Source organism: Amblyomma americanum, chromosome 4, assembly GCF_052857255.1.
Source record: "Amblyomma americanum isolate KBUSLIRL-KWMA chromosome 4, ASM5285725v1, whole genome shotgun sequence".
NCBI classification, from domain to species: Eukaryota; Metazoa; Arthropoda; class Arachnida; order Ixodida; family Ixodidae; genus Amblyomma; species Amblyomma americanum.
In genome coordinates, this window is record NC_135500.1 from 161,476,815 (window position 1) to 161,765,172 (window position 288,358).

The following is a 288,358-nucleotide window of genomic DNA, read 5'->3' on the forward strand; positions in this document are numbered from 1 at the left end:
CAACGATTATCTAAATTAATTACCGTATGCGCCAAGGCTCCTCTGAAATAATTTTAGTTGAGACTTAAATCAAACAAGCTGCAAATCCTCGCGGAATTTACAAATTGAAATGCTATAGTGTTGCTTAGAGGTGAAATCGATAAAATTATCATTTAAAAGTAGAATATTTTATTTTAGCCTTCTTCTTGTGGCAACTGTGAAAATGAGGTCCTTCTCACGATGTTAAGGAGAGAAGTTGACCTTGAAAAAAGATTTCACGTTGAAATTGCTATACCGCCGGGATGGCCTGATGCGCGCCTTCCGAGCTCGACGAAGTACGAGCACGCATGTCACGTGCGTGCAGCTCTTCTTCTTTAAGCTCGTTTAAGTATATTAGGTATGAGCGGTATAAAACAAACCATTCATCCTGTCATCCCGCTCCTGCGCAGTGGGTATGTGCCGGCAATGTCTGAGGCCTACCTACCTATAAGGAAGAGTGTCAGGCAGGGAGCCACAATCTCACCAAAGCTATTCGCCGCCTATTTGCAAGAGGTTTTCCGACCCCTAGACTGGCAACCATTGGCGATAAAAGATAATAGATAATACATATAATCTACGATTTGCTTATGACATTGCCTTGCTAAGTCACTCAGGAAATAAATTTCAAAGCATGATCAGTGAGTTAGGCAGGGCAGAACGGTGGGTCTAAAAAATTAACATGCAGAAAACTAAAGTAATGTTCAGTACTCTTACAAGGCAACTGAAGTTCACAATTGGCAGCGAAGTGCTGGAAATGGTAAGAGAATACGTCTGCTTAGAGCAAGTAGTGGCCGCTGATGCGGATCATGAGAGGGAAATAACTAGAATGAATATGAGCTAGAGCGCATATGTCAGGATCTCTCAGATTATGAAGAGCAGTTTACCAATATTCCTGGAGAGAAAAGTATAAAACGGCTGTATCTTACCGGTACTAACCTATGAGGCAGAAACGTGAAGGCTAACGAAAAGGGTTCAGCTTAAGATAAGGGCATTGCAGAGCGGCCATGGAAAAAAAATTATAGGCGTAACAATAAGAGACCGGAAGCGGGCAGAGTGCGTGAGAGCACAAATGCGGGTTAAAGACATTCTAGTTGAAATCAAGATTAAGAAATGGACTTGGGCAGGGCATGTTATGCGAAAGCAAGGTAACCTGTGATCTTTAAGGGTAACGGAGTGGATTCTAAGAGAAACTAAGCGTAACAGGGGGCAGCAGAAAGTTAATGGTTTAGGGGGTTAAACCTCCCAAAGCGACTCAGGTTATGACGGACGCCGTATTGAATGGTCTTCGGAAATTTCGAGCATCTGGGGTCCTTTGAGGTGCACTGACATCGCTCAGTACACGGGCCACTTGAATTCAGTCGCCGAAACCGGAAAGTTAGGTGAGTGGACGACATTCAAAAGTTTGCGGGGATATGGTGGTCGCAGCTGGCAAAGGCCAGAATTTTTTGAAGAGACTTCGTGGATGCATTTTCTCTCCAGTAGGCGTATTCAGGCTGATAGTGATGATAATGAAACCAAAGCGCTATCATGTGTCGTGCTGATACTCTTTTACTTTGCTGATCAATTTATTTTTTTCGCCTCGAATTTATACGCTGTTTGCCCAATAATAATGCTTCCAGTGCTTTGAAACTGCAATTTTATCACTTCTATAAAAATACGCAGGTATTCAATCACGCTCCGCTGAAGTCTCTGTTTTTGTTGCGATCGATTGTGATTTCCGGCAGTCATCATGTGGACTAGTGAGCATGCGTATTATAAATATGGCACTTGAGAGCAACGAAGAAGTGTTCTGGACAAGTCTTCATGTTTATTTTCGGGCTCTGCGCTCATTCTATTGTGCGCCGCATAACATAGAGATATTTTGTGTTCCTTCGAGCATGCAGCTTTCCAAGTATCAATACCTATGCAGAAGCTTCTATGTCGGTATACCAAAACGACTCTATTTTAGGGGCGATAATATGGTGTCGTTTAAAAACTGCCTTGTAATCTTCTCAGGTCCGCTGCAGGCATTTAGGCGAAAGATCAGTGTTGAAAAAATTATTGTTCCAAACAAAGTACCTTTTGCAACTCGCCGTTATACCATCAGCCTTATTTATTGTTCTTTGAACCCTCAACTATTTTATGTGAGTACGCAGAGGCAGCACATAACACAGCGTTTTTTTCCTTTATTTATCATGACATGTAAGCAGGGCCGTCGTATACGTACCTCAGTGTGTTGAGTACGTGGTGCAAAAATGGCAGGCAAGTATCTTGACATAGTCGTGGCGCATTCCACCCTCTCAAGGCAGCGTCTCATCATAGAGCAACTTAACCAAACTCACACACTTGGTACCTCGAACAATGCCTACAGGCGTCATGGCCACCGTCACTTCGTCACAGATCGGAGGCGCGAAACACACACGGTGCTGTTCACCATCGAAAGCAGTCTGTGCAGGAACATGAACCGTCACTGAAAGGCACTCTGCTGGCGTCCAGTCTACGTGATTGACGCGTATTCGCCAGCACACCGAACGCTCGTCGCTTCGTAGGCGCTTGGGTACTTCTTCCCTGCAGAGTCAAATCAACGTGCTTTGGATCAAACTCATGTACCCCGACAGCATTCAGGAACGAACAACCTAGTCGCTTTGGAATGAGGGCTTTGTCAGACAGATCTCGACGGTTTCTACAGATAGAAAAATTTCTAATCAGTCAAGAGCACAAGGAATCAGAATAATAATTCTTCATAGGCATTTTTTTTGCGTAATTTGTTCATCTCAGTGAGGTGACGAAAATGACGACATCATCCCCCAGCAGCACCTGTATCGTTAGGAGAACCAGGAGCAATGCATCGTGTGCAAGAAAAAACTTTATACACTAGACGAATGTAACTATTATTGTTTTTCCCCTGATATTATCTGCTTTCTAAATTTGTTGACTATATCCTGTTTCATACGAGACATTTCAGTTTGGTGCAGTACAAATGGCTCATAATGAGTGTTTGTGCCAATATAGCATTAGGATTATAAAGTTACTAACGAGCGAGTTTTTCTCAGAAAAAGAAATCAGAAATGCTGCATAATTTCTTTAACCGGTGAGGTGAGAACATAAGCTGATAAGTAAAGTTGGTGGATCATAATTATTTCGCAACCTTACGAAGTGCTCCACTTATTATACGCACAGGAACGGATCGTGTCGTCTCTGGTGGCGTCGAGATCCCAGGACGAGAACTTGTCTAGAGGCACAATGAGCGCTTGCGGAATGGCGCCACCACACTCTTCGTCCAGCAGGTCTTCAGCGTCGTTCTCACTACCGGAGCTCCTGTCAAGATCAATCACGCTCTGTCAGCCGGCTTTAATTTTATCTCACAGAAATTACTGAAAAATATCAAAACTTACGAAAATTGAATTTTGTTTTGTTATCAGACAGCCAAATAATCGAAAAGGAATAAAAACCGTGTAGGCGTTCACATTACAGCTCTAATGTGACAGCTGTATTTGATGAACTGCTGAACCAATTTTATTCCTGCCCCAGAAAAACACCTTGAAAGCAGTCCAATGCCTTAAAAAGAATATCATGCGTTACAGAACGCATTTAGACTTTGTACTGCCAGCACGGTGTGCAAATTTTGTCTTCACGTGTGAGAACTCTTCACGATCATTGATATTCGCCTCGGTCGAGAACGCCATATTTTTGTGTGTGGCGGAAAATCCCGCTTTAATGGCTCCTATTCTCACACTATTCATATTCTTTCATTCTTCCACCAATTATTATGGAAGGCACTTCCACTACTTCCGCTCGCATCCAGTTCCCGTTACGCGCGCCTACCTTACTCTCATCGTATCAGCATCTCAAGCAGCGGTGCCGATGGCAACGAGCGTGGGTGGACTGGCCCGCCTCACACCGTGGGTCTTTTACCGAATGACGGTTGCAAGTCAAGCAGAGACAGAGCTCACAAAGAACCACTGCTCTTTAATATTTCCAGTCGCAATACTTCCCATATAGCAGACGCATTAAAATTCGATGGTCTGATTAGGCCAAAACTCTGAGGTTACGCAAATTTAAACCTTTTTGCTGCATTATGATGGGCTCTTCAGCGCTGCTCAAGAACTGAACATAGTACGAGACATAAAACTATCAGGGCGTCGTCGATACCTAACAGCCAAACTTATGGGCGGCTCGATAGTTTCTTTGCCTCCGCGATGTGTCCACACCGAATAGCCAGTTTCCAACTCAGACTTTTGTAACTGGTATAATTAAAGCACTTAGTGCAGAAGTGATGGAATGGGTACTTAGCCCTCCATTTCTAACGTCTACGTGCTGCACGGACAGTGCTAATTGATTGCAGTCAGATATTCAGACAATTATACTTTCTGAGCCTCGAAAGTCTCTAGGCTCAATAGACATTTTTGTTTCCCTTAAGCTACTGGCCTGCATATACTATTCTGAAGTTTTTTTTTCAAGGCAACCACGGCTAAAAAGAACAAAATTTGGATTTAATTACAGCGAGTACTTTTTTAAGCATAGGCACGGTAAAGCTGTGAGCGGTTGTGCAGGTATTTTCGTTTCAGTGATTAGAATTCGGAGAGAAGTTTATCGGTCACTAGGCACATTTTGGCTTGACTAAACTTGCGTCGGATTATATGCTCCTGCGAGAAAACTCAAAAGTGGAAATAATTTGTGTTTTGTCTAATTTTACTTGCTATATTTTAAATAAATTGATGGAAAAAGTGCATCTCTTTTTGTATCGTCATTAGAGCTACATTCAAATGCAATTCGCCTCACCTTTCACACTGTGTCAACGAACATTGTGTTGGTTTTATGTTGGTTACACTGGCTGCTTCCTGCGCCTAATGACTGAAGGGGATCAGGACCTGTTGCTTATTCCTGTTCAATCTAGGCTAATAGCGTTTTGATTGTAGCTGGCCGTTGTGAGAGAACTGTATATAGGCCACACTCAGGTACGAAGCGGAAAATAATATTCACGGACGATCGATGTGATTGGTGCAGAGGGCAATGCGTCTGCAAGGGGGCTCAGATTTCATGAGGGCGTTGATTGGTATAGCTCTTAATATGCTGTCACGCAAACTGGCGTGCTTGTCAGGCATTTGTAACAACATCTGTGGACAGCTGCTCCGACTAGTGCCACAGTGCGAGTGGCTGGGAGTCTATAACGCGAGGAAAACGGCCCCTCGTCATGTTTTCAAAAATTTTAAATCATTTGGGCTTTGTGTCATTTGTTAACATGAGATCTCAAGTTAGATCGCTCGCTCAAGGAAGTGACATCAAGTGAAGACTTCAAACCGGATACTGCTCGAAGTTGGGCTGGCAGGTGCCAGCGACCGCATGCTGTTGTGTTCGAACTGCATCGCACATGGTTGAAAGCTTATGAAGATGAAGATTTTCAAAGCGGAGCGCTAGAGGCTGCGCAGGTGGCCTAAAGCAATTGCAAGCAAAGCTGATTTGTTCGCGCCTCCAGGGCTTTGAAGCCCTTTCGAAGTTATAAGTATCGTGAGTCATTTTTCTGCTCTACGCTGTGTTAGACATACATTGAAAACTGCGTTTTCGTTCACATAACTGCTCGAATGCTAACGCACTAATATACTATTAACCACTAAAATTACTTGCTGTGAAAAGGAAGTATATAAGAAAATACTAATTGCTATGGTTTGAGTTTTTTCTATGGTCCGCCTCGACATTTTACGCCGTGCATGAGCCCTGATTACATGCGTCGAAATTATTTTTCACTTACCTGTCACCATCTTCCCTCCACGGCGTTCTCTGAACTTTGGGATTCGATATGTGGAACGGCGAGTTTCTGTAGATTTTTTCTTGCCCTGCACACATACAGGTTTTATTTTATTTTTTTAGAGAATGTATTATCTCTCTATAAATGAAACAAAATCAACATATAATTATTGTGAGTATGTGTTGTGCATTTCACATAACGTTGGTGAATGTCAGTACGTCTGGCTAAAGTACTGATGTAACTTTATGAAAGAGACCGTGCGAGCGTGTGGCAGATAGCCTAGAACCATACTTAAGGTTATACTGGGCAGCCGCTTTAAGAAATCAAGCGGAAGGAGGTGCGATCCTCCACTCCCAAAAAGCAGTTCAGGCAGCTTTACATTTTCCACTACGTTGCGAAACGCGGTCTCTGCGTATCGCCATAAGTAGGGTTGGAGATTAACTGCAACGCGATCTAACGTTCGGTTTCATTAAACTGCCTACACCACATAAAAATTGTCTGCAATTTCAGTGAGAATCCACAACTGCCCAGGCTGGCATTATCTGGACTGGCATATTCGTGAGACTATTTTCTGGCACGCAGGAAAGTAAAAAGAAAGTAATTCTAGAGTACAATGAGTAATAAACGCAATAAAAAAAACTCCGTTGAAAGAAAACATGTGTCCGAAGACTCACACTTTATGTGTAATGTTATAGCAGTGGCAAAAGGTCAGCGTGCAAATTGTAGTACTCTCTTCGATTTAAAAGTCAATATACCAAACACGCAGACACAATCCTAGCTTCTGGTACGTACCTGCTTTTTCGTAAACTTCCATGCACGTCACCAGTTCCTCTTGAGTTGGCTCCCACATTTCTAGCTGCAACACAGAAGAGAGGTACAAAGCATAGCGTGAAAAGACGTGCGGCATACAATTACAACTCGTAATTTTTAAACATACGTATAAACATTATTTTATCGTAGCTTCTATTTAATCAAATTACACGCTTTCGAGCTCTTGAAATGAAGAAGGATAGATAGCTGAGCGAGTTGGTAATACTTCATTGTGGGTGGTAGAGTGCGAAAACATACGAAAGGACAAAGAAAGAGACACCACAGACGAGCGCTGTCTGTGAGCAAGGTGCTGTCTATGAGCAAAAAGCTGTCTCTGAGTGAGAAACCTACAGTGCCTTTAAAAAGGACCCTGTTCGGGGTGAAGAGTAGCATTTTTCTTAGCGAACGGTATGGACTGTGCACTGTTTCTCATATTTTATGGTGCTGAACTGGAATTTCCAGCCTACGTGACGAAATCAGGAGCAGAACTATGGAAGCTTTCCTTTGGCACAAAATAACTGCTCAGGACAGTCTTTCACAATGTATTCAAGTTAATTGATGCAGTCAGGCGCCAGGTATTGAAAGCCCTCACAAATTATGCAGCATTCTAGTACGTGAGTAACTTTGACAGTTTTAGAGCTGGTTTAGTGCCACCAAATCGTGATTTCACTTCAGCACAAAAAGACGCTGCCAGAAAGTACTATATGCGTCTCATCAGGTGATCAATTTATAGATATAGGTTTCTGTGGCATTGTTTAAATAATAAAAAAGCATTTTGCTCCTGGCTTCGCCTGCCGTCGTCCAAATTGTACGAATAAGTGTCTTAGAAAAGGAATCCATTAGAATGGCATAAACTTTAGGAGGATTGCTTAAGCTTGCTCCACTACGCCCTATGGCAAGGACCTCGCAATGTTTTCCACCGAGCTTGCCCAATGATACAGAGCCCACTTTTTAGGTGGCGAATATAAGCATCGAACAAACCGAGCAGGTGGTTCATCAGTGCGCTGTCATCATTAAGCACTAATTAAAAATGGTTGCGCAGATGCTCTTGAACAGCTGACTTTTGGTGTGATTTGTACTTGGAAAAGGATCTCAACTCGGCCGCGACGGCTGCGTTTCGATGGAGGCGAAATGCAAAGTCGCCCATGTACTGTGCGGTGTCAGCGCACGTTAAAGATCCCTGGGTTAACGATTCCGAACTCTCCACTATGGCACCTCTTTCTCTCGTTCTTCTTCCACTCCCACCTTCCTCCTTTCTCTTACAGCGTGGTTCGGGTGTCCACAAAGATCTGAGACAATTACGGCGCCATTTTCTTTCCCCAAGAACTAATTTTCAATTTTTCATTTTTGGCCGTGTGTTGTTCCTGTAGTAAAGAGATGTTTCCCCAACGGGACGTTGTAGTCGGTAGCATATATTACAACGCGGATTCTTGAAGAGGGAATTTAATCCCAATCAAGAAATGAATTATAAATTTGCTTCTGCACTAAAATTGAAACAGTATTGAAGTTGGTATGTATTTAAAGAGAATTTATTGAGAAAATCAAAACGTAAGCTTGCGCCACGTTCATGGGGAGCAGTCATGAACTCCGACACTAGCACAAGGTTTGCTCTAATAATGCTTTGGCCTTTGCATAGACTGGTGGCAGCAGGTGGCGCTGGGAGTGTCACAGAGGTACCGGTTGCTTGTGGCCACGCGTGTTTTTAACGCGATAGCGTGTAGGCTTCCATTGAGTGGACAACCCGGCGGGGCCAGTGCCAGCCGATTGCAAGACCATGCGGATTGGTCAATAAGACCATACGGTGAGAGACGGACTTCATATGTGATTAAAACATCGCTTAAATCATAAATATTAGGCTGCGACATGATGCAAGCGTCGTTATAACGTGTTAGATTGCAAACAAATTAACAGCACCGGAAGGAAAACTCGGATGACAATCGAACAATTGCCCCTTCGATCTCAATTCAAACGCGCTACCCGTAGGACAGCGAGGCACGTCCATTCGAATTGATTAAAGGGAGGCCTTGTGTGCCTTATGGACGTCCCTGTCTGCGAAATGGTATGCGGAAGGAATCTCAGGCCGCTGAAGGGCTTCATTTAGGCTATCGCGTCGCACCTGTGAGGTGGAGCTCAAATGTACCCTGAGTTTTTGAAGTGCGCAATTCGTTAGCAAAACCTGTACATAAAATTGCATGTTTAGTGCAGATCTTCCTGACACGACCTCAATGTAGCCCACAGCCATGTGGGCTGCACGGCTGCTCAGCACACCGCTTTCTCACCGTGTAGTGCAAGTTTCGAGTGCAACGCAGCCCATTGTGCAGTTGTCACGTGCTCGGAAGCCAAGCCCACATTGCCATGAGCCACGCTTCACTCTCGTGCCCTTTATTCCACCGTAAAAATGATTCCAGGTAAAGTATAGAAAGCGGCTGCCATTCACAACTGGCAGCTTTATGAGCCTTACGTCAATCAAACAATATTTCAAAAGCAATTAAAAATTGTCAAATTAAATTAAAAATGTTGGTATGTAAAAAATAATGAAAAAACTAAATATTTGCTTCCTCAAATGTCTCCATATTGGGCCTCGCTAGCCCATTCCACTCCAGAAGGAAAAAGATGCGGGAACCATCCCAAGAACGCAGAGGCCTTAGGGTTGGGATGACGACATCAGTTTAACACAACCCGTCCCTCAATGCGTCCAGCCGTATAGTAAGCCCATAATGATAAGCCCAAGTAATGAGCCCACTAACAAGAGCGCTGTTTCAATGTTTCAATAGAAACCGTAAAAGCACTCACTCCTAACGTGCTTTGAGTGCTATGGCGCACTCTACATCCACATAAAGGCCGTTGTCGTAGCTTCAGTCTCAAAACTCGTGACGCTCCCGCCCGTGTCTAACCCGCCGCGGAGTGAACTTTTTGCAATATTTCAATATTTTCAATATTTTTTCAATATTTTCAATTTTTTCAATATTTTGCAGGCGCCCCTAAAATTCGATACAAACTCAAGATGCAAAAGAGAGAAGCAGTGGTGGTTTGTGTATTGACCTACTCTCTTGACGGGATAGGGCACGTCGTAAGTGCGGTTTTTGGGATCTTCAGCCCCGCCTGCGTCACGGTTCCCGGCCATGTTGTTGCATTGGCCAGTCCCGGCGCCTGTCGCCGCACCTCCGCGATTGTGGGTGGCATATGGCGCTGGGTAGTAGACTGGCTCTCTTGCCTGCGACTCGTGCGACACGGCCAGCATCAGGTCGCCTTTGCTGGCGTCGCAGCACTCTGCTACCACCATGCCTGCGTTAACAGGTCGAGAGGCGTAGACGGAATTAGAGCATTGCAATCGACGCTACCGGGGCACTAAGTCATGAATTAAGTTTGGGAAATTTGAACTGATACAACTAGACTTTCTTCTCCGCGGAGTAACAATCTAGTGCTTGGAAGTCAGGCGTACAGTTGCGTCCTACCCGGCCACGTTACTGAAGCGTGACACATTTAAGCAACGGTACGGTGCAGCACAGTACACCTTCCATGGTTGTTTATGCGGGCTCGGAGGCTGTGCACTTGCTCCCGGATGGGACACTACTTTGAGGGTATGATTGCAGTTAGAATCACTGCGGTGTATTGAAGGAATCTTGTACTGCCTGCAGTATTTGATGCGTGTTCGATTTCATGCAAGCTGGGGTGCATTTAACTATGCCCCTGTGCCTTCGTGCCAGTAGATTGTGGCACTTATTGCCGGATGATAAAATGATTGCATATGCCATCCATTCTATGTGAGCATGACTTGAGCAATAAAAAAAATACGACGGCCCTGAATGCACTAAAAACACGAGTACCGTCACCGATGCGCTGACGTGGGTCGTAGTTCCTTCTTCGGAGCACGACGCACACGACGCCAACAACGATGACCAGAACAACAATAGCGCTGACAATAGGGACTGTCACTGTCAGATGCCGGTAGAAGGCAACCTGGGGGTCCAGAAGCTCGTAGCTACGGGAGGGAAGTTCTGCACGAAAAGACAGGTAATATCCATTTTTAATGGGATTGATTCAGAGGAATTAATGAAGCTAACAAGTGTGTCCGGCGATTCGTAATCAGTGTGGAGCAGTCTCTCGCACCACAAACATTGCGAATAGCTTAATATTACTCTAAACGCCACTTACCGACGAACGAAAGCAGCACGAAATAAAATAACAGTGTTCACTGACGTTTCTAACTTGTAAGTTTGTGCAGAAAACTGCGGATTGACTCTTCAGCAAGTGCAGAAGAATGCTACACACTCGCCGCGTTTTTTTAAGTCTTCCTCAAACCCGTCGGTAAAAAATTTGTTGACACCTGAACAGTTGACTTATAAGCTATTAGAGCCATGTCTTGAGTGAAACTCTTCCTGAGGCGCCTAGCCGCCATGTACGGTGTGATAAATTGGCGACAAATGTGCCGAATATACTGAGCGAAGGAAGATTTCTTCAGCATATTTATGCGATGAATGCCGATTACGCACGTACCTCCCGTGAGCGTAAGCGTTGCAAAGCTGAGCTCCACTTCTGTGGAGCCCGCGTCATTGTGAGCGGACATGAGCAGAGTGTACCAGGAGCCCGGGACGAGGTCGGCGAGTTGCACGAGCTGCTGCTGCGGCACCACGTTGTTGGAGTGCAGCGTCCACTCGGACGACGAAGCCGGCGACGAGGGCCGTGCCTCTGGCCGGTACTGAACCACAAAGTACGACACCGGGCAGCCGCCGCTCTCCCACGCGTCCAGGTGCAGAACCACAAATGTTGAGTTGATTTCAAAAAGGCGGCTCGGCTCTGGCTCCAAGGGACCTAGGAGAAGGCATTTCGCGGGCACGCGACACAGGTTATGGTGTAGGAATCTTTTCGGAAAAACGCAAGCTTAACTAATTTACACTAGTACTATGGCCTTGCAAGGGCCTGCTGGCGCTTAGAATATTTAATGCAACAATGAGCATTTACATCTCAAATTTTTAATTTTCTTCAGAAAAATGTTTAGGCCAGTTTATAATTACGTCACGTTTACTTTCTAAATTATACTCGTCCCTAATTTTCGACACTTCCGTAGTTCAAGCACGTCTTCGACCTTATATTTCACGCTGGAAATCCGCACGATAAATATTAGCTATAGGCTGCCGGGTGGAGCACTTCTGTACTGGTAGCAACGCTTCTCATGTCGCCATGTTAGGCCTGCTACCGTAGACTAAATCTACTGAAGAACCCACTAAGTCTGTACTTGGCTCTTTACGCCGTATGTAGCTTGAGACCTGCCTATAAATGTGCCCACGAGTTTTAAGCGTCTGTTTCAGACTCCAGTTCATCCTCTTTTTATGCTCTTTATTGAGCGTTCTCTTGTTGAAGAAAGGGGTTAGCTGTTCGCCTTTGACCGTCGTCTTTGATGTTGTCGCCGTTGCGTTCGCTCTTTCTTGCATCTCGCCGGCTAATACCAAAAAGGATCTGCATATAGTATCTACGCTCAGATTACCCTTAGCGCTCTTGTATGAATGCTAGCGTTGTCCACCACTGACTGGCCGTATGGGTTCACCGACAGAAAGGGCAGAACTCACGCCCTCCATTGGTCCGCACACTAAGCGTCTCTCCTTGGGGTCCTTTGCCGGCGCGGTTGGCAGCGCGAATGTAGAGAAGATACTCCGTGCCGCAGCGCAGGTCTGTAAGGGTGAAGGCCCGGCGATCGTGTGGCACCGACACCTCGTGCCACTCGTTGCTGGCGCTTCCTTCGGTTTTGTAGTAAAGAGAGTAGCCTGCGAATTGAGGGGGGTACCCCGGAGGAAAGGTCACGGTTCGGCGGACAATGCGAGTCTCTCAAACATGCGCTAACATTAGTAGCCTTTAATGAATAGACTTCTCCTTCAGCCTCCCACTTCAACCTTTGGATGCATACAAATGCACAAGTGGAAAGCCTAGGATGTTAACAAATATGTTTATAAGCGATTTTTTCGGTCTAAAAATTTAATTGATGTAAGCAGGATTTGGTTTGATCATAGAAGGTTAGGATAGGGTTAATTGGAGAGACATGGGAGAGGCCTTTGCCCTGCAGTGGGTGTAGTAGGGCTGATGATGATGATGATGAAGCAGGATTTATTAGATGTAGAAATAACATGAAAAATTCGCCAAGACAGAGGCTAGTCTGTGAATTTTTAGTCATCCCATAGGTTTCATGATTGGGGCTGTGGTGGCAACGCTATGTAATTTTGTAGGCCATTAACCGAACGATACGGTGTCTGTTTTAGATTCTAAGATAAATAATACAACTGCCTTGAGAAATTGGCGATTACGAGTCTATTACTTGTGAAAAAGTGTACAGTGCATTTTGGGTAATTTATGCTGATTTACGGTACACTAGTTGCCCACAAAAGATACGATCATGAAAATTTTTAAGCAATAAATAAAGGTTTCCGTCACCCTACCACATTCCATAGCAAAGACTCTCTATAGCGGCGATGATTTTTTTGTGAATGAAAAGCTTGCAAGAACTTCAAACGAGAACAGGCTTCAAAGACAGCAAGATCGGAAAGGTTTCACTAAACCACATTAACCAATAGGTGTTCATAAATAGCTAAATATGAACAGAAAATTTTGTAGCAAATTCATTTATCTTTTAATGGAAACTGTTTAACCGAACCGTTCGTTGCACAAAAAAGAACTTCCACCAAAAATTTCTCTTTAACTATGCGAAAGTATAAGACGTCACCGTCTTAATCCAATATCTGGGGCTCAATGTCTGGGATTCATTCAATAGGACAAATGTCTTTCATTCCCATGTCTGGATAATGTTTTTATAACATTGTTGAGTTTTTTTTGAGACATAGAGAGGAGCTTACTCTGCTGCAAAACGGTTCTTACTTTAGAAAAGCACTAAGTCAGGAAGACGTGAAACCTTATTTGCGTCGCTATGACAGACATTGATATTTTGATTTTTAAAACATCGCTTTTATCCCGTGGGCACCTGATAAACTCAGGAGTGAAAGGGCCACCATTGAGCACGAAAAAAAAAGCGAAACCGTTTAATGCATTCCTCTGATACTATGCATTCTGTTATGCGAAACAACTTCTTCTATTAACCTCAACCTCTTCATTTTACCGTACCTCATTTCCGGAACAAGCATTGCCTAATACACGTAAGAACAAACTGTTTTTACAATCTTTCTGTACTTCATGCTTTCTCCTAATAAACGCAAGCAAGGAGCGCGAAGTGAAAATTAAATAATCCAAAACTTGAACGCGTGCTGAAAGTTCCCGAGAATTACCATATAGTGTACTGCTCTGATAAGTCGCTATGAAATGCAAAAAAATAAATAAAGTAAAACCTATCTTCCTATCCTAGCGAGTAACTTTATCCCGTTTCTGCCCACAAACAAAGCACAAAAAGATTAACTTTTTTTCGAATGGATTGCATTCTGTACTGGATTAAAGCTGGTAACTTAGATTAGTATAATGATGTTCTTAAGTGCGTGAGTGCATGTAAGCAGAACATAATGTCTGAACATAACTGTCAGAGCATATCCTATGCGAGGTCTTAAATTTGTTTGGAGTCTGGCTCAAAGCGTGAGCGAAACAGTTCTTTCATGGTAGTAAGGAGATTTTTTCACGTGAATACAAGAACATATAACGGCAAAGTACGCCTAAAAGAATAAAACGTACACCCATATCATGAGACCGGTCGAATTGTCTGGCTTCTTATACTTTTGCGCAGATTTACAATGAAGATTTAAAAGCGTCTCAACGTTTTCCAAATTAGCATCGAGGCAAATTTTATAACGAAGTTCGAAGGATTGGCTCAGAACTTGCATCACCGATCATTTTCTGAACTGCTTGCATTTCTGTTAAAAACTGTCTGTTTTGAGTTTTGAAATATTCTTCTCCGAAACTTTTCAGCCAGAAAGCGCATAATCCGTTTTTCTAGAGCCCGCTCAGGCGGAGTAATTAGATTTTGAGCATAATAATTCGTAACGGAATTCAATTAGCTCATTTTTTTTATGTACAGCGAATTCGCGTTTGCTTATGGAGCATGAGGAGAGACTACAATCAGTGCACCCTTGAAAGGACTGTTTGTGTAAGTAATCCTCACTATCTCGTAATAAACCGAGAACAGACGAATTACCAAGAACAACCGACGAAAGCATGTGTTTTTTTTTTTTAGGGTTGGGGGTCAGCCAAGGACATTTATTTGTTAATTGCTGCTTCCGGCAATACACTGTGCGTGCCCTCAGGAGGATCGATCGCAGAATATTTACGTGAACAATGAAGAAGAACAAAAAGATCTTGCATTTATTTGGCCCTATAGAGTTTTAGTATCTTCTATAACAAGTCTCAGGAGCTAAGTGATAGTCGCTTCAATGCGCGAGTTACGTTAATGCCCCACCAAATTTAAGGGCCAAAAACATAAATGTATTTCTGTATATCCACAACTCTGTCGTTTAACCAAAATAATTGCGAAATTCTGCGTCTATGGCAACCTCTGTAGAAATAGCGATAGCAGATTTTGTAAGCATGTGTGTACATTCGCTAGGATGTACATTGCACAACACATTCCGCACACTGGAGCGCTCGCCAGCGTAATATATTTCGAGTCTATGCAAGCATCCTTTGCTGCGCGTCCTAAGAGAACCCCGCATCTCTCCTCCCCCTCACGTTCGTAGTAGAAAAATTTGTCTTCAAAAGCGCGAACGACAAAAGGAATGACCCTGAAAACGCCAAACTTGCAGTTAGACTAGCAGAAGCCCTTCTGGCAACCTCATAAAAGTCTGGACACATTCGCCACGTTCAACGAACTGGAAGCGAATTTGAATTTTGCTATGTTGAGTTCCCAAACTCCTGCGCAAGCCAACATAGAAGACTACAACGAATGGCCTTCTGTGATGAAAAGAAGCTATAGATATACCTCTGCTTTCTGCTACAAATACCAGCCTGATCGACCGCTCATTGTTCAAAAACATTTCTAATTGCCGCCGACCGAAGTCATTACGTATGAGGGAGAGGGCAACCTGCTTAAGGGGCTACCAAGATACGCACAAATCCTGGTCCGAACCTTCTGAAAACTACGGGCTTATTTTCTCCTCTGAGATCTTAAGCTGTGTAAGACGATCCTGGCTGAAATACTTCTACCATCACCGCAAATCCGCAGCACCTTCCTTTGCAGACAATAAGCGTTACACGTACTGGCTGCGCAAGAGAAAGCTTGCATAACTCACAATGGTATCTCTTGGGTAAAGTGTATAGACTAGGCAAGTTCCTCGCTACAGGACATTTTGGCCGCCTCTCCAAGTTGGCCGAAATGCTCGGACCTCGCATACACCGAGCAGAGAACGATTTATACCGGGAGCCCACAGCAAGAAAATCGACGTCTACCTTGACAAGTGTGTCAACGCTATTGCCACAAACCCATGTAGGGGCCGAGGCAAGGAAGCGATTTATACGTTTCTAAAAATACGGTTTAAACGAGTCCCTTGAACTGGTGCGACTATCCATTGCTAAAATTACAATAGCATTTAGGAAATGGCAGAAGTACAGACAAGCCGAAATAAACTGTGTTATGCGTTTAGTTTTATATAGAAATTGCAACTGCCTAATCAAAATTGTTGGACTGTAGTGCCACGGGCAAAGATGAAACAGCAAAAGCAGATGCATGGCAGCCGTTTTCCGTTTCTTACCAGTGATGGGGGCTTCCTGTAGGTGCTCGTTCTCCCAGTTGACGGATATTGACCTGGGCGTGGTGCCGCCTATCCGCAAATGTGGAGCGCTCGGTGGATCTGCAACAGTGGTCCATACAGGGAGCGTTAACATAAAGAGGCATGCAGACGTGCAAAAAGAAAAGAAAAATATCAAAGAGGAAAGCATAAGGAAATGCAACGCATCAATGAGATGAAAGGAAGAAAAGGAAGAGCTCAAAGGAGACGCGCTATAGAGATGGCTTCGTAGACAGAGACGGAGTGTTCAGGCAACGACAGCAATATCGTGCCGGCGAGCGTGTGGGCAGTTAGTTTGGGGCGTTCTTAATAGAGGTTTTGCCGAAGCACACCATTGATGGTGTAGGGCGGGCAGTGTTGTGGACGGATTAATGTATGGCTCGGCTTCGCCACGCCCTTCCGTTGATGATGAAGGAACTCTCCGCAGAGAGGTGAGCGAGAGCTCTAATAAAAGCTTGATGGAGGAGAGAATCAAGAAAGATAGTGGGGTATGGAATCCTGCGGAAATCCGGAATAGATGACCGCTGTCCACAAGCGCGGTCAACAGCGCGCTTATTGAAGTTTCCGTGTTCATGACGAGCACGAGAAATAAACGTATTCATCTTCGTCGATGTCATCACGCAGGCTATGAAGTTAGAGTAATTGACTCTGGGATTTTTCGAGTATGATGAGTAGTAAGAAGGTTGAATGGGTACTCTCGAACAAGGATGAACGAGCTTCAAACAAGCTTTCGCAGAGGAAGGACCAAGGGTTTCTCTTGGACATGAACCAAACTTTATTACCAAGGAACACCGGCGGTTATAATCCCAACCACTGAAATTGGTCTCTTGCGCAAAGAATTCATTAAAAAATTTCGCTTTTGAAACTTGCGAACCGAATCACACGAAATAAATCTAGTGAGCGGTTAACAATCCTCTGTGTTCAATGTGTTAGCCAATTTGTGTGGAGCATTTTTTTTTCTGTAGCTTGTGCTTGGCAGACACATTCAGGATCTTTTTCTTTTTGTATTAAGCATTGGCTAACAAATTTACTAAATTCAGATTATGCTTATAGCTTCTCACTGCCCAGCTAAGTTAGATTACAAAGTAGATGCCTATTGTCTAGCTGTGATTTCATGCTGAACTCACTCCGGCAAACTTTTCTAAATGTCAAATTACATCATGACGGAATATTTTTTCAGATGTCTTTAAGCGTGGCCTAATAACCCTTCCAAGAAACCAAGACTTGTCAAACCTGCAGCTCAGGGAAAAAACATGGCATTTCCCTTACATAAGAAATCTGCTGCAAAGCCACGTTTGCACTGTTCACTTAATTACTGCCATGAAGCTATTCCTTGCTCCTTTCAGCAAGTCATTGGTGAGAAATAGCCCAGAATTTAACAGTACCTCTTTGATAACGCGGTCAAAGTCATGTTTCATATTATAGTTACTCGTGATGTAAATAGCACAGTTACTCTGCACTACGAATGGAGGAAAAAAATGAATAGGCCAGATCTTTTCGGTTTTAAGCCTCAGCAAATCGGCTTGGGATTCAAGCTGTGTGGAAACTATTTTCCTGAGCTGAGCACTACACGTCTATTTCAAGTGTAGAGCACATCATTACAACAAATTTTCTCTTAAAGGGACAGTGAGAACTCTATCAAATTTTTTTTGTTAGCAAACCCTGATAGTTCGGCATTGCATTGCTTTGATACCGCTTGTGTGGGAGCAAAAGATGAATTTATTTCAAAGAAATTGGGATTCGAAGCTGAAAAAGTTTTTCCCGCCGCTTCGGTTCAAACTCGAAAAATCTTATAACGTCAAGGCGCACTCTAATAACGTCATTGGAAGGAGTGACGTAAAACGGGACGTAGACGCAGACTCCGTGATTTCTGGCGGCTAGCGGTGCGGTCTAGCAGCAGCCGAAATGAAAGCTACCGTCGCCGCACGTTGAAGTCATGTATTGGGGTCGCCACCGTCGCTTCGTTTACGTTACGATGTATCCCGTTCCCGAACCCGACGACGAAGTTCTCGCAAAAACTCCGGCCTGCATTTCAGTGACCTCAGCCCCACAGAGCGAGCGATGCTTCTGAGGGAGCACGATTAGGTTAGGTGCCGGCGGGTCGTTTCTCCCTTCCTCAGTGAGCAGCCGTTGCAAATTAAATATCATAACCCCAGTGCGGGGAGTCGCGATGGGCCAGGACAAGGTCGGCGCGTCGCGCCCATCGGAGGCTGGCCGGGGATTTGGGGCCAACGGATTGTGATTCCTTGAACGGCGCGGTTGCACGGTGCAGCAGGCGGCGTCGAGGTCTCCCACGATTGCAAAGGCCAGGTTATTTATTTATTTTTTACCACAAAAAACGGATGGGTGCTCAAGGGCGCTCGAGTTTAAATTTGGCGACTTGAAAGTAATGCCGACGCACGACGCTTCAACGGCTTCCGCGCGTATCCGGAGGTACGGGGTCCACTGGATCGGACTTTCTCGCCCACTTGCATGTACCTTCAGATGTGCACTGTGAATGGACTAAATAAGCCGAGAGCTCGAAAAGAACAGCTCCGCCCAACTACGGAAGCTGTTGAATGACGTCACAACGCGCACTTCGCCGCGGAGTCGAATCGGTCTGGCCGGGCCGGCGGCGGCTGGCGCACTCTGCGCGAAATAGAGACATGTTCCAAGTCTCCGCCAGTGCGGTCAGACGAACGCGTCGGCGGTCAAGCGCAGTTCGAGTATAGAGCGTCTCGCTTTGGCGGACGTGACGTCGCCGTGCAGTGCGCGCGCGCGCTTTACGCCGGAGTATAAACGCGCCTTAACAGAGCCAGCGCTTAACTGCTAATCAACGTATTCAGTGGCGGCATCTATGGGAACCACTGAAGCCTCCCGCCCACTCACTGAATAAATAAAAAACCTGTGCCGAAACTCGAGTCCAGCCAGGGCCTTTGGCGTCTGAGGCGGAGACGCTGCCCCTCCGCCATGGTAACTCACGTTTTAACAGTGAATAAAAGCGCATCTAGTGAATGCATTCTTCCGATTCAAGTCTCCGCGCTTTCGCTACGTACATCCTGGCCTATCAGAGCTAGGCCATCAGTAATTTTTCTTAACTGTCTTGTACCTTGTCTCCCATCCCTATTAAACGATTTCTGTGTTAAGTAGTTTGAAGTTGACTGGCCGGAAATGTTTCGCCGGGCGAGCGTGCGAAGACAAAAGTGCTTTTTATACTGGGAGCTACCTTGCACGATCATCGACCATCGTTGCATCAGTTTTTCATCGACCGTGGCGATCATCTGACCAGCCTTAACAGGCTCCTTCAAAGGTTAACTAGCCCTTGAAGCGGCGCTTGGAGTTCCTCTGCTGTTCGGCGCTTGTAAATCGAGGCGCGTCAAAAACAAAACCACGGGGCACGCAAAGCTCATAGACGCGAAGCGCCATAACAAATCGAAACTCTATTGGCCCGGCCGCCTATGGCGCCGCCAAGCATGGGTTTTCTTTGCTTCCAAAATTCAGGTTGTCTTTTGTCTATCTTCCTTGTGTGATAAAAAGTGCATTATACGTTTTAAAGCAAAAGTTATTTCAATATTGAAGCGCGCAACTTTCCTTTGTCAGCCTCAGAGATTCCATGCAGGAAGGAAAATTCCTCCAAGGTTGCGGCTCTTGTCCTACGACGTCATCACGCTTGTACTTGCGAGATTGGCCTGTGGCGGCGATACCTGTATTTTGGTTCTTGATATTTTATGCCTTACAAGAGCTTTGTTTTCAGTAAGAGTGGTGTTTTTGTGATCAGGAGCTGGCATTCTATCGATACAAGCGAACTTCAATTTCTCCTTTGTTCCTTTAAGTACCGGGCTCATACAGTGAAACAAGACTTGTTGCATTCATTCCAGAAATCGCATGACGTCAATGTCCTCACGTAGCTCTCGTCGTCCCTATGCACTTCTGTCAGTGCATGCGTTCTTGCGTCATCTTCAAAGAGTCGTTACACAAGCCCTCTTTAATTTCACGCACCATTACGTGCTCAAGTCTAGAATGAAAGTTAAGCGTGGAAAGCGTCCTCGTAGCTTTTTTCTCTCCTAAATGAGTGCTGATATCTATCCACTTGACGGCCAGCAATTTCCCGGCTTACGCGTGGCCTGTCTTGCTTTGAGGCTATTACCTTTTGAGGCCCTGGCGTTCATGGCTCGAAGCAATAGGTTGCGCGCGCCAAGCCCGCGTCTTTCTGCATTTTTCGGATGTGATCGGGTGCATATTAGTGCAGCACTACCGCGTATGTCCGGCAAGCTCTTCGCCGCCAGCGCGTTGAGCATGCGTGCGTCTAGCCAGCGGCTAGATAAAGGCCTAGCGAGCAGCGCACGGGGTGCTGGGGGGGGGGGGGGGGGGGGGTGCGGGAGGGGGAGTTTAAGTGCGGGAGCATTGCCAGCGCACTTGGTGGTTCCAGTGGTGCGCACTAAAGTCATTTTAGCGCTGACCAGCCGCCGGCGACACCTTCACGGTTTGAGTTCGGCGGTAGGGCAGCGTGACAGCAGTACCTGGCGTGAATGGCTGAAACACCGGCAGCCGTGTCACTGTGTAGCGGGGAAGCTAGACTGTCGTCGCCTAGTTTGAGTGTCCTGTTTCTCCCGAGCATAGCTTTTAGAATCATTCCTCCGTTTCAGAGTTCGAACGCCGCCGAGTTGTTCAGATAGTGTAAACGCTGCCCATTCGCGTGGACCTCGAATCGAGTGAATTTGTTTTCCTGTTTATTTGAGTGTCCCGTTAGCTCGCAATAAACGGTGTCGTCTCAGCTTGTGGTGTGTCACTCGTCGGGCGATACCTTGTCTCCCTTACCCCTTTGAATAGGGAAGTTCTCTTATTTTAAAACTGCACTTCCTTTACATTGGGCTGTGCGTGCATGTGTATCCAAGCTATGACCCTTTACCACTTACACGTACGCATTTCATACATGTGATATGAAGAAAACCATAAATACAGTTGGAGCACAAATTTCGCGTAGGATTGAGCTTGCAACGCCCTTTAGATAGATAATGGCCTGTGTAAAAAGCCGACAGCAGTATGGTCGTTTGAGAATTCCCAAGCCTCGAACTGCAGAGACGAACAGAGCAGCAGGTGTATTTCATTTCTTCGCTTTACATTTCTCTACACTGCAGACAAGGTTTTCCAGCAACATGGTTGCACCACAGATCACGCCTTTAAATACTCTCCGTCTCCTTCCCTTCTAATAAAAGGAGCAGTCCAGTAAGTTATCTTCATGTATGGGAATAAACACCTGATTAAACAAGGTATTTCTTCAGCTCAGAGCGCTATTTTTGAAACAATTAATTTCACATAGTATGTTTTCTTGCCGTAGCGACAATAGTAACATAATTCTTCTCAAAGGAGATGCTTTTACCAACGGCGTCTTTGTGGACTGTGCCAGTTGGGCACAGTTTATCATGAGCGTGCGCGTCTGACAGTGTTTTAGTTTTTCTTATCCTTTCTTTCATATACATAAGCCATCAGCCTCCCGAAAAATTATGGAATAGCACATTTTTCCTATACGAACTTGTTTATGAGCATAGTTTTTACAGTAAAGTTCCAACGTAGTATTGAATATATGAGCAGATCTCTCGTCGCGAAGCTTGCAGGACTAAGTTTAAACGCTAGATTTTGCTACTCATCGGAATGTTAGAACATTCCCATTAATATGGCTATAGCATTATCTCACAATATTCCCCAGTTACCAGACAGTTAATTGCGATGTTTAAGAAAGCTGGACTTTTTTGCTTACTTTCATAGTGGAGTACCGCCATTTTTTTTATTGTCGTCCAGTTCATTGCTTTAGAACAGAAGCTGTACGAAATGTAAATGCAGAGTTTTATAAGTCCTTCACATTAACTGCTCCAAATAGTGCCAGTATTACCTAAGACCAGAACTGCCTAACACGAAACGAAACGTTTAGTTCAACGTACTTAAACCAACTTAATGTTATCAATAACTGCGATGATGTCGCTAAAAACAGATAAACCACTGGCGGTGGCGTGAAAGATTAGCGCTTTGAGACACACGCGTTGAAAAATAAAAGGAAGTATAATAAAATGCTACGAAAATGGTGAAGATCAAAAACGTTTCTGGCAGAAATTGCAGAAAAGCGTGTGCGGTGTCTTTTTATTCCTTCTTTTTGCGCTGTAGAGCTATGTGCCCTGTTTTTCGCCAGTAGAGAAAGGTATGGTGATGAGTAAAATCGAGAACTTTGTACCTGCACCCGGGTCCACTGCCCACCCGTCGTGCAGAGAACTTAAACTAATGTTATTTTCACGGTGACTTTTCCGATAACCCTGCTCGAGGTTTCTACAGTACGAACACTCTTGCAACATAAAACGGATTGCGTGTGACTGTTTGGTTTTTCGATGGCCTTTCATACCTCGGGCTCGAGCTGATTTGAATGACTTGACTTCTCAAGTCGCCGCTGAATAACATTTGCACAAATTCCATATCCTTGTGCTGATTGATATGTCTAACCAATTTTTTTTCTTACCGTTTTGTACGGCTCGTGATGCATTCCTGCTACTTTTTTTTGGTTGACGTTTTTCAAATCCTGAGCTTCGCTAGAATGAGATACATTGTAGATTTTAATAGGTAAAGTCTGAAAAAAATTTTCATTGATTTTGTTTTTTTGTTATTCTTTCTTTCTCTTGCCTACTGGGCTCTTTTCAAATGGTATTAATAATTTCGTAATCGATCTTTGAGAGTTTTTCGTAATACCTTTCTAAAATCTCTGCTTACCGCGCTATGTGCTTCAGAAATAAAACCAAATAAGTGAGCAAAGTAAACGTCTTTCATTCTAGTTCTCAATGGAATATCGTTAACCTGTATACGTGGTCATCGAGGGGACCAAAGAATTCACATATTGTTACGCTGAATTCTTTTTTGAGCCTCGTATGATACTACGGAAAGACTGGCACTGCTGGATGCATGAAGCTCCAGTCCATCAATCTGCGTTCAGAGTCGTGGCGCTGTTATAGTGGCTACCTCATCTTGCAACCGAGGAAGATTTTTTTAGGGTCGATGCAGTTTCTACAGGCCGATAGTGTCAGCTTTTACCTCTGTGCGATTTTAGTGTCAATGAATGAATAAAAATACCTTTATTGAACAAAATAAAGGCTACCGGGGTGGTTTCCTGCAGGTTTAGGAGTCTCAAAGCGTGAGCTTCACGTAGGGCCCGGTCCACTACCCATTTCTGGCCGGCGGGCTGAGCGGTCCGTAAAGCAGTCTCCCAGGAGGAATGAATGGCATGCGGAATGGGGCCGCTGCCTCTAAAAGGTAGCCAGAAATATCGCCTTTTGAAGGCGGCCTGAATTCTATGGAATGATGGGCTCCGAGACTGCAAGCGGATATAATATAAAATTGGTCACAGTGCTGAGCTGGAATTACATGAATCACTTTTTCTTTTACATTATCGGTCTGTCGGATGTTCATGTAGAGGTTGATGTCCAGGCCGCACAAGTTTTACTGACAGTCATAGACAGCTCAGCCTTCGATCATTTTAGGAACATCTAGTAACAACCACTGGCGTTACTGGCATCTGAGGTGCTTTTAAAGCACGTTTCAAACAGTGCCGGCAGACTACGAACTGTAATGCAATTTTATACTCTTGTTAAGAGCCCGAGTCATGCGTTTGAGCGTGTTTCCTTAGAAGTAGTTAATTTTTAGGCATCAGCACTATCTTTCGTATGAAAAACGCTTGCAGAAGGGGCTTTCTTGTTTGCATGTGGTGTGATGCATCCTCGCAGTTAGGCTTAACACATTTTCTTCTGAATGATAAACCGATTACAAATATGTAGTTCTAAAGAAAGGAAACCGTTCAAAATGCGCTGCTTGTCATTACTCACCGAAGTCCAATGTCCGCACCCTGACCACCTCGGACTGCGGGCCGGCACCTTTTGCGTTGAATGCTTGCACAGTAACTGCGTACTCCGTAGAGCGCCGCAGGCCAGAGAGTTCATAGCTGAGTCGATGCGGTGGTGGCTCCACCGCTGCACCTGCTGCTCCCATTTCGGTGCGGCTGACCGCGTGGTCGTGGCTGACTGGAGCCGATAGCAACGACGGAGAAGCGTCGAATGTCTTGAAAGTGAACGCGTCGAGGCTGGACAGCTCTCGGTACCCAACGTAGTAGCCTTCGATTTGATCGTCCGTCTTTGTATGGCGCGGGTTCTGATGAAACCGTTCAAGAAAGGGAGAGAAGAAAAGGATCTAGAAGCGACTTATTTTAGCTACTTAGTTATCGTGTGCTCTTTATCAAATTCAGCTGAACGTACAAACGGCAAAAAAAAAAACATGCACATACGTTGAGGAAACACGGAACCGAAGAGCTGCATTTTTCTCTTTTCTTTTCCTGTGCCGCTTATTTTTGTGCTATTAACATTCACATAGATTGCACATGAATCCACACCATTATGCTGCTGAGCTACTAAATTTAAGACGGTAATCATCCCGACCACTCTTCGTAAGTACTTTGTACTTTCGTTTATCTTGTTCTTTACATCCGTTTGCCGGTGTATGTCACAGACAGGCTAGCGAACTGGATGGACTCCTGGTTACCGACCACCTATTTTGTTCTTTCCTACTTTGCACCAACTGTGTTACCAGATTAAAGCCGTATACATTGGCTGCCGTCACGCTAAATTTATTTTCTTTTATAAAACGAGATGATGCACTCGCAAGACGGTGACGCACAAACTAGCGCTCTGTCCCGCTGGAGGATCATTTGACGTCTTGGCTTCCTGTGCACATTTAAAAGCCACATTTCCACACAGATCCCAATAACCACACTGTGTAATTAAGGCATTACGCATAAAGCATTTTAGAATTTTTTTTTTGCGCACGAAGCGTTTCATAGGGCAGAAAAAAAGAAACTTCCATGAAAACAGGGGATAATGAGAAATGTTTATTAGATGAACATTTGAGTTCGTTATCGCTCGATTTTATCTTCGCCAACACATGCCACCTGCAATCAGTTACGCTTTAATCACGTTAGGTTGTTGGAGAGTCAGTTTTTTACAGCCAGCCAGTTTCTAAGTTAAACCTTGAAGCTGCATTCGCGCCAGTCAAGACCGTGTCGAACATAATGCAGTCCTTCATAGAGTGCGAATGAGTTAGCCAGAAGGATACCAGTCTTTATTCACGCACATTTAGAATGTGGCAAACTTATCACACTCAGTCAAATGAGGTATATATATAGCGGTTCTACCGAGGAGAGAAAAGCATGACACTCACAAACTGACTTCCCGAATAAAAGCAATGTTCAAAAGCCCCGAAGGGCTGTCGCCATTTTCCACATAACGTCAGAAAGCCGAAATGCGAGAATCGTGTCGTAACTTCTTTTCTAGAAGGAACGACACAGAAATGCGGATCTACGAACTCCGCGAACGAAGATCTTTCTGTCGGAAGTTGTGAAACCTCCCAAATTGGAAATCCGACGCGTCGCTCGACACGTCTGCCACTGAATGCGGAGTAAAATTACTTCGAATAATTATCAGCAATGGACTGAACTCAGAGCGCAGTCGTTGAGAAGGATTTTCAAGTAACGCACTCAGTCCGCCCACCCGCATGAGTAGCTCAAAAGTTCCAGACAGCTCAGTAATTGAACATGCCGGGCCACATTTGCAGCTTTTGATATTTGCACTCCAGAGCGTCTCAGACTAGGAAAGATTATTAATAAGAAAGCGTATTCCATAGAAAACAAGAGGATAGAAGAAGCCATTGGGTTTCGAAAGCCCGCTAAGGCGACAGAGCTTTCTTTTGATTTTATTAAGTGTTGCCCGCATATCAGAGAAATTTGGATGGAAGTGCCACATTAAAGCGACGAATAGGTTTATAATCGTAGTTTTTCCAGTTTCTTAATTTTTTAACCCCGTATAATCTAAATACTCACGTCGAATGAAACGGATATGGTCCTTGTGTTCGTTGAAGTCGCTTGGACGTTCTTTGGTGGGAAGCGGGGAGCTGCAAAAAAATAAAAAAGCTTAAAACTCAATGCCGGTCGGTTTAAAATGGAAAGGAAAGCAGCCACAGCAAGAAAAGCGTCCGATTGAAGAAATATTTTCTGCGACATCGGAAGAAGGTCGGTTCTCAACAAGCTTGTTTTATATTACCAGGTTCTTCGATATATTTTGTTGTTTTCTGCCTCACTGCTTCGTGTGACCGTTTCCTGTTGTAGTTATCGGAACTTTAAAGTCTAGTGCTTTCTGTTGTTTTGCTACTGCCTTTTTATCCGTTCAGGTTTGGAAAAAGTTTGCTTTGCTATGCTTGCAGATCACACTTGTGTTAAGCGGTCTTGATACCTAGCGTGTCTTCGCCAAAGCAAAACAATATTATATGCCAGGGTCAACCTATTTCTATCAGGCGCTAACTTTGCACAGAATAACATGAAAACAAATACTAAAGATCTTTCAGTCGAAGTAGAGTAAAAGCAGTGAACTCTAAATGCTCTGCTGAAATTATCCGTGAAATATGGCAACATTTGTCTCACTGTGGAAAGTTTGTTGCAGGTTTTTTTCTTGTACTAGAACTCAAATTTATGTCATGTAGTTAGCTTATTTCAAACGTTTATCTCGCTGTTCCTTTCCTTAAAATTCAAAATTTAAAATTTCTCGCTTCTGCCTTACAGCTCCTTACATGTACTCAAGAAGTGCATTTGTTCGCCTTACATAAGGAACTGCAGATAGCTGCAGTTCCTTATAGCTGCAGTTTCTTATGTACACAACCGCCGTGGTGGCTGAGTCGTTATGGCGCTCGGCTGCCGGCCCGAAAGACGCGGGTTCGATCTCGGCCGCAGCGGTCGAATTTCGATGGAGGCGGAATTCTAGAGGCCCGTCTACTGTGCGATGTCAGTGCACGTTAAAGAACCCCAGGTGGTCGAAATTTCCGGAGCCCTTCACTACGGCGTCTCTCATAGCCTAAGTTGATTTGGGACGTTAAACCCCTATAAACCAAACCAACCTTATGTACATATAGCTGTTGGCTCTGCGCACACTGCCAACCAGCCCACAGCTTCAACACAAGTTTCAGCCGTATTGCAGTGCGCATTAGCTTCTTAGTTTCGTAGCCTCACAAACATATTATTGATCCCATCATAAAGGTCTACACTGGTTAATTTGTTTTTGTGTGTCTACGTTTGTTTCAGCAGATGAGTTGTGTAAACAAAGCTGGAAAGTTGTAAACTCTTCTAGAAGTAGCCCTTTAGGCTACTTGCTCTGATATATCGAAGAGATACGTTTCTGTCACTATGCCTGTCACCTCTAAACTGCATCATCGCTTCTAAAAGATGTCTCAGGTAAACCTGTGTGGAAATACTACAACTAGGTAATTATGTGATAGCTCGTGTCAATTTTAAATCAAACAATGAGAGTACGTTTCATGTAACAAAATTATTTTTACGTTTCCAGACAATGCAGGTTACTCACAGTCCCGTTTTGACGACAAAGAACTCATAGTGTCGAGTGCAATGAAGCGAGTTATTTTTCGTAGCGAACAGTGATAATCACTTTTAAATAATTCCTCCTTCTGCCCTATAGTGATTGAGAAAATGTGCAATAACAAAAAAAAAACGACAACGTGATCTCGAGGAAGTACGCCCTATATCTTGAATATTTTGTCTGCTCTGTAGAAAGCTCACATCGTCTTTTCCCTTAGTATGGAAGGCGGAGGTGTTTTCCTCTCGGCTCATCTCTTTCGACAGGGTACAAGCTTAGTCAGAAGATCCGCTCACAACGGAAAGCTTTGAGGCAGCCTGTTGAAAAAGTTGACAGGCCAGAAGTTCACCTGCCTCCATGCGTCCCTCCCACTAACCGGCCCTATGACAAGTGGCTTTGACACGTCGTAGAATATATTGCTTTACCCTTCAATCTTCAGGGTTATTACGAGTATTTGCCTTGTTTTGAAAACGGCAAGAAGCATAACTCCTGTATTTAGATTCTTTTAATATCGGATAAAAGCAGTTGTGTCGACAGTAACCGTAAACCATTTACTTGTTCAGAGTGCAATTCAGTAAGCTATAGCTAAAGTAGAAACCTGCATTGTCGCCACACTCTTATCACCCCTTAATTCTAATGGTGCTAACTTTTACAAACGGTATGATGGAGCGAGTCAGACCACTCTTATGCTCACTGGCCGAGGGCCACACTGTATAATATGATGAAACAAAAAGAGAAGCATGGAAAGCACGGCTTGGTTTAATTAAGTTCGTCGATATTTACACCGAGCAAACTGGGCGTCCGAACAAGCCACTGGAAAAGAGCGGAATGTAAGTGCATATCAAAGCCGTGCAAAGACTAATGAGTTCATAAAACCTGAGTCAACGGAGGCCTGCTGCTGGGCGGTTCAGCGAAGTCCAGAACTCGACGTTTCAGTGTTTAACGTCTTGGAAAGCGGTTATTTTTGCATCGGCCACATTTTCTCGCGTCGTTCGCGCTTTCAGTCATCCGCAACACCTTTCGGAGTTCACACTGCGCCATTAAAGCAGTCTTAACTTATGTCTGTGCCAGCCTTACCCTAAACTCTGGCGGTGCTAGGTAACGGGCACGAATTTTCAGAAAAAATGAAATGGCTTCCAAAAGTGCTTACTGAAATTGCCTAAATTACAGGAGAGGCTGCGAGCTAAACCTCACTAGGGCTGATGGAGCAGTGGACGCTTGACGGGCTTCTTTGCCGCAGTATCTTTCTCCCTCCGCAGCCGCAAGAAGCGACAAAAATGAAAACACCAAGTACCGGGGTGCATATTTGCTGTCCCTCGCGGAGTAACACTCTCGGCAGGAGGCCTAATTGGCCGACCTTTACAGCGTTCGCAGAACGCGAGGCTATAATTTTCGTTAGCTGCAGTACGGACTGTGTATTTCGGACAGTGATATTTTGTTTTTTTTAACCACTGACCAATTATTAGTAACGCATTCTCAATTGTGATGCGTGGGTGAGTACCTGCGGCAGAAAGGTAATGGTCATTGGGGAAGCCACGTTAGCGCACAGCTTTGTGCTGATGAATTCGTGCTTCGTATAAACCACGTGGTCAATACGTAAAAAAAAATAAAAAAAGTCGTGTTGATGCTACTTACGCGTGCTGAATCCAAGCACGACATTGCCGTAAAAAGGCGCTGCGCTTCTGCTAGACGAATTCAGTGCGTGATGCTCTTACTCAGAGAACGCCACGTGTGGAATGTAACAGATTCCTCGAAAGTCTCAGTTACAGTCCAGCCCACATCAAGAACCGGCTAAAGGTACGACATACTGCGCAGATATGGGACTGAACTTTAGCGAAAATCTGCAGTAACGTGCAGTCTTTGTCAAAAGTATACAGCCCAAGGGGCCTGCTTCTGAGCCCTGCAGCGAGGCTCTTCATTTATATTCAGGGACCCTAATATCAGGAAGGCGGGAGGTACTTGAGTCCACAACCTTCCGAAGCTTAGGATTGACAAATTTGCAAAAGAGCCCCGCCACACGGCTTGGAAGCAGACTCCTTGGGCTGCATATTTTTAACAGAGACTGTGAATTTTTTTATGCCTGTATTACAGCCCACAATCTGAGCTCTTCACAACCACGGCCTCCGTAGCATCAAGGGAGAGGACGTATCTTGCCAACCTAAAGCAATTAAACTAAAGGCATGCTCTTTTTTTAACTACCTTTTTTTGACGGGCAGCAGCCACGTATTTCGAAGCTGTGGCTCCTCTATTGTTTTCACTTCGTTCCGAACAACCTCAAGCTTTGCTGGCTGCATAACTCAGGCTGCGCGCCTCAATTCCCCTTTTCCCTTCAGCTTATAAATTTCAGGCAATGTCGCATTGATCGTATTTCTATTGTTTTGTGATCCGATTGCATTGTATTTTCAGTCCTTGATAGTTACGGAAGTTTCTAGGCCATTAGTAATTGTTTCCTCACGTCTATCCGACGTACTCGCCTATCATCTTTTGTAGAGGCCTTTCATTCACAGGCTGCACTTCGCAGCGGTTCTCTGAGCAGTTAATAGCTGCTTTTCTTCTGCGTCAACACAAACTGCCGTAAAAATTGCCGGCCTATGACTATAAAACACAGATGGATGCGGCCTTAGTCTAGTTAGTCTTCTCTAAAAATATTGCTGCTCAGTTCTTTTTTGCTCGCTTCCAGGCAAAACAGTATGAGCTGTTGAGGAGAGAATCAACGGCGAAATGCATTGCTCCTTGTTTCCCGAAAGGCAGTAAGGAAAGCATGTTCCTTGACCTCTTCACAGGAAGATAGAGTGAAAGGCGGATGTCGACTGAATAGCTTTTTCGGGCTGCCACCGACCGCGCGTTAAAGGCCTTATAGAAATAGCTTTAGTGCTTTTCAGGAAGACGCACGACATGCTTCTTCGCACCGCGAGAAAAGCTCCTTAACTATAGACTACTTTGAAATAATTGAACGAAGAGGTAGATCCTGGGGAGCGCAGACATCTACTTAAGGTAGTGTAACACTTAATGGGCTATGCTTTGGTTAGAACAACTAAAACGGCAAAAATTCTTGTATTTCCTTAATCACCAGAATTTCTCAATGATATGAACAACACTCACGTTCCTTCGATGTAGTGAACTCAACAGAGCCGCTGTAGTCACTGATGCCCAGGACATTGTCCGCTCGAACCCGCAGCTGGTAGGCGGTGGTAGGCAGCAGTCCGCGAACAGTGGCTTTCGTCTCGAGGCCCGATACCGTCAGGGTGTCCTGCCACACTCCTGAGTGGGATACGAATGTGGCAAAAATAAATACCACCGTGAAATATGCAAAAGGAGGAAGGAAGGCGTACTCGAAATGTTTAGTGTCCACACGCTGAAATAATAATTTCGCTGCAGAAGGCGCACGAAAACTTTTCCTGCACAAAATGCTTTTCATCTTGCGTTTTTCTGTGCAGTGATTGACCTGCCTAACGACAGTTGCTCTTGTTGTAACGTCGACCTCAATGTTCACCGTGTTTTCCACGGTCAGAAACTGGAGGAAGGGGCCCCTAGTGCGAATGAACTCATTGCGCAGTGCCTCAAATTTTTATTGTTCTTGTTTAGTTTTTCGTAACCCATTGCGCCATCTCTCCGACAGAGGATGATCAAAAAGAATAAACACATAGCAACGCAATCAGAAATGTCTTTCCTGGCAATCATATATTTTCCTCTTATATTTTATTTTCTACTAGTTTTTTTCGCTATTTCTTCTACAAAGTGAGACATACCCGCCGACATCGAGATCGCGGCCTTACTGCCAGTTACGCAACAAAGGCGAGCACAGCCTTCATCATGAGCGAACCAAGGTCAGTCCGACTGAAAAACTCAGGCGGCTCATGCGTAGTCAAGGGTAGTGCACAAACCAATTATTTTTTTATGTTTCTTCTGGTTCCCTGATGCACTGATTGAAACCATCAGAAACGAAACAAGCATGTTCTCTTATCAATGTAAATTATAGCAACAGAGTGCATGAGAAAGGAAGAAAGATCTGGGACCGAACTTTTCTTCATACAACCTAAAAGGTTTCTGACTTTAACCGCTGCACCGCATCCTTAGCTAGATTTGTTGTGCCGACAGAGCCTTCGGCACTAAGTGCCAACCGGAAAGAGGATCCAGCAATAGATCTTCTTAAAGCTTTGAATTTTGATTCCATGAGAGGATATGGACGCATTTAGGTACATATATGTCAATTTTCCACGCATTTTAATGCATACTTGCAAACGAAAACAAAATTATTAATCTTATTGATTCATTCAGGTTGACAAAAGCTAAACAAGATTTCTTTCCGCAATCGCAGTCGCGAAAGTTTTTTTCTTGCTTGCTTTTTCATTCTTTACTCTGCTTTTCTTCCTCTACTTCGGAAACCACCTAGAATAAGTTTTAAAGCAGAGTATACATTTCTGACTGAATATGCTATATAAATCATTTGCATATACTGCAGTCTCCTTCAAACACAGCGTGAAAGCCGCTTCAACTTTTTCTGTTGTTGCCAAGTTTTAGCTTTTCAGGCTTTGCTTCACCCGACGGAAGAAAAAAAGTCTGGGCAGACCCAATCTGAGCGATTGGAAGGGTGATAGAGCGTTCGCATAGGTTCTACTTCGCCTGAGCTCTTACACGTAGCAACTTGTGTCTCGGCGCACTGTCACGATACAGAGTCCAGATACCGGCGATCCCTCTTCCGACGCGACGCATTCATCACCTGACCCGCTAGAGCAGTTGCACGTAAAACTGAGCGTTCACTGTTTGTTGGGCGAGCAGTAACTCACCGTGGACCACACCCTTCGAGACAAAGAAGACGATGAGCAATAATTCCACAATTTCTCCGCTCATGTTGGTTATTCAGTTTTTTCTTTTGCGAAGCCTCTCATTCCTGTTTTAATGTTCCTTAGCCAAATAAATCCTGTGTTTTTTGTTACTTTTCATTGTTCCTATATGCATTCAAAATTATTGTAGAATCTCAGCGCTCGATTTGTGAAGTTTAACGCAAATCTTTAACGCAAAACGCTTTTCATTTGCGTTCGGCGCTTCGATTACTGAAGCCGCCACGTAAAAACTGCTCGCGCCAGGTGCGATCCTACTTCTGTAAAGCCTCGGAGACAACTGAGGCAGGTCTCTTTGAATTGCTCAATTCTCCAAAACGTTCATTTCTAGGGAGCCTACCCAGCAACTCGTCCCCTTCGCTAGGCAAAATCGGTCGTGAGAATTTCTGGATGAATCCCCGTATAACTATGTACTCAGGACATCAGACCAAATGAACCAGGATTCCTAAAAATATGTTTTTTGATATATCAAGATGAGTTTTGCGGCGTTGCAATGCCAGTGTTGGCGGACATCCGAAAACATGTCAGTCATGTTTACTAAGAAGCTCGATAAAAAATTTTTGATTGGTATACCTCCGTAAGTAATACGGTTAGGCACCTGGATTGAAGCTGATAATTTGTAGCCGGTCGTATAAGAGTTTAAAACTTCTAAAGCACGTTTACCAAGAGCGGTGTGGAAAAAATAAAATTTCGCTGTCGCGCATCATTTTGAAAAAGCGTGTGTCTTCTCTGCGCCCGAAGCGACGCCAATCTATACATGTCGCTCCGTGGTGCACAGGAAGGAGGACATTCTCTCTCTTTCCTGGCTGGAACAGCAAGAAAGCGGCAAGCACTGATGCCCAGGAGGCAAAGTGAACGTCACGTGATGCGCCACGTAGTGCTGCTTAGTGATGTACAACGCTTCGCGACGCGGGCGAAAAAGTTGTGGGGCGGCGGATATTTGTTGTTCCACAGCGCCGAAGGAATTTCCGTTTTGTAAAAGTGATGCGGCCAGAAACTTCAAGACTACTATACGAAGCCTTGAAACTGAGAAATCCATATAACTTCAGCTGCCAGTTTGATGCTGCATGCTCAACAAAAACGCATAGACCAGAATATCCATTAGGCGATTGTTTTGGGGTCTTATATCTCGCATTCTTGAGTGAATTATTATGTATGGCGCTGCGCTTCCCTAAACACGCCAAAGGAATTCAGAGCGCTCGGCGGAGCCACATATTATTGCCGTGCACAAACGCAGACTAGAAAGGGCAAAGCGGCTATCTGCAACCGCATTATAAAGTAGCATTGAGGGACACAATGCCCTGTAAACATAGCCTGCGCTCACATTTCAGCGGCTCGTGACCGAGTGACGACCGACGAGCTCAACAGCAGTAGCCTGATATTTCGTTCAAATAGCGCATTTTCAGTTTGCTTCCACAAGAGTTTTCAAAGCAAAACCCATGCAGCAGTTTACGAGAGATATCATCGTATTGTGCTGTCCAAAGATGCTCAAAAACTATTCGGAAGTGGAACACTAAGGAGAGTTAATGCGTCTTATTTTCTTTCCAATGATGTGAAATTGCATGGAAGCTATGCTCTTTATTCCCTTCGCCTGAGGCACCGGTGGCCCTTTTCTCGGTTTCCGTTTCGAAGTAAGCCCTGTAATTTTAGATTGTCTGGCGGCAGTAAAATGCTACTTTCCTGCTTTCTTAACTATATGACGTTACAGATGATAACTAACCAAATAACATTAATTTCATGGAATCCCTTTAGTGAGTTTTCATACCTAATCATTGTTGTTGTTAGCCGTTGAGTGTAATAATGCAAAATTGCCGGCATCAAGTACGTATTCAAGAGACACGGTTTGAAAGCAGTGATTGTAAGAGAAAGAGCATCGTTAACCGATCAGCTTGATGAAAAATAACAGCAGCAAAAGTATCTCGTTGAAAACCTAGGTACCTGGACCAAAGTTTCTTAAATGGCACGTGTTTCCTCTGAAGAGCAATAGACAACATTTAGCCAACTATTCAGGAGAGGCATCTTGTCTAGATATTCCGAGCTACCAGCGTTTAAATAATAAATAATTTTGCTGTAGCTGTGTCGCTTTTACTACATAGGTTTAGTCACGTTCTGATACTTTCGTGGGTAAAGTACATGCGAAGAGTGGCAAATTAAATTACAACAAACTCCTAGAAGGTCGAAGTTGTGAAAGTGGCGCAGCGATTTTCTTTCAGAAGTGAAATCTGCGCGGCTAGAGAGACAAAACGCGAGAAAGTCAACTCAATTTGTATTTCATAATCTTGAACAAGTTATCGTGCATTGGTTCCAAACACAAAAAAAATTAACCTGATCTGCAACCATTTCGCTACTCGTATGCAAGCGAATGCGGTAGTTATCTTCAAGAAATAACCGCCGCAAAAAGTGTACATTTAGACCCTTGTCTTCGTATGACCTTTTTCAGCAGGAAAAGATGAACTTTATTTAATATGGACAGAAATTGGCTCAATGGCTCTTATTAGGGACTGAAACAGAGTTAAAGCTCACCATCGGTCGTCTTCCAGTGAAGAACGTACTGTGTGATGGGAGAGTTTCCAGTGAATGGAGCGGACCATGTGACCCGTGCTGTGCGGCTTCCGACCTCCCGCACGTCAACGTCGCTTGGAGGATCAGGAACATCTGGACAAGGAAGAAGCCGTTTATAATGCTTTAGAACGCATCCTAAACTGTTTCCAAATGAAGTAACTAGACAGGAATGGCTGATTGAAAGGCAAGACGAGAAAGAAACAAACAGCACGCGCAGGCGAGAAGGGGTGTATCGAATTTTTATTTATTAGTTCACTTGGTTTGTGCATAATTTCAGTCATTTTCATATTGGAGATGCCGGGCTGCACTCCTAACGTCACACCCGTTAGTTGACACTCATGTCACCTCTGAGTCGCTGGCTCTGTAACAGAAGGGAACCACCATAGAATAAGAAGACCAAAGTTGGTTGACGGCCATATTGAGGGTATGTGTGACAGAAGCCGAAAGTTTGCTTTTAATGCGGTTTGAAACCAAACACATCTGAATTCAGCCCACTCTCCCAAGTTATGGCGTGGTAGGTAGTGCGTTACTCACAGGATAGCCTAACTAGTAAAAAGCAACAGCTTTACGCTAACTGTGCACGCCCAATCATTTTTGATACGCGAAGCTCTGAACTGCATCCTCCAGCTCAAAAGACCCAAGGAAGTGGTTTTTTGGTCATAAACAATTTGTTTTGCAAATTTTTGCCGATGATAATATTTACATCATTTATTATTTATGCGATCTGCTATAGTTGGAAGTTGAGCGTGTTGTTATAAAGCACAAAGGGCAAAAAATTTTCTAGAATAAACTAATTGTCCTTATTCGTCACGTACCACATAATTACCACACAATTTGTGCTCTAATAATGCTCTTTTTATGTAGTGCGGTATCTATACATTTAATATAAATTTATTTCTTTATTAAAAATTTGGATAGCCTCTAGAACCGAAACAAAAACAAGTAAAACGAGCGAGGATGGCCGAAAATGAACATTTCTTGTAAACTATGAGACTAATTCCGCTCAGGATAGTATTTTGTAGCTTAAAAACGAACTGATATTACAGTTACTTTAGTAGCGCAAGAAGCGAGGACCTGTGAAAGCTTCACGATTTATTGTTTTTTTTTTCTCTTGGTACGTCAAAACATTAACTGTCATCATAACCAGAGAACCGTTGGAGCTTCTTCCGCAAGAACCGGTCTGTTTACGATTCTTAGGAGCTCGCACGGGTACAAAGACAATTGTCCCCTTCATGTCACCTGTCCCCACGCCACTCGCCCTACATTCAAAAGCCATTGCATTTCCGCTTTCTTCTCGTCTGTCACGTTCCCCACCCCTTCGCCACTTCCGACCGGCGAAACTTCCGGAATGTGATTAATGGCGCAAATTCTGCAGAGCAGTGCCGCCGCATTCTAAATGGAAGCCGCTATATTCCAGAGTCCTCTGTGTTTGTTTCTAGTGCGTCATCCAGGTTTTACGAAACGTGTTTTTCTGTCGCGCTGTGATCGTTCTGAATGAAACTAAAACGAGAGAGGCCCTACGCAGAGAGGCGCATTGCGGTCCGGTAACACTGTGTCTTACCGATTCCATCTCAAAGTGGAAATGCTGACATAATGAGCAGTGACAACCAAAAGTATATGTGGTTAAAACATGCCAAGTTAAAAGCTGTACAATTATAAGAAAGACAATAAGAATGGTCAAATGAGATTCCTCAGACCAGCGTATGAATTACAAAGGCATGAAACATAAAAAGCTAGTTTCTATAACAGATGGGAATATCATTGCAGCCCCTCAACTCATTAATTTCGAGTGATGAGCGCGCATTAGTTATTCAGCTTTGACCCTTCCATGGAATATTGTACTCCAACTAAACACTTACAAAGCACATAAATTTATGTTGGCACCATGCTTACCATAAAACGACTTATATATTGTCTTCGAAGCTGTGGTAGGATGCTTGCTTCAAGGTGCAAGAACTTAAGAAAATGCGATCACATGTATGTTTCTGGTTATTTAGGTCCAGCTTCCGGGAAAGCTTTCCTGATGCACACTTTGCTCACCCTCACGCGTTTTGTGGATCCTTGCTATTTCTTTCTACATACCTGCGGTGGATTAGGGAAAGAGCTCTACCTGTCTCTGCAATTCGCAGGAACAAAGCTTTTATACTCGAACCTCCTGCAGAATATTTGTTCCTTGGCATTACTGGAATAAATCTGCACATGTGTGGCGTCAAACACAGCAGCGCAGCCGTATTTATTCGCCGCGCGACAGCACTTATCAGAAGAGGAATATCTTTTTTGCACTTTCGTAAAATGTGCTGTAATCATACAACAAATAGGGAGCAGATAAGGCGTTAATCATTACGCTCGAAAAGTTAAAGCACCTTAGCATCAGCTTCTGTGAACAGTTTTTTTTTTCTCACATTGAATTCTCTGTACAAAAAGGTACGACACGAGAAAGCCTTCAACTGTTTAACTCTTAAGCTTGTGTCATCCGCGGGAACGGTGGCGCGTTCATTTTACGTATGTTGCTCTCTATGACGCTTTAAGAGGTAAAGAAAGTGCGTGGACTACTGCTTACTGCCGCTGATATTATCGTAAGCGCAAATAAAATATGTCTGCCTTCCTTCGCAGCGCTTCGTCTTTGTGCTTTTTTGTACATATTTCTCTCATCACTTTCTAGGACATTTAAAAATCTAACACCTTTCCTTATACATTCTGATATTAAGGAGATGAGTCGTTCTGAATCCGCGCAAGTTACACAGTTTGTGCTATATTTCTAGTGAGAGACGGTCTACCACAGATCTTGATTTTTGTTCCTGTTATACACTCTGTTTTACCCAACAGTTGCCTTAAAAGAGTGCAGCAAAACGTGAATGTACATGCAGGATTAGCCTCAGAGTTGCAGGCCACTCTGAGGGTAATCCTGCATGTATATTCACAATAGCACCATCCAGGAGCGGAAGGCTACTTCTCTTACTCCTACCAAAAACATGCTAAGGGCAATGTTTTTAAGAAATTTTTTGGCTCTCAGACATTCTCAAGCACTTCTCTGACACAAAACTCAAAAGAAAGAACGAGGTTTTGTGATGAAGTTCTTAAAATTTTCATTTTCTTCCTTCTCGTATTCGCAGAAAACAAGAAAACAGAGCGGAGGAGACCAATATACCTAGAAAATTGTGATAGCAAAATGCTGTATTAAGAATTGTGAAACAAAAGAACGTTCATTGTACTACGTGAGGGTTCCTGCAACAATCGAACGAGGGTTGTAAAATTGGGCTTTTAAATTTTTGTGTTGTGCTGAAACACAGACCAGTAAGTTTACTTCCAAGAAGGAATCAGTGCAAAAATCAACTTTTCCTAAGATATCACATAGATGTAAAACAGAAACTTTTTAATATTGTTTAGAGCAACGTAATGATCGAGAGGAGTTCGGCCGCACTCGTTTGGTGTGATTATGTCACTAAAGAAAACAAGGATTCACTTGCAAAACCGGATACCAAGTCTAATTGCTGAGCCGAGCATAGGAATATGCTTGCCTATCGATGGTAATTACCTGCCGAAAATTGTAGCGAGAGCCACATTACGGTAGCCTTTCGAGCCTTCAGCGTGGCGGCGCCGCCACGCTGTCATGTGGTTTGTCACGTGGTGCGGAGCAGCTGCCGGCGGCGCGGACCACATGGTTCGTCACGTGGTTGGTCACGTGACCAAGTTCCACTCAGTCAGCTGTAGCTATCGCGTCACTCCAGGTTTAACCAGAGCTAAACCACCGCCAATTTTTTCATTGCCGATTGGTAGAAAAATTAATGTCACATTTCTTTTTATCCCTGCAATAGTTGTGAACAAGGTGTTATTTTAAGAGAAAAAAAATCGATTCTATTTAAATGTCTCTACTGAACAGAGTCTATTCGCGAATTAAATATTATTTGGAGTGGTGCTCTCTTCCTCTGCTGCTCGGTTTCATTGTTCATTTTTCTCGACGGATGTGCAGCTTCTTGAAAAATAGTATTCATGATTTCGTCATATTAGCGATACGTTAGAGCAGCAAATCTTTATTTCTCCATCGTGTAAAGAAATATTACAACGCCCTGACGTGTTGAAAAAAAGTCAGCTACCTGGATTCAGTTCACAAGCTCTGTACATATCTTCAGCCCTATCTCTTGCATCATACGTGTTCTTCCAAGTGCATTAGCATTGGTGGCCAGCTATAGTAAACACAACTTTTGTGAGTATAGACGGGTTTATTAGTTTACCTTGAACCGTTAGCTGAATGCTCGTCGAGTCTTCGCCAAACTCGTTCGCAGCTTGACAAGTGAACACTGCATTGTCCGATCGTTCGGCTTGCTGGATAGTTATCTTCGAAACAGTGACGTCACCGCTTCTATCCTCAACCCTGGAGTACCTGCGCGAAAGAAGAAAGAAACAGAGACCGAAGTAAGCAAAACCTATAAGTAAGGGCGTTGACTAACTCGTTGTCAAATTTCCTTGAGAATAACTGAATTAGGTATACTGTGGAAACACGGAATTTGCAGTTTTATCCTTGCCTACTACTATAGGCTGGAAGCACCCAGCGAGAGCAAATTGTGATGAATGTCAATATGGCTGTAATGGCAACACGGCTACGGTGTTTTCGCAGTTGCTTTTCTACTCTGACAGAAGCCAAGCTACTCGCTCCGGCGAAGCCTCTGTTCAGTCCGCCAGATTGGCCAATTTTTTGTAATATTTAATCTGGAAAGTCCAACAGGCTTTCCTGAGCTTTGTAACATCTGTAGAGAGAACTCCGTATGGCTGAACAGTTTAGATATAGGCTAGTCTGCATCGTCCTTCGGAAAGTGGGCTAATCTTGCTCGAAGTATAATAGGCACACTGTCTTCCATGGCGTGTGCTAACGGAGATAACGAAGATAACGCGGCACAGTTCCTCTTTTATCTTACCTTGATTTACCAAGTGGAAAAACAAAACATTCTAAGAATTTTATTTTTCTTTAAAGACCACATTTGGAACAACGGGCAATAACAAACCTGAGTATGAGGCTTATATTACCACTTTTATGTATGTCGCTCAAATATTATCCGCCTGCAACAATTAGTTTCTCTCAGCACATTGGTTTTAAAGGGGAAGAGTTAAGTATAAAAAATAATTTGTAATTCATTACTCAGCTGCTTAGATCTGAGGGTCCTTTTCTAGACGCAATATTTATTGAACTCGGGCTTCTAGACGAGCGCTTACGCTCAAAAGTGCTTAGGTCGCAGGAGGATTCTTGTAAGTGGTCAATCTTGAGTCATCCTCACCTGTGCTCCTTCAGCACATTGAGCGGAAGGTTGTTCTTCAGCCAGTGGAAACGAATGGGTGGGTCGCCTTGAGCTGGACAGGTCACTTCGGTGCTCTCGCCTCTCCTTACAGGGACCGTGGTGTATTTCCCGGCGAATCGAGGAGCACCTAGCAGTTAAAGAGGAATGAAAAATTTCGGCTGCTGAAGAGGGACGTCCACAAGAGAAATAATGCGATAACTACAGGGATGCCGCTACATGGGCCATCAGCATCATTGATATGTAATCATCACATTCCCTTTCTTTTTTTTTAGCGAAAGGGATGGTGCGTGTATGCTTTGGCTGGCACTGCTTAATATGGCGATAAGAGACGAACGAGACAGCATTGAACAAGACGGCAAACATCAGAAAGCACACACAAAAATGGCTACCCAACCAGGTACCTTCTTTGTTTTCCATTGACCTTGGTCTTTTCGATGTTTGGGCTTTGGTTGGACGAATTATGTCAGGGTATCTGCAAAGTTTGATTTATATCAGATTTGATTATTGCCACCATGAAAAATGGTACATTTTATGCTTTTATAACAGTAACGCAGATATTTTCCTCTTGGCTGTCTTCTGGCCAGTCACTACGCGAAGCGTGGTTTCCTACAGAACTGGGTCGGACCAGCCTTCTTAGCTGAAGGCTGGTGAGTGCGAATACATCAGAATGGGAGAACTATCTTCGTCTCCGTCAGAAATTCCTAATCTAAACTAGCGCATTCTACTATCGGACATGTAGCTGCGCCTTTTACGGCATTTTCGGGGACAACTTACTCCGCACAGTGAGCTGCAGCACGCGGCTGATTCCGGATCCGACGCCATTCGAGGCCTCGCAGAGGTAGAGTCCAGCGTCGCCAGGTTCCACGCTGCGTATGCTGAGCGTCCCGTTGACCAGAATGTGGATGTGAGAGTTGCTGATGATGGTGCGGAACTGAGATGCTGAGCTTCCTGGCTCTGGGCAAGAACCGACATTGCAGATCAAGTACGAAACAGTGCTCATTCGGGAAGTGCAGTAAAAAGACAAGCTCCTGTTTAGTGCGTATTTTTATCTTAATGCACCTCCTGCCACCTACAGTCATCCAAACACCTGTATAAAGCACTCGAGTGACGTGATCTGTTTTGCATTTATGACAATCAGTGCTGCATTCAGGCCCGATATAGGTCTGAAATACATCAGGAACCAAGCACCATACTATTGAATCTTCAGGCGCGATAACATAGTGTTTCGAACCACTAAGTCACTCTTAAATGACGCAAGTGTTCTGCCCGGTGCGCTGTTCCAGAGATCTGGACAGGTGTGTGGGCGGCTGTACCTCCAAGCTGTCTTCCATCGCACTGACCACTGAGCTTCAAGACCTGCAGGCAAGTTTCCTACTGCTTGACGCAGCACACTGAGATTTCTTTGAGGTTTTTACTTATCCCTTCGTCGACGCAGACACTACTTCTACGCCATGCTGCTTCTTCAGTGCATCCAGAAATAGTTTTGTTAGCATCAGCAGAGAAACAACACCGAACGTACTTACTGGCCAACCTGGTAGCATCCCTAGCGTGTAGCCTAATGCTGCTGTTCATTGGTGAAAAACAACTGACGTAAGTGTAAGATTCTGGCAAGTAAAAAAAATTAAACAGGCCCTACGACCACACCATTAAAATTGCCCTTTGATGCTGCGGAGGCATTTCTTGACGACGGTTTTGCAGATAGGTTGTTTTGTATAATTGCTGTACGTTTTCCCACTCGTTTGTACAAGAGTATAGCGTTGGTTGGTTAACATCCCTGTCTTTCTCTCCTCCTATTTTTCTATCTATAGCTTTGGTTGTTCTTGCGGACTAGCAATCGTCGCTAAGCGGTAGGAGGCAAAACATGAGCGAGTAAATGAATCGCTTAAAATACAGGCTCTAGTTTCTCCTTGCCATTTTTCCTTTTTTCATAAAGTTCTGCATAGAGAAAAGAAGAAATGAGGTAAAAGAGCCAAGCCGAGCTCCTCCAACAGTGAGCTTTCAGCTAGTGGGCGCGTTCTTAACTCGAATGATCGGTCGTGAGAACTGGGATAAAATGGGCACCTGCTGCTCGTCCGCGGTGCGGCGAACAAGCCTTCCATTTTGTGAAATTATATGTTGTTTCCTTTTTCTTTATATGATGGCTTGCTGGTGCACGTGCCGATAATTCTTTATTTAGACTATTGCTAGCCTCCTTCGAGAAGCTATTTATAGATCCGTTCATGAGCTACACGTTGTTCTTTTTTCGTCAAGCTTGTGAGCGTACATTGGTACGCGGCTTATTTTTAACCTATTTTTGAAAGAAAACGCGCTTTCACCAAACTAAATGAGATCGATAAACCAATATAGTGCACGCACATTTTTGTCATGAGTACGAAAAAAAAATGAATTTTCAATTTTGCTAGCAATTATTAATACAGCACCCCAAACTTTTCTGTAGCGCCCCTGTTATTCCTGTTCTTTTACCATTTGCGGTGAGTTCCTTCTTCGTCTTTTTTGTCTACCGCCGGAAAATACCAGCCATTACCAGTATGCAAGAATTCCATACTGTTGTATTTTATAAGGAAGGAGGGTATTCATTGTCTATAATATACTACCCAGCGCCGCCGCAGTGGCTGACTGGAAATGGGGCTCGGCTGCTGGCCCGAAAGACGCGGGTTCGATCCCGGGCTCGGTGGTCGAATTTCGATGCAGGCGAAATTCTAGAGGCCCGTGTACTGTGCGATGTCAGTGCACGTTAAAGAACCCCAGGTGGTCGAAATTTCCGGAGCCCTTCACTACGGCGCCTCTCATAGCCTGAGTCTCTTTGAGACGTTAAACCCCCCTAAACTACAGACCATACTGCCCACTAGTGGCTACGACAAGGAGCGAACTAAGGACAGGATATAGTTTGAAAGGTTGCCAGAAACCTCGAATAAATGTTACAACATTGAGGGCGATCCTGAGCCCTTATCAGAAAGCAGGAGCCTTAAGATGTCACATTCTAGAACGAGAAGCGCGCCCAGCGACGCGCACACTTGGCAGACAGACATAACGGTGTCGGTAGTTGTCGGCCGCACTTTACTGAAACGCACTGCGCACAATTTTTTTTTTTTGCTAACACAAACGCGGTTTGAGAAGCGGAATGACGGCTCACAAAACATACAAGCAGTGGAACCTTCTGCAGAGCAGTCGGTGTCAGCAATTAGTCCATCGAAGAGCATACAAGTGCCGCCAAATTTTAACTAAAATGAACACAGCAGCTTGGTAAGTACTGATTCTCACAAATTTCATTAAGTCTGTAAACTGTTGTAGGAAGAAATATTCTAGAAATTCTAAATACATAGATCTGCGAAAACCATAAATATCCCTACGCATTACGGCACACGATGAATATCTATTGCACTATTTATTAATCAGACATCACAGTTAAAGCTCGAGTATCAAAGCTAAAATCATCAAACGAAAATAAACTGTAAAGGTCAAAATACTGAATAAAAAATCGTAATTAAGAATGAACACGCATTTTATTTTTTCCAGTTAAACATACGAAATCTTTATTTTATTGTTACGGTTTTATGCACTGCACGCGTGCCACGTTGCAATATTAGTGCCACCAAGCACTTCATGAGGCAGATATCAATCCACCACATCAAGCTGCTTACACTTCAACATTCCTAACATTACGGCCGCACCCGTCTATGGCACACAAACTTCCGATCGAAGAGATCATGCACTCGCAGACGCCACACGAACACACACAAAGCTAGCTCGTAGTGGTAGGGAACAGTAAGATGCAGCGCCCACTGAGAATAAGTATGCGCTGAATCTCATTAAGAGTTCGCGCTTTACTGCCGCTCTCGGAAGCTAAGAGGCTTTCCCGGGCTAAGCGCAGCGTCGGCTCGAATGTCGAAGTCTGACGAATTACTTATAAACTCGAAATTAGGTTAAGTTCGAGGGGGGACAGGTTCCTCGCCAAACTTGCGTAGTTGTACACAAAGTAGCGCTTTCAGGGTAATCTCGTCGAATGCCTCCGTATCGTCCACGAGGCAGCGAGGGAGAAACCCGAGGCGGCAACGGCGAGATTGAGATGCCAGACACAGACTGCCTTGCTCCCACGCGCTTGGATGCGCTCCGCATCCGCTGAAACATCGGCATGCGGGATGACAGGAAGTAGAGGAGAGGTGGAAAGGTACGAGAGGGAGAGAGGAAGAGAGTGATTGCGTTCTTCGTGTGATGAACGCCTCAGCGAACCCGTACCAACCGTCTCGATATAGATTCGGAGTAACATGCGTTCGGCCGGAGGGAGCGATTGCGCGTAAGCGACGAGGATAGCACCGCGGAATCGAATAACGCGCTGTGTGGCCGGAAAGTGCTTGCAGTAATTTCCTTGAGCTGAAGCAGGCATCTCTCAATGTAATCTTGTTCCCGGCAGATATGTTTACTTGCTGTAGTTCAGCGAGAACGATGATCGGAACGTCATAGAGACAGATGAATAGGGGACGCCAGCGAGGTATCAACACTATTTCGGCAGTTTGTGCATCCATTGCGTAAACCAAGGCGTAATGAGGCGCAGAGCAGTGTTTACTCGCGCTCGGAGCTCTCAATACGAACGAATATATAAAAAAAGCTTTCTAATAATACAAAACAGCCTTGCTGCCGGCTTGCCCAAATCTATTTACATGTTTATGTTTTGGTGATTACTCAATATGTGAGGCGCTGACAGTTTTGAAAATACGGGAAATATTAGTTAGAAATTCAGGTGGACTCTCATTATTATTATATTTGTTAGAAGCCTGTAAATTAACTTTTATTCAATATGCAAATTAATTACTTCGGTCCAGCCCTTACGGAAAAGATTAAGTAAATAATGTTTGATCTCATGTCGCGCCATATGTGCTTATACTGAGTGGTATTTATTTGTAGGTCCTCTTTTTGAGAGAGAGGGGGGTAAACGTCCCTACGCGACTTAAGATAAGGGTTTGGTGTAGCGGAGGGCTCCGGATATTTTCGACCACCTAGGGTTGTTTAACGTGCAATGATATCACACAGTACACGGGTCTCAGGCATTTAGCCTCCATCGATATGCCGCCGCCGCGGCCGGGATCGGACCCGCTTCTTGCGGGTCTGCAGCCCAGCCCCATAAACGCTTGTCCACCACAGCGGATGGTTTTTAATACTCATTTTTGTGTAAAGCAGAGTGCCTTCCTCAGAAATGTTGAAATATATTACAGAATATAATTATCTTCATGCTGGGGTAGAAGGGGCTATTCCTTTCAGTCTATGACTAACATATATGAAAAAAAATATTTTTTTAGGGTATCCTTGGTATAAGCATGTAAAGCTGCTGAAACTGGGTAAAACAGGCATGAAAAATCTTAGAGAATCTTAGTAAATCTTATAAGCCAGCTACAACCAGGTGACAAAGCATCGGCTGAATGCATCGTATTAATTTTGAAACCTCCTACTCACACAATAGCTTCATCACAGGAATCAACGCATAGCGCTGAGGCAATACTGTGTGAAAGAATATTTAGGAGATGATGCTGGAAATTAATATTAAGAAGAACAACACAAAAAGAATACAAACAAGGCGATGACAGCTCTTCTGTTGTTACCACGACTGGAAACCAATTTACCACACATTCTAATGTAATTCTGTAACAGCAATACGACCATAACAATCAGTCTCCTCTGGCTGCCTGCCTATGCTGTTGTCAAGGGAAATGAGCTGATTAATCAACGTGCCCATGAAATTAACTTTAGGACGCACTTGATGCCATGGTTCATTCCAACGTCACTGGAAGACGTCGCAACATACAAAGTGCAAATAGCAAGGCGCTGTAAGAACACCAAGGAAAACAAAATATTTTTACCGGAATTCACCCGTCATTCTCCTCGGAACCAGAACATGTTCTTTGCCAAGTTCAAATTAACACTCTCCTCGGACTACTAATGTTTTACAACCTCAGATGTCGTAACACAGCTCACTGTCCGAACTGTCTGCAGATCAGGGCAGAGACAGAACACATACGGTACGCGTATAACAAAAAATAAGTTAATAAATAAGCACATGGCAGCCTGCGTAAGGAAGAGTAATATGGAGAAAATCGAGCATTCTCTAGAGAACAGAGGTAGCCTGTGAAGAGGAAACTAGGCATAGGTAAAAACCAGATGAATGCGCTAAGAGAAAAAGAGGGCAATGCCATTAGCAATATATATAGACGCTTAAAGTAGCTGAAGTGTTCTACAGCTACCTGTACAGTAGCCAATGTATTCAGATCGCTAATGAGAGAGGCAGTAGCGAACCCAAAATGGGACATCCCACCAGTAACGAAAGAGGAAGTAAGGAAAGCGTTAGGAATAATGCAAAAGCGGAAAGCAGCTGGTGAGGACCAGGCAACTGCAGATATCTTGAAGACGGAGGGAAGATCGTGCCAGAAAAACTAGCCATCCTCTATACGAAATGTCTTATGACCTAGATCGTACTAGAAGCTTGGAAGTATGCTATCATTCTCTTAATTCATGAGAAAGGAGATGTCAAGGACTTGCAAAATCACATATTTATCAGCTTACTGTCCGTTGCCTGCAATGTATTTAGTAAGGTAATCGCAAATAGAATCAAGACAACGTTAGACTTCAATTAATAAACCCCTATATATAGTGTATATTGACTGCGAGAAAGCATTTAACTCAGTGCAAACCTCAGCAGTCATGCAGGCACTGTGCAATCAGGGTGTACAAGAGTCTTACATGAAAATACGGGAAGATATCTACAGCGGCTTCAGACTTACCACAGTCCTTCATACAGCCACCAGTAAAAAAAATTCAATAAAAAAGGGTGTCAGACAGGGCGACACGATCTCGACAATGCTATTCACCGCCTCTTTGCAGGAGGTATTCCGAGGCCTGGATTAGGAACAGTTGTGGATAAGAGTAAATGAAGAATGCGTAAGTAATTTGCGATTCGCTGATGAAATTGCCTTGCTGAGTGACTCATCACTCAGGAGATGAGCTACAATGCATGATCAATGAGTTAGACAGGCAGAGGATGCAAAAAACGAAAGTAATGTTCAACAGTCTCGCGAGGGAACAGCAGTTCACAATTGGTAGCGAAGTGCTGCAAATGGCATGGGAATACTTCAGCTTTAGATAGGTAGTGGCCTCTTATCCTGGTCATTAGAGGGAAATAACAAGAAGAATAAAGAGTGGGGTGGAGCGCAAATGGCAGGTCCTCTAAGCTCATGAATGGCAGTTTGCTATTATTCTTCAAGGGAAAAGTATACAGCAGCCCTTATAGGTACTCACCTACGGGGCAGAAACATGGAGGCCAACGAAAAGGGTTCAGCTTAAAGACACGCAGCGAGCTACGGAAAGGAAAACGATAGGTATAACGTTAAGAGCCCGGAAACTTGTTGAGTGGGTGAGAGAACAAACGAAGTTTAATGACATCCTAGTCGAAATCAAGACGAAGAAATAGGCTTCGGCAGGGCATGTAATCGTAAGGCAAGATAGCTGCTGCTCTTTAAGGGCAACTGAGAGGTTTCCAAGGGAAAGTAAGTGTAGCAGGGGGCGGCAGAAGTTAAGGTGGGCGGATGAGATTAAAAAGTTTGCAGGAATAGGGTGGGCGCAGTAAGGATGATGATGATGATGACGATGATAATTATGATTGTGACAATGATAATGAATAAACACTGCCAGTACCTCCCCTTCTTTCTCTTCCCCTTCCAAATCCTTCCTTGGCTACTTGGATTCACTCGGGCTCGGCAGATGACCAACGGGTCATAGCGGAGCAACCGATCTTTTTCAGTAGGTCTTAGGCTGTCCTCAAATAGAATTTTTTCTCTTTCTTTTGTGCTGCTCTTTTTTTAGTCCACTAGCCTGCCAGCTGGATCTTTCTAAATCATGGCGTGCTGTTCTTTTTTTCTCCGCTCAGGTGTATTGAATCTACGGAAGTGAAGGGCCACACATGCTTACGCTGAATCCTCTAGCCAGGAAGTCCTATGATTAATTACCGTCGATGTGCAATCGTTTGTTTCGAAATGTTCAGAATCAACGTACGGACTCTTTTGAGGAAGGTCCTTGCAAGGCATTATTTGTACACGAATCCATCCACGCAGGTAGAAGCATACCCAGTTGCACTGACACGTCCACGGACTTTTTCTCGTCGCGTGAACATTAGCACACGCTCCCTTGAATACATGTTTAATAAACTGTTTGATGAATTTGTGGAGTTTTCGAGTGCAGCCACCAGGGTAACAGGAGGTAGCCAACAGCAGCCATGTTCGGAAGGACCTCTCTATGCCTAGAATGCCTGGAAAGTAAACGTGCAATGGACACTTCTTATTACCTGCGGCGCTCTTCCATCTGATGTGGGGCTGGGGAACACCACTAGCCTGGCAGTCGACGTACACCGAGCGCCCAGACACGGCTGTCGTGTCATTGGGTTCCAAGGTCCACGAAGGAGGCACTAGACACCAGAAAAAAATATGCAGCTTTTTACTTTTCCAGCGTTAAACATCGTTGTTCAGCTTCTTACGAAGCGAAGTGCCGCCTTCGGTAAGGTAAACGTGTTTATAAAATGGCTGCCTTCAGGTTCATTTTCTTAACACATAAAATAAGGGCATGAGAGATAAAGTTGTGCGCCGTAGGTCATCTCTAAAACTTTTTGAGTGTTGAGTGCCGTGAGAAAATGTAGCCTCGCTACCATACCGGGATATAAAATTCGCCAGATACCTCCTGTGCTTCCTGTAGAATTACATTTCCGTCAATATTGAAACCAAGCCAGGTTAAAAAATGAGCACGATAGTGTTATCGCATGTCCATGTTTCAGTCGATCTGGCTGTTCTCGCAGTTCCTAGGATCCTTCAAGATATTTCTGGTCTTAGCATCCAACCAAAGCGGCGAAGAAGGTCAACGTCGGAGTCTATGTGAAGGCATTATTCAAAAGGCCCCCATCAATAGGCTCACGAGAAAGGTAAGTGCAGTGAGCCGGTTAGTTACAGCAAGCCTATGTTATGCAATGTTTTGCTTTGCGCATTGCTACGTTCTAGAATAAGTCACAAAAAAGATTTCTCATGATTTTTTCTAGTCTTCGAATCTGTTTTTATTTTGCTTCAGAACTCGTTTTCTGTGTTGATTGGTGCTCCTATTGGCCTAGATAATTGAATATGCGCCGCAAAAAATATCTCCTCGCACTTTCTTAGAGGAAATGAAAGATTAACGTGAACACCGGGGAAAAGCCCCTTTACGCATTGCCGCTGGATCCTTCGGTGGGTAATAATACCAGTTATATCTTTTAAAACTCATTAATTCCGGCTTCGAAAGTGCTAACCACAAATTTTATTTTGTTTTTGGTTTTGGGCAGCGCTTTATTTGTTATAGCGGAAGCATAGCAATGATTAATGTTCAGGTAGAGTAAATAATTGAAGTAAAGCACACGAAAATGTTCAGCTTCAGGAAGAACAATGCTTATTTCGCCGAACACACGAAAGCCAGTGCAATCCATATGTGCTGCTATTTACTCTCCAAAGCATTTATTTGTGGCAGCACAAACCTTTGACGAGGAGCTCCGCAGAGTGTTCGGCAGACGCATATTGGTTGGTGGCTCTGCACGTGTAATTTCCGTTCTGACGCGACGAAAGGCGCTGCAGTGTGAGCGTCGAGACGAAGCCGCCCTCGGCCGACAGGATGGAGACGTCGGGTAGAGGGTACGCGCCGGGCACTAGTGGCTTTCCGTCACGCAGCCACTCGATGCGAATCGGAGGGTCACCAGCATGCACCAGGCATGTCAGGCCTGCGCGCACGCCTTCGTGCAGGTTTGCTTGAAAGTTGAACGGTGTTATCTGCGGCCCACCTGCAAGAGGAAAGACGAGACCGTTCAATACAAATTTCAGTTTCAAACGAGAGCGCGCTGTGCGGGGGGCAAATGTCAGTGCGGTCTTGTGCTGTGCGATATCAGTGTAGGTTAGAGTTGATGAGCGAAGAAAGTTGGGCAGGACGATATAAATTCATGGTAGACAACAAGGTGATGGAACAGACAAAGGAAGAAACTGAGCTCGTCCGTCTCGCTTCTTTCCTTCTGTGTTGCAATGCTCTGTTGTCTACCAGAGCCACAGGCGGACAAAAATAAATGATTAGCTCCACTCTATGGCGTGACTCCTAGGCGACTTGCACGCTGCCTCAGGACGGTAAACGTTTAACAGCGTATACCATTCCTGTGGTCAGTACGACGTCCATTCGATGGAACAAAACTTCCTTGTCTTTCATGTTTCCGAGATTTTATAAGGCAGAAGTTAAGCTTCGCAGTACAAATACAAAAGAGATATGTCTACTTCAAGTGTTCCTGTCTTGCTTCAGCCGCTTTTTTACAATAAAATATGGGGCTACCATTCAGCTCCAGCACATAGCGAGGTCGCAAAATGCAAAGAAAAATAAAAACATTATTGGGAACACTTGTTTCTAAGGCCAGCGAACTTTTCGTACTATATACAAACCACTTGAAAAGCGAGCACGCTGAATAAAACTTTGCGCAAAACATGGCTGAAAACAAGGCAGAGTTGCGAGTAACACAACCGCGAGCTCCACCCGAAATTCAGATCATAGACAGCTATGGGTGATTCAAGTAACTTTTTCCAACGTTTACACAATTTTCGATTCTTTTTTGCAGTGTGCACAACAAAATATAAATGACCACAATTTTTTTTAACGCATTTACCGAAAGATGCGGGCTCGACCCCGGCCGCGGCGGTCGAATTTCGATGGATGCGAAATTCTAGAGGCTCGTGTTCTGTGCGATGTCAGTGCACGTTAAATAACCCCAGATGATCGAGATTTCCGGAGCCCTTCGCTACGGCCTCCCTCACAGTCTTATCCGCTTTTGGACGTTAAGCCCTATAAACCATAAACCGTTTTAATGCATCTATACAAGACAACTGATTCCGTGTGCCCTTTTTACAGCCTATGATCACTAGAACGCTACGTTTGCAATTTCAGCACCTCAGAGCGAGGGTTGATCTTTACCGTGTATATTTTATGGCCAAGATTAATAAATGTCAAAGCATAAATGGCTCTCCTAATTTGATATCCGGTTGAATTTTCGTTGCTATGGTAACCGTCGCTAAACTTTTCCCCAGAAAAAATTTTGTCAAGAATTCCGGCACTGCTCGGGGCTGAAAATTCCTGCTCAGTGCGTAGAAGTGCAATCTATCCTTGGGGCGTTTATCGACAAAACGCCCCCACACCGTAACTAACGTGATCATTACGGGAGCACTTTCCACGATTGAAATCCGCCTCCAGCTATCTTTTTTTGCTCTTCATTAATTATTGATTCTTCCTGCTGCCTTGTCGGGTTACGATTATGGTGACGCCCTTAAATGCCTTTCTCATCTTTGCATACTGATAGGTCAAAGAGCTTCCAATCCCTGTGAAACGGTGGTGAAAGAGGGTGAGTTTCAATTTTGTGTTGCCCGAGATACGCAGTATGAAGAAATTTTTCCAGACCACTTCGCTGAACACTTGCAGGGCGAATCATCTCAAAACGCTGCAATTTGTGGCTCCAAAACACTAACAGCGCTAAAACAACAAGTCCAAAGATACTAATGATTACTTCCAGCAGGCTACTGCAATGAATACGGATAATTTCCTTGGAGAGCATTGCCACGTGTCCTGCAGTTTAAGGGAGTTCACAGTATTGCATAATGATCTGAAAATAGAAAAACACGGCTTCCTGTCGGTTTTAGAATTTATAGTTTTGCAGCTCTTAGAACTGCACGCAGGCTTTGAAGCTCGCTGCAGCACAGCGCCAGCCTCAAATAACGGTTTCATTTCAACTGCGTTCTATTTTTGTCTACATTTATCATTAGCTGCAGAGATGCTGCCCACATATACTTTCGTCGCCCTTGGCTCGAGACAAGTTATGTTGGGAATGAATACGAGTAACTAGAATAAAAACAAAAATAGAAATAGATTCGAAACATAATCATGCATTGCAGTAGCCATTCACCATGGTTTCACTTCGATCACCACGGCTTACTTAGATGCATCGAAATTTTTTAACATGGGTGTTTTTCGCATTCTGTTCCCATCTAAATTCGGCTGTTGTGGTTAAGGTGTACGCGCAATCTCCAGGACAGTAGCAGAACACTAAAGACACTCATACACTGCGTTAAAATATTCAGCACAGTTTAAGCTGTAGGCAACAATGATTGCACAAAATATCTTTGCGTCTGCATTTTTTGTTGGCAGGACAATTATTACAGATTAGTACGTAGGTCATGGTATAATTTTGTTCATTCCTTATTCCGGATATACCATAAGAACAGCAACAAACTTACCATATATACCAGCTCAGCCATGCTTTAGGCCTTTACTACTTCCTTTGTATATCATATCTTGTCGATTCTGGATTACTGCTGCTGTAACCATCCAGGCGGTCAAATATTTTTGTTCTCAAAAGACGCTACACTCTAGAATCCAGCATTCTTCCGCGCAGAGCCGAGGTTCAGCCAGGCGTTGAGTGTTCGTGGGGCTGATTATTGCAAGAGAGTCGGACTCATAAATGCTGCCATGTTAAGTCAGCTCATAAGTTTGTGCTGAGAACTGTACCTACCAGGCAGCGCCACATTCAGGACATCAATGCATACACCACCGTAATAACTGTGTTTTACCCAATAATTCTCTAACTTTTGGAAAGCTTTGTCACTGCAAAGCAATGCAACAAAGAAAACAGTACAAATTGGGGTGGCTGATGCATTCGCTGTGTCCCTTTAAATAATAAACTGCAATATATTAGTGAAAGTTAATATACAAGGCGACTCACTGCGTACGTGCAGGGTCAGTGTTCGATGAACCACCTGGGAGTCCGGTCCATGTACCGTGCATGTATACTGTCCCTGATCGTGTTCCCGGTCAGTGCCCTGAATCTGCAGGGTGCCGTTGGGAAACACAGACTGGCGCTGGTTCAGGGGAAGCCTCCGGCCATCTTGGTTGTTTTGCGAAAAGACAAAAAATATATAAGGTTCAAGGTGTTTCATCATACACGCCACTGATTTTACTATTTAATCAATTATATGTTATTAATCCTTTCTACGCATGCATATATATATATATATATATATATATATATATATATATATATATATATATATATATATATATATATATATATATATATATATATATATATATATATATATAATCAGTTTCTTAGTTTCCTCAAAGACCGCTCCGGTGATCGTTCGGTTTAATTTGCAGCCAAAAATCCATATCTTGCTTGAGCCCCAAACACCGACCAAAACACTGCAGTGTAAAGATGCCACTTCTACTGAGGCTAAAAACAAAAACTCCGCATATGGATCTGACGAAAACATATGCACTGAAAAAAAAACAGTTAGGCTTAGTATTTACTACCTTAAATATCTAACGCGCTAAAAGAATGGGGCACACAGAACTGTCAGCTCGCACTGACCTTTCTCCCAGTAGACGTGCCCGAATGGATAGCCGCCGAACGGGCACTGGACCGAGAACGTACCCCCGGCCAGCGCCGACAGGTTGCCCAGAGACCGTACAAACACCGAGCCGTACACATTGATGCGAGCCGAGTGCGACGCCGCTCCAGCATAGTTGGACGCCTCGCACGAGTACGAGCCACCGTCTTGTACCTCCGTCGAAGAAATGGACAGCGTACTGGTAACCTCGGCTGCACTACCACCAGTGCCGGCGTCTGGACCATTCGCTCGGACTCGGACGCGACCGTGACGAGAGTCGAGAGGCCACGCCCCATCCAGCATCCACGTGATTCGCGGTGGGGGGTCTCCAGAGGCAACGCAGCGTAGAGATACCGCTTTCCCAGGTCTCACAGTGGTCTCTTCGAAAGTTGACTTCAATTTTGGTGCTTGGTCTGAAAATTCAAAATATAGCAACAGAAAAGTGCACAGTAGATTAGGTAATATTCTTTGCGGTCCATAAATTGTGCTTGTTAGCCTATATATGAGTAGTTACCCAACAGCTTTTTAGAAGTTTTGCCACAATTTATATTAGCTCGAAGAAAAAAAGAAGAAAAACTGAATAAATGAGCAATCCAACTATCAACACGTACAACAAGGACGAGCGCTCGTTCTTCTGGTGCGTGTGTCTTTTTCGTCTTGGTCTTTATTCTCCCATGTCGGATCAAGGTTTTTCGGGAATTCTGAAGCAAAAGTATTTGTGCCTTGAAACCAACCAACAGTGTTAGTACTGATGACGCTTACTCATTTTCATAGCCATCTACTCGAACTTGAGTCTGTCCGTGCTTCAAAAGCATGGAATGTTTTTCTCTCTGCCAACGCAAGCATCTCGCTAGGAACACACTGGAGCGCTAAACTAAAGCAGAGCTCGCTAATAGTATTTAGACAGTTACGCAAGAAACGCACTTGCCAAGAACGCACCTGGGCAAGTACTTTAAAGGAAATATATGACGAAAACGTTCAAAACTCATGGTCAAAAACTTACTATTCCTCTAGCGCGTCCTCTCGCTGGTCACTCTACATCATCATAATTTTTGAAAGAACATAGCGGAAATCTAACTTAACTCTAGCACAACCACAAGTTGTTTTGCTGAAAAAAGCTTCAGCAAAACAGCAATTATAAACAAATAAATTAAGTAAACGGCAAAACATCTATATTTTCTGTGAAACCACTGAACTGAAATTCCTGAAATCAGCAAGGTAATTGCGATATATATTGACCAAAAAAACACTACGTTCACTCCAGTTTCATCATCAACATCATCATCCTCATCAGCCTTACTACACCCACTGCAGGGCAAAGGCCTCTCCCATGTCTCTCCAATTAACCCTATCCTTTGCCAGCTGCATCCACCCTTTGCCTGCAAACTTCTTAATCTCATCCGCCCACCTAACTTTCTGCCGCCCCCAGCTACGCTTACTTTCTCTTGGAATCCACTCCGTTACCCTTAAGGACCAGCGGTTATCTTGCCTTCGCATTACATGCCCTGCCCAAGCCCATTTCTTTCTCTTGATTTCGATTAGGATGCCATTAACCCGTGTTTGTTCCCTCACCCACTCTGCCCGCTTCCGATCTCTTAACGTTACACCTATCATTTTTCTTTCCATGGCTCGCTGCGTTGTCCTTAACTTAAGCTGAACTCTTTTCGTTAGCCTCCACGTTTCTGCGCCGTAGGTGAGTACCGGTAAGATTATGCTGTTGTACACTTTCCTCTTGAGGGAAATAGGTAAACTGCCACTCATGATCTGCGAGAATTTGCCATATGCGCTCCACCCCATTCTTATCCTTCTAGTTATCTCCCTCTCATAATCCGGATCAGCTGTCACTACCTGCCCTAAGTAGACGTATTCCGTCACTATTTTTAGGCGCTCGCTGCCAATTGTAAACTGTTGTTCCCTTGCTAGGCTGTTGAACATTACCTTGGTTTTCTGCATGTTAATTTTTAGACCCATCGATCTGCTCTGCCTGTCTAACTCATTGATCATGATTTGCAGTTAACCTCCTGAGTGACTAAGCAAGGCAATGTCATCAGCAAATCGCAGATTATTTAGGTATTCTCCATTTATTCTTATTCCCAACTGTTCCCAATTCAGGCCTCGAAATACCTCCTGTAAACATGCGGTGAACAGCATTGGCGAGATCGTGTCTCCTTGCCTGATGCCCTTCCTTATTGGAATTTTATTGCTGACTTTATGGAGGACTATAGTAGCTGTGCAGTTGCTATATATATCTTCCAGTATTTGGACATAAGGCTCTTCTACCCCCTGATTACGCAATGCCTGTATGACTGCTGAGGTTTAACTGAGTCGAATGCTTTCTCGAAAATCAATGAACGCTATATATAGAGGTTGGTTATATTCTGCGCATTTCTCTATCACCTGATTGATAGTGTGAATGTGATCTATTGTGGAATATCCTTTACGAAAGCCTGCCTGATCATTTGGTTGATTAAAGTCTAACGTTGCCCTGACTCTATTAGCGATTACCTTAGTAAATACTTTGTAGGCAACGGATAGTAAGCTGATCGGCCTGTAATTTTTCAAGTCCTTGTCGTCTCCCTTCTTATGAATTAAGATAATGTTTGCATTCTTCTAAGCTTCTGGTACAGTCGAGGTCATAAGGCATTGCGTATACAGGGTGGCTAGTTTTTCAAGCACGATGTCCCTTCCATCCTTCAACAGATCTGCTGTTACCTGATCTTACCCAACTGCTTTTCCCCTTTTCATTGCTTCTAAGGCTTTCTTTACATCATCTTTCGTTACTGGCGGGATGACGCATTGCTGTGCACTGCTGTCGTTCTCATTAGCGCTCTGATTACATTGGCTACTGTACAGGTCTGTGTATAACTCTTCGGCTACGTTAACTATCTTATCCATATTGTTAATGACATTGTCCTGCTTGTCTCTTAATGCATACATCTGGTTTTTACCTATGCCTAGTTTCCTCTTCACTGTTTTTAGACTACCTCCGTTCTTTATAGCATGCTCGATTCTCTCCATATTAAACTTCCTTATGTCGGCTACCTTGCGCTTATTTATTAACTTTGATATCTCCGTTAGTTCTATTCTATCGGTAGGGTTAGATGCCCTCATGTTTTGGCACTTCTTAATCAGATCTTTCGTCACCGGAGATAGCTTCCCGGTATCCTTTCGAACTGTCCTACCGCCTACTTCTACTGCGCACTCCGGAATTATTGATGTCAGATTATCGTGCATGGAATGAAGATCAAGATCATCTTCCTCAGTTAAAGCCGAATATCGATTTTGCAGCGCTATCCTAAACTCCTGTGCTTTCCCTCTTACGGCTAACTCGTTAATGGTCTTCCTCTTCACTAGCTTCTTCCGTTCCCTCTTCAAGTTTAAGCTAATTCTAGACCTTACCATTCCGTGGTCGCTACAACGCACCTTTCCGAGGACGGCCACATCCTGAATGATGCCAGATTTAGCACATAGTATGAAGTCGATTTCATTTTTAATCTCACCATTGGGGCTCTTCCAGGCCCATTTCCTGTTTTCTCGTTTGCGGAAGAAGGTATTCATGATCCGTAAATTATTTCTATCCGCGAATTCGACTAATAACTCTCCCCTGCTATTTCTAGAGCCTATCCCATAGTCACCTACCGCGTGGTCGTCAGCATGCTTCTTGCCCACCTTCGCATTGAAGTCGCCCATCAGTACAGTGTACTGCGATTTTACTTCATTCATTGCCGATTCTACGTCCTCATAGAAACTTTCAACGGTCTGGTCATCATAGCTGGATGTGGGTGCGTAGGCCTGCACCACTTTCAGCTTATACCTCCTACTCAGCCTAATTACTATAGCTGCTACCCTCTCTTTAATACTGTAGAACTCCTCTACGTTGCCAGCTATATCCTTATTAATGAGGAATCCCACACCTAGTTCTCGTCTATCCTCTAACCCGCGATAGCACAGTATGTGTCCGTCCTTTAGTACTGTATACGCCTGACCTGTCCTCCTAACTTCGCTAAGCCCTATCACATCCCATTTAATTCCCGCTAGTTCCTCAAACAGCACTGCTAGGCTAGCCTCACTAGCTAAAGTTCTAGCGCTAAACGTTGCCAGGTTCAGATTCCAATGGCGGCCTGTCCGGAGCCAGAGATTCTTAGCACCCTCCGCTGCGTCACAGGTCTGACCGCCGCCGTGGTCAGTTGCTCTGCAGCCGCTGGGGACTGAGGGCCGAGGGTTAATTGGTTTGATCATAGAAGGTTGTGGCCAAGTACTACACCAGAGTGGCCAAATCCTGCTCACTCCAGTTTATTACGCCGAAAATGTGCTTCTGGTGGATGTAGTCTCTTGTAGTCATGTGTTTAGTGTTTTGTAACTACGTTTAACAATACAGGTCGCATTTTCAATTAGGTAAACAAACGACAGATTCGCGAACACAGAACACTTCTTTAAGTATACAAGAGATTACCCACCGACGAAAAGAATAGCATGAAAAATTTATTGCGTGCACCGCGTGGTCCGTATCAAATACTTACGATCACTCAACAAAACAAAAAATATAGTAATACCTTCTCCACGCTTATACGGCTAAAAGCGCACTGGTTGCGTTGCCTCTCTAAGCTAGTAATAGTCACAAATCAGGAACAAGCAAAAGAAGTCATAACAGCGAGGAAGAGGCGATCCTTCTAAATGAAAACAAATGATTCCAGCTATCTCTGAAAGTATCCGGACTTCAGAGAGGTCATGCATCCCTGCTAGCAAGCACTAAAAGCGCACTTACGACACCATCCCATCTCCTAAAGCATGCTTTTATCTAAGCGCGATTGCTGATGGTGCTAGAGTGGCGTTGCGTCACGTATTTTTACTTTTGATGCCAGATTTATCTCTGCAGCCTCGTTTGCCTCTAGAAAGGCGCTGCACCAACATTGAGGGAACAAGTCGAAGCAATCTTCGCAATCATGTCAGTTACTCACATGGTCGTCAGTTGTCACGGGACGGCTAGAAAGGTCAACTACGATGCACACCCTCAATGGCTGAAGCAGTGCACTTTTAAACATCGGTGGCGAAATATTTAAGGGGCTAAGATTATTATAGCGCTCGCAGCATTTAGTTTTTTTGTACTTGGGGTCGTTCTGAATAAACGTACCGCGAACGTTCACCAGAGAAAGAGCAGCAAAAAGCAACATCGATCCAAGCTTCAAGCCGAGTTTGTGTGTGACATATTTTTATTTTTGTTATTCGCAACGAGCGGGCTTGCGTCGCGACATCTTCAGCACGCGCTTTTCTGGAAGGAATGCGTTTTGAATTCGTTTCAAACAGAGTACTTCTTCCAAGACGGCTTGTACCACGAAGACCGCGATCGAAATGAGAGATGACAAGCGCTTGCCCCTTGACATGAAATGTAGATGAGGCCATGTACTGGCATTCATTCCCGCCCTGACTGCCTTTTCTTTTTATGCCCGGAGGCAGGGACTGCACTCTGGCGTAGTCATCTTTTCAGGACAATTCCTAACCAGAAGTTCCTATGATTCTCAAGTGACACTTAGTTCCTACTTTAGGTGGAGAGGAATAGTTTTTATCGCGTCGTTGTTCACCGATAACAGATACTTCAAAATACAGGAAAATAAGAGTGAACCATCCCAAGGCATTTGTGCTGGCAGTAAAAATGCTTCTTTTAATTGCTGGTACATGTTAACAATATAGGTCTAAGGAAGTAGAAGAAATCCATTTAAGTTCTGGAAAATATAGAAACCGGCTAGCCAAGAAAACAATAAACCACGCATGGTTTCGAAGTAATCACTATACTCTATGGATTACCGCAGACACTTAACGATCATTATTTGGCGGCAAAGAAATTGACTGAAACAGAGTCAATAAAAAAATGTCTGTTTTTGCAACATTCGATTCAGAGCGAAAGCATGAGTTTTTCTTCAGCAAAAACTCTTTTTCTCATTATGCATGCACGAATGACAGAACTGCGGCACACAGTAATGACCGACTCAATTTTCTATCTTTTCTTAGCGGACACGCAAAGTACTATTTTGCTCGCGGCAGAACCTACGGATTAGTGCAGCGTACAAGATGACGATGAGCGAGCAGTTCCAGCGGGAGAAACTCTCGCACTAGGCCAGCTGCGGATGCACCAGAGACGGTTTTGCTCGGGCCAGAACCACCCCATTAGTGCCGCGCAGAAAACGACGATGAGCGGGTAGTGCCGAGGAAAGGATCGCTCGCGCTAGGCGGAGCTGCGCAGAAGACGTCGATGAGGAGCGCTCACGTTAACCACTAACCACATACGCGCAGTAGACGATTTTGGTAGCCTCTGAGCGCCCGGATTTGGGTGTTCGCTCTAATAAAATTCCCGTTAAGAGCAGCAATGCTTGCATACCTACTGTGAATGCAACCTGCAATATTACCGACAAGGCCGATGAGCGCCATAGTAGCTGTTCTGTCAATTCGCCATGCTTAGCGTTGCGAGCGGTATGATTGCAAATACGGCTCTTTTGCGACTAAAGGATACAAAATCAAACTTCCGGAAATACTGAAAGCTAAAGTGTAAAAGTCTCAGAAGCAGATCGAGTTGGGCGACTTAATAATGCATCATTATACTTTGTCACCTTTTGGTATTTGTGTTTCTATTTTTTGCGCTGTTTTTTCATAAATGAATATTGGTGATGACACCGCTACTAGCCTGAACATAGTATTTTAAAATATATTAGTTTGCAGGTTTTAATATCCAAATAAGTGAAGCATTTTTCTACTGCAATTATAACATTCTCGTTCAAACATGTCATAGCGATGTGTGAGAGGTCAGAGAGCTCATTGATCTTAATAGTAGGAAGGCAACATGTCGGACGTCGAAAAGATATGTCGTAATCAGAGATTTACAGTAGATTTAAGGCAAATACTGAAAATGGCAAACAGGAGCCTACATTGGTGATGAAATCAGGTGCAGGTATTTCGGCGGCACAGGTCCTTGGAGAGTCCCGAGCCGAAAAATGTTTTAGCCATGAGAAATCTAGCCTGCAAGCTTTATTTATTAAGTGCCTTTCTCCGTCGGCGAACAGTAATCACAAGATTCCACAAAACAGCACCAAATTATTTCGCGGACATTCCGCTAAATATTTCTAGAATAAATCAAATAATATAACTCCTGCTATTTAAAAAAAATGACCTTGTTTGAAGTAAATAGCTGTGGTACAACCCGGCTGAACCTAGTAAGACAAGCGAAAACTCTGTTTAGGTAAGCAGACCAGGGTAAGCACACACCACACGCTTTTATACAGCGAACTGCGGGTCACGCGATTTCCGGCAGTTTCCAGAGTGCCGTCTGCTCCGCATACGCAGTTGTGGCGAGTCGCAGCGAACCACGTGATTCGATAGTTGCGAGGCGGGCGAGCGCCTTCGGCTGAAAGCGCGCGCAGCTGTGGCGAGGCGTGGTGAGTCACGTGGCATGACGTCATAGCCAAGTCTCTTCTCCTGCTAGTTTGAAGGTCAAATTTCATATCCACATGACCTTGAGTTTTTCACGAGAGGAGTGGGGCTTTCGCTTTAAAAACCACTTAGCAAGAAGGCACCAGACACGTAGCGTGCCCTGTACTCACCTCCAACGATGAGTTCCGCAGCGGCTTGAACGGTGCGTTTTGGCGACAGCCGCACGAAGCACTGGTACATTCCTTGGTCCTGGCGCCGGATCGACGGCAGGTGCAGCACGCGAGACCGACCTGCTCCTGCCACCTGCGGCGCCGGAAGCACCCGGTGTCCGTTGTGGCGCCACTCGAGGCTCGTGTCGTCCAGCAGGCCCCAGTCGAGGCCCGAGGCGTTGCAGCGAAAGGCGGCCGCGTGGCCCACCTCGGCACGGACGTGGCCAGGGCTGACCGTCACCCAGGGCTTTGCTACGTTCGAGGCGCAATCGGGTTTGCTGTTAGTGCGGACGCAAAATAACAGTACTAGAGGGGCTGAGATAAAATTTGACCATCTACGGCCTTTAAAAAGTTGCCTGAAAAAAGCACCCGGGAGACATCTTCTTCTGAACATATTATCTTGGATTACTACTATCTTTAGAAAAACACATCAAATGAGCTCAATTTTATTTTTCGCTGCAAGTATCGGTCGAAAAGTTGCGCCGCTAGTACGACCTGCCACAGTGCAATATGTGCGATAGCTTTCTACACGGTGCTTCTCGTTAGCGCGTCAAAAAGTCGATATAAATAAAATTTCAGGTATTGTCTTTAATGTCAAAAGGCAAAAAGGCTGGCGGATGCTGCATTTTACTCACGCGTGACAACTAGCTCGAGGTCGACCTGTGCCTCGCCGACGCTGTTGGAGACGAGGCAGACGTAGGTGCCGGCGTCGCTGACGTCCACGTCGCGAAACTGCAACACGCCCGCCACCTGGCGAACGCGCACGCTGGGTTCCAGCGCCAGCATCCGCTGGCTCTCACGTTTGTACCAGCTGCGAAGGGCAAGACGACGGCACCAACCGCAAGTGACACGGTTGTGAAGGCAGTGAGGGTTCAGTTTCAATTAGCTTTCGTTCATTGTTCTAATTTTAGATTTGAGGCTATAGCTGCAGTGCTAATGATTTTAGACAAAACTTGCTCTAAGGCATCTTTTATTACTGTGGTGTTAGAAGGTTCAATAACTAAATTATTTCGAGTTAATTATGAGAATCGATAAGCCTGCACTTCGAACAAAATTTCTCGTACTGTCAGGAGTGTTACCTAAGAATTACAATGCGCCTTGCATAAAGGTTAAGAATAGCGTGTGTCGCGAAGTGAATAGAAATGTGCGCGACCTGAGAGGTGATTTGAAACTTGAATTCTACATCTTGCCATACTATATGTTTTTGTGTTAGTTTATCCACAGCACAGGCTCGAATATAATGACATATTTCCGAGACATAGTTATATTCTTTTCAGTTTGCCTGCTTCTTCCTGAATTTTCAATTGTCGAAATTTCTTTTTTATGGTGCTCAATTTTCTCGCGCCCACACCTTTCTGTCGCACATATTCAAGCATGAATAAAGAATCCCGGCTGCAACATAAAATTTTTAAAATGAAAGTTGCGAACTTTTCATTCTGCAGGGAAGATTAGCAGTTGCAGTTTGGAATTCGCTGGATAAATTATTTTTTACTCACACCCGACAAGGCTGCAGAGCTAAATTAGGAACCCTCTGCACAAAAAAAAGAAAGATTGACCTGCGCTGAAGTGCTGCGTAATGCTCGACCCTCTTCTTGCTTCGCAAACCTAGATAACGAAAGAGTTGAACCGAGTCACTGCTGCGCATCTAGCGCCGATAAATCACATGAAAGAGCCCCGACGAACCACTCAGCATCAGAAACGTGGCAGTAAGAAAAAATTACGTTTGCTTCGTCTTCCAGAAGACACTCCAGTTTCAGGCGGTCGCGAAAAGCACCGAGATCCCGTCGCGCTCCCTCGCTCGAGCGAAGAACGTCTGCGCAGGCGGATTTCGCCAGTACTCTAAATTCGATTTTAACCGCGTCGACGACTTGACCTGGGTCGCTCGGATTGGTCTTTCGCTCTGAGGAAGAGCGATTCGGAGAGCCCTCTTTCGGTGGACCGTAGCGCTTTATCGGTGGATGGAAGCGATTCAGGTTAAGATACGAAGACGCGAAAACATTTCCTGTATTTACTTCTCGGAAGAGATAAAATATAAATATTTCTTTTCGTCTCTGCACGGGCAGAAACGCCGCAAAGACAATAGGAAACCGTCCAGATACTGGTCAGCATTCGGAATCAAATTTCTCTGCGACTTTACTTCGAGGTTGGTTTCAGACTATTCTTTTCATGCCTGCGACTCTCTCAGATCTACATTGCTAACAAAAAAAAAAGAACTTTAGCGAATAGACTGGTCATTTCGAAACACCAATTACAACCACGTTTATTATTAAATTTACCAATTCTTACCAGTTTCTGTGTGGTCAAATGAATGTTGCATGAAGGAACTTGTCGGCGTTTTTTTTATGATTATATGTCTCTCATCCAAGAAATTACGGCCTTTAGGCGGTTTCAAGTTTGATAGGTTGAATGGCAAATATTTTATTCGCCTCATTCTTTCCGAGAAAATAAGTTCTTGTGTTCAAGGACTATTGCCGTGTTATTTGTAGTAAATAATAAAGCCACCGGGTGAAACAAAATAATGCATTCTAGAACAGAAAATTGTGTCAGGTTCAGATCATGAGCAAAGAGTCCCGCACTGGTATTGCTCTCGATGAAGCCGGCCAAGTATCTCAATCACCCATTTAAATAAATTTTGTAATATAGAGGTAGCTACGAGTGCGACGTGGCGGTTACTGTAACCGTTCGGAACTCAAGCATCAGCCAGAAAGCGAGACAGGACTACCAACCACCTCTTAGTGAATATAGCATCAAAGTTGTGATGCGAACTGCGTGCTCTCGCTTCTTTAAGCACGCACCTGAAAGTGCTAGGATTTTATCGTATTACGGGAATTAATGTTGTTTACTGCGTTTGTGGACCAATTCAGTACTTTAAGTCGAAGGGATTTCGGAGGAGAGCAGTCGGGGTTAGTTATGACTACCTGATTCTTTTAACGAGCACTAAAATATGATAAATGGACATTTTTACCTTGGTCCTCTACAGCCTGTGTTTGCCGCGGGCAGAGTCGTACCGCTACATAGACAATATTGCATAGTGAGAAATATAAAGATTGCGCTAAAAATGCAGTTAGACCTTTCGCACGATCTTTTTTTTCTGGGAAAATAAAGTAAAACTACTACGAAGGAGACAACACCACCATGTTTCTTCTCCAAAGGAAAATTTTTGTAATCCTTGCTGAAAGGCGAACCGTGCCTCAATCAGTCGAATTTAACACGCAAGGCACTTCCCTTCACAACAAAAAAGAAACAGTGAAACTGAAAGGTCAGTCAGTAATATTAGGCAAAGCACCACTGACAGATGGCATGAACACGAGTCTTGTCAGCAGATTGAACCTCAAAATATTGAAAATCAACATTACATATAACTACGCACAACACTTACTATCTGATCAAGCTCTATTCTTTCTGCATTGAAGTCTTGTCTTTTTTTGTTATCTCCTTTCTTACACGTCGTGTTCTTAACTCGAGTTTTTAACATCAAGTTAGTATTCCGCAAAATAGCGTTAGAAAAACGACTAACACAATTCTCTATCTCGATCCTGGTAGGACGGTAGAAGGGAAAGAAAAGTGAAACAGGCGAATACAGAAATGGACAATATTTAGAAATAAAAAGCAGCAAAAAAAATGTAGAAGCAACCGTACCTATATCCTGGCACCGGAAAGCCTTCCGCCACGCAGAGCAAATCGATGTTTTGACCAGGTTCGGTGAGCACACGGCTGCTGCGATGCACGATGGATGGCATCTGCATAGCCACGGCGTCTGCAAAAAATAGAGAAGATGGCGGAGGGGATAAAAGCATTTTCTTTTTCAACTGGTAAGCACGAAAGAAGAATCTCTTCTGCGACAGATTGCGAACAGTGCCTTCTTCATTACGTACTTCAGTAGCTTACTGGCCAAATTATGAAGAGATCGGAAACAAAAATCATTACCTTCATATTACGGTAGCTGATGTACCTGCAATATAAAGACGACATTAAAATTTTTCTTGCCCCGCTAAAACTTGATCTGTCGGTAAGTCAAGAAATTGGAACAGTAAGCATTTTGTGCATTTTCTACACCTATTCAGATTTGTTCGGAAAACCGAATCGAAAACCCCGCAGTAGCTGAATATCGCCAAATTAGTAGACAATATTTTATCCATGAAATTCCTTTATGTTTTTCCCGCAGTATTTCGAACGAAAATGAAAGACGAGGAAATATTGGGCTCTGGCTACAAGTCACACTTTCTCTTCATTTCTTTTTAAAAGCTCGATCAAAGTGACGTCAAATATTTTAAAGCGAGCGCGCTGGTTGCTGAGAACTTGTTACCATGAAAAAGTCTATCTAGGCTCCATGCAATAATGAGTGCACGATGCGCACTGTTTATTTTAAATTCTCGACACTGGATGGTAAAAAGTTAAGCTAGGCTGATAAGGTGCTCTCGCAGATTGCTTATTATGTTTCCCTTGTCTCAAGTCTTTCCAAACTTGATTTGATTTGGTTTATGGGGGTTTAACGTCCCAAAGTGAGCCAAGCTATGAGGAACGCCGTAGTGAAGGGCTCCAGAAATTACTACCTCCTGGTGTTCTTTAACGTGCACTGGCATATCACAGTACACGGGCCTCTAGAATTTCGCCGCCATCGAAATTCCACCGCTGCTGCCCGGACCGAACCCGCGCCTTTCGGGTCGGCAGCTCAACGCCAAACCAGTAAGCCATCGCTAAAATTTTTATTCTGAAAAGTGGCAAAAGTGGCCCATGCGAATTTAGCACAAGGGTAATTTCTGAAGGGCAGTTACGATAATTAAGGGTAATTAAGTGTAATTACGATATTTACCGAAGGAGTGCGCCCAAGAAATTTTTCTCGGTTTTCTAAAAGTGATTTTAGTGCAAATAGGTAACACTACCGGAGCTTCAGTACTACCAGAGGTGTACATACATGCGCTGTCATCGGGCTGAAATGGTGTCTTCACGAAAACGTGTTGTGTACGGGGATCCGATTTTACTGCTTTCATTTTTTTTGCGCACCGCAAGCACTTGTAGGGATATTTTGTTTTTTCGAACGGCGTAAGCAACCGTAAGATTCATTATGTTCATTATTCGTCAGCCAAGTTCAATTGCTCTGGTTCGAGAGGAGCATCAACGAAGCAGTAAGCCTACTTTTAACCTTGAAGGAATGTGAATTTCTTTTTTTTTTTTCAAGTAAGATGAGGTCAGGCCTTTTTAACATGAAAAAATTATTTTGCACAAAGAAACAGTAAAAGGAAACGAATATTTTCAAGGCTTCCTTACAATTATCTATTCGTACCCGCCAGCATTCCTCGCCAACCAACATCCCTAACTGGAAATCGAGTGTGTTACCCATGAACATTGGTGCATTGCAGCAAAAGTTTTTCAGATGTGCTGTCCTCATTTATTTGTATTTGTGCGTTATCTGCTTGCATTTCCGTCGTTATTTTCACTGACATGGTGCTAGCTTTATTTGGAGACTAGTAAAGAGGTAGTACACTTCAAATATTGGTATCGGCCCATGAGCACGGAAACAACCTTATTCATGGAAATGAAGAATTTTTACTGAATTAAAGATTAGCCTTTTACTTTAATTTTATTGAATGGAAGGTACGCATGATTAAGAGTTCGAATGCTGATGTTCTGAGCAGAAAGGTATGAAATATAAAATTATGGGATCATTTAAAACGATAAAGTAGACCCAATCAGGTGTTTTGTTAAATGAGAAACTATAATAGCAGAAGTGCCTGACATGAAATACGCGAAGAAATGCTTAATAGCATCAGAACAAGCATTTTATTTTAAGACGCAAACTCTTCAAACGATGTAAAGAGTGGACTTAACTGCAGTTTCAAATAGAGATATTGTATGACTAGCAGTGTGGCCTTAGTGCACACGGCAGATAATTCGCTCAATAGGGAACGAAGTACACGCTCCGTTTTGTGGCACATTTTGTTTTGTATTTTTCGGCTCTTTCGCACGTATGTGGAGATATGAGACATAGATATTAATAATATTCAGTGGCCTTTCTGCTCATAATTAGCCTTTTTCTTTTAATTCTAGCTCTAAAAGCCGCTCTTGCTGTTTTCGTTGTGTTTTTTTTCCTCTTTTTTGACTGCGTGAACACTTCTTTTTACTCTATGTAAACTTTTTCCATGGATGTCTAATTACTGTAATTATCTGTAATATGCCCCTATATTTATTGCTCCGCAAAAGCTTCCTTGCCTTCTTAATTATTTTCTTTCAGTGAGAAACCAGTATACATTAACTGCTGTGAGCCGGATTTCGTGAGTTCTATTTTGGGAAGCCCACTCCTAAAACAGCGAAACCCGTAACTGCAAGAAGAAGGGTCTTGAAAAGGCTTTACCGAAACTACAGTTTCGCCAGCAGCAAAAAGAAATAAAATTCAGCAAGTTATGTTTGGAAAGAGTAGCGAGGAAAAAGCAGGTGACAGAAACATCTGTCGCTCAGTGCAGGTCTTGTCTGTCGAAAAAAGGGAAGAGAAAGCGCCGTGTTGGTGTCGCAGTGAGACGCGAGGCGGACATCCGACTTGATTGATGTCCTGGTTACGAGTGGTCCGAAGAGCAAAACAAGGTTTTCGGTTGCGCTGAAGCATGCTCAGGGAAGGGAAAGAAAATAACTAAATATGTGACTGTGTCTCTGCGTGAGAGTAAGCAAGGAGAGAAAGGTGTCCCAGATAGCCCGTTATGATGTCAGGAACTGTATGCGGAGGCGTCTTGATTAATGCTCACCCGAGGAAACTGTGTCTTATTTCAGTAGCTTTATTGGCTGGACTCTTGGCAAAGAATAATAGAGGGGATTTGCGCAAGAAGTTCAGAATAACTGAAACATCGCAGGAAATAAACGTACTCGAATCAGTATCTATGCGCAACTGAAGAGTTGGTATTACTCCGTGTGTTAACTTGAACTAAAAAAGTGTTTTCTGCAAGACTAGTCTGCTGCTGTCTTGAACAGATATTGAAGAAAATATTCAAAGATGTGCCCGACCCCGACACTACGTCCGCTTTTTGCAGGCTGTTAAGCTTGATGTGATTGCTCCCTAATCTAATGAAGTCTTCGTCAAGCCCATAATTATTTTATTATGGCGACGATAACAAATTATAGTTTTTATATAAAAGTAAAATTCAGGGAAAATGTAATTTTCAGCATACACATGCGAACATAACTTCGATGTCTCCTAATAGCCTCTATGACTTTCTTACAGAGAGGCATGCAGTATATGTGCTTGTTTGTCATTTTGCCTGTTTTTACTCGGAGTTGTTTTTTATTCTTAATTTCGGAACCATGATTGTGACCAAGAGAAACCTGAGCTCATTTTTCTTTATGATTAATATGACTACCACTCTCTTCTTCAACAACTATTCTCTTATTGCAGTTAGCGCACTGCACCCATCATACCTTAAGCTCCACAAAAGTTTCACTAACAGCGATGATGTGTCATTAGAAAAAATGAGGTAGCCTGAGTGGGCTATGACACATTTCTGCGTTCCACTTTGTCAGAAGAGAAAGAAGAATGAAGTCAGTGACACCCATCTTGCATACTAAGCGATTAATAACACTCACAGACAAAAATGAAGGTAGAGTAAACATGGAATGCAGTAAAGGTGACAGAATGCGTTGAGAGCGTGTCCCAGCGACACCACAAAACTCTGTGAGGCTATGGCAGATACGTAGGAACGTGCGAAGCTGAGGGGGTCATTATCTCAACATTTGTTGCTGCCGCTGCGTGAGCATTCCAGCTCGAAATGCTAGTTTATTCAATTCAATTGTGAAATCAAATCGATTTCTTCATTGTGTCATAAAATCCGCTCGCAATACAAGTGTAAATGTTACAAAAGGTTTCGTGAATGCAATATTTTATCGTCTATTGGAAATAAGCAAGCATGAGTGGTGTGTTTATCACCGACACAAAGGCAATTTACGTTGTAAATTCTGCTACTCTTGCGGAATTGCTGAAGAAATGAGGGTCAAAATGCAGTAATTTAACTAATGTAAGGCTTGAAACTTCTTCGGAGCGAAGTTTCTGCATGTGAATCATGTATAAGCTTCGGACATAGCACAAAAAAAACAGAAATGGTGGCAGTTGCACAGTTTGGTTCATCAGAGCAGGCTGCGGACAAAAGCACAATTTATGTTTTCACAGCTCTTCATGAAGCCCTTCAGATATGCCCGATAAGTGGTGCTGCATTGCGCAGCTAACACAATGGAAGGTGAACTGCCCTTTATGCCTACAGGCTTTGCATAGAAACGGCACATGAAGGTGGGATAATCGTTTCTCCTCTTCACTGTATATCGTTCTGTAAATAGAGTCAGTGAGCTTTGAATAGGGAAACAGTAAACATTTCAAAAGGGTTTTCCTAAATTTGCTCTAATCAACGTTTACATTGTACGAGTGCGAGGCACTTAACATTCTTGTTCCTATCGATGACGTACACTAGCAGAATTTTTGACCGTTTACACAGCTTAAACATGGTTTCCTGCAGTGGTATTCGCCTGCGACAACAGGAATTAAATTGTCAAGTGCCGTTTTTACTGCCTAGCGCTACGGGAGCCAAAATCAGTGAAGACCATGGAAGCTCTTACAATAAATCTCTGGATTTGAATCTCGCAGTAGCGCTGGTGAATCGAAAGTTTCCCACCTTATCGAAGCGATAACTCTTGGACAGTTATAAAGTCCTGCCCTCCTCGACATCCCTTTTAATTTTCGGCGAGTGCGGAATAATGTACGATGCTGCTTTGAAAATATTAATTGATACGTATAATTATGCTATGAGTTCCAAGCTCTTGCTTTTAATATTTGTCCCGCACTCGGACCTGGTACGCACGACTGCCTTAGAAAAGCCAGAGTTACGCGTATCTGACAAAAAATAGCAGAAAGGTACAAGTTTCTCGAGGCCGTATCCACGGATATAGTGATTGTCATGTTTGACTGCTGCGATTCGCAGAAAATTGCATTCATTATCGTTCAATCATAATACCCATTTCAAATTCCGCTTTTCGTAAGCTACTGACTCTAATACACCCTTCCTGCTTAGTGAGAAGAGCTAAAAAGTACTTCATATGACTCCATTCAGTGTCCCACAGAGATGCCATTTTTTAGAGCACCAACCTCTTAGGAGAAGGCGCACGAAATTGATGCTCGTCTTCTTCCTTCGGGTGAGCGTGTTCTCCGTATGGCAGCGGTAGCGAAGAAGTTCTTCGGCATCCCGAGCTTCCCTGATGTACAGCTGGCCATCGTTGGTCACCACATAGTCATCTGCATTGAGCACGAATATTGTACTGGAATCAACTTGTTATTTCAATCGAGGAATCATAAATCTTACTTACGCAGTGCAACCAATATTTTACATATCTCAACACCTAAAAAAAAAGGCCGCCAACATCTGGAAGGCTTTGAAGTCACCAGCGTTAGCTTTATTGGCCATGCGTAAAACGAAAGTCTGTCCGCATCCAGTGGGGACAGTGAAGAAACCCTGAGCGATTCGGAAGAATTTTCCACCTAGCGGAGCGATTGACGCCTAGCGCCATCTATCGAAGAAATTACAATTTACGTCTACCTGTCGTCAAGTTACACCCCAAAAAATACGTCCCAAACAAAATTTGCTTCGTTTTGGGGGGTAAAGGTGGGCCTAGAATTCGGCTTGCGGAGCGATATAGTAACGCTTCAATTAGTAATTACATGTATTCAATGTCTACCTAATATTTAATTGCAGAGTTATTTTTGCACAACCCATGGGGTTTTATTTGCCTACCATATTCGGTACAGAACTGTCCAGGGAAGGGTGTGATGGGTGCCCCTTGTTGTGGGAGCCTGTATAGCGGAAATAATGTATACATACATAGCGGTACATAAATAAACGGGACCGTTGCCATACCCTTTATAGGATATTTTAGGGGGTGAGGGGGAAGAGGGATGGGAGGGCACAACCAATTTTATTGACCATCATCTTGGATTCGAGAAGCAGAAACACTGCCGCCATTTCGTCCCCTGACGTCGTACTCGCATAGTTCCACCTCTATCCACCATATTGGACCGTGAGGACATCATTGGCACGCAGCAGGTGGTTTTTTCTATAATGCTACTGATGTACTCATGTTGACTACCCACTAGCGTGCTGTTTTCTAGTTGCTGCCACAGATCGCACTGTGATCTCAGGATGGTAGCAGACCCCACTAAATATCGAAACGCGATGAGTAGTTGCTACCACAGATGGCGCTGTGATCTCATGGTGGTAGCAGACACCACGAAATTTCGAGACGTAATGAGTAAGAGCTGACGCTCTTAAAATATGGCAGGCACACTTAAGACTGCTTACGTGCGGAAATGCGAAATCATTACGAATCCTGGGGGGACTGACACTAACCTACACACACGCGCGCCTAAGGCAACAACTGCTGAAACGCAATTATCGCGCGAATTTTTTTGTTAAGAAAGGAAATGGCACAATAACTGTCTCCCGCCACGGTGGACTCCTCAGCAGCGCCGTATGTAAAGGGGTGAAAAGTCTAGGGAGGCATACAATTGAACGTGCATATGTCGCCAGTTCGAATCCCGGTCGCAAGCCAGCCTCCATTTTGACTAGCACATATAAGCTATAAGAAAAAAGAAATCGTATGACACCATCGGGAACGCTGTACGAGTAATTGTTGTATAACAATTTTGGTACGAATGTTGCCTAGAAGACCGGCGCCACAGTTCGGCCATCGGAAAATATGTATAGAGGAACGGCATGTCTATCATTATCTGAAGTGGGTGTGCTCGGCGTGATGTGTGCGTTATAGGGGCACTTGATGACGCTGCCTTTATTTTATTGCCATCGTGCGGTTTTCTACACCATCTGCGAGTGCACACACTAGCGCACGCACACGCCGCCTGCATTTTACGTAAGAGAAGTATTAATGCTTTCGAAATAATAAGCACCTGAACGTAGACATGGAAATACGTGCCGCTGCAATTCTATCGTTTATTTAAAAAAAACAGAAATTATTTACTGGTTTCATTAGTGGCGCGCAATCTTGTAGCTTCACTACGTAAAAAAAAAATTGCCACTTTGAGTGCCTGAATGTGGCGACATCTGAAAAGTTCATGCAATGTTGCTGATGATATTGACGTGTTATACTGGCCAAGGTATTTTTGCAGTCGCATTGATGCAAGCCTGATGCCTGTCTCCCAGTAATATTTTGAGTCGCCACACTCGATACATCGGGTGAAGTCACGACCAGGCTCGCCAGGTCTGCCGATATTGACTTTGCGTTAAGCAGTCAAGAAAGAATTGCTTTTAGGCAGCCGCAGCCTCTAGGCTTCCTTTGCTTTACCTGCTCTGTTTTGAAATGTGTTTCTGTTCGTAAAAGTAGTACACAAAGAAATCCAGTCCTTGCCGCCCATTTACACCACTGAGGGACGTCTAGAACACAAAATATAGGCTAGAAACAGCGTTCACTTCGCATTAGAACAAAATTTATAATGTGTCCCGTCAGGCTGATGTATTTCAAGTAAGATGGTAAGATAACAAAAAGTCTCTTTCAACCGCACCCTGATGAATTCTTTTCTGCTCTTTCCTTCTGATGCCAAGTTTTTTTGTTTAATATTGTTCTATGAAAATATGTTTAATTGCAGTGGTTTCACACGCTGTGTGTTCATTATTGCTTCATACGTAAACCTCGCATTTTACAGATGAAAGTTACTGAAGCTGCACAAAAGAAACGCGCAAAATGGTTCCATCTTTTTTATCAAGGGGCCACAATGAAACCTGATGCAGCAGCGGTGCCCAGGAAATGTACACTGCCCTCACCAAAAAGCAAAATAATTTTCTTTCATTCTACTTCCTTTCCTCGCTGCCTGCTTAGTTCCCGCATCAATAAATGAAGAAGTAATAACTAGCTAGACCCTAGGCTGCACTGTGATAACGATAGACAGCACGATCCGCAATTCTATGAATTCCTGAGTGCAGTACTTCACCACTGCGGACACCGCCAGCCAGGCCGCTCTAGATGTAATGAAAAATAACGAACAGAAAATAGCCGAGCCGCACCTTGGCAATAAGATAAAGGCGTGTGAACGCAGTTCTTTCACCTGCGAATGTTCCAGAGATGATTATTTTATGAGTCATCTTCACTCTCATCTTGTCTCCAACGGCTGCGATATGAGGCAATTACAGAACCCAGGCTAGAAAACGAGCTGAAATAATGCGGTCTTCGAGCTTTAGAGTACTCGGCAGGTGGTTTCTGAAAAGAATACGGATACTGCAGGTGCGCTATGTTTCCTACATTTCACTTCCTGCGCATACAAAATGCATGGCGGCCTCATTACTCCACACTCCGCCAGGAGAACCGTTCCAGCGACTGCCAGAAATATTTAAATTTATCAGAGTGGGCTTCGTGTTTTTTTTTTTCATGAACCACTCAACACATATTTTGATTGTTTTCTATAAAATCGAGTTGCAGCTTTTAATCTAACGCGGCGCAGTACAAAACTAGAATCTAACACAGGTCAATAGCGGCATGAATCTATTCTTACTGTTCGGCTTTGGAAATGCGGTCTATTTTGTCATTGTTAGGCGTACGTCAGATTGTCGGGCGTTTTCTTTTAGCTCTGAAATGACATCAGTAGCAACAGCTAACATGCCTTTCAACATTAGCTGATATCGTGCAGATGTTATCTGAATCTAGTAAACAGTCATTATCATAATGCTTTTTGAGGAATGCAGCTTGGAAGGTTAGCGATGGCATACTTGGGTCAAAAATTCTGGAGTATCCAAGCAAGGTAGCCCCTTATATCTCTTGAAAACAGGCCATCGCCTCTACCTGCGCCTTTCGCCAGAGTCCTCTTTTCCTTCTCGGCGAATATCAATTACACTGGCATTTCTATACACGTTATAAAAAAATGTGCCAGGCTAAAATACCACTCATGCCGGTGTAAAATCTGTGTCGCATGAAGCGGACCGCTTTTCTATATAAGACCGATTCTCAATCAAGATTGCAGGAAACTGATGAAACAGAAGTTTTGAAAAAAAAAATGAACTGACTGCAATATTTTTTACGACCCTTCTGTCTGCTCAATTCAAGCTAAAAGGTCTTTTTGAAGACTGCGTCATCAAGTCGTCATTAAATCCACTGCCTGCTCTAAACTCCTGCAAATGCTCTTCACTACCTCTCGCACCTAGACGGTGTAGACAGACTCCGCTGGAACGAGCAGTAAACCGAAGTGTTCAAAACACGGCTTCAAGACACATCCCAATCCTGTTAATTAGCCATTACGTATGTCAGGGTTTAATGCTACCTCAATGAAGTACCAATAACCGACAGTTCGCCAGCACCGAAACAGGGCGCCTACCAAATGTGAAATTCAAATTTGAAACTCGATTTTTTTCTTTAAAGTGCGCAGTTTCCGCAACCTCACGCGAATTACTTTTTGTGCGCTCACTTTGAAATTCTTGCTTAACAGGAATCTCGAGTGAGAAGCACATGTTTCAAAAAAGCGCTGCCCGTTCTTGTTGCAAACTTGCAAGCACCCGACGGAAACTACATAGAACATGCTTCGCCGCAGTAAAGTAACAAAATACAGAGCAAGTGTGAGTGAGTAAAAAGCAACAGTGGCATGTAATACACGAAAAGAGCCAATAAGGCATCATATCCGAGAACAGCGAACACGCAGGGTCACGCCACGCCTGATCAATACCAGCTCCACGTGCGGAGGGGACGAGTGGACGGCCTGTTTACAAAGTGCTCAAACAATAGGCGCACAGATGAGAGCGTGGCCCGCAATGCCGCGCCAGCGGAGTCGGGTGGTCGTTTGCCGCCTGGTCAGTGGCGTTGTATTGCAGCTGCTCTTTTTAGGCACCCAATGTTTACAGAGAGAAAAATAGTGACCACTAATCGCTGCTTTCGCGTGTTTGGTGGCCTGTTTGCTCGGGAGGCGACCGCATGGAACTTGCGAAGATAACGCGTTGAATCCATGCTGCTTGCACTCCTCACGTGAGCTTGAAGAGCGATCTGAAAAACAGTACCTCACCAGTGCGGTCGATATATTTCGCTCTATAAACACAAAACGCGCCATCCTTTTAATGTCGTTGCACTATTAATGCATGTAATGATCTTTTCAGATACGGCGTAAGTTGCAGTCTCAAAAGGAGGAGTAGGGTATATAGCGGGATGGTTATAGACGGACAACCCGAATCAGCACCTCGGAAAAAAAGTGCACTTTGCAACCCTACCGCGGCGGTTGCATTTCGATGGAGGCGAAACACTAAAGCACCCGTGTGCTGTGCGATGTCAGCGCACGTTAAAGATCCCCAGGTGGTCGAAATTATTCCTGAACCCTCCACTACGGCACCTATTTCTTCCTTTCTTCTTCCACTCCCTCCTTCATTCCTTCCCTTAGGGCGCGGTTCAGGTGTCCGCCGATATGTGAGACAGATACTGCGCCATTTCCTTTCCCCAAAAAAACAATTTTAATTTTTAATTTAGCATGAAGTGTCACATTACTTCACTGTGCCCCTTTGTGAGGCGCATGATTTAAGTTTAGCTCTAAGAAGAAGAAATGATGGTGAAGCGGTGTATTGATTATTTTTTACTCCTACAGTGCGTAAAACCATTTTGCATTGATCGCACGTTCCGTACCAGAGGGAGGTGATAAATATGAAAGGAAGTAGGGGTAAGGAAAGTGACCATCGCATGGAAAAGAAAGTCAATGAAACAATCACTTTCCTAAGTTAAGCGCTTTTAACGGCGATACAAAGCTGTGGTTAGCATCTGTATCGAAAACAGTCTGTGCTGCTGAACTATCAAATATGCAAAGCTAAGCGGTACGCCAGTATTTTTCAAGCTGACGCTTGCTATATGCTGCCCTGTTTTTTTAGACGCCCTCGCGTCTGATGCACCGCGCAAAATCCTTTTACAATGCAGACTATTTCAAATACGAAAGAATTGGTTGTATAAAATGAGCCTGCTGTTACAGTGCGTCAGAGCTCAGCTTGAATATTACTCCGTTCACGAGGTGACATCGGTCATGTGGTCCGCGCTCAAGTGGAAAAGGAGGCGAGAATATGTAAGCAGGAAATGCAAGCACGGCATGCACTAGTTGTTCAAGTGTAAAACCCATCTCTGACTGGAACCAGATCACATGCACAACGCTCGAACAATGAGAACAAAAGAGCACAAAGCAGACGAAACACCACAGCGCTAACTAATTTGTGTTTTGCAGGACTCCCGGCGTGTGTGCTATTTATTCGCCAGGATCAACTACCACTGCTAACTAGTCTGGGTAGCTGTTCTCGCAAAGTACCTGCGCAGGACTTTCTAACGTAGTGGCGCACTTGCATAGAAAGGGGAAAATGTAGAGAACTTGCAAAGTTGTCAAACGAGAATTTGTAATTTCTGCGGGAGCCCCAGCTTACGGCTCATTCCAGCTTAATCACCATATCTTCTCTTAATTTTCTTTTTGACTTCGATATCATGACGATGACGAGGAGGTTCATCGTACTAAAACCAGTTCTAAGCGGCTAACACTGGCAGAGCTCCGAGCACTTCAAAGACCTCACCGCCACAATCGGCGAGGCGCCTTCGCATAGCATGCGTTTTAGAAGAAGCACGACAAATATACTAAGACACGCAAGCCCCTGCCTCTGCGCGCAAGCACTCCAAAACTTCCAAAAGGCTCCCTTCGGACCGTCTTCGCATTAAACAGAGCTGACCCCATTTTCTCAAAAAATAAAAGAAAATAAAACCTCGACGGAGCTTGTTTGCAATGCAAACGAATGCCCTAAAGGGAATTTTGACATTCGGTTCCGGGAATCGTTTATCGGCTTACGCCTTTCTGCTTTCTTTTTGTGTGTGTGTGTGTTGTTTCCACTCTTTTTTCTCACTCTGTCTAAAATTTTGGCTGCCTCTATTCGTTATTTGAAAGCTCGCACGAATATTTTGCAGAAGAAAGTATTCTGAAGAAACCAGGAAAGGGTAAGTCGCTGAACGAAATACGTCCGGCGAAAAGAAAGCAATTGGACGCGGTGAATAATATTCCCAGACAGGAAACATCAACTGCGAGAGCCGATTCTAGGAACTACAGCCGCGCTTGGAGGGCCTAAATGGCGCGTATTGTAGGGCTTGAATGAAGCAGAGCGCCACGTGAGCAGGAAAAATAAAACTACAAAAGTTTACGAAAGGAAAGAAGCCGTAAAAAAAACCTGCAAAAGTCTTGGCACCACGTTTTTAAAAAGCTTGAGAATGAAAGCGCCATTTAGCTTCCAAGACAGCTATAATCGAGGCAGCTCTTTGGAGAATAATGTTTGACCTTCCGTTAGCCAAGCAGCGGACATGCGAAGAAATAAGTTGCCTGGCAACTTACAGTCACTTTTGCTTTTTTCTTTATTGTACTCCTTAAGCAATCATTTTCTTGCCCCCAGCCAACCAAAAGGAAATAGAAGGGGCAATCTTGTCATTTCTGCTTCTCTGAATACATTTTACCGGGAACAGGCAAGAAGTGAATCAACAGCACAGCTTCGTGTTCGCACTTGAAGGACCTCTACAAAAGCTCTTTTGTAGTTATCTTCAACCATTCTACTTCTTTACCTTCTGTTTGTTCCAAGCTTCTTTCTCAGCACTCGGAATACGTATGCGCCGTCTTTATGAGGTTTGTTCACGAGAGGTATTCGAAAAGTTCTAAATGCAGCTCTCTGAGGGCACGAAATCTTCGAATTTGCATACGTCTCACTGTCGGGTAAAACATATAGCTGAAGCTTGGAAACACCCTCATGCTTTGAAGAAATGCCGAAAGCACACAGCAGTATGAACTTTAATATTTATACAGATGTGAGGGCTAACATATTTTTTTAGCAATCATTTTCATAAACACCCTCATAACAAAGTGACTAACGCTGAAGTTGAACGCACAAGTTAGAAACTAAAATCTTCACAGCGGTGTAAAGGCACTTACCTCCATGAGTATTCTTGGTGATGACGTAGCCGTCGACGCGTTGCCATGACGTCACAAACACGTGGTCTGCCAGGTGACTAGGGATTGGGCACTGTAGCAGAACCGGGTTACCGGCGACAACGTGCTTGTCCGAGAATCTTATGTCGTAGTTGGTGTCGAGGACTGCATTGAACAAAAAAAAACGAAAATCTGATAAGTATCATGGCTGTTGATGCATATTTAATTGCTGAATATTAACACGCAGGTCTAGATTGAAAGTTATTTAGCCGTTTTTACCTCTGCTTCAGACGGTAAAGCGAAGGAGAAAATGTAATTTTAATTAGGCACTATGCGGACATATTCAAAAGACAGGAAGAGTTCTCCCTGGGAACAAAACATCGTACTCTGTGGAAGCTAGAAACGCAATTCTTCCATTATTATCCGTATCATTTCAATTCAACACCTTTAATACTTCTTTAGATCTAACACCTTTTTCTCTGTGCATCTTTTATGAACATTTGCAACATCTTAATTATAACATATTTGCTTCTGCACTACCATAAGCCAAGAACATTCACTCTAAAACACACCTAAATATTCTCCTAAAGCATCGGCTGATCATTAATTCTAAATTATCCATTGGCTTAGATGACCTGAAACCTACAATACAGTAAAAAGAATGCACCACCATCAACCTCCTCCCGTTCGCCTTGTCTCCAGTACAGCACTGGAAACTAGAGCACGCTTCAACATTATGTGGGCCGACGTTGACAAATAGTGCGCCTTAGGCGCTGTCGGTTGTTACGCACCTAAGTGGTACAGATGCGCCGAGCGTCCAGAACAGTAATGCCTTCCAAGCCCAGTAACATGAGCCTGCAAATGCAGCATCCTGTCCTCTCTCTAAATTACAGCCAGAGCCAAAGAACAGGCCTCTGCAGACAGGCTAAACCACGGTAACACTGAATGTCTCAGAATGGCCCGGAGTTGACCACAGACCATTTGTTAGTGTTTCACGTGAGCGTAGGTGGCTCTTTGCTGGACGCGAAGGCACACAGCAGCGCCGTTCCAGTTGTTGAAACAAACAAGCTTGGGGCTACCTGGTGGTCATCCGAAATAAAACACATATTCTGGGCAGCATTCAATGTAAGCTGAAGATGAAAAAAAGACAGAAACAGAAAGGAAATGAAAGGAAAGGTTAAAGCGTACAAAAACATTTTGCGAAGACCTTCTGCGAGGATTGCGGCTAGAAGCAGTCGATCATTTAAAAGAGGGAGAAAACAAATGAATGGGGTCTGCTGAAGGCACTCTCAGAACACTGTCATTTGTTTGTTTACTTGGTGTTCCACCGAAACGTGGCCTAGCTTTTAAATGCATTGAAACCAACCAAGGGTCGTTTAGAGTAGCGTGGCTCGTCTGCGGTACTCTTTTCGCTCTTCGAATTTAATCAATTAATATTTATATTTAGACAATAACTGTTCGCATTAGGAACAAGGTTTCAATTGAGAATATGTGAATGCTGTTGAAAAAGAGGTGGCTGAAATGTTGGCACCAAGTTACTATTTACACATAGCAGCTTTTTTAAACCGCCATTAAAATATCACTCGCGGAAGAAAAGCTTGCACCTGAGAGCGGTGCTTTTTCTGTGTCTCAAGGCGTGTCTCAGAGATCAAAGCTGGTGTTTCCATGGAGCGCTGTACCCGATATGACTTTCAGTGCGCACTGGCAAATAAGAATCCGCCGCCAAAGCTGTCAAATGGCAGCTTTGATTTGAAGCTGGCATATGAAGCTGTGTTAATGGTACCCTGGTGCAAACATTGTTGCCAGCTATTTTTCAAGCCCATCTGTAAGTTTGATTCACACTTTGTTTAAAAATCTTACAATTAATAGGAGAGCTAATTAATCCTCTTCAATAAATTTATTCTGGAGAACTAAACAAAGTACTGGGTCATGGGACTCTCAGCTGTGCGCGTTCGGTTTCACTGGGCTCGGCCAATCCGTCTTTTTAAGGCTTAGTTAGCTTTAGCTGGCACAGGTGGTGTTTCTCTGCATTGTTCAGTAAATATACTGTATCTTCTTTCCTGTAGGATACCTTCATCACCGCTGAATCAAAGCTTAATTGCTATGGCGTAGTTTGTATTTCTATGTACCGTTTTAGTCTAAGGCCTAGGACTTTCGCAAAGAAAATTGATGGCGGCATTAGTGAAGGAGACTCTGAAAGACAAGTGTAAATTACAAGAGCTCCAAGCTGCGCTTTTCGTCTCAAAGACTCAGGAAAAGAAAACTCCAGGCTTGTTGTGGTGCTCCTCACTCAAGTTTAGAAGCGACAGATGAAAGCGCCACTGTTCCGAAATATCATACATATCCTTCTGCAGATAACAAATGAGGTTGCACATTTCCATCCTGCCAAGCCAGTCTGGCTTATCGGCCTCTAGCTTTGTCAACTGGTGGTTTTCTGAACTTCACCAATCCCTTCCAGTTGAAAACGCTGACCAGAGGCGAAAGCACTAGTAAACCGGAAAACAAGAACCAGGAGAGTATTTATTACAAAGAGGCAGACAGCACCCCACGTGTCCATGAAACAGGAGTTCTCTGATTTTCTTTGACATACACCTTTGACTGTGTCTATAATTTATTTTTATCGCGATATTATTTAGGCGGACGCGCTGCTAGTGCACTGATGGCAGATAGCGCGAAAACAGTGTGTCTGCGTCTGTATAAACCCTTTTATTTAAGCAAAAAGCCCCTCATTACTAGGATGCACTTTGTTCTCATCATTTTTTTTAAAAAGGTATGTCTTTAGACGCCGCATTTACGAGTTTTTTTCTCTGATATTCTATAGGCGGAGTTCCTTCAGGAGTCGTTGTACTCAAGGGACGGGCAGTAGGGACGTCGATAGAGCAGCAACGCTGTGAACAAGGCGCACTCTACGATTACGAGGCCACTTCGAGAATGGGAGTAGATCGCGTCACGGTTCAGAGGTGAGTACGTCAAAGTAGACTCACGGATAACGCTTTTAAAAAATTTGTGATGTAGCGTAGCGGAGAATACACTGACACTTCTTGCCAAGCGCGGCAATTATATTTCCGCTGTTTGCAAGATCTCGCAGTGCCTGGGAAAATGAGGACGTGGTAATAAAAACGGAAAGGCGCGGTGACTCCCTCACATTACCCGCACGAGAGAAAAAGACGACGTCAAAGGCTGCTACAGCTTCAGAAGCTGCATACGTCACCGTATACACATTCACTGCGCTAGAATTCACTTATAATAGATTTTGAGATAATAGATTTTGAGGCGCTGGAAGAGAAAGATGCATAGAGGTAATGGTGATGTTATCATGTAAAAATGATGAACTAGATAAAAAGAGTTAAGCGCATAGACTTCTAAAAAAGCAATACGGCTCGTTAGACAAATGATACAGTAAGACGGCTTTCGGTCCGTATGCCACAAACGCCAGGTTTGTCTACGCAGTCGATGATGGCAATAACGTTTAACTGCTTGCACGTGGAAGTCATTAGAGATCAACTTGAAGAAGCAATTAGCGTTGCAAAACAGAGACATGATGTGGCATTAGACACGTTCAAAAAATAAAATAGCATGCTTTGTTAGAACCACGATAAATATTCGAGTGTAAACTCTCGCTAACGGCCCAGAACTGCACTCACGCGAACAGCAGTCTCGCAGTAGCTTCATGTAGAGTGAACGGCCAACATTTTACGAATCAAATTTGTTTATTTATTTATTTGTTTATTTATTTCTTCATAACACCCTGCTTGGCCCAGAAGGCTATTGAATAATGAGGACAAAGAAAGACAAATATTCACGTGAAACTAATTAACACAACATCATATACAAGAGAAAAAGTAAAAAGAAACTACTGTACACGGCCAAACCTAAGGCGAAAATATACATAGACACAAGGTATTTATTTGTAGTATAAATGCAGAACATATGTAAAATACTAATCTAAGAAAAAATGGAGCGGCAATATTAGAAGCGTAAGTAGCTGTAGAAGCTCTATAATGCACAAAGAATCAAAACAAAATGCAATAGGAGTGAAGTAGCAAAAATACACTGTGATACATAAAAACAAAGATAAAAAAGATGCAATGTCATATGAGATGTTTGCGTAACTGATCCTGGAATGATTCATGACTGCAGTTGCATGCGATACTGTCAGGCAGATCATTCCAAAGATTGATGGCACGTGGAAGGGCAGATGAATTAAAAGCTTGAGTTCTTCCGTATATGCGTTTTATGCGGTACTGATTATGCAGGCGGCGTGAAATGCGTGAAAGCGCTTCAAAAAGGTAATAAAGATGGCCTGGTGTTGTAATGATATTTACGAAATAAGCATAAAAAAGCAATAGAACGGCGAATGCTTAAAGGCTCGAGGCCGATAACAAGTCTGATCTTTGTTATGCTGTAATGGGGGATGTAGTTGCGTGTTATGAAACGAACAGCTCTATTGTGGATGGATTCTAGCGTGCTGATTAGCTAATTTTGATATGGGGACCATGTGCTGAGAGCCTCTGAGAATGCTGAGAATGCTCAGAACCGGTTCCAGCGACACAACTGGAAGTGGTCGTCGTAATGTTCTTGGCACCGAATAAGAGACATGGTGCCATAAAAAATAAAGCTTACAAATAATGCCTGGAATGACAAGTCTTTCTTTTTGAAAAGACTCAAATATATATATATATATTTCTCTACAGCATGCATAAATACTTAATCTTGAAGCAGAAAACATGACTCACGCCATATGTGACTACCTTACTCTGAAGCATTTTTTTAAGGTTTCTGCATCTGTTTGTTCAATCCTAATGTGAGGACAGGCAGTTGAGGGGGCCAACGAAGGGTTATAGAGAACAGTGTTTTAGGTACATTAAGGGAAACTCCGCTCTCTTCAATAAGGCCTGGGCCAATTGTCAATCAAAGAAATACGACCGCCAAGTGAACACTTTTTTATATCACTAACGCCTATACAAAGAAACTCTCAAAGAGTGCGTTTCGGTTGATGAGGGCTAGATGTTGGAAGCTCAGTTTATTATATTCGGCTAAATCTAAAGCAAGTTTCTTCTACGTCCTTCCACGGGCGACCTTGTTACAAGAGTATTCGACGCGACTGCGCGCGCTACTTGGAAATGAATGAAACCGTCCTAACATGGGCTCAAAAAACAGTCTTCTCGGTAATAGAAGCAACCGAAAAAAAAAGTAAACGATTAGCTTTCGACATGAAGCTTGGCGAAAAGCTTTGCTCTTGCTTTCAAGCAAAGAATGCACATTTTGGCAAGCATAATTTTTTTTCCCGCAGGCTTCGCAACGTTTAATTTATCGATCTAAGCCCAAAATTAAAAATCATTGTTTATTTCGGGACTGGAAATTTTTGTTGTATTTCTTCTGGATTCCTGAATGCGGAGTCCTTCCTTTTTTCCTCGTACACACAATGTCGGGTATGAAAAGGTGCTCCGACATCTCAGCTAAATTAGAATGATTGCTTTTTTTTTGTCGCTTTTGAACATTTTGAAATCTTTCCTTCCAGACAACTTTGACTGGTTTCTTTAAACTTCTGTGGCGCTTTAAATTTATCTCTTTTAAAAGATCAACCCGATACAACTAATTCCACTATAATAATAAAGTACTTACAAAAGACGCGCAACAGAAATGTAAAAAAAAAACATAGAACCAATTGTTATTTGTTTACTCATACATGCTAATTACACATATAGTATGTAATCTGTGCCAGGATTCGGATCCCTCTCTCTCGTCATTCTGAAAGCAAAAAATCTCTGAACCAAGAAGAGCTGGGGGTGATGGCTGCAGAAGAAATTCATGCTGAAAAGCTTTCCTATAAACCATATTTCACTGCCTCTCGTTAAAGGGAACTATAAATAAGGACAATAGATTCTCAACGAAAGAGCTCACATTTCTTCTCATACATAAGCACAATCGAGTGACCTCACAATTCTGGAGAATCTCGATACAAGGATGCTGTGGCACAGCTCACACGTCCCTCCTATTACGTTGCCCTGGCAACTCCAACAGCATATTGTACCTCCCTTTCGCAAAGCACCGTTCCCAACTACCCTAAGCTCAATCTGGCGAGCTGCCTGCCTCGCATCCTCAGTGGAAGAACCATCGAAATAATCGCGCTCCTTTCCCCTTTTGAAGCTTGCGCTGTGTGGAGCTAAAGCGCTAGCAGAGTGGTCGGCGGGGACTTTGACGCGACCAGAGAGCGGCAGCCTGTCATTTTTCGCTGCCTGCGGGCGACACTTGCAAGGACCATCGATTCTAAAGGACGAACGGCAAGGAGGAAGAAAAAATAAAGGGAGGGCAGGATGAGGAGGGAGAGGAGGCGCGAGGTGGACTGAATCACGGGTCGATAGCGACGGCCACGGCTCGGAAGAAGCCACCACTATTATTTATCTCTTTCATCTTTTTCGTTTCTTTCTCGCTGTTTCTTACTTTAAGTGCTACACAGCGTCTCTCGCCCATTGATTGGACCTTGTCCCAGTTACCCTTCGATGATTTAAATAGAGGAGGCCGCTTCGGGACTCCCTCCGCCAGTTTGGCGCCTTTCGAAATAACCACAAATACTAATTACGTATCGGATATATTTTCCTGTCACTAATTATGTACCCTCCAATTTTTCACGAAGTTGACGGCAGAAGCAAAGGCAGCAAACGAACCTTTGAGGTGCTCCAAAAAACTCTTGAAGAGACGTTGTTTAGCAATCGCTAGCGCCAAGAAATCGCTTAGGCAATTTGTTCGTGCGAATTTCCGAAGGAGTGATTTACACGAATCTGGCCAGAAGAGTTGGCGGGGCGAAACGAAGAACGTCCCGAGCATCACGGTTGCGCAGGCAGTTCATTTTCACGCTTAGTTGGTTTTCACGCCTGGTTCGGCAAAGTCGTTATGCAACTGGTTCTCTCGCAGAGTCGGTAGCGGACAGGAATATAGACGGGAACATGCCTCCACGTTCCTAATTTCCGGGCTGCTCAAAGTTAGCACAGCACTCTGTAATTATCGCGTCTACTCCTGAACCTGCGGTGGACCTATGTACAATGTTTCCGTCGAACGAATCTGACGGCTGTCTTCGCTTACGCCAGCTCTGGTGCGTCCTACAGGCACGGATCCATGAGTTCACGTCGTTGCAGTGAGGCTACAAAGGCGTTCCTTTGAATAATGTTTCCCGAGGCTATTATTACCTTTTATGTGCGATCTGTCCCGCTTTCGTTAATTTTAGGTGATTCAAAATTTACCACAGTAGGAGGACAGGACGCATTTGCGAAGCCAGTGAGAGATGGAAACCTGCCAGAGAAAATGAATACTTTGATTCTACAATTTGATTGATTTTTTTGTGCAGTGCTTAAATTTTTTTTCCAATAGCTGCTGGGTCGCCCCGAGTCCTTTCGTGCTTAGCTTATGGTTATGTGCAATATCGCTTTCAATTCACCCCTAGTTTTTGGGCAGTTTTTAGTTATTTTCGCGTTCATTTTCACAAATGTTTTCGTGTTTGTGGTGGTACCAAGAAGAGTTTCTGGAATTTTTTTCAGAAGAAACTGTGGGCGGTGTGTGTGAGGCTTTAAGTGTGCCAGCTCTAGGGAATAAAATCGAAGACAGTCAATAGAAGTAAATTATTAATTTTAGAGGAGCATGCGACACCTTTCATGAGCATACAATGTGTTTTCAGAAAGCAGTCCAAACATATAAATTTAATTATTCTGAAGCATGAAAATTACAAAATCAAATGCAAGCAGATTTGTCAAAGTTCGCAGTGTCTCACAAGATCCTACGGGACTTCCGACCAATAGCATCAGCCTTTGATGACGTTAACAAGAAAACTTCGATGCTCGGTATGTTGCACTACCTGTTTTTCTTTGCGTACACATGATATCGCAGGTTTCGAAGTAAATACGAGAGGCGCCTTGACTTTTGCGTGAGTTAATAACTGAAGCAATCATCTCTCATTTCAAAACATTCTACTTAGAACAGAAGCGTTTACATCATTCGCTCGGATACGCTAAGCTGACTTACGTAACGATTGGTGCGCGCTCAAGGGGCGCGCCGTAGATATTGAAAATAAAAAAACCCTCTCCGCTGGCAAAGAGCGAGCTGTGTGTGAGCATAATATATTCCGGCATCTAGTATTAGGCATACGTACGCCACTGATGAGAGAGGCTGTAATCGGGTCTGCGAAAGGGTCTAGAGATAAAAAGTGCGTAAATGCACTTTATTCGACAAGATAGGCTATACTACTATGATTGAACGCGAAGATCAGATTGCTAAGAAAGTAAAACTGAAGAAACCAAAGCTCGACCAAACAAACTGAAATAGACTCATATGACAGCAGGATAAGGTAACGCATTTTCTTCAAGATTTGCTTAAAAAGGTTGTGAGTTAGTACAACATTCTGCTTCTAAAAGCAAATCAAATACTAGCCCCCTTACGCCTACTCCACACTAATATCTTGTACAAAAGCGGTTATTAATTTTCGACTTATTGTTCCACTTTCATTCACATTATGAGGCCGCCAATATTAAAAGAATGCGTAAGCAATAAATGTTTGAATATTGAAAACACTCAAAATTTGTAACAAGGAGCTAGTGGAAGACGACAAATATCCATCGCCTGAAGTGGACGTTTGTGTGCGCAGCCAAAATATTTTGCCTGAATTCAGCTCCAGTATTCATAACATCACCGTCGAGCGCAGCAATACATTGCATCCTTAATTTAAAAAAAAAGACACTTGACGACTGAATTTTGTGGGCTGTGTGCTGTGATCTTACATGGTATCTTTTGACACGATTGGATTTCGTGAGCGCGACAGTTTATCACATCCTGTTAGTCCGCCACTTCTGACTCAAGCAATGAGAAAAGCTTTTGTCTCCACTGCAGGTCATTCCTGCAGCTTCGACATAAACTTTCTTTTAAAGATTCAAAATTGTCACTTTCGCTTAATTTAAGCTACTTCTGCTTACTGCAGGTTGCAAACCTATTATTACGGATTAATTGCTTTTGCAAGAAAGCATGATCCGCAATGCTTATCAAGCCCTTACCCAAACACGCCCAAACACTTATATATATATATATATATATATATATATATATATATATATATATATATATATATATATATATATATATATATATATATATATATATATATATATATACACACGTTTAGAACTGCCAGTCATTTTGCTTTACACTCAGAAATTAGCGTCACAAAGCAAGCAGGACGGTAGCCACCCTGTGTTGCCTTATCGGTAATATTCACCGCGATACCAGTGGGTGCCGCTCGAGAGCAATTTTTATGTAGAGATTCATGTTTCGGAACCACTGACATGTTCTCACTGCCAATCACTCTATAATTGCTGCGGCTGCCGATGGAAGCACGAAATACTCCGCTGTGCATGCGCTGTTTCTTTCTGGTTTTTTATCGTGGAGTATATGCTTCATTTTTTTTCTTTTTTAGAAAAGACTGCAGCCCTCTACAACGGGCCCATGCAGAAGGGGCAAAAACTTGATTTTAGAAAGCAACAGATAAAAAACTTCAAAACCATTTATTTCAACAGGTAACCAAACAAAATTTCCGGTTAATACTGATCGCCTTTTGCATAAACATTAGAAATCAGCGCAACTTATATGGAACTCATCATTCGCGATTATGACCTATTAGCCGTACTTATACCAGTCGTCAACTACCAGCAAGTTCAAGTACTATACTTGTTATTCACTTCTGCGCACGCCTTTATTCTTGGTATATAAGCCGTGTGTACCTGAGCAGAAGAGTACCCCTCAATGGATTTCGCTACAAACATTTCATCCCAAAATTCCAACAGAAAAAGAGACCGAACCTCAAGGCGAATTTTTACCGCAGCAGAACGAGACTTTGTTGTTTACACGCCATCATCATCTCAGTTTTTTTTTTAGTGAAGTATCCGAATTGTCTGTTATCTGGTTATTACTAAAGACAATCTCGCCACCCGCCGCCATACTGCGTCGTCACCATTGTCTCATAATATTATATATTCTCTTATGATTTATACTGTTTTTATTGTTTACGTTATCCTTCTCGTTTTCCTCTCCTCTGCCCTACGGCTACTTTAGCCCTAGAGAGGACACAAGCGTTAAAATAAATAAATAAATAAATACAGCTCTACTCGGCATTCTTCTTAGCGGACGAGAAGTCGCGTTCACATCTCTCCCCTGAGGCGAACGCTATAGGCTCTGCACACGAGAAGACGGGCCTCTTGCGAGGAGCTCCGGCAGGAAAGATGTCTCCATCCCGGGAACACCGCGCCAACGCCAAGCACGCGAGGCGGTAATGGACGTTGCTTAGCAAAATATCCCCGCAGAGCACTCTGCGGCTTCTCTGAGCGGAGACATCGATCACGCGAGGAAGACAGTGGCCTCGCGTCCCGTCACTGCGCGCGAGTCCGCTGAATATGGAGGTGGCAAGCTGGGAAGCAACGTCATGTTTGCGTCGCCCGGTACCTCGTAAAATACTTTCAGCATGTGTCATAACTCAAAACTTCAACTTACTCTTCTAGTGGCAGGACCATAACTTTCAAGGTGTCTTTTTTTTTTCTGGTGCAGTTTTGCTACACATTTATCTGTTTTCTTAAGTTTTTTTTTACGCTAAAGTATATCACTCTCCCTCTTTCAAACTTAGTCCTCTGTGCAAGTTGATCACCAAAAAAGAGATGTACGTCTATTTTTTTTCTGCGTAGCTCTCTGTTCTGGTTCATACGACACGAAACGAAAAGTTTATATACGAAGCTTATAGGCAGGTTATAGGCAGGCAGGTTATTATTCTTAGAGTTAATCCCTACATAAATGAAGTAAAACTAAAAAATGACTCCAGTCAAAGATAAAGTAAAGTACCGGTATGATGCTCGGTACCTTCAAAAATGTCTACTTTTCACACGGCAGGCACTACACGAATATAACTCAAAACGTTCCAAGGAAATTCCTATAGAGGATAAATACTTTCAAAAACGCATCTTGCAACTTCAGTGCACATTACGATTTCAAGTAGTTTTTCATGCTTGCTTCTGTAAACATTTTGTTCACTGCGAACACGATCTTGAACGACAAAACAGTTGTAACATATGGCAAAACATCTCTAAGTGTTTCACTGATCAGCCACTAGCCATACCGCGTGTGTTTTATCATAATCTCAGACTCCATCACCTTGTCTCTTTGGGAGCGTCCACTTAATGAAACGTTATGTCCGCTCCCGTATAGGGTAATTGTATGCAAAAGTTGCGGACTAGTACGTGCTGTGCCTTGACTACCCCACTGTAGGACTTCATTCCTACATGCTGTCCTATATTTTGTTGCTATACTTGGGCACCGAGCGTTGTCAGTAAACTAAACACTGTGCACTAGTTGCGCGTGTTTTTGCTGCTGTCACTGGGGATCGTGATCATGTATTGTTGAGATTTTGATGCTGCAGTGCAGCTGCGTTTCATGGCCTTCGTACACCACCGCGTGTCCGATCCAGGAGGCCATACTGCCCGTTTAGAAAATGTTAGCCATGCAAAGGAGCGTTAGCTCTTACTGCTTACATGTGTCAAATACGCATATGTCTGCAATGAAGGTCAAATTGACCGCAACAGTAACCCCGTAACCACACTATATCACATAGCAGCAGTGGGCGCGTAGTTTTGAGCGCAGACCTTCCATCCGTTGTATATGTGCCAGTATAGCGACCATCAAAGTTGGACCCCGCTCCTCCCCCCCCTCCCCCCCTTCCCCCCCGCCTCGAGACCACCATTTGCATAAAGTTTGAGGGTCACCTGTTTGACCCAGAATGTTGGAAGTTGTGCTAAATGACTTGGCATGTTCCTGAGGATAAAATTACTAATTGAGATGAAGCCCAAAGCGTTTGTGGGATTCGCAACGACGACCTTTCCGGCCCCGAAACCGTACATTCTGAGGACCTTGAGACGGCCATTTCGGCCGAACCGTTTGTCTCTCGAGGTTCCGGATGGTGTCAAATGATTCGTCGTGTTGTGATTAGCACATTTGTAAATTTATTAACTGATATAGCGAGGAAGTATACCGGATATAGCGAAGGTGGCAGTAAATCGCATTATTAGTGAAAAATCCACGAGTTAGATGGCGCTGCTTGTGTCTTAGAAGGAATGTTTGGATTTTTTCTTGTCCACGTTTGGTGAGCACACCAATGAAAACACTTGAAGCCCCCGTGGCTAACGCTTTTAAGTCGAACACTGAAGCAGTATTGGCGGATAATTTTTTTCTAGTACAACGCCAAGCGAAGGTAGTCAAAACAAGACATGAGATTCGTAATAGATGTGGGTTTGTCAAGAATTTTTCTCTAAATTGTCGTGATTTCAATCCAAAATACGAAATGGGCTTCCTGTAGAAAGCGACTGAAGGTCTTACAAAATATAGACGATGAATGCGATTGACCCGGCAGGGTGTGTCTTAGCACTAATGTTCCTTCCAGATGGTGTGGCCACTGCAGAGAACGGGCTCCGACCATGCAGTGAAGTGCGGTGATTCAGTCTGTCGGGCACCGTGCGACAAACTGCATGCCAGTCCACGCTTCTGAACCCGTCCAGCAACCAATGTGGGACACGCCGTACTCCTTCTTCTTCACTTTGTCACCTCGCACCTTCTCTTCGTCTTCTCTCTCCCACTTCTTCTCCGTACACTTGGCCGTCTGCCAATCGGAGCTTCTATACAGGTAGAAGAATGGACATATTTCTCCGACGTAGGTGTTCTAAAGCTAACGCAATAACAGGAACCACCCAGTACCGTTGTGAGATGTTTCGAATGTTGACAGCTTGCCATGGAAACCCCAGCGACCGTGCACGCGTTCCATCCGTTTACTGTTGGAGACAGGAACGCCAATTGCAAGAATTTACAACTTGGCAAACGAATACACGTGAGCGAAGACAATCTTTTGTTTCAGTGCGTCCACTTTAGTCCATCTGCCACCATGGATGGAAAATTTTATTAAGCAAGCGAGTTTGGACCGTGCAAGGTCTCAGGGCCACCGCACAGCCCTCACATTACGCGCATGTGTCCATGCCACGTAGGGCCATAGCACTGGCACCCCGGTTCACACAGCGAAGTTGCGTGTCCTGGTCCTGCGAGGCAAGGAGGGCCTCCAGGAAGACATAACGCTGCTGCTACAAATTTCGATGCAATGCTCTTTTTCACCCGGAAACGCACATCCGATTCATTTACACCAAGGAAGTCAATGACCTCAGAGTGCCACGTGCTATAAAAAAGGTAGCCACTTGCCTCAAAACAATGCCCGTGCGCCGTAATTCAGAAACGCAAGCGGCGCGAGCTTTCTGCTTGCTCGTTCGTATCCCCGATGTCTACACAGCAATTTGGGAAGGTAATAGCGCCTAAAATTTTCATTCACTTTTTCACAGTACCGCAGTCGAACGCCAAGCCGCATTTCAGGCACCAGCCTTAGAGTCCACGCCTTCCGCAATCCGTTCATTGCCACTAAGACCGGCTTGAGGAAGGTTGCACATGAATCGTACCTACGTCATGTCCGGTAAGTTGCTTAACCTCGTGGTACGACGCCATTGTTACGCGACACCTGCTACACAGCGCTGAGAACGCATATAGAAAGAGTACTGGTTCGCTGAAAAGCATATTACTTAGTAACGGTTTGTTTTATCGCCTACCCAAGCCATTAAAAGAAATTCTAGAAAAATTAAAATTTCGCTGCAGTTCGCCTTTAATACTCTTGCTTGGCAGATGGTGTAAGGGACCAAACTATTTGTTTCAGAATGTTTTTAGCAGGAACGTAAATTTAATTGTGTGTCATATATAAGACTTTATTTATGGTTACTGATAGAAAGAGAATTCTTTGTCCTGCTTGTTTAATCCTGCTTAAATGGCGACATGCAATTTAAGCCGCCACTCGCTGCTCCGTGGTGAATATCAGATCTACCGGCATCTCTTTGCTCCTATACTTCACTCAATGTAGAAAATCTTACTTTTCTCTTGTATTTAAACAAGGCTACAAGATAGGGGGACTACATTCTTGTATTGTTAAATTGTTTTATCTTTGTGACATAAAATCCCGTGATCTACCTAGCACCTTGCGCCAGCTCTCTCCAGCAATCGTGGCTCGCTTAATTTGAACAGCCAGAAGAGTCAAGTTGAGCCCACGCTTACACAGAATATCAGAACAGCGTCTAACAGGTTATGAATAATCTATTGAAAGCACGTGCTTTAACTCTCCGTTAAATGTCTACTCGACACTCTCAACCATGTCGCAGGATACGGCACAAAAACTGCAACGTAATTTACTCCTCTTGATGGCTTTGCTTTCTTTACCGTCATTGTACTTTCTGACTTTTACGCAAAGTTCACCTTACAGAAAGTAAAGCTGTAGCCGCTACTGTGAAGGTAAATTAGGTTAAATAGGCGAGCATATTTTTAAATAATTAAACCCAGCTTACTCATTTTTCTATTCTTGCATTTTTTTTTTGGCCGGAGGTCAGCGAATGCCTTATTTTCAGCATTGTAGGGCATGCTCTCACTTTTTTGCGCTCGTAAAACTATTGGATGGTAGCCAATATCCCCTTCAACAACGTGGAAAAATTTTGTAACCACATGGAGACGACAACTAGCATGATATATAGCCTAAAATTTTTTACTAAATACGGCTCAGTAGCAATCGTTAGTTGTTTATTTTTTCTTTCCTTAATACATGAAAGAGATACTTAATACATGAAAGAGATCAAAGTAGTCTAAAAAGCATCTTTTTTAGGTACCGAAGGTTAAGCTCTATTTGTTCGAGGAATTGGGCTTCCAAAGCATGCGGCTCTAAACCTTATAATATTGTGTGGAATGTCTTTTCAAATGAATTAGAAAAATTTTCAGAAGCTTTGGTTTCGAGTTTGATTTTTCACACGGCCCCCAAAATACGGCTTCTCGCTTTAGCAGACGCTTGTCTCCCCACCTAATACGTTACCTTTTCTTTGCTAGTTGCTTCAGGCCATAATTTTTCAGAATGGTTGCTTGCAGGACTAGTTGGTTCAAGAAGCTACTACGACTTTTATTTCTCGCCAGTGGATTCTAGCGCTAGAATTAACATTATTTTGGTGCTTTTTCGAGACATTACATCAATTCTTTCCTAATTTTCACATTTTAATGGCCTGAACAAGATGAACACACCCTATAATTCACCTTTCGAAGGATACAGTTTTTCTCAATACTATATCGACATAATAAACGCTCATTGCCCAGTGTTCACAGTTTTTTTAGAAAAAGTTGATTCATTTTCCGACAATGTACTCAATGCATGGCACGGTAACACCCTGTTGCTTCCACCGGCTATCCTGCCTTACGCTGTTCTGCCTTACACATCTCCTGCCTTACATCCCTCAACAACTTTAACCCATGACCATTGAGCATACGCAAAACAGTTCAGCAAGCTTCCAAAATAAAAAAAAGAGTTAGTGGAATGCAAGGATCGACAGAGACTGCACGCCGAAAACGAGGCCCCATCAGTTCAGGGCAAAGCTGAGCACGCAACAATCTAATTTGTTCTGACTAATGGACGGTGACTGCGAGCGGGATGGTAAGTGGTTGCTTCGACACTGGCCTCGTCTCGGGTGCACTGTGACCAGCAGCTTTGATTGATTGCTACCACAACGGCTCCCGCAGAGAGGGTCGTTCTTACTGAGTGTGTATGAGCTGTTTAATGTGCTGGCTATCCCATGTTTACATTGTTACGCGATAAACAATTTTACTATCGACAGTCTATAAAATGTACGCGTTCCACTCACGTCCGTCAAATAGAAGCCGGGTTCCGAGTAGAGGAGTCGTTTTCCCTCTATCACAAACAAACACACACAAAAACTATACTAGGAGGAGACTCAGATATTCACAACCCTCTTATTTCTCTTTACGGAATAATGGCCTGAAATCTTTCCTCACCGAAATGTTTCCGATGATTGCGCTCATTGCTTTCACGGTGGGCTATGTTGGGAAAAATCAAACAGACCAGCTTCGGGAGCGGGCGAAACGCTTATACAAGGATTAGTTTTAGCAGTGTGAATAAAAAACAACCAATGAATGAAACAATACCACAGTCTCCTCCTTGATCTAGCACAAAAGAAAAAACGTGGGCACTTCATACCTCAGAGCCCGTCAACAATGCAACGACGCGTAATCCTAAAACAGAGGCTTTGCGAAGAACGGACGCTATTTTCTCGAGTGATACAGTGAATCTGGGTCTGTATTCGAAGTATTTGAGATAGAAGTTTCTACTGCACATTGGTTCGTAGTGGGTAGGACGTAGTGGGTAGGACCTTAGTCCTCGTTTGCCGCCGCGGTGGCTGAGTGGTTACGGCGCTCGGCTGCTGGCCCGAAAGAAGCGGGTTCGATCCCGGCCGCGGCGGTCGAATTTCGATGGAGGTGAAATTCTAGAGGCCCGTGTACTGTGCGATGCCAGTGCACGTTAAAGAACCCCAGGTGGTCGAAATTTCCGGAGACCTTCACTACGGCGTCCCTCATAGCCTGAGTCGCTTTCGGACGTTAAACCCCCATAAACCATAAACCTTAGTCCTCGTTTCATTAGTAGTATTGGTTGGACACCTTATAAACCGCAGAACTCCTCTTAGCTGTCGTTTTTCTAGAAGGCTCATTGGCCAAACAGTTTTAACATAGCTTTTGAATGTGACCTGCTCCATGAAGATTTAAAAGAATGGAAACCTAAATCTTTGCACGCCAAGTGTGAGCGCCTTTGAGCAGAGGATAAAAAATTGTCCTGATGTTGCACATCTTGCTGATCTTGCACAGGAAGGTAGAAAATATTACCGAACACGCTTCGACGTCGCATCTTATAACCCGCTATGGTGCTCGCTGTGCCTTTTGTCGTTTTACTTGCTTCATCACCACACACGTGCAATTTTATGTTGTTTTCTTTTTCTGTGGTTGCGCGAACGCCTTCTCGGCATAGCCCATGCCGGATTTCCTATGAACCCGAAAAAGCTCGTCATAAGGTAAAGAAAATTATTATAGGTAATAAATGACCATGACGGCCATTGACTAGTCAGTAATGACCCTGGGTAGTGCATATCGACAGGCGTGCATTTGGGGCCCAGGCGAGTGCTCAGTTTACTTTCCGCTTTTTTGGCAAAAAACAGCTGGCCAAATCTACATTTGACGAAAGAAAATATCAGACTAGGGCATCTCAAGATCAATGTTTTCCTACCTGTGTTCTCGGCATCGATGCTGACATACGCGTATGTCGACTCAGAATGACAGATGATACGCACCGTTGTTACCCATGCAGCACAGCCTGCTCTGTGCTTGCTAACATAAGAGCGATGCTCCGCTCGCGGTGCCACTTGCCTCAAATGGTGTGGGAGGCGTTATTGATTGCCACCTTCTGCGCCCAAAGTCGTTGGGTGGGTCATTGCGATCGCTTGCATTATTTATTTTCTTCGGCTTTATCTTTGCGTAGACAGTGCTGCCTTGCAAGCATGGTTTGTTGCTTGGTAGCGTATTCTGCCTCGAGAAGTAGTATCAAACATATTGATCTGTTATTTGTACGAAGAGGTAAACAGTACATGCACTAGCGGAAGTGAAGCATCATTTTAGAAAGCATGAGACTACTCGATCTAGCGCATTTATTACTAAGTCATAGCCACATCGCATTTTATCTTGCCGCAGCACTAGTGAGAGAAGCAGGTCTGTTTGTAAGCGTTGGTTAACCTATCTTATGCCTTACATAACAGATCGTCAGTAAAGCTTTAAAGAAACGAACGAAAAGAGTCCCTGAAAACAATGCGAAACGTACAGCTCGGGTAATTAACGAACCCAGTGAAGAAAACTATTTTGTAGCCCAGTTCCACATCATTGTCGTCCAAGTATAGTGTCTAAGACAACTGGTCCAGATACTACATGCGCCAGCTTTTGGAAAATAAAAACACTACACCTACTCGAAGCGCCGTCGACTGAGCGACTGAGAAGACAAATTTGTGCTTTTTTTCGGTAAATTTTGTTACGCTGATGATCACGCTTAGCCCTCCGGGTTCCCTTCATTCAAGCATTGCACGCTTTATGTTGTAATAACGCTTAATAATGCCTTGTTTCCCATGAAGGTATCCTAAAGAAATAAATAAAAATGCAGAAATAAATAAGGTAAGACGAAACAGGTAAGAATTGCTTGTTGTGTGCAATACTTTGTACTTCCGTCCCGAACAGCCGCCAAAAACCAGTCTCCGTTTTGAGGTTGTTGCATGATTGCCGCTGGCGTAAAGAAGATAAGTGTCCGCCATATGTTAAAACTGGGAAAGTCAAATAGAGAAAGAAAATTTCTCGTTGACCTGAGCAGCAACCTGTCATAGTAAAAGACCATAATTTTGGAAGGTTTGTGTGGATTCATGACTTAAACAGCGTGCAGACACAGGAAATGACTAGCAGCAGATAGTGCAAGAGCTTACTCGCAACTAGCTTTTTTATTCGAATGTAAATTATTTATGGGCTTACTTTAACTCTAAAAATAGTTAAATAACCAAAACGAACGCAAAACAAGCTTTCCAGTAAATACATGAATCTGAAAAACTAAGAACAATTCTCTCTATTAGGGTGAATTTGCAGACAGGAAACTGAAGGCTTCTGCAGACTGAGTGGATATCCTTATCATTGAGTTAATAATGGATCACTTATGTAAACGCCTTCGTTACTGTATATTCGGAAGCGTCTTAAGTATCACGTATTTGATGTTCCTTATGCTTGCCATATTCGAGCCAGCGCTTACACCCTGTGCGCTTTTTATTGTTCAATGTCGTCGCAACTGTTTAAGCTATGCTCATTTCACACTGCTTCCTGTGGACTGAATTTTATAGCCTATAGCCTCGACGGCATAAAAGATACATTCGATGTGATATAGTGCACAAAAAGTTATGAAATGTTACTCAAAGGCTGTGCTGGCGCTCCAAGGTAACCATAAACAAGTTGGTATTTTTAGCAAACACACCCTCGCATACCCTCAATAACTGTGTTTTCTTCATTCGACTCCGGCAGTTTCCGTCTCTCGATTGGCATAGCAAGAGAAACTGCGCCAGGGCCCGAAGTTCTTGTTTACTGGGCTGGTATTGCTGCTTCCTCGAGTTCTTAATTAACGTGTCCAGACCAGGATGCAGCGAAAGAAAACTACGCCACAAAAGAAAGATCAATAAATGAAGGCGGGAGCGCTATGTCGTGTAGTTCCGTAAATAATGGGCTGCAAGCGCGGACTCCTGTTCGCGTCAGCAGTTCGTGAGCAAGCAACAGAGTGCAGATCTTTCGGCGGCCCTCCGAGATCTTTTGTTCTGCTAAAATATGGGGCTCCGAAATCGAGCGCCAAGCTGAAAGGATAGGCAGCGAAGAAAAGGCGCTTCACGAAGAAACCGGAATTTTCTACTGTCAGAAGACGTAAGAACAAAAACATTTTCGGCTTTGAATGCTTTTTTTTCCTTTCCGATTGTTTGTGTTGTTTCATAACTTCCCGGCAAAGATTTATGAAGATCTCTGTCCTAAAGTTGCTCCGGATATGAGGGACGCCATAGCGGAGGGTTCCGGATAATTTCGATCACCTTGGATTCTTTAACGTGCACTGATATCGTACAGTACCCGGGCCTCTAGCTTTTCCACTCCATTGAAATGCGGCTGCCGCGGCCGGGTTTGCACTCACGTCTTTCAGGTCGGAAGCTGAGCGCCATTACAACTAAGCCACCACGGTAGCTATTCACGGTAAAAACTTTGTTGCTTTACAACTAAAAAGATTAAAAAAGTAATGTTTTTCAAGTGAATAATTTTTTTAATGAAAAGACAATAAAAATTGTGGCGCGGTTTATGTGTAACGCTGAAATCGTGCATAATCGCGCCTTCTTTCTCTAGTTAGCACTGATTTGGGTTGAGTATTCAACGAGCGTTTCTCTGAATATATTGTTCAGTGAGCTAGCATATGCTTTGTGTTCTGTCGACAGAAGCTATGGGCATTGGGCTTGTATTCAGGAATGGTCTTTTCTATGTAGTTATGAAGGAATGTCACGCACAAAGTTCAGAATATCAATCTCGTTTCATCACCTGGCTGTCGGTTGAACAAATATTGCGGTCACATAAAAATAATAAATAAAAGAAGCACACACTAAGAACGCTTGCTTAATTACAGAGAAGAACTTGTTCAATAACCTTTTTTCTGGTGATATACAAATCCCCAGCGAATTACGCGCTGAAATACAAAGCCTTCTTTAGTTTATTGCCGCCGCTTTTTTGGCTCACACTCTCACTTTCTCTGACTGAATTTTCGGTAATCAACTTAGCCTTATATTCTTCAACAGATTAACCTCATACATCATTAAATTTTTGCTTGGCCATCGCGGACACTTGTTTTTATTCACTTGAGCCTACCGAGCCGCGCATAACTTAGTAACGAAGACATCATATCATGCAATGAACGCAAAGGCCTGGTGCTTCCGTTCTTAAAAACGAGTCTGAGAGATTTTTGGCCGGAACATTTTCTCGTGCAAGGACTTGTTTATGCTGTTGAAGCGACAGGAATAGTGATCCATCTACAGAACACCCCGTCATTGCAGTTGTATTTGTTCGAGATATTTATTTTATCTGTCACTTAATGGTTGATCAACGGCGACATATACTGTAAATTGACCCTGCATTTAGCTCTGTGAGAAACCGTAAAAACAATTCAGTTCATGAAAAAAGCAATTTTCTCGTTGTTACTGAAAGTCCGGCAGAAGTAGTGAGTGGAACGTGCTGAGTGAGAGCAAGTTGCTAATAAGCACTATGATTGCTTGTGATTGATCGCATATGATGGCGTGAGAAATCGTTTGCCATTCAACCACATTTATATGACTGCCTCAACATATGAAGAATGACCTGCATTTGTCGTGCACAATCAGTCTTGTTTCAATATTTTCTGGTTAGATAAGGAATTTTGTTAAGTATTTATAGAGAAAAGTCATTACGCAACCCTTATGCAACAACTTACATTTAACAAACGTTCATCACCTAGATTTGTGCATAAATTAGCAGCCATGCGTTTATACCTGTAGTTCATGTTCGTACATTCGGCCATTGTTTGCTTATTTCGTGATCGGAGCGTTTTTTTATTTCATTAGTATGCTTTGCACAGCTGCAGCTGGTCCCCGTGGTCGGCAAAGTAGTCAGAAGTACTATATTTCATTTTATATTTGCTCACAAGTCCTCTTATTGATGTAATAAAGAAAAAGCACTTCAGTGTTCTCTCGACACCCTTCAGGGATCAGATCCAACTACACCACCTAAGCAGCTGCTCTCTATTCGTGGCGGTCTATCTTACAGTGCGCTCGTCATCTTTAAATTTAGTGTTGTAAAGGAGCGGTAGTCAGAAGTCCCAATCTATGAAGTGCAATGTCACATACAAAGCTAAGAGAAGGAAAAACGTCCTTGTGCTTGCTGGCTCTTTCACCGCATAGAAACATAACATTTAGAGAGTTATTCACACAATTATTTTTAATTTCAATTCGAATTTTAAAAATCAGTGCCGCAGCAATAGGCTCTGGAAAGCTTGACAGAACACGCAGCAAAAGTATGAGCATGCGTTCACGCTTTGGCGTGAAGATTTCTGAAACTCACACTCTGAAATATAACAGCAATGCTGTGTGCTAATTTGCAATCACCGAAGAAGGCGTATGAAGCCACACCTTGACGAAACGCTTAACGCTACTTATCTCGAATGCTCTGGAGAAGAAATAAATATTCTCCGGTTTACAATCTTCACGTTGATATTATTGAAGGTGTTCAGCCGTATGCTTCCAGGTCTGTCGCTGGCCTGCACGATTGCGTCCTCAGCACAAATAACATAAATAAATAATTTGGCATTGTTCAATTTAATGACCACAGCAGAGCTGCCCGCTTACAACTGTTTTATGCAGTTGATCACAACTAAGCAGCAGTTTTTTCCTCAACGTATTTCAAACCAGCCCCTTTACGTATCTTGCCTATGCGTTTGTTAATTGTAACATGATGAAAATTACAACTCTGGGTACGAGATTTTTCAGCGTTCTTTCTTTGCATAGACATTTAGAGAACGCAGTTGAAAAAGAATAGAATAGATGCCTTAATACAATATACCTGCTTTACAAAAGCTTTGTGTCAAACGTAATAACGCAAATTAGACGCTGCAGGTTTTCTTTGAACAATGACAAATGAATTCAAAGTAACATTTCGTTAAAGCTGATGAAGTAATTATACCTCTAGTTTTAACTGACTGCCGGCCGGTAGAAATTTGGCGTTTATTTGATTGACAAAAGTTTTTTTTATGGTGCTTATGCGCCCACAACAAAACACGCGTGGCGCTGGTATCGATAGCGGCGCGCACACTTTGCACGTTTTCGGTTCAGATCGGTCGAAGCTATCAGCCGCGACAAGATAATTTATGATTGACAAAACTCTATCCAGCAGGTCCAAGCGGAATTTCTTGAGTGTTCAAACAATCCTTCGAGATGAATTAAACCCCGGCTAGCGAGCATGCGCGACGCAACTCGCCGTCCCGTTTCGCACACTGAAAGAAAGAAGGTCACGCACAAGACGAAATAAAAGAATAATAAAAACACGCAAAACAAGAAAACTTTAAGGCAATCGTTCAGACTCCTCTGACCCATTGAGCTCCTTTAGGCGCTGTGTTTAGTTCAGAACTTTCGGTCCCCTCTGGTTTTCGGTCATTGAAACACATACAAGCTGCCGTTTAAATGTCTAGAGAAATCCCTCAAGTGGACTAGATTTGTAATAATTGAGTAATTACTTATTTAAATCCACCCAAGCGTAGCCATACGGCTACCAAGGAATGCTTTGTAGCCATATGGGTACGCTTGGGTGGATGTCAATCAGTAATTACATCCTTATTATACAAGCTGTCGTTAATGCAGCTTACTTACGAATTTTCGGCTGCTCACGGATAAGGAGACGAATTAAAAAGAATCTCATGAAATTATTCTACAATTTTACATCTTCTTTTAGATTAAAATTATTTGCATTTCACTGTTATAATCCCTACTGTCTTAAGGAAAGGTTGGTGGTGCGCGTATTTCTTGGTGAATGTCGCCGAATGTCGCCTAGCCCAATTTTGCAGTCGCGAAGCGCAGCGCAACAGCAAAGTAGCGTTGTTCGAACGACCATCAAAATTCGCCGAATTCGCTCTCCGCGGCTGCGCCCTCACGGACCGGCTGTCACCTCGCTTGGCTGGCATGACCCGATCGATTCTTCTTTCTCGCCCTTCGTCGCAGTTTTCTGGCAGAGCCGCCTATTCCTGAGCCTTCCGCCACCTGGCGCATGCAGCGAGCGTGCGTGTGTTACATGCTTGCGTGTGTGCATGTGTTGTGTGCTTGTATGCGTATGTGTGAGAGTGAGTGAGGCGTTCACTACTTGAATGAGTGCGAACCATGGGGTGCGGACCTCAAAGGGCACAACTGTAAAGAAAAAACACGAAATAATATTGAACGCTATAGGTAACGGCAGCAGTATCCTAAGCGATGGAAGCGCCACTAGTTCTCCGCGCTGCCTAGACTGCACAGCGAGCAAAGAAAGAGTACAGAGGGTAGCGGTGCAGTCCCTTCACTGCATAGTGAGTGCTGTGACTGCATTTCCGTGTTGGCAAATCGGTCGATGGGTGCAGGGTAGAGTGGACTCAGGGTCAGGAAAGGGCGGTTCTGTAATAAGAAAACGTTGACGGGCCGATGCCACGGAACCGTGGTGGACCGCTGGAACTGCTTTCGAATGCGTCGCGTAACCTCTTTTTCAGAGGATCCCAGCCAGACGCAACAGCTGGGCGCCGCTTACAAAGGAGACGACGCCGGTGTTGCTGAACCATGGCGCTATATGGCTCTGAGAGCATGCCGAAGGAAGGCTAACAATGACAACTCTGACCACTTTATTATCAGTGAAATTTTGTGAAACAGTGTTTTCTGATTGGTCGGCCTCTTTTGGAAATGCGCAGAATGCTCCAAAAGAAGAAAATATTTCATTTTATTTTCAGTCATGGTTTCAGTTTCTTTTACCATCTAAAGTTTAAGGAAAATATTGGTTAATAGGAAAATTTCAAATATTCATGCCTACAGGCGAATTTCAGTGACGCCAAGGACAAGAAAAAACGAAAAGAACTTCGAAGTGCTCCCTTTCTCTACACTTTTGCTCGAAACTACCGTGGTTCATATTATGGACTGTGCAAAAGAAAACGAGGGTATGCTCGTGTAACCGCATCTTGCTGGGCGAGGAAATTTATAGCTCTCACATCTGTTTTTTTGAATACATAATTCCTCCAGCAGCTTTGTTTTTATCTATATTATGCTAAGCAATCGCAGGATTAAAATCCCCGTCCGTATTGAATTCTCGCACCAAATTTTTAATTTTTATGACTAATGGTCGTCAAGACACTGCTGCCATCTTTTTCGTTGGACTTAAGCGTCTCTAAATTTAGGCTCAGCCTCATTTTCGCTGTGCGGTTTCAGGCTTAAAGGGCGGATCATACTATGTGTTTAAGCTAAAGCTATGCTCATTTTAGTATCACGAACTGGCCTGATAAAGCAATAAGCAAGTAGAATTGGTCGAAATGTTTTTAATCAGCGTCTCTGAAGGAATAAATACATAATTGACTTCATTAAAAAACCCCAAAGAACGAACTCGACTGCGGAAAAGTTATCAGATGAAATTCTCGCGTACGCAGTTTCCTTCGTGAAAAAAGAGCGCTTGTTAGGCACATTGTTTTCTACTATCAGCAGAACACAGCGAGAGTTTGGGGAATTTTAACCACGTGCCCCAAAAATGGAAAAAGTTTTTAAAACGTTAGGAAAACATTGTAGCCGTTGTAAGTTCAGGAAACTTTTCGTCACATATGTAATTTTCTAACCGTGCTATTGTTACGTCCATGCTGTTACCTAGACGTCGGCATGAGTTGTGATTCTGTGGCTTAGTACCTGAAGTGAGAAATCTAAGGCGTGTTTCCTACGCAAGCTATTTCCTGATTTCCCTAAGGAGATCTTTTAAAAAATTCTTAAGGCACTTAATTCTGATTACTTTGGTGAATGCAAATGCATCTATTTTGAGGAAAGGAAAGGTTTTCGAGGAAAGGAAAGGGCTCAGTAGCTGTCACATCTCGACAACTTGGTGGACAGGTCAACCGAGCCTTGGAGAAAGCAACTGAAGGTGCATATATCATCGGGCCGCACCCCGGTCGCAAGCTAGTCTTCAACTTGACTACAACGTGTAAGATATATGCAAAGAGAAGTGCTGGGACACCGCCCGGAACGCAGTACGATGAACGGTTGCTCAAAATTTTGATGCCAATGTTGTCGAGAATACTACCACCACATTGAGGCCAAACGGTGATGCCATCGCTGAGATTTCACCTACATCTTCATGTATTGGGGCTCGGGATTGGGGCATGTAGCTTACTTGTCACGCGACCTGAAAACTTTAGAATCATCTGTGACGGGATTTGGCATGACGTCACACTCAGACGATGTCTTCACAAATTACAATAATTAGATTTTGCGTTCACTAATTACATTATTATCAGTAATTAGGTATGTCTATTAGTCTAATTTATTTGTGGTATGCATCTTTAATTATTTTTGCGGCGTAATCATCTTCATCGCGACATATTACACCACTCACAAGTTCCCCCTTACGAGATTATAACCCAATCACGTCACTTGGAATGACGACGACTCATGGCATTATAATGCCGTCTTTTACGGACGTAAGCTTGAAAGTGAGCCATATAATGCTTTCGCATTAAAAATATTGGCCTTCTATCAAAACAACTGCATGAAAAACTTTCTGCACTATTCAACAAGTAAGGCTGCTGGTCAGTTTAACTGCTGCGATAATACAAGGTGCGAAACTTGATCCTTTTGAAGCTCTTGTACCTTGCCTTTATTTTAGTGCGAGGTCAAATCTGCTCATCGGTTGTGTGATGCACTACCTTGAGGGGGACTTTGGACAAACCATAAATAAATATTTATATAAATAAAATACAGAAATATTGCCACGACTGCAATTCGAACATACGGTGACTCAAACAGATCAGCTCTGCTGGCCTTTCTTGAAAGGACAAGAGACAACTTTCTGTACAGATTGAAGCACTTAAATTTTTCTCGAAATATTTTGCATCACGTAATAAACCGAGCCCTCAATGCGTTCATTACGCGAGTAAGTATGGAGCTACTAGATACATGCATGGAAAGCCAACCCCGTAGTACGCATGCGGTCATCTTAGTGCCTGGCCTTAGGGATAAAAATGGGGATAATTGAGGGTTGGTAGGAGCTGCGAAATGTGCTCCTAACAGTTACGTCACTGCATATGATCCAACGGAAAGAGGAAAGGGTGCCTTTGGAAAAATATCCACGGTTAAGAACCCTAGGAAGTAGGTAGATAAACGTTTTATCATTTCTGGAGGCCTCCGCCAGGTTTTGCTCACGACATGCTACTCCTGATCGGGATGGTAATATTCAAGTAAGCATGAGCACGAAATTCAGGCACACCACAATAACCTAATATTGACAAGCCTACAGTTGTATACGTACAGATGACATTGTAAAATGAAGTAAGATGCTGCTGGGCGACTGGTCGCCTGCTCAGGATGAGTCATGTCAAACCCGAACGGCAGACACCGACCTTGTGGCCAGGATAAAAGTGAAGCTTTAGCTTCAATAAGGAAGCCTTGCTCACAACGGGAAGTGCAGAGAAAGGTAGATGCAGAAGAACGCTCGTAAAGTTTGCGGAGTCGGCAAAGGTATCCGTTATGCGATTATGTGTACAGGAATAAATGAGAAAGGGCCGCGGCTGGAGGCGAGTTACAAGAAGTTCAGTCACGAACAGGTGTATTTATTTCCTGTGAATGTCAATCTAGATTTTGCCGCTCAATACGGAGAGGTTTGTAATAGCACTAGGCGACACTCTTTGTGTTCATGCGCCATAGCAGCAATCTATGTGTCATATATCGAAGTTCCTTTTAGCGTTCTTTCATTCTCATTTCGAAGTCACAGTTACATTTACTCATTCATCAACACTGCGTTGACGTTCTATCTTTCCACATTATACTTAATATGTTTTCATGTGAAGATTTAGAACCCTTTAGTCCACTTTCAGCGAAATACCTGTGGTCTGTATGGATGTGTGAAGCCCCTACCTTAGTGCCCCAAGCGAACGACAGCGAATCAGGCAAATTTTCGGTCCCAGAAGGTGTTTCTCTCTTAGCGTCCTCCAAAGGGTGCACATACCGGAACCCAACGGTAAAGCTATATCATCGATCTAAACATCACTCACCAACATGAGCAGTCTAGAACCTCCCCCAGCTCACCACCCGCCTCCGCCATCCTGAAAGCCTCCGCTAATCCCCCAACTCAATTCCTCAAAACAAATCCCACCAGAAGCCTATGACAAAATTCAATTAAAAGACTCAATGAGGAGGCCTTCAATGCAAAATAAGAATGTATATTCAATGCTTCTAACGCAGATTTGTCCCATCACCTAGTGCGATGTCGCATGTATTGGTTCACCTGATCTCCTTAATTTCCCAATCTATTAGTTTCGGCAGCCTCTGGGCGAAAGCTGATCGCCCCCATGTGCCATATTTTTGCGGATTCTGTACAAAAACTGGGGTAGGCAAAGGACCAATCAACCAAAGAATTCCATGTCATAAAAAGAATCTGAGAAAAATAGTTTTCTGAATTTTGATTGAGAGCTTATTTTATTTTAATGTACAGTACTTCCACGCGACTCATTTAACGATGAAAAACATATTCAGGCACTTTGTCACCAACTCGAGGAGAGTTTTCCCTGCCTTCTTGTCTGCACTGATGAAAATCAAGCAAAAGCAAGAAAAAATATTTTAACAGTACATTCATGAGCGAAGCAGTAAATCACCGACTGGAACGCGAAAATCGTTCTTCCAAATGCTCATTAGCAGAGAAAAGCGCGGATATGTCAAGCAGGTAACGAGACAGGTAACGACCTGGACCGTTCGCTCGAAGAGGGACCTCGCCACAGAGGCACGCGAATGAAGCTCCTTTCTTATCTGCACCGCAGAACCTAGAAAAAAACAACAACTCAAAAGTGGAGTTTGCAGAGCTGACTGCAAGTTGGTATTAGTGTTCCTTTTTGTACCAATGCATTGCGGTTTTATCTTTGCCGTTGTCTTCGGAAGTGGCGCTACCTATGAGCAACGTGCCAAGCTTAGGAAGGGAGACGTCTTCACGTATGCTCTTTCCAGCTTTTTGTGCTTTCGTTTCAAATGTCGACTAGAGAAAAAAATATATAGTGCTCCTATCGGAAAGAGCTTAGGTGTTGCGGAGAGAAGCTGAAGGAGAAAAAGAAAAGCTTGGAAAATAAATCCATACTGAAACGTCACGCTTCCCTCCACTGCACCTTCAGTATGATAACGAGCAGAGGTGCAGCATTAGAGGGAAAAGATTGGCAGGAAGAGGAAGGCGTTCCCTTGCAATGGAGGCAGCGACAGATTCCACGAAAGGTAAGACAGACGGGGCAGGTGTTCGGAGAGAAAAAAGAGAAGTGCGTGAACAGCGCACACGAAGGAGACGATGAAAAAGTAAAGTGTTGCTCAAAAGGTTCTAGGCAGCGACATGCAGGAGAAAAAAGGCTACAGCGTTCAAGTCACGTATGCCAATTCACGAAGGCCCCTTCACGCGCATCATTGAGGTGTCTCGTCGTTCGTCCAGCGGCTAACGTGAGAGGCAGGGTGGCTTTAGTAAGCTTTCGCGATCGTTCGCCGCAAGACAGCCGTCGGCAGTTTCGAGCAGACAACGTCGTTCCCTCGTCACGTCCACATTTCACCTTGACAATTTAAGTCAGGTGGGTTCGGAAAGGAATCCACACATGAATTCGACGAGGAATCCGACCAGCTGGTTTCCTTCTTTCGTCAGCAAGCCTCGGCTTGCTATCTTTATAGCAATTTCTGATTACATCTCTAAGAATGCCTCTTTATTGTCTATGTACTCCAGGGTTTTTGCGCCGCCCAAGATAAATCAGCCGACGACCATTAAAAAGAGAAGGATTTGCAGCCTTCAGTTAAGATTTCATTTCTACACTGTCACTGATCAGCATAAAAGTGATTATAATATGCACAAGAACATTATTAAAGAATCTGTTTCTTTGTAAAAGTGGTTTTGAAAATTCAAAGAACTGATGCAGCGCAAATTTGCTTTGAAGGCTGTTCTGGGCTGTGTGAGAAATTTGCTTTCAATCTAGATGGTTTAGGTAGCCGATGTTTTGGACACTCAGTGTTTTATTATTTTTCCTGTAGCGGTTTCATTCCGCTTAAAACACTTGCTAAGACATCGCTACACATAGGAGGCAACGACTGCCAGTGTAACATAGGCGCGGAGGGTGCAGGAAGGATGAAAAATGAACACGCGCAGACTTCTCTATCTTACCAAACTACGTTTTGCTTAATAAAAAATTGAACTGACCAGCACCCCAGAATAAACATTCAGAATAAACTGACATGGTAGGTTTGGGTAGAATACCACTGCGTCTTTAGTGCTGAAACAAAACAAAAAAGTTTCAAGTATATTACGCAGAAAATAATAAAGGAGAGAGTAAATAGCGGAGATACGATGGCAAGGAAATAAAAAGGGGGTGAAAATTCGAGCTCCACAACAGTCACCATTCGCCAGAAAGGTAAAATATTGTACTTCGAGGAGACATAAGCCAACCAGAGGGCAGTTGTAGTTCGCCCGCTACACCCTTCTGTCTTCGGATCCCCCGTCAAGTCCCAGATACCTTGCAAGCGAGGGGGTTGGAGTACTCTTGTATCGTTCGCTGAAGCAATCATGCTGAGAAAGTCGGCATGTTGGCTGGAGTAAAGTAGGCGTGGTTAGCGGCTGCCGCTGTGCAAAAAGCGACGATCGACTTCAGAGCCAAGAAGTGGAAGAAAGCGAGTGAAAAATACGAGAGGACCCGAAAGCAGGGATGTTGCCTTCAGCAGCTGGTGGCGGGGCTGCACTAAATGAGCGCGAGTAGAATGGGCATGAAAACAAGAAACAAGCGGATGAAATAAAAAAAATAGGCGTGATTAATCGCCAACAACAGTTGCAAAAGCGACGTCCAATGGGCTCGTTCTGGTCGGGCTGGAAACGCCAAGAGGTGTGCGAGAAAGTCTTTATCGCGACCCATTCGACACACACACACACACACACACACACACACACACACACACACACACACACACACACACACACACACACACACACACACACACACACACACACACACACACACACACACACACACACACACACACACACACACACACACACACACACACACACACACACACACACACACACACACACACACACACACACACACACACACACACACACACACACACACACACACACACACACACACACACACACACACACACACACACACACACACGCACGCACGCACGCACGCACGCACGCACGCACGCACGCACGCACGCACGCACGCACGCACGCACGCACGCACGCACGCACGCACGCACGCACGCACGCACGCACGCACGCACGCACGCACGCACGCACGCACGCACGCACGCACGCACGCACGCACGCACGCACGCACACACACACACACACACACACACACACACACACACACACACACACACACACACACACACACACACACACACACACACACACACACACACACACACACACACACACACACACACACACACACACACACACACACACACACACACACACACACACACACACACACACACACACACACACACACACACACACACACACACACACACACACACACACACACACACACACACACACACACACACACACACACACACACACACACACACGCGCACGCACGCGCGCACGCACGCACGCACGCACACTGCTAACGAAAAGAGTTCAGCTTAAGTTAAGGACAACGCAGCGAGCCATGGAAAGAAAAATGATAGGTTTAACGTTAAGAGATCGGAAGCGGGCAGAGTGGGTGAGGGAACAAACACGGGTTAATGACATCCTAGTCATAATCAAGAGAAAGAAATGGGCTTGGGCAGGGCATGTAATGCGAAGGCAAGATAACCGCTGGTCCTTAAGGGTAACGGAGTGGGTTCCAAGAGAAAGTAAGCGTAGCAGGGGGCGGCAGAAGGTTAGGTGGGTGGATGAGATTAAGAAGTTTGCAGGCAAAGGTGGATGCAGCTGGCAAAAGATAGAGTTAATTGCAGAGACATGGGAGAGGCCTTTTCCCTGCAGTGGGTGTAGTAAGGCTGATGATGATGATGATGATGATGATGATGATGATGATGATGATGATGTATATAAATTGTTACGCCGCGGAGTTCGAGGAAGAAGAGGAGAGAGGCGCGCACAGTCTGACCTGGGCTCTGGGCCGTTGGCGACCAGCTTTCATCCACCGAGCTTTCACATGTATTAAAGCCATTTCATCCGCTACATTTGGTGGAGGTGCTGGGTAAATACGTCCTGGATTCGCCAGTACCTCGTCGCAGCCTCCGTGTAGCAGGTTTTCCACCTTTCTCGCCTCAACTGTTCCTCCCAATGCCTAGCACGCATGCGACGCAGACTCGGGTACAGCGACCTGACCAAGAGACGGCCTTGCTCCATCAGCGAGAGCCGCTTACGTTCCACGGCGAGACCGAAGAGGACGTTGAAGAATCGCTTCGGCATTATGAAAGGTGCAGCAAGTACAACCGTTGGGACTCTACCGCCCGCCTGTACAATGTCGTTTTCTTCCTTGCTGGCACGGCTCTGGCTTGGTTTGACAACCACGAGAAAATTCTCACTACCTGGAGCCGATTTGTCGAACAAATCAGTAAGTCCTTCGGAGACACTCTTGCGAAGAAGGAACGCGCTGAGCAGCAACATTCTCAGAGAGCCCAGCTGCCCGGCGAAACATGCACGCGGTACATCGAAGAAGTCTTGAAACTTTGCCGCACTGTCAACCGGCAAATGCTAGAAGATGATAAGGTCGGACACCTACTCAAGGGGATTGCTGAGGACGTGTATCACATCCTTATTTCACGCGACACCCTTGATATGGTTACAGATGTCACAAAGCAGTGTCGTGCATTTGAGGCGCTTAAACACGCCGGATTGCGCCCAAATTCGGCCGCCTCTCCAATGTCACAACCGTCGCCAGCATCGACGTCCCCGACTCCGAAGACATCGCTTCTATAGTCAGGAGGATCGTACGCGAGGAGTTGGCTGCTCAGCGGCCACGTACAAATTTTGATGTACATTACCAAGAGCCATCGAGGTCCGTGCCATCATGGGAACAGCCTACGCCAAGAACTGCTGCCCCAAATGGCAACGGACCATGTTACACCACCGGCTCCGAGCAGACCCGGCAATCGACGTCACAAGCTTATTTCCAGCAGCGTCCGTCCCATCCTGGTGAGGTGCCTCGTGGTGCGCCCCGTCGCGTGTCTGTCGCCTCTCTCCTCTTAAAGCCATTTCATCCGCTACAATATATATATATATATATATATATATATATATATATATATATATATATATATATATATATATATATATATATATATATATATATGAACAGACAATTTAAAAGAAATGAGGGACTCGTTTTGACAAATACGTGAAAAAAGCCAGCAGTCACCGAAACCAAGGTGCATAGGGAATGTCTTTTTTATTTATAGTGTGGATTAGTGGGAGAATAATACTTCGATTGATCTTCGATTTAAAGATAACTACTTACAAAGCAGCAGAAAAAACAGCCATGCCGCCGGTGGGATCCGAACCCACGACCTCCGTATATCGCGTCCGGTGCTCTACCAACTGAGCTACGGCGACGGCTGTCCAATCTGCTGCTCTCGGGGGTATTTACGTTTATTGAGTGTAAGCGAACCTTGAGAGTGTTCAGAAGCGCCACGCTCGTGCATAGCGGCGAACGTAGCACGTCCTGTATTACCGCAAATGTTTCGTGGAACGTCACCTAACGGCGAGGGCGGACACTGTGTGAGAGCCCTCTTATGCTACCTATGGCATCAAGACTGCCAGAACTGAAACTCTCTCTAAGCTATTAGCTGACAAGGTAAGGAAAATGAGGGCTCGTTTGGACAAATGTGTGTATATATATATATATATATATATATATATATATATATATATCGGTGTTTGTGTGCCGTTCTCCTGATCTGCGTCTGTTTGCGCGAAAACTTTTTGCGATATCGATATTCCGAAAGAAGTCAATATTTCTAGTAGCTCTTGGTTCTTGCGAAAATGTTTGTTCCCTCAGCATCAGATTCGCAAAACAAAAGGCCAGAAGAAAAATGGAAGGTAACGTCATGTTTCCAGCAAGGATCGGCGTTTGCTTTATCAGTACCGGTGTGTGCTGATAATTTCTGGAATTGGCTGTTCCTAAAGAAGAACGAGCCACAAATAGAGCCAGGAGGTAATGGGCCTGTCATGAAATGTGAAAAGGGCTGTAACATTCTCTTTCTGTTTTCTTGGATAATGTATGTTGCTGTTTCTCTTTGTAAATATTGTCTTTGATGTAGAAGAAGTAGTAAAAAATTAAAACACAAAATGAAGGTAAGTGAGCACGCTGCTCTTTATTTTTACTGAAATTTAAATGTGTTCAACTAAATATAAATCCTAGATTTTCGGGTTTTTTCCAGAAAGAAATATTATAGCGATGGCGTTGTCACGAAACTATAAATAAAAGAAACACGCATTGGTGGGCATCCACCTATTGCGCATTGCGGTAGCATCTATACTGAACTGAAGCTATTCAGAACTGAAGCTAAAATCTTTCTATTGGGCATTCGTCTCAATATTTGTCGCACACGATTGCTAGTTTTAACGGGTTCTTTAGGCTGTTTGGCGCACTAGTGTTAGAGATGGCAGCTTGGGCGCCTGTTGAAGTTGCTTCTGACCATAGCTCTCGCCACAGCGCCTTCCCAAGCCCGAAAGCCTTCTGATAAGCCCTAAACATAAAGCTCACTCGTTGACTTGCTTATTTCATCTCATTTGTGCGCAGACGCTCCCAGAATGCCCAAAGCTATTGACCTACTTTTTGCGCATAGCTGCTGCTCACGGAAGTCGCGTCGTTGTGAGTGCTACCAAACCAGCTATCCTTCATTTCGCTTTGTTTTGATCCAAAGCCGGGCGTGGTCAGCGGGGTATTTACTTCCAAAAACTGCTTATTTTGTTGACGCCCAAAGCGTCGTGCGCGATCCATTCTCAAGCGCCATTTCTCCTGTTCATCCTTCTGCGCCCTGGTTAGGGACTCTTGTTTGTCTTCCTTCCGGGTCCTTCAGATCCAGCTCTGTTTTTCTTGGGACGCCCGTTTCGTCACTGGTCTCGTTCGCCAAACGACATTGCGCTCGAGCGCCTGCCATTATCTCCTCCTTGGGACAAGTGTGGAAGTCCAGCGACAATGGCTTTCTTGTACACTTTCTCACTAACGCTGCGCGAGCTTTATTTTTCTCTTTTTTTTCCTCTCCCCGAACGTGAAAGACAGTAAGTTGTGCGCCCGGAAGCGGCATCAAGTACTCTTTTCCGAGGCTACGATAAAATGGTCCGTGTGCAGCCATGTTGTCACCGCAGTTCGTTTTCTTGTTGTCTCTTGAACCAGTGTGGCTAAAATCCTTCAAAAAGTCCCAGTGCCCTCTCAAAGCAACGACTCCTGAAAAGCTTTGTAAATTACAGTCATTGATGGGTTTTATATTTTAGCGAATTAGTGACTTTGATATATATGTTTTTGTCTTTCTATTCCTGTTCTTAGCAGCTCAAAACCAAACCCAAAGAATGCATTTCAAGGTCTGTATTTTTCTACAGGAAAGCTTCAGGGGACAGAAATAAATAATTCTGAAGTGGATGTTTATATTGCCACATACCTGCTTTTTGTAACCGTACATGTGATTTTTCATATGCACTGCACACTAAATTGAAAAGAATGAAGTTGATTCACCAACAGGAAGAAGGATATAAATGAGCTTTACGTATTTTAAAGGGCCTTTTGTATCTGCATAATTGACCTCAGTCAAGATATGAAAAGCAGTCATAAAAGAAAGCAGCCAAATGTCTTTAGCATTCAACCCAGGTGTGATCAATACCCATTCCTCTATTTTTTTCTTTTCATTTTTTGCAACCAGTAACTGATTTATCTGCTTCCTGAACTGTTTAACGCCTTTCGCTTTTTATGTTTTGCTGGCTCCAAATTTGCAGAGTTTCTAAAAGAAGAAGCCAAAGCAAACTCGTAAATTACTACAATTGAAATCTATTTTTCCGTGCAGGTGAAAATTGCGTGTGCCGCAACCAGTCATTCAGAAATATCATAACGTTCGGCCGCAGCACCTTTTTAACGCTTTGGTAGGGCACCCACATACCGATCGCATTGTTGGCGCTGTTCTACGTTTTATTTCTGTATCTGTAAAAATGTGAGCTGTCCAAGACCCCATTCCAAGCGTTATATTCTCTAATTGAGGATTCGAATCATGGAAAAATAATTTTATACGGTTGGCAGCCACTATGAATCAATTACATGGACTCAGATTCGCGGGGGAAACATTAGAAAACAAATGATTCGTGAATGCGATATCAAAACCAGAGTGTTAGTTGTTTTCTCCTATGCCTTCAAGACATTTGGATGCCGATATGTACACCCCGAAACGACGATTCGTTTGGTACCATCCGCATCTCTCTGCAATCAGTGTTTGAGAGAGAGAGAGAGAGAGACTCTTTAATGAAAAAACAGAGAATTTAGCCGGCGTCTCAATATCGCTGGCATGCTACTCTGCGTAGGGAGGGGAATTTGGGAGATAAAGACTGAAGGAGAGCAGCGTGGAAGAGGTGGAAAAAAAAACGAAGATAAAGTGCAGCCATCACTGTTTGGCACACCACAGCCCTCAGAAGGCTGCCCCCCATTTCTGTTTCGAGGGACAAATGTCGTCGGTACTAATAGCTTACACATACCAGGCTTCAACCCGACTAACAACGTTGTGCTATAAAGTGTGCCAAGTAGTTTGCCACCACACTGAACCCTCTGCGCCAAGCGGGATGCCACAATGTTGTCACCAAAAACGACCCCCTAAATGGCACCTTTCTCGGCACGCGCTTAAACGGTGCATATATGGCGGAACGAGTATAGAGTGTAATCCGGCCGCCGTGCCGGGCCAACGACTGCGCGCGCGGTCACGTGGTGGGGTGTCACATTTTGCTGACGTGAGATTTGCTGACCTTATGTGTTTGGCTATGATCACGTGATTTAGCCGCCATCTTGAAATCTGAGAGCGGACGCGAAACGAGAATATGTAAGAGCTAACGCGCTTAAAAAGAGTAAGGCAGAGTTTGGTAAAATTTTGTCATGGAGACAATAGCGACGTATCATGCCTGTGCGCCGAGGCAGACAGCTGCTTTTAACAAGCAGTTAGCATTTCGATGTGTTGTCCGCCTTTTCACCAGCAATTTGTGGCAAAATTTAAACTCCTCTCACGGGGTCTCAGAATTAAAACGAGTTCACGTATTCCGACACACATGTCAGAATGACGCTTTTGTCCTATTTTAAAGCAATTATATTCGTTGAAATTTGCATACAACATGAGCCGAGAGAGCTACTGTGTGCCACACAATTGGCCCTTTGTGAAACAGGACCCCCAAAGCTCGCGCGAGACGAATCAATGCCGCTCTCGTTGTGCCCGGAAACAATGCGCGTCTCCATGCGTTCCGCGTGGGTCACCGCCGACCCGGCGGAGTTCATTAGCAAGGCGCGCCTCGTTTTCATTTGCATTAATCACGTCGCGTGGCCGCCATTAGCGTTCCGGGAAAGGAAAAACAAAAGAAACGCGTAGTACGTGCTTATGGTGCCTCTCTGTTGAAAACAGCAGAGCGCGTCGATGCGAGTTGCCTATTCGGTGCAACAATAACCGCCATGGTTTATGCTTGCTTGAGCAAACGCGCGTCGGGTGCAATATAATGCTAGGCAAGGAAAAAAAGGAAGCCTGAACATAAACCTCGCCATTTGTGCGTGGGAGTGCCTTCTAGGAGTACATTCACCTTCGAGCGTAAAATGTTTGGTGGCCCGCAGGGTGCACGCCTACTAAATATATATTGCGGTAGCCGGAATTCCATTCTGCTGAAGAGCTATTGAGTTGCTCTTTGGGTTCATGCGATACGGACAATTAGGTTTCAGTGTTTTGCTCCTCAGCGTTTAGTGAACTAATATGACAAAAAATAACAGAGCGGCTACGAGTTTATAACACGAATATCCCAGTGTTAGCAAGCATGCGTCGGTGAAGAAATGCAGTCATATTAGATTTGATTTTTTAGAAATAATGCTGCAGTCTAGCCTCGCAGTGGAAGCCAAGTGATGGATAATGTCCCACACTTTAGGCGGGAGTGGAGAGGTGCTAGAATTTTAGTTCGGAGCTACATTTTAAATTTTATCGCTGAGTACCCGACGGCAGAGTTTAAATTGGTGGTGTTGGGCTCGTAAAACGGAGGTGCATTTTCACTGATGGTCTGTGCGGATGTTGCGCCACCGGACATCACCCCCGGGGCATGAAATTTAAAAGACATTCTTAGCAGCGCATTATCATCGCCTTCAATCATCAGGGAACGTCTTCATTGTTTTCCACCCAGCAAAAGAAAAGAAATGCACGCATATAAGAGTTGATATGTCAGCGTGAATGCTACAAAGGCTTGACCGCCACAGCGGAGGACAAGTGGTTTGCCGGTGAGCTGCCCCGAGGTGTGCTGCTGGTAGATGACTTCTCGGTGGGCGCCAGGTGGGTGCCGGCGGTGTGTTGTGCAGACGCCGCGACCCCACATTTTTTAAAACTAGCTAGTAACAGTGAATCTTCAGAAGTGCACAGGTCTGCTCTTAGTTATTTATGAGGATAAGTACAGCTTGGCAACTTCGGTCATTCCTCCGTCGCCAAAAATCCCCAGGATTAAGATCCCACAGAGCTGACTGGAGCAAAGAAAGGAAACATACTTAAAAACCTTAAAAATGAGCACTGACGCCTTAATATTTACGAATGACTCTAAGTAGGCGTACCATAAAGATCAACAAATATGGTCTGTAAATAGCGTTATAGTGACAAATTTCTCCAAGTAATATGCATACTATTTTTTTTCCTGCTGAGGGGCTCATAATTGAAGCCTTTAATTAAGAGTTATACTTCTTCAGTCATATCTCGGGAAATTTATAACGCAGACGATGTTGCCTGAAGTTCGGACAACCATGCATTCCTAAATACCTGTTTGCCTTATCTGGTGAAAAACCAGTCATGCAGATTTTGTAAGAAATATTCTCACGAATGCCACTTTTGCATCCGGCACGTATCAAGAGCACGTATCAAGAAAAAACAGTCCACTCTTCCAACAAAGTTTTAGGTGCAGGTGCGTTCTGAACGTTCAGGTGCTATGCGTTTTCGTCGTGCAATGCGGTTTCATTCTCCGTTTGGGCTGCAAGCGTTGGGCAGAACCGCACGCGATAGCGCGGTGGGGGTAATGAGGCGGCTAGTTTATAGCGCCCGCTGGGCCTCACAGTCATCTACGTGAGGTGGCCTGCGATTGGCTATTGCCTGTTCGTGCTCGCGGCGGTCACGTATAGGAAGGCGGCTGCAAATAAACAGTGGTACATATGTGACAGCGTTCGCAAACATGGCACAAAAAAAAGAAGTCATAAAACGAAAGAGAAATAGAGTGATACCCTTGAAGCATGAAACCATGAATGGGAAATTATGTCCCGGGAGTGTCATTTTGCAAGGCGTCACGTTCTGAAGGTTTAGGAGAGCTCGGGAAGTGCGTGGCCCAAGCGGAACGGCTGTAGCCTCGAAATGCCGAAAGCTTACTGCGGAGTACTAACAAAATTAACGGCAAAAAAATTTATTTCCTAGGCTTTGCTTTCCTGCCGGTGCTAATTTTCAGTATAACCGCTAAATGACCCGACCAAACTTTTTACGCCATTTGAACATCACGTGGATTAGGAAATCTGTGAAGGTCCTTACTCACTGATGGCACTATGCGCAGGTTGCGCTGAAAGAAGTAATTTTACGTAGTGCCAACCCAAAGGGAAGCACAAAACTGATCTATTATTCTTGCCCTTTTGAGGTATTGCTTAAGGCAACTCCCGAAGAAAACGAATTTTTCTAAAGACGTGCAAGAGATAGTTATGTGGTAATGAGTCCTTTTGTTTGCCTCAAAAAAGCGCTGTTAGTTTTTGTGGTCGTTCACCAGGACATAAACTCTTCATATAGCCGTTATCAAGAGATCTTGTCAGGGCGACCTACTTTCATTGTGCTTCCGCTTTCATAGTTTGTGGAAAGCCTTTCTCTGCCTACGCCACCTTTTGCTGCTATATAACCGACCAAGCAAAGATCTCTTAACCTTATTACACGTTATATAAGCATTATACAGCCACTACCGCTCGCATGCTATACTCCTTCTGTTCAAGTTCAATTTTTTGCACGTGCAACTGCAGCTTTCACCCAAAAAACAAAATAGTGGCACATATTTTTGGCCCACTATTTGCATAGCAAAATAAGACACTGGCCGAATCACATAAGGTTAACTATTTTCCGACATGAAGACTAAAATATTTTTTGGTTTTATCAAAGATGCTATGAAATTCTGCGTTATCCATTCGCTTAACCGTCGCTCGATACCATTCCACCTAAGAAAGAGGCGGTCAAGCGTGCCGAAACTACTGGAAGTTTTAACATATTTGAGCGCCCGTGACTAACCAAATTTGCGGAGCCGAATGGCATCGCGTGGGACATCAGCTCAGTCGCCACAATAAACCATCGCTGTTTGCCAGTCATGTGCAACCGGCGACTTAAGTTTCGCGAGCGCGCACTTCTCTAATTGCCTTGTTGTAGCGACTTCGGCAATCAAGAACTTCTCCATGCTGGCGCTTTTTTTACGCTTGATGGTAGTCAAACGCCGTCTCTTCACCTAGACGTCGCTTGCGCTCGTGTTTGCAGCAGCGCTCAGAAAATTCTTCCTATCAGTTCACGAGGAAGCGGGTGGGTATTTTAAGTGTGGTATCGTATGACGACCGAGAACAGTACAGGCATTCCTTAAGGTCTACGTAGAATTTATGGCAGTTACGGTAGGCTGTAGTATAGCGGAGGCGGTAGAGCCACGACCATGCGGTGGTGTGTAATATGTTTAACTGCGGTTTGCGCAATGTATCTAGCGGACTAAGTAAAGTAACAACTGCTCTTGGTAGAACAAGCCCGTTACCACTTCGACGACTGACACAGTTCTCCATTAGAGTTCTCTCTCTCTCTCTCATCTATCTTCTGCCTAGAAATTATTCAGGCCACTACCTTCCTTTTCTTCTTCCCTCTCTTATATGGCAATAAAGTTCTTTCTCTCTCTGTCTCTTTCCCGCCCTGTCAGGGTAACAGACGCTTCAGAGCACGCGTAGCGCGCCCCTCGCATGGTGCATACCTCGTGGTTCTGACGCCGTAAACGTGAATGGGTTCGGACGGTACGAAATGGCAGCGGCTCTCTCCAAAAACGAGGCCCTAAAAGAAGGCTAAAAATTGCTTCTTGACCTGTGTGAGTGAAACAACAACGCTGCCTAATGCGAAAAACGTAATCTAACCGCCACGGAAAAGAACGTGGCGAAGAAGAGCGTGAGAGAGAGAGAGAGAGAGAGAGGAGGAGGAGTGGGAGATGTGCCTAACATGACCGCGGACACAATAACGATCGCGGCGCGACGGCTCTGTTCCACGTCGACACGGCGAAAGAGCGCATTTAAAGCGTATATCTCGGCGGTGTTTTCTCATTGTTACAGTGAGAACGCGAGGCGAGCGCCGGAAGGAAGGTCTCATGGTGGTGCGACAGGCGGCGGCGTTTATAAAGATGTATCGCTTGGCAGCCGCCCAGAACGAATCTTTTCCGCTTCCTGCGTGCGGGGCTTGCTCGCGTTCCATTCCGACGGAGCCCCGAGACGGCACTTAGACGGGCTTTCTGCTCCGGCCTCGATACTTGCTGCTATTGTGGGCGCTGTCTTATGACCTCTGCTTCCGTCCTGCGTACGCTGCACTACAGCGCATCTTGGACAGAAACATACCCGGAGGAATGAAATTGGACGGGGGAAGCGTATATGAATAGAGCCGTGTGCTTTTGTTTTAAGGGATGCTATCTTTATCTCCAGTGCACTTGGCCATGCATGGGCGCCTTATTTATGCAGCCTTGTACCAGACACTAGGAAGGAAGCGGCTCTATGAATCACGGTGCGGCGTGTGCACATCTGTTGGCCTCTCTTCTTTGCTACTAAGTCATTGGTTTGTTATTCCCTAGGTTGCTTTATTAGCGTATCAAGGCTGAGCAGCACCGCTTTGAGAACGTTGGACGTGCGAACGCAAATAGGGCTCTTGACGTTTAGAGCATTGTATGGAATATTTCACGCAAAACACTTCCAACAAAATGAAATGAGGATTTTACACCTAATACAGCGTACAGTACATGTGCCTATGCATGCCGGGTTTTCCAAATGAATGTGGGCACACACGTGCGAGAAGCAACCTGAAAAAGTTGACACAAATATTTTCAGGTACTGGCGGCTGTAGTCTACACTTCTCTCCATAATATCAAGTTTCCAGTGAAAATCACACACGTTAGTCAATGCAATGGTTTAGCATTCTTGTCATAAGATGCGAACAAGTAAGTCAAGCTCTTGCTCTCGACACTCAGTTCATATCCTCACCAATCATGATTAGGCTCTTTTCTTGCAAATCGCGGCTTTTAGAGTGAAAGCTCTGCTCCACGACGAAAGCCGCAAAAGCCGTTTCATTGCTGGAGCCTTGTCTAAATAAATAAGTAAGTAAATATATAAATAAATAAAATATTGCCGCAACCGGTTCCGAACGCGCGGCAGCGCGGAAAGAATACCTTCGCTGGCCAGTACAGGAAAACACTATGCTATCGCCGCATTTTTTTTCTATATTACAAGGAAGTAGTGCTGAAAAGGAAACTATGAGTATGATTAAGCAATAAGACACCAGGCTACATAATACGAACGCAGCATAAGCCGATCACGCCACATGTTGAACTGCAAAACACTCCCGCACTGTGCATTGCGCATCGTCGTCTTCATCAACTTGCATCGATGGAGTAAAGAGACCAAATCAGATGAAGCTCGATATCGGAGCTTAACCTGAGCCTAATATCTTGGTGAGACTTTCGGACGAGCTAGCAAAGCAAAACTTACAAATGCTTTCTCACGTGCATTCGCTTTAAATACGTTAAAACCTTACCAATTTTTTCACCAGATTATTATACTACACGTGGCAGGCGACCGCATTCTCCAAGTCTACGGTTCTTAAAGATATTCATGCAAGACGACCTAGTTGCAGCTACTTCGGCTTAAATTAACAAATACTAAGATAGGTAAATTTTTCCTCCCGACTACACTGATTGCGGCTATTGAAAATATCGCGCCACCAGACCAAGAGGAAGTAATCACGGTGAACAAAAACCACCGCATTGCCAATGTAGTAGAACTAGCGCAAAATGAAAGATAAAAGAAGACGAAGAAGAACGGCGACTAATGCGGAAAAACGTGAATGCGTGGGAAGCGCAAGAGGCTGAGGAGGCAAATGAGCAGGCGAGACGCCTGTGACGACGCATTTATTGACCGATTTTCTCGCTGAACTGGTCCCCTGATTTTTCCCTTTTTTATATTTACTTTCTTTTCTTTCTATCATCTGAATAACACTACGGTTCAAAAGGAAAGAGAGCGGCGGAAATGTAGCCATCTCGTCAGTTTGACTTATTCGAAAAATACGGATATCAAGTAAAACCGAAAACAACAAAAGGAAAAGAGATAGCAAGTGGCTTGAACTAAACTGCAAAACAATAATGCGAGCAAGGAGGAAGTGACGAGGGAAATCAGATTGATCCAGAAACGGAAGCTGCGCGAACGGAAACGGAAACAGAAATGGGACTTTGAAAGTAGTATGAGGCGGACCGTGGTTGGGAATGGGCGAAACGATGCAAAGGGATGCGAAAGGAAGAGCTAGGAGAAAATAAAAAAAATTCTTGAACACGTAAAAACATTAAAAATGTCGCTTCACAGAGTCAAGAAGGGACACATCTTAGGCGGGGTGCAGATAGGAACGGACGGAAAATTTTTGTTTCAGTATGCTTGTGCTGTCGGCGATGTCTTACGCTCCTGTGCTCTGGCAAGTATTTCAAGGATATGTTTTTTAGAATTTTTATTAAACGGTTCCCAGAGATTCGCCTTCTTTTCACTCTTCTTCACTGTAAGCTGTGTTTCAAGCTATGCCTCAAAATTTTAACACGAAATATTTCTAAAACTTTCGCAGAACTGCCTAAATCAACACACCTGGAACTTTTGGATTTCAAGTTTGCACCCGGTACTGCAAGAAATTCGCGGCTTAGTGCATTTTTAAGCACGGTGGAGAACTGCGCCGGTTCGTTTACCCTCTCTTCGAATGTGGCGGTACATGAAAAGGGTATTTTCAATAATTTGTAGGTGGAGTCTTTTGTGTCAATTTTTTCTGCGTCCTATGAGTGATTTGTGGTCATGTAGTTGTTCCGAAAGTTGGAATCTGCAAAATGTTGGATGTTATCAGGCCGTTAGACACCAAGCTCAAAGAAAAAACGAAGTCAGAGTAATGAACCTTCAAGACAAAGTACTGGTCACGATACTTTGTCTCGAGAATAATTTTCAAAGTACCTCTTGAAGGGCTATATGTAAAATAAAAAAGCTTTCTTCTTGTGAGGTACTCCACTTTATTATCTACCTCAGCAACGCCAGATAACACAATTTAGACTGGAGCTGCACACACCACATTAAGAAAAGCTTTAACCGGGACGTTATCACTTCTTGCTGAGTCGATGTTGCAGCAATTGCGGCGTTTCTTGCCCTCATTTCCTAGCGCATGACCAGGCAGTTGTACACGGTTTATACTAGTGAACACAGTCGGGAATACTACCTGGAAAGAGGAGGCGCAAGTTGGCGATGTAAAGCATGCTCAATGATTTAAACCTAACAATAACAAAACGAACATTCTGTAGCTTTTTTATTCTTGGAAAGAGATAGATCCTTAGAGAACCTTTTTTGCTATGTTTTAAAGCCTATGTTTTTGTCGGTAACTGACTACTCGCTCCTTTTCGCTCACGTGGGAAGGTGGCAAACACACATTTTCCGTCTACACAAACAATGAAGCAGGCAGCCGCCGGTCATAGTAACTAACCCTGTAGCCTAGACATAATCTGTCGCTATTCCAGTTCACACTGATGCCTTGGGGGTTTGTGCGAGATCGACACAAGACTATTTTCTACAAACTTTGGCTAAGCTTTCGAACGGTATTGGGTCTATTGAGGTCTTAGTGGTACGCGATTAAAGACAAAGAAGCAATGAAAAACAACAGCCGCTTTTTCGGCAACGTACCATGAAGCTTGTAAGACTAACATATCGCTTTCACAGTTCGTCATGCCCTTCGCTTTATTGTAAATACCGTATTTACGCGCATAATTTGCGCACTTTTTATTTAGAAATTAGGGCTCGAAGAAGGGGGTGCGCAAATTACGCGGGGATTCCGCGAGCGCGAGTTAAAAAACTCTACAAAGGTCAAACGTGCAATATAGGTATAGTGTATGTTGCTACGTATACGGCAGCACCCGGAACCCACGCAGGCCGCCCCCAGAAAAAAGGTTCACTCTAAATGAAAATCCGCCCCCCCCCCCCCCCCCCCCCTTTGCGGGATGGCATGAAGGTGCGTGCATGAAGCTGAATAAGATGCTAAAACAGCGTCATCGCTTGCTGCCCAGCCAGTTGTTCGGTAGTTCCGGATTACGTAAGTTTGCTTTCGCTACTTCGGCGGGATAGCAAGCATGAATCAATAAATCAAATATCACACCACACAATTTTTTTAACAGTACCACGCGAGCGTCGACCAAACTGCTTGTCGGCGCCTTATCACGGCACGGAGCTGCGAAGCCAGCGAGAATGGCCACGCGCGCACTGGTTTGCCGACACGATAGTCGTCTATGGGCAAACTTGTGCGCACGCTGTTATTCTTGCTGGCTTCACCACTCCGCGCCGTGATAAGTCACTGGCAAGCAGTTTGAAACTTGCCGTATAGTTTGTGATATCCCATCGCAAGACACGACCGTACGACGAAACACAAGCTGTCAGTGCCACCAAGAAAAGCGTAGCCGGCAGTCGAGTCACATGCATCAAGCAAACCACTGACGAAACAAAAAGTGGTGTTGGCTCTTCTATCAGCTGCCGATCCTCCCCGGAAGCGCTGCTGGCCGTTCCGAGTGGCGATGCCGCTGGTGCCGCCGTGATTGTAACAGCGGCCTTTGACACCACCATGAACGCCCAGTGCACAAAAGATTCAAAAAGCCTTTTGAACAAACACGCGGAATAGCTGAATGCTACTGGGTAGAGCCATAGTGTAGAGCCCACGTGCATGATGGTGGTCTACCGCAGCACGGTGCGTAAAATATGCGAGTAAAAAATGTTTTTTTTTGTAAACCCGGGTGATAAGTTAAGGGTGCGCAAATTATGCGAGGACGCAAATTATGAGCGTAAATACGGTAATGATACCAAAAAGCTTCGAATGAAGCGTTTTATCGGCGCATGTGTAATATGCACATAAGACATATATGACGGAAGCCAACAGGCACCGGAACCAAGGAGCATAGGCGATGTTTTCTTTTTAATTTTGGAATGATAATTGACTGGAAAGCAGAAGAAAAAACAACCACATGCTACCAGTGCGATCCGAACCCAAGATCTCCGAATTTCGCGTCCGGTGCTTTAAGAAGTTAGCTGAGGCGACTGCGATGAAGGGCTATCTCAGAGATTCCGCCTTCACCGTTTGATCACGTTTTACGGGGCGCTCGCGGTAACACAGGACGTTCTACGTCCGCCGTTGTGCACTAGGATGGCGCTGGTTAACGTTATCAACGTTAGGTAATACTACACATAAATACCCCCGAAAGCAGAAGATCCGACATCCGTCTCTATAGCTCAGTTGGTGGAGCACCGGAACGCGAAATTCGGAGGTCATGGGTTCAGATCTCACCAGCGGTATGTGGTTGTTTTTCTTCTGTTTTCTAATCAATTATCTTTCAGCAATAAAAAATAATTTACCATGCTCCTTGGCTTCGGCGATGTCGTCTTTCGTCTTGTATGCCATAACGAGCACCTCTTTCTACTTCCCCTTGTCTGGTGCATAAGCCGCTGATGGTCGAAATTCTGTCAACAAAGAGCTGCTTGAATAAATTTCGCGGTTTGCCTAGCAATTTCAAGTTTGTAACAATAAAGGAAAACATACCTGATATTATCCTGATTGATTAAAGATTTTATATTTTCTTTCATCCGCTTTCCGTCATGCTGTCTGCACATGGGCTCAAGGACCGATACCACTAATTTGCTTTTCTCAGCCGATATCTTGGTGACGAACTGTGATTCGTCTAACCTTTTCCACGTTCATCAGGAATTACGATCCACCACTTAGCTTAGAGTCTGTCTTTCTTTTTCATTTGTCCTCCATAGGAAGCAATGTCAACCTTTGTGCCGCAGCGCAAATGGTGTGACAAGTTAAAAAACGCTGATACACGGAAAGTTCATTACAGGGAAAAAATGATACTGCAATGCACTAAATCTAAAGACTCGTGCGCGTTTGAAAAGTTTGCAAACACTACTAGAGGTCATTTCTTATCACAGTTCATAGACGCAACGATGGTTTTAAAGAACGATTCAGAGGTCCTCTGCGCTCAGGGAAACCCGTTTCACCTTGTTGCTGCTTTATATTCAAATGACCACTCGAAGACGCTCATTAATATATGGTGCAACTCATATCAGCTACGAACACATGGGTTTGGTCGATGGGAGAGTGAAGTGAGAAGGAAAAAACGAAGTGATCGCCTGCGAAAGAAGGCTGGAGGTCGATGTGTGTGGAGGCAGGAGCAATGCAGCAGCTGTCGAAGCCTAAGGATGATGTCAATAGCAAGCAGCAGATCGATGGCGTATATATCCGCCCTTGCGCGTGCGATGGCTTGTGCAATGATTCGAAGGGCCACGGGCGTGAGCCCACATCGTTAGTTTTCTCAAGCCATAGATTCCCGCCTCTCACTTTTGTTTAGCCAACCTTGCAGTCTGACGTTAATTACCGCAGAAAATGGACCATGGGTTGGCCTTGCTCTTGTAATGCTATGACATGGCCGCCTCATGACCTTTGTAACCTGCATGTGTAGAAGTAAATTGTTCGTGCGTAGAGACAAGCACCGGTATGTTAAGACTGACTGCTTACATGACCAACAGCTGCTGAAGAAAGAACCGTAGCACTGCAGATCAACCGCAGCTAAACGCAGCTGTGCAGAGCAGCCCGCAGTCAGAATGGTTAATGGGACAGACCGCTTTTTGAGGGAACATTTCTGTCCCGGGCATGCTACAGCCTTGCTACGGTAGAAAGACACAACACCTGTCACTCCTCACTCGAGTGTATAAAAGTTCTTATTGTTTATTTTTGTTTTATAACAAGGTTTGGCAGCTCTAATTTTCGAAGAAGAATTTGATATGTTTTGCAGTTGTACACTTAATTTGTTAAAAGCGATAAGCGTACAGCCTTGACCGGTACCAGGCTTAACGCGCAGCATATCGATAGCCACCAAAAAAGCAAGACAAATTAACAGAAAAGGAAGAAAGTTAGAGTAAAGCAAGAAGTATAGGCTTAGATTGTGTGCCTCAATAGTATTTCCACCCCTGAAGGTAAAGAAACTAAAATCCCTCCTCATCACTGCACGCAATTCTTTCACTGCACCCTGTGCTGTGTCATCAAACGCACAAGCCCTGATTTACCTTGAGGTCGGGCTCACGAATAGACATCTGCTGTACCTGCTCGTTCTATATATAATCAAGTAATATTTACCGTGGCGGCTGCTTACCATTCTTTCAAATGAACTGAAATAATCGAGTCAGAGTACAATCGAACTGTTAATTTCCTTGCACTGTTTTTTCAATGATCCTATTTAGGTTTATTGTTTTGAAAGAAGGAGCTTTTTTATTATTTGGGCCAGATCGCGCGGCCTCCTTCCCGCTGCTCCGATTTTCCAGATACAGCACTCTGTCGCACCCGTGTGGCTTATTCCCAGGCGGATGCATCCAAATGGCGTCAGTACCTGAAGCTGCCGGAACAAAACTTTTCCCAGTGCCTCTGCTAGGCAAGCCTAGTAGAACACGAAGAAACAGGCATCGCAAAAGAAAAAAGAAAGCTTCGAAATGCCATGCAGAAAACCCGGATACTCGGCTCCCCTCGACGGAAATAAGGAGACACGGCTTCAAAGAAGCCGCAGGCATGGTGGTACGCCGAAGGGCCCTTCTTTGTACGCCACCGTAGCGTCCTCAAGAAAAGGAAGGAGCTCGCTGGAAGCGCCTCTCTTAACAGACGTTGTTACGTGCGGCTGGTCTCTATGTGCAGTTCGCCGTTTCGCTCGTTGCCTCTCGGAAGCAGCTCACGCAGGCGCACTGCGGTGGGCGGGGATCCACACCGCTCCCCGTGGACCAACCCGGAGTCCTCAACACCGCGCGAATGTAGCTCACTGCTGCTCGTTTCCCCAAAGCAGCTAAACTCCACGGCGTGCGGGGAAAGGCACTCGCGCGGCACTACTAAGGGGCCGACTAACGTCGGACAACCTCGTTAAAAGCGCCCAGAGACAAGCGCCGCCGCCTGCTGGTGTTGTTCTGTGCGTCTGTGTCTACCCGCACACCGCACTCTAGTACGACTTACTCCGGCGCTCTACTGCGACCACGCTGCCGCCCGCCGTACCTCATTCTCTCTCTAAACTAATTTGCCTGCGCTCCTTCTTCCGTTTCTTTGCCTCGGTCTCTCCAGCGCTCTTTACCGCAACGCTGCCATGCGGCGCACGGTACCGTTTCCGTTTGGTGCCGATGCTCGTCGGCAACAGATGCCGCATCGGAGCGGGAAGCATTCTGTAAGCGCGGGGCTACTACGCCCCGACGCTTCGTATAACTCTGCAGCGCATCTTGTCGTCTCCTGTACTTTGCTTCTTTCGTTGCCGGCGCTTCTTGTTCTTTGCTCCTCTCTAGGAGGCTGTACAGCAGCTCGTCACAATGTTCGCTGCACGTTGCGCTCGGTGCTCGCTACCGCGGTTCTCTCGAGGGCGCCCCTAATTTCTCGGGAGAGCTAGGTCGCGTCAGCGGGCGTGACTTGCGTGGAAAGCCGCGCGCTCGGCCGCGATGCTGCTGATGCTAGCACTACGATAACGTGGTACGTGAAAGTGCTCGGTTGTGTAGCCAAGGAAAGTGGAGGCCCGTAGTCGGGAGGGAGAGAAAGTGCTCGTCTTCAAGGGATGAAAACTCTTTCCGGTGGTGCTTTAGCACTCCGAACGGTGCTGTGTAGGATAACGTGCTGAGCCGACTAGAATATCTTCTTCTAAGCAGTTCGTTTTATGCGTTCGCACGCTCTTCCTCTTAGTAGGAAGGGGAACCTGACCGCCTAAGTAAGCTACAGCTACGAGGCATCTTGCGATGACTTTTTCTTGTGAGTAGTAATGATGTTGCGGGCACACCTCATGATTAAGATTGCCGTTATTCTGTGTGCAGAAAACTCTTAATCCTTCTACGCATCTGCATTTCTGATGCTGCTTCACAGTGCGCGAAATTTCTCTAAGCTTGCACAATTTGGTAAGAATGGTGCTACGGAGCACTCTAGCTGACGAACGTCGTATTCATGGCTGAGTCTTTTTTTTAGTTTATTTACCCTATTATGGTTTACCATCTCTTAAGCCTTTAACCGGCCGCTGTGCTCCTTTTCCATTCCAGAAGTGAATGGGAGACAGAACGTTGCTTATTTATTGCCATCAAAATGTAAATATTAAAACAAATTTAGACGGAAAGCATTGATTTCTGAAGTCTGAAGCACTCCATTGCGCTTCCTTCTAAGAAGACAGCGAACAATTTTCAATCGGTTAACAGTTGAACGTACTCTGCAAACAAATAATTAGGATCCTGTGGGCGGTACGAAGAGGCACAAGTTCGGTTAAATTATAACATTGCATTTTGGTGTTTTTATGTCCTTTCGAATGCATAATGAGGCAATGTAGTATGTTGAAGTATGTGTGAAAAACGTACAAAGAAAGGCGACTGATTCCTCCACTTTCTCATGGTTTTAGTTTGTGAGATGCACTTGTGCGAACGCTTGCATTACCTTAAGGGAAGCACAAGTTTTAAATCTCAGGCATATTGTCTTATCTGGGGCTGCGAAATGTTGCCGTTTAGAAAACGACAAAAATATACCATTGTTAAGCAGCTGAAAGAGCTGCTTAGCCGGCAGGATCCCTTCGCATAATGTGTTCACAAAAAACGCCGAAGACGCATGTCTTTCAGTGTTGTGTAAATGTGTGAAAATGGCTGTAAATTCCAACAGTTCAGCTGCAAGAGCTATTTTCTCGAGATATCAACAAATTCATGTCGCTAATGGCTATGGAACTCAGTATTGTTACAATTACATACAACCCTCTGATTGAAATGGTGTTGCGTTAAACTGAGCGTGTTAGTGAAATAATTAAGCTTTCGTAATTTAATCTTTTTACATAAATACCATGAGCACATTCAGAGTTACTTATAAAGCACTGGCTTTGTACAAAGTTCGTGACATTAATTATCCTCAAAACTGAGTAGAAATCACATTTTTTCTGGTCGAGTGGCGCATTCTGCGCGATAGTTGAGCAAGTTGTGCATAGGAAGACATGGACAGAAGCTAATGCGAATCGAATCTTGGTTTCTAAAACATAAGTCTATAAGGTGCAGCTGTCTAAACTCATAAAATTCTACTCAGAAAAACGTTTGCAGGCAATCTATGATTCAGTTGCTGTAGCGTAAGGTCTATTCTTCACACACACAGCAGGAGACGAAACAACAGAATGAGGTAACAGTATCTACTTATATCTTTCTGAAGCTGCTCTGTCCTGCACTTTTATAACATGGCGTGCTAAAACGTCATTGACGTGCAAAAATGATGTTTGCCAATCTACTTTCCCTGAGATGTCTACCATAGGAAAGTCGGTACTCCTTGAATGATGACTGTTGCGTGCATTGCCTCTGTCATCTGTCGTGATCGGGTTTCGTTTCTGTCGGGGCGCCAGTACTGATGACATTCGCTGCTAAGTTTACCTGTTCGGGTTGGTGTGTCTGGGGGCGAACTGGTGTTCATGTACCGGCGATTGTAGGCAGACCAGCAAGCGGACGAAGACCGACAGGAAGCTGTCGTAGAACTCGGAGCTGTTTATTTGGATAACGTGTTCCCATATGACACATTACTAGCGTGTGCATTTGGCAGCTGCCGACGTCGCAATTCTCGTAGCAGTGGGCTGCATTCTATTTATGCATGACTCGCAGCTTTTTCATATAATCCACTTTCATCGTCGCGACGTGTCTCGAACTCTGCAAACTCGTCCACTCGTGGCCCCGTTACACGTTTCAAGTCGTTCGCGCTTGGGCAACAAAATTAAGATCGGCCTCGTTACAAACAAAAAATGAAAAAGACTAGACACTGTCTCCGCTAGACGAAGAAAAAAACTTCACCATCACTGCATCTTCTGTCTGAAACAGATGTAAATATTTAAGGTGGGGAGAGAGAGAGAGAGAGATAAAACATTTAATATTTCATTGAAATGTTCTACGAGTCAGGTAGGCGGACTCCTCAGTTCAGGACTCCGGTGGCTTGGGCGGATGCCTGGACCAGTCTGATGATGCGACACTGGTCCTCCAGACCATTGCTGGTCAGGGCTGCCTCCCACTGCTCGTATGATGTCTGTAATGTTTTTAGATGAGGTGGTTTTTGGGGACAATTCCAAGAAATGTGAAACAGCGTAGGCTTATCGCCGCAACATGGACAGAAGGGGCGGTATTTGGAAGGGTGAATGAAGCTGTACAAGTACAGATTAGGGAAGGTATTCGTTTGTATTCGCCTCCAAAATGTGGCTTCTTCTGTGGTGAGTTTAATATGGGGAGGGGAATATATTCTACGATATAATCTAAGCATCTCCAGCCGTTCTCCATAGTTTGATGGAATATTGCCGAAGAGGCAACGACGTGAAACGAGGTGAACTGAGGTGCATATCTTCGCTACCTGTGCGAACGAATACTTCAGCCACAACACTGATAGTTGACAGAGTATTGGTGGTTGGTGGTTAAGGCGTGTAATGTGCGGACAGTGCCAGAAAAGGTGAGCGGTGTCAGGGAGCTTAACCTCAGTTGCAGAACTCCGTGCGACATTTCCGACATTAAGTGCGAATGGTTTGGGGAAGGCAGTAATGAATGAACGCTGGTTAAAAAAAATCTGCAGGGGTTAAACGTAGTTAAACCGAGTAGACGTGCGAAAGCATGTATTCATTCCTCGCCTCTTCTTTACCGCATCTGCACGTGCACGCAACCACGTTTCTCGCTCTGCATCTTCGCGCCCTCTCTTCACTCGGCGGCAGCTGGCGCGACGGCCTCCTCCCATTGGCTGCAGCTGGCGCTACACTCCTCCCGAACTAACCCGAGCTTACCCGAGTTACTCCGAGGCTGCACACAAGATTCTCGGTTAGGTTTGACCCGGTAAGTATTGCTTTCATACTAGCATCAACAGAATATAGCGCCGCTATATTCGCCCTTTCCTAAAGAAGCATTCAAAGGATGCTCGCGATGGAACATAGAGATTGAATCACGCACAAAAAGCTGGAACGCAAGACAACGCTCACTAGCGCAGGTTCTAACGCTGTAGCCACCTGACATGCATCAATTTCAGACCTGCTCAGCTAACTGGGATATTGACACTCCTTGTGGAACGACTTCGTTGATCTGTTCTCCGGTCCGGTGAAGACTTTTCTGTAGGCCGCAATAGTCACGCAGAAGAATTTCATCGAAAGGCAAACCGCCATTCACACACGATCACTGTCCTTGTAATTAATGGCGTTTTCTTGTTGATTCAAGCCACAGGCATTGGCAAGACCTTGAGTGCTGCATTTTGCACCCGGCGACATTACGGGCTTCTTGAGCAAGCTTAAGCGGAGACGTCAAGGTCCTCTTCGTCTTACGTTTGGTAGCATAGCAAAAAGCCTAATTACTGCATCTTGGCAGCAACGAACTTGAACGGCGTCACGTGTGCTGTCTCCTGCTGCGCATTGCTCTCAGCAAAGGCTACATGCGGATTGATTTTTTTAACTTTATCTATTTTTATTTTAAGAACTCTTCCAGATTCTTTTGTGTAGTTTTTCCAGCAGGAACTTGCAGCAAGGTTGACATCATGTACATGATAGAGCACAATAATCATGCCATTTATAACTATAAATAAATAATCAACCGTTTAGTTTTGTTTTCAAGGGGCAACATCATTACGCGAAATTAACGCAGTCATTAACAAAAGTGATTCCTCGTTTGGGCGAAAGCACTATTTCACGAGGGGAAACTGGCTACGGATTCTTGTTATGCTTGACCTCGAGGGTAACGTTGACCAAACCATGAATAAAAGAACAAATAAATAAATAAAACCAAAATCCCCGCGACAGAGATTCTAACCCGCGGCGGAGCGAATACATCAGCTTCACTGGCCACTCTACACGAGCCCTAGGCTATCGCCGCACCCGATCACACATTGTGTTAAACTGCAACACACTCTCGCGATGTGTATTGCACATTGTCTTCTTCAACTAATATTCGTGCTTTCAGCTAAGTAGCGGTCGTTACAGGAACATGTGCGATGCATGCGTTTGCGTGGAAAACGTTGTGGCAGAAACACGGCAGTAGAGCAAAACGTGTTGGCGTTGGCACACGCTGTACTGAGCATAGGTGGCCTGCGTACATTGTGTAAATTGGCATTGATGACTAAAAAAGTAGAAAACAGGCTTATCTGGTTCCACGGATCAGCTAGTGGACACCTATATCCCGCTTTCCGGGACGCGGCAGTGGTATTTATTCACTTGCAAATAAACTGTTTCCGCACAAACTTCCGTGCTTAGCAATCCTCAACCGCCATCCAATTCTTTATAGCTCCTTAATCAAAAACTTGGGTTGAAATATCGAAAGGCATAACTAAGCACTTCTGAGCTTGTTGAGGTGTTTCCCCCACAATTGCTATTTATGGAATTCCGTACTACGTCTGTAATCTGTTCGTTATCTTTTCGGTGCTAAATCGATCTTGTATGCGCTTGATTTTATTTTGCCGCCGTTACTTTTTGTGGTATTTTATTGATGTGCTAAAGTATGTCGGGTCATTTTACTTTTATGGTTTTATTTCATTGGTATGAGCTTATAAAAATTGTTCCTCAATTGTTGTTTGAGGCATATCCGTCTCTGCACATCAGAGCCATAGTATCTGTTTAAGCTTAGGAGTAATGAAAAGTATTGTAATCCTAGCTTTTTTTTAGAGTTAACAACAAAGCGCGCTTCACTTTACTGATTTAGTGCGAAATATTCGATTTTTTTTTTGCAATCAATCACTGGAATGTGAACATAAATGCCGCTTCAGCATCAATGCAAATATAGCAGAGAAAAGCTTATAGTTTATGGTTTATGGGGCATTAACATCCCAAGGTTACCGAGGCTATGAGGGACGGCGTAGTGAATGGCTCAGGAAATATAGACCACCTAGGGTTCTTTGAAGTGCACTGACATCTCACGCTACACGGGCCTCTAGAATTTCGCCTCCATAGAAATTCGACAGCCGCGGTCGGTATTGAACACCGGTCTTTTGATTGAGCACCTGAGCACCGTAACAACTGCGCCACCACGGCAGCATAGTTTAGTTGTATCCAACTATAAGGAATTATACTGACCGTATCGTTTTACTTATTAAGTGTAACGCCAGCTCATCTTTATATATGTACTTCCAAAGTTTCCTAGCTATTTGAAGTGGGTGAAATTTGTCAAACTTCTGAATTTTTCCCTGAGGATAAAAAAAAGAAAAACTTCTGAAGCAGTGCCCTATTGGTTACTCTAGACGTTAGTACTGCTGGAAGCATTATTTATAATTTTTTCTTCATATAGCGCATAATAGTGACTATGCTTTTGAGGGCTCTCTGTGATAAGAATTCCTAAAAATATTTCCCTCTTTGGTTCTAATAAAGGAACAAGCGTCACCGGAGTATTTTAGTGCTAAAATATTTTCTTGGTATCGATAGCTAATTAATAATATTTTAATATTTTAATCACCGAAAAACTAGTATTATAAACTATCGCACCAGTTGTACTGCCTACAACACATGCACTCTGCTGCTTGGTAGATGTGATGGAGGCAGGCATATGTATGCGTTTTAGAGGATGGAGAGCGATGGGGCATAGTGATTCATATGATATATTTCAATCACGATAACGCTGTGCTGCAGTTTCCGGTTTTGCGCAGTGAAAATTAAAACAAAAATTGGCGGAGACAATCAAGCTCCGCCCTAAAGGAATGACTCGGTAGCTTTTATGGTTTAAAATCCATATACGCTCTGTTGGTCATTCGTGACTTTACATTGGTAGATTTCTGCGAGTCCTCGTAGCATTCGTGGTGCAGTGTTGATGCGGGTACGCGATTCTCTACTGCCTGTGATTGCAAGGGCTTCCACGGGTGTGACTTATGCGACCATGGTTGCTGTTCACCAGCAACCGCTCGCGACCAATCATTAATTGAAAAGCCACCTACCACAGTGAGCAATTTAGTGACATTCCAGTCCGCAGGTTCTGATAATGCCACAAACTTACGTGACCTAGGCGGCCCACAACACTCTTCAATTCCTTCTCTAGGGATTTTTTGCTCACGGTCAACGACGACGCTGACAAAGGCACCGACACCGAATTTTCGGCAACACGAGCTCCTTAACGCTGTCGCGTTTATAGCGCCGTTTTTATCTGTGACATGCCTCGCACGGACTTACTCGTAGAGCCATCGCTGAACGGAACTCCATATGGATTCTTAAGAGCACCGCAGAACCTAGCCTTATATTTATTCTTACAGTGTCGTCTAGAGTGCGCGAAGTTGAATGTGGACACCACGCACACATAAGACTGCTAATAGCGGCTGCGGTCTTTAGCACCAGATCTGAATAAGTGCTGTCGATCTATCAAAGGCTTTAGTTACTTACCCCAGGTATGCAAAAGTAGTCGCCAAAAATAGCCCTCTTAAGTAATCTTGCCCTCCAGTACAACTTCAGTGAGCCCTTTTTCACTAAGTTCCTGCGGAAATTGGGGCACAGCCCGAGAGTTCTGGCAGCCGTACATTCTTCAACCGAGCCATAGAAAGTTGTCGGATGTCCTCTCAAATGCTGACAGCCGCACACGCCAACCGCATTTCACCCTTCCAAATCTCTCGTCGGTGCCAGGGGTTCTGGCCGCTGCCCGCGCCTGCTATCTCTTCGGCACATCCGCTCGCATTCTATCGCCCGTTTAGACCTCGGACGAAGGCAGCGGAAGATTGGCTTAACTCTCCACGGCTCAACTACTTGTGAATCCCCAAATACGGACAGCCCTGGGCCGCGTAGAGTGCACCGGGGGCGGCCTCGAAAAGCCGCTTCTAAATTGAATTTGTCGACCAGCGCCCCTTCCGCCTCAAGCCACCTCTCCTGAAAAGCCTCGTACTTTGCTGTGGTGTTTCATTCCTTTCAAGAGTGCATATGCAGCCGGCTGGTTGTGTGCGCACGAATTCACGGTGCATTGAGGGGTTCTAACGGTTAAGTACTGCGCTTCCCGATTGTGAAGGTGGGTTCCTGCTAAGTATAATGCATTGTGAATGGTTGGATGGTTTAAACGACCGTTCTCTACCGAAGTAATTGTCTACTACATGATATCATTGTATTAGGTAGGTAAGCCGATTGCGACGCATGCCGATGTTCTATGTAAGCCTAGTGCCGACGCATGCCGGCGTTCTAGGTAAGCCGAGGGCGACGCATGCTCGTATTCTGTCTGAATTGTGCGCGATGAATTGTGCATGGAGCCGCGTATAATTAACGCCAGTCTGAAGCGCGAGCGTTACGAGATGCCGCGGCGAGAAGATATTTAATCGGAACTAGCGGGAGCACGTTTCTTCATGCGCCTTGACGCGAATACGGGGTTTCACCAGATTACTCTGCATGATGAAACACCAAAAATGTGCACTTTCGCGACTCTTTTTGGTCGTCACCTATTCCTGAGGCTGACCTTCGATGTGACATCCGCCCCAGAAGTGCTTCAGAACACTTTTGGCCTCGACCGCGGTGGCCGCGTTTCGATAGAGGCAAAACGCAAGAAGCACCCGTGTGCTGTGCGATGACAGTGCTCATTAAATATCCCCATGTGCTCGAAATTCTTCTGGACAGCTCCGCTACAGCACCTCCTTCTTCCTTTCTTCTTTCACTCCCTCCTCTATCTCTTCCCTTACAACGCAGTTCAAGTGTCCGCCGATATGCCAAACAGATACTGCGCCATTTCCTTTCAACAAAAATCAATTTTCAAAGACTTAGCGAAATATTCGAGATGCTGCCAGGAGGAAGGGTGCACGTTGATGGTGTCATCGTGTGGGGGGTCACAAGACAAGTGACGATAAAAGGTCGCGAGTGGTGCTGCAAGCAGCCAGAATGCTAGTCTAACATTTAATGCATAGAAATGCAGCATTCGCGGGCGCAAGATCCTTTTTCTTGGCGGCGTTATTGCGGAAGACAGCATACGCCCAAGCCCCACCCTGGTAAGCTCCTTAGAGAGTATGCCACCGCTGGCTGACAAGCAAGCGGTCCAGGCTGTGTTCGGCGTTGTTAAATATTTTGCGAAATTCTTACCAGCACTTCCGGACAGACCACGACTTCTTCGAGACTTCATCAAGAATGGTCGCATCTTCGAATAAACTGAAAATCACGCTAAAGAATGGGAACTGATCTGCGAGTCTGAAATCCCCAGGGGGTAGAAATTATTCCGGAGCCATCTACTACGGCACCTCTTTGTTAGCTTTGAAGAACCACGTTGCGCATTCAAAAGAGACAAACACAGGAAAAGGCCAAGAAGACGGAAAGAGCGCAAGCTATCAACTGAGTTTATTTGTGTGAAGGTGCCTTATGTATGCAGAATCACAGCAAAAGAACAAGGGGAATGAGAAAGGGGGAGGGGTATAGCCAGTCATCTCCTGGTCAACAACATGTGCGCAGAAAATTCTTCTCCTTCTTGTACAATTTTACAGAAGTGCCGCTTATACATTTATCGCCGTTTTCTTTTATGTGGTAGGCCTCCAAAAGCACACGCGCTGTTTTGTTTTTACTTTTTCCTAGAATTATTATCTTCTTAAGCAGAGGATCGCATCCACAGCAGGCGAAGCAATGAGCGGGCAGATTCAATCCTTCTTTATTTCGAATTGATCGGGCATGTTCCCCTGCGCGTTCGTTCACGCAACGGCCTGTTTCTCCCACGTGGGAGAAACAGGCCGTTGCAGTTTTTACATATTAACCTGAACATCGGCTTACAACATGCCTGCTGGCACTACGCGCCACGAGCAAAGAAAGAGCTACTGCCATATGATTCCGTGCATTCGAAGATAGTGAAGAGCGCAATTGCTAGCTCGTGCCTGGAATATGCTTTTACCAAGTCATGCCCGCATGCAATGCATATCGCCTTTAATAACCAAATTGAAAGGCTGCTTTCATCCGGCTTCCCCTGCGACTTCATAACTGCTGTGGCCGAGAATCTTCTTAGGAAGATAAAAAGAAAAGATCACGCTAGCACGAATGAGCCGCTGCCAAAAAAGAAGATTGTGGCGGTGCCATATATACACAAATTGGCGCACATTGTAAAAAAGTGGCCAAGAGGCATAGTGTCCCTGTCGTATTTTCTGCCCCACAGAAGCTCGCAGGCTTGTGCCGGGGAATCAGTAACCAAGGAGCTAGAGGCACTGGATGCGGCATAAAACACGCTGAGACATTTGTCAAATGTGCCAAAGGCGTCGTTTATGAAATTACGCTCAAGTGTGGAGGCACCTACGCGGGACAAACAGGCCGTTTCGTGAATGAACGCGCAGGGGAACATGCCCGATCAATTCGATATAAAGAAGGAGCGAATCTGCCCGCTCATTGCCTCGCCTGCAGTGGATGCGAGCCTCTGCTTAAGAAGATAAAAATTTGAGGAAAAAGTAAAAAGAATACAGCGCCGTGAGCTTTTCGAGGCCTACCACATAAAAGAAAACGGCAGAAAATGTATAAGCGACACTTCTGTAAAACTGTACAAGAAGGAGAAGAATTTTCTGCGCACATGTTGTTGACCAGGAGATGACTGGCTATACCCCCCCCTCCCCCTATCTCATTCTCCATGTTCATTTGCTGTGATTTTGCGTATATAAGGCACCTTCACACAAATAAACTCAGTTGATAGTCTGCGCTAATTCCGTCTTCTTGGCCTTTTCCTGTGTTCGTCTCTTTTGAATGCGCAACGTGGTTCTTCAAAGCAATGCACCAACTAGCCCAACAAGAAGTTCTTCTAAACTACCTCTTTCTTACTTTCTTCTTCCACCCCTCCTTTATCTCTTCCCTTACGGCTTGGTTCAGATGTCCGCCGAGATATGAAAGAGATAATGCGCCATTTCCTTTCCTCCCAAACCAATTATCATTTTGATTTCGAATAGCCCGATCCGCCACCGGGATTTAAACATATTTAATATTTTCAGGTATGGCTAAAGCAGCGCTATAGGCTTGCTTCTCACTCCAGCGGCAGCTAATGCACGCCAATAAGAATGCCAGGTTTAAGAGCGAGCGCATGTACTGGACCCGCCTGAAGCATTTACATTAGACTTGTCATGAATATTGTACGTGTTAATGCTACCTTCACGCGGTTGCACTTCGATGTATATTAATACCATACGACTTCCTTTTCAAGAGTTTTTCATTTTGTTTTTGTACTTTGCTTGATGCATTACGCTGTTCAGAAATGAGCGATTGCGGCTTTTTTTTTTTGCCGCTTTCGTTTGACCAACTGCTCATGATCTTACTTTAGAACCATAGCTTCTCTGATTATACTACTGTGTAAGGTAGGATGTTTCGAAGCCAACAATTGCTTAAGAATGTTTTAAAGATTAAGAACAATAGTTCTACAACTTCAGTGAACCTTCTGAATCTATCCCTGAATCTCTCTTCTGCATGCATTCTTTTCATCCTTTTTCCTGTCTTCCTCCATGTGCCTGGAGGGGGGGGGGGACGCGTGAGAGGAGAAGGACCGGAGGCGCGGCGTAGCAGACGCGTGAGACAGGCCCTTTATATCTCGATTTCTTTTTTTTTTGCACATTCTTTCGCCGTTTACTTTACTCTCTTCATCGATGAAATGATGCGCGCGCTGCAGCTCCGATCCTGTTCCACCTCGCTTGAGCTCTTTGATCGCTGGTGCACTCCAAAGCCGAAATGCCGAAGAGCATTGTGTCCTTGCAATAGCTGGCTGCCTTACAAAAAGTCAACACTCAACTGAGGTCGAGAATATTTATTAGAGCTCACGTGCGAGACAAGCTGGCAATGCATGTAAAAAACGAATTGCTAAATGGGTGCATATTGATCTTAAGGTTGTAATTTAGAGCCGTTATACTCGAATAGAGAGGCGAGACTTGATTTTTTTTTCGCAGCGCTCAATTTTCTGCACCACCGCCTGCGCACAAAAGGTGCTGAGTTCAGGGCGTCTGTGTTAGCAGCTTCCACCATGTAACTGTAATACATGTGACGCAATAGAGCTGCTCATTTCTTAAGTGAGTTCTACGTCCACAATCTTTTGTTAGTTGTTATTCGGGTCCACGATTCTGAATTATGCCTTTTGCTCCTTAAATTTCATGATACCACGAGCGTTTCAGTATATATCCGGTAGCCCCTGACTTCATTTCGAGGAAGCTGAGGCGCCAGCAAGAAGAATGTTGCCAGTGGTTTATTCACGGTTCTGAGGTAAAAAAAAATGGTTTAAAGCCGAAGAGGAACAAAATCTAGTGTCATCACAGACGGCAAACATCGGCTACGCACGAGCTTGTATTTCCGAATACAAGAAAGCGCTTTTATACCGTAGTTGAACCAAGAGCTTGTTTTTAGTGAAAGACTTATCACAAGCAATTATTTTGAGTGGTATGAACTGGCGTCTAATCTGACGTGTCTCCATATCCAAGCCTTCTGTAGTTCTTTATCACGCGATGTTTTTCTTTTCCAATTCCAATCACGCATCCTATAGGAGTACTCAACGTGATACACTAACTTGTCCAGTGAATATATCTTATCTTCACAGTAACAAACCAAATGATATTTCTTTCATATCTGATGCTTCTCACTTTATTCGGCTTTAAGGGTCATCGAATCTCATATTGCGAAATGAACTCACTATTAATATTAGGTTCTCTTGTTTTGCACAAAGTGTTAAGAAAACGTAACTGAGATGCTTGCTTCTATATGCGTATCGCATACTAACAGAAGTCAGAATGAACTTGATCTTAATGGCGAGTTCGGACGAGTTCGGGCGTCCAAACAGCCGCTCTAATCAAGTTCATTTGTAGTTAATTGCTGCTGTGTTTACTCGTTTGTGTCTGCTCGTGTCTCCCTGGCGCTTAAAGTTTCATGAGAAAGCCAACTCTCCCTAACAGAAGCCACATGCAGACGCATTTCTAGAGATGTAAGGAAACGAAAATAACAAAGAAACGTGAGGGTATAGAACGAGGTAGTGATAGTATCAGAATAACGCTGTTGTGTTGCTTTCGGGCTCAGCCTGGCACAGGAGATAATAAATCGGGAAATAATAATGAAGGTTTTTGCGCTGCAGTGCACGCCAACCGAATAATGATCAGCATGATATGTCAACGCTGCTTAAAGAGCAAATGGCGCCTGAAAATGCAATTGAAATACAAAAGCTTAGTCCCGTAACTCATAATAGTTACGGCGAGAAGGCTGCTAGCAAAATATCGTAATTGATATTTGAAACATTTATATGTAAAATTAAAAACACGCTTTTTAAAAAGAAACATATTCTGAGAAAGCAACTTCATCAACCAGGTGCCGTTACCCGTCGTAATATTGTCCATCGTAACTCAGATGTCCCCGCGAGGCAGCACCTTGTTCACTAGATGCAGAAAACCTAACGGAGAGCACCAAAAGGACCCACGGAAAACGATGTTATTCTTCCTATTACAGTCTTGAGTGCTTTTCTCTCTTCTAACCATGTCACTACTTCATTCCGAGCTCCAAGTAATGCAACCTTTGTCTTTTGTTATGGCGACTCAGCTTGGAAACAGAGCTAGGGAAATATATTGTGCAACTATCCTATGCAGGGAAACAAAAAGAACCACGCTTATAGTCGCCGAGCAGAGTGGTTTCGTTTTTGCATACAATTCTTAATACAAGAAATGTTTTTCACTCCTGATGCCCATTGTGAAAAACAGGTTGCGCGTACTTAAATGACGAACACAGGAAAACAATACAGACGGAAAGAGCTCATACTATAAATTGGTTTTATGGTCTCAAAACTGTTTATATAGGCAGTGTGCACACGTGCCTAAATAAAGGGGGGGGGGGGATCGATCCGGTGCGCACACCAACAGAATTCACACACAATTTTTTTTTCGTCATTTCACAGGGTAACTGAGGCGTGACTGATGCAGGCATTGTACTTTACCTGCATATAGTAAGCTTCTAAACGCTCCCGGGCTACGCGGGTTTTGTTAATTTATTCCGAGGTTTGATTTTCGTCTGTCTCTCCCCCTTCTCTTTTTTTTTAAGCACGTGTGTACACTGGTAAATAAGCAGTTTTAAAACGAACAAAACCAGTTGTTAGTTTGCACTGTATGGTGAAGCACACGTCTTGAACGATTGAAATGTTTGTTCCGCAGCTCTTAAAGCCACTGCGACCAGGAAGGGAAAAAAAATGACGCTGACATGATATTAGTTCTCACGGGCTCAAACCTAAACAAGCCCAGAACAGGTTCTTGACAAGTATTTAGCCCTCTGTACGGATTTCGTACCAATTGTGTGCGCGGTCAGAAAAAAATTACTCATAAAGCGCTAGAAAATGTATGCAAAAATGGGAAAACGCCATGAATGGAACAATAAACTATATGTTCTGAAAACCAATAAATTAACTCAATATCGACTCGCAGCAACGTATGCAGTACTTTAGCCGCAAATCTGCTCTCAGATACAAAAATAAAAACTATACTTGGCAAAAAAATACCTACCCAGAGATATAGAGATTAATCCAAGCAATAAGTATAAAAGCACAGGAAAAAGGCTTCCTATACATCCGGTGTTTTACGAGTGTTTTTTACCCAGAGAGTGTATACGGTTGTTGTTCTGCCTCGGTTGTCGAAAGTCTGAGCGGAGATAAAAACAATGGCCCAGACGCGTATACGTCACGCTCTGATGGGCACTATCGCAAAATGACTCAAATTTGTTACTTTCTCAGACACTCCTTCTGCTTAATGCACCAATTTGGAATGCCCCAGGTGACAAAATGTATGCGCTCTCTACTTCCTAATGAATCTAGGGTGGTCGGGTTTGTGCTTCCTTCTCTCATTTCCACCGGTTTAGCGTTTTATGAACAAATTTTTTCGGGAAGCAGGACGGGCATGAAGTATTTCTTTATGTTTAGAAAGGTGGTTTGAATAGCGATAATAAGGTGAAGAATGATACGACTGTTCGTTTGTGTGAAATGCCCTGCGTTATCTGTGTTCTCTCCTGGCCTGTTAATTTCAAGCCCATCCTCTTTAATGTAACCTACGTAGCAGAGATGCTAGGTACTGGTCCCAGTTAACCTGCCACACAACAGTATGAAGGAGTCGGAAAACACGCGAATATGTTGCCATCTGCTGCCGCAGCAGTGGGCCGAGCAGTCACTTCGAGTCTTCTCTTTACTGTTCTAAGCTTTTCGTACATCCTTGCCTTGCTACGGAGCGAAGTGTCATCCATAGTTTTATAACCCTATATTCTGTCTCTCTTATCATATGGATGCCTCCACAACAAGGTGAACGCGGGCTACGCAAGCCAAAATCGCCAAATGACAAAAGACAACAACTATCACGCAACTATCACACTTGCGTTCCTTGCTCATCCTCCCACTGGTACATGATGCACTTTTCATTTCAGAGATGTTATGACTTCAAGCACGATGGCTACACCTCTAACGCCGTTTATTTATAAAATGTGCACTCCGACAGCTCCGCCAGTAAAAGCTGCTGCGCTTCTAGCAACCTCCTATATTGCGTCCACCCCCATTACCTGCTGCACCAGCTCCCCACAGATGCCAAGACATTCTGGAAGGCTCGCTTTTCCTTAAAATGAGCTCTTTTTTTTTCGGAGCCTCTTTATGTAAAACTTGCAGGCACTCCAGATCGACACAAGAGCTTCAGGTCAGGATATGAGACTGCGGTGATAACACCAATATCGATGGCGTCCATCCGAAGGCATGCCTGCATACGTTTATCGCTCTAAGAAATATCCCTCCACTGCATTTGGAAGGAACTTTGTTATAACTTTTAGGAGTGACAACTAAGACAGCTTTATTCGTTGTAATGTCAGTATTTTCAATAAGCCTACTCCATTCAGCGCGGGTTCAGCGTAGCAAACTTATTGATGAGCCCGCTTAAGAAATACCACTTTCACCTACACCCCTGATAGCCTCCCACTGCTCAGCTTCCGGAATGAATTTAACAACGCCCGCATCTAGTTCCCCTCCACTTGTTTCAACTTTTTATCGAGAAGCCAGGCTCTAACATTGGAAAGTTGACGTCAATCCTGTCCAAAGCACATGCCCCATTGAGCCCGCCCTTCCTGAAGTACACCGCAGCTCATGCCTTCCTACTCTCTTTCCCAACTCTGAACCCCAGGCCGACAGCCGCGTGGAATTGAATCGGGAGAGGCCGCCTGTCCAGATTGGTGCGGACTCCACTCAGAACAAGAACCGATGAGCCCCGAGGGCCCACTGCTAAAGTAATCCCCACATCTTCTGCCGTCAAAATCCCCCTCTCAGCCCATTTATGATTTCGTGGCTGTGCCCCGGCGGATTGAAATCCAACTCGTATTGCACAAGTATGGTACCGTTCTAGAGAACGACTGTTTTTGAGGAGAGTAGGGCAGGGTATTAGCCGAGGAAAACGCTTCGGCCTGCATCAATACCGACAGAATTAAAGCGTAATCCTCCTTCGCTTTTAATTACTCTCCTCGCGCATGAGCCTGCAGAGCATGTATGAATGGATTTCGTGAAAACCGAGGATTTGTGCAACAGAACTCTAGTCAACTCCATCTCTATGTACTTGCTGAACTGAACTTTTCAACCTTCTTTGTATTGTTTTTCATGCCCATTCCAGTATGCGAGTGAAGTTACAGTTTGTTCAATTGCCGAATATCTGAAGCTTCTGGCGCCCGTTAAAGACTCCGCAACGAAAGGCATAGTAAATGAGTTTCTTCATCGCTAACGCAGGCTAAACTGACAGGTTATTTTGCGGAAATGTGTTTCAAGTGCGTATGTTTCGTCAGGACCAATACTTAAAAGAAGCTCTCGAATTAGTAAAAAACAGATTCGCCTTTCTGATCAACATATATTTCGTGCACGATTGGAAGAAAAGTTTATAGGCGGGAGTAGTGCGATGTACCGGAAGATAGTGAGAAAGCCTCCTAAAAGGCTTCCTGTAGGAAATAAAAGAAATATATGAATACGTATAATAACTTTTTGCAGGCAAAATTGTTTTGCAGCATACCATCACAGCTTTTTTAGATCTTTACCTCCTACTGCATATTAAGCCCATTTCAGCTTACCCTCAAAAACCCTCTATAATTCAGGCTTCTAAAAATCCTCTTTTTCATTCCCAGTTCCTTTCATTCAAAGCGCAGTTCTCAATGAAAAGAAGTGAGTTCATAGAGTGGGGGGTTACTCAGCATATGTTTCACGTGTAGAAAACAATTAAGACGCATTTAGGCGCTAAGAAGGAAAGCGAAAAGCAAAAAGCGAATACGGCCTGGACTTGTGCGGAAACAAGTGTACTAAAGTGTTATAAAAAGCATAAACAGAAGGTGTAATGTGTCAGTGAGAAGGGGCAGATGATTTTTATAAAAACACTTCCAAAGAAGTGAATGTAAACGATGCTTAATGTAGCTGTGGAAATAAATTATATCAGGTAGGACATTTAGTGCGAAGGCAAGAATATTTCAGACAGAATGCTAATATATGTAACGAGGACGAAGAGAAGATGGAAAAGCAGCGTGGTCAAACGGTTTGCTACCCTGCACTGGGGGAAAAGGATAAGGGGATATAAAGTTGAAGTTGAAAATGGAGCAACAGCTAAGTGATACCAGCATGCGAACTTGGTAAGAGTGCAGTAGAGCGGCAGCCTTTCGTGCAGGCCCTTTGCACCCAAAAAACGGAGCAGTGCCAGCAAGGCCTTCACCGCCGACGATTTCTGCGGCTAGTGTCCGAGAATTCTTTATTGCCGTCAGCGGGCGTTCAAGTGTACGGCAGAGAGTCTGCCTTTAAGCGCTCTATGAAGGGCACCTGTCATTATCACCACATTATCACCCTCTGGTTAACTGCCTGACCTTTTCTTCTCCTCTCTCTCTCTCTCGATCTTTGCTGTGCTAGCTACAGCAGTGGCGCTGATCTAAGAATAACAGAGTTTTTCACTAACTTCCTTGAAAGATAGTTTTGGCCCAGTGTGCTTTCGTTACTACGAAATCATTTTCAAGTATACACGCCAGATTCTTCAACGCTCTCCACTCATGGCCGTCTACACCATATTCTCTCTTGTGGTGTTACATTATTTATTAACAGCAAATATATCCCAAAAGCCGGTACAAAATGGATTCAGCGCAACATGACTGTCATGCCTCCGGTAAGCATTGCTTCGCAGTCATACACGTTAGATTCAGAAATCGACCTCCCGAGACAGGCACGTGTATGCACCATATGTATGAATACTCTAGCCTTGACAGTATATTTTACATGCGCTGTCTCCGTCAGAACAGTTCAAGGGCATTACAAATTCAATCCACAGATACTTCTACCTTTTCGAAAGATGGTAGTTTGAAACACTTAAGTCCAGTAGCTAAAACCTTGCGGCGGTATAATCCTATTTACAGGAGCCAGGTGTGCTTTACCTATATATATATATATATATATATATATATAATATATAGCTGACAAGGTAAATTAAATGAGGTGCCCGTTTGACAAACTTATGAAGGGAGCCAACTCTCTCAACACTCTCAAGGTTCACGTACACCAAATAAACATAAATACCCACGAGAGCAGCAGATTGGACAGCCGTCGCTGTAGCTCAGTTAGTAAGAGCACCGGACGCGATATTCGGAGGTCGTGGGTTCGGATCCCACCGGCGGCAAGGTTGTTTTTCTGCTGCTTTATAAGTAATTTTCTTTAGGCGATTTATTAATCTAAGTACTATAATATCCCACTGCACCTCGGTTTCGGTGACTGTTCTCTCCCTTAATATATATATATATATATATATATATATATATATATATATATATATATATATATATATATATATATATATATATATATATATATATCTGAACCGTGGGTTTGAATCCCACCGGGCATGGTTGTTTTTTCTGCTGCTTTATAATTTTCTTTAAGCGATAGATTAATCGAAGTATTATAATCCGACTGATCAGCGCAGCACATTAAAAAAACAATAATAATAAACATTCCCCTGTGCACCTTGGTGTCGGTGACTGTTGGCACTCTTCATAAGTTTGTCAAACAAGCCCCTCATCTCCTTTCCTTTTCTGATATATATATATATATATATATATATATATATATATATATATATATATATATATATATATATATATATATATATATATATATATATATATATATATATATATATTACATAGATATATGGAAGGAGAGAGATCTGTTATTCAAACTATTGCAGACAAAACTTAGAAATTTTAAGAACTCAATACGAAAGCCCGTCAAATATTCACATGTCGCAATGTAATGAAGGCACATCTTAAACAGCTTGCTATCGGTTCTTTTTTGTTTCAGATTCAATAATTGGAAAAAAACATAATTCCAGTTGTGCGGGCTTTTTATTTCGACGACTCTGAAAACGATTATGTCCGGGGTATTTGGAAATGGATGTTCACTTGTGCCACGAGCAACAGCAGCGTTTGAAAAAAGGGCTTTGAAATGCTCAACCCTTAGCGCGATCTAAGAAGGCAAAAACGTGCCTATCCTAAATCGTAGCGAATGCAAAGTGACTTTGCATCAAGACGCGAAGCAGTTCGCCGCGCCAATGTCGATCTTTTTGCGGCATTCAGAAAGGCATCGATCTTTCTGCGGCATTCGTTGCCACTTCTTTTTTCAGCCGGCATCATTTTCTTACTTTTCTTCTTCTAGTGCCTCCTTTTCGCTCGAACCAACTAAGCTTCGTCCGCTTTTATAATTCTATCTAGAAAAAAAACAGCAAGAAGTTTGTGGTTTTTGAAACCGCGGGGCGGACAAAGATTGTGCCACAAAACTGTTCACACATCGTTCGGTTTTCCTCCAGCGCGCTGACGTCGTCATTTCCTCTGCGGCAATTTCTTTTTCAAATGCGTCAGTTTCTCATGCTTTTTTTGCTACAAAAGAATCTCCTGACCTTTCGCACATAAGCATTTCGAGTTCAACAGCCCGAAAGCTCCGCATCCTCAGCCCTGCAGTAGCGTTTCGTTCTGTCGTATTTTCCTCAGCGTGCATTCTTTCTTTTATTACTCCCTAGAGCTAAGCCTTTTTTTTCCGCACCTCTGCGACTGCATAGCCAGTCGAGGTGGCTTTTCTCGGTGTAGTGTTTTGTGCAAAAATTCCGTACTAAAAAGCGTATCAATGGTTGTGTTGTTCTTGGTTGCACATTCTGCAAAATACCCTTTTCTATCTTTTTGTTTTCATAATTTCTCGAAGCGTCAACCCCAAGCTGCGGACTCAAGTCACCCATCAGTGTCATCTCTCTTTTTTGTGCAATAGGCCTTGCTTTCCGCCAATAAAAACTTTCCACTTTCTCCTCTCGACCCTCACCATGTGTACAATGAAAAATGAATTGAAAGTGAAATTGAAAATTTATTAACCCTGCTTGGACATCATTCGTTAACTTCTTGCAACATTGATTGCGAAAATTATAACTTTGAAATGCGCTTAAGAAGACTTGAAACAAAGACACTGCGAATGTTATAAAACTGGTGAGGGAAGTTGATGATTAGGGTACTTAGTTAAAATATGCTAACTTTTTACCTTTCTGCAGCAATGTGCTTGGTTGCGATTAGAGAATAGTAAAGGACTAACGAGGACAATATAGCCTACATTAAATATTAGCTCTGAAGAAGTGTAAGTGCCCTTAGCACTAGATAGCAAGGAACTGCTCCAGTCCACACCCACCTAAGCGGCGCGCGGGGGCTGGAGAGCACGCATAGTCATGCCCATGGCGTGACGTAGCTCGGAGCGGACGCGTCCCAGTTTTTCTCTCTTTCTCTTTCTCTCGAGCGGACGGATGGGACGTGTTGCTCCAGCAGGAAGGATAGATGTGGACGTAGTAACTCTCGCACTGCGGCCGGCGCACAGCCATTCCATGTGTCTGAGCAGCCGAAATTCCTCGCCCTATTGCGCTACGGGTAACTGTACTTCTGCGCATCAAGCAATCAATAATGGATGGTCTCAACGACGCTACAGATGTCTTATTGCAACCCAGCATCTAAATGCTAAAGTTTCAATTCTAATACGGAGAGTTTACTATTCACAATGGTAATGAAATTATCTCACGTGTTTCACGACGTCCTCGAACGCTATCGATATGATAGCGAAAAAAGATTGGAGGGTACAACTTAGTTCCGCATTAAAGGTGTGGCGAGATACCTTTGGTGTATTAATGGCCATTAATGCACAGTTAGTCATTCTCTACTCAATATCTAGAGATCCTTGGGATCCCTCATATACCAGGTCTGGTGCAGTATTGCAGAGTTTAAGCGACGGGCCACTACCCTGCGATGTCAGGTGCCGGCACCGGCGTGGATTGTGCAATTCAAATTGTTCTTCCCGAGCAACCTCTTGCGGCCAATTATTATTTTAACTGCCGCCTACCACGGCTCTGCTCACAATTCAGCGAGGAGGTTATGGTGAAACAACAAGGCTATTTGACCTGAGTGGCCTAGCTGCCTCCTAGTTTGCTTCTCTGATGGTTCTGTGTGAATTTTGTGCTTGTGGTCAGCGATTGCGACGAAGACGATGACGGAATAATCTGCGGCACGAGTTCGTTAATGCAGTGGCCTTGAAATCCTAATTTTAAATCAGGAATCTTTATTTTGAAAAGTACTTAAAACATTCTAGTGAACATCTGATAATTCCGTCACGTTCAACTCCATAGATAAGCTGTGTTATTTTCGTCATTCCGAGGTTGTCGGGCTCTTTGGTCATAATCAGTTTGTACAAACTGATACACGTTCGCTTCGAACCGTCCATCATGTCTAAGAGCATAATTGGGCATGCTCATACGCTTTTTATTGGGCTCAAAATATTTCATTGCAGGATGTTCGCGACTTGAAAACTTATCTCTTTCCTAAACGCGAAAGGCAGCGGCTTTGGCAAAAGTTACTGGGCAACGGGGCTTGCTTCTCAACGATATAGCGAAAACCTTCATTTATAAAAGATGCGTCTTCTTTCGAATGGAAATCCGTCGTTAGTCTGTGCTTGATGTGTACCCTTCTCGTCCTTGTTTGTGTGTGCGCAGTATACTTTGTTGATCATGACTGACAATAATAAGGAAGTAATTACTGGATGCATCCACCCAAGCGCAGCCCCAACAACTCGCCCAACAACGCAGCACAACGCAAAACTTGAGTCATGCTGAACTCTTTCCAAACTCTCTCTTTGAACTCCGAGGCTGTTAACACCAGTCCCAAGGACACATCTGCAACAAATGCTCTCATTATATTGTTTACAAGTGAGAATACAACAGCTCCTCGAATCTCTTCCGAAACCGTAAGAACCTCCATCCTCATGTCAATATTTTTAACCTTGGTGGAAAAATAGCGTACTTTTCTGACATAGGGTCGAGAACAGTTTTTAGCTCATTCGTATGCGCGTAGCCACCATTCAATGGCAAAAGTCGCCCATCCTTACTCTCGATATCTGTCCACGCTATGAGTCCACAATAATGGTTGCACCTACATGAACATGCATTTTATTCTTTACGACTGAACTGTGAGCTTGAACTCTCAAATTCGAAGGTTTCTACCTTGCGTTCTTTCTCTGACAGCAGAGTTTACGTCGTTCTTTCGCTCACTTGCTCAGTTCATGCAGATTGCATTGTAGGTGCAGACAACACTCCGTGGGAGCCATTTCTGTGTCATTCATCATAGCTACTCTATAGCATATTGCGATTACACAGTCTTTGAAAATTTGGAGGAAGTAAAAAGGCATCCTGCTTCAGTGGTTCCTGCTCTCGGCCACGGAGATCTCGCAGTCTTCAGTGACGACAGCAGACTTCCCGACATTAGATGCAGACAACCTGAGTTCTGGCAGCCTCAGCAGCTGGCTGACACGAACTTCCTCGATGCAGATACCTCGTTCTTTCAGCAACTCTCTGGCTTGAACCTCCTCAATGGGACTGTCCGGCTCATGCAGCTCCTTGTTGACTTCGGACTTCACTGAGTTGATGGGCGCTCCGTCCCTGTTCTTAATCTCATCGACGCAGACACCTGGATACTTGCCCAGGTCACGGGCATGAACCCTCCACGATTTGTCTGTCGTCCGGCTCTTTCATGCTCTCCGTAACTTGACCGGCAGCACCCCTTCGATCTCAACAAGCATTTTTTTCGGAAGCTCCCAAAGTCAGTGTTTTTACACAGCTTAACGTTTTCTCCTTTAGAACCTGAACGCCCACCGACCAAGTCCTACCTTCGGTCACATGATTATTGCCGAAGGAAATTGCAATCCTGTCGCGACTGCGCCAATTGATTAGTCTTCCATTTCAGCTCAATGCAAAGTAAAATGCTTGGTTCAGCGAAATAGAATTGAATTTTGGGAGCCACAATAAATCCTCAGTATGAGACGGTGTATGAGAGGCCGGAGATTTCTTGGGTAACGCAAGATATTCTCGTCACAGTACCGTCTCGTGCCTCGAGGAAATGCGTTTGTTGCAAAGGCTTTGGCTAAGCTTAAATTCCGGCTTGCAAAGCAATTTCTGGGCTCAAAACAGCGTTACGAACGAACGGAACGGCTTAACTCAAAACTAGAAAGGTGGCGGCTCATAAGGCTAATTTAAGAATGGAACAAGATAATGAAATCCGAGAAATGAAAGACAAGGCCCCGCACTCATATTATTCGAACCATTACTTCGCATCATTAGGAGTTCGCCGCTGTCAAGATCTAGCTCCTTGATGTACTAACACTGGACGGTATAGAAAAAAAAGACGCGTATAGTCAGGAAATAGAGCATCAATCAGACTTAGAAGTTCACTCTATCGTGTTCATTCTTGCAGTTTTGCCAATGAGAAGATCGGATCTTGAACTTTTTTTGACGAGTGACTGAGTGTGATGGGAATGCCAGATATGGAGCTATATAGGTTGAATGTCTTCACTGTGGAATGCTTTTCATTCATGTTCTTATAAACGGGCAAAATACAGAATAGTAAACCAAGAAAATAGGCTAAACGCCGGTGAAGGTGCAGTTGAAAGGAGAGAGGAGATATCAAAAACTAAAAAGAAAGCTACAGTGAAAGTCTGTGCCTGATAGAGTTGGCTGTCGGTTGGCCAAACATTCTTCGGGCCACCACTGAACATTTTTATTTGCCGCTCATTTGGCTGTGAATGTTTGACCACGTATGAAGCCAAACAATTTTCCCCACCCCGTTTTAGAAACCCGCAGCAGCTTCAGCAATTTCCCAGCTTCTCCTCCTTGTGAGGCCTTCGGGCCTGCAGCAGGCCGCGACGAAATGGCTCGTGAACTATTTCGCTCCACGCGGCTGGTGTGACGTGGGGCTGAATCGCGGTGCAGCCCAAAGCGGCGTGCTCCGTGATTGATGGGCGTCGGTTTCGCGCGCGCCAGGCGTTAGGGTACGTGCGTATGCAGTCTTCCATTCTCAGAGCGTGGAGGAAGTTGAGGGTGTATGTAGTTTTTGTTTATTTACTTGCGGATTTCTTCGGTTATCCTTCACGCTGCCGTATTGCGGGGATCTTGGTGACCATGCATTGAGCTCTGTGAAGATTTCCTCTCTTGCTTTGTTGAACGACTGGTTGTTTTAGGCATAAAATTATTTTTACTGCCGTTCCCGGCAAGCTAAGGTGAACATCATCCGGAACTGAAGTAGAACATGAACTAAATGTTATCCAAAATATTCCGAACATCTGCTTTCGAATGGGGGGCAGCAGAAGAATTTATCGTACTTTCAGCAGCTCCCGGATTAGAACCACCAGTAAAACAAACAGATCAGCTTCGCTTCTGCTGCCTTCGAATACACGTCATTTGTGGCATTTTTTTCCTAAAGAAAGTATTTAATACTTTAAAATATTGTTCTAAGGAAATAACCTATTTTGAAGGTATTTAGGAAGCATCACAAAATCCAGCTCAAAGACAGGACATATACTACCTTGATGAAAAAAAAAAAACGCGAACAACCCGGCGCCAACACGCTCCCCTGTTTCAATTTCTTTTCACCGCGCTTTTACTTCGGTGACAGCAAAAAGGCCCTAGACTCGTCAATGATACATTCTGAGACGACTCTAACGCCTTTTTCGTGTGCCACTCAGGTAAAAGCGCGATGAAATTAAGTTCCAACAGCAGGGCGTGTTGGCGCCGGGTTGTTCGCGTTTCTTTCCATCGAGGTAGTACAGGCAACAAAGTTCCTGAAATGATAGCTTCTGAGCCATCAGCAGAGCCTTCAGGAAGAAATATCAAATCCATCTCAAATTAAAACACTTCTAAGGAACAAAGCGATAAAATGGAGGCAAGGCGGATCACATCACCAAGAGGGAGTGTATCGTTGGCTGATATGGGTATTGTTGATACAATAAATTGATAACACTGGTTCATCACGTGAGCTTTATATATGCTGTGTAATCGAAAATGTTTTGTGGTGGATCAAGAACATATTGCTAGCAGTACTGTAGCGTACATTATCAGCAGTCAAATAATTAATTAATTTTTTCACTGTCAGCTGTAGTAAAACCAAGAAAATTATTTCTAAAATTGATAAAAGAAAGCTTAAGGATGACTACCTTGAATGTGCAAACGCTATAGATATCATATTGTATTTTTACTTCCACACACCGGTTCAGTAATGCCTTCATGAATGCTGAGGTTGCTACTCAACCAAGTGCTTTCTCATAATCAGTGAAGGTCTTATATTGTTCCATAACAGCTCAACCCTTTAAAAACAGAGCCACAGGACGGATGCAGATGGCGTAACTTTAATGGCTGCGGGCCTTGCGCGAGTGCTCCGCATGGCGCCTATGACCACTTCGTTGTCTTCTATTCCGCGCAAATATTTAAAGGGCATATAATATTCTGCGCGTTTCTCTGCTCACTGAATGACAATGTGAGTATTGTACATTCTCGACTACAGGACAACATACCTAAGGAAGCAGACACCTATGAAACAGTAAATGAAGAAATGGGCCATCTTATTAATAAGCGATGTTGTGATAGACAGAAAAGGCGTTATTCTCAAGTTTGGAAAGCTGACCGGCTGTGGTAGGCAATACATTGCTAAAAATCAGAAAGACGGCAGTGGGAACGCCGACACACTCGCGAAAATAAAGGCTGCAATGCGGAGCAGCGAGTTGAAGGCGAACAATCTGTGGTATCTGTGGTACGTACAAGGCCGCGTCACAGGATTTTGTGGCATAGAAAATATGCTCATAATAAGTAATTCAGCCTCAAGTGAAAAACGCAGGACAGTGAAGTTTAAGCATTTACACCCGCTTAATTTAGCGGTTTGTTGTGGTAGACAGAATTTGAAGATCGCTATAGTCAAAACTGTTTATCACACACTATAGGCGTATAACTCAACGCGTCAGGAAAGTTGATGAACTTAATATTTATGAAGGAGTTCATGGAGTATTTGTTGGTAGTAATGCACTTTTCTTTTTATTACGGCCGCATCCCTCAAATTGGTAGCAAACTCTATATTGACACAGGTGATAGAAGAGGAGGACGAAGGGAACTCAGGCGATAGAAGCAGAGGACGAAGAAAATCTTCTTCCTGCTCGTGCTCGCTCTACCGGCTGTGTAGCTCCTTGGTCCCCGAGTGCTTTTGGTGTACTATTTGTTACAAATCTGGTGGAGGTGCTGGGTACGCTTCCAGACCCGCGCAGCCCACCTGTGATCACGGATCTCACCCCGGTCCACCAGCGCCGCGGCCGCCGCCTGCGAGGAGAGTCCCCAGAGTTCGGACCCCTTCCGGCAGCCACCAAGACGACACAGCCTCGGACGTCGGAGGAGCCAGCTGCCATGTCAACTGAGAGTAGGCTCCCAGCTCACATCCTGTGCCAGCAGCCACGAACACCCCCGTCTTTTCATGGCGACGTGTTCGAGGACGCCGAGGACTGGCTCGAGACATTCGAGCGTGTCGCCCGTTACAACGGGTGGAGCGATGCGCAGAAGCTCCACAACGTGTATTTCGCTCTCGAAGAGTCGGCGCGGACATGGTTCGAAAACCATGAGGCTTCGTTTCCATCCTGGGAGGCCTTCTGCCGCAACCTGCTCGCCACTTTTCCAAACGCCGACCGCCGGGAGCGAGCTGAAGCTGCGCTACACTCGCGCAACCAGCGCCCGAACGAGAGTGTCCGCATGTTCTTTGAGGACATGACCCGCCTTTTCAAGCGCGCGGACCCCTCTATGTCGGAAGACAAGAAGCTTCGCCATTTAATGCGTGGTGTCAAGCAGGAGCTATTCGCGGGACTCGTGCGCAGCCCACCGCGCACTGTGGCCGAGTTTCTCAGCGAGGCGGCCACCATGGAGAAGACTCTACAGCAACGAGCCCGCCAATACAATCGTGACGTCAACGTCTTCGGGCCAGACACCTGTTCTATGCATCTCGGAAGCGCCCAGGACGACTTACGCGAACTCATCCGTTCCGTCGTCCGGGAGGAACTCCAAGCCCTTCGGACGCCTTCTAACATGCCATTTTTCGCGTCGCTGACTGACGTCGTCCGGGGCGAGGTGCGCCTCGCAGCCCAACAACAAGCATCTGAGGTACCCCTCCAGCTTGACGCAAGACCCACGTACGCGTCTGTACTCCGTCAAGCTCCGACGTCGGGCTACACCATCAATGCCGCGGCTCCATCAGTGCGGCCACCGGGTCCCTCTCGTGACCCCGCTCTGCTAGCCTACGAGCGCACGCGTAAGAGTCAAGTGTGGCGGGCCCCAGACCGTCGGCCCCTCTGTTATCATTGTGGCGAGGCGGGTCACCTCTATAGGGCGTGCCCGTACCGCCGCGTGGGCCTGCGGGGTTTCGCCCCGGACGACCCCTGCCCTCGCAATGGCGAAAGGCCACTTGAGATAGCCTCTCACCTTTTGCAGCGGCAGAATCTCGTCACATCCGGTCGCCGCGGGTCTCGATCACCGTCCCCAATGTGCTACCGTTCTCCAAGTCCCCGCGAAGCGCAAAGCTATTCCGGACGCCGTTCGCCCAGCCCACGCCGGGAAAACTAATGCCGGCGGCCTCCGGAGGCAAGGCCGCTGCTGTAGGGAAATGTGAAGATCCTCCGCCACCATCACGCCGATACGCCATTTCGCTGGGGGCAGGTAGCGACAGCATCCGACACGCTACCTCCGATTTGTACGTAACAATTGATGGAGTCGACGTCTCCGCCTTACTCGACACCGGTGCCGATTACTCCGTAATGAGCCGTGCCCTCGCCCAAGAATTAGAGAAAGTTTTGACGCGATGGTCTGGGCCGAGCATTCGTACTTCTGGGAGTCACCTGATTACCCCTGCTGGCAAGTGTACTGCAAGGGTCGGCATCCGTGGTTTTCTGTACGTCTGTGAATTCGTGGTACTGTCCGAGTGTTCGAGGGACTTGATCCTGGGCCTCGACTTTCTGCAGACGAACGGCGCTGTCATTGATCTGAACGAAGCCCGGATCACGTTCTCGACGAAACAGGCCGTGGCGCATACCGACAGAGATCCGGGAATCAACGCTCTGCGTATAGTAGACGATGACGTGATGGTGCCACCACGGTCTAGCGTCCTGGTTCTCGTGAGACATGACTTGTTCCACGATTACGAGGGTATCGCGGATAGCCACCTCCCGCTGCTGCTCGCGAAGGGAATAGCCGTCGCTCGAGGCCTCGTCCAGTTGCATAACGGTTGTACTAGTGTCCTACTCACGAACTTCGCCAACCAGGTTCAGCACCTCGCCAGGGACACGGCTGTTGCCTTACTTCACGAAGTTACTGTGTTGCCTGATTTATGCGCCGTCGGGGCCAGCCCTCAAGACGAGGCCACACCATGCCACGCCCTGCAGACCGTGAAAATCAACCCGGACTTGGCACCTGAGCAGAAGAATCTTCTGTCTGCTCTTCTAGCAGATTTTGCAGATTGCTTCGCCACCAGCTCCAGGGTCGGTCGTACACCTGTCACCAGGCATCGCATCATCACAGACGAGGCCACGCCGCCTGTATGCCAGCGCCCATACCGTGTTTCTCCTAAGGAACGCGAAGCCATTAAAACGCAAGTCGATGAAATGCTTGCAGACGATGTTATTCAGCCGTCAACAAGCCCATGGGCGTCGCCCGTGGTCCTCGTCAAAAAGAAAGACGGCACCTTGAGATTCTGTGTTGATTACCGGAAACTAAACAACGTGACCAAAAAGGACGTTTATCCGCTTCCCAGGATTGACGATGCCCTCGACCGATTACGTGACGCCAGGTTCTTCTCCTCATTAGATCTCAAAAGCGGATACTGGCAGATAGAGGTGGACCAGAGAGACCGAGAGAAGACGGCTTTCGTGACTCCAGACGGTTTATACGAGTTCAAGATCTTCCTTTCATTTGTGCTCTTAGCCCATCCCATGTGGCTCAGCTTCAATGAACGGACCCGGAGCTAGCGCCGCTCATCGAGCACCTGGAAGGTCACAGTGGTCGGGTTCCGCGTGTTTTTCGTCGTGGCCTGCAATCCTTCACCATGCGAAATGGCGTTCTCTACAAGCGCAACTTTGGAAAGTCCACCGAAACATTTTTACTCGTGGTGCCCACCCAGTTACGACCTGACATCTTTAGCGCTTGTCACGACGAGCCGTCCGCCGGCCACTTGGGAGTCAGTCGCACGCTGTCAAGGATTCAGGAGAAGTACTATTGGCCCAAATTACTTCCATCAGTGCAGACCTACGTGCGAACCTGCCGCGACTGCAAACGCCGGAAGTCTCCACCCATGAAACTAGCCGGATTTCTTCAGCCAATAGCGCCACCGAAGATCCCTTTTCAACAAGTTGGAATGGATCTCCTTGGCCCCTTCCCGAAGTCATCCACTGGAAAACGGTGGATCGCTGTTGCGACGGACTACTTGACACGTAATGCTGAGACCACGTCGCTTGCGAGCGGAACTGCTGCCGAAGTAGCCGAGTTTTTTGTCCACAGCATCGTCCTGCGTCATGGCGCCCCTGCGGTCATTATTACTGACCGTGGGGCAGCTTTCACAGCCCGCCTAACCCAGGCTGTGCTGAAACTGACGCACACCAGCCATAGACGTGCGACGGCGTACCACCCGCAGACCAATGGCTTGGTGGAACGGCTCAACAGAACTCTGGCCGACATGCTTTCCATGTACGTGAATATAGAGCATAAAACCTGGGACCAAATTCTGCCATACGCTACATACGGCACTGCAGGAGACAACGCGGCTCACTCCCTTCCAGCTTGTCTTCGGCCGTCGAGTTACTACTACGCTGGATGCTATGCTGCCTGGTGACCCCTACTGCGAGAGTGACCCTGACCTCGACATCGCCACTTTTGTGCAGCGTGCGGAAGAAGCGCGGCAACTGGCAAGGCAGCGCATACACCGTCAACAGCAACTAGACGCTGGCCGCTACAACCAGGGACGGCGCTTCGTTGCCTACGAGCCAGGCGACTATGTGTGGATTTGGACGCCCGTTCGTCACCGCGGGCTGTCTGAAAAATTACTCCGTCGATACTTCGGCCCATACCGTGTCCTCCGCCGCATTAGCGACGTCACCTACGAAGTTCAACCCGCCACCCAAGCCAGCTCATCCCACAGACGCAAGCTTACCGACGTTGTGCACGTCGTTCGTATGAAGCCGTACCACGACCGACCACCCGATTGAACTTGAGGCTGACCGCTGTGCCCTGTTCTATGTTGTGATCCTCGTGCCTCACCCTACCACGCTCGCTTTCTGCTCGTCACTCTAGCGCACGATGGCCGCATCGGGGCGATGCTGCAGGGGAGGGAGCAATGACACAGGCGATAGAAGAGGAGGACGAAGGGAACTCAGGCGATAGAAGCAGAGGACGAAGAAAATCTTCTTTCTGCACGTGCTCGCTCTACCGGCTGTGTAGCTCCTTGGTCCCCGAGTGCTTTTGGTGTACTATTCGTTACAATATTATCCATGCCTGTTTCAGTCGCTCACTTCCCAAAGAAAACAGTAAATTAGCACAGCGTACTTTTTAAGAGGTTCGAAATATACACGGAACAAATCGGCGCTCAAGTGGGTACAAAACTAGCAGGTGTGCAAGTTGACGCATTGGTTTTGAAAAAAAAAATTGCGCCAAAGATAAACAACCGCACGAAAAGCCATTTAAGCCACAGAGCAAGTAGTGTTTTTCTTAAATAAGAAAACAAGTTCAAGGTACTGGAGTTCTGCCTTGACAGACATATCACTGCTGCATCTTCCTCCCGCCTTTCTAATATGAAGAACTCTCAACAGTTCACATGCTGTCTTATCGCGACTTCATCCCAGATTCTTGTCTCAGTCCGCACCTACTCGCAGGCTCTGTATTTCGCTTAATGTACTGCTGTATTTGCGGGCATTAAAGTGTGAGAGAGATATTTAGCAGAACTAAGTGTGAACTGCGGAGTCTGCGAGCCCTGGCTGAGTGAGATAAGGAACCTCGGCAGAGGTCGCAATAAGACGGCAAGTGAACTGTTGACAGCCTATTATATTAGGAAGAGGGATGATAGGCTCGTTACTGCCACGTCTGTGATGCTCTTGAAGCCGGAAATCGTGCATCTTGAGCCTGTTTTGTGTTTGTAACAGCGCTTCCTGTTTCTTCTTCCACCTTTTCGTTTGTTGCTTTGTGGTGGAGGGCTAGGGTTTGTTCCATAGTTTATTGAAGTATGACGGCGCACTTTCACGCAAAAATCGGGTTTCGTTATGAGCCAAACATTTTGAACAAAATTCTGCGAACGCGAAAATCGTTAGGAAGGTACAATAAAGATCTAACTGCAAATTTTGAAAAACAGGATGTTTAATATGGTTTTTTTTTTAAAGTTAGGGAAATTTTTTCTGGTACGTAAACGTCGCACACACGTCGCCAAGCATGAATTAAATATCGTTGCGCAATAGGACGACTCCCAAACATCCTTAGGCGGTGCAGGTTAAGAGGAGCTTATGTCATCTCAGTCAAAGCAAAAACTTCTTGCCGACCATGACTAGCTCTTAATTACTCAAGATTTAGTGACCTGCACCGCGCTTAAGTGCTGTGTTCTATACCAGTGAGCATTTCATTTGCAGCTCCGCATAAAGCTACTCGAGGGACAAGGATAACCCACGCAGAAAAGTGCCATTGAGTTTGAAGCAATTCTCGTATCCGTCGCTTTTATTCGCTATTTAAAATACATGAAGAAGGCTGTCAGCAATCAACAATTTTTCTGTTCGCTTCAGCACCATGCCGTTAAACTTTAAACGAAATGTAATAAAGGACCGTTAAAGGGCCATGCCCCTTACATTAAACGGAATGCAATAAATAAGTAATTGTGCGGAAGAACCGGAACCGGAAGAACCGGGGCATCAAGACTGGTTCTATGCCAAGTTGACTAAATTTTGAGAAAATATACGTTTGAAGATTCGAATTATCTATTAGTGAAGCAACTCTGCTCCAAGAAGGAAGAAGACGAAGACCTAGTGGGTGGATACGTGTGCGCTTTTAGCTCTGTGTTTTCGGTTTTTCACCTGTTTTTTCGCGTGTGGCGTGGGTCGACAGTGCCCTCCGTGAGAACGAATGCCGACGACACCCTTGCGGAGAAATTCCCAGCAAAGTAGGCTCTTTCTCAAGTGAAAAAACCCAACCGGAACCCTCAGGCGCAGGTTAGGCTTAGCTCGGCACTGCCGAACGAGGCCGCGCTCCGCGTCTGCATGGATTCTGCGACGACAGCTTTGCGGGTGCCCGCTGTCTTGCCGCTTGACGCAGCCTCCACGTCCACGCAATCGTCAGCGCCTCCGGGCCTCCAGCCTGCGCCGTCTTCCGATGCGACAACTTTGGCCTGTGACATGGACTGCTCCACCGCCTGCGTGCCCGTGACACACCCACAAGAAACTGTGCCCGTCGCACCGGTTCCGTATTCCCACCAAGGGCCGTCACCAGCGTCTGAGCGCCTGCCACCTCCACAGATGCTTACCGTGAGTCAAGCCTCTCTTCTACCATCTGCGAACTCGTTTCGCGTTACCATCAAGCCTACATTGCGCTTTGATGTGATTGCCATTCCTGCCCGGAATGTTCAAGCCACAATTGACCACGCTCTTGGCTCTTCGAACTACTGTGGGTTTGTCGTCCATCGCCCATCGAACACCATCACGGTAAACTTGCCATCTTTGATGGACGCCCAGAAAATGTACGCAGTTACGCAGATCTCCCTGGATGACAGCAAGGAAGTCCCGGTGCAAATATATTTTGCGGCAGGTCCTGACACCCTCCGCTGCATGGTTTATCTTGTCGACAGCACAAGCCCTCCCGAGGAGGTGCGCGCAAACATTCGCTGCTCAACCCATGTAGTACAGCAAGCAAGGCCTATGGGGCGCCGAGGCTCATACCTGCTCAACCTTCAGGGCCCGTAGACTCTCCCGAATTGTATTACCTACTACGGTGCGATCGTCAAACCACAGCCCTTCCGATCTCGTCGTATTTTTTGTTTTCACTGCCACAAAGGACATATGCAAAATGCCAGCCCTAATCCTGCAGCTGTGGCCATCATGAATGAACCAACGATTGAACCAACAATCCTTGTGTCCTATGCAAATCGCCGGACAATGACATTCGCTCCCCCGCGTGTCCAAAGAAGAAGCAAGCGAAGAAGTTTCACAAGTCGCCTGCAAAAGTTAATGTTCCTACAAGTAATCGCTTTGCAGCTCTCGCATATGACGACGACTTCCCTGAACTTCCTTTATCTGATCCTGCTGCTCACCATACGTCTCCTCACCAGCTTTCATATGCACAAGCGGCGGCTCACCTTCGCGGATCAAATGGTACACCAAAACGGCCAGTGCATCCATCACATGCGGATACCACAGATGAAGACACAGCTTTAGACAAAGCCATCGCGGAGGCTCGCCGCCGACTAGACGAACTGGCCCAGCGCCTTGAAGAGCGTCCGTTCTCACTCCTCTCAAAGAATTCTTATAACTCGGGAGCAATCATCAGAGAAATCACCTCGAGTAAGCACTGGGCCACAATCAGGTGCCGACCACCTGTTAGCCGTGACTACCCCGACAGTGGATAAGATGTTAGCGCTCATGAAGCAAGTGACATCCCTCATCGTAGAAGCTCTTCGGCCTCGTCATGGATAGCGCATCATCTATTGTGGTGCAGTGGAACTGTCGAGGATTCGCTAATAAGGCCTCTGAAGTGAAAACCCGCCTTCGTGATAAAAAGCTGAAGGCATGGGCCTTCCTACTCCAAGAGCATGATTCACTTCTTCGCCTTTCAAGTTTCTGTGCATACCATTCACCCTCTATCTCTAATTGCCGTTGCATCGCCTCCTCACCCAGCCCAGGTGAATCTGCAATTTATTTTCACAGTTCAGTTCCGCACACACCGCTCGACCTTTCACGGTGGTACAACACACGTCAAAAGGTTGTCGCCCTTCTTGTTAAACCTGCACGCACACCCCTTATTTTAGTTTCATTTTATGGTCGTCCTGGCTCCACATCTTCCAATCTGGGATGGGTTCGTTTTCTACTTCTACCAACTCGGGTATTCCTATTCTAGTTGGTGGTAACTTCAACGGCGCACACACGGCGTGGGGTTACCCATCGGATTCCTAAAGGGGCGCACACATCCAAGGGAGCTTTTCAGGTCATTCCTTTCAACATTTAAACCACCCAAATACTTCTTCCCGCCCACGAGGTGGCCCGTATTCACCTGATTTGACTTGGTGGTTAGGCCCCGGTAACCCTCGTTGGGCTGTTGACTCAGATACTTGGGGTAGTGATCACAGCCCTATTTTTATCTCCCTCACGCCTACGCGTCTACCGAAAATACGCCGCAGCGCACGCATAACATCATGGGACTTTACGCGCAGACAATCGTTTATCTACATTCAACCCGTCTTCAGCACTGTCTGCTCTCTCTGCTGTTCTCGCGACTCACACTATTACCACTACTGTAAAAGAAGACGACCAAAACCCGGACATACACCTCCTGAATCTGTGGGCTCTTCGTCGCCAAGCGGATCTTTACGCTACTCGTCACCCCGATGACCTAACGGCTCTTCCCACTCTTCACCGCACTACCGCACGTGCGCGACGCTATGCAAAGCGGCTAGGCAGGCAACGCTGGGCTGCATGGTGTGGCCGCCTGTCCTCTACGCAGGGCAATCGGCATCTTTGGAGAGTGTTTCATGCCATGGAGCGCCCTTCTCAGGATGCATATTGCACAGACAGCATTCGCCTCGCTCTGAATGTGGATGAGGGAAGATTTAAACAACAAGCGGCCCGTCAGTTTTTCCCACGCCATGACTGCACTGCTACGTCTCCACCTGACTTATCGGTTACGGAGCCCTCCGATGGGATTACTTCTGACCTAACCATGGCAGAGCTGTTGACCTCCACTGAACGCCTAAAGACTTCTACTACTCCCGCGCACGACGGCATACCTAACTCCTTATTCCGTAACTTGGAAGGGACGGCTTTGCAATCCCTACTTGATACTTTTAACGAAGTGTGGCATTCTGGCGTCATGCCGGCAGACTGGAAGCATTCTATTGTGGTTCCAATTCCCAAGTCAGGTCAGCCTCCTGTATCTCTTTCAGCCCTTTGTCCCATTTCTCTTACGCCTACCATCTGCAAGCTTTATGAAAACATTCTCTCCGCACGCTTGTCGTGGTAGCTGGAATCCCATGATTGTTACCCAGATTCCCAAATTGGTTTCCGCCCACAAATTGGAACAGATGACGGCCTTGCTACTTTGGCTGCTGACGTGCTTGACCACTCTCCGCAGAGTCAACTTGTAGGAACCGTGATCGCTACAGACATAACAAAGGCATATGATAACATCCTTCACTCTGACGTTCTTGTCTCCCTTCAAACTCTTTGTCTCCCTCACCGGTTCCTCCTCTCCATTCACGTCTTTTTTAGCAAAGCGAACCTCCAGTGTGCATGTCCACGGAAAGCCCTTTGGTAACTTTACTTGCAATATAGGCGTGCCCCAGGACTCCGTTCTCACCCCCACATTATTTAATGTGACATTTATTCCTCTTGTTCGAGCCCTAGAGACCATCCCTTCTATTCGTGTACTTGCGTATGCCGATGATATAACCCTGTGGTGCTATCATCCAGATGCGACAACCCATGAGTCGGTTCTTCAGTACGCGCTGGATGTGTTGACATCTCACCTCCCACCTCTGGGTCTCACACTCTCTCCTACTAAATCATGCTTCATTTGCAATAGAAATAAAGCCGGCTTACGGAAAGCTCCCTCCTTTGTATTTTACCATACATAATTCTCCGATTCCTCAAGTAGAAAATGTTCGTATTCTTGGTCTTCTCCTCCATAAATCTTGGACTGGCACCCCGTGGCTGACAGCCACCCGTAAATTGGCTCATGCTACAATAGATCTGATTCATCGATATCTATTCGCTCTGTTGGCGCACGTGCTCATACGGCCCGCCAGCTTGTGCGCTCTATCCTTCAGCCACGGATAGTATTTCAGGCACAAATTCAACATCTCACCCGCAGACAGTGGGACTCCCTTCAAGCTATCAATCGTGAGGCTATGCGCGCCAAAGCACACCTGCCTTGTTTAACACCCATACCTCTGCTACAGGAGTTCGCCCAACATAATACACTAAGTGAACCCATCGACCAACGGGTGGCAAATAGAGCTCGAAAACAGTCTCTCCAGCTTCATCTTTTAAAGACACTTCCTCTGTGGTCATATTGCCAGATCACAGACAATCGCCTCACTGTTTCCACGTCGGTATCAGCCGCGTACCTGCCTGAAGAGTGCATATTGTACACGGATGCATCACATACTGTAGAGAGGAGAGAGACTGCTGTGTATAGTCCTTCTCATCCGCATTTCAACTCTCGCGCAACGTATAATGCGGATACGTGCACTCCCCTGGCATAAGAACTTCAAGCCATTTATAATGCCATTTCTTCCCTTTTGCTCGTTCCAACATTCAATACAGTTCATATTTACACCTACTCCCGCGCCGCTCTTAAACGGCTTCGGCTGTTCGACGCACATTCCAGATTTCACAATCAATTCATGTGCTCTGCTCAGGATCTACATAACATTCAAGCGGATGCTACGACTCATCTTCACACATCAGACGACCCGGCACCATACCCTCTTTCCACAGATCCGTTCCTGTCCAATGTTTCCGATTCCGAAGTTCTGCGCCAGCGAACACGCGCTCTAATTCTTCCGTGTTCGCACCCTCTCCCCTGTAGTCTTACTCGGCAGGAGGAGGTATCCGTGCGCCGAAATCGGGCAGGCGCGGTTCTGACACCATCTGTCCGTCATCGGTGCGCGCAAAAGATGTACCTGCAATTGACAGGTGCCCTCACTGCGGCGCTGCACCTGACATTTGTGATATGCGGCACTTGTTGTGTACGTGCCCAGCGATGGCTGCTATTAGAAAACGGCTCACCAGGGAGGTGGGCCTGCGGTTAAACTGCGAACGTGACAATGTGCAGTGGACTATGGACAATCATTTCATCAGCAACCTCTGCGACTACCTAAGGGCAACGGGTCTTCACTCCTTTAAACTTTCAATCTCCCACATTCCTTCCCCTTTTTTCAACTAATGCCTCATGGCACACCTTTCGAATAAAAAACCATGATTCAGCGATTATTCTTGCTGCTTCATTTCTGACCGTGCATGCAAGATCTCCCAAACTTAATGCGATGCCAAATCTTAAAGCTGTTTTCTTCAAGCAGAGCAAGACTTCTTGCACGCTGGAAATTCATTCCGCGTTACTAAAAGCTGAAATCCTTGCACACACGCTGCCCTGTTTGGTCGTACCGACTAAAAAGTTTGACATCTCGAACATCACAAGCGAGTGCGAAAGGACAGCGCTGTTCAAACGCGTGCGCGACGAAAAATCTGGCATGCCTTCGGTGAACCAGGCTTCAAAAGCCGACAACGAAGCAATTAAGCTGTCAGCGCTGTCCCTCTTTCCTCCGTCTGTACATCCTATGCTTTGTGTCTCTCTGCCTTGCTGACGAGCATGTACGCCAGGGTTCTTCCCTCTCCCTCCACAGACCTTACTCTCGGTGGCAGCTCTCTTTCAGGGGCAACCAAGCGCCCCATACGGCGTTGAATCGACCGCTTTTCAACAGGATTGGGAGGATGTCGAAATTCCGAGTCACTGCATGGCTGCAGGGTGAAGGCAAAAGGGGCGACGGGGGTGCGTCGTTCTGAAAAACTGCGCTCATCGAGCTGTACAGCAAAGAGGGAAAGTTTAGAATGCCTGGCATACTCGCTAAGCTATTCTCGCTAGCGCTTAGGTCCTGTATTTGTGAAACTCACCCTTCGAGCGCGTCCTGGAGGCTTATTAGTTACTGCTAAAAACCTGCAAATTGCTAAAAAACGTTTGGATGTGAAGACATGAGCAGAAGCCTAAAAAGTAGAGACGCGAAGGCTTCTCACTCAGGAGAGAAGGAAGATCAGCTTCTTTCCCTCAACACGTTGTCGAGGGCAGCCAAACACCAGTCGGGCATTCTCAAAATTTATGCGTCTGCTTCCAAGTTTCGTGCTACGCCGTGGAGCGGCCTACGCTTCCTCAAGAGAGCACAGTAGGGTGCCAAGAAAACAAAAAGGAAAGAAGCGCTATTGATTACGCAAGTTAGAATGAACCGTTGGCGAGGATTTTGTACAGCAGCCTTTTTCAGGTTAGAGCGGCAGCGCCGACGTGAAGATGTGGTACAGACTAACGGGCGGACGGACGCTCTGACTGACTGACTGACTGACTGACTGACTGACTGACTGACTGACTGACTGACTGACTGACTGACTGACTGACTGACTGACTGACTGACTGACTGACTGACTGACTGACTGACTGACTGACTGACTGACTGACTGACTGACTGACTGACTGACTGACTGACTGACTGACTGACTGACTGACTGACTGACTGACTGACTGACTGACTGACTGACTGACTGACTGACTGACTGACTGACTGACTGACTGACTGACTGACTGACTGACTGACTGACTGACTGACTGACTGACTGACTGACTGACTGACTGACTGACTGACTGACTGACTGACTGACTGACTGACTGACTGACTGAGAGAGAGAGAAGCAAGCGAGCGCGCAGGCAGGCAAGAAGAAGCAAGCAGGTAGCCACGCAGTTATATGAAGCCAACAGATCTGTGTCTCCACCGGCGACATTGTTGTATCCTGGATATATACATTTGGACAATAACACTGTGCGACCTGTAATTTGCAATCACTGAAACTCTGAAAACGACTGGAAAGTCAAGCTTTGTTTCATAAAAGCGGCAAATACATGCGGAATACTCTTCGACGTAGTAATTTACATATTACACCCTAGCGGTTCAAAACAAGGGGAAAAAAACTTAAGACAGGCTCATGGCAGTCACATTCCCGTCATTTCTTGCTTGCCTTGAAACACTTATATATCCTTTCAAAAGGAACTGAGTTGGAAAAAAAAACGAAATGTGTGTAAGTTGGAAAAAAAAACGAAATGTGTGTAATCGTGTCGAAATTTCACAGTAGTGACTGACGTGGTAAATATGTCAGGTAGATTTTAAAAAAGGATTGCCGTTGCCCTTGATGAATAAAAAAAATGACTTAAAACCACATGGAAGAGCAGTTAAATTTTTTAGTTGTTCGGCATTCAAGACTTACGAACATCCGACTTCTTATGAATCAGTTATGAAGCAAGATTGGAAAGTGTTCCTTCATTCGCGCCCCGTATGGGCAGGTGCCAGACGACTTGCTGAAAAAACTGTGAATATAGTAAAGATATGGCTAAACGACGCGTTATTATCAGAAGGCTGGCCACTATACGCTGCCATTTTTGGTTTGGTTTGATTCATGAGGGGTTAACGTCACAAAGCAACTCAGGCTATGAGGGACGCCGTAGTGAAGGGCTCTGGAAATTTTGGCCACCTGGGGTTCTTAAACGTACACTGACATCGCACAGTACACGGGCCTCTAGAATTTTGCCTCCATCGAAATTCTACCGTCGCGGCCGGGATCGAGCCCGCGTATTTCGGGCCAGCAGCCCAGCGCCGTAACCACTCTGCCACCGCGGCGGCTGCTGCTATTTTTACACTATAACATGTGTGTGTGTGTGTGTGTGTGTGTGTGTGTGTGTGTGTGTGTGTGTGTGTGTGTGTGTGTGTGTGTGTGTGTGTGTGTGTGTGTGTGTGTGTGTGTGTGTGTGTGTGTGTGTGTGTGTGTGTGTGTGTGTGTGTGTGTGTGTGTGTGTGTGTGTGTGTGTGTGTGTGTGTGTGTGTGTGTGTGTGTGTGTGTGTGTGTGTGTGTGTGTGTGTGTGTGTGTGTGTGTGTGTGTGTGTGTGTGTGTGTGTGTGTGTGTGTGTGTGTGTGTGTGTGTGTGTGTGTGTGTGTGTGTGTGTGTGTGTGTGTGTGTGTGTGTGTGTGTGTGTGTGTGTGTGTGTGTGTGTGTGTGTGTGTGTGTGTGTGTGTGTGTGTGTGTGTGTGTGTGTGTGTGTGTGTGTGTGTGTATGTGTGTGTGTGTGTGTGTGTGTGTGTGTGTGTGTGTGTGTGTGTGTGTGTGTGTGTGTGTGTGTGTGTGTGTGTGTGTGTGTGTGTGTGTGTGTGTGTGTGTGTGTGTGTGTGTGTGTGTGTGTGTGTGTGTGTGTGTGTGTGTGTGTGTGTGTGTGTGTGTGTGTGTGTGTGTGTGTGTGTGTGTGTGTGTGTGTGTGTGTGTGTGTGTGTGTGTGTGTGTGTGTGTGTGTGTGTGTGTGTGTGTGTGTGTGTGTGTGTGTGTGTGTGTGTGTGTGTGTGTGTGTGTGTGTGTGTGTGTGTGTGTGTGTGTGTGTGTGTGTGTGTGTGTGTGTGTGTGTGTGTGTGTGTGTGTGTGTGTGTGTGTGTGTGTGTGTGTGTGTGTGTGTGTGTGTGTGTGTGTGTGTGTGTGTGTGTGTGTGTGTGTGTGTGTGTGTGTGTGTGTGTGTGTGTGTGTGTGTGTGTGGTAGGGAGGGAGGGGGTTATCATCGCAAGTGGAGCTATTTTCTTTACCAAAATTTCGCAATGTCCGAAATTCCCAACTGCCTGTCGCCTCCGGTGTTAAGTAAAAGCCATGTTTAAACTAATAGGGGAGAGCTTTCCGTGAATAACTGCATACGAGGTATTACATACTGGGATTGGAAACTTGCAGCTCCATGATGTAATCTCCGCTTGTGCCCTCCGTCATACCGGAGGCACTAAATTTTTAGGTTGCCGCCAGAGGGGATTCAATACATTCACTTCAGTGTGAAATATTGTATATATATCTTGCAAGTTTACGCCCCAATTTGCAGCTCAATGTTAAATTTATACGAAGGGATAAAAGTCAGTTCACTACTTTCGTTATCGAAGAAACTCTTATCGTGTAAGCAATATCCGCCATCGGGTTTGCGCACATGAATAACTACTTGACTGCGGCTTCCGATCATCAGATAACCGCAGAAGTCCATGATAGCAACCCAGTGACAGCTGGAGCTGTGTTTCAGTTTTTCTTTTGATGATTATGCGGTTTTCTTTGCTTTGTGACTCTGGTAAAGCCGCAACCCTTAAAAGGTTGCGGCTTGCACTTCCCTTGCACTTTGGGTTCGACTATTCTAAACGGAGCATCGTGAGGAGAACGCAGGGACAGAAAGAAGTTCGTTCTTCTCAATAAAAATGAGCATATGAAATTTGTGCACATATGACAGATACCAGCGCCCTTTATAAATTATTCTGGATTCACTGAATACCATCCGTAAACTATTAATCAAGTAAATGCCCAGGAACGCCTGGCGAAACGCAGCAGTCTGTCCACCCGACCCAGCACTTGCGATCTCAAGACCGTTTACTGTAGAAGCGAATGTACTGAACGCATTCTCCGCTAAAAATATAGCACAAAAGCAACTTGTGCGATGCTAGCGCAACCATTACAATTGTTTGTCATGTTTTTTAAGTGCACATGCGCTATGTCTGCATGCTTGAACTAGCTTAAGCTGTTTTTCTGTAGTTGCCAGTAGAATTCTCTTGTTGCAACCTGTCATTGGTCATTGAAATAAAAGTTTTTTAAAATAAACTACTATCATGAGTAAATATAACATGCAGTCAATATCGCCGTGATTCCTTTCCTAATCTGAGTAAGCGCATGAGCGCACTCATGTTAAATTTCAACACACGTCGTTTCTAAGAATAAATATACCCAGGATTGTGTTCGTGCTTTTTAACGTTTCGCTAGCCTGGCGACGTGGTACTTGCATTTGTTTTCCGAAGAGGACATGCTGTTTACTGCTAAAGTGACGAACGGCGCAATTCATCGTGTAGGTAGAATGGTCTGCTCTGTTTTATACCTTTTGAAAGAAAAAGCGTCAATGACTACTTAGTCACAGATTAGAAGCTCATAGAATAACTTGGGAGATAATTAGGGGTAACAGTGCTTTGGGGCCCCAATGTCATTAGTAATGCTACAAGCTTGAAATATTGGCCATACAAACCAAGGTCCGTATTCCGAGTTTGTGTCATACTAAAAAGCGTCATAATCTGCCGCAGCGGACACACCTGATTGGCCGAAACGCCGGAAGCGGATGTGGTGGTTCGGATGCAGCGAAAAGGGTCAAAGAAACTAGACGGTGACGTCAAACACATATCGTACGCAGCAGATGCTCGACAGCCGACATGGCGGCTCACTCTAAAGTGGAGCCTCTCGCTTCGAAGTAACTCGTCGATGTTACTTCGTTTTCTGCCTGTGAACTGGCTGTAAACTGGGTACGGGACTTTCCCTTCGTCTTGTCTTGCCTATAACAAATTTTATGGACGATAAATTTGGCCTGTTTTTAATTTCGTTGGATGATTCGGTTGCTCATAGACCTAACGACCACCGGTTTGTTGCAGAAATTGTTCTCTTCATTAAAACTGAATGGCGCCACTATCACCGATTTATGTCGTCTGCGTATGCTGAATGATGTAACATACACCAAAATGTCCCGCAAAATGTTTGCGTTTACAGCGCGCAGGTATGTATTTCCTATTCTAGAACTCTCTTTTAGGTGTTGAAGCGTCCTGCACCACGATAGTGTGTAATGCCTTGGCAGTGTGAAAGCGCTCATGTGCACGGAAGGTCAGTCGCCAGCGATGCCCTACTACACCGCCGCGCTTGACATGCCACAGGTGGTTTATCGGCGTTCCTTACGGTTTTCGATAACCGCGGTGGTGTGGCTCTGCATTGAGCTCGCAAGATAGCTTGCAAGTAAGTTTTCAGGCGTGAATGGGCATGCGTGCGCTTCGTACCATGGCTAGCCTATGAAAACTTTGTCTTCGAAGTCTCCCAACGCATCTATGAAGAGAAACACTGCAAGAAGATTTTTTTAGCTCATCCCTTCTATTTACTTGCAGCGCCTGTATAAAAAGAATAAAAACGTAAATTACCATCTGCACAGCCGTCCAATTGCAGCACCAACTGACGTTCAGCGATGTTGCAGTCGGCAAGTCGTCACGGCGTCTTGGTTCAGCCCGGCATGAAGCGCGCATTGCGCAGCGACTGAGTGCATGCTACGAATCCTCCTCTCCGTTTCCTTTTCATCAAGCTAAATGTAAAACACCGTGTTATGCGAACAAGCTAGCTGTCTTTTAGTTACCATCGGCGATCAACGGCTGTAGGGGCCGCCTTCTGTCACTGGAAAGCCATGCGTAGCTGCTACAATATTCTCTTCTTGAAGTACACCTCCGGCCTTTACAGTGCAGAAAAGAGTAACATATCTATCGTGTATATTTGTTGAAGGCAATTGGGTAAATAAAGCAGCCTTGATATTACCCCTTTACAGTGGAATCTGATGCGCAACCAAACTTGCGGCTGAATGTTTCTTCTGTCGCGTTGGTCGCGTTCCCTTTCTCGGGAAAGAGCAAAAGCGCGGTTGGACGTTTCGCAGCGGCAACCGCGACGTAGTGACATCCTGTCGCCGCTCACAGTCGCGACCGAACCGGCATCCGCTTCCGGTATTTTGACCAATCAGGTGGGCTTGTTTCGGCAGACTATAACGCTTTTTATTATGACACAAATTCCGATTACGGCCCCAGGTTTTTTATCTCAAGGCGTGCTAATCGCTTCTTGTTGTATAAAATTGCCTAAATATTCACGTTTTTTGATTTCATTATGCGCTTGACGTTTAATAAAATAAAGTCTGGCACAATCGGGAGAACACACTCAGAACTGAGAACACAGTGCCAGTGTTCTATGCATTAAAGGTATAATCGTGTTTTATCCAATCCATTTTCAACCACCCTCTACCAGAAATTTCGCAATGAGCTAGACTTCGATTTTTAAATTTTCTTAAACATACTGACTTGCAGGCGCAGTTTTCGAGCAGGATGCATTAGTACGAGCGGCTACTCAGCGCGTGGTGTGCCATTCTTTGGCGGAAACGACTGAGGCAAGTGTGCAAATACTTTTTTTCTTACTCCTCCTTTCTTAAGTGGGCTCACCTAAAGAAAATGTGCAGCCCGTAACGATTTGCCGACTTGGCTAAACGCGGGCCATAAAGTCAAACTGCTAGCCGGCAGGCAGCGTTTGGAGGAAACTGGCAAAACGAAAGAAAAAAAAAACCAAGCCAGGCGCCCTGCCCCTGGGGCGTCGCCCGCGACACGTTTCGCGGAAACATCTGCCTCAAAGGCCCGCTTTTAATTACGGGCCTAATTAGGGCACCGGGCGGCTGCGACGTTAAAGTTTAAGTGCTGAGAGCACTAGCGTCGCTGAGGGAAGTCATTGCGTCTGGCTTCATGCGTATATGATGGACCAACCCGTGGGCGTTACACGAAAAACGCTCTTTTTATTCGTGTTGTGAGTGCACACTGAACACCCTGCATCCGGCGGTAAAATCATCCAGAAAGCTAAAAAGAAACCGCATCCATAATATTTGTATTATTATTTTCTGGGTGATGCTGTGCGGAGTATTGGGCCAAAGCCGCCGCTAGGTCCTGCTACAAATTCAAAGGCAATACATTGTCAGCTGGCTCACACAAGCGTGCAGCGCCAATTCTTACTTTTCTCGAGCTTGTGTTTAGAGTCAAAAGATGAGATGTAGTGTACCGCGGTTTGGAAATGCTGCGAGGCTCCAATTTTCCCCCTACCCAGACACCGAATACAGATTTTTTTATTGGGGTCAATAAAGGAGGTACGGAATGAACACCTTGCTCACCGGATATATTGTGGAGTGAGAACCCTGAAGAAATTTAAAAATTTTAATTTCTCGAGCTCAGCTATTCACGGCGGATCGATTCCAAGGTGGAAAATAAGCGCGTACTAAGCTCAAGGCTCTCTGGACATTCACATCTCGCTCCTAATATTCAAGACGTTTCTAACTTCGCTGCACGCACATATCGAGATTAATTTACAACATGTTCGGCCTTCACAAGTGTTCCTTTAACAAACGAAGGTGGAACGAAATCTAACAGAGTATTCATATTATCTCAATGATTTGCATTATTAGGACATATTTTGAACGGTTCAGCACGAATGGCGTACAGAACCGGTAGGACACATTGATGGCTGTGAGGCATAAGTTTTCTTCTTTTGTTTTTGTTTTGTAGAGATTTTTATAACCCCGTTTTTGCTTGGCTTTATCCCTACCACTTTCCGATTCTATCGAATTTTGTTAAGCTCACTAACCTTTGGTTAGTGCTGTCGCCGCAGTTCCTATTTGTGCTCGGTTTGACCAGAAGCTACTTCCTTACATTCCAAGTCAGCAATGTATCCTGTCCTTCTGTCCATGTTGTCCGTATTTACTTAATAAGGCTGGCCCACACAATTTCGATTAAGTTAACGTTTTCTAAAACGATTTTTGTTTAAATTGCCTACTTGTGAATTGCTGCAACAAATATGGTTAAAACCCACCTTGAATGTGCCATCTCAGTCTTCTTAAGAATAATTATGACGTTATTTTTGTTTTAACTATAGGCAACGATTGTTATTGCAAATTTCACAAAAATTAATTTAGGGGAAACTGACTGTTGCAGATGGTCATTTCGCCCTCTACACCGCTGGGTTTTCGTCCAGGCGTAAGCAGTTTATGCTCTGTAGACAATCAGATAATCAACATTTTCCGCGGCTGTGGATGGAGACGACAAGGTGCAAAATGCTGCATCACAGCTCCTCATGCCGTATTTCGCTCGGTTCTTATCAGAAACTTGCAAACGCGTCTAAACTAACAGGCAGAAAGCAATGGCAGGTTCGCGCACATCAACACCGGGCCTCCATCTCTTTTCATCTGAAGTTAATTCTCAATCGTGCGCACTTCAACGCTACTAGAATAGGATATACACATAGTATACACCTTCTACATACCGCTTTATCACCATGAAATCTATTTTATATGTCCCTTTGTGTGCTCATTTTAAACACAGTAATTTATATACAATGATCAGAAAATATTCGCCTGCGAACACAGACGGGCTCACGCCTCATACAAAATATCGTAAACTTCCGTTTAATTTCCAAGCGCTCCCGCTAAAATGGCTGGATGTGATCTTTCACTGAAGCCATTTATTAGCGAAAGCAGGGATTCTGAAATAGTAGGAAACCTCTACGATACCAGCCGTGATTTAAGAAAAAACTTTTTCGCTTAACTAAGGATCGGCCTAGGTTATATATTCCACGAGAGCCGCTATTGAATGCAGATCACACGCGGCAATGGCGTCTATAGTTTGCGCTGGCGCTTCCTCCTCTCTCAGCGCTGTAAAGCATTCGCAGCACGAACCTCGTCCTCGACGGCGGTTGAAGGTTGGTCCTCTTCGCTTAGTCTCTTCGCCGCTCTCACTGCTTTACGGCAGCGCGGCGGTTTTCGCGAGTGTAACTTCCCTGCCTTTCCTCCTCCTCCTCCTCCTCCTCCTCCTCCTCCTCCTCCTCCTCCTCCTCCTCCTCTCTTCTTTCTGCCATTCCGTTTTCACCGCTTTCCCCGCTGCTTCGGATTCAGTTTTTTTTTTATTGCGATTCAAGTTTTGCCCTCTTTCGGCTGAAGAGCGGTGGTCGGTGTTCCGGGATCGGTGTGCAAGGGGTGTGCACTGGAGGACAGCTTACTCCTTCTTTACTCCCATATAGGTGTATTCGTGTTTAGAGTGTAGGTGCCCTCTCCGGAGCACCCTCCGGTGGGTATCTGGTGGCACCACCCAGTAAAACTGCACCTCGCAACCGCAAGACTCCGCCCATCCACCCTCTGCTATATTCTACGGACCTCATCCAGGCGATGGCTCAGCGTGGGCTCGATATAACGGCGCACGCAGGAAAAAAACAGCAAACAAAGAGCGCGTAATGCCTACAGCATGTTGCATTTGAAGAATGTCATTAGAAAGTAGAGTTGCTTCTCTGTGCTTTGCATCCTTGAGCACTCGATGTCGGCACTTCACTGGTAGAGTGCGTTTGTAAAGTGAGAGCCATGTGCACTCACTCACGGTGCTTTTTCACCGCGATTCACTTCAACTCCAGCACTTTGGCAACTCGCTCACGCTCGTCGCCTCAGCTTCTGCGGGCACGCAGATGAAATCAAATTCTGGCGACGCAGTCCACGAAATTTGGCGGAGAATCGCAGCAGAATTAGATTCCTTTCTCCACGACCCAAGCTGCGCGTTCCTTCTCGCACGAGTCGCATGCCGATGCAGCTTGTCCCCAGCTCTGTCTGCTGCCGCTTTTTCTTTCTCGGTTGATTTTCTGCACCTCTGTGTATTTCTGGCCGAACGGTTTCAGTGACTGCAGCGAACCTACCTTTGTGTTTGTGCAACTTTCTTTTCGCCCCCTCAAGAGTTCCGCAACACGCTGTGCATGCTTTCGAATGCCTGCACGACTCAGAGCGTCCTTCGGGATTTCAGTTTTTTTTCCTCGGGATAGGAAGTTGGCATATAGCAGCGGCGCTGCGAGGAATCCTTCATTTCCGTACTGCGTCTTTTCTTACTAAAAGCGCCTACCTGCATTCCACATTGCACTTATTGTTCATGAGAGTTCTCCTTCCGCGCATGCGCGTCTCTTTTTTTTTCCTGCTTGCTGCGTTTCTTCAGCATTACCGTGTTGCAGTGAAGGAAACCAGACACAGCGCCGCGAAATACATTCCACGTATCTGCAGACAAGGAGTCCTTGCAGATTTCTTTAGATATGCATTCGCTGCGCGCACTACCAAAGTTTGCTGAGGGGTCCCTTCGAGTCTTCGCTGGCCGTCGCGAAAACTTATCGTTTCCTTGTTGCCACTCTTTCTTTCGCAATACGAAAGAGAGCTTCGACTGTTTCAGGTATGTGGCTTGATGCTATCTTTTTTCGTTTCTCTATTGCGTGGTAAGCGTTTTTGTTTTCTGGTGATATGAAGTGCTTCTTTTTCCACGCGGCCAAGTTTATCTTTCTTTCAACTGTAGGTATATATTTCTCGCTATGCGCACTTACCTCTATGCACCCGTTTTCAAATGATGTTGCAGCTTTAACGAGTCTGTACACATTAACTGTTCTTGTCGTCATTAATAAACAAAATCCTTGCCAGCAAGTGTTTTTTTTTCTAATGGCAGTTTTTTGGGTGTAAAAGTAAGTGTGTATACTGAATCAAAAAGCGAAATTTTTTCTTTATTTCTTTTTTATTACCTTTAGGAATATCGTAGATTATAAACAAAGAAAACCAGACATGAAGTTTTTATTTCATGCGATTGGTTTTTTAGGGAAATCCCCTGAGGTGCGCTCCACCATTTGGCGATTCGACCCAGGGACCAGGAAGAATCTTCCTTCAATTGTGAATCTTCTGTGAAAGCAGTAAAGCATTCATTTGGATCTGTATGGCTGCTCTCTATGCTTATGAGGAATTGCTCTCTTATTAACTCAACTTATTTAATCTCCTCTCTCAATTTTGCATGATATCTAAGTCACAGTGAGATCATTTTCTTGTCGCCAGAAAACAAAGCCAGAATTCCATACAGATGAAAAATAAATGTAGCAAAATACGTCCAAAACAAGACTGAACGCGCATAAGGAATGTTTGTATGGAATCTCTATGCGTTTGTCTTTGTTTTGCTCGTGTCTCCCTTCTGGCTACTGACCCAACTTTTCTAGGTACTTTTACAGAGCAGGCCTTCACATTTACAGACGTCGATCGGTGCGGCTGCCAGGCGAAGCAGGCCGCCTGCGAAATGCAAAAACGCTCTCGCATGGCTGAGTTTCCAATTTTGCCAAATCCGGCACAGGATCGGAGACGAAGGGGGCCTTGGCAGCTAGGAGTGAGAAACAAACAGTGCACCCTGCGCAAGGAGCAGCCAAGAAAGAAATTGCTGCATGAAAAAGACAAGCGATACCAAGATTCGCCGACAACAGCAGCCGAATTGAGGTTCACCGTCGCGAACGCCGGATTTGTTTCAGGCATCGAGAAGTCTTGTCCTTGTATCTTTCTGTGGCGTGTGAATATTTTTGTTTTTTGCCCCTTGGGGCTGATTTATGTACCCGTATTCGAAAAGTTTTCTTTTGTCTTATTCGACACAAATATGTGAGCGCTGGGAAACGGCCTAAAGGAAGACAGCTTGAGAGAAGAACGCACAGTGAGGGGATTGCGGACGGAAACGCTTGGAAAATGCAATAGGCCTGCTAAGCACGACTCCCTGCCCGGAGAAAAAATGGCAGCGAGAGCCGCCCGCAACGAAGCTAGTGAGGACAAATAAATGGCGCATAACAAATGCGGCGACATCAGGCGCGTCATCTAAAGAAGCTGCAGCGACTGCAGGGACCAAGTCCGAGTGCCTACGAAAAGGAGAGAAGGGTGTAACAAAACAAACGCGAGGACGAGTACAGTCAGCGCCCAAACTGTAACTCCTCAGGGGACGCCAAAGAAGCGCGGAAGAAACAAATAATAACAGAGAAGGCAGGAAAAGCGTGCCGCGTGCATGCATTTTTGGCCCGAGCAAATGCCGGGCCCAATCTCGCTGATAAGGAAAAGCCGCCTTTTGCCTGCCTTCCGCAGAATTCGCTGTCTAGCCGGCATTCTGGGAAGCTCAAGCAATGAATTTTTCCTGCTTGTCGTTTTTTTTAGGCTTCTGCTGGTATCCACTGAAAAAACTTGTGGAGCGAAGATACATGTCCTTGTCACACCCATTCTTTATTTTGTTTACATCGGCTTCTTTTTGACTACGTTCGTATCTTACTTTTGTTCTGTCTACTTGCCTTATTGTATTTCCTGAAAATTGAAAGGAGGTAGCGTAGTAGCCAATTAGTACGGCACCCTGCGTCCTGAATCAAGTTCTGCCGAGTGTTTGCGATCAATAATATCAGGTTTACTCACACATGGTCTTGGCACTTATATATACTGAGCCGCACCTGAAGTACTGGCACGACCAAGTTATCAATATTTGAAATCTCAGCCATTATTTGTGAACTTATTCGAAACGGCAACCGCTTAATATTAATAACTGTTCGGCATTCCTTGATTTTTCATCAATTCAGTTTTCAAGCACACCGAAAATTTCCGCTGCGAGGTTAAATATCCTTCACGAGCAATTCTACTTTGATCTTTTGACGGAAAGAAAGTTACTGCGCTAGAAAGTGCAGAAAGATTACAACAATAAAGACGGAACTTTGCCTTTTTTAGCCAAATAAAGTTCTCCCGAGTGCAGATTGCCTTGTCCCTTTGGGCTTGGCGGACCAGTTGTTCACGCGGTATTTTGTTGGCAGGTAACAAACAGACAGAGACCATGTACCAGCATTGGTTGTTGCTACCGCTTGACATGACCACTCTTAATATGAGGAAAACCAGCGAAAAGGACGCATTCACAAAGAGGAGAAGTACACAGGATAACGCTGGAACACAACTGAAAATTCTTTACTTCGCCAACATCAGAACAGGGCGCACATGCGCGTGAGCACCACAAACGCTATCAAAACAGCAAACACAAAACTGATTAAGCGAGCGAAGAAACATGTAGCAACCTATGTCCCATTCATGAAAGTGTATTCTTTTGCCGTGAACCTGACAGAGCTGTCGCTGACGCATTCAGTTTCTAACTGCTTGATTTTAAAAGCTTCTAAGATTTCTCGTTCTATCTGTGTTTTGCCGCGGCCGATGATGTTGACATTATGGAACAGAGGGGTGCAGTAATAATAAAATCTCACATAACGTTAAAATCTCACATAACGTTAAAAAGGTAGCCATGAAATACGGTGTTAAGGTAGTCTTTTCTGCGCCAACCAAACTGTCGTCGCTTTGTTCACGTATCCCAAAAATCAGCACAAAAAAGAAATGTAATGTTAAACACCAGAGCATGTTTACCAAATGCACAACCGATGTTGTTTACTCGCTCCCACTGTCCTGTGGCAAGGCCTACATAGGTCAAACGGGTCAATGCGTCAACGACCGTATGAGGCAGCACCGCACTTCGCTGCAGCCAGGCAACACAGCAAATCTTCCAAGACATTGCAACCACTGCAAAGACTGCACCCCTCTGTTCCATAATGTCAACATCATCGGCCGCGGCAAAACACAGATAGAACGAGAAATCTTAGAAGCTTTTAAAATCAAGCAGTTAGGAACTGAATGCGTCAGCGACAGCTCTGTCAGGTTCACGGCAAAAGAATACACTTTCATGAATGGGACATAGGTTGCCACACGTTTCTTCGCTCGCTTAATCAGTTTTGTGTTTGCTGTTTTGATAGCGTTTGTGGTGCTCACGCGCATGTGCGCCCTGTTCTGATGTTGGCGAAGTAAAGAATTTTCAGTTGTGTTCCAGCGTTGTCCTGTGTACTTCTCCTCCTTGTGAATGCGTCCTTTTCACTGGTTTTCCTCATACCATGCACCAACTGGCCCAACAAGCTACGCTTCTTCAAGACCACTCCTAAGAGTCACGTTTCAAGAATGACGTGGAGTAGCACTTGAAAAGCACACGATGTGCCGAACACGCGCAGAGTGGAACGTGCTAAGCACTCGGCCAAAGGTAAACAACAACTAGGCCAGAGCAGACGTGGTGTCCGTTGCCAGCCGCTCATCGGCTCTCCATTCATTTTCAGTAAAAGTCGGGCCGTGTCAAGCGCTCACCTTGTGGCGACCTAGGACTACCCTAACGCACCCAGTCAGAAGCCATGCCGTTTCTCCCGCCGCTTTAATCGCGCGTGTGTTCCCAGCCTTTTGCTAGTACCCGGCGTGGCCAAGCTCAGACGCTCTCTCCTCCTGCCCGGCTCATCTAGCTTCCGCCATTTGTCCTTAACCTGCCGCGTCATGGTCTTGCCTCCACAAGCGTCTGCCGACCAAGGCGCGTCCAGTCAGCCGACACCCAGACAGCGTGGCTTCTCTGAGATGCCCGGCGCAGCACCCTTCTACGAGAAGAATCCGCCCATATGTGGTTCCTTCCGCTAGTGTCCCACTTCACTGTTCATGATGTTTCAAACCAGGCGAAAGAGCTTCTTTCTGGCAAAGATGCGCCTCTCATGCGGCATATTTGAGCGGCTTATTTTGACCGAACCAGGTTCTATGCTTTATAACGGCCTAAACTTGGCGGTCGTTGCTTCTTGCGGCAACCCTTCAAGCGTTCACTGCCTTCCGACACTACCACCATATTTAGCGGTTAGCATTGGTGGTGCGTTTCTTCTGTGGGGTCGTTTGCGGTCACGACGACATCCACCGTTGTTTCTGAGCGGACTTGAGAGTCTTTCGACGCGCTCGCACTAGTCTACAACCCATCCGTCGACTTCTCGACGCAGGCGCACTGGATGCCAACTCTTGCTTTTCTTACACCTCAAGGACGCATCATCGGGGTTCCGCAATGCCACATCCCTAAACCCCCACTCCACTCCAAGCACCGCAAGATCCCTGGTCCGTATTTTGAAGCTGGATACCACTTCATAACGCCTTGGTGGTTCATCTACCGTTACACTATGTCCCGACCCCGCGGAGACCTCGTGTTTGCAGTGTGCCACCTTCAGCACCTCCTGCATACCGCCTTACAGGCTCACGCTCGCGACCTGCGCTGCCACGGCTTTCTTCTATGGCGCGTGCCACTTGCACTTCTTCACGACTATTTGTGCAAAACTCCTCGTTACTTCCTCGCTCTGCGCTCGCTGTTGGGCATCTCTCCGTCGTGCAGTGAAGATCCCAGCGTGCCCAACGCCTACGCCTGCAGCCCAGCGACGTCACATGCACCAGCGTTTACCCTGTCTCGCTGCCAAATTTGCCCTGCACCATTTACGCCAGCAATCATCCGATGCCCTTCGCCGCAGGCGTAATCGCGACTGGATACCGATTTTCATACTGCGATACCACGCGTGCCACGATGTCGCATACTATTAGCGCTTGTAGCATCATCGGAGTTTTGGTCCTGATTTTGATTCCGGCATCGCGACTATTTCCCATTCGCCAGTTCCCACTCCTGCCGTCCCGCCGCTCCGCCTTCTCGGTTTTGTGCAGCCGAGGACCCCTGAACTGCTCTTTTGATGAGACCTCTACACATCGCACTTAAACATGGGCACGGACTTCACCTATACAAGTGTGTAAGCTGCTTGTTCCTAGTTTTCCTATATCTTGCCTTATACATAGTGTTGGGTTTAGTTTATTTGATTTCGTCGGCATGCCTGGGCTGGGCGAACAGAGAACAAACTGCACACAACAAAACCAAGGATTGTGAGGTATGCAAGAGAAAAACAAAACAGATTCAAAGTAGTTGCTCACTGTACACTGAAGATAGGTCATACGCACATCATTCAGTCACATCCTTTAAAAGATACACCGGCACCGCAATACGCGAAATCTAAAACCCATGTCTCAGTAGTCCACACATCAATCCTATTCCCCAGGTTATATACAGAAAGACGACAGCACTTCCCTGAACTATGTACATTTATAATACCAATGCACCTTTTTATTTTTAGGTGATGACCGCATGTTTTTATTGGATAGGGTTTGTAAATTTAAAGCTCATATAGGTTTCTTAAAAACAATCGCTTATTCCAAGCAACCTCAGCCCTTCCTCATTGCTGAGGAGAAAGCTGAGCTTAGACGTAGCTTCCAGGCGCCTCGCCCTTCTTGCTTAAGCAAGGATTGTGTTAAGGCTACCCGGATTTGTATTTTATCCCTAAAACAATTTTTAGGCGCTACACACCACTTTAGGTCATTCGACTAGACTTACACACCCTCTTGATATACTATATTCATGCACATACTCAATACTCTTAGACCCTATACACCCAGTACACATAATATGTACACATGTGTACAGTCGGGGACAAAAGCCTCTGGACCACATGTTCCTCCAACGAAGCCGATAGCTATACCGTTAGCCGGTGGCTGCAGACCATAGTTGTGGAGATGAAAAAAAAACAAAAAAATTACTTTCACCCGTACAAGTGTGGTCTCCTGCCGCCGGCAAATAGCAGAGCTGCCGGCTTCGTTTGAGAAACACGTGGTCCAGAGACTTTTGTCCCCGACTGTACATATTATTGCCTGAGCCGACCAAAAACCTCGTGTTCGGCGCTCTTCGGCCTTACATGTCCATGCGCCGTAAACGCCCAGCATCAGCATCATCGTCATCGTTTGAGAGTGCAATATTCACAGCGCAACTTGTTACTTCAAACTTTTCTGAGAAGCTTCAAAGTTGAAGTGAGATTTGCCCTGGAGACCGTCGAGGACGAATTTAACTACGATTGCAATGACTCGGAAAAAGCTGTTAGTTCTTCGTTGTAGCGATATGGGTACACTCAAATGTATGACACAAGAGGCAGTGTCCTCTTTCTATCATTTTTATGTTTTACTTGACACCAAATATTTTCGATTTCCGTTAGCAGTCCACAGAAAACAGCTTGTTATGTGGATGAGGCCTTGAGCACATCCACACGCAATTTTAACTAAAATACTGAAAAATACTTGCGAACATTTCAAGCAAATTTTTTCACAAAGCACACGTGATAAGGAAAGAAAAACTGAGAAGTTTTTTGTGGAATATTCAACTTCCAATGCTCGTTCACGAACTGGATCAAAGGTCTCCAATACTTCCAAACGAGACGAAGAGATCAAGGAACCTCCTTGCAGTGAAATGAATACCCCGCATGAAGCAACTACAGGCAGCGTGCCCACCAGATCTCTCCCGCGCTCTGTCCGTGCGGGTCCAGTGTGCATGCAGTGCCCCAAGTTGGCTGCGCACAGCTCCATTTATGGGCGGCTACGATCCTTGTTTTCTTTTCCGCGTACATCCCTCACATCGCGCAAGCAGAGCCGGATAGAGAACCTCGAGCTCTTTATCGCCGCTACGCCGGCGGCCACACCGGCCCAGGAAACAGCACGGTCTGCGCAGATATCAGGAAGTCCTTCACGTCAGGCAGCCTTTTCTCGTTCGGTGCCACCGCACACGACGTTGTGTACGGAGGGAAAGCACAACAAGGCGGTCCGGATATATACGGCCCTAATCACCGAAATCCTGTACCGCCGCGGCCGCGTCGGCCGTTGGTGTTAGCGTTTTCCTTCAGCCACTATGCGACGGATTTCTGGCCGGCCGACATAACAGAGCCGGAAGGAACAGAGAACACGCCCTCACAGGACACGTCTGAGGGCCAACGCCTTGGCCGGATTCAATACCAGCCAGACCAAGAGTACTCGCGAGAATAAAGTTAGGAAAAGAAAGATTGGAGGGTTCCCTCCTCCACCCTTCTCATTCCTTCCTTTGTCCAGTACTTCTGCGTCACGCAATAGCGGGAAATAGAACCTTTTTTCCCCCCCCCGACCCGCCGAGAAATGACGTCGAGAGGGGGATTACGGCAGCTGGATTGAAATCCCGCACGGGATTTATTCTTGTTGCGCTGTACAAACACAGTGCGGCGTCGCGTTGGGGAAGTGTGGCGGCAGAGACTCCATTGTATCCGCCTGCCATACCCGGCGCTCTCTACCCTCGTCTCACGTCACACGGCTGAGTTGCGTAAACAACTGGAGCGAATTAGTTGCCAGGCGCCATACGTCGCATTTTTTATTTCTCTTCGTTACGCCTCGCCATTTGTTCCACCCTTTGCCCTCCCCGCGAAATGAGGCGAATGCTTTGGCGTGTTTCAGTACAAGAGCGGATCACAACGGCTTTCATTGTTGCTACGCCTAAGAGGGAGCCGTGTTCCTCCGGTCCAGCTGTGCAATGAACGATACTGACTCGGCATCACTGCTAGGATTACCCGTTTTTGCTTACATACTTAACTTTAATTTCATTGTTGTCCTCCAACTGATAATTAATTTCAAAGCTGTCGTTAGTTAGCGTCATGTAAAGGCGCTGTCTTAAACAGGCTGTGGGCACAGATGACAAGCGTGGCTTTGCCTGGCTGGGCAGCAGTGTTCGTTATCTCAAACCATCGATGGCTTCGTTGCATTAACACAAATATGCAACTTGGCCGCCGAAAGAGGCGGGTTCGACCCGGCCGCGGCGGTAAGATTTCGGTCCAGGCAAAATGTTCGAAGCCCTTTTACTGTTCGATGTCAATGCACCTATTCCTCTCTGATTTCGTAAATGTGCACTTCCACGAAGTGATAAACTCGGGGAACCTTACAAGAAGACGTCAAATTCTCGCGACAGCAAGCACGATGAATTCAAAGAAATTCACTTTCCACTAATGCAAAAACGCGTCAGTAATTCCTGCATCATCCTGAAGGATAGAGCAGGAAGCGATGCACAATTCTCACAGGGGTGCAAACAGGGGCCACACACACAGCGAACCCCCGAGCACAAGACTTCGCCGCATATTCCATTCGTCTTTTGAGCGGTGGGAGGCGCTGCTGACCAGCGATAACCTGGAGGACCAACGGGCCCTCAGGCAAAATCTACGCAAGGCAGCTCCAGCCAGTGGAGCCCTTGAATAAGGACCACCCCGCCCTAAAGCTCCCCTCGCCCCCTCCGCCTTCTTTTCAATAAAGTTTTCCGCCACCTCCCGCTTTATTCGGAAACTGTAGTATTCGCAAAACCAACTAGCTTAAAACGCGCTTCTCTGCAATTCGTCCAGTGTTCACAAGAGTCTACATTTCGCGAGTGCCTTACAAATGAAGCGGCGACTATAAGCGACCTGCAGCGCCCATGTACAGCTGCGTATGTTCCATTGCGCATCTAAAGCTGCTGCAGAGAGCCGCATGCGTCGCGATAAACGCGAGAATGCATTCTGAGTGATTTGAAACGAGCGTTTGGCTGATTAGTGTCGCACGCTACGTAGTACTTCCACAGAGCGCAGAAGCTCGCGCTGATGGGCGCAGGCAGGTGGCGTTCAAAAGCAGTACAGGTTCGAAAAAAAAAATCCTTGCTCCTATAGTTTGGCTCTACGTTGCGGCGCTTTTCTTGACACGGAAAACTTCAGCGCAGCTTCCCTCTAAACATGGGCAGAGCAGGCTTGCTTGGTCTTTTCCTACTAGCGCGTCAAACATTTTGAAGTGTTTAAGAAAAACAAAGAAAAAAGGCTGTTCATCGAAACAATCCTGCGCAATAGCGACTGCGTCAGACTAGCGGCAATATCGTCCTTACTTACCAAACGCTGCTCACGTGCCGATGCTGCTATCCACAAATTCGCTCACCCAACGTCTAGAAACAGTGAGTGCCCTTATTGTGCACGCACACGTGTGCAGGCAATCTGCAGTTGCCATCATGTTGTGCAATCTGCTAATGGCGGCGCTGCGCAATCACGTTGTCTCCCAGAAAAGCCAGCACACATGGCGAAGGTTCCGAGGCATTGACACACGTGGGGAAAATGAGACTGGGCATGCGAAATTGTCTGGTCTGCCGGGCACGACAACCGGTAATGGAACCTCGGGAAGGAGCAAAAAAGCAGTGCAAAACAATACAATGAAGCACGGCAAAGAAGTCTCTCGCCCAACCAACATCGAACGTGCGGAGCTGCGACGAGTACGAACGACAAATATTTGAGCAGGGAATGAATGCTTCAGTAGTGACATCGTCTTGGCATTTCCAGCACCACCATCTTGGTTTTCAGACGGTATAAGCAGCGCTACACGGCATACAAGTGATAGGGCTTTGTTGTTTCCTGGTTCCTTTCTTTAAGTCACCGGCTCCTGTGTTAACTTAGGCCCGCAGCGAAAAAAAAAAAGTTTTCATCCTATTAAATAACAGACGATGGACTAGCCCTAAATGTCTTGCCAAGTATGCAGCTCTCGGATTCTCTTTTTATTCTCAAAAGCAGCGCTTCTTTATGAAAAGTATGTCTTCTGTGATACGTGATTTCTGAAGAAATTCACATTTCTCCCAAATGGTTAAAACTTCCTGTTTCTTAATAAGCTGTATTTGTAGGAGCACTGTAAAAGCTATGGTTCCTGAATTTCTTTCTCTCTATTTTTAGGATCCCTGCGATATATCAATATAAAGTTCTTAGCCCCATGGTTTAAACTAACGAAAACATTTCACTTAGTAGTGCAATTTTATTGCTGGCAAATGTTTTCGTTCTTTGTGACATATTAGCTCTTACACTGCGTGCCTAAAAGAAACACCAGCAAAGATAGGAAGTTTTTTTCTTAGAAAAGCAGAGCAAAATGACTACGAACGCGCAAAGAACGGACACCACAAGTGCTTACTGTCAACTAAAAGTTATTCACAAAACGCTGAATAAGTACGTACTCTTAGCAAGAATTCTCTGACATCGTGGCATGGCGGGAAGAGTACACAACTACAAATACTACGTTACTTGTACATGGGCAGATGAAATTTTTGTGTCTTTAGAAGTATGGGCTTTGAAACATAGCCGTATTTCGAGTTTTGCTTTCGGGTTATACTAGTGAGGACTAGCCTGGTGGTCTTGTACCACTTCGAGGTCACATATTTTACCCACATGGTATCAGAAAGGCGTATTCTTCCAAATAACAGACAACCTGAAACCACCTTAGTAGTTGTTAGTTGGTTGAAAAATAGAATTGGTAAAACTGTACTGTTTCTTCACAGACGCTTCAAATAGAGAGTCACACCCACTTTTAAAATCTTATGGAACCCCACCTTGGACAAAACTTTATTGTATTCTTCTGGAATTTTGGAGACAACGCTTTAGACTGAAGAGGATACAGCGTAGTTTTTGAAATCATAAATAGGTCATGTATATCGTGTCCACGTTCTGTGCAAAAACGGTGGTTGAATGAAAATTTTTCGCATATAACATAAGCTCTAAACTTTTGAAGGTTTGAGCATTTGGTATACCTTGCTGCTCAACAAAGTGTAAAACGAGCGCAGCCACGAGTGATGATCCCATCAAAGTACTCTGTATTAGGTTTCACGGTACAGCCTAGTAAGTCTCGTACTCTGAGCCCGTTGGAAATTTTGAAGCACTCACCTGCGGTGACGTGCACCTGTGCGCTGACCACGGTCCCTATGGCATTGCTGGCTGAGCACCGGTATCGGGCCTCGTGCACGTCTCGCCTGAACTGGTCGGCGCGGAAGGGCAGGAACACCAGCGAGCCGTCGCCCTGGCGCACGTGCCTCAGCCGCGGAACGTCGGCGGCTTGCTCCCCATCTTCGGTGAGCCAGCGGATGGTCGGCGCCGGCTGTCCGCTGGCAGAGCACGGCAGGCTGCTGCCCGAGGAGTTGGAGAAGAGCAGCCGCGACGGGATCTCGCTCGTCAGCTGCGGGCCCTGGACGTTGCTGCTGCTGACGCCGTTTTGGTGGGTGCCGCCAGTGTGCGACGGCGAAGCAGAGGCGAAGAAGGCCCCGCGACGAGTGGAGAGTGGAGAGTGCAGGAGCACTGCGTAAAACAATGAAGAGAAAGTGAGCGGCATTGATAGGTGACCCTTAATGTGTCCACTGCAAGAAAAGCAAAGATACCATCCCTTCAACACTTTTTTTAAGCATAAGTGTGACTGATGGACCCGCAGCTGTTTTAAAAGCTGCCGCAAGCTACATTTTCGCCTTTTTGGTGAAACCACGAATGAAGCGGGGAAAAGGTGATAAAAATAAAGTATTTAGGAAGCCATGCATCGCCTACACACGCCGGTCGTTCGCATATTCGATGAATGCTTTTTGATTAATTTTCACGGTAAAATCATTTTATCAGAAATAACAGATTCAAGCTGTGTTCATTACAATTTGGCATGGAAAGTTGTTGGGAAGTTGGCAACTGTATTCCATAACTACAACGTAGCGGAGAAGACAGCGAAGGACACAACACAGCGCTGTGTCGTCAGAAGCCGAACGCCATAACCACTGAGCCACCGCTGCGGCTCTTACTAAAGGGTTGTAATATTCCTTTAGTGCTTGCTTTTTTTTCTGAGACAGGCTCCCCTTTTAATCCTCTTGTTCCACTCTTGACGGCGGTAAGGTCTTAGTATCTAATTGTTGCGCCAAAAGCTTTATACAATCGTCAGAAATACTTGCGTGTAGCTGACGACTCTGAACTGCCAGCAAAACTTTCAACTTAATGCATCCTGCAAAGAATGGCATGTGACGATGGAGCGAGTGGATATTTTAGATACCCATGCAGTCTCCCATTTTTTCGCTTTTTTTTCTTGATTTGGATCATTTTTTTTGTTATTAGTTCTTAATTTATTTTTCTTTTACTTTTACTGTGTATGTCTAGTCGCCTGCGCAAAGCCATCCAAAGAAAGCTATGCATCAAGTCGCCAGCAAGAAGTTCTTTACATTTGTTAATTTGTATTTATAAAGGATCATTATGTAAACTACTCTAGACTGTTCTGAGGGGTATTTCAAAATACTCTGCTTAAATTATTGATTCTATTTGCTGAGTGTTTCTTTCCTCTACTTTAGCGTTGATTTTATATGTTTTGAGTTATTTAACAACTTTTTCGGCGCATGTATAACCACTTTGATGCAGATGATTTTTAAAATATAGTAATCGAAGTGAGTATATAGGAAATTCTAGCGGCGTTCAAAAAACGAAGTTAACGTGCACCACAACGTTGCCTGTTAATGTTCAATAACGTGTTCAACCTAATTTCTAAGAAAACTTTATATAGCACGTCCCTCCGCCAAGTAGTGGTAGCTAGTGAACAGTCCATCTTTACAGCAAGCGTGAAGGAAGGGGAGGAGGATGAAGAGGAAAGGCAGGGAGGTTAACCGGAAGAATAATCAGTTTGGTACCCTACGCGGGGAGAAAGCGGTGAGGAGATAAAAAAAAGGAAAAGAAGAGTGTTGAGCTAGCGCCGTAAGAACAGAGCATCTTGAACGCGAAGGGAAGGCACGTAAAGCGGTCTCCTGATTAAACACGTACAACGTCTCACCATTTCGCTGAACCGCTTTGTGCTCTGGCAACGTCGCAATCGGTCTTCCAAACCATTTATAGATTGAACCTGGGTGCAAGAGGTGGGAATTACTGCGTCCGCAAAGCATGGAACTTCCAGTAAAAAATAAAGGGGTCCTGCGGAGCACCTCTATCGTTTTCCTGCTTGATTGGTGGATGTCCTATTTGCAGGATTAAGAACGCGTGCTGTACTCCTCTCTCTGTTGAGCGCACTTCCACTGCAATGAAGCAGTGTTTCCGTAAGATAAGCACGGCTAATAACGTAATTATTTCGTTTACGTTGTGCCGTCTTCTGTACCAGTTAGGCGCTGCCATTTCAGTCAATTACACCGGATTCCTTGAGACTTGTGAACAGCGAATTTAACACATTATGCCCAGCTCACAGGGAATAAAATGTTTGATATGAAGCCCAGAACAACCCGCGCTTGCAGAAAGAAGGTGACTGTCAAGGCTATACCCGTGCCTTTTTAACAACAGGCAGCAATGTTCGTGCTCTCTATAAAAGATGCAACCAGTTCCTCTCTATTCCTAGCTCCTTGTCCACTGTACTGATTTGCGAAATGGGATTTCGGGCCTGTTTATGGTCGCACTAACGCCTTTGAGGTTCGCTCTCTGGTTGCTTGGAATAGTCCCCATAGGTTTAAAAGAGATAACGAATGCCGGAAAAAAGACCACAACTGTTTTCATGTCAGCTCCAGCACGACTTGAAACACGGCGCTGAAAATTCCGGAAGTACTTCCGCCGGAAGCGTTTTGAGCAGACGCTGCCGTCATAATCAGAGGAATAGTTTATATACAGATAAAGTGCCTATTGTTTCCAAGTAGAATGCATGCCAAGCACACGGCGTGGCCCAAGTTGTGGTTGATCTGCAGTTGCCTGAAAATTCATATGAAAGTCAATGTAGTATTCGTGAACGCTTGTGCTGCGAGTGCAATAACAGGCAGAATTTATGAACGGCGAATGGGCATCTACATTTCAGACTGCCGAACTGTGGACGGAATAAATGTATTCGCACTCAGTTAATATGCGAACCCCCAGCTTAAAGGCCACCATCCCTATGTCTGCCGCTTACCGGAAAAACTAGAAAAAGGCTGTGCCGTTCTTCCTCCTTCAAACTTCTCTCTTCATTTGCATGTGTTCACCAGACTGTATACCTTAGGATTACAGCCGTACTTTAAACATTTATAATGCTTACACCATAAATGTGTGCGAGCGTTTCCTCTAGATGTCATATAGCTGACTGTGTCTAGAAACTTTATTCACAGAAATCTCAACGAAAAAAGAATCACGAGCAAGGAATACTTTTTCCTAGTACCGAACAAGTGCCTGTCCGGCATATTTGAAATCTCACTTGAAATCAACAAGGCCGTGATAACTGAAAGTGTGTATTTAGTGGCCAATTTCATATCGTTGTGTTCATTGGTATATTAGCTCAGGAATATTACACGCCATAAAAAAATTGTTCGGTGGCATATGAAGTGCTGCAAATTATTTATTTTATCTGCGCCTTCACAACAGTTTTTCAGATATAATTCTTCTCTGTCATAAAATGACACGGCCTTTTGTAGTTGCGAACGCAACTGACACATTCAGAAATGGTGTGCGTAGCGTTTGTAAAGCATCTATTGCGAGGAGCGGTGTGATTGCTGACTGTGAGCATAATAACAGTAATGTGTGGGGAATGTGAAAATCCCTATATGGGTTGTCTTCTGGATCAGTTGCGCGAAGTTGACGGAATCACCCTGCGAACTTCCGATTACTTCTCTGACATAGGGCGTGACAATTTATTTTTGTAGCAGGAGTTTATCAGGTTTCTACGCGGCAAATAAGTTGAAAGGCAGAAAATACAACCATTTCAACCATCCAGCAAGAATTCATTCACTCACATGTAATTCCCCTCCAAAAATTCAAGGCCTATGTATAGCCATTCATGTTGTATGAGTGTTTTCTTCTTTGGCGCCTTGCTATTTCTTTGAAGAGTGGGAAATATGGCCTGAGCACGAAAACATCGGAGCATTAGCGTACTTTTTTAGGATAGCCCCCATTTCATATCCAAATCGGTGAAAAGTTATCAATGAAGCCCGAGGAAAGGAGATGCAAACGTATAGCCATGCGCAATCATTCCCCCCCTCCGCTCCCTCCACTCCCCGCCTTTCCTGGGGTGGTCATTCCCAGCGGAGCCTGGACACAGCGAAGCCTACGGCCGCTTGAAACGAGGTTCGTTCAGACGCCCGCTCCCTCAGACAGCCAGAGAAGAGCGGCCGGTCGTCATCGGACGGCCGGAGCCACGCTCCGAGATGCGGTCGAGCGTGATGCCAGGCGGCGGCAGTGGCAGCGACGACGCCAAAGCAAACACCAGCCTTGCACGCGATGCCTCGCGCGCCACGCGAAAGAGATGGAAAGGCCGGGGACAGAGCGGGGGAAAGTTAGGCGCAGGAAGGGGAAGTGGGGAATGTAAGCGAAAAACGGATACCCCGTTCGCAGTGCCGGAACGGCGCACCCGTCCTCCTTCTGCACTTCGCTCCCGGTCGCTGCTGCCTCGCTGGTTTCTTATTCCCGCCGAGACGCTGCGGCTGGGTGGCCCTTGCTTCGGAGCGACGCTCCGCTCCGGCTTTCTCTTTCGCGCGGACGTGACGTGGAGCTGTGCCGGCCGAGGAGGAAGTGGGAAGGGGGGAAAGCGGTGTAGGCGAGGTACAAATGAGCTGGCGCCGAAGGGGAAGCGAGGAACAGTGCGGCCAGCCGAGAGGAGGAAGACGAACGGTGGCCCGCGCGACGGAAGAGGGGAAGCGAATCGATGGTTTGTAGGTACGGTTGTCCCAGGGCTGCTCCGAGCACGACGAAGAGCGGTGATGGAGGCGAGGAACAGTGCAAGAGCGGTGAAGGAGAGCTGCAGCGGCGCTAAGAAAAGTGGGCGATGAATGCTCGGATGAACCGCATCTTCCATCCGAAGGGGCCAGCGCTGCCACGAATCGAGCAAGGGAGAGCCGTCAGCATCGCGCCACTGCTGCCGTTACCGAGGCAGCGTTGCCTTTTATCCAGAGATGACAACCTTTTTGCCCGGGCCTTCTAGGGAATGGAGTCGTTGTGGAAATAATGGGTGCGCAGTACGAAGGAACAAACGTGTCGCCTTCATTCTATATCGTATTCGCTCCTTGGGCTCCACTTCTTATTTAAATAAGTAAGCAATTTTTAAAATATTACCAATCTGCAACTTACGTAATGTGGCAGTATAAAACTGTCGCCGAGCATTGGGCATGACTTGCGATTTCCATGAATACAGGATAGCAGTCAGTGGCAAGCATTCTTTTTCAACCCTCGGCGCATCCGCTACAAGGCCGTATACTGAGGCATAAAACGAGTTTATTACAGAAGCTTTGGGGGTTGTGTCCTGGATCCTCTTGCATCAAAAATTGCTCTGGCGTCATTACGAGGAGGTAGGCGGCGTTTCGATGGGCAGGATCATAAGGTATGTCATTTTTGGACATATTCCCAACAGGAACTTGTTTTTTGAGAGAACTGACTATAGGATAGTGGCAAGTCAATATGAATATTATTTCAATAATATCTTAGGTATAAACCATGCAATCATTATTATTCTCGCACCTTTTCTTTTGGATACTGTGCGATGTCAGTACACGTTAAAGAACCCCAAATGGTCGAAATTTCCTGACCTGTTCTCTACGGCGCCCCTCATAGCCTGAGTCGTTTTGGGACGTTAAACCTACATAAAGCATAAACCATAAACACCATTTGGAGGCCCTTTTTAGGCGCATATGAAAAGTCGTAATCACGAACATTCGGCTGTAAAGCACATAGATTTTCTCCAGCCTTCCCCGCCAGTTTTAGCTATGTCAAACTGCACGTTTTCTTAATTTCTTTTTCATTCAAAACGAATTTCTAAACTTGCGGACTCCATGTATTAGTCCATGTTGGAGAGCTGTCATGCCGGGTTCTCGACCAGGCATATACGACCCGGAAAACTCCTCTATTCAAAATTAGAGGCTGCCTGCAGCTCCTATCCAAGCATGAAACTTCGTCAATAGGGAAATAAGCATGATCGAGTTCGTCATTTAACGTTCCTAACTTGCTTAACTATTGTCTCCCAGTCTCCGCGAACGTCTTTCTTCACCCTATATCCCTCCCCACCATAATGAATCAAGACGAACGTACGCCCCAAGACGCCATGTTTTACGGGGAATTTTGTTTCCTGTCTTTGCAGTCGGGGCCTACAAAAATGGTCGTTTCAAAATACACTGTCTTTCCGAGCGCTGAGCATATTTCGCATCTGATGGTAGCAGCCGATGAATCCTTCTGGCAAAGGGGGAGAAGAAAGGGTGAGAGAATTGAGGTAGAGGGAGATGCTGAAGCTCTCAAGATCTACAGAGGGTGAGAAGGGTGGCGTTGATTATGCTTTTTTTTTCTCTATGGCCGCACAGTACCTCAATGGTACAGACATGTCGCGTTGTCTGCACCATTTAGGGGGGGGGGGGGGGAGTGAGTAGGGGGAGGGGTAGGAGTGCCCGCATACCTTTCTACTTCGTTTGCGTTCTCCTTGGCAGAAAGACACCCTACAAGAAAGCGTAAGAGCGTAAGGCAGCCATGACAATGAGGGGTTCGTATGTGTCACAACCGCTAATGCCCTCCTGGATCTAAACTCTGAAATATAACCTCCACGACGTGTGGGCTTTCCTACGCTTCGTTCGGCCTTCCTTCTTACCTTCTTAGCGGGCGTGATAGCTTCGGTGCTCCCCTTGCATGCTTTTCATTCGAGGCGTGTGCATTACGTCGCCGAAATCTGCCTTTTTTCCTTCATTGTTCTTCCAGATCTATCTATCTATCTCTTTTTGCTAATTTAGCTCCCCGTCCTTTTCGTAGTACTTTTTGTCGCGTCTATACCAATCTCCTCGCTTTCTTCATTCCCATTTTCACCTGCTGGTCGCGTGTAATCGGCAGGATTTTTTTTTTCTTCCGAGCTCTCATCTCTGTCGCGCCGGCGGGGCTCTCTTGGCATCACCCGTCGGCGATGTCTCCTGACCCGACTACGACATTCCTGTGCGTCGCTAACACGCTAAAAAGCGTAAGTGCCTCTTGCCTCGTTTCATTGTTCTTTTTCTGTTCTTTTTCTATCATTTACTCGTTCTTCCCGCTGAATTAAACAGCGCGCTCTCCTCTTTCGATGTCCCTTAGCTGGCGTCTTTTTGCATTTCAGCTAGATATTTCCCCTTTTATATGCACACTAAGCCTTAAAAAAAAAGATGTCGCGAGCGGAGAAAAGAAGACGCCATCACACCTCGCTACAAGGAGCACTCAGCACGCCTCGTTTATTTCGAGAAGTCATATGGGCCACTCGTTTTTCTCTCGGGCCTACAGAAACTTTTACAAGGATGACTCTCGATTTTATTTTGTCTTCATGCAGTTTTCCCTTCTACGTTCTGCTTCGTTGTTCTCGACTTGTTATCTCATTGTTCATTGTTCGGGGCCATTTATAGAGATTACGTTCGCAGGACTTCAGTCGCTCTCAATCGCTTGCCATTCCACGAGGAAGAGGGTGACTGATGCGTTCAAATTGCTGTAACCCCTCTTATATCCGTCGCGTCGCGCTCTATGTAGGTTCTCGAGTACATTGCTAAAGTAGATGTTTCTCAATGTTGTTTGCGTTAATATTTTTTTAACATTTACTCGAAGTTCCTCCTTCCTGGAGTTTCTCTAGCGTTTTTATGTAGCCGTCTCGTACTATATTTCAATGCCTGTGAATCACATCACATAAAGCTTCCTCAGGACGGTGACCGTTCAAAGAAACAACCATACCCGCGGAAAATTATCTTTGAAATGATCTTTTTCCTTTTGTGAAAAGACGAGTGTTTAATTAGAACGATAAATGAAAATTTTTTTGTTCCTTGAAACAGGATACTTTTGGTGCGGCTACTTCTGCAATATGTTGTGGCTCTGCAATCAATGGTTTAATGAGCCTCATAGCTGCAGGCGGATTGTCCAAGCCGAGCAAAACTGCCTAAATGCGCACTGCATCTCTCTGCTGTAGTGCGGAAAATGCTGGAACTTCTAATGTGACAACAAACTTCGGATCAGACGGTTTTTTTTTCGTAGACGATAACGTGGTAGATTTTCTTGTTATTTCAACTTATTTATAAAAAAAAATGACCGAGGCTTCACATGATCAGCTACTAGCTGTAATTTCTAAAGTATAAAAAAATTGGTGCGGTTTAACTACTCCTGAACCTGGTTAGAGAGAGAAAATTGTGGTGTACCGGCCAAGTAGACGCGGCCTGGCGTCTTTAACGTCGAGTGCGTTCCGCACACGGGATAGTGAGCGCGCGCACCCTGTGAGGAAGTTAAATTAATTGCTCAACGCGAGAGGTTGGTCACCCAATGAACGCTGCAGTCTAGTCTACCGCCCTCTGCCGATGAATCGGAAGGTCAAAGGTCAAGGGCAAAGGTCAAGTGGTGCGAGACCATGGTGGACCCTTATAGTAATGCCTATACAACACTTGACCTCTAGCTTATTTGAACGTCAGCCGGCAACGCACGGCGAAACCAGCTTTACCTAGCGCAGTGAAGCTTTCGCTTCAAAACAACCTCTCTTTTTAGCTTCGCTAAATTTGTCTCAATTCACCTCATTACAAGCGGATGCCACTACGCTATAACAATAGACGTATTCAAAAAAAGTAAATTCCCCCACCTTTCTTTTTTTTTCTGATGCCGCCCTCGATTCTCAACAGAAACGTTACCACACGTGCTCAAAGTGTCGCATGAAAGCAAAGGTAATACAGCTGCAGATGGCACGTTTTGCAGATTATCATTCCTAGAGAATAAAACTTTCACTTAAATAGCCGACGGTATGTTTGTCGTAATATTAAAGAGATGCCTAATAATCTCTTTTTTTAAATTTCCCCTTTCGAAGTAGTTAAGAATGCTATTTGAGTTATACACGATTATGTCAAGCTGGTGAGTTGGAGAGGATGCATCTTGGAAAATAATGAGCTGCAATAGGACCACTACAAAGTAAGAAGACACAAACGAGTGCTGTCCCGCAAATGAATCTTATTAGGAAGGCTACAGAATATACACGAAGGAAAACAACTCACATTATACAAAGTTAAATTTTTATCCCATTATTCATTAGAGAGACAACGCTCTTTCATGTCTTTTTGCGTTGTAGTCGTCCTTTTGTTGCACTGAATTCTCCAACATTATATAAAAATCTTTGCTTTGGGGGCTCAAGCTACGGACTTGTCTGCTGACAGGAACTTTGAACAGGCTTTACCGTCTGCTTAGAGCATCACCAGTTTCGTCATCTCGGTACGGTTTTCTACGGTTACTGAAGGCACGTGGAGATATTTTTGATCCATATCGTGTATTTTAGGCATGAAATACCTTTAGCTCCTATCCAGAGCAAACTGAGACGATCGTTGTCCCAAAACTGTGGCGATGGTTACGCCGAAATTGATGCTTATTGTCATGAGGAAAGTTTTCAAAGCATATGCATTTGATATGATTGAATGGTCTAGCGAAAGCAAATTTTGCCATCCTTACAATGCGAGCGGTATTCAAACCAACGCCGGCGCAAATGAAACAATTTTGTTTTCCGAGGAGGCCTAACGCCAGTCGATCAGCACCAAGCTATCACTGGTTGAGCTGAAATTTGAATATATGAGCCGCTTCGGTAATTGTTATTTTGCTCGCTATTTGATGTGTGCAAACTCCCTCAATACGTGTATGCCCCTTCAAGTTCGTTCATAATGGAGAATAAAGTGGTTGATAGCTTGGCACAAGTTTTCTGCAGAACGTCCAGTGTTTAGCCAAATACATGCATGGTATTGAACACGGTACCATGGTAAAATAAACGGATTTAAAGGTTAAATGTCGCGAAGACGAAATGACATTAAGTGCTTGCCGTACGCATAGCAAAAATGTCGCCCGCGTAAATGGAATAAACTCGATCGTCTCGAAGGAAATCCACTTACTTTTCTGAAAACCAACTTAGTTGCGGCAGAAAAGCTTGGCTTCACTCAATAACGGGATTTCGGGAAAAATTCATGTGCAAGCTTGTGGCCTTACCGAGCTAATCTATTGGCGAAGTGCTAGTGGAAGAGCCGGGTGGGAGCCGCCGCGGTGGCTGAGTGGTTATGGCGCTCGGCTGCCGGCCCGAAAGGCGCGGGTTCGATCCCGGCCGCGGCGGTCGAATTTCGATGGAGGCGAAATTCTAGAGGCCCATATGCTGTGCGATGTCAGTGCACGTAAAAGAACCCCAGGTGGTCGAAATTTCCGGAGCTCTTCACTACGGCGTCCCTCATAGCCTGAGTCGCTTTGGGACGTTAAACCCCCATAAACCATAAACCATAAGAGCCGGGTGGCTGATAATTGCAAGGCGACAGGAACTTTAAAGCAAAGCTGTTTGGCATATTGATTTGAACTTCAACTTTTGGTCGCTGTGGTAAAGGCGTGCTTTAATTTTCGCCCGATGCAAGGGCACTAAACTATTAAGCAAACGCAGGTGCATAAATAATTTCAACTGTAGAGAGCTGTGCGTGAAAAAAACATAGTTTATCAGGAAACTCGACCAACGCTCAAACCAATCCAATCGTAAGTACAGAATGAGTGCTGACTTCTCGAACGTGTTTTTCTCGCATCTCCTTTTCCCCTGGAGCTGCTTTTTCACGAAGCGAGCTTTTTCAACCTCCTTCTACTGAAGAACAAAATACATTCTGTCATTAAACGCAGGATCGGCTGTCCTCGCCTGCGGTGCTGTGCAGGCGAGAAAAAGAAAGTCGCTTGCTTCAGCAAACTAGCGGCTGCTGCCTTAATGAAGAGACGCCCTTTTAATTTTGGCCTTCGGTGGTGACTTAATTTTCAATTTGGACGGTACCACACACGCTGCTCCAAGCGTATGTGTGATGCAGTGCTTCAGAGCGGCCTTAAAGACCGCGACGAGCTGTTGGCTCGGCTCATGTGCTGAGGAAGCTTCACGTGAGCGGTCCTTCGCACCTCCCAAGTGTTTGCTTCTGCCGTCCATAGCTTGGTTTCTGCCTCCAGTGAGTGAAAGAAGAAGAGAGAGAACCTGCGGCCGCGCCACGACAAAGCCCTTCAGCCTCCTTGAAAGGCCCAGAAGAATAGGAAAATGCGCGGACTCAAGACGAGAGAGGAAATTTGGTAGGACGCGGTATAATGCGGGGACAGAACGGCCGTTAGTGGCGGCAAGGCTGGATCTTCGCGATCCCTTTGTACTTTCCTCTTCGGAGAAGATTCGGGTGTTAGACGAAATCTGGAGCTCGCGGGAAATCAGGAGATGTACGGGAAGTGGGATCGAAGTAGTTAGCAAAGTGCGCCTGCTGCGCGTGGGTTTTGTGGGCAAAGTTTGCGCGCATAGCGTGGTCTTTTTTGGTAATTCGACCCTGTGGCTGTACCACCTGGTTATTCAGATAGTGCTTTCAAAAAGAAGAGAACGCTAAGGCTTATTAACAGCGAAGATTGTGTTTACTTGAATTTTGGGGTTGCGGGTGATGAAGAATGCTGCGAGATTCAATTGTGTGGCCGGGTTTCTTCAGTTGTGCCTGTTACAGTTAAAAATAAAAGAGGTGGGCAGTCAAAAACTTTATTGAAAACAATCAAAGAAGAATTCAAAATGAAATGTTCCACCTTCGAGACAATGAAAGAAGACGTTTTCAATTTTAATGTCGAGTTATTTGGTAGACATCGGTGAGAAAAAAAAAAGAGCGTTAACCTGGCCTTGGGAAGACATTCATTGTTTTTGTTCTCAGTAAAAATCAATTCTGTGAAAGTTCTTGATCTCTGGATTATTTTTTGGTAGCAATAACACAGATTTATCGCTGAAGAAATTTTGCTAAAAAAATTCGCGCGCACTCTATTTTAACCGGAGACACAAAGACCACAAGTCACACTGTGACTGCTGTTTGTATATAATGACGAGACAAGTTTAACCTCAGAGATCGATGCTCAAAAACTGTCTCGGCGTCACTTCACTTCGGTTGTTAAAACGTCCGGTAATGTGAGCACTTGTACTTATTTTTTTTGTTATTTTAGTGTCTTCAAAAGCTCCGTTCTGAGTTAGAGTGATAGTTTTTTGATTAAAACGCAGCAGTGTATAAATATACCGGTTTTCAAACTGTCTTCACTTTACCTTTAAAGTGCGACACCTGCTGTATTCCCAATATAATGATTTGATAGCCCTGTCACATTGCTCAGAGTCAGCGCCTGTCTCATTCGAAACAAAAACTGTTTTTTTTTTCTCTTAAAAATTCCGAGTGAAACCATTTTAAATCAGCGACAGCAGCAAACCGAAGCCTAAGCTCAGTGCGTGGCCAGGGACGATGCATCGCGTGACGAAGCAATGACACCCCAACCAATGATAAAAAAAACAGTCGCACAAGTCATTTAATAAAGTCCCTGAGACGACATAATACAAGCCTCAAAAACATTGTAATGAAGCGGACAGCAGAATATTACGTCTGGAGGATGTTTGGGATGCCGGAAATGTAGTGTTGGCAGTTGTAATCACCAGAGTCACAGAAACGGCGAATTTCAAAATTAATTTGCGCCGGAGCAAAATACAGCATGGCTGCCAAACGTGGTGCAAGTAATCAGGAACGAGGAATATAGCTACAGCATAAAATTCAATTGGATCCGCTAACCTGGAAGGAACCTCAGTGCTGCCCTTTAAGTTTGCTGAAGCACCTGCTCGCATAAGGTTAAAGTACAACTAACATAATATTTCAATTAAGCATATTATGTGTACCAAGCTTGTAGCGCCAATGCGCCTCAAGCCTTGGAAGCCAGGCGGTTCTCGAAGCTTAGTATAGCTCGCCTGTAACGCGTTGGAATTAAAGGTTGCTTCCCTTTCGTACGAAGCATTGGAGGAACTCCCGCAGTTTTCGCCACCTTCATAAACGAAGAAGCTGTAGTGAACACCAAACACTCAGAAGTGGATCAGTTGTTTACCTGGAATGCTTAGATAAAGATTTATTCTCATTATCCACCTACATAAAACAGGCACCCGCAGAAGTTTTCGGTAAGAACCTGCTAGGCCGTTTAGCACGAAGAGTAAGTCGTTTAGCTATTGCTTTGAGCATCAGTTAACCACTACCACTATGTGCTGTGCAGCTAGGCGTGTTTCATCACATCGCCAAATACCGTACCTTGCGAGAACATCGGCCGAATACTCTTCAACTGCCGAGATCATTCAACACACGTGATTATACAACGACATGGTAGCAGTGCATTTCCTTTTTGGCTTCCTTCTTGAGCACTCGAGAGTTCGGGCACAAGCGACAGCACCGAAACCGCGAGCTTCACAAAGTCGGGATTATGCCACTATGGCTCTAACGAAGTTTCGATACCACCAGTCATTATCTTGACCATATTTTATTTAGGAATTCCTGTTTCTGAAATCTTTTCTTTCTTGAGTCTGGCATTTAGGTATAATTCTCTTCGCTTCTCTCTCCACATGCTGCCCTGAATGCAAGCGCGTGTGCTCAATACTAGCTACCGTGCATAGCTTGCCTCCTCCGGCAGCTTGCGTTATTCAAATTACGAGCAAGATTACTGATACACTAATTCACCTCTAGTCAGTGAGCTGCCTGTATACGCAGTTTCCAGGTATGCACAAGTTTTCAGTGGCAGACCGATTTTAACTCTGAAGCTTCTGCATATTACGGACGCTCTATACAAGGTGTTTCAGGGAATTGAATCACTAAGTTTTAGAAATCGGTTTTTTGAATTGAGTGAAGATTTTTGCAGTGCTGTAATATCACTGGTGGCGGACCTCAAAAAACAAGCGAATCAAGTTAGCTAGTAATGTGATTAACAAAATTCCTATATTTGACTTCTAAATTTTACAGGTAAACACCTGATTTAAAATAGAGATTTGAAGCGCGCCGTTAGGAATAGCCACATTAGTGTTTAGAAAAGTATATAACTTTTTCACAAGGTGCTATTTTTCTTACCTGGAAAGAAAGCAAGTAATGCCTTGAAAATCATCGGTCAACACTCAAGGTAGGCATGCAGGAGCAGTTAAAATCAAGCAAGTGGTAATAGTTCAGTATGCGTGCAGGCGTTCATCCGAGAGGCGAAAGAACAACAACGAGGCATCTTAAAGTATTTCTTCGTTTCTCGTTTTAACCGTATCAGCCTTAACTAAATGAATTAAAGGAGGAGTTTTGTCAGCAATCACTTTGCAAGAATAATCATAACGCTTCAACCTAAGTGAGGTTGTTCCAAGAATATTTTTCTGAAATCGTTAAAGGAAAACTGCCCTACCGAGCTTTAAATCCTGATAAGCAGCCAGCAGAAGGCAAAAAGGGGCTGAAGAATGTAGTTTGCGCTTTGTATAATATAAAGGAATAGATAATTGCCAATTTTAATACTATTCTGCCCATAAACTCAATAGCGTGCAAATTAGCTCCTTTAGTTCTTTCCCTTTCTCACTGCCAACATAAATTTAAAAGAACTAGAACGAAACGGAAAACAACCGAGACATATGTTATGATTGTTCCTACCGAACTGGTGACTTTGTCATGATGTCTTTTCTATAGGTGAAATAATTCAAGCTTGCAAGAAGAAATGTAAACGCAAGAGGAATTTGAGTGTACTGTAAGCACAAAAGTAATCACCAACGCCTGCGCAGTTGCTAGGAGTGGTCGAAACATAGTGCGGGGTGCCTTGCTTAAAGACAAGAAAAAAAAACTAACAAAAATTAAAAAGCGGCACTACCTCTTCCACCACCCTCCACCTCGGTTACTTATCGTTCGTGTTATACGTGCCCTAGTCCTTTATGGGGACACTGCAGCGTAAGGTAGGCGTCTCTCGTTTCGACCGTAAAATCGACTATAGCTATGAAGTCGTTACGCGATCGGCGGCCTTACTGGACGAGACGAATCTAAGGAGGGCAGTCTACAAATAAGCTGCAAAAAAGAAATGTTTAAAAGTGCTCAGAGACTATTTCCTTACAAGATTGATAAATAAAAAGATGAATGCAACATGTGCAATTTGAGAAGAGCGCAGTCGACAAAGCGACGCAAGAAAACCAAGCTTTACCCTGAAGTGGTAACGATCCACGGATAGAACGTCGGTGATTCTCTAGAGCTGCCGTCGAATCGTTCGATGAAGAGTGTTCGTGAACTGAACGCGTGTCGGGACTGTGCTCACTTTTGAGTATTTTCTATTTTGTTTTCGGAAAACCTGTCGCTTCCAGCGGCGACCCTGTTCCTCGCTAGCGCTCACAGCCCTTTCGGTGGCGCCGGTGCAGGCTTGACGTTTATTGGTTCGACGTGTTCGCACTCATAGTTACCATGGAGAGGTGCCTGCCACTACTCGATGCACGCGTTCTAGCTTCAACAGAGCGGCGGCGAAGTGGCTTTGTTCGCGTTCCTGCTCGCAGCCTGCTTTGTTTACCAAACGAGCTAGATCCCCCCGGTTGGGGCTTTGCTTATGCAACGAGCTGAACGCAAGACATGCAGGGCGAAATAAGTTTAAATACAGACTGACATCATTTTCAATGCGCTGCGTTGTCGCGTAGCTCGTATCACCAGCTTCGTTTTCTTGTTCGGTTTAATCTGTATTCAATTATTATGTAACAGCAGGCACTGGGCATGTTTTTTAGTGCGTAAGAGATTTTATTCCTCGCATTTCTGAGCATATTACAAAACACATTTCTCGTATTACTTCAATATGGACCTGTAAATTAATCCTTTTCAAAAGAAATACCTCTCACAATGCAGCGACAACGCACCTAACTAGTCGGTCACGGGGCTTGAGATCGTACAAGCGGGTTGCAGCGCCACAGGAGAGAAAAACTTGGTCTTTAATATTTCGTAACAGTTTGTCATCTTTTCTTGGAAAGCAAAAATATTTTTCTGTAACATTTTAAAAAATGATAATAATTCTCCTTTTTTGCGACTGCTGTATAAACTGTGTCCAGCACGCGAATAAAAATGGTGCGGCATTACAGCGAAGTAAAGCGATTTTAGATATATGAGCATACAAAGCATTTGACATTTTGAATGTCTGTGCGGGCTTTAGAGATTACCCAATAACTAAAACAGCCCTTCAGCTTTTCATCCCCCGCCAAAGAGGAGGAGAAATTTTTTAAAGAGTCAAATCAAGCACTCATTAAATCTTGTACCTAGTTAACCGAAGCTCCACTGGCTTTTTTGAACTGACGATACAAAGAATATTTCAGTAGATGGGTAAATGTAGCCTTTCACATTCATTATGCCTGAAATCTCTGGTTCTTTTTTTGAAGAAAAAAGAGCGAGCTTCGATTGGAAGTCTTATATTTTAAAAATAACAAAATGTTTGTGCCAGGCAAACCAATCACAACTGCCCCAGATTGATTCTTCGCGTGACCAACTTCCTTACACTTGCTGGAGAGTGACGTTACTTGGAAACTGACCCGTGTGCTGATGCGTGCTAGCGGAAATGTTTTTTTTTTCGTACGCCGCTGGTAAGTGTCGGGAACTGGCTTTACACGGCCTTTGAACGCTGTCATTCTACCAGCCAGAGGGGTGAGCATAAAGACTCTCGAGATTTTGGCGAAATCCCTGGTGAAGTTTAGAATTTTTCGTAGCTGCTACATAAGCATTACACATCTAATTGCCTCACTTCCAGTGGCTCTCATAGAGTTTGATTGAAAGTACCGGAGTTCTAGAGATTTCCCTTCAATATTGTAGCTTGTATGCGCACGTCATGCTTTCGTCTGGCACGTTCTGAGGCCAAGGCTCTTAAAAATTTCTTTTTGTGGAGATTGCTCAATGCAACGCCGTCTCCAGAGAAAATACCGTCAGCGAAGTGAGCATTATTAACAGAAAATGTCACCTTGTTGTCATGATGAATGAAAGAGCTATCTGAGGCGACCGGAGTAGCGGCGCACTCAGAAAATATTTTGTGTCGTGACATGATTTGGTTAGGCTTGGCCTAAAGAGGCCTTGAAGTGTGCGACCCCAGTGTTTGCCGAGTGGCAAAGCCCTCTGTGTCACATTTTCAACACACAGCACAAAATAAACATAGGTAATTTTCAATAAGAACGTCCTAATAGCACTGATAATAATCAGAGGTTCGCTTTATTATTGCAGCTCGGCCTAGAGGGCGTATATATTCAGTTTGGGGATGAGAGGCAAATCATGCATTTCCGCAGCGAGTAAAAAAAAAGCCTAAACAAACTCAGATTAGTTATCTACAAGCGCTGCTTCTCCAAAAATACGTAAGGGCTAGTCTTTAGGTTGTTCCGCATTTGCCTGTGCGGAAAGTAGATGAAGAGGCAAGCAAGAAAATGCTCTCCGTAATATCATCACAAATTGCACAGCTAATCCAAACGTTCACTGATCCTGAATGCAAGGCTTATAACATCGTAAGGTTTATAATATGACCAAACGAAAAATTTAGAGTCGAGCGCACAATGCCAGGAGTGCCTCGCCCTCAATCATAGCAATGAACCAACGGTTGGAGCGCGAATTCGAGATCGAATTTAGCTGCCTTTGCCGATATACCTCCTTTAAGCGAGCCGTCTTGCGGCGTTTTGCCGGCAATAAGCAGTGCTAGACATTGACGGTGGCCTTAAGGCCAATCACACAACAGTTGTGGTCTTCCGCGCTCAATATTTTTGATCAGTTTCTGTTGACGATCGATTACCTTGGAGTCAATGCAGATTGTTCGCCATGCTAAAACCTTTTTTTTAAATCACAGTTGCGTGCTACACGCCTACCCTATTTCCTATACTAGCCAGCGTGGAGTGTGCGAACGCCACAAGGCGAACCGCGCGAGCCGCCCTGGACCGGAGGACAGCAGACCTGCTCACGTCCCGTCACTCAATGTAACCAAGGCGCCGCGGTGGCTCGGTAGCCACTCATATAAGGGGAAAGAGAGCGAACAGTTCTGAGGGGAGAGCTAGAAAATTGCCGCCACGAGTAGTAATTGGGAGGCATTAAAAATGTGCTTATTACGAGGCGATAGAGGGCTTTCTTACCTCGGACCACCGAGGAAACCGGCTCGCCTGCCCCTGGTGGCCACTGTACCTGTGAGTCGTGGGACGTACGGCTACTACGGTGGGCGTCTTGCCTGTGTTTTTGTTCCCGGGCTGAGTATTTGTCCGGCGCGTAGTGACTTTTATTTTGTGCTGAGACTATAAATAAACAATTTCTCAGTGAGCTCTGCCTCTGCGTGTTTTTCCCAAACCCTATGTGGCTGAAACTGATTGCTTCATGGGTTGGGGGACACGCGTTGCGTGCGAGTGACACCTGTGTGTGACTGGCGCGGAAACTTCTCTCCCTCCACTGGCTGTGCACAGGGTGACACCCATACATCTCAGACGGTTTGCTTGGAATAGAGCAGTGCACGCAAGGGGCCTAGATAACCGTAACAATTTCTATCGTTAGCATGCCATTCTGAACTCGCCCTGGTGGCTCTGCTTCAATTCCCTACAGAAAATGGAAATAGTGAGCCTACAAATTCGAGCTCGGTGGTGACGGCTGAATTTCGAACAGAAAAAACAGAAAAATATTAAAATTTGTGTACTGAGAATTCAGCGCAGGTGTTACTGTCAAAAAAGTTTCGAAGGTAGCAATACATTTTTTTGCCATTTTTTTACTTCTGTGCAAGAAAAGTAAACAAAAACTGCGCGAAAAATCAGAATACATTTCCTCAGATGAGGACAAGAACTAAATTTGTCTCTCGTCTGGGTAATTTTAAGTAATGTGCTCAGCATATTAGGCATTCATGGTTTTCAGGTAAAGCAAAGAAACACCTGCAATACTCCCGCGGTTCCCTTAATCATTCAAATGCGTACTATCTTAGCAAGGTTGCTTAAAGATCTTCCTGAGATGTTCAGTGCGGCGCAGGAAGCAAGGCCTTTTGACTGTGTCTGTTATATAGCCGCCGCCACTTTAAAAGCCTCACACCACACATCAAAGGTTGACACGGCTCGCAGTTTGAAAACTGTTTCTAGCTAACACTCGTTAATGTTACTATGAACGCAGCCTGCAATTTTTGCCTCGGCTATGACCGCGAACTCAATGAGCAATAGGTAGCTGCGTAGTTAGTCTTGGGATAGATGTTATTCCTCTTACCACTCTCCATGTCATTGCAGGATTTGTAACATCATTTAATGATACGCGCTGCCATTTACAGTGAAGTAGAAAACTGCGGTGTCCCGAAGAGTCCGGGCTAGATTATCCGTTAATCTACTCGCGTTGAAACAAAATCAATGCGCTCCATCTGTGGGCTTTTTATGGCCAGGAACGTCCGCTTTACAGCCATTGCTGCTGAAGTGCTGTATGTCCTTACAGCTCGTGTAACCTCCTTCGGCACGCTGTGTTGAGTACAAACCAACTAAGGCTGGCGATGCGTCACCGCTACGGCATCAACCTCCTCAGTTTTAAAAAGTGCTACATGCTCTTCCTTCCTATCCGTCAGCGATGAAGGCTCGTCCCTTTCTTTGAATGCTGTCTTCGAACATGACATGAAACAGGGGACATGCCAGGATATTGACTGTTCATATCGCTAACACGTTTGAGAAATGCGACAAAGCTTATCGGTCGCTGTCTACTCCCTGAACGCGGCCTGAACAGAAACATGAAGCTAGCATGAACTTGAACATGAGCCTAGCATTAAAACCATGTTGTTGAGGCTGCATAGTAAAAAAAAGATAACCAGATTATATTTACCCATTATATACCAGGAATTCATTCATAAACAAAGAGTGCAAATACGCCAACAAACCGGTGACCTAACCTAAAAGTATTCACTGACTTCCGCCTTATTCCTTACGTTTTATGTTTAGCGAATGTCCCCAAGTCAAGGCTTGAAGGCTGCATGGTCCGGTGCATTAACAAAATACTACTCAGGAGAAACAATTAGCAAGAGGTCTGAGCTTACAGTGCGGAAGAATTTAAGGCAATTAGGCTTTATTTAACAGATAAACATTGCAAAAAGAAAAAAAGTCCATTTTATTTCAGCTTTATACATTGCACACACATAAAAATAAGACATAATGCTTCGAATTCTCTTACTGTTAGAACGCCGAGGAGAATGAGGTCAGTATTCTATGAGTTGTTTTTGGTTAAACACATGAAATTGATATTAAAATCTCATGCAGTTGAACTCTTTTTAGCTGTTGCATTCATTCACATCACATTAATTTCTCTCCCATTAATATGTTCTCTCTGCGATGTAGTCTTTGTGAATACGCATTACTCTTTGTTTTCTCTCTCAATGTATGGCGGCAAGATCGTTAGCACGCGCGTCAGTCTTGCTGTTATCAAGAACTGAGGCAGCACACTCTACATATGCGGCTGCCATACGTGCTGGGCGCACTTTTCTCTCCACTTGCTCTGGAGCGCTTTGCTGGTTGCGGCCCCACGGGGGAAATCAAGACACTGCGAGCAATTAAGCAGGCTCGGAGATAAGAGAGGCCAGCGGCGCATTGAAACTAGGAGGCAGGCTGCGCCGTCATCGTGCATATTCACGTCCGCGGTGCCTCCGTGCAACGCAACGGTTCCTTTCTTTTCTCGCTTCTGCATGCTTCTTGATGTGCTCACCACCAACTAGGCCTCCGGCCCGCACTGAGCTGAGGGGAGGTTGAGGCACGCCTGCTGGTGGCCTTCTTTTATTTCCCACGGGTCTACTTAGATGTTTGGTCGCTTACGGATCCTGCACCCTTGCACTCCCACTCAAAGACATTCCCTCCTCCCTCTCAACGGCCTGTTCTCATCATCATGCATTTTTCCTGCATCGGAAAAACAATCAGCAAAAAGTCCGAAGACTCAGAAGCAGCAGCATGAAGAAAAATTGAAGTATAGAATGGCCTATCCCTTGGAAACGCTAAAGTTTAAGAATATCCCATTGGAGGTAATGAAAAAGACCACAGCTGAAGCAGAAAGGAGAGAACGATGAAAAAGAGGGAACGGATGGGTCAGAAAGACGCTGGAAAACATTAGGAGAGAAGACAGGCCGCTCGGTGCGTGAGGCTGGGGCTGGGAGAACAGTTTCCCTGGGCGGCTGCTCATTTTGTCCGCGTTGAAGTGAAACTTCTAATGCGGCGGTCATCAGTCACGCTTTCCAAACACACTGCTGGGGTTTCCGCCGTCTTCCGTTCTCTAAATATGCGGCGGCGATGCTATTTGCGATGTAGATTATCTCTAAGTCGTTAGGAGCTCGTTCCAGGCTTTGCAGGAAGCAGGGTTCTGGAGTTCCGCAGGGATGACTGGAGCTTCTGTGCGACGTTGCCACGATGCTTTTAGGAGGAAGAAGAAAATTACGTTGCGTGATGGTTTGCTTTCCATCGCAATCCTTTGATGTTTTTTTTTTCTCACAAAATTTGTAAACCGGGCACTTCATTCAGGCTTAACGTTGATGCTGTCGGCGTCATCTAAATGTTGATGAAAGCTTGTAACCGAAATCCCAGCTTTCTTCTGTAGCTAATAAGACTATTCAAATCAACCTGCATCATAAGGTAATCGATGAAATTGTATATGTGTAATTATAAGGTACGCATTAAAATAATGCCGTGATTCTCGCACCTCTCGACACTGCCGGACATTGTGCCTTTTGGTAAGCGCTTAAAAGTGCGTTTTCTCATTAATGATGCTATGAGTGATCAGAGTCATTTTGTGTCTTGGAGCACTTGCACTCACGGTGCAGTGAGTTTGGCGCTCTGTCGATAACGCTAACTGCGTCGCCTCGAGGCAGACGAATGCTATTGAAGGTTTCTTTCTTTCGACATTTTGTTTATTTGGACACGTTTTCTTCCTCTTTTAGCGCCGCACATATCTGCTAACCATATCAGATATGCCGCTGTGAGTGCAGCGAGCTGAATACTTAGCTGTTGGAGGAAACGGATAATAAATTCGAAGCTGCTTCCTGTTGAGCATGCTTCATTGGTGGCATGCTGTACGCTTGTATCGGCGATGTTTACAATAACAAGCATTGGGCATATCCAGTTTTTGATAATAGCTTTAAGTTCCTCACAAAACAAAAGATCATGAAAACTCACCGACGAGTATGTGACATGAGTGCTGTATCTCTGCTCTATAACCTGAGTCCTTCTCAATTCTTAAAATGTGTTCCTCTGAGCAGAGGCTGCAGAAAAAGTTTCCCATTGCAAGCAAAGTAAACAAAGGAAGGTTACAGAAACAACTACGGTGATTGTCTATGAAGTGCGAGAGTATTCTTCATGATACGTTCTAAACAACTATTACCACAACGACGTAATGAGAGTCTCGTCTTGTCGTCATATAAACTTCACCATGCCTTGGACTTCAACTTGCAACTTTACCGTTTCGCCGAGGTTGCCACATTGCCCACTTTGCATGAGCCGTCTGATGATCATGCAGGGTATACGCGGTTGAACCAGGCGCTCGGCGATGTTGAGTGGAGGCAAATGCGGTGACCGTTCCGGGTAAGCGAAGCCGTTATTCTAGAGCGTCTGGGAATCTTCTCTTTCCTCAAACCTCCTTTGCCCGTTCAGCGAAGTACGGTGGTACTCACATGTCCTCTAGGGAAAGAAGTTGGCGGTATCTCGTGGTGTTGGTCTGTGCACACTCGTGACGTCTGACGGTAATTGCATTTCATCCTGCGCCCTGAGCGACACTCCGAACCCGTCTTGGATGAACAGCTTCTCAAAGTAGGCATCGGACTCTTCAGTAGATGGTTGTTCTTGCAGCCAACGTCTTCTAACTGCACACATGTTTTCGAGCCTCGACTCGTGTTCCTGGGCTTTTTCGTGGGCCTGGTGCCGTCGGGCGTCCTCACAAGTCTGTTGAAGACGCATCGTCCCGCTCGCTTCGTATCGACGACGGTCAGCGTCCTGGCGTCGTCAGTTTCCTTCCTTGAGCCCCTCTTTTGGGGGTGGTGGTCGCTTGTTGTTTTTATTTCTGACTTAGCAACAGAGTGCGCATAGCCAAACTGGGGGATCGGTCAAGAATCGAGAACCGTTCGCAGCTGTTCAGCTGTAAATTTGCGTGTTCCGCCCCCCCCCCCCCCCCCCGCACACACACACACACAAAGAAAAAAACAGAGAAAAAGGAGATAATAACGAATGCGGGAGAATAACACTGGTGGGTCCTAATTGAATGATGGCATGGAGGCCAAATCTCGCCCCCCCCCCCCTTTTTTTTACTTTTGACTGCGATGGGGTGTTTTCGCTATACCACTCCTTCTTCTTAGGCAAGCGCGTACTGGAGCTCGCACTGGCCGGCCCCGTGCCTGGCGCGCGCATTGACGATGAATATATCTAGAAACGTGCGTGAGGCAGCAAAAGATGGCTTCGGGTTAAAAGTCACGGCGTTAGAGAACGAATGCTTATTTTAACAACACTCTAGATAAATGAACTTCAGTGTTTTCACAAGCACAACGTAGTGAAATATTTTTCGAAGCCCAAAAATTATCTGCCTCAAGGCACGCATTTACATTGAAAAACGAAGCGTTAACTAGCACCGGATAATTCATAAAAAATGGTAAAACTTAGACCTCATGACGGAAAAAGCCCTGGCACTAGTTCTCACTCGACATGCATTGCCTAAATTCTCTATAGTGTGGCATGCTGAGAGCTGATGAGTTGTAGCAAAGCTTCTTGCTTGTCTGCGTAAACACCTGTATGAAATTTACGCTGTGGCAGTATTGCTTAAATATTTGTTGAAAATTCCAAACGACGCGTGCAGTGAATGCAGAACGATTTTCAGACGTTTTAGCGTCCTAGTGCCGCACGAGTTGGGTGTCTCCGACTTCCCTTTCTCAAGGCCTGAAACTCTGCTTTTAGTTTAGAATGGCCACAGTAATAGGCAAGTGAAGAGCGGGAAGACGTGTTCGCGTTATGCTTTAGGCCACTTGTCTTAAGAACTCTTGAGATGCCATGGTAAAGTACAGATCTCTGCACTGGTTGGCACAGAGCTGCGTGTGTACAGCAACTTTAAATGTTGCATTTTGCTTTGTTCAGTTGAGGGAACTGAAGGCTGATTTAAATTCTAGTCTGAGTATCCTCAGGAACCTTATAATTTTAACTTTAGAGAAAAGCTTGCAAAGAACGCGAAATGATTGAACGATACACATGTCTAAATGGCAACAACATTCGTACCATTCGTGCAACAAAAAGAAAGGTCAGTATCCTAGAAGATAGCAAAAATTTAGGTGGAATTGTTCAGTAAATATTTTTCACCAATATAGAGTATTAACACTGGCGAACTCTCGATCTTGATATTGATCGCATGCCTCATTTCATATATTTCGTCTCTGGGAGTCAGTGGTTTTTGTAGAACGTCAAAGTGTATACGGTTGGCGGACCATATAACATTCCCCCGCGGCGATGGCTCAGTGGCTTGATGCTCAGCTGCTGACCCGAACGAAGCGGGTTCTATCCCGGCCGGGCGGTCACATTTCGATGACGGCGAAATGCTAGAGGCCCGTGTGCTGCACTATTTCAGTACAAGTTAATAAACCCCAGGTGGTAGAAATTATCTGTAGCCCTCCACTACAACAACCATCATACATCGGGTCGCTTTCAGGCTTTAAACCCTATATAACAAAAAAAAAACAGATAACAATCTTGTGGTGGCTAGTAAGAATTGCTCTGGCACCCAACAAATGTACTTTCTACGCTTCTTCGAAGAATCAGGCAATGGGATAACTTTGCCACTGGCTGCAAATTGGCGCTTTTTGTCTATATATATAACAAGGGTACAAAAATATTTGTTCAAACTGCAAGCCGATTTCGTTAACTAATATTCTCTGCAGCATTATAGAGCATATACTGTAGTATACCATTAACCATCCCTGCCTTCCTTCTACCTCTTTATCTCTCTGTTTCATAGTTTAATGGTTCAGCTAGAAAAAATAAATCCTATATTCAAGCGAGCGTGATTTTCGATGTGGCCGCTCTTTCTCAACAAAATTAAGTAAGAGTAACCCCACAAGCGTTTAATTGAAGGATTGTATATTCATTTACTTTAACAAGGTCGTCCATTCAGTCCAACTTGACCATCTTGTTTTCAAAGTACAAGGTTATACCTTGAACAACAATGTTATTATTTAGATTTCGGATTATTTGTATCTAGAGAAACAGTGTGCCGTTCGGAAAAATACTTTTGAAAGACTTGCTAGTTTCTTAGCTTGCCAGAGAATTGAGCGCTGGGCCTTCTCTTGTGTTTGTTTTAATTTTTTCACGTGAGATTTAATGTCAGTTCATCGTTTTGCAATTTTTCGTATCACTCAATAATGCACAGCGTGATAAACGATAAGAGACGTATTGTATCTTTGATAACTGATTGACACCACCAAGCGGCTGGGTGCACGCGTTGCGGAATGCGCATGATGCAAAAACATGTGTGCGTGTGTGTTCTACTGAAACGAAGTTCAATCAGCTTTCTGAATAGAAGTTAAATAATATTTAGGTGCATTTGTAAGGGCACATTTATAGTTATAGTACAAATCAGGCTGCATATGTTAAGGTTTTGACGTCGCAATTTTGAACGTTTTCTGCTCAGAGCGGAACATAAATGATAATTCACATCCACCGAAACAATTTCTTAATATGCCTGCGTTTTCTGAGACCTGCACTTACATGAATGCTTTAGCACGCTGGAAAAGCTTAATTAGGTCGTTAATTTTGTAAGTTCTGATTACCAGAGGCACTGAACCATGGCTAATACTCAACGTACTCTTGGGTGTCGAATTACGATGATCGTGGAAATCATCCTCGACTATAGTTCCTTAAGTGTATTTACTATGGCGAAAAGTTCATGATAATTGGACGAAACCACATTGACACATATTAGAGAAAAGAGATCACCGATTTAAAGTAAATACCATCCATTTAGGTATTGCAGTTTTTGTTGTTCCTTTCTGAAATCAGGATGAGTTTTTTGTAGATTTTGTTAATTCTACAAAATTGTGCAAAATGTTTTTCTACATTGTATCTAGCTCATATGTGCCACAGGGTCACGGATGATAAAAAAACTTAACCGTCAGAGCTACAGGCCCTCAAGATATGGTCACGCTGGACGAATTTGGTCCTTAGCTGCTTGTTAAAGATCTGTGCTTTGGAGGAAGTGTGCGCAAGAAAGAATTTCCTTTTTTTAATTGCACACTGATTGTGAAATTTCTAGTCCCTTTCTTGAATGATAGGATTTATACTTAGCTCTCACCAAGAACACGAAGGATGCTCTAAAACAGCCCTGAAAAGTGTCCTTTTGTTTCATTGCAGTCTTTTATAATCGGCTCTACTATTGTAATCTGTGGTTCACCGCTTTTAAGTCGCAGAATTTTAAACAAGGCGTTATTGCCACGGTGATTCATAAGGGTGGCCACGACAGGGCACTGCTACTTTTCTTCTTTTTTTGATATCAAGAGCTGAATACATCCAGCGCCCACCTCAACCGCCATGTTCAACCCAAGGCTCGGTGGCTCAGCTCCTGCTCAGCAAACCGAAGGCTTGACGTATAAACAAGGAAAAATAAAAACAAAAATCTATTTCTACGCAGCCAAGTTATCAGCATCAGGTAGCATTATTAGCTTCGTCGGTACCGGTTAGCCCAGGCGTATCATTTATTCGATACGGTCCATTTCCCCTGTGCCTCGTTTATTGAATTTTCCGCGTCTTGATATAACGCCCCCTTCTCGGCAATCATATTTCCCTTTGAAACAATAAACGTGCCGCCTAGGCTTGCGAACAAAATAACCAAAGCGAATCGGTGTAAATGGCGGGAAAAACGGGAAACGTGCTCCTGCGCGCACTCACCCGAGTGCCGCCTAGCGGCATTAAAAACGTGCGTAAAGCGTCACGCCAGGAACATGAGCCAGTACGCACGTTCTGCGCGCGCCGCGTAATAAGACGTTGCGCGCGTTTTATTGCACCCAGTCCTGCGAGGACGCAGGATGGCTGGCGGAGCACCAGCGCAGCCGTGGAAGCACCCTTGCGCTTACAGGAGCGACTGGGAGGAAGCACTGGCTGCAGACTACTTTCTCTCCTGGCTCCTATGGGCGTGCGTGTTTCACAAATATTGAGGCAGTAAAAGTTCAAGGCTCCCCATAACGACCATCTCCTCTGGCTTTCCGCTCACCCATCGCCCTCAATCTTTTCTCGTCTCGCAATTCGTGCAGGCTGGCAGGGTTGTGCCCTGGTATTAATGAAGATAGTGTACTCAGCCTGTGGAATATTATCCTCAGCCTTCCCTTTTTGCATCCGTGTGCTGTTTTCGGAGCAGCCAATCGGAAAGCAATGGAGGCTGGCTTGTGGAACTTAGATACTGAACGGGCAGCTTTCGAAGACACTACCAAGAAGCCTAAATGCTTTTGGATTTAGAAATTTAAGAACGCTGCTTGTGGTGAAGGCGAAACTTTTGCTTATGTCGCGTCGTTTTCAGCCACGGGTCAACTTTAGGAGAAAGAATCGTGCTCTACGCAGTACATACCTAAATCTGCACTTTAGTGGCATTGCAACTAGACGTTTTAGGTTCTTTACGGTGCAGGATCAGTGTACGGAAGGACGCTTCGCGAAGCGCTTCACGATAACGCTGAAGCCAGGTTGGATGACTCAAGAACGTGGCACAATGTAAACAGCGCAGTAAACGCATGCGAACAGTATTCTGAAATTTGGGAAAGACTTAGTAAACGACCTTAGCAACCAAAATCTTTTGTTTTCGTTGTTCAGTGAAGAATCGTCGACTGATGGAATGCGTATTGTAGGGCTGTACCTGATGACCAAGAATTTCTGATGGCGTTGGCGGCACGGTTGGACAACCTGCGGTATTCTCGGCAGCCGCTGGCATGATGTCGCCTTTCGTATTTTCGGCAGAAGCATCTTAATCGATGCGCTTCTCTATCTTATACAAGGTGCACAAATTTGTGCTTAGCCCCTATTAAAGTATGTTCTATGCGTATACACTTTTTTACGCCCAGTCCGATTTCAATATTCTCAAGCTAGCGGAAAAGTGGTTAATGGCTCACAACTTCTTTGCGCTGAAGACTTTCGGTGCGTGCATGCAGCATTTCGAGCTTGTGACATTCCCAAAGCAGGACGGAATGCTAGTTTTCTTGCTAAAATTCTTGCCAGACAACTGACAGTTCTATATTCGCAGTTAAACTATCGCACGAAGAAACAAAATACGGGAAGCCAACGGTGATAAGGAGATCTACTAATGCTGCTTAGCGCTCCTACAATGTTGGGGCTAAAAAAATATGCTCCCGGATCGTCGGACTGCAGAATGCGTCAGTGCGTTGCTAACTGTTGCAAACTCAAAGTTCTTTCCAGCCTTCGCAGAATAACAAAAAATAACAAGTTTTGGAGCAAACTCCTGGTTCTACTATCAGTGAAGAAATTGGTATTTCTACATAAAACATCAATGAACATAAAGCGCTGACTTGCGAATAAACGAGATGTAATGGGCTACCGGTAAGTATTAACAAATGCGGAGTATGGCATTCTTTTAATAAGGACAACGAGTATGGCAAAAGACTGGGCAGATTGTGCTAGGGTTTCAACGTCGTTAAACCAAGTAGACGTGCTAAAGCTTGTGTTTAGCCTGGTTGGCTAATGGTTCTGCTTTGCATAATTTAGCGAAAATTCTCCGCCGAAACTATTCCGATAATAGCATTAGTTAATGAAGACAACGATCTCCAATGCGCCACGCGAGAGTGTGTTGCAGCTTAAGACAAGTGCTCTCGTGCAGCGGCCACAGCGAAGCTGATTTGTTCTCGCCGCCACGGGTTCTAACCCTAGTCGCAAAAATATTATTTTTTTCTATATATGTTTCTGCCAAGAACAATCTTCTTGTCAAGCTTCAAACAAAATTGGTGAGCACGTTAGACTTTGTAAAGTAGTTCTTTCGGACAGAAACAAACACCGATCATCTGGTTCGGCATTTGAGGCCTAGTCTAGACAAAAGGAGCTTTTATATTATGTTGTTAACGCACCGAGAACAAACAGTTGCCTAAGTTCACAACCACGTGAGGCCAAAAATAAACACTAGGAACGTATTACTGGCGGTAGCGTGACCAAACCGTCAATTTATTCTCGGTCCCAATAAAAAAAGAGCATGTTACCCAGCAATACAACAGAGTCGGCCTCCTTTGAATCATATTCCCGTCACTGACGCATTCATAACGAAGCAGCCTGGGCTTTGCCGGCAAAGCATGCAGCACTATATTCGGGAGCGCGCCTCATCGACGCCAACTGCTCCCAGCCCAGCGCGCTCAAAGGGTGGCAAGGAGGCCAACAACATTTCTCGTATCTATGCTAATGTCTGTACCCGTGGCGCGTGTGTCCATTCAGGCTTGCGGTCAATGGCGGGGATGTTTTCTTGGAGCCCCATTCAAACCTCCGCTGATTAATGCACGGTTTGGTGTATAATAAAACTGGTATATATATCTTTCTTATTTCACGTATCAAGACTGTTTTGAATTGCTTATCAGGTTCTGGGAGCTCAAGTTAACCAGAAGAATGTTTATTTGACGCTGTGGAACTGATGCTTGTTCATTATGTTTGCTTCGACAGTTCCTTCAATCTGTGTATTCAGATGAAATTTAGGGCTTTTAGGATATACGTACAGTTAAGTTACAGAGTGGTTTCATTTATAGACGGCCCCAATGCGATTATATGAAGCCATGGATACGTTCTACGCTTTAGAAGTTCTTGGCTAAGATAACGCGATGAAGAAGGCCAGAACTCGAAACAGCATTGTCGTCGTCGGAATCGAGACGAACTTCGCTCTGGTGGAATATGGATCGTAGTCGACGCTCCGCAGGACTGCATTTCATATTAGCTGTTTTCATGCCAGTTTTGGGTTTACTTATTAAAAGTCAGTGGTGCTTCCAAAAGAGCAGGTCGCAGTGGATGCAAGAATTTCTGTGGTCGTATGCTAAAATTAATGCATTGTATGTAACCAAGTCTCCCAGTTCTTCCGTAGGTCGGAAGAATGATATTGGGACACTAATTAAACCACATGTCACTGACACACAAGCAGAGAATAAGGCTTCTTAAATCAACATATGGTAGCCTAATTGATTAGACAAGGTTGCTCCATGCATTCTCAACGTTCGCATGACGTGATATTTGAATTAGAGTGGTCGACCTACGAGGAAGAGGGTATGCACAAATAAGGTCTCCGAGATCCAAGAGAGCAAGTTCCTCGGCGAAAATTATTGATAAAAAAAGCCTACAAATAAATGCCGCGTACATGACGAGCGATTAAATCACCAAAACAAGACTAGTGTTCATTCTTAGTACCGCTGGTGGAATGTTTCATTAGTACTTTAGAAGCTTCGCTAGCAGACCTGCAAATGTAACCTGTAAAATATCTGGGCGAAACAGCTCTCTCAAAGGCAATCATTTTGACGATGTCAAAAATTTGGTAACATCTTCTCGCCTAAACGTGGCTAACTAATTGTAAGTGGCTGATGCGATCTCTATGTTTGTAGCGTTGTCGCCATGATGAGGCAAGTTCAGGCAGCTGAATCCCTAAACGATTATTTTTGTTTGCAATTTTAGAGTGAAGAAATAATAAAAAAAACGTTATAACATCCTCCAGCGTGAAAAAAAAATGTTTACCCTGAGCGTGGCTTGTTCAACAGTTGGTGTGTAAGGTAAAACAAAAAATATATATTACAAATGACGAGACACCATTATTATTCCACGTTTGATTTCTTAATGTGTTCTTCGAAACGTTAATTCAGTACTTCGGTTGGCGTGTGTACAGCCGTGCTTACTTCGTTTAAAATAATACTTCCTTTAATAAGAAGCAAGCGAATTGAGTACTCTTTTCTAAGATAACTGGAATGAATGAAACAAGAAAGTGTCCCTCCTTTGATTGCTTTTATCGAACGATTTATATCTAACTTCAGTCCGCTTGTAGGTTCTGGTAATCTCCTGGATCAAATATTCTCTATTTTACGACAAATTAGCGGTTTGGAGAAACCCGTTCTGCCTACCATCATACATCTAAAGAAAATAATTTCAAATATCTTAAATCTTCAGTTGCTTTCTTGGAATCATTCTCATCAGTTGTGTTCTTTGATTTAGTTTACCCTGTCAATCCTGCATTACACAGCGCATGTTCTTGCAATGGCTTCCGCAAAATGAATTGCCAGTAGAAAGTTCGTTATAATAATCGGTACGCGAAGGCAACCGTGAGATGTGACTTCCTCAGATACGATGAGAAGAAAGTACTTGTTACCAATCCTTCATCAGCAATTTAAATATCACCTCGTTTCCAGCTTTGAAATTATAATAATAAATAACTATTTTTAAATTTTTTGTGCAGAGTGATACTTAGCGGTTAAAAAATCACTTCGAGCTTTAAACACTGAAAAGCAAATTATTTTGGATCTAGTACAATAGCTGCTTGTTTTCGTGTGGTGATCTACGGACACTCGAGCCATTAAATTGTTTTAGTTTTCTATTAATCGCAAGCACTTTCACAATATGACGGCCTATTCAGGCACAAAATTTGTCAGATATTAGGTATCTTGCTGTTTCTTTTTAAGTAGCTGTGTGGAGGAGTAAGGAAAAATGTACAGGTATATCCAAGAAGTCAGTTTTTCCTGCAGTAACACTGAGAGGGTAATGATAACGAAAGAGTGAAATAAACGGGTGGAGCTGAGGGACCGGAGGTGCATGTATTCTAATGAAGCGGTGACGCAATACACGGCCTAAAAGTGAAGGAATGCTTCAAAATTAGTATTGTTTTTTAGACACAAGTCTAATTTTAAATACTGTATAAAAAAATTTATGATAGCGTATCGCTCTAAAATTGTGCCTGAAAAGTATTCTCAGTTTTAGCAGATTCACCCCAAAAAAGAACCCCTCTTCACATTCGCTTAAGGAGCCAAAGCTCATTCTTCGGAGCTAACGAGATCAATTATTTACGATATGCACTCGATAAGTTTGTGTTTTTGAGTCAGACAGCTTTCGCGGGATCTCTATCTGAAAATGGTTCTCGGGAAGGCTAACAACGCACATTATGTTGTCGTTCCGTGTGTTCAAGACACCGCCTGGTTTTTAGAATGTATACATTCAGACGCTGTAATACAAGCTGATCATCAAGGGCCTGGTACACGTGAAAGCTCTCTGCTGCGTGATTTTAAAGCATGAATACTTGAAAAAAGCAAGGAAGCTCTCAAAAGTGTGCGTTGACATCCAACAAAACTTTACGTTTAAAAAAGGAGATGAATAATAAATATTGATGCTCACGTCGGCTGCTTAGGCGCAAGAGGGGAAAGAAAAGAAGTTTAATGCTATAGGTAAAATATAACTCAGACAACTAAACGCGCCAAACAGCAAATGAGAAGCGATATATGAAAGTGTTCTTCCCAAAGTACCACCGTGTCGCAGTGCAGCATGTGATAAGAAAAAAAAACTTGACGAAACACCTGATCGGCGACACAGAGCAAGTGGCACGACTGGAGCGACGCTACAACTGCCGCTGTCCTGATACGTCCAAATTCTCGGTGCCAACGAAGTGAACAAGAAAGTGAGGAAAAAAATGTTTGAAACATCAAGAAAGTGCTCAAAAGAAGACAGCATCCGAGCAGAGCCCTCAACGGCTGGTCGAGACCGGTGAAGACAGCGGAAGGGCTATCTCCGGTCGCAAGCCATTCGGCGAACGCCGCCGCCTGCGGGTACTCCGGAAGCCCCTAATGTTTTTCGACCCGGCCGAGGCAATCATCAAGGCCCCGGTGCGATCCGCGAGACTAGCCTACTTTTCTTCGTTCTTATGCGTCTTTCGAAACTTTTCTTTTTCTTCCCAAGAGCGGAATAAGAGGAAACATAGTGTTGTCATATGTCGCCCACTGCGCCTGCGGCTAAGAAAAAAAAAGGGGGCGAAAAGCACAGGACGGCTTTCGTGTTTTTCTGATAGAATTCGTGGCCTCGGGTCTCTGCTAAACATACACAAAAGTGGGCAAGTTGCTTGGACGTCTGCATCGCGACAGCAAGGTTAACAGCCGCTGGGATGTGGGCGGCGGGTGTCTGACGGGACTTGGATGCGGTATTCGGGGTCCTTGTAGCCGAGAAGGAGGGTCGGCTAGTCACTGATTGAATCGGTCTCGGTTCGACGAGCTTCGCGCACCTTAATTGCGAGTGCAGGGCGTAATCAAGGTACGCGGCCGGTCGAGTTGTACGGTGCAGAGAGCGCCTCGGAACGTGGGGATAATTTCGAAAGACACTAACTGCGTGGCCTCAGTGCTGTGGCATTCGTGAGTACCATATTAGGAAGGAAGGAGAGTAGCGTTGCCTAATTGCGAAACAGAAAAATATTCCCACAGGCCATAATTAGGCAGCAGCAAGGGTCTGAAACAAGTGTTTTCTAATTGCTTTCTGCCTGCGCCATCCACTCGTATTGTACTCTATACGAGCACGACGGAACAGGTGCGAGAAGACGACATGCAGACTGCGCTAACTAAAATCCAGAAATTATGCCCAACGGAAATGAAATTTTATGCGCCATTCGCAGGAATGTAAAGGTGAGGCAAACAAATGAGAAAGAAATGAAAAAAATGAAGTGTCACAGTGATACACATGAGTTAATTGGCAAGCAACATTATGCACAATCAGCACCGCCAAGCTCAATATTAAGCATCACCCCTAAAATGACAATAAGAGATAAAAACTACGTAAAAAGTGAAAATGTACCTGAAAAGCCCGCACGCTTCTTTGTGACTGTTTATCGAACATATTAATTTCAAAAATATTATAATATTTTAGCTAATTGTGACAAAGGGCTAAATGATGCCTTTTTTTCTATCTTACTCTCTGCGTCAACAACCGATAGAATATCGATTCTTTTCCCATCTTTGCATCTATATGCAACGAATAGATAAAAAAACTCGTGTAGTCATAAGCATTGCAACTCGTTCCCAAATCTAGGCGTCGACATGACTTCTCATTTCCTATTTTTGGTTATATAAGCCTTAAATCTCCAAAGAGCCTGCTTTATCACAAGTACGGTTTTGTGCAGGTCGAAAAAAGTGTTTCTGCCCTGCTTGTTTCTACTAAAGCTCTATTGAGCGCTGTTCATTTTTATTTTTCTTGGCCAGCTCTCAATTTACACGCAAAGATTTTGCTGGCATCCGTAGAAGGTAATGTTTCCCAACAGAGCTCACATGCAATGTAAGAAGCAAAACTCAATGTTGGGCTGTGAAGCCTGCCACAAGGCTAAGCACTATAAGCCCATCAGCTCTATAAACACATGTGATATGTAATTACACAGAGCCGCCTGTCCCGTTCGCCGCAACGACCAAGCGCTTCCTTTCCTAGCCCTTGCGGATGATCACAGGCGACAAACTAGCTTCTGAAGCGTCTAGAGGTAATGCTGCAGTGACGACCGGGCTCCAAAATCCTCGTTTAGTTGTTCTTGCCCCGCGGAATTTACTGACCACACAAGTCGATGGAGTTGCCGTCTCTGCTCTGTTTGACACGGGCGCCCATATTCCTGTGATGAGTTCCGACCTACGACGCCGCCTCCACAAAATACTGACGCCTGCTTCTAAAGCCGTTTTTCGAGTTGCCGATGGCACAATGTCCCCAGTCCTCGGCCTGTGTGCTGCTCGAGTGACGATTTATGATTGCCAAACCACCGTGCCCTTCACCGTTCTCAGCCACTGCCCACATGAAATCATACTCGGCCTTGATTTCCTTAGTGAGCACGCAACCCTTATTGACTGTGCTACAAGTGTTGTTGAGTTGGACCTACCGTTCCTCTTAGAACCACCTGCCCCAGTTGTGCACTGTCTCTGTACTGCCGAGTTCACCCGTTTACCACCTGCAGGCGCTACTTATGTTTTGTTTAAATCTGTTCCACCTCTTCCTAACAGCCTGTATGTCATCACTCCTGACCTCGATTTGCCCGCCACAACTAATGCTGCCCTTGCACACCCAGTTGTCACAGTATCGGCAAACAGCGAATGTCTACCTGTTCCCAACATCAATACGCACGTCCAGACGCTTTCTCAAGGCATGCGCCTCGCCACGCTGTCCCTGACCGATGAATACGTGATCTCCGCAGTCGCAAATTGTGTATCGTCCTCTGCGGACGGTCATTCCACAGCTATTGTGAGACCTGACCACTATTCCAATATGATCACTTGTGATCTCTCCGCAGACCAAGCTCAGGTGCTTACACATCTACTGGCATCCTTTCAGGAGATAATTGATTTCAGTGACTATCCTTTAGCTCGTACGACTATTGTACATCGTATCAACACCGGTGACGCCACTCCTCTGCACCACCGGCCCACAGGGTGTTCAGTTCCGAACGCCAAGTGATACAAAAGGAAGTCAAAAAGATGCTCGCTATGGACATCATCGAACCATCGTCCAGTCCTTGGGCCTCTCCCGTCGTCCTTGTTAAAAAGAAGACGGCAGTTGGTGCTCCTGCGTTGATTACCGCCACCTGAAGCATCACAAGAAGAGACGTGTACCCACTCCCAAGGATCGATGACGCTTTCGACTGCCTCCACGGATCTCAATACTTTTCTTCCATTGATCATAGTTCCGGTTATTGGCAAATCGCCGTTGACAAGCAGGACCCCAAAAAACAGCTTTTGTCACACCTGAAGGTTTATTATACCAGTTCAAAGTCGCGCAGTTCGGACTTTTTAATGCACCAGCTACCTTCGAAAGGATGATGGGCTCGGTCCTTAGCGGATTTAAGTGAACTACGTGTATGTGCTACTCGAAGATGTCTTCTCGTCCGGCTTTTCCTCGCACCTTGAACGTCTCGGGAGTATGCTGACTATGTTTCGTACGACTGGGCTACAGTTCAACTCGTCCAAATGCCAATTCGGCCGTCGGCAACTCACCATTCTTGGACATCTCGTCGACGCCTCCGGTGTACGTCCTGATAACGCTAAAACTGAAGCGGTGCAACATTTTCCTCGTCCACAGTCCCAGAAGGACGTGCGCAGTTTTCTTGTGCTGTGTTCCGACTTTCGCCGTTTTATTCAAGATTTTGCCCTTATCGCTCGTCCCCTCACTGACCTACTGAAGACCGACACCGACTTTACCTGGGGTCCTAATCAACAAAGTGCGTTTTCCACGCTAGTCCGCCTGCTGACGTCATCACCAATTCTGGCACATTTTGATCCTGCGGCCCCTACTGAACTCCGCACGGACGCCTGCGGCTACGGGATCGGAGCAGTGCTCGCACGATGCTCCCGGGGTCCAGACCACGTCGTTGCGTATGCTAGTCGCCTGCTTTCACCTGCCGAGCCAAATTACTCGATTACCGAACGGGAGTGCCTCACCCTGGTTTGGGCTGTAGCTAAATTCGGGCCATACTTGTGTGGGCGTGCTTTTCCTGTTGTCACGGACCACCAAGCCCTTTGCTGGCTGTCCTCGCTGAAAGACCCTTCCGGGCCTCTTGGCCGCTGGGCGCTACGCCTTCAGGAGTATTCGTGCACTGTTGTGTACAAGTCTGCACCTCTTCATCAAGACGCTGATTGCCTGTCTCGGTACCCTGTGAGCCACCTGATCTCAATGACACTGACGATGTCCCTTCCATGCCTGACATTTATGATCCACACAACATCGCCGAGGAGCAGCGCATGGACCCATATTTGCAAACCATCATCGAGGGCCTCAGCTCTGGAAGCTCGACGCGCTCTCTGAAGCTCTTCGATACCAAAAATGGCATCTTCTATCGCCGCAACTTCCGTCCTGATGGGCCCTCTCTCCTTCGCAGAACTCCATGCCCTGCCTGCTGCTGGAAACCTTGGTGTGGAAAGAACCCACGACCGGATAGGGCGCCGCTTCTTCTGGTCTGGCGTATACCGTACAGTCTAGCGTTACGCCACCACTTGCGACCTCTGTCAACGCAGGAAGAAGCCTTCGGCACCACCACCTGGTCTTCTGCACCCTATAGACGTGCCTGTGAAACCGTTCCACCGTGTAGGGCTCGACCTCCTGGGACCATAGCCGACCTCGGAATCCGGAAATAGGTGGGTCGCAGTAGCCACCGACTATGCCATTCGGTACGCTATCACCTGTGCATTGCCTACGAGCTGCGCGACCGATGTCGCTGACGTCCTTTTCCACAATCTTATTCTGCAACATGGTGCCCCTCGTCAATTACTCACGCCAATTACCCGCGGACGCTATTTCATGTCTCGAATTGTTGACGACATCTTGCGCTCATGTTCAGCCAAGCACAAGATTGCCACTGCATACCACCCGAAGATGAACGGGCTAACCGAGCGTTTGAATCGGACATTAGCAGACATGTTGTCTATGTACGTGTCCCCCGACCACATTGACTGGGATCTCGCCTTGCCCTAGGTGACGTTCGCTTACAACACCTCCCGGCATGACAAAACTGGTTACTCTACGTTCTATCTCTTATATGGGAGACACGCCGTCCTGCCTTTGGACACACTTGTCCCATCCGCTGACCGTCCCGTCCCCGCCTATTCCCGTGACTCCATTGCTCAAGCTGCAGACGCTACCCAAATCGGCCATAGTCGGCTCCAAGCGCCCCAGCAAGCACAGAGTTCTCTGTACGACAATCGCAATCACCACGTCACTTACGAACCGGGGTCGCTCGCTCTTCTGTGGTCTCCTTCCCGCCGCGTCGGTCTCTCTGTGAAACTTTTGTCCCCCTACCATGGCCCTTATCGTGTGGTGCATTAGGTCACCGACGTCACGTATGAAGCTGCTCCTCATACGCCAGCATCCTCATCATGTAGACCCCCACCGATATAGTTCACGTCATGCGCCTTAAGGCCTACCACATCGCTTCTCGATCACCGGCCTAGCGCCGAGACAGCGCTCGTGCCGCCGGGAGTCATGTTACGACGCAGTGGCAGTGGAAGACAAATTGGCCTCTCGCGTGAAAGGAAGAACGAAGAAGAGGAGGTCAATGTGGCTCCCTGTTAGTGTTTGTGCAACCTGCTAGAAAGTCTTCATTCTAACCCCTAACGCTTGTAAATAAATACAAATAGTATTTCCCCATAACAATATTTTGAGCGAACAGCACGCTAATTTGAACACTGCGACTGCTTTTACTTCAGTTATAGCCTTCACAACATGCGCTGACAAGGTAAGCATGCTCGCATATGAAAGTTGCAAGGCATAAACATTTTAGAAAACTTCATATTTTCCAGGTTGTTATTTAGTGAGATTCGTGGGTTTCTTCGTAGACCGGATTCGTGGATCTCGGCAGGATGTGTTCATTGTTGTCTTCCTTCATCACAATTTACATGTACTGTATTCACGAGTCTGCTTTCAATATACGTAACGAGTACTAAATTTTTATACTAAGTGGCTAAACAATGTCCAATCATTGTTTTTTTTATTTGGTGTAAGGTTGAACTCGTGTAATCCTCAGAAACTTGTGTGTGACGGGAAATACTGGCGATTGTAATTTTTAGGGTTTAACTGGAGTCGTGGATTCCACTGTTCTTATTGTGCTGCCTTTTGAAAGAAGGATGTAGGTGCTGAATACATTCATCTTGCTGAAAATTTTTGCAGCAATGCCACAACCTCCTTGAATTAAACTGCTTGTACACAAGTCAGCATCGCTCCTCATATCCGGGTACTAATGATTTCATAAATGCAATTGTGAATAGCCCGCGGATCTTACGTAGAAGGTGTGCCCTGCTATTATCTGGAGTGGACATTTCTGCACTGAGATTAGTCTAATGATACTGAAATGATGTGGGTGAATAAGACATTAAACTGACTTGAATGTAAGCTGTAACACATAGTGAAATGTTGACTGTGAGCGCACCGTACAAATGAGAAGTTGAAATATACTGGAAGGAATTCGGGCACTGAAATGCGATGTGCCTTGACAGCACCGCTTATACAGATCTCTTAAAGAATCTGGGTTCCGCAATCCGAGATAAGTAGCCTAAAAATTTGTCTAAATTTTTGTAGTTCTTAGTTATCAATTATTATAACTGTAAACTTCAAACCACTACTATAAACAGGATAAATTTAGGCCGAACAAGGTATGGTTTGAAATCGGCTGAAGCGCGTGCCCATCGTGAATACATTTATTTTAATATCAATGCAGGTCGAATGCGCCCAAAATAATTACATGCTGGGGGAACTGTAAAACTGGGAATGACCACTTCGAACAAACCAGAACTGCTAAAAACGCTAGATGGTATATCAGTAGTGCACAAAAGAAGGTTTGCTGTTGTTTCCAGGTAGAAATATATTACCTCTGGTTTCACAGAATGACTTATGAAGCGCACTCGCTACCTAGTGCCTTGCCATTGCGTATGCTCAGCTAAAAAAAATAGGTACCAAAGGGCAATGTGCGGAACGAGTTTGAAATATCTTAGCTGCCCCGAAGCTCCTAGAAGTATTTAGGTCTCTTCTAGAAATATTCTCCTAGTGTTAAATATCATAAAACCGCAACCATCAAAGAATGCAATGCAACCCATGCAGTCCTAAAATGTCTTGAAAGAAGTCAATTGGAGTTTATATTGAGGAGAGAGCAAACAATTAAACACAAGATCTGCAGACAAAAGTGCTGTTTAGTGCGTTTCATAAGGACTTCGAAGAATTACTGTCAAATTCTATCGTTTCGAGTTGATAAAGCAAGACAGTTAAAACACAAATAAATAGATTAAACCTGTCTGACTCGTCGGTGTGGCGCTGAAAACCGCGCCCGAATCAGCATTCTAGTTAGTACCCCTATAGTTCGGTAAAGCGCACCTTCGAATGACACGTATTCAGAGCTCAGCACAGGCGTTATCACCGAGTGTCCCGCTTTGTGCCTGCGAACATCGCCCTCACAGCACTCGCCGGTGAATCTCAATCCGGCACCACCAGCAGGAATCGATACGGCATGGGCCGCATTGAGCGGAGCAGACCCGCGCTCTTCCACTCGAGGAACACCTAAACTCGATTAACTTGGAGCCTGCCTGCTGACTGCGTAGAATACGTGGCAGCACCATCCGCCCGGATGCTGACGACGACGGCTCTGAGGTGTCTCCTGCCGCTGCGCACACCAGAGAGGAGCGCACTGTTCTGGGGTACCCATTCATCTATATAAAGCGTGCGGTATATCTGGCAGTAATTATTGATTTTTCGTTATTTGCGCGAAAGTCGTTGTTCTCATCGGTCAAAGCGGCAGAAATAAAAAAGCAACGAAGGCCAGCCAACACTCCATATTGCATTCTTTTTTTTCTTGCCCTGTTTCAGGTGAATATTGAGCTCCGCAGCACTGCCTGTAATGATTAAAGAACTGAAATATCAGGAGACCTTGGGACCACCCTCTTTTGCAGGCAGATTAGTGTGGCTGCTGCGTGGTTTAGTAGTTTCTTTCATGTCATTACTGTTATATTTTTCACGAACGACTGCCTTGACAGATTGTGACTGTTTCCTGTTCCTTCTCTCTTCTCTCTCTCCTTTTTAATCCCATCATTATCTTCCCCAGTACAGCGTAGCCAACCGGAAACCTTTCTGGTTAACAGCCCCGCCTTTCAACCCTAGTTTTATCTCTCTTTTCATGTCATTTGCGAAGAAATTTGAGATTCAATTTCAAACGACTGCTATGACTTATGGGAGTCAGGTGAAGGAAAACGAAATAGGGCTACAGTTTATGCTTGAGTTCATTCTCACGTCTCACTAAATTTCTCATTCTGTTTGTGCTCTGCAATACAATTCCGGTTCTCCACGGATAATTTGGCCGGTGATCAATTCCTTTCTTCTGAGTCTGCCTGCTTGAATTCGAAAAATAACCAAACCTGGCTAGTTGGTTGATCTGTCTTATAATATTGGTCAAACAATAATGGTGCAAGCAATGACGTGTCACCTTTTTCTACCCAATATGGAATCCTTTGTGCCGTCTTCACGCAACCATAACTTCACGCGAAGTACTTAGAACTGTCTGACAATCATTGGGTCCGCATGTTGCACTAATGTTGTGGGCTGAATGCTAAAAAGAAAATAGATGTTCTGTTCTCTCTCTCTCTTGGCATAGAAGTTTTTTTACGGGTGCAGAGAAACAGTAAGAAAGAGAATGCGCCTCTCTGCTGATTGGGCTCATGACAACACTGGTGGCCCTAAGTGATATTGGAGCACTACACGATATTGGAGCACTACAGCTCGGCAAGCGAGCTGCCTCTGGAGCAAGATGCCTTGAAGCAATCTCGCTTTCTCAACGACGGCTGCCATCTGGAAGCCTTAGAGTTCTCTTGTATCACAGTAGGGGTAAGCCAGAGATCAGACATCCACCCATTGACTTCGCATCAAAGACCTGGAAGACTAAACGTCCATTTCGCGTACTAAAGCCTAATGTGGTTGCAGTTGCTTGCTTGCGCTTCGAGGACTTGGTCCGGCGCCACGGTAGTCCTGCGTTTACGTAGCGATGATATTTTGAGAAAGTTCAGGCGGCTGACATCCATCAGGTTTAGGGGACAACGACGCATGAAGCTCGCACCGACATGTTCTCAGCGCCACTGGCGTTAGCTTGCCCTGGAGAAAAGATAAGGAGAAAGTAAAGACAGCAAGGTGCGAAACGACCGGGAATGAATCATACAGATATGACAAGGCCTGCTCCGAAACTTATAGGATCCCCGGCATGGACATGGCCTTCGAGAGCGGGAAAGCAAGAGCGGCAATAGAAGAAATGAACCTGACATGACAAATAAGGACTCGGCGCGAGCGAAGACGAGGACGGCCTCAGCGAGTGGCTTTTCGGAGGCCGTTCGTTCAGCCCGGGTCGCGCAGGAAAGGAACGCAGAGAAGAAGTATACGAAGAGGCTAAAATAAAAGACCTCGCAATGGAGAAAAAAGTTCGCGCAGGAGAGCGAGCGTAAAAGCCAAAGAAAACGAAGCGCGTCATGGATGAAACGCAGCAGAACGCGTGTAGTTGGAGGGGGATAAACGAGAGGGAGAGGCGTAGCAAGGAGGCTTTACGTTGTGCCCAGCAAGGACGAACAAGCGCGCTGAGGTGTAACGCGAGAATGATGACGAACGCGCGGTGTCGCGTTATGAGGCGAACAGTAAAAATAGAAGTGGACGCGGAGGACGAAAACTGATCTGCGAAAAAGCGTTCAGCTCCTGCGAAGGTGTAAGAAACAAATGTAAGGCTCAAGAAATAATGAGCCAACTGGAAAGCGTGGAGTGGGATGGGAAAGAGGAACACCGAGGAGGCTGCTCGAGGTTTTTTTAATAGGTTATCCTCTATCTTGCTTCGAAGTTTCTGTTCTTTTCAATGCCGCTTTCACTCCATACCGAAACCTGGCGAAGGCTAAGGTTTAAATGATGATTCGTGAACGCTGCCGGTCTTGTAGTTGTACCTTTTTATAGGGCTTCATAGGGCGCCTCCCGAGTCTCCCGAGTGACAGCGAAGAAATGAAGGAAGAGTACGGAAATGAAAAATTGTTGAGTGAGGTACGGTGGAAAACAGCCCTAGGAGAATGTCAGGCGAGCACGAAGACAAGAAGCTTTTCGGCACTGAAACTGGTCGTCCTTAGCGCCACGTTTATAAAAAGAGCTCGAACGAAAATAGGTCTTCATCTCTCTATCTTTGGTTCCTGGTCTGTTTTATAATTTTTTTTTTGCCCGTAAACCCGTTTGTGATTCTCGCCTGAAGAGAATTGCAGATCTTGGAGAAGTTTGAATGAAGTTTTAAATTGTTTCCGACCACATGCTCCTGCACTCTTTTTCACCTTTTCAGATAGCCTAAAGCGCCTGCTTGAGCACATGTTTTTCATAGAATGTTTTACACTTTCCTATATGTTATTTTTAATTAGATTTAATTCCTGAATATCAGAGCGGCCGAAAGGTGTTGTTATTTTCCCACAAGACATTTACGATCTATAGAGGCGTGAATATTTGCGTTCTCACTTTCATATTTCGCGTACATCCGTATAATACTTTACTTTAACGCTCCTGATTGTTCTTTTAACGCTAACTTTAACTATTAACCGCAAGCATATACCAAAACACGGCGATGCATGCCAGCACTTGATTTTTTTGCCGAGTTTACATTTTATGAAATAAAGAAATCATATGTTGGCGTTTTTCTTTTCTTCTAGAATGTTGAATTTAAACAATGTCTGTTGCGCCACTTTTCGCAAAAGGTTTCAGAAGGTAATATAAAAAAAGTAATTTACAAGGTGGCACACAATTTTTACGCAAACAACTGCAGTAATTTTGAACATAGAGTATTTAAGTGCCACATTCTCAGCTCCTAAATGCATAATCACGTGATCACACGTCCTGAATACTTCTTGCTTGGTGATCATGGCTCTTGAACCTTCCTCGCGTGCCGATGTGTCCGTTGGTGTAGATGGCGTCTCTATCTCCAATTGTCCCTTCGTTTTATGAATAGCGCTTAGACACTTTGATGACTGGTGTCCATGGATTCATAGTAGTTTATCTGCTACTGACTTTGTGGCACACACTATTGCGTACCAAGTTAGACAACCATACTTCGAACGCGTGGTACCAAAAAAAATGAAATATAGAACTTAACAAGGGAAAGAACAACGATGCTAAACACATATTGAATGCACTTGACACTGCTGTAACATGAAACGTTCTCGTCAAGACTTGCGTCAAGCGCTGGCTACGCAAGAGCATTGCACGTATGTTACAGTTCTTGGAAGCGTTAAATTACTGCTATAATAAGGGACACTGCAAGAAGGTACACCTGCTCGTGCTTCGCCCAGGCAGCTGGACACCAGGCAACAATAGAAACAGTAGCAGTATACATTGAAGTTATGTTAGACTCTGTATTAACCGCTGTTCTTGCTCTGCATACTATCTGTTTTTTTCCTTAATTTATAGTATTTACTGCCAGTCCGGCCACAATTAGGCTCCTTTTATATTCCTAAGCTTTGTGTTCGGAAACAGTTTGTTTATTTAAACTGATGCAATCTATTCATGAACTAGACTATAGTAACCACCCATCGTCAACGTTTTAAAACAAAAAAATGCATTCAATATGAGCTTTTCAAAGTTATGGGTTTCAGTTCGTGACGTAAAAGCTTTGCGAGTATGAAATTGGATTAGAAATCACAAGTGGTTTACCAGAGCACTGTTACCGAGACTTTAAATGGCGGGATAAAGCGACCAGGAATAAGAACACTGCTTTTTGTTGGGAATGTGCTGTAAAACATTTTACACGGTGCTCGACTGCACGCAGTTACTTCTACGCTTCGGGAAATATCGCAGATGATGGGCATCTTCCTGAAAATCATCCTAGACGAGACAGGTGGTGGTTACATTCAGTATTTACGCATGTTGGGGGAATAGTAGCGCAGAAGAGAAAATACAGACTTGTGAGCATGCTCTTGGCTGCCTCACTGTTGGTCTATTATCTGTCTTGTCCATTTTATTGACCGAATATGTTCACAGACCCGCAATCATTCTCACAAGTGGCGGCGATGGGCATGAGCTCCAGTTCCTTTCATGTTTACACCGTCAAATTCACGGCAGACTTCACATGCTATTTGTTGCTCTGATTTTATGACATTAATTACGTTTCCTTACCAAAGAACCTGCTTAACAGATCTTTCGAGGTAGCTTAGCGGTTATGATGCTCTTCTGCTGACCCAAAATACCTAGGTTATATCCCGGTCAGGGAGGTTGAAATTCGTTGAAGGCGAAATGCTGGAAACATGTGCACTGTGCGATGTCAGTTTACTTTAAATAATCCCAGGTGGCCAGAATTACCCGAAGCCTTCCACTACAGCGTCCATCATAGCGTGAGTCGCTCAAGGACGTTAAACTTGTTGAACCAAACGAAACTAATCTGCTTAGAAGGGCAGTTTTATTTGAATGGCCGTACTGAGCCAGAACTCGCGCGGAATACAGAACAGCGCTCAAGATTATAAAACGTCCTCCTTGCAAGTTCAGATATTAAGCTAACGGCATTTGGTTTTAGGACGGTAACGCTTCTGTTCGGGGTATTATAAATGTCAAGGTGAATCCGCTCAGCACTTCTGCCTATCTATCTGGAGAGGCTTCACCTTTATGTAGCTGTTTTAGTAGCAGAGCACGCTTTACAGAGAAAATAATCATGTAAAGCTCCTCTGCTGAGCCCTTCAGGACTCGTTACTGTGACTCGCGGCCAATTACCGGCTCCCGACCAGGGATGTTTTGACTCGTAAACGCCCCATGCTAGAGCTGCAGTGACGCGTCTCGTTATTTTACGGTGCACGATACATTTTTCAGAACGTTTGTGACTCTAGTCGAAGCGCTGCAAAATCTCGCCGTGCGCTACAGTCGCTTTTTCATTGAAGAGACCAGCTTTAAAACTAACAGGATTTATCATTAATATCCCGCTCACTCAGTTACTTCGTAATGTGTTAGCCATAGTAATTTGCATGGCATGCTGTAGGTAAGCACACTTTGGTGCCTCTGTTGAGGCAAAATCAGCTGTAGTCTGGTGGAGCTCCAACAGAAAAGCTGTCATGTTCAGAGATTGAGGGCGGTTTACGGAACGCCAGGAGCTCCAAATAATTCTCATAATATTGTATTAATGAGATTATATTGTGGCAATGTTTTTTCCAAGGTGAATAGATTCACGCCGCCACGTTCTCGTGCTTCTCTCACGTGTATTTTGATGTCACGTTGATGAGCTTTTATGATCGTTTTGGCAGCGGCGATATTAGTTGCCGCATCATTACAGTTGACCGTAGCCATAAACCATGAGCCGGGATATTTTCAGTACACTTATTTCGATCTCAGAATAATTTGGTTCTCTTCAGGCTCACAAAACAATATGAACCGCACGCTTAGTTCCCGTGGTTCCTTACACTGCCTTAAAAAGCAAGCTTTGACGACAAGTGAGACGCTTCTCGTGAACACCTGCAATGTATTTCAAGGTAATAGTTTTACTAGACGCGAAATATATGAACCGTCTTGACTATAATGACTGTGATGGCGGTGAAAGTAAGATGTGGGCAGCTAAAGGCATCGCATTAGTGAATGGGTAAATCTCTCTCTGTGAAGCAACCTCGGTGATTCTTTTAGGCAGCCTAATATATTTGAATATACATTTAATGCAGAAATAACTACGCAGCCTGTGGTGTATCGCCTGGCGGTTCTATGAGCCGCCTTTATCTCTGCAGTCAGCTTATCCTTTCTCTTCATGAGCTCGACTGAAAGCAAGCTTGTACACTACTGTAGACCTTCACCCTGAAAAATATTTTCACTAAATTTGCTCTTCAGGGTAGGCAAGACAACTAACTCTCTTCCCACTAAGAAAAAGAAAGAAGTGCATTTAGCTTATTGCACACAAAGCTGATTTGCCTCTCGAAAACTACTGCTGCATTTCTCCTAACCGCCATCGAATAAGCGCGATTTTACGAAGGTATTCTTATATTTATCCCTAACCCAACAGCCAAACTATCTAAGCAATCATTTCTTTCCAAGAAAAGCTTATCAGACAACTCGTATCAGCTTGATGGTGGAGGAAGTTCTCAAGATTCCTCAATAAAAAATAATTTTGATGTTTTCATTAAGCTGACGCGGAATTTCTGTGCCTCCTTTTCCACCCCCACCCCTTTTCACCATAGCGCAGTTCCCAGTTTCGCCATGCAGTGGACATTTTTTGAGCAAAATGGCAACAGTTTTTATCGTCAGAAAGATTAAGGCAAATACTTTTCATGGATATGCTTTGGCTCCTATGACTCTTTTGACGGGTTTGACTATTTGCTATGCTGACGCTTTTCAAAATTATTTTCTACTCCGGAGTTCTAAACATTTTCTGTGTTTCTGCAGTGGCTTGACCAGTGTACTAATCTTTTCTTTGCCTTCTTTAACATTGCTCTTTTTTCCTATAGTGTTTATCTCAGAGTATCGTTTTCCACAATGTTAACATACCAACGAATGGAAATTGCCTCTCTACGAGACTTACCATTTTCCCTCAGTTGGAAATGTGAAAAAGAAATTGAAGAGCGTCTAGAGACATTTCAAAATTATGTTGTGCTCTGCGTCGCTCTTGGCTGCAACGAAAGTTTGCTGATGGGATGGTCACATAGTAGACTATCAATTAGTAAACCGTTTTTAGTACTATACATCGCGGAAGCATATAAAGTTCGGAATTTTCTTAATGAGAATTCAAAAAGATCTGATTATGTTCCGTCCTGGGAAAAATACTGCGAGACGTAACAGTTTTTATTTTTTATAGGCAAAGTGGTGAATATGTCTTGAACTAGCCGTCACTGCCCGAAAGCCTTCACTGGCAAATGCTTCAAAGCGCACGACGGACATCCTAAGTGAAGTCAATTTCAACAAAGGCGGAAGCCATTCTTTCTGGGCCGAGCACTAGTGGATCGTTTGCGAGGACAAAAGAAGGTCATTATTCAGGAGTGAGAATTAATTTTCTTCTTGCTGCCCCGGGGACTGTACCGGGAAAGAACATCAACTGAAAAAAAAGCAGCGAGGGCTTCGTTTTAAAGCAGGAGTTTAGTAATTTATTTTTGCCGACCAAGAAAGGAAGAAGCCAATGAAGCAAAAAAAAGGATAAAAGAAGGGCAGGAGAGGTTTTCGCTCATTGGTCCTGACAGCTTCTCTCTTATTTGTTTGCGGGCATGATACGAACGACTTCTTTGCTGAATGTTTGAAATCTTTTGTATTTACAGCCCTTCGTTTTCTCGCATCCCGATAATATTTCCGAAAGATCAGAATAAACGCGATAGTCACCAGAAAATGCGACTTTAGGTCAATGTCGTTAGCTAGTAGAGAAATATAACGTCATCGTTCGGCTGCTAGCTGATGTCTAGCGCATTTATATAGCGATTTTTTCAGTTACTTTTTTGATGATTTTAACCTGAATGCATTGTATGCGTGGCATTGGTTAATCTAAGGAGAAGCTCGAAAACTACATCATAGGATCGACCGACCTCCACTGAGATGCAGACTTGACGCTGCAATACCCTCATTGCTTTAGGTTCTAGACAAGTATGGGCATCGCTCCTTCTCAAGTTGTTGAGAGTTGAGAATGGCAGCTTTGCCGGGTACTTACAGCTGTATGACTGCAGGCTCTTCCAGCGCCTATTTTAATGAATGTCATATGGCTAGTGTAATATACTCGATGAAGGAACTGTGACCAGTCACAGCAAAAAATGAAAACTCTATTTTTTAAATGATTTTATGATGAAAGACGAGATTTAAAATAACATGTTACATATTCCGCACTTAACTTCCGAGAAAAACCAAACCAGCCATAATAGTCAATTATCGTTGCCGTAATATCGCAGAAAAGAGGCCCTAGTGATAAAACGTCTTTTTGAAAATCCCCGTTCTTACAGTAAAACAAGTAAAAATACCGCGCACTTTTACCTCCAACAGAAAAAAATAAAACCCGCAAAAAAAGGATTATAAGTATGTTTATTGTTGCCATTGCAAACAAAAAATATAAATATCTTCTGTGTCATGACCTTTGCAAAATAATGATTCCAAATGTATTTCGTCTACCAGTTTTTTACTGCTTTTTATTCAAGTTCGCATACCATGCATGACAAAAAAAAATTCCCGTCGACAACCTAATAGTCATTGAATCCTCAGTATGAAGGCAGATTTATGGATGAAAAATTTCCTTCGATACGACACATTGGTTTGTACTTGGTTGAGTTGAAAGCAACATACCTCGTCCGTACTACAACTGAGACTTATTGAATACGAATAACTCAGCTGGACCGTACTCTTTATTGCGCTTTCAGCCAATAGGCTCGACAATAAACATGACATCTTTAACAGACACATGATAAAATTTTATTATCTCCTTTGCAGTTCAAAGAAATTAGTTTAATATCCTTGCGTGAAGAGAAACTACTGAACCTTGCAAAGTGCTATTCAGGAATTTATAACACTGTAGTAAAAGAAATGAGATAGTAATAAAATGATCAATTTAGAGCACTCTCAGTTGCTAAAGTTGGGGTTTATAACAGCTAAATATATCACATTTGCATATTACCAATTGTTTACAACGGCGGCGCCATAGTTGAAATTTCCTCAGACGCACACAAGTGCACTTTCTATGGACAATATATCTTGAGAAAGATTTCAGGTGCCCTTTATGCTTCCGTAAATAGATGAGGTGTGCTATTGCACTAAGATGGAAGAATATGCAAGATACCAAAACTAGAACGAGGTAGAGCGTCTGAGAAGTCCAGCCCACCAGGGGTAGGATTCGTTTAAGATGTCACAGCACCGAAATACCTGGAATACGCCTGCTGTACCTATAAAAGGGTTGTTTGCTGTTTCACTGCGCATATACTTCTGTGAACACCAGCACTCAGCAAGAGGCATTTTTAAGGCGGCGTGGTATCAAAACGTGAAGGTGAGATGGGAAGACGAAGGGTAAGAAGCTCTTTAGCAGCCTGTTGCGGTCGTTAGTGCGAGTCGGAATAGCTTCGAGAGTGAATACCGCAAACCAACTTTTCTCATTGCTGAACATGCCTCGCTTTGTTAGTTTGTTCTTCACATCTGCTGGGTTATAATGTTAGTCACTAGCTTATTTAGAGGTATGCAGACCTTGATCGTCGACAGAACTGAAGCAAGTGTGAAAAACAGGACCTCCAGAGAAACCAACTTTAGAGAAATACGTTTTTAGCGAAACACTTTTTTTAGAGCAATACATTGTTTCTGAACGTTTTTCCGCTGGTGCCACTGGTATTAATTTGAATTCTTGCTCTAATGCGACGGGTCCATCCACGCGAATTTCTATCAGAAATTCACTAACACATAAGATTTGCAGATAACTATGATAACAAACCCGAAGAAATTTTCACTAATATTACTCGAAGTGCAAATCACTATATTCTCCAGTTGATCTGATCTCAGTTTTGTATTACAGAGTAATTGAGCGAATAATTTATACATGCTTTGAAACAGCGGTGCATGAACCGCTCTTACTACAAAGGTGCAGGCCAGAAATGCATTATAAGTTGACGTTCTGTTTTTTTTTTCTCAATTTCAAAGGTGGTGCAATTGCGTGATGTTATGTGATGAGTCCCAAAGACAATTTGCGGTGAAGAAAAACATACTAAGGACGATTAAAATTCTCTCTAATGCGAAATTTTAGCGCAGCTCTAACAGTGGCTCAGGCTATGTAGGCTCATTGTTTGGCTTTGCTGTGTCATCGGCTCGTCTGGCGACGGTATTAGTTCTTTACTATTATTAGGTAATGAAGACTACTACGGGCAACACACAGCGCGAGAATGTGTATATGAGCTCAGTAGCAGCATTAGTAGAAAAACACGACAATGTGCAATGCACAGCCCAAGAGTGTGTTGTGTTGCAGTTGCCAGAAATGATCGGCTGCGGTGATAGCCTCGTGCGCTCAGTCTCTGTAGGCTCATCGTTTCGCTTTGCTTGGTCTCCGGGCAGACTGGCGACGATGCCTGTTCGATAGTAGCATTAGTCGTTGAAGAAAACCATGTGCAATGTAAAGCGCGCGAGAATATGCATATCTGTCTGATAGCAGTATGAATTGAAGAACACGCCGATGTGCAAGCAAAGCGCGAGATTGGGTTACAGTATAACACGAGGAGTGATCGGCTGAGAAGACAGCCTAATGTTCTGATGCAGTGGCCAGCGAAGGTGATCTGTTCGCAGCGCCGCGGGTTCGAATCACAGTCGCGGGAATGTTTAATGTTATTTACTTAATAATTTATTTGTGGTTTGGCTCAGTTGCACAGACGCCCGCGACATGGCCCAAGCCACAGACGGGCACCTAAGACCTGGGCTCTAAATTTTTCGATGGTTGAAGGCGGGATGCGAGAACCAGAAAATAACAAATATGTTTACCGATATGTTAAGCAGGAATGAGAAATTGAGGCTGGTTTTGAGTTACGTCGGACGAATATATGTATATATGAGTAGTTCGAACTATAGGGACTTCCAATGTAAACAGATGTTTTGCATATAGCTGTTTTGTGTGCCACCGGCTAAAAAAGGAACACAGTTTCCTGCATAGAAAACCCAAAAATGGCAGTTTGAACGTATTGCAGAAACGTTCCGGCATAACATGCAGCTTTTAACTCCTTGTATTAGCTGAAAATTAAGGAATGCCGCAATAACAAACATTTCACTGGCAGTTTCCTGCTTGTAGTTTTTTTCAAGGAGATAGCTCTAGCGCTAAGCATAAAGAAATGTGCGCTAAGAAGTCGCTGCCAATATATATGTATAGGATTACATTATGCCACTTAAAGTTTCTTCATTGATTGTTTTGATCCGTTGTTCGAGACTTATATAAAGCTCTTGTGCCTGCCATGGAGCAGGAAGTAAGAGCAGAGCGACAGTAATCAAGGGGATTGTTAGAGTCTCAGAGCGTTGCGCACGCTCTTGTCGCCCCGAATTACGGCCCGCAAACAAACTGGTTGAGAAGCAAAGATGCATCTGCTGACGCAGAATCAAATTGCGCCGCCTGTCTAGCGTAACTCATGCATAAAATTCTCAAATATTCCTTTCCAGCGACTTTCCCAAACATTGCCTACAAACAATGATTTAAAATTTGTGATTACAAAATATCTTCTTTCTCCTCACTGACAGGAGCTCGGTGGCATTCAGCAGGTTCCCTTCTTTGAGATCATCCTTCTTTCGAACCACAAAAAAGCAGCTTCTTACGTAAATCAACGACCCCCTGGAAATGAATGTGCATCAAAAAGAAACGTCTGCGGCATGTGTCTATGCTCTGCAGCTGGTTCTTCCAGCTACAGTGCGTCATCAATTAAGCTATATTTGCGCATATAACTATTGTTTGGATCTTATAAGCCAAATAAAAATATCAACAAACATCACACATACTTCCTTGTGAGGAGTTTTTGGGTTTATAAATTTTTGGCCTGAGTGTCGATTTGGGGATATGTATACATTGACATTTTTTATAACACCGGGGCTCGTTCTTTATTAAACTGCAACAAGTGGTACACCACTCATGCATTGCTGCCTTGCTAACATGCACGACTCTCATGACCTATTGATTTTGTATTGAAGCCAATATTCCAAAAAAGTGGCATATACTTTCTATATAAACGCCTTTAGTGCTGCCTCTCATCTTTTATCTAGGGTCTTCCAACAAGGAAACTCTTAACAACAGAAATGACTGAAAAATGTTAAAACTTTGCTTATATTGGCTTATAAACAAGCGAGAAGAAACACATCCATTCAGATTGCGTTATACTACTTCGAATTTTATGGCGCGGTACTTGCGAAATGTGCTTTTCCGGCACATTTATCAAAGCTTCGCGTTTGACACATGTTAGAAACGCATTATCAAACGCCAGAAAAGATATACACCGACCTCTTCAAGCAATTCACAATACTTAGCTGAGGTAAGGTACCCTACTTAAGAAGTATGTTTTGTCATGATTTTGTCGTCGAAATTTAAGAAGACGTCTTTGGAGAATCATAGATTATGCAAAAAATTCTAATCTGCGGAAGCATACGTTACATCGACGAACATCGGTTGAAGTTTCTTTGCTTTGTTGTTGGGGAGGAGCTAGAACCCCTTAAAAAAAACAGCTTCCTCTACTTTTTTCAGCTGTCTTTGCACGTACGGCGTATCATCAGCGCTATGATTTACACTAAAAGTACAGGATCAAAGCTACTGATATAACTTGCAAACGTGTCCCGGGTAAGAAGGGCATCATGATTCTGGTATATCGAAGAGAATTAATCAGCTCAGTGTCGCTATGTTCAGGGGATGTTCTACTTACCGAAAATGGCCACGAGAGCAAATCTTCGGCAGATTCCGAGTTCCAGGATTGGTAGCATAATTCCTAAATGTTCCCAGCGTTCGTTGCACAAAAATCCAATTCTAGCACTTCAGTCTTCCTCGCGTAAGAGAGTTTAGCCACAAGTCCCAGTAGAACAGTTTGTGGTTCAGTGAAATCAAGCACCACAAAGAAGTGTAGCACGTTTGGCTTGTATTGCCGCTTTCCCTTTGATGCGCTTCCTGATTTGTGGTCTCTTTGCTGCGGCTTCAACACCGTCAACCCGTTGGGAATGGTTGTCAGCGTCAATTTTCCTGATGAGCTGCTGTTAAACTTCAAGACTGAGAGATTTCCAAACCACAAATTGCATTACATAGTTAGAAGACCCTTATTATCTGCGAGTTAGCGCCTTCACAAAACTCATTGTGTTATAAAACAGAGAAAAACACAAACTTAACCGTGCGAATTGATATGGGAGCTTTTGCTTAATAGGGGCTCTCTGAACAATGCGTGCAAGTTTTATTTAGCCATAAAGGTCACACAGCTCGGAGAAATGACATCCTTCTTGTTTTTATTTTGAGCACTATATATTATGCTACTGCGTTCAAGAAAAAGTACCTTTCTTTTTTTTTATGAGGAAGCATAAATGTGTTAAGTTCAACCTGCTCTGTATTAATATAAAGGGCGCTCAGTAATTTTTCGGTGAGAGCTAAAGGTACCTGAAATTCCCGGAGCAATTAAAACCCTTCGCTCAAAATTGGGACCTGTATCTCAATATTGTTCTCTTTGAACCTGTTTGTTTATTTAAATGCGCGTTTCAGAAGTTCTCTTAGGATATATCCTTCAATTGCTAACGCGCAGCTGAAAATAAAAATACAGTATATGGTGCGAACTCTCGCCTAGTAAGTGCTCTGAAGAGTGCAGCAGAATTCTGTTTACGCTTTGTTGAAAAAAAATGGTTCAAAAGAAAATATTCCACGTGAAATCAAGCCAGAACTCTCCGAGGCTCCATGACGACAAAGGTGTATTTAAACGAGCCCATTTCAATAAGCAGACTCAGCACGCTGTTTTCGCTCAGTTGGCAAAATGAAAAAAAAAAACTTGATACAATAAGTGCCAATGTTTTCTGGAGAGAAGAAAGTACAGTCGTTTCAGAATGCAAATAGCTGCACGTAAAAGCCGACGCAGGAGGCGCTGACAGCGCAATGTTTAACTCAAGCGGCAAGCTGTTGAGAGAGCGTCAGCTGTTCTCGGAGCAAAGCTGACAGCCTGTGTGCGATATTGCTCTTCCTGTCCCAGTGGTCACGCCATTTTCAAAGTCAAATGCGGCTGTTGTGACAGATCTTTTTGCTTATGATAGTTCTTTCCCGGTTCTTTAAAGGCGGCGATAAGAGATGTAATGTAAAAAAAAGAGAAAAACTTTTTCACATCCGTGGTTTTTTTTTTAAATTTTATAGCGGGTCAAAATGCGTCTGCATATAAACCCAGTCGTGCTTTGGACATCCAAAGGTTTCCAAACCTTTCAATTTTGTGAGATAACTGCTCTTTTCTTGAAATTAGTGTTTAGTCTTCAAATAAGCCAACAAATTTTTGACAGCTTAAAAACGTGTTATATTTTTGAGCGTCTTAGTGCGTTTAAATTATTCAAACAAGTACCATTGCATGAATGCTGTTTACAATATTCTCTGTACTCCACCTTTAAAAAGATTTAATAAAATATGCCGTAGTCTGAGAAGTCCTGTATCCCAGTAACTTGAGATATGCATGGACCGGTGCGGTTCATTTCTGATTTGCTCGGCAATCCTCACTCGGGTTTCTCGAGCTTCAGTGTAAGGATTCTTTTAGTTTCCTGACATTAGAAAGAAAGGCTCGAAGTTAACACTAATTGTTCCCCTCAAGTAAACGCGCACAGCGGCACACTCCACGGTGTGGTCGACACGGAAACACCACTAGCACGATGCACTGTACACACCACCTCCAGTAACACTGTCTTGCACCTGCCACTCCTGTCACTTCACCGACAAAATATCTGCGTCGCTGCCGCAGTGACACCTGTGATGAAGCGGATTCAGCAAAGCGCAGATCCTGTCATCCGCCCTCAACGAACTTGGTGAACACAGAACACGCTACCGGTGACGGACGAGTCCCCGACGCCCTGGAGGCCGGCGTTACGACGCGAGCCAATCCTGCACTCGTGCAGAGATACGGCGCGAAACCACGTGCACGGCGCAGGAGAGGGCCGGTTTACCAGGTGGCTTTGGCGACTTGCTTGGAGCGGCATCTCAGGCCGCCTGCGTCACGGGCCCGCGGCTTCGCTCCGACTGTGGGGGCCCGCGTTAGTACAGCGCGACTATAGCGCCGCGGCGTATCGATTCGAACCGCCGAGAGTATGCCAAGACGGGGCAAGGAGCGGTGCGCGCGAGGGATGGTGACGAGGAGGAAAAGGGAAGTGTGACTAAAAACGCGACACCAACGCCGCCGCGCGTCATGAGAGTGCGGCGTTATTCCTGCTCGTTGCTACTTTATCGCGCGGTGGTAGTGACACGGGAGCGATAGAGAGGTTAGCGATCAGGTGGTTTCAGGAGTTTGACAGTGGCTGCGGCTTATATTCTTTAAGATAGGACAAAGTCAGAAGTATATCCTGTAGGGCTAAATGATATGTATAAGAAATAAACTACACTGACGCTGGAACGAAAGAGCGCGAAAATACGGCACTACAGTCAGGAAAGAAGGAAGAGAAAAAAGGTAGTCCCGTGTTTTCGCGCTGTTTCGTTCTACTCTCATGATCCAACTAGCCCAACAATCGTCCCTTTTTCATTTAGGCGTCTTACACATGTTTCGGTTTCTTTCGCACTATTGCCGTTCCTTGGAAACCGTAATGTGCTCGAGAAAAGTATGACACAACGGCTTTTGATGCTCCTAAAGTTTGGCATCAGCAGTTGTGAGCGATTAAAGCCTCGCCAATAAGACAGGGCGCTTTTATAGCCGTTGAAATATATTCATACGCACGCATGACCATTATTGGAGACAGTCTTCTCCAGATTATTGTCGTTTTTCTGTTTTAATTGGGCTAGGGCCAGGAATTTGTAGGAAGGCAGTGCATTCGATCTTGTCTGGCATCCATCCACAGTTTATTTCTATATATGTTACATTTTTTATAAAGAGGTCCAGAGTGTTTCTGTTTTGTAAGCCATATAGCCATACTAACAACGAAAAGAAAGAAAATGAGGAAGGCATTGTGGAAACTAAAATGACCAGCGGTCTCTACATGTGCTCCGCTGATGCCTCGGCCCAATCGATGAAATATAACTTCTCACGCGCAGGTTTGGCATGTTCGTGAGGTATAGCATACGTCTATTATGTCCTCCCTTCGTTACAAGTTTACTGGACATGCTAGGTGCGAAGTAATGATTTTGCGCAAGCTACTGCATGTACCCTGAAGTGAAGAAGTTGCAGCAATGGCAGGAACTCTGCACGGTGTTTGTCATTTTCAGCCGGTGCGCCCAGGCTGCGCGATAATAGCTTTTATCGGCGACTCGAGTGTCCCGCCGACATCTGACGGAAGGTGTACAAAGAGTGGTGCTTATATGTATACTGTGCTAGGAACAAAGAGTGTAATGCAGAAAACGTGTGAGAAAACGGATCGCATAATTATTTCCATTATATTGCCCGTTTTAACTGTAATATTTAGAAACCCGATAAAAAAATCCTGGTTTTTTTCTTAGTAACAGGCAAGACTTCGGCTTAATTTCAGGTAGAGAGGCAAGTAGACAACGCTGAAATTAAAACTAAACTGGGAATTAGTGAAGCATAGGCACCGCGCAGACCTACAAGATTTTTTTTCCAATACAACTTAAGCCCCAGCTTCATGGTTGCAGGCTGTGTCTTTAGTATTCGCAAGACTAGGCCTGTCTCTATTCATTTCTTTACGTTATACGTTATCTGCACGGCAAGAAAAAGCCCAACGGGCGTTAGAATTCTAAAAAAAATCTCATCCTGGTAGGCTTCCAAGATAGGTTAGAAAATGCCGTGGGTTATAGCGTAGCTGCAACGTGTACCCCGAGATGGATTCAAGTGGTGGACTTTTTCGTGTTCTTTTTTCTTTACAGTTTTTTATTTCTTTTCAAAAATGCCACTGCAGCGCGCCATGGGTTATCGAAGAACATTTGAAGTTTTAAAAACAAAGCACTCTGGTTGCGATAGAGCTTTGAAAGTCGAACGATATGAATAATTACCAGCATACTAGAAAAATAAGCAAATGCCTGCTTGGCATGGTTATATTTGTCCTTCGCACTCTCGAAACATAAAACCACGACCATAGTGGTCACCAGTAGCATTCAGCTGCATATGAACGTGGCACAAATGCACAAACACGAAGACTCCTGCCTCTTCGTAAATTAATGAGAGACCTATCTCTAGATCTAACCACAACGGCGCAGCATCGCATAACGAAGCGATAATATTGAGCATTAATTGGGGAAACGCATTATGATCAAAGTTGTGACAGGAGAAAACTAAGGAATTGTCAAAATTATTCTTGAGCGTATGGCAATACCCACTGTCTGCTCTAGGTTTTTTGAAATAGTCGAAAGCATAAATTTTTAGATGTCGCAAATAACCGGAAACAAAAGTTTGAAGGCGTTAAGTAGGATTCACCTCAGGGTCTTCGCAGTTATAAATTTTGTTTGGCGGTATCCGGGAAACTACCTGGACGCGGCTTTGTCCTAACACCAGGTCTACTAATGGGGTTCAAGGACCGGTAATATCAGGAGTTCGGGTGTGTCTAAAGTGTCTAAAACGATGCTACTACTGCAAAGGCAGCAAGTGTAACCATATGAGGGACGCTTTGCACTGCTCCACCAATTAGAGGATCTGCTGACGGGAAGCGACGGGATTGAATGGCGTCGCACCCAATACACCGAGATAGAGACCAAGGACTTAATAAAGCTGGCATGTAGTGGGGATTACCACATACAAACGGCAGACATAGCTTGTCAGCGACAACGAAACCTTTATAAGATACAAAAGTGGAAAAAATTAAATGCAGGTGTCAGCATCACAGGTTGATTTCACTAGCAAATTGGATGCGACGACACGGTTTTCTCGGTGCTGATCCCAGAGGCCAGGATACAAAGGCATTCACTTCAAAGCTCGATCATGCAGTATTTTCTTTTGCAGACTTGACGAGTTTAGGTCGAGTACAAAGAAATTTCTTAAATGCAGTTTTCTTAGCAATAAATTAGTATTTTTATGGCGGACAAACACTACTCTGCCGAAAAAATAGAAGGAAATAGATTTTTTCTCATATCATAAGTTGTGTTCGAGAGGCGATGATTATGCTTTAACGGCACGGCATTTCTGTGGCGTTCGTGGCGACGATCGAACAGTGTCCGCCTATAATATCTTGTTGATGTTATAATGTTACCTTGAATCACCCCATCGCTATTCTGAGTTAACAAGTTCATGTGAACAAATGTGTCGCTTTCTCTCGACCGAGAAGCTGCACTTCCTTAGGGGGCAAGTAGCGCTAAAAAAAGTCAATCACCATGTAAGCTAAATTTAAGATTGTTCTCCACATTCACATCTGAGCCTGATTTGTGCAGTAATAGAGTAGTTTGGCGTGCAGCGCCAGCCACCGAACATCTCTAAGCTGGCTCCGATGCTAATGGTGAGAGCGAGGTTATCGTTCACATGAAATTGTTTCTGAAAGCTCTAATGAGCGCTCTTACCATACATTCAAGACTGAAAACGGCGCGACGTTCGCGCCGTTTTCAGTCTTGAATCATGAACCAACTAGCCCAACAATCCTCCCTTTTACCATAGACGTTTGCCTATATCATCATGTGGAAGGTGGCTAGTGAGGGTCTCTATCAAAGCAACTTTATTACCAGTACCAAATGGCCGGACTCTTGCATTGCCATGTAAGGGCACGCTGCTGACGTCGGCACCTTTAAGGCGTGTGGTGCAGCAACTACGGCACTGCCTGGACATTGCAGGGTGCCTATAACCTTCCTCTTCAAACTGTTCACGCTGCCGCTTTAGACCAGTAATATGAGTTGAACGTGGACCAGGACTATAACATTCAAGCCCCATTTTGGTTTTAAAGACTCTTCACTGGCTGCCTGCAAGACAGTATTGATACAATTACAGAAAATCACCTCACAGTAGCGGCTTCAACATCATCATGCTTTGTGCAAATGCATTCCCCTGGACAAGCAACACACGGAAGCTAACACCTTCTGTCACGAATTATTCACCGGTGAAAAATAATATTTTCAAACATGAATTTTTTTTACATGCTTACATTCGGCACTAAAAACTTCGCTTTCGCAGTTAAGATTTGCAATTTTCGGGGACCTGATATCTCAACTTCGTGACTGTACGCTGTTTCAAACATACTTCTTTCCACTTATTTGTGAAAGTAGTCATTTTATGATGATTTAATAGTATATTTCTCCTTTTAAAAAGCCGGTGCGAGTAGAACAAGCAAATGAATACACAAGCTTCTTCTACTTACTTCATACTTCTGCTTACAAATGACAGCTTATTAGTTTAAACTCGACTGCTTCACAGTGGCAAAATCGAACCGACTGTCTAAAAGAGGCTATGCCGTTGTAGCCGTTTTGGTCAAGCTGGAAGATCGATCTTGTTCAGCGTGTCAAAGTACAGTCGCAGTACAGCTGACCCGATTGAGACCTGGCAAGTAAATTGCGCATTCGGGAGCTAAGACAAAGATCTGGGGTTCCAGACCTTTGTGTAAACACCCTTTCTTCTTGAACTCGAGCGCCGCGACACTTTCTTGTCTGAAGGTAGACACTTCCTTGGATATATTGCTGCGGCGCTTGTGCCTGGCATGAACGCCCTTCGCCTCTTCAGAGCTTCCGAAACAGCAGAACGAGATGACGCCATTTAGTAGTTGTCGCTTTAAGAGACCCCTGGGCTTGAAAGCATTTCAGAATAATTCTACAAAGCCTTCAAATGTCTCTTGCGAACTGTTCTACTGCATATTTTGAAGACTGGACTTGATATAAAAGTTCTAACACAGCCGTTCACAAAAGTCACAGTGTAAACAGTCTAAATTTCAGTGATACAGCTAAATCATGATTTTTAGACGTCTATGCCCGCTCGCGTTATGAAATGGCGACCACAAGGGTTTCATAGAAGTCTTGTTGAATTCAGTACAGTTTGTGTTGTCTGCTGTCAATAGACCATATAATAGAAGTGGTTGAAGAACCTGTTCCTTACAAAGCTACTTAAATTTTGCTTGCAAAATCTTACAGCTTTCTTTCGTTTTCCAGCACAAAACGCAGTCTTGAAATTGACCTCACGATACCTTGTGAGGTCCCCCACTATTTTTTCGTATCCCACTCAGAACGCGTCGTTGTTAGTTTGGGCTGTCTGCAATGAACTTGGCTCTCGTGCAACAACTGCTGAAAAGTAATGAGCCCTTTTTATTCATTTCCTCTATTGCATAAAGCTATATTGCACCAACTGTGTCTAAACTTTCGCCTGTCAGGCAAGAGTGGCCGTTATGACAAATTCTTTTGGGACATTGCCTGAAGCGACGGGCCTGTGTTTGTAGTTACGCGAAACCCAGTTGTATGTGGGTTTGCTTCGGTACCGCACCAATAAAAATAATATATTTAAAACCGAATCCAACAGCAATAGACCTGAATTGAATAAGAAACTTTATTCGTATAATTATTTGCTACTGTACAAAAAGAATATTCACACTAAGCATTCAAGCGCTGGAGCGGCACTACGCCCTATGGAATTAAAGCTGTAGCGTCCCAAAGATTTGGCACTGATCTCGTAGTTGAGAGTTCGGCGAAAGTATGTCTACACAGGCATCATGAACCGATGCAATGAAAAGCAATCACTTACTATAGCCGGAGAATAAGGAGCATCAGTGTGGTTTCAGAAACCACCAGCACGCTGCGAAACAACTGGCTTCCCACTCACATGAATCTTTCCTCGTTGTTGATTCCAGCAACGCTACTGCCTTATCCAAAAAAGTGAACGCGACGACATGCCTTATGTTAAACCCTCTACTCTACCAGACAACGCAAGTAAGTTAAAACAAAAACAAAGGCACATTGCGAAGCATCTACGTTGAGTAATTGCGTCGCACTCTTCGCTTATTCAGTCGTGACCGGTCCTGCTCCACTCATTCTGCACGAGAAACGCTTATTGGTTTCATAAATGAATTTTTTTTTATTTTTCGGTTCTGGTCACTCACAATTTATTCATTTCATCAAAATAGTGATTTTCACTTGGGAACACGAAATAAGATGTCAATATGAAAACTGCGTCTGTCATGTAGTGCGCGTGAAATAATTTCTTTTTGGTACTGATGACGACAAAGACAAAACTAGCGCGATGTCTCACGTTGTTCTGTGTGATGGTAGTTATGAGCTAAGACCTCCGATACCAGGCATGAAGGCAGAGTTGGTTGAATCTGGCTGAATTCGGCCGAAGTTCCAAGTCTCACAAGCTGTGTTTATCAGCATTACGAAAGCCACCAGACAAGTGGAGCCCATCGCGACTCTCAACATGCAAACAGATTGCGGCAGCACGCTGTGCGGCATCAGTGTGGGCACTGCTTTTGAAACCGCAGTAGGAAAAAATGATGGTGCGCCCAACGGCAACTACACGCCAACATTTTTCCAAACTTTTTAGAAAATGTGAGCTCATATTCAATTTCGTTTGAATATTTTGAACGTGTACTATCATACAAAACAATTTCGATTCGTTATTCGAACATTCCTAGTTTCGCACACTGTGTCATATAGCCGCTACGCAGTGCCATGTGCGGATTACGCAGCCTGAATAACATGCTTCGGCACTAGCACATGCGTGTGATGTATAGCGTTTTTTGCAGAGAAAAGGGCAGAATCGATTAAATTTTTCAGTTCACATTTGTGATTCGCTGACTTTCTGGTGCCCAGGTGAACAGTTCATAGCATTGTGGTCTTTGGTTTAGTTTCAGATATGGGATCACGCCGGGTTAGTAAGGTGCTGTTTCATGAAGGTGTGGGCCTCCCAAAATACATTCGCATCTCTTTACTCAAGGACAAGCACTGTTCAAGCCATTGGAAAGATCTCATATTGATTACGCCATGCTGTCATGAGACATTTTTTCTACATGGTCGAACAACCTTCTGCAGAGCTGTTTTTCGCAACAGAAGAATCTATTAATTTTAACGAAATGTTTGTTGTGTCAGGCTTTACATGCAGGTATTTACTGTTGTGGTGTAGGTTTCGTCCTTTGAGCCGTTAGATGTGACTATCTTCAGCGACCTGTCAGCGTGGGTCGGCTCACTTTAATCCATGTTATTGTGCGGCAGATGCTTTCTTCCTTTATATTTTTTCCCTACATACATTCCAAGTGATGGTTCATTGGTTCCCGCAAAATGCTTTAGTTGATGCATGTACTACTGCGACTGTTTCTTATGAATTTTAGGAGGGGCCTTGGTTATAAAAATTTATGCATGCGATGTAATTTGCAGCAGGTTTTTCGGCACTCCGTTTTCAATGGCACCCGCCGCGGTGGCTCAGTGGTTAGGGCGCTCGACTACTGATCCGGAGTTCCCGGGTTCGAACCCGACCACGGCGGCTGCGTTCTTATGGAGGAAAAACGCTAAGGCGCCCGTGTGCTGTGCGATGTCAGTGCACGTTAAAGATCCCCAGGTGGTCGAAATTATTCCGGAGCCCTCCACTACGGCACCTCATTCTTCCCTTCTTCTTTCACTCCCTCCCTTGTCCCTTCCCCTACGGCGCGGTTCAGGTGTCCAAAGATATATGAGACAGATACTGCGCCATTTCCTTTCCCCCCAAAACCAATTAATATTATTATTATTTCAATGGCATTTGTTTTCAGTGTTGCGAAAATGGTTGTACAAGCAGTTGATTTCAGTGCCTGCCTACGCTCATTTACCACATCCTGTACCTGATTGAATGGACTGCTAGGAAATAATGCCCTTCGACGGGTGCAATTACTGCCACTTTTACTGTGCGCTAAGAGTTTTCACTACAAGTTGAACGCTGAGACACTGAGCATAAACACAGGCTTCCGAAAGAAGGCCATTTTTTCGTCATGGGTAAATTGCCGTTTGTGTAGCGTTCCACAAATAATAAGGCTTTGCTTCATTGTAAACATTTAACTCAACTCATCGTTTTGATAGACATTGCTTCACAAATTGTGAAAGTGCAATATTCTTCAGGGATGTTCTATTCCAAACCATGAATTAAATGTATGATTAAATTTTGCATTTTCCATATTCTATATTACCTCACCAGGCCACAGACATATTTCTTCTTGCAGCATATGAAAAACATGTATGATGAGCCCTTAATGTAAATCTGCTGTTATAAAAAAAAATGCCATTTCAATTAAATGATTGTTTGTCTTAGGCTGACGGATGAATGGAAATATTTCAAACCAGACCGCTATTCAGTCTTGGTTAGGTGCTCATCCTTTATTTTAGGGTTTCGTTTAAGATGGCTTGGATAGCACTTTATATACTTTTTGTAACATAATAGTAGATCGAAAAATTATTTCACTACTGTATATAACGTGTTAAATAAAAAGAAAAACGCAACGATGTCCAAGCAGTTTAGGGCATCGTCTAAGCTTGCTAGTAGTTACCGCGGCTGTGTGGCTTCGAATCTAGCTCCAAACACAAAGAAAAATTTCTTTAGATGCAAGAAAGCATGCCCTCTCTCCTGAATTACGTTAGACGGGTAAAATTTGCAGGATTCACATAGGGGGAACGTGACAAACTCATTGCAGTTCTACTTGCGTAGTCAATTATTTCTGCAGTCATTAGACGACTGTCTCCCCGACGGCGCATAAATGTTTTTTTTTTTCAACAACACGCGCATCTCGTAAACTTATTCTTCATACTTTACCCTGAAAGCACGTGAGCTCCCCATTGCAGTAATGCCATTGGCTGCGCTTCTTAAGATTCAAGATTACACCTGCGCAGTCGGGCGCTCCTTCCTCATTTCTGGTGATCATTTATTTCTATTTTTCGCATAGCGACAGACATAATAATTGGCAGTGGACAATCTAGGTCAGTTCTCAACGAATTCGATGGTTCATACCGGTGTCACTGCCAGGCACTTCGGTTTTATTTTCCGACAGGTGAGCTGGTGCCAGGAGCGCAATCCACTCACCTGTCTCAGTGAAACAGCATGCGGTGCTCAATGAAAAGGCTACATCTTTCGGTAGTTTCCATATTGTTAGAAAACTACGTGGAAACTTTTTCGTCCGCATCAACACAATTTAAATCACTTTCATATAAAATGAAAGTGTCAGAAACAGGCTTGAGGAGAGCGCTTGAACTATTTGGGTGCAAAAAAAGCATTTTAAACAAGTTCTATATGGCTGCACTCTAATGAATACACTTTCAGTAAAGTTGCGTATAGAAGCCCAGACTTGAAAAAATCCTTTTCAGGGTTTGCTTTTAAAATTACAGGTTTAAGTTAGAAACTGTGAACAGCGCATTGCGCTGACAGAAACAAGCATATAAAGCGCCACTGCAACTTCGCTATTAGCTGCTCGACTCAGAATTGTTTAATATTACCAAAAGAAAGCGACGCAGTTTACGCAGCGGCGTCTTGACGCAACTTCACGGCACGTTGCGCTTAGGGCTTGGAATATACACCCGTGCAAAGCACATAGCGGTCGTCGGAGCCTTGCTCTTAAGAGTAAAGACGTCGTGTCGCAAGTTGACTTTGACGGCCACTTCACTTGAATTTCAGGCGTCTGACCGGATATTAGATTTTTCTACACGCGACACGCTTCCAGGCTTCTGACGGGGCTCTGTAACGCAACACGCGTCGTTCGCGTGAAGGCGTGCATGCAGAAGCTGTCGCGTCAAATGTAGTTTTGTGACAGTTTTTTTTTTTCTTAGGAAACCAGCAGTCGCCTTCGCAATGCAATGATAACCAATAAAAGTTAATATTCAGTTCCTTTTAAAAATGGCCACAATCTTCAGACATTGTAATTGGAACTACACCTTTCATTATTGCCAAACGAAACTCCTAACCAGTTTCTAGTCTTTGATATTTTATATGTGCTCCCAAAGTACTCAAATGTTGACTGTTAGTTTCGAGACAAATTACAAACTCAGAATATGCGGTAATGTTGCTGTCACATAATCTATAATAAGAGATATTGGTTTATAAAATCTATTTACGTGTAACGCGTCCATTCTGAGACTAGCACTGCTTCATGAAACACTGTAAGACTATAAGGCTACGTAATCTTAACGCTACTGCTGGCACATTGGTAGGAAAGTGTGAAAGACAAATACGTTCACAAAGAGATTTTGTCGCCCTTCATGCGAAGCACTGAATTTACATACATGGACTCAAAGACTGCCAACAGCGGGGCATATACGTGTTCCAGAAAGAGCCGGCTTTAGCTGCTATAGGGACGAAAGAGCGTAGTATAACGTCTAGGAAAAGTGACCTTGCTACTACCGCCGAACTCTGACACAAATTAATGGCGGCTACAGACTAAATTAGCGACTGCGAATATTAATTGTATCGTCAGGAGTGCAATTATTCGTTGGCATCATGGTAGGTGAGAAATCATCTTATGTCCAGCACTTCTATGACGCACTGCGCAGCACCCCGCGTTTATTTGTTATTCTGCATTTGTACATTGTGTATATTACCTCCTACCTCTATCCTTTCGCACTATCGCTCTCCCTTTCGTTCCCTCTCCTGGTCCTCTTCCTGTCCTTTTATTCCCGCTAGCCGCAGCTTATAGGTGCTTCAGGTTTCGAAGGAAGATGCTGCGGCTAGCCGCATCTTTTCCTTCCAGTGTTATTTTATTATTAAAAAGCCACTAACAACACGAACTTATGTCCTCCAGATTGTCTCTGAGTGTTTTTTAATCAAGCCGATTAGCGCTACCGCAAGCCTCCACTGCGCTTGCTGGTAAATGCCGTTATTGTTGAAGAGAAATGGGAAAGCTACTAGGTCGTAATGTGCATAATTACGCTGGCAGAATGTTGTGTAGCTCGTATCCGCATTGAGACTGTGTTCATTTTCTAGGCAGCTGTTTCCAGCAAGCATGCAATCAATAAAGTCTGGATATCACAAGCTCTGCAGCTAGACATGCAGATAAGAGAAATGCAATATAGCCTCTACAAAATTTTAACCAATGGTTCTAAAATATATACAACCTGTTAATTTTTTCTCAAATCCAATGCGTAAAGAAAGGAGAGGAAAGCTCTTTGAATATAATGAAGAACCGTAATATGAATGGTGAAGAGCAGGTTATGCAGTCTTTCTTCTTGAATAAAAAAGTCAAACCACCACTTCACAGAGTTAGTATCAGAGGTGGGCAAATGCCCTCATTTTTATCCTTCCTCCCTCATTCTCTTCTGAATCCGTGGCCCTCTCTCACCCTCGCCCTCACTTTCAAAAGTTATCCGGCCCTCCCTCGCCCTCACCTTAACTTCCAAAACTTTGCTGGCACTCCCTCGCCCTCACGTCATTGGCGCTTCTCTACCCTCTGCCTCACCAGCAGTCGTTTTATAACAAGTTATTTTTTGTAGTCGGCAACTTCTGGCGATATTACTGAGTAATAATTATTACAGCAGTAAACATAAACAGTAACAAGACCAGCCTCAAGGCACTATTGGACGACAGACCAGATGCTTATATTGTTGTGCGTGCGCGTTTACATTTGTGTGTTGTTTGAGCTAATACGTGACGCAAACCCGAGACAACTACGAGCTGAGCCCCGAAATATCCCTCTGCATCTACTTCTGGCACGCAGTGCATGCATACATGTTTCCTGTACTTATAACATTTCATTGTTATCTCTATGCACTGCTACAACGAGAAAACGCATTATTTCTGTCTGCGAACGAAAACTAATGTACGCCAAGAATATTTATACAATAATGCAGTAGCGTTTACCGCGATACGTAGATTAAATGCTAAGCACAGAGTATACTCAGAACTAGGAAAGTTTGTAGGTCGCTTAAGTATAACTTCCCGAGTACACTGCTATAGCATTAGGTCTTCTGAATTGTACTGCTTCTAATCTCCCGTTTGCTGCATGCTCGTCTGTTGACCCGTCCACACGCACAGATTGATCATAATGAAGGCTGCTATTTCAAACTACAGCGTGGGAGACTAGCAATTTAACACGTGCGAACGCGGCTACGTGACGAGGGTGAGGACATTTATTAGCAGTTCTTTTTATTCCAGATGTTTTTATTTAGGAATATTGAGAAAGAGAGAGAAAGCTAGAAGAAAGTGTGTAATCAAGACTCGCTTAAAAAGTAGCAAAATTTCTCGGGAAAGTGATTAGCCACAGTTCAGTTGCGATAGTCGTCTTCAACGTCCCATCGCAGGCCTACCTTCCTTAGGAAGCGTCGTCTCACGGAGGCTCTGGCCGGGCAAGTCCACAACAAGAGTTTTGCGTCACACCGTTGAGGCGCAGCACTACATTGGAGACAGTTATCAGTCACTTCTGTTAAGTTCTAAGCGTTTGTCACGCCATCGATGGCGCATTGAGGGAGTCAGAGCCGCTCCTGCCTGATCCCGGCGCACAGATACCTCCTCCTCCCGAGTGAGACTACGGGGAAGAGGGCATGAACACGGAAGAATTAGAGCACGGGTTCGCTGACAAAGCTTGTTTCTCGGTATCATGGGACAGGAACGAATCTAGGGGAAGAGGGAAAGGTGGCGGGATGCCTGATGTGTCAAGGTGTGTCATTGTATTTACATGAATAATCTGCTGATCGTGGGCATGACCGCGAATCCAGTGTATGCACACAGGACAGCGGTATTTTTAGCAGAGTTGCTGAATGGATTGTGTAATTTGTAATGTGCGCCGGACCGCCTTAAGCTACTTAAGGGTGGCAAGGGAGTCAGTGTAAATGTGAACAAAACCGAAAGTAAAAAAAGGTTTGTACTGCGCGACCGTGACACGACAGGAGAACAGGTACAGGCGCAGACTTCTAGATGAACCGATGCAAAAACGACAATACAGGCGCAGACTTCCATCTGGAAGTCTGCGCCTGTGTTGTCGTTTTTGTTCCTGTTCTCATCTCGTGTCTCATTCACGCCGTACTAACCTTTTTTTTCTGCAATGAACAAACTTGCCCGCAAGAAAGTTCTTCGTCGCATTGAAAGCGGGTGCGAGTGGAAGGGAAGCAATTTCACTGTGTATCGCTTGAAGCTCCAAGGCAAGGGGGGTGCTAGTATCCACGCTATATGTAACGCGAGAGTTAAGATGAGGATGGGAGGGACTGTAAGCTGCGGTAACTCCCTGCAGTGCTGTGTGTAATGCATCGGTGTAGGTTATGCACCCTGGAGGTAGATGCGCGGCTGATATCGGAGGCGAAGCAGGGTAGCGATTGTCTGTGAGTTGACAGTATGACCATGAAGGAAGAGTCTGTAAACGATGAAGCTGAAACGACATCTTGCGTGCTCTGTTTGCCTCACGCTAGTCAATGATTCCACTTAATGTATTAAGTTGATCGTACTCTTCCAGAATGAGTATGGGTGTAATATGAGGGAGATAAGTTATGAAGCGCATAGCCTTCCAATTGATTGCTTCAAGGGAGTCCCACTGTGGACGGGCGAGACGATTAAATTGGGCCTGGTACACTATCCGCGGATGGAGAATGGAGCGCACGAGCTGACAGGCAGTATGAGGACGCACTCCGCTAGAGCGCATAGATATGCGTCGAATCAGACTGAGAGTAGCGTGAGCCGATTTACGAGTCGCGTTTAGCCACGGAGTTCCAGTCCCAGATGTATGAAGTAGAAGACGTGAAACACGCACATTTCCTACTTAGCAGTTCATACAGGCAGGATGTTAAGATTTCTCCCGACTGATTGTTCATCTGAGAGAAGTGTATGAAGCGACCGACTTTAAATCGGAGTGGCATTCTCTCTTGGTGATGTGCTCAGCCTTACCTCGTGTCTAGTGCTCTGTTGCTCTGTCTCTTTGAGCAGCGTTTCATGGCGTTTCCCAAAAGCTTTTTAAATATTTTAGTTAATGTAAATAGAATATACTTTCAATGTAATAAATTCAATGCTTATAAAAGCTGTGGTGATGGCGTAGTGGTCTGAAGCAGCGGCCAGCGGAACCGATTTTTAGCGCCGCCGCGGTTTCGGATCCCGCTCCCCCAGCTATGAAATTTTGATTCACTAGTGTCCTCCCCCAGTACAATGGCGGCTTTCCGCTGCAGTGAGGCTCTTATTCTGTCGCTGAAAATAAAAAAAAAATGATTCAGACCACTTGAAGATCAAACGGATCACTAAGATACAGCATTTGGGTTGAATAATGCACGGGAATCTCTAGCTCTTTGAGTCTGAACTCAACGATTCACATGGATTTTGAATGTAGAGAATTGACCAAATCTACAGCGGCAAAAATTTAAAATGATGCATTAGCACGCAAACTTACATCATATGATATATCAACCGAAGTAAGCCAGTTCAGGTCAAGCAAAAGCATAGAAAGTCAAAGTACACCTTGCAAAACCAGGACTAATGGTGCTAGCGCACGATAATTCGTGGTTAACCCCAAGCTAAACCGCCCGTAATTTTTTGCTTGCACGTCTATGCATTACCCAAATCCAGAGTGTCAATTCCCTACCATGCCTGCAGGAAATTTGGTTCATAAAATCAGGCGCACGATTACGTGGTCACACGTCTCGCAGACAGAAATAAACTAAGAGATGTTCCTGTTATATGGAGAGCAGTTTAACTTTTCCTATTGGAGCACCTCGTATAAGGGGGAGCGATAGATGATTCAGACCAAAGTGGTTGAGCTGCTGCTTTTTTACCCTAGTAAAACTACAATGGTTGGCTTTGCCCACCCTATTGTGGCACCGCTTTCCTATACCGAATTCCAGCGAAAATAGAAGGATATGAATCTACTGAACTCCTCATAGTATGAGTGGAAAATTTCGACATTAGTTCCGCCAACAGGCTTAGATTTGAAAGTAGAATTTCGTCGCATAAGAATTTTTTGCGCTGCAGCCAGTTTTTTGAAACCTCAAATGAGCTGAAATTGGACTTCTTTACGGGAAGTAACGCTTGGAATTTGGGAATTCAACAGAGTTAAAGGTATAATTTCTACACGTTTTTCTATACACTCTGATGTTGTGACAGACTCGGGGTTCGTAATAAAAATGCTTACTGCGGTACCACGGTTCTCGTTCGACCGCCGGTCACCCGCACGGCCCAACCAGTGCCTCTTTGTTAGCACACTATACAAAGAGTTTCTCCTTAAACTTTACAAAATTTTTAAAAATAGGCTTTTTGAGTTAGAAGAGCTTTTTTTCGGCATAGCATTGTCAGTGGTGTAGTAAATCGCGGTGACGGACAAGGCGTGCGGCTCCCCGTCTTTTGTGTTGGCCTCCTGTATCTCCATACTGCAGAAAATACGTCTTCCCCGGGAACTTCCTGCCAAATGAATAGCCCTTAAAACGGGAATCCATAACGGGCTGCACAGACAAAATTATTAGCTGGGAGTACGCCTCGAGCCACCACCCTCACCCTCAAACAGTGCATCTTGTCCTCCCTCACCTTCACCTCAACATGTCTTTCCTCCCTCACCCTCGTCCTCACGAATTTTCTAGCGCCCATCCTCCCTCACCTCACCGAGCGAAATCCTAATGAGGTGAGGGTGAGGACGCCCTCGTGAGGATGCCCATCTCTGGTTAGATTATAGAGATATTAGTGCGCCTAAGTCAAGAAATAGGTCATATAATGCGTAGAAAAGGCAGAAAAGTATGTTGCACACATCATTTTTGTCCTGATCCCAAGAAATCCGCATCAAGTACACATTCATGAGTAGTTTTCATTTGCTTAACATTGAAGCTTGCCACGGTCGCTGGAAAGTTTGTGAGGCAGCACATGTAAAATTCTTAGTTTTGTTAGAGCACATCTTAGTTTTCCATAAACGAGGCACACTTTTTATATTGGCGTTGAAGACATATCGAAAATTTTTGCACATCATGAGAGTTTTTTAGAAACTATGACACCAAAGTACGTACAGATCTTGACATCTGGAGGCACGTGTACCACAATACGTGTGAGGGAGTATACTGGGATATATTTTCTTGTGATGTGGCGCAATACAAATTTTTTTCGGCGCTTGCTTCAATTCCCAAATAAGTGGACCAGTATCTGCTGCGCGATATTTGAGCAATGAATCATGATTCATTACAGATTATATATTCTTCAAAATGACAATGTCATCTGTACAAAGTTTCACGACGCATGTTTCGGAGTAACATCTGCCAAAACACTGATATTAAAATAACAATGGCCCCAGCTCCATACCCCGCGGAGCACCTCAAGTAACATGGCGCGCATTGAAACACGAAGTTTTGACCAAAACAAACTATTCTTCATTCTTTTTTCTCGGCACGCGTAAATTCAACCTTCGATGCCAAAATTTTTTCAAGTACAAAGGTAAAGCTTCTAGCGATGCGGAAGCGTCAATGGGTTGTAAGACTTTCTTTGCTATGTGCCCTTCAGGTGCACTTCGAGGGAACAATGTATGAGTGCGGCCTCACTATTGTAACGGCGACATTGGCGGATGCCAATTTTGTGACCGATGAATGGTACACAGTTAGCCTCTCGGGCCTTCCGAAACAAATTGCTCGAGCTCTACTTGAACATATCGTCGGCGGCGCGGTCCTGAGTTGCTAGAAGGAAATTAGAAATAGGTTTTTCGGGAAGGAAATGGCGCACTATCTCTCACATATCGGCGGACACCTGAACTGCGTCGTAAAGGAAGGGATAAAGGAGGGACTGATATAAGAAATGAAGAAAGAGGTGCCGTAGTGGAGGGCTCCGGAATAATTTCGATCACCTAGGGATCTTTAACGTGTGCTGACATCGCTCAGTACACAGGCGCCTTTGCGTTTCGTCTCCATCTAAACTGCTGGAAGAACGCAGTAGCCAGATTTGACCAGGTGGATCTCAAGATGGCTTTTGTAGACCTCCATAAGTGTCACGTTAAGAGACTCGAAGCGGGCAGAGTTGGTGAGGAAACAAACGCGTGTTAATGACATCCTAGTCAAAATCAAGAGGAGAAATGGGCTTTGGCAGGGCATCTAATGCGAAGGCAAGATAACCGCTGGTCCTGTTTCAAGCGAAGACAAGCGTAGCAGGGGGCGGCAGAAACTTAGGTTGCGGATGAGATAAACCAGTCTGCGGGGATACTGTGGCCGCACCTGGCAAGGGGCAGGGTTAATTGGAGAGACATGGAAGAGGTCTTTGTCCTGTGTTGGGTGTATTCAGGTTTATGATGATTATGATTGTGCATAACAATGATTAGTCCTGGTACTCCCACAAAATGCGGCCAGTGGTCGTCATACATTTACACCAGGACACATTCTTTCAGCGTGGTCGTTGTTGAAATAGAAGAATGATCACCCATAAGTGTACTTTGTTTTTTCACGTTCTCCACCTTGCAGGACGAATTAGAGACATTGGCTTTCCATTTCATTGCATCATGTCCTTCTTCACAATGGCATTACACGATCCGAAATGCAAGGAAGAACCGAGGAAGTGTCCCTAAAATTAGCTTGAGAGACAGATCAATGTTTTGCACACTTAAGCATGGTGTAAGGCTCTGAGAGAAAGGCAGGATTCGTATTTAGTCAGGGCTAGCGCCGCACGCAGGGTATCTGATACGCCACTCAAGTTTTCCCAACAAATGGACATGCGCTCTGCAGCTGTGGCGAATTGTAACGCCCCGATACTGCAGCGAAGAATTTCCGGCAATGGTCTGGAACACCTCAGAAATTTTGAGGCCGGCTGCAGGCAAATTTTGATTTCCGCACATTGTGTACAATTTTTAACCCATGCTGCTGCATTAATGTTTTACAATATTATTTTAGGCGCTGAGTTCAAATTGTTCATTCTTGACTTATATCTTTTAAGTACAAAATTTAGCCTCAATCACAAAAGATTAGCTCCCTAGTGCCCAATTTAAATTCCAACTTGTGTGTAATATATTCGTCGTTATTGAGCACTCCTTTTCACAGTATTGTTTTCTTCTGATAGCGCAACGCGGAGTTTGTCTACAGAATTTGCTTCCTTGTTCACTTTTTCGCAACAATAATTCGTACTTTGATGGCTGAATCAAATAATACTGCCCAAGGTTGCCGTTTCGCGAGGCGTCACTTCGGCCTTCTCTCCACGCACTCAGATCTGCCGTTGTCTCTCTGCTGCAGCTTGGGACGGCTGTGGTCGCTACAGGATGTCGCGAAACGGAGTTCGTGGACCTAAACGCAACTACTTTGCAAGCTTCCCCTAAATTAAGGAATCGGTACTTTGTTAACTGCTTTAATGTGAAGACCTTCGCAACGTATGGCGAGATGAACCTCTTCCTCTGGAGGGCTTGCGAGCTTTTCTAAAGATTTTCAAACGGCGCTGAGTTCTCCGCACATAGCCAACACACCTACTAAGAGTCGGCATCACTATAGAAACAGTACGAAATCATGACCAACAGTGCCGCCATAGCGAACTCCGCGAGGCGTCCTCGGCAACAGTGGTGAGAGCTTAGCCAATATCTGCTTGGCTCTTCACGGCACGCTCGATGATTGCACACACTTTGAACCCAGTTGCAAGAAGCAAACAATAAACTATGTTTAATGTTTTTGGGCTTGAACGTACATCACATTTGATTTTTCTTGCGCTTAAGTGATAAAACTGCATTAACGCGATCATTTTTATGGTGTGATTTGAATACACTGACTTCTAGAAAATTGCGAGTCTGAGTTTTTCAAAGCAGTGAATGTAGATGGTCACTACTTGGTTTCTGATTTGTTGCCTCATATTCTGCGAAGAGTCGCCTGATTTCAGCATATTTAACCTTATCTGGTTTTGAATGCTAATTCCTTGCCTGCATCTGTTTCCTCATTCGATAATGCAACTCTCAGCTGGGGTGTAATGCCGCACAAAACGTTTAGCTCACGCCGAAATGATACGGGAGCGGTTGTATAATTTGGCTCGTACGGCCGCCTCTGCGACGTTCGTGACCACATTTGGCAACGCAAGCTCGAAACGTAAAGACAAACCATCTATTGTCTTCGTAAGTTATCGCGGTTGTGCAGGCTTTTTCGCCGCAGTAAAAAAATAAGCAAAAGCACGGCGGGCACTTTGTTTTCCTAACGGCCGGTTGCTCAAGCAGCAGCACCCAGCTAGGCATCGAATGCCGTTTGTTTCTTGCTGTTTCTATGCGCACAGTTTCTTTTCTCCTTCGCATGCAGCGTCGGATATTTACGGAGTGAACGTGACATGGCCCGTCCGCCGTTCGATTAGCGAGCGGCAGCTTCTCGGTTGTCCATTCCGAGGCAGGGATGGGTGGGGGGGGGGGGAAGCTTTTCTACTACGAAACGAGCAGCCATCTTGCTATTTTCTCTTGGACATTTGATGCCGGCAGTTTTGGGAGCTCGGCCGGAGGGATTCTAGTCCAATTTTATTATGCTGCTTTCTGTAATAAGTTTTCGACTTATGTCGGTTGGAATTCCGGCGAGATATCTTTATCGCCGTGTTCGTGTTTTTTTTATAATTTATGCAGGATAAAAATTTCAGAGCTTGTGTATGCACGCGCCACGACGGGAATGGTCTGAACTTCATTCAAAATGAAGAACACGCCATTTGCGGCATTTTGGCAGTCACCTAGCACGCTTCACTAAATATGCATACGTGCCTTTGATTGCGACCACAGATTTTAAGCGTGCATTGATATGCGCACTGTGGAGGTTGCTTGTAATGTCCTCGAGCATGCGATTCATTATGAAAAAATGCTGAAAGGCGCTTAAATTTTCATCAAATATTATTGATCGCGATTTATTGAAAAACAAAAAGCCTTGGTATCTCCGTAGAGAATACATAAAGTGCCAGAATATGGACGATATTACTTCCATTCTTGCTCTGGTTTGTATCGCAATTTGAAGGAGTGTGAACTCCATACAAACCATAAAAACCGCCGTGAATTGCCTCGTATTCACTGCATTTTGATTTTTTTCGGGAGATGCAATAAAACTTTGCCCACCTAAACAAGAAAATGAGGAACACTAGGCGAGCAAATACCGGTCACCATAGCCATAGTGCTACCTTAAAGTTAGGCAGCCAACAGTAGGTCCCCGGCGAAAACATAGCGCGCGTATTCGCAGTGAAGAAATGCATTATCAGCTAAATAAATTTACTACGGAATCCGAGAGTTCTGTTGGCAGGCATAGATCAAAAGCAATAAATCGTGCAATGCGCATTGCTTTGAAACAGTATGCATCACTAACTGAGAGGGAGCTGCGCTACAAAGTAACTTACGAGAAAGAGAGAGCTTTTAGAGCGTGCTTTCTCTGCTTATTCACAGTGATCTTGTTTTCCAACCTCCTTGTTTCGGTGTATAGGTGGTGAAAATAATTTTAAAACACATAAACACTTACAAAATGTTGTGCTGGCAGTGCACGAGTGCATGTTGTTAGCAGTGCATGAGTGAGCCGCAAGGAACATACCTTTATTGCATCTGAAGTTAGAACTAGTAGTGGAACTTGGCACTGGTGGGCACGACGGAGGAACTTTCCCAAACCGATATATGAGAGACAGTGTTTAGTCCACATATAAGAGTACTGAAGTCCTCAGGCTTTTTACAGACACAGGTGTGTAATTAGAGAAATTAGGAATTAGTGCTTGGTATTTCAACATCAAGACTTTGAAATAAATATTTGATTCGATAATCCTCAAAGACCTTCAAATTATTTAAGTTCGAAGAATCCCGTATTGTCTCAATACAAGCTACTAGCGTGTCCCAAAAACACGTGATTTACTTACGGTTCCGAATTCATCAACTATATATGTATATATTTTTATCTTTCACCCGTGGCCGACGACTACAGAGAATTGTTCCGCACAATTGTGTGCGCCGTGCAGCAAGTTTTTTTTTTTTTTGCACGGTGGTGCTCAGGGATGCAATGTATTTGCAATGTATTTTCTTGCCAGCTGTGTTAAAAACGTTAATAAAAATTGTGAATTAAGCTCACAGAACTTGACTGTATTGGTGACGCGACTTATGGTCGCAATCTTATGATCTTCACGCTGCGTGTGGTATTGGAGCAGTTAGGAATTTACTCATGCGGAACTTTCTTGACGTGCAAAAGTTTTATGGATTCGTCTGTTTGGTTCGCTTTCATGTTTTAGTGAAGACACAAGACACTGACTTTGTTCTATGAAATGACAAATACTGACCTGCAGGATAAGTGTAAAAGACAAAGAGCATCATTGTCCCTGGTTACGCTCTCCAGAGGTTGAATTTCATCCTGGAAGGCTCCTTTCTTACATGTAGTTAGCGCAGGAGAGCGTTTTGCAGCAGTGATAAGCGAGACACGAAGCTTGTCTTCTCCACACTCTTTGCTGGATGCGCAGAATGCGACCGCAGCACTGGATTACATGACCGGCAGGACCGCAAGAAATAAGGTGCATCAAGTGCTGCAGCGAGGCATCCGACCCCCACAGGACTCCCGACAGACTCATTTAAACCGTTCCTCGCGCATTCTAACATAAAGCAGAAATATATTTTCAACCAAGAAACAAATGGCCAGCGCGGTTGCGGCGGAGCGGTGGTCGCCAGGATTCCTGCCGAGAGCACTACGAGCGTTGCTTCGGCTCATTTGACCCTTTTTGCCCTTTGAACGTAGAAAGGCTACGCACGAGTTCTGTCGGCCCAAATGGCTGTACCGTAGCGAAACCGCAAAACCGCAACGAATGGAGACGCGGCACTTCAGAAAAAGTTAAACAAAGAAGAAACTATCCGGGCACTTTTTTTTTTGTTCACGCGAAACCAGCCTTCTATCTCATTAAATATTTCGCGACATAGAAAAGGCAGACGACGAAGCAATTCTTCAGTTTTGTTTTTTTTTATTTGTAAGGAGTATTTTATTTTAGCTGCGTATAACCGCATTAGAGAACCGTGAGCCCGAAACGACTTTTAAAAAGCAATGCTTCATGTCACGCAGCTTGTAATGGCTGTTTATGTAGTTTTGAAATTGTCTTTCGTACTCAGAATAAGCGAATTTTTCAGAGATTTCCTGACCTCTCTATATCCATGTGGACAACGTCGCATAGGCAGGTGCCTGCACGAACGCCTTTAGGAGCATGAAAAGTCGCTTTAACCTCCACTTCGTCCGTATTAGTTGAACATCGCAAAACCTGAAAAACCAATTTTTATTTGGAGCATACATTGGTTTTGTATTACCACAAAGATCCCTTGTGCGGGAAATCATAGAGACCTGTCGTATCTACCAAGAAGCAGACGCGTGTGTGCGAATCAGGTTTTTGTGGAATTTGCTGAGCATCGTAATTTGGCTCTTGCTGCAAGAAGCACGCCTGGAGCAGTATCACAATGCTTCATTTGAGGTGTCCTCCCCATCCTTCTCGTTAACTAAGAAGCGAGCGTGCTCCGCGGTGTAATGGTGTTTAATGGTGTATTTTCAAATATAGACGCTGCCTGTAAGCTCAACGGTCACCTGTCCTTCTTTTCTTTTTGCTCAGTTTCTTGCGCTGTTACTGTTGCTTCAATATCCATTCCTGCCTCTGCCACTGCACTGTGTTGTTAAAGTCAGGACATGAAGCCCGTGCTCAGTGTGCTTGGGGAAAAAGTCAATATGTTCAGCCAGGCGCTTGACGCACAGTTTTCTTTAGATATTTAAAGCCAGTTCCGAGACACTGTCTTCATGCCGCGTTAAACTTAATTTACCGGAGATACTAGTTCGGTTTTGGATAACGTACGCACTTTACGACACAAGTGCCCAAACGACCGTTGCTCAGACCAGAACGATCTTCAGCTTTGGGATATAAACGCAGTTTCGTCAAAGGAAGACGTGGCGACATAGTTGATAATAATTATTACTCTTTTAGGCGAGAATGCTACATTAGCGTGTTCATTGCCAAATGCTGTTTCTATTATACAGCGTGATTTTTTCAGTCAAACTGCCAAATTTTGTTCGGCCTATAACTCATGAAGGGAGGCAGCCTTCACCCATTTCACAAGTCGGGCATCACAAAAAGTCAAAGAACATTAATGAGTCGTTCTGCAATTAGTCCTGAATCGCAGTTAACTCAACATTCTGCCCTTCTGAAAACCATGACACTGTGAACAAATTTTGGTGCTAACCACTGCGATGGGTGTCTATACCAATAAAGCATCATTGCTAGCACATTTACTCGAATCTGATGCGATTTTAGCAAAGAAAGACAAAATGCTTTGTCGACACATATAGCTGCCAATGACAACCTTGATTTTTAATTCTGTTTAGTTTTCGTTTTTAGAAATGCTGCAACGATAAACAGAAGCAAATAAAAATTATGTGACTAGCCTGGCACCATCAACGCCAACGTATATTGTCTTTAACGCGCCTTCTTCTACTGCAACGAAAGATATATTTTTTTAGATGGATTGCTCGCAATTTTTCACTCCTCTCTCTGGGGACCTGTTTTCAGGAGGAGGAAGAGGAGGATGAAAGGCGCAGAGGTTAACTGGTAGAACACACCAGTTTGCTACGGGTCATCTGCATTTTGCCTTCTGACGAAATAAGTGTTTTGCAATCCAAGACCCTGCACTGGGCGAAAGGGATCGGGGGGGGGGGGGGGAGGGGATATGAAGGTAGGGAAGAAAATGAAGTGATAAGAAAAAGAAAAAGGCGAAAAGACCTGTGCAAATTCACAGGCTGTCGTGCACGCCCTGTGCTCTAAAGAGCTGCAGGAGGGCCTGGCAGGCCCTCACCGCCGCTGATCGCCGCGGTCAGTGTCCAAGTACCTTCACCTCCGTTAGCTTGCGTGAATATATATGTTGCAGCGCACGGCGTAGAGGATGTCTTACAGAACTGTAGCTGGGCATTCACAAAGAATATGAGATATGGTCTCTTCGCAGCCAGAGATGTCACATGCAGGGTTATAAGCCATGCCGATCACAGTAGAGTAATGGTTTGTGAATGCGTCACCAAGCCAGAGGCGACACAGTAAAGTTGCCTCACGTCGTGGTAGGACGGGTGGAAGCCGTAGCTTCAGGCCAGGGTCCAGGGATAATATGCACGGGTTTGAAAGCTTTCCGGAATTTCACAACGCAAGCGTGATCTCCGGCTCCAGTGTTCAAAGCCTACCCGCCGACTCTCGTGATGGGGATGGGCACAAAATCGCCCTCGTGGTGAGCAATTCGAGCAGTCTCGTCCACGCGCTGGTTGCCTGCGATGCCGCTGTTTTCAGATTACGCGTTTTTCTTTTCATCTACACATTGTAGAAGAGAAAGGCAGGGGAGTTAGTAGCTAAACTCTACGCGTTCATTAGCCGGCATTAAGAGAAGGTAGGCAACTTGCGGAATTTTATGAGGATCACACAACAGTGCCGGTTGCCGTTGTATTTCTAGAGCCATAAAGTTCGCGGTAGCACGTACCTTATATTCTTTTTCTATAAGCATTGAGTGCTAACACATATTCATGACTATGTAGGTTTATTGGGACAGTCTCTCGTATCTTCAATGCTTGAAAAGATTGCAATCTTTCAAAGACTAAGACCTCTTTAATAAATCTCTCCTCTGTTCCGCTTTTAAAAACAGCAGCTTGTACTGTTACTGATAGTGCCGAAATGGCATGACTGTTTTGAGTATTTTGAGCCCATTTTTTTACCTGGGATCATTCTGCAACACCACAACACTATGAATTATCTAATATAAAGTTTTTATCAGACGTAACAACAATACCGGATTTGAGAATCATATAGTGAGCACAATATTTTGAAAATTAAACGCGTGAAGAACAATTCTGTTTGGCTCATTTGCAATGCTTATTCTAGAATGCAGCAAGATTCAGAACTTAGGAGAAAGGCTGCACTAAGAACTGGAAGGAAGAAAATACATTACTCGGAAGAAGCGTTACTGACAATTCCGCCCAGTCAAGGAAAAAAACACTTCAAATGTATTAAGCCACTGATTAACACCGCAGATTGCAATCGCTAGCGATTAACGCATGAGTGAGGGAGGAAAAGCAAAAAGGGGATGGTGTATTGCTGGATACAAGCGTGGACGACATACGTTGGTGGTAAATAAGGATATGAAAGATGCGCCCCTCGAGAAAATGGCGGAAGTGCTTCACAGGCATACTTTGCCAGCAGTTCTCGTCCAAAGGTGCTGTAGCGGGGCTCCGGGGCGCAACTTTCTTCGAAAGAAGGCTATGCGCTGCGAAGCATGAGTGAATAATTGCTGAAAAACCACGCCGACAGCTTTGTCCGATGCATCAAGCATGACGGACGTGGCGGCGCCACATTTTCGCTGGACCAGGAGCGTCAGGCGGCAGTGGCATCTTGGATGTCGCTAAACGCGTAATCAGCGGTATCGGTCCAAACAAGAAGAGCAGACAGCTTTCTGGGGCCCGAGAGGAGGTCGTGGAAAGGCTGCAGTATGGCGCCGCAGCTAGGAGATAGGAGCCGGTAATAGCTGGCGACGCCAAGAAATTCGCGCAGTTGTCTGGTAGTCGTGGGCCGAGGAAACTGACTGGTGGCAGTGACACGGGCCGGTAGCGGGCGAGTGCCTTGGCGTTGACGCGAGGATCGAGAAAGTCCATCTCTGCTACATTGGACTCGATTTTGGGGCCGTTTACGACAAGGAGAAAATTGCTGAGTCTTGCCAGCACATAACGCAGGTAGAGCTTGTGCGCCTCTGCTGCGGCGCTGAAGACGAGGTTGACATCAGTAAAAGAGCATGTCAAACCGCATAGGACTTCGTCAACAAGGCACTAAAAGCTATGCGCCACATTGCGAACACCGAAAGGCATGCAGAGATATTCAAACATGCAAAAATGCATCATAATGATAGCCTTCGGAATATCCGACTGCTCCACAGGAGTCTGCAGATATGCCTTCACAAGGTCGACCTTGCTGAAGGTGGTGCAGCTATATTTGGGGAATCGGGTTGTGGTCAGGGAGTGTGGATTTGTAACAGCGCGGTAATCGTCGCACGGGCGCCAGTCGCCAGTCTTTTTCGGCAGCACCCACACTCTTGAGCAGGGACAGATAAAGCCAAGGTTCAGGGTATCCCAAATTCTTGTTTGGTGACACTTAGGCGATCTGGTGCGAGATGAAGTGCGTGAGCAAACACGGGGGGCCAAGTGGTCACAGTATGATGGCTCACGCTGTGAGCGATCGGCGCTTGAAGGAACCGTGGTCGGAAGACATCCGGAAACTCGCCTAGTACGCCGGATCAAGAGTCGGGAACGGCACTGTGCCCCTGGAGGAGCCGACGGGATGGAGCGCGGAAGAAAACGCCTTGGACTGCTAAGCTCGTTTCAGAATCCAAGATGCTGTTTTGCCGCATGTCAGCTAAGAGCCGGCAGTGCCATAGGAGGTCGGTGCCGATTATTGGCGAGCGAACGTCTGTGATAACAAAGATGAAGCAAAAGGTACGTCGGAGCGTGATCCCATGACTCACTGACTTCTGATAATATGCTGATATGGTCCGTCCGTTCAATTCGGTTAGATGATGAAAGTCTGAAGGACGGCGTTTTTCGACCAACTTAGGAGGAAGGACAGACCTCGGCCACAGTGTCGATGACGGAGTGGACCTTGGCAACACGATTGATGACGTGGAAGAGGCGACTAGAACGGAAGCCGAGAACACCTGTCGCCTTCAGTGTACGGCCGGACCGTTTCATGCATAGGCGCAGGGCTGGCGGCATTGCCATGCACTAGAGCCGAAACGGCGGCGGTACTAGGAAAGGGTCTCAGAGGGCGGAGAACGGCAGCCATGAGTACCGGGGCTGGAACGGCGAGATGGAGACGAGGAACGCGGCTGTCGTGTTCGAAGGGCAGAAACGTCTGCTGTAAGCCAGGCGAATTGCCGAGTGAGTTAATTCCTCGTTAGCAGTGTTGAGACGCGCATAGGAGTCGTTAGCAGCAACACTAAGTTACTGAGAGACATCAAGGCGATAAATTGTGGCCGCGGAGGTGAAACCGACGTCCGCGATCTACCGACCAGCTAAGCCAGAAATTCCGGGCTCCGACGCACTAAGGATCATACGCACCTGCAGATGCAGGGGCTGCAGGAAGAGTTCCCGCAGGAGAGCGCTGTCGGTGGAAGTAGACAGATCTCGAGCAAGGGCGGTCATGCGACGCAACAGCTTTGAAGGCTTGTGATCTCCGAGATCTTCGGAAGTAAGAAACTGCTGTAGACGATGTAGTGGCGTTTCAGACAACGCCGGATGAACGCCGCCTAAAGATGATTGTAAGGGCGATCGGCAGGCGTAGAGCGTAGGTCGCCGCGAACAACCGCAGGAGTGGTACGCGCGTGTGCACCGATTACTTAGTCGACCATGGTAACCTCCGAATTGATACAATGCCACTGTAGCAAGGCTTCGATTGTGCAAAACCAAAGATCGGAGTCCTATGAACAGAAGACGAGGAGCTTGAGAGCGGAGACCAAGGACTTACGAGGCGGTGGCGTACGAGGGGATGGAGACAGTATCTGCGTGTAGGAATTCATGGCCTTTTTTTTTGACTTACACGATGAAAGGCAGACATGGTCTCGAGCTCCGAATGGCACTAGGCCTATTGAAGTGGCTTTAGCGAGCACAGGTCAGGAGCACAGAGCGAAGGCTCTAAGTCCGGGGCCACCAAATCTGTAGAGAAGAGCTGCAGACACTGGTCGTTGTCTGATTTCCAGAAGTAGAATTAACAGGGCCCGCTCAGCCGAATGGGAACGGGGCAGCATGCCGCCGACATTCGTTTGTACTGCCAGAAAAAAATAAATGTTCTTGCGCCTTGGGGCTTGCTACCTCCTGTGACCGGAGCGAGCACGATTGCACGCTACAGGTGCAACAATCTGCATAATGCAAATATCAATTAACAAGCTAACGGCTCTGAAGTTGCACTGCAGGGTTATTTAATGAATTTTTGAAGATATTTTGTGCAGTAGCATTAATACATCTATTTTTAAGTGTTCTATGTACACTGCTTCTCTGTTTCCTTTCCTTGCAATGCTTGTGAGTGGGACCTGACCTTGATTGCAATTACTCATACTTTTTTTCATTCGGCTTTGTGCCTTCTGTATCTTTTCACATTACAGGTTTTGGACAGAGACCGGCTATGCGTGGTCTTTTCTATCATTTCTTGCATTTGCTCCTAAATCAACTTTTGTCATGCCACACGCTTTCAGTTTCGGGCCAAAGTTGTTGAAATGTTTAAATCTGTTTTTACTTTGTTTGCTTTTGTTGTATTTCACGTGCAGATAGGTTCAAAGTTGCCTGCCTTTAAAACTACAACTCCTTCCTCGACCTGTGCCAGCACTATAAATAAATTAGCAAAAGGACTAATAGAGATATGGGAGAGGCCTTTGCTCTGCAGTGGGCGCAGTTAGGCTGATGATGATGTATTAAATAAAATAAGCGCTCTTGGTCTCGTTGGTTCATTCTTGATGAACGTAAGGTTTTACAGCGTTAAACGACAAATATACAGAAAAGAAGGAGAGAACGGGTGCGGTATTCCAAGCGCTATTAAGCATTACGTTCATTCGACCTTTCAATCATCAATCTGTTATGTGTCAACTGGCTGCTTCTTTACTATGGATATTTCGGAATGTTGCAAATAATTAGATTTGAACAGCCAAAGATCTTATGCACCAATAAATGCTTGCCAAAGCATTAGTGTCGCTCGACCATTAGAAGCTTTTTGCAGTATTTATCTCTGCAATTAAAGTCATAGTAAAGAAATAAACCTCATAATTAGGAAACTTTAAAGTTTTCTCAAGACAATTAGGTAGCCTTTTTTTGCGTGAATGTATAACACGAGTATTCAGAGAAGAAAAGAGCTTCGAGATAATGTAAAAGCCCTAGTAATGGTTTTCCAATCCTATGGACTTTCTGCCTGTTTAGAGCGCGTGCTATTAGTGCCTCAACTCCTGATTTCTGACGTTCGTGTAGGTAGGCGATGTAGCCCTCAGAGAGCAAGGTAAGGGGAGACAAGTGAAGGCGATAAAAAAGCAACATTGTTTGCGTTGTTGAAAATACTAGGTCTTGTACAGACTTCTAGAAATGATCTATACTATTTGAATTATATTCTATTAGAGTGTATTAAACCCACAGTGGCGTTAAAATTAAACGCCAAAACGCTCAGTGACTGTCCTGTTTCATGAGGGTTATTTTTAGCGCAAAGTTCACATATAAGAGTAGTAGAGAGAGGAAATTTTTTGCGACCAACAGAAAACAAATGAGGACAGTAAGCTCAGTGCGGTTTTGTTTCATATGAAGTTTCCTTTTTCAGAGAATCAGGAAAGGTAAAATTTCTAAACATTTTTTTGTGACTTGCTGTTCGAGCATAAAATTCCATGCGCCATGGACTGCGCAGCGCGACTTTGCTTGCTGCTACGAACATATTTATTAGGCTCCTCACGCATGTAATTCAAGGAAGAAACCCGGAACAGTGAGCAGACTTATCACGTATATTAGCAGTTGGGAAGGCATTGCGCAATTTTTTTTTATTTCTTTTTGGTCTTTTATATTCAGACTAGAGATCCACTCACGGCATTGGAACTGCAGAGAGAATGCTTTCACGTACTTGCAACAGCCGGCAAGAGAACCTGCCTTCGGCTAGGCGGGCACTGGAATGGTCGGCATCCTTCGCGGTACCTATCTATTCGGTTTTCCCGATCGACCAGCTCCATTTCGGCCAAAGGCGAGGGGGGTGAAATCACCGGTAGTAAACCGCTTTACGGCGTCAGCAATCCTTAAGCGTTTGAGTCGTACGATCCTGGCATCTACCCGAGGCCTTGTGCACTTCTTGCGCTGCCTACTTTTGTGGTGTTTCTATCGAAAGACTCCTAACTTTTTCTCCGCGCACATTTGTTTTCTCTTTCCTTTGTTATTGTTCTTTTATATTTTTAACTTTTGTTGTGCTTTTTTGGTCTGCCTATACTTTACACGCTGCACAACGTTTTCTTCTTATTGATTCATTTTTTTATCGCAGCAATCCTTGCGGAATTTGATCACCCTTTAAGTTGACTTTCCCCGCTTATCACCACAACCTTCTGATGAGTGCTTCTTTAAACATTTCTTGCCAATAACTTGCTGTTTGCATTCTTTCTTGCTACTTCCAATGGTCTCCTTCAACTCTCAGCCCAACTATGTATTCCTTATTTCTTCATTTACAACCTGGACCTGCTCTCTCCCTCAGTTAGCGTTGTTGCTTGATGATGCACCAATTTTTTTTTTATACTTACTTGGCACAAGGCAGGTTTCGTACTGCCAGCCTTAGATTTCGTTGCAGTCACCCTGCCTTCATCTGGTGCTATAGCCGCCGGCGGGTCGCCCAGAGTCCATAGAAGGTTCAAGGGTGAGAGACGTCGTAAAAGGAGATGCAGTCTTATATACAATTTCGCAAGTTTTACGGCAGAAGTAAGCCAAAGCAGCTTGGAAACAGAGGGTACTGAAATGAACCAGGTTATTTTTGTTTGTAAAACTACAAAGAGTTCATAAAGAAAAAGTTTCTTCATTGGTATTGCTTGCTTTCTCTTTACGGGCTCCTACTTCACTTAACGTCTTCGTAAACAACTTCACAAACTTCGAAGGTCGGAACGCATTTCAGGAATGTATTTCTTTTTTCGAGTCATCCAATATACACGTTCGTTTTTATACCCTATTTTGCTCGGCCGCCTCCCAGATATTTTTTTCAAATTTACTGCGAAACCTTTTTACCGAACTTAAGAAGGATAAAAATTTGATTAACAAAAAAAAAATAACGCATACCTACAAGACGTCAAGCGCTACTTCACAAGTTGCTTTGAATAAAATAATTAGAATACCAATGAAAACTATTACGTGGTCTAGGTTTATTTAAATCTCAGCTTAGCTCAAAGCAAGAGAATTTATGAATCCCTTATTTAAATATCGGCCGCCAGTAAAGATCTTTTTGAACGGTGGTTTAAGTGGTGCCGTAAATATTGTCATGGTGTTGGTGACAAAGCCAGAGACCCGAGAGCTTGGCAGCACGTTCTTCAGGAGGGGAGCAAGCGAACTTCAACGTTGTTCATTGGGTGCGCCACCAGCGCCACCGTCGTTCAGCCTGGGTGTTACCTTGCATTCGTCCCTTCTTAAAAAAAACAAAAACGCGCGCAGACAAGCACACATAAGCACATAATAAAGGTTCGAAGCAGCTGGGTGGTCACAGCGCAAAGTACGGCTTCATGCGTAAAACATGGACGATCTCTCGATGGGCTAGTCGACGTCTTCTCTGCTCTGGAAGTGCCTCGTCCGGGAGTGTTGCGTAGTTAACGTAGCACCGAAAAATCGAGAAATGAGTTTTTTGGACAAGCCTCTCCGGCGAACATGCGTTCACATCTAAACCTAGTTTCAGAGATTGTAGAAGACTTGCCTGTGCGGAAGGTTCTACCGGGGCATATTGACACCAACACCGTGACAATATGCAATTTCTCCTGACAGGCACCTTCCACAGCGGATTACATTACCTCATTTTAGATCTCAAAGAATCTTTCACTGCTGCCGGCAGCTTAAAACCACTCGCCTGTGTAGACTATACCCCCTCCTCAATATGTCATCAGAAGACGAGAGCTTGGGGCTAGGCTTCGTAGCCGCCAAGGTGTCGTTAGAGCTACCAGCGTTACCCGCCAGTTTAAGATCAGGCCGTGCGCGAGCTGACCGTGAGGTCAGACCAGATAAATTTTTCTAGAGACTAGGGGGCCATGCTTTATAACAATTCATTTCGATCTTTCTCTTCTTCCAATTTCGCAATGGTATCACAGCCACTCCACCCAGCAATATTCTTTCCTCACTATCCATCGTGTAGTCGCAGGTGGTAGGTGCCAATAGCAAAAGAGCGAAAAATGGGGACCACAAGTGAATCGTAACAAATTACAAGCTTAGCAGCGCGAATAACACTTGTCTATCTTACTCCACACCAGCCATCGCCATTAACACAAATCACACTGTTAGTAACGAAAAGAGAAAATTGCCGTCCAGTTGTTTCCTTCGTACGTCGAGCGTTTCCGCTGTCTGGCTCGCACTGCTGATGCGCGCAGCTCACTGATAATAGTGGTAGCGACCACAAGGTGGTGCTGCGGGCGTCGCTTGCCTACAGGTACTTGTACCAATTTTTTTTAGTGTGTTCACTCTGAAAAGAAGGACACGCGGTAGATGAAGAGGACTATGGAGCTTGAAACATGGCGTGAAGGCAGAAACGGGAATATGGAACTTACCACGAACACAAACAACAGAAAGTGCGCGAAAGATAGCGTAGTGGAGGTAAGAAATGTAAAGAAAACAATTATTAGGTGCACAGTATCTGGAAAGAGTGACATCAGCATGGAAGCACTGTGTGATAATTCAAGAGTTATTGCGCTTCTTTTTGAGGCTAGATCAGATTTTCCAAGCGAAAGGCAATATGAAAATAAGAATCTGCCAGCTGGGTAACGATATTTGCGTGGAAGCAGTATAGAAAACTATTATAGTCTAGCGCACCGCAAAGCCATACGTCAACATATCAAGAAGGACAAGGTCCGCCTTCAAGAGGCTCTGGACTTAAGAGACAGTAAAAGAAAGAAAAACATAAAAACCGGAGACGTCTTCAGTACTGGTGGTATAAAAGCAGTATGAAGAAATTGCTTAAATTGCATCAGACATAAAATTGGCCAGCCAGGATAATAAAAAAAAATTAGTCCAATCTGATAAACAGATGAAATAGTATTAAAAATACAATGCAATAGATAAACCGGCCACTTCAATTTTCTAGGCAAGAAGGCAATGTCTTTCGAACAGATTCGATGGCGACCCTATAAAATATACCCATGCAGCAGCCACGTATCTGCGCGTTCTCTTCAAATCTTGCCTGTCTATAAGCGTATTCATCACCAGCGTGTAACCAGTTGGTACCTGAAAATACGATATGGGCTTTGAGCGCTCGTTTTCATGACATCTTGTCTAAACCGCTGCCTGCTGAAAGTGGATTACTAAACCTCCCTTCGCCTTTTCGGTTCCAGGTTCTAGTGTAAGTAGTGGTTTTTCTTGTTCTCTTCTTTCGTTGTTAAGTTTGCATGTTTGCATTGTTTATGCAAAGCACCTTTTGTTTAGAACAGCTCCGTTTATTGCAGGTATATTATCCAAATAGAGTTTATAGGGTTTCTTTTTTAAATTTGTGCACTTTTCTGGCAGAATTATTTCATTTTTGTTCACATGTTTGCCTGACACACACACGCCCTTTTTTTCATAGCGATCTTCACAGTAACTTCTGTGTCTAAAACTTTTGAGCCTAATGACAGGGTAGGAAAAAGTAAGGTGTTTTCAAACAGAACGTAATAAAACAGCGTTTCACTATGTTCGCAGCAGAGTGTGTCTGCACTAAGAATAATAATGTAAAAACCGTGGTGTAGTTTAATATTCATCGGGGGGGGGGGGGGGGGTACAAGCAGTTTTATAGGCTTTGCAAATAAACGTGCATATTAGTCTGAGATTATATTTAACAGGTAACCTCCGTGCGGCGATATCTCTGCGCGTAGATCATAGGGCGTGCAACCGAGTCTTCGTTCATTGTGAGCTTGAAGGCACTTGACCCAAGTTACAATAGCCCGTGCTCCAGCTGAGCGCTCTAGTGTACCCTCGGCGGAGTGATTAACGAGGAGCGACCAACGTACTTTAGTTGAGGGCAGAAGTGCGGTTTGCGGGAAGAGTGGGGAAAGGCGCAATAACGCCGAGCGAGCAGAAGAACAGGAGAGTGTGGGGAAATGGTCACCGTGTTGTTCGCATCCAGCGTGGAAGGCAGCGTCGTGGTGAACACTGATAGCGCCAAATGGCCCCGGATGCGACCACAACGGCGCCGAAGTGCCAGCTATGAAGTGTCTACGGGACATTGCAACGACGCTTGCCGCACAGACTTACGGGGCACCGGACCCTTCAGTCGGGACTTGCATTGCGCTCATTTGAGAACTCGGTTTTTCTTGGTTGACAGAGTAATGGCGTAATTTTATGGCAGCGCCCTGACACAGCACTTCGGTAGCGTTTCGCAGCGGGAAATAAAGCGAGGTTCGTATAATGCATTTGAGACAGAGACACGGGAGTTGAGAGATAGCTGGGAGATGACTTCCGGGAAAGAGCGAAATGTTTAGGCATGCCTCAGCAAGGCAGTCGTAGGACAAGCATTTGGCGTAGATTATACTGTTCAATGAAACCTTCTCGCGGACAGATAGCATGACTCGAATAATACCGTAAAAAAAACAATCTGTAGGCTGCTTGAAATGACATGTAGGGTAAAGACAATTTATTTCGCTTGTATCTAAGACGAACTTCTGCAGGTATTTTGTTGTTAACTTGCGGGAAAATATGCATTACTTAGGCTAAAGCAATGAATGCGCTAGGCGCAGTTGTCGCAGGAGGTCAATAAAACTGCACACTATGATTCCGGATTTTTCTTTAATGCCACTAAAACGATTCATCATAAAGTAATTAAATGATGATTGACTTCTGCACTCATTTTTTTATTCTTTGTATGATTTCTTCGCGCTGCTTGAGCAAGGACTTTTTGTAACTGTGGTGGTCCGACGATCACAAAATAATAATTACAATGTAGCAGGAATGTTATTTTAGAAACACCAGCCGCTTCGACGCACGAAAGTCTTGTGTGTATGTGTGCGCGGATAGATGTACTTTATGAAGCAACCTCTGCTTCAATTTATCCCCCACTCCCCTCCAGGTTTGTGTCTCTAGTGATGAATGTGCACCATGAGGAAGTTGCTTCAGGACATCACTTCGCTCCAGCTTGCGAGTCACAATTTAGCCTGAACGAAGCGGCGCCTGTCTGCACTTCCTTTTCATTTATTTGTTTTCTTGCCTTCGAGCTAATGTTCGCAGTTCGGAACTCCGAGTCGGTAGTCGACGGATCAGCAGGTTATCCGTCTTTCGTCCCTGTCAGCAAACGGGAACCTTTCGGGCGTGACTCGCCTGCCTCAGCACCCATGAGGTTCGGGCTTCCGAGAACACCAGAACAAAAAGGTACTGAGAAGATTAACTCCCTCTTTTCTCGCTTTCCTTAACTCTGCAGAAGGTTCGAAGCCTGCCGTTCTCCGATAGAATGGGGCACCTCTAATAGAACCATGATGACTAAGAAAATGGAAGCACTGCCCGCTAAAGGTGATTGCAGGAGTGATATCAGCAGGTAAGCACCAAAAAAGGAAGAGATACATTATCAGTGGCAGGCAGACATGAGTGGCTGTGATAAATCACAGAAACGACAACGTGCAATAGATTACTGCTGATTTCAACAAGAAGTAGACAGATTTTAATAGTGTGTTCCCGTAACTCCCAGAATGGCGCCACAAGTAGAGGAATGCTCGAGTTTACTCCCTTATCCGATAGACCTGAATTAAAAATAATTTTCTTGTGATCGACGCACCCCTTTCAACTGATTACTAACTGAGATACCGTATAGGAAGTTTAAATCATGCCTGATTTATATTTGACGCACGGAAGAAGAAAAGAAAGAGGGCTCAGTTGTCGAGGCTGTTTTTCCTCAGCGCTGGCACAGAGCTTTGTGCAGCACTGCCAGCGTTGTTGGTTCTTAAACTGAAATCTCTCGAACATAGGGTATTGGAGAAGAATAAACAAGTTGAAATAATAACGACCAACACTATACGAATCAGGGTCATTAAACAACCCATTTTCGGTAGGTTTCCCGTGGTCATGAAAGACGAGCTCGACCTCAGGAAAGTAAATTGCTTAAATTGTCCCACCCGCTATTCTTCGTCATGAATTTTTGTGTTGATATGAAAATGTGACGGTTCCACTCAAGAATAAAAGTTTTAATGGTATGACCGAGTTCTTAATTTTCAAGAATTAGCTGCGAAAAAGGCCACTTCGCTTAGATAAAGTTGGACAACGATGCTGCTAAAATACGGAAACGAGCTATTTATATCAAATTTGCGCGAAGAGACAAAACATTTGTGGTTACTGATATCTGATTCTAGATTTTAGGAAATACATTTGCTCAACTATGATTTTAAGCTGTCTCAACAGGTGTCGTGGAAGGTAAAAAGGCGCCATATGTCCTATAATCATAGAAATAAATTTCAAACAGGAGAGTGCAAACCGCACTGAGCGTGGATCCGTTTCGAAGATGAACAGGCAAGCAAAAATGAAAACAGAAATACTGCTATAGGAGAAACCGGCGTTGGCTGTCGAAACTAGTCTGCCGGCAGCTTTCGACTGTTTCAAAGGAAATCACTCGCTTAAGTATCCATCCGTCAACGAGTGGCCTGTCTCCCCCTGAACAGCCATTAAAGTTTTTGGAGCATCTGATATGAGCGGAAGCAGAAACATCCGGCTGGTGACATGAATCACGCAACTTCTTTCATCACATTCATCATCATCAGCGTGACTACGCCCCCTGAAGGACAAAGGCCTCTCTCATCTCTCTCCAAATAACCTTGTCAAGGGCCAGCTGCAGCCACCCTATCCTCTTAGAGCTGTGGCCAGAATTTGTTAGAACCTGTCACGACGTGGTTTGCTATCCAAGAGTCGGCGACTCGCCATCCGTATGTGTACAAGTAAAGTGGTGCATGCGACAATCAGTTTCTGCACATAGTCGTTCTTCGTTCTCCTGCTGATTCCTGATGTCTCCGTCATTCATTAGGTTTTGCGTTAAACCTTAAGTATATGTATGACAGTTTACAAATATCCCATCAAGACAAAAGTGTGCAACAGCTGTGTCTTACCGGCACTCATCTTCAAAGCAGAGACGTGGAAGCTAACGAAACGGGTTCAGCTTAAGTTAGGGACCGCGCAGCGAGCCATGGAAAGAAAAATGATAGGTTTATCGTTAAGAGAGCTGAAGCGGGCAGAGTGAGTGAGGAAACAAACGCGTGTTAATGACATCTTAGTCAGAATCAAAAGGAAAAATTGGCTTGGGCAGGGCATGTACTGCGAAGGCAAGATAACCGCTGGTCCTTAAGGGCAACGGAGTGGGTTCCAAGAGAAGGCAAGCGTAGCTAGAGACGGCAGAAGGTTAAGTGGGCGGGCGAGATTAAGAACTTTGCTAGCATAGGGTGGGTGCAGCTGGCAAATGGCACAGTTAATTTGAGAGACATGGGAGAGGCATTTGCCCTGCAGTGGGTGTAGTCAGGCTGATGCTGAAGATGATGAAGTGGAGGGGGCCCGAAAATTTTTAGAAATAATTTCTGCAGAAAATCTGGATTTTCTTGCTACACTGGGTAGCGAACAGGCAATGAGGAGTAGATTGGTCGCGTTGGGTAGGGAAGTGAACAGCACATACTTCAGGTTACGGTATAAGGCTTAGAATAACAAGTTATCAAACATTTTTTTTGTAATTTCTGTCCAAGAGGCTCAGGGCTTTTTTACCTCTGACAGAATTATTCATCTACTTCTTTGCAAAAGCGAACTTTGAGAAATATTAATCTACGAGGTTGCAGGTTGCCCTAGAGGCAATACTGCTGTTCGAAAATCATACCTGTTGCTGGCAACCCGCAGTACGGTATTAGATTTGTAAAGCAGCTACTCTGCGTCGGTTACAAGAAAAAAAAGCATACCAAATTTGTCGACAAGCGCACTGCCATACATATTTGTTGTCTTCTTGATGAGCAACTACAGAAGTTGTTTTCTGTTTTACTACAATGCTACACAACGTGCCGATGGACGGACAGCATTCCAGCTAGCGCCAACTCTGTTGGAAAGTAGTCATCTCTTTTTTTACCATTCGCAATGTTTCAGATTTACCAAAATATAGCATGCTACATTTTAATTCTACATTTAAATTTAATGCTACATTTACATTTTAATTTAAGTTAAAAACATCAACCAGATGGCGATGATGATTATGATTCTGAGGCTTGCATTGGCAACAGTTGAGGGTAAGTTTTAATGAAAAATATTGTACTAACCTGTGATTCGCTGATACCATCGCCTTGCTAAGTCCCTCCGGAAAAAAATTTCAAACCATGATTAATGATTTAGGTACCGCAGTACGGTGGGTCTAATATTTAATATGCAGAATACAAGAGTAATGTCCAACGGTCTCACAAGAAAACGGCCATTTTCAATTAGAGGCCAGTTCCTTGAATTTGTAAGGAAATAGGTTCTCATAGGGAAGGTAGTGTCCGCAGACCTGGCACTTGAGATTGAAAGAACTACATAAATAAAAATGGTGCAGAGCTTATTTGGCCGGTACCCCCCGATTATGAATGGCAGTTCACCAATAGATTTCAATAGAAAACTTTATGGCATCAGTATTTTACCGGTATTCGACAATGGGGAAGGAACGTGGAGGCTAACGTAAAAGGTTCCCCTTTATTTGTGGGACAGGAAGGGACAGGAAAAGCTCAGAGTGGGACAGGTAAGAAAAGCCGGTTAATTACATCCTGCTCGAAATAAACAGGAAGAAATCGGCTTGGCCACGTCATGAATTGCGATGACAAGATAGTCAGTAGCTGTTAAGGGTAACAGATTGGATTCCAAGAGATGGCGCACGCAGCAGAGTGAGACGGAAGGTTGGGTGGGCGGATGAGGTGAGGAAGTTTCCAGGGATAAGGTGGCCGCGGCTGGCACAATGTAGAGTTAACTAGATATATGTAGAAGACGCCTTTGGTTGCAGTGGGCACAATCGGGCTCATGATGATGATGATGAAAATTATTAATAGCCAGATCTCTTTAAATAACCTCAAAATCGCGATACCCTAGGCTCTGTGGCTCAACAAACATTGAAAATGTCTCGCACAAGTCGGAAATCGCGCGCTTGCTGAGTGGTTATTGCGACGTCCATCAAAATGCGTCGTACCTGCAGTTGGCTTTGCCCTACCCAAAGCTACCACATTTATTTTGGGTAGAAAGCACGCTCTCCAAATTTACACCTCATGACGCATGTCGAGGTTCGTTGTCGGAATCCTGCGAGACTGCAACCCCACAAAAAGCAAAATCATCATTATCAGAGCACCCGTCCAGCCCTATATTCCAGAAAACGATTCCGCCCAAACAACGCCTGCGAATTAAGTTACGGGGCAGCAGGAGACATAATAAGCGGTTTTATTCTTGACAAGGATGTGCTGACCACCTATCAGAACATCACGCAATCATAACTCCTCGCTCGCAACCAATACCCCAAGATCCATACATCCCTAATCAAGACCCAGGGACAAGGCGCTGCTTACAGACAAATACGCACTCTAGCCCCAAAATATATTCGAATATTTGTCCCGATAAAGCACAGGTATATGCGAATTCTGCCCTCAGCCAGCGAACGTCACCCACATTGTGTGGGGGCTGAAATATTCCAAATAGAAATAAGAATATCGTAAATTTGGAGCAGTAGAAGGCTCTGGCGCGCCGCTTCGAGCCAGACGGTAAAGGCGGCGTCCTGTAGAGAGGCTGTGGAAGCCGCAGGGGCCCAATTACGGCCTCCGTCTGCGTGACCCCGTCACCCTTAACCTCTGGATTTATGAACAATGGGGTTTTCAACAACAACAACTCAATTCACTACCATTGCTGGGCTGAATGCTGCTGGTTAGTGATGCTGGCGTGGCGCAGACGTGAACGTTACGAGCAACGTGTCACGCGGATAGCAGTTCACATTTGGGCGTGGCTTTGTGTGGAATGGTGTCGTGTGACTTTCGAATTGCGCGAGAAATGGCCGAACTTTTTTTATGCGACAGTTCCTAGGCCAATCACGTTTTAAAAATATTAAAGACTAATATGGTGACTACTAACGGCCCACTGTCTCAGCAAAGGGCCAATCTGTCATTGGCAAAATGGTAACTACTAGATTTTGTTGCATCGAAATACTGGTAAACAAGTTCGACCTTTTTTTTTGACGTCTCTTAGTAGTGGTATTAAATGCAGCAAAAGCCCCCCAATTAAGATAATCGGAACGGCTAGCGTGTAATAGGGAGAGAAAAGAATGTTGAACAACTGAAATTGGGAACGGTGTTAATACAACGCATAGGAGAGTCAAGAGACGTGGAGTAGACTTTTAATAAATGAGTGAATACTAATCGGCATCTATCCATGCGGAGTTCTGCGGCTAGAAAGGAAAACTACACATATTTTGACAGAAAAATCGTAGTTAAAATTTTTAAGCGATGCTCGACAGTTCGTCTCACATTGATGGCTGCCGTTACTAAACATGAAGGGCGCCGGTGAGCTGATGTCCATGTCGTCTTTTCCCGTTAGCCTCACTGAGCTCGACCTGCGTCGGGCACTAAGCGGCGTTGCCATCCTTTGTACAAAGGCTCCGCAGAATTCTTTAGATGTCTTCTTTTGTGTCAATTTAATTACAAACGCAGGCTTAGGTGCCAGGTATGCAGCGCCAGAACAATTGTAAGAACCCAGAGAAACAAATGAGTTCTAACATGTGCTAACAGAGATTAGAATAAGAGAATCTCAGGTTGCCTGCAGTTGCTAACGGGGCCGTCAGCTCACATCTTTCACGCCTCCTTGCAGCGCAAAAAAATGTGAGATGCCCATCTCCACATAAACTCGGTGACTTCTGACCAAACACTGCACCGCCGCAAGCCAACAAGCCGACGCATCGGAGGCAATGCTCCCAGTCCTGCGCTACTCGAACTTCAGTCGAATCATTCCTGGATACCACAGAGTTACCGGTTAACTTACTGCATGTGCCACGACTCGAGTAGAAGCGTCCTGCGCGGGTTAGCTAAGGTTTCCAGTACAATAGTGCCGTCGAAGTCAATTCGGTGGTCGTATGCCTTGCAGTGTTCGGCCACAGCGCTGCACTGACGGTTCATTTGTCGGACGTCCGCTTTTTGTTGCCTCATTCTTTCGGCGATGTTATTCGTTTCCCCTACGTACGGGGCCGGGCAGACCGAGCAGGGGATTTTTTATACAGCGCCTTGGACCCTTTCTTTTGGGCGACGGTCTTTCGGGCGGGTTAGAAGGCGTCCGATGGTGGTAGTCCGTTTGTGCGTTGTTAGCACCCCTTCGTTACCGAGAATGCGAGCCAGCGTCTCGCTCACGCCTTTCACGTATGGAATGCAAACACGTTTTCACTTCTGGCGTGTGTTTGGGAAAGGAATAGAGCTGTTTTGTTTTTGTTTTTTTTGTTTTTCGTTTTTAGGTGATGCGTCGGATGAATGAACTGGGGTACCCATTTTGTTGGAGATCGAAGACTACTCAGATGCTCTCTTTTTTGTTTTTTTTTTCATGTAAAAAACATATGCTTTTTACTCTCTTCAATAAAGATGTAATGACAGATGCCTTATGGGGAGTGGGATGGTTCGAGTTGATATGGGGGTACCGTCCTGTGTGGGTGGCTTTCCTTATACCGGGGACCGCAAGCCTTTGTCGTGCAAGCCGCCGCGGTGGCTGAGTGGCTATGGCGCTCGCCTGCTGGCCCTAAAGACGCAGGTTCTATCCCGGCCGCGGAGGTCGAATTTCGATGGAGGCGAGACTCTATAGGCCCGTCTAGTGTGCGATGTCAGTGCACGTTAAAGAACCCCCGGTGGTCGAAATTCTCGGAGCCCTTCACTACGGCGTCTCTCATAGCCTGAGTCGCTTTGGGATGTTAAACCCCCATAAACCAAACCAAACCAAACCAAACCTTTGTCGTGCCTTGTGAGTGTAACGTCGGGAAAAGGCAGACTGCCCTGCTGCTCACTTAAACTGTAAATTGTATGGCCGCTTCAGCTCAATTAAGATGGGTTAGGAGGTTTTCCATTGCTGACGTTTTCACCAAACCAAAGCATTAGTCTACATATCGAAGAAACAACTTTGGCTTGGGATTAAAGTAGTAAGCTCCCGGCTTTCGACATCTTCTATGGTTAAATTAGCCATTGCGACTGGTATCGAAGCCTCCATGGCACTTCCGGCTGTTTGCTTGAAAAATCCTCCTTTATACGTGAATTAGGTACTTTGAAGACAGAAATCAAGAAGGCGGCAGACCTCATAAGCGCTGAGTGGTGTTCTCTCGTGCAGGGTTTGGTCGTTTCGGAGTGAGCGGTGAGCAACAGACACAGCCAGGGGCACTGGAACTCTCGTGAATAAAGACCCCACGTCAAACGAGACCAGGCTTTCGTCTTCCTCAATCGTCACGTCCGAGACAAGTTGCACGATGTGTCCCGAATGCTGCACATGCGTGGGTGTTCTGCCGGAAAGCGGCGCTAGTACATTGTGAAGGTAATTGGAAAGACATCAGAGAGGAGATAGGGTGAAGTCCACAATTGGCCGCAGTGGGATATCATGTTTGTGAATTCTAGGAAGCCCGTAGAAGCTTGGGACAGCCATTTCTGGAGATGAGATGATGTTTTCTTTTGAGTCTATACGCCAAGACCTCGCCATCGAGTCCATGCGGCTTGTAAAGCGATATATCAGCATCATGAATGGTATTGATGTCTTCCGGACTGATCTCGACTTCAACTAGACCTGCAAGAAAAATGACGTGATACCAGAGAGTCTTCGCCTCAAGCGACCGGTAACCACTCCAGAGGGCCTACGGCTGGTTTCCACAACGAACCAACGCCTACTAAGTGCACGGATACACAAGTGTCATTCTGTTCTCCGAAATAAAGGCCTGGACCGGTTCTTCACCTGCCTCCAACTAGAACACAGGATACCTAAGCTCTTCCCCTGTGTGCACACCTTTGCCGAAGAAACTGCCGCCACTGTAACCATCAAGCATCTCACATCCAAAGAAAAGGAACTGTTTGCCCTACAAAAGAGGAAACACAAACAACCGGATCCCCCAAACCTCTGGCCTCATAAAGAGCATCTCTTCCCGTCAGCTAACCCGGCATGAATCCTTGGTCCTCGCAAAAGGACATGGGTTCAACATGTCATCGGTTCCCGTCCTTCCAAAACTTGTCGCGGCTGTCGAGGACGCTATCGAGCATCTGGACAAGCGACTGGTGCCATCGCCAAGGTACCCGCCAAACGTCCCAGTAACCTGTCGCCACTGGAACGAAAGGCCCTATGGGGCCTTCGAGACGACACCGTCATCGTCGTGCTCCCTGCCGACCAGGGCAACTCAACGGTGGTGATGGGCCACCGCAACTACGAGTATAAAGCCTCAGCCCTGCTGAGGAGTGGGGCATATGAGAAGATACCCAAGGATCCGGCTTTAACCACTCAAACAAATCTCAACAAAATTCTAGCGGAGATATTTAAGAGGCATCCTGATTTCAAAAGGCTTTACCTCCACCTGATCTCCAGAAATGGCTCAGCCCCAAGCTTCAACGGGCTTCTTAAACTTCACAAACCTGACATCCCACTGCGGCCAATTGTGGACATCAACCTATCTCCTCTCCGGCATCTTTCCGACTACCTTCACAAGGTACTAGCGCCACTCTCTGGCACAACACCCACGCATGTACAGCCTTCGAGACACTTTGTTCAACTTGTCTCGGACGTGACGATTGAGGAAGACGAAAGCCTGGTCTCGATTGACGTGGTGTCGTTATTCACCAGCGTTCCAGTGCCCCTGGCTGTGTTCGTTGCTCACCGCTCACTCTAAAACGACCAAACCCTGCACGAGAGAACACCACTCAGCGCTTATGAAGCCTACCGCCTTCTTGATTTCTGTCTTCACCGTACCTATTTCACCTATAAAGGAGCATTTTTCAAGCAAACAGCCAGAACTGCTATGGGGGCGTCGATATCGCTCACGATGGCTAATTTAGCCACAGAAGATGTCGAAAGGAAAGCCGGGAGCTTACTACTCTAATCCCAAGCCAAAGTTGTTCCTTCGATATGTAGACGACTGGTTTGGTGTGGTGAAAACGTCAAAAATAGAAAACCTCTTAACGTACCTAAATTCAACTTAACCGGCCATACAATTTACAGTTGAACGTGAGCAGCAGGGCGGTTTGCCTTTTCTCGACGTTCTACTCACAAGGCACGACAAAGGTTTGCGCTTCTCGGTATACTGAAAGCCAACCCACACTGGACGGTACCTCCATTTCAACTCGAACCATCCTACTCCCCAAAAGGCATCTGTCATTACATCTTTATTGAAGAGAGTCAACAGCGTATGTTTTTCACATGACAAAAAAAAAGCTAGTACATCTGAGTAGTCTCCGATCTCCAACAAAATGGGTACCCCAGTTCGTTCATCCGACGCGTCACCTAAAAACGAAAAAGAAGAAAAAACAAAAACACCTCTATTCCTTTCCCAAGCACACGCCAGAAGTGGAAACGTGTTTGCATTCCATACGTGAAAGGCGTGAGCGAGACGCTGGCTCGCATTCTCGGTAACGAAGGTGTGCTAACAACGCATAAACGAACTACCACCACCGGACGCCTTCTAACCCGCCCGAAAGACCGTCACTCAAAAGAAAGGGTCCAAGGCGCTGTATACAAAATCCCCTGCTCGGTCTGCCCGGCCTCGTACGTAGGGGAAACGAAGAACATCGCCGAAAGAATGAGGCAACACAAAGCGGACGTCCGACAAATGAACCGTCAGTGCAGCGATATGGCCGAACACTGCGAGGCATACGACCACCGAATTGATTTCGACGGCGCCATTGTACTGGAAACCGAAGCTAACCCACGCAGAACGCTTCTACTCGAGTCGTGGCACATTCAACAGACACGGAAGAATGTTAATCGCTCCCTGGGGACACTTCCCTCTTCATACATCCATGATTTGCAGCCACTGACCCGTAAGTCTTCTACACGAGAGCTTAAAAGACCAAGCTGCGCCTCGCCCGTAGTCACACTGTGAAGGGACCGAGCCGGTCCCGAAACTTCGTGTTTTTTAAAAAGCAACCTGGTTGGCGTCTTTTATCTTTCTACTAAAATAGTACCAACATTTCTTTTACTATACGGAGCGGTTGCGGTGTTCAAGGAAACTTGCATATGTTAACCTCCGCAAAGGCGTGCGGGCTATAAGGCCTCCGCAGAGTCGGGCTTCGTGTTATTTTCGACCTCGTGTTATACCTTAACAGATGTAGCTTTCATGTATTTTTGCTTACGGCACATTTTTGTGGTACATATAATAAAGCGAAAGCTCCACTACGCAATGTTTCGCTACGGTCATCACCTGCCGCCGCATTACCTTCAACTGGAGGAGCGCCGAAGGTGTGGCAGGACGTCATGCCACGTGATGCGCCGCCGCAGTCGTTGTGCTGCGCGCTGAACCCCGCATCCCCCGATTTGGTCACATCACTAACCGCGTGACTCGCCGTTCTCCTAATAATGAGACGAAGCAGCTGCTCAAGGTCAGTTTCGGCATGAAGGAGAGCGCGGCGGGCAGTGTGGTCGTAACGCCTGCAAGAACCGTGTGCTATAAACAGCAGGCTGAGTTGGAGCAGCCTGCAGTTGTGGCTTGTCGGGCTGCGGTGTTCAAGAGAAAGCGAGGAGCTAGTCGCACCAAAGAAGCAGCCGAAACAGTGCAAGAACGCGAGCAACGACTCGCTAAGCGGCGGATGCAAGCCAGGAAAAGGCGTCAGAGGAAGAGATTGGCCGAAGCTGTTATCTGCCAATGCTTCCACTCGGTCTGACTATGTTCAGAAATGTTAAACGACAGCCATGCTTTTAAAAGCCTGTACATTGAATAACAAAGTCATATCACTTCACTTCAGCTCATGCAAAAGTTTTTAGCCATGAAGCAATAAATGAACAACTTTTCTCAACTCACATTACACGCATAGAATCTGCTACGCCGTATGCAAGAAAAACATTCTAAGGCCTTGAATTTTAAAACCTTAAAAGCACTAAGCAAATATACAGGTTCGGTCAAAATTTCCAGGCCGGAATGTCTGCTTAGAGCAGTATTGTCAGGCAATAACGACACCCGCGAAGCTCAAAAGGTCTGAAGCATCATCCTGACCTCTGACAACCTTAATAGCTTTATTGGCATCTTAAGATGTAAAGCAGACCCTGTGGCCTGGGAACTTTCGGCCAACCCTGTACCTCAACGCAAAAAAAGTACGTAGAAACGAAGACAAGATATCAGCCAAAAATAGCGTATTGTTGTCGCTGAGGAGAGCTAATGCAAGAAAACTTTTTAAGTAATCGAACGTTGTGTTTAATCAATCTAGATCTAGCGCCAGTTTCCCTATCACTGCTTTTTTACCATTGCTGGTGGACATTTGTTCCTAGTTATTTAAGGCCAGCGTATCTGCTTTTAGTGCTTCTTTCGGTTCTCACCAAATAATGTCATATCATCGTGAATTCGCACAGCTCTAACACGCCGATCGTCGGTACTATCGGTCACTTAAGAGAACAGCAGATATATTATGTAAATTAGGTCGGCCTTTTATGCTAGCGTCGAGTCATTGCCAAGACAGTGTCTGTAATTTTTGACGCAGTAATTTTTTTACACAAAGTGCCTTGGTGGAATCAGCGCGCAAAATGTGGTATCCTGTAGCCCCTTGGGAGACTCCGTGAAGAAATTTACAGAATATTAATGTTTCTTCAGCAGCTGGCTTTTCTTCTCAGGGTCAGTTGCTTGATTTTATGAAGGGAAGTGGGGAACCGCGTTTTATCAAATTCTAACTGCATCAAACTCCCAACCGTAGGTAGCAACATTGAAGAGGATATTTAATTTTTAATCTTTAGGTATTGCGTTGTAAAGGTATCCTAAGATGATAGGGTGTGGCTTCCACTGGACTGCCTACTTTAATAGCGAAAATAAGCATCTACAGTGAAGACTACGTAAATTGGAAAATGAACTAAAATATTATAACAAAAATGAGCACGTAGAGTGTAGACCACACGATTTTGGACACTAACCCATATTCTACAAAATTTGACCTCACTTCGAGGCGACCAGTGACAAAGAAAATATGATAATAAACTACCATCTACGCCCAAAAAGACATCTTCACTCAAAGTAACAAGAAGAAATATCGCCAAAAGAAAATGACCTAGAGCCATGGCGTTAAGTAAAACTGCTATGTAACAGCATGCCTGCAGCTTTCCTTTAGCCAGAGTTGCTTGCAGAATCACGTTATGCCAAATAGTCGCCTCGCACTTCAATTACTTTCTGCATTCCGACTCTAAGGTCGATACAGGACTGTTCTCATTGCACTGCTATTACGACTAGTAGTATATGAGTCAAATTCTTGTAGTCGGGTAAACGACTGGTGTCTCTCTTTTTTTTTTGTCATTAACTGAACGCCACCAGCACATGTGTCGTACGTTGTTTGCATACCTCTGTTCATTCACATTCTGGATTAAACATTTCCCACTTCTTTTTCCTTCACGCTCCTTTTGAGCAATGACCTGATGCCAAATGACTTAAGTTTCAGTCTAAGTCCCTATAAGCCCACGTCTGGGTATACTTTCAGGAAAGTCGATGGCGAGCTTTTCTGCAATACTTTTTCGATAAGGCTATTCAGGGACTTGTTTGGAGAAGACAGCACGTGTTTCCTATGTCGCCTTGAGATTTTCAATTCCATATGCCGCACCATGCGTACTTGTTTGAATTTTTTCTCTCTTAAACAATACGCGCGCAATTCCATACGTGGCCAAATATTACCCCCCACCCCCGTCCCAGACACACACACACACACCTTCCCCCGCGCTAACAGTTGTAACA

The 288,358-nt window shown here is 44.8% G+C and overlaps 1 protein-coding gene across 2 annotated transcripts; it reads right to left on the reverse strand.

The window, feature by feature from the left end:
* Positions 1-2,100: 2,100 nt before the first annotated feature.
* On the reverse strand, positions 2,101-241,136 carry LOC144128603 (cell adhesion molecule Dscam1-like). Of its 2 annotated transcripts, none has more exons than XM_077662134.1 (27): positions 238,817-241,136; positions 186,257-186,664; positions 78,402-78,563; positions 70,581-70,727; positions 65,105-65,222; positions 62,101-62,276; positions 61,427-61,717; positions 53,819-54,250; positions 53,171-53,332; positions 49,907-50,206; positions 48,701-48,820; positions 41,149-41,328; positions 40,354-40,501; positions 39,316-39,464; positions 35,045-35,176; positions 30,783-30,941; positions 26,141-26,211; positions 24,099-24,420; positions 16,225-16,323; positions 12,121-12,315; positions 11,051-11,365; positions 10,381-10,551; positions 9,600-9,838; positions 6,536-6,599; positions 5,747-5,831; positions 3,176-3,315; positions 2,101-2,565 (listed from the first exon to the last, which is right to left on the reverse strand). In XM_077662134.1, the coding sequence occupies exons 1-27, from the start codon at positions 238,872-238,874 to the stop codon at positions 2,495-2,497; spliced, it is 4,914 nt and encodes a 1,637-aa protein (XP_077518260.1). In that variant the 5' UTR covers positions 238,875-241,136; the 3' UTR covers positions 2,101-2,494. The 2 variants fall into 2 exon arrangements, 1 of the variants encoding a protein (XP_077518260.1); XR_013313807.1 differs by having other exon boundaries at positions 2,164-2,565; positions 9,596-9,838.
* Positions 241,137-288,358: the final 47,222 nt, after the last annotated feature.

Coding starts and splice junctions, on each gene's coding strand:
- LOC144128603 (XM_077662134.1), bottom strand. CDS start 238,874: ATGCTACCAATCCTGGAACTCGGAATCTGCCGAAGATTTGCTCTCGTG. Junction 65,223..70,580: donor CGTGCGCCTTCTCCTAAGAG/GTTGGTGCTCTA, acceptor TATTTTTTGCAG/ACGCCGTGGCTATGCAGATG. Junction 30,942..35,044: donor TCACTGGAAGACGACCGATG/GTGAGCTTTAAC, acceptor TATCCCACTCAG/GAGTGTGGCAGGACACCCTG.